The 249,029-nt window shown below is 39.2% G+C and overlaps 1 protein-coding gene across 3 annotated transcripts; it reads left to right on the forward strand.

Moving 5' to 3' along the window:
• The first annotated feature begins 28,553 nt into the window (after positions 1 to 28,553).
• UNC79 (unc-79 homolog, NALCN channel complex subunit) lies at positions 28,554 to 235,673 on the forward strand. Of its 3 annotated transcripts, XM_065906592.1 has the most exons (49): positions 28,554 to 28,656; positions 37,997 to 38,089; positions 47,024 to 47,079; positions 47,751 to 47,880; positions 71,799 to 71,863; positions 77,367 to 77,455; positions 78,074 to 78,114; positions 80,643 to 80,671; positions 87,687 to 87,916; positions 89,774 to 89,945; positions 91,528 to 91,758; positions 106,536 to 106,726; positions 107,412 to 107,535; positions 108,004 to 108,144; positions 110,634 to 110,855; positions 112,752 to 112,979; positions 116,918 to 117,059; positions 122,410 to 122,489; positions 122,574 to 122,722; positions 126,952 to 127,109; positions 130,798 to 130,979; positions 133,040 to 133,241; positions 133,885 to 134,064; positions 135,483 to 135,548; positions 143,824 to 144,110; positions 147,714 to 147,896; positions 148,497 to 148,659; positions 151,158 to 151,307; positions 151,890 to 153,107; positions 162,810 to 162,917; positions 166,615 to 166,731; positions 169,346 to 169,429; positions 173,777 to 173,879; positions 175,959 to 176,099; positions 180,782 to 180,820; positions 184,752 to 184,864; positions 184,946 to 185,031; positions 186,167 to 186,340; positions 189,070 to 189,138; positions 193,223 to 193,333; positions 200,765 to 200,869; positions 208,683 to 208,760; positions 213,935 to 214,024; positions 216,361 to 216,536; positions 217,746 to 217,932; positions 219,654 to 219,851; positions 221,668 to 221,745; positions 233,805 to 233,846; positions 235,473 to 235,673. In XM_065906592.1, exons 1-49 carry the CDS (start codon positions 28,569 to 28,571, stop codon positions 235,671 to 235,673), a joined length of 7,590 nt encoding a protein of 2,529 aa, XP_065762664.1. In that variant the 5' UTR covers positions 28,554 to 28,568. The 3 variants fall into 3 exon arrangements, with proteins under 3 accessions (XP_065762664.1, XP_065762666.1, XP_065762665.1); XM_065906594.1 differs by lacking the exon at positions 135,483 to 135,548; XM_065906593.1 differs by lacking the exons at positions 135,483 to 135,548; positions 151,158 to 151,307 and having other exon boundaries at positions 28,569 to 28,656.
• Positions 235,674 to 249,029: the final 13,356 nt, after the last annotated feature.

The following is a 249,029-nucleotide window of genomic DNA, read 5'->3' on the forward strand; positions in this document are numbered from 1 at the left end:
CCTCCAGTTCCATTCTTCTTTCTCAAGATTACTTTGGCTATTCAAGGTTTTTTGTATTTCCATACAAATTGTGAAATTATTTGTTCTAGTTCTGTGAAAAATACCGTTGGTAGCTTGATAGGGATTGCATTGAATCTATAGATTGCTTTGGGTAGAATAGCCATTTTGACAATATTGATTCTTCCAATCCATGAACACGGTATGTTTCTCCATCTGTTTGTGTCCTCTTTGATTTCTTTCATCAATGTTTTATAGTTTTCTGTGTATAGGTCTTTTGTTTCTTTAGGTAGATATACTCCTAAGTATTTTATTCTTTTTGTTGCAATGGTGAATGGTATTGTTTCCTTAATTTCTCTTTCTGTTTTTTCATTGTTAGTATATAGGAATGCAAGGGATTTCTGTGTGTTAATTTTATATCCTGCAACTTTACTATATTCATTGATTAGCTCTAGTAATTTTCTGGAAGAGTCTTTAGGGTTTTCTATGTAGAGGATCATGTCATCTGCAAACAGCGAGAGTTTCACTTCTTCTTTTCCTATCTGGATTCCTTTTACGTCTTTTTCTGCTCTGATTGCTGTGGCCAAAACTTCCAACACTATGTTGAATAGTAGTGGTGAGAGTGGGCATCCTTGTCTTGTTCCTGATTTCAGGGGAAATGCTTTCAATTTTTCACCATTGAGGGTGATGCTTGCTGTAGGTTTGTCATATATAGCTTTTATTATGTTGAGGTATGTTCCTTCTATTCCTGCTTTCTGGAGAGTTTTAATCATAAATGAGTGTTGAATTTTGTCAAAGGCTTTCTCTGCATCTATTGAGATAATCATATGGTTTTTATCTTCCAATTTGTTAATTTGGTGTATTACGTTGATCAATTTGCGGATACTAAAGAATCCTTGCATTCCTGGGATAAAGCCCACTTGGTCATGGTGTATGATTTTTTTAATATGTTGTTGGATTCTGTTTGCTAGAATTTTGTTAAGGATTTTTGCATCTATGTTCATCAGTGATATTGGCCTGTAGTTTTCTTTTTTTGTGGCATCTTTGTCTGGTTTTGGAATTAGGGTGATGGTGGCCTCATAGAATGAGTTTAGAAGTTTACCTTCATCTGCAATTTTCTGGAAGAGTTTGAGTAAGATAGGTGTTAGCTCTTCTCTAAATTTTTGGTAGAATTCAGCTGTGAAGCCATCTGGTCCTGGGCTTTTGTTTGCTGGAAGATTTTTGATTACAGTTTCGATTTCCTTGCTTGTGATGGTTCTGTTAAGATCTTCTATTTCTTCCTGGTTCAGTTTTGGAAAGTTATACTTTTCTAAGAATTTGTCCATTTCATCCAAGTTGTCCATTTTATTGGCATAGAGCAGCTGGTAGTAGTCTCTTATGATCCTTTGGATTTCAGTGTTGTCTGTTGTGATCGCACCCTTTTCATTTCTTATTTTGTTAATTTGGTTCTTCTCTCTTTGTTTCTTAATGAGTCTCGCTAATGGTTTGTCAATTTTGTTTATTTTTTCAAAAAACCAGCTTTTAGCTTTGTTGATTTTTGCTATGGTCTCTTTAGTTTCTTTTGCATTTATTTCTGCCCTAATTTTTAAGATTTCTTTCCTTCTGCTAACCCTGGGGTTCTTCATTTCTTCCTTCTCTAATTGCTTTAGGTGTAGAGTTAGGTTATTTATTTGGCTTTTTTCTTGTTTCTTGATGTAAGCCTGTAATGCTATGAACCTTCCCCTTAGCACTGCTTTTACAGTGTCCCATAGGTTTTGGGTTGTTGTGCTTTCATTTTCATTCGTTTCTATACATATTTTGATTTCTTTTTTGATTTCTTCTATGATTTGTTGGTTATTCAGAAGCGTGTTATTTAGCCTCCATATGTTTGAATTTTTAACAATTTTTTTCCTGTAATTGAGATCTAATCTTACTGCACTGTGGTCAGAAAAGATGACTGGAATGATTTCAATTTTTTTGAATTTTCCAAGACCAGATTTATGGCCCAGGATGTGATCTATTCTGGAGAATGTTCCGTGTGCGCTTGAGAAAAAGGTGAATTTGATTGTTTTGGGGTGAAATGTCCTATAGATATCAACTAGGTCTAGCTGGTCCATTGTATCATTTAAGGTTTGTGTTTCCTTATTGCTTTTCTGTTTAGTTGATCTATCCATAGTTGTGAGTGGGGTATTAAAGTCTCCCACTATTATTGTGTTACTATTAATTTCCTCTTTCATACTTGTTAGCATTTGGCGTACATATTGCGGTGCTCCTATGTTGGGTGCATATATATTTATAATTGTTATATCTTCTTCTTGGATTGATCCTTTGATCATTATGTAGTATCCTTCTTTGTCTCTTTTCACATCCTTTATTTGAAAGTCTATTTTATCTGATATGAGTATTGCGACTCCTGCTTTCTTTTGGTCTCCGTTTGCGTGAAATATTTTTTTCCAGCCCTTCACTTTTAGTCTGTATGTGTCTCTGGTTTTGAGGTGGGTCTCTTGTAGACAGCATATATAGGGGTCTTGTTTTTGTATCCATTCAGCCAATCTTTGTCTTTTGGTTTGGGCATTCAACCCATTTACTTTTAAGGTAATTATTGATAGGTGTGGACCCGTTGCCATTTACTTTGTTGTTTTGGGTTCACGTTTATTCAACCTTTCTGCATTTCCTGTCTAGAGAAGGTCCTTTAGCATTTGTTGAAGAGCTGGTTTGGTGGTGCTGAATTCTCTCAGCTTTTGCTTGTCTGTAAAGCTTTTGAATTCTCCTTCGTATCTGAATGAGATCCTTGCTGGGTACAGTAATCTAGGTTGTAGGTTATTCTCTTTCATTACTTTCAGTATGTACTGCCATTCCCTTCTGGCCTGGAGGGTTTCTATTGATAGATCAGCTGTTATCCTTATGGGAATCCCTTTGTGTGTTATTTGTTGCTTCTCCCTTGCTGCTTTTAGTATTTGTTCTTTGTGGTTGATCTTTGTTAATTTGATTAATATGTGTCTTGGGGTGTTTCGCCTTGGGTTTATCCTGTTTGGGACTCTCTGGGTTTCTTGGACTTGGGTGGCTATTTCCTTCCCCATTTTAGGGAAGTTTTCAGCTATTATCTCCTCGAGTATTTTCTCATGGCCTTTCTTTTTGTCTTCTTCTTCTGGGACTCCTATGATTCGAATATTGGGGCGTTTCACATTGTCCCAGAGGTCCCTGAGGTTGTCCTCATTTCTTTTGATCCTTTTTTCTTTTTTCCTCTCTGCTTCATTTATTTCCACCATTCTATCTTCTACCTCACTTATCCTATCTTCTGTCTCCGTTATTCTACTCTTGGTTCCCTCCAGAGTGTTTTTTATCTCATTCATTGCATTATTCATTTTTAATTGACTCTTTTTTATTTCTTCTAGGTCTTTATTAAACATTTCTTGCATCTTTTCAATCTTTGTCTCCAGGCTATTTATCTGTAACTCCATTTTGCTTTCAAGATTTTGGATCATTTTTATTATCATTATTCTAAATTCTTTTTCAGGTAGATTCCCTATCTCCTCCTCTTTTGTTTGACTTGGTGGACTTTTTGCATGTTCCTTTACCTGTTGGGTATTTCTTTGCCTTTTCATCTTGTTTAGACTGCTGTGTCTGGAGTGGGCTTACTGTATTCTGGAGGTCTGTGGTTCCTTTTTATTGTGGAGGTTTTACCAGGTGGGTGGGGTTAGATGATTGGCTTGTCAAGGTTTCCTGATTAGCGAAGCTTGCGTCAGTGTTCTGGTGCGTGAATCTTGATTTCTTCTCTTTGGAGAGCAATGGAGTGCCCAGTAATGAGTTTTGAGATGGGTCTATGTGTTAGGTGTGACCTTGGGTAGTCTGTATGTTGACGTTCAGGGCTATGTTCCTGCGTTGCTGGAGAATTTGCGTGGTATGTCTTGCTCTAAAATTTATTGGCTCTTGGGTGGTGGTTGGTTTCAGTGTAGGTTTGGAGGCTTTTGGACGGTAGCTTATTACTTAAAGATCCATGTAGTCAGGAGTTTTCTGGTGTTCTCAGGTTTTGGGCTTAAGTCTCCTGCCTCTGGATTTCAGTTTTATTCTTCCTGTAGTCTCAGGACTTCTCCAACCATACAGCACTGATAATAAAACTTCTAGGTTAATGGTGAAAAGTTTCTCCCCCGTTAGGGACACCCAGAGAGGTTCACAGAGTTACATGAGGAAGGGGAGAGGGAGGAGGGAGATAGAGATGAGCAGGAGGAGAAAAAGGGGGACTCAAGAGGGGAGAGACAGATCTACGAAGTTGTCTGATCCCAGAGTGTTCTCCGTAGCCCAGACACCCACAAAGATTCACAGAATTGGATTGAGAAGAGAAGGGGAAAGGAGGAAATAGAGGTGTTCTGAGGTAGAAACAGAGAGTCAAGATTGGGAGAGAATAATCAACACACTCCTGAATAAAAATGGGAGCTGAATATTGGATTCTTAAATGTTCACAATTTATATCATATACTGAAAAACAAAAATTAAAAACCTAGAGTAGAGGTTAGACTCTTAAAAATACTATATTAAAAACAAAAACCAAAACATAAAAAAAAAAATTTTAGAAATATATATGAAGTTTGGTTTATAAATAGGGCTTCTCTTCTTTTTTTTTTTTTTTCTTCCCTGTAAGGTTATAGTGTATTGAAAATGAAAATTAAGGAGTAGTAAGAGGAGTACTAGATGACTTTAAAAGAAATGAGAAAAAGAAAAATAGAAAATAGAAGAGAAGAAAAAAAAAGAAAAGGAAAAAAAAGAAGAAAAAGAAAAAAAGGAGAAAAAAAATTGTTTTACCTAATAAAAAAAATCGTAAAAATCTTATGAAAATGAAAGTTAAGGAGTAATGGGGGAGTAATAGGGAATTTTAAAGAAAAATAAAAGAGAAAAAAGAAAAAAAAAATTTTTTTTCTTACTTAAAAAAAAAAAAAAAGAAAAAAGAAAAAAATATATCTAGGAATTTCTCTGGAGCTGTTTCGGTCAGTGTGGTTTCGGCTCAGTTTCATATATCTCCTCGTTCCAGCTTATACTTCTCGATATCTATAGGCCCTTCCGGTGAAGTCAGTGTTTTCTTCAGGGATTTTAATCTGTTGCACCGGTCCCTTCTGAAGCGGTTCCCTTTGTTTATTTGGCTTCTGTCGCCGGTCTCTTCAGGGCCTAATTTCCGCCCTGACACAGGCGGGCGGAGGTGGGTTCTTATTCAGGTAGCTAGTTCCGTCGCGCTCCGGGGTGGAGCCGGCGCTGCAGGGAGGGGCTGGGGCTATTTTCTCCGTCTGGGCTGCTCAGGCTCCAGGCGGTTCCAGCCCTCGGGTGATTCACAAAAGCGCGGTACACAAAGCTGCGCCTGCGGTTTGTCCTTACCCCGCCCGAGTGGCTCAGGCAGCCAGGCGCTTGACGGGCGCTCTCTCCCCGGGTGCGGCGCGCCTTCTGTCCTGCGCGATCCCCGCCTCAGTTTCCGCCGCGCCAGTCGGGTGCGGCGCGCCTTCTGCCCTGCGTCCCCAGCCCCAATCCCGCCCGCACTGGCCGGTGCGTGTACTGTGTCTAGCCACGACCCTCCCGGCGGATGTCGACCCTCCAGAATCTCGGGAGGTCTTTGATTAGAAGGCGGAGGCCCGTTTGCAGTGTGGCAGGGGATGCGGTCCTTGGGGCAGAGCCTGCCCCCTTCCCCTCCCCCCTGCCTCCTGCCTCTGGCGGGGCTGGGCCGGTCCGCAGCCTGCGAGCTCTTCTCAGGACTTTCTCGGTCCCTTTGTTCTGCGAACGGCCGGCAGTGTGTTCGGGCCGGTTAATTTTCTCTCTCTCTTGCTCTCCCACAGTTCAAGCTGGGAACCCACAAAAGCTCCCTCCGATTGTCCTCAGGGCACGCAGGCCCCAGACCCTACCCCAAGCAATGCCGCCCACTCCTCTCCGTTCCGCCCCCACTGGCTGGTTGCGGATGCAGGCGTCTGGGTACTTTTCTGCTGGGAGTTGCTTTTAGGCTCGTAATCTGTGGGTTTTATTTATTTTATCCCTCCCAGCCAGATTCAAACTCCGAGATTCAAACACTTCCCCCAGGCCCGCCAGTGCGAGGGTTTCCCGGTGTCTGGAAACGTCCTCTATTAAGACCCTTCCCGGGACGGATCTCCGTCCTTAGCTCTTTTGTCTCACTTTTTATCTTTTATATTTTGTCCTACCTCCTTTCGAAGACAGTGGGCTGCTTTTCTGGGCGCCTGGTGACCTCAGCTAGCGATCGGAAGTTGTTTTGTGAAGTTTGCTCTGCGTTCAGTTATTCTTTTGATGAATTTCTAGGGGAGAAAGTGGTCTCCCCGTCCTACTCCTCCGCCATCTTGGCTCCTCCCCTGCTGCTTAATTTTTGCTCAATGTCTAAAATTCCTTAGAAGGCCTAACTGTTTTTCACAAGTTTTATGCTCAAAAAAAAAATGTAACAAATAATGCATGTGGAAATGCTTTGAAAAATGTAAATGGCTAAGCAAATGTGATTGATGATGATGATATGATGATGGTGGTGGTGCTGGTGGTGCTGGAATCACTTGCCTGAGAACGGGAGTGTTCGCTGACCTATCCTGTCTCCTGAAAGTGCCAGATAAAGTTTGCCTCCTGGAACTAAAACTGACTGAAGATTATACATGTAAGTATAAGAATATTTGGAAGAATTAACAATGAGATTTGTGATATGTGACATCCTTTTGCTTTTGAGGGGAGAGTTGACTGTTTTGGCTCTCAAAATATGTGTGTCCTTTCCCATCACCCTTTATCTGTTTCTTTTATGAAGTTTTGCTTTCAGTTCAAGAGGATGACCTTCCTCAAAGAAGGAGGATCATTCTCTGATCACGGATTTGCGAAGAACCCTGGTTCCTTGTTAGAACTCCTAAGCCATGTGCTATTGCATTGTCCCCCCCCACATCTCCATTTTTGAATATGTTTGTTATTAGCTGTATATATTCGTTAAAAAGGATGAGTTTCTGGATATAGAACTGGATTTCAGTACCAACTGCAGTTATTATATTGTCTGTGTATGTGGATGTGTGTGGATGTGTATAGGGGATTATGCTTGATTTTCTTGATTAAAGATCACTGCTGTATTTTCCTTACTCTATAGATCATTCTGTTTTGAGAGACAGAGTTTTGGCTTGGGAAGGGGGATGGAGAAGGATCTCACATGTAATTGCTAATTTTTGTAGCAATTTATTATCTACTATGTGCTAGTCGTTGTGCTAAGTAGTTTATATATGTAATATTTAAAAATCTTATGTCAACCCTGTGAGAGATATCATTATCCCCATCTTATAGGTTAGGAAATTGAGGCTCAGAGTCTTGAAGGAGGCAGCGAGTTAGTAATTATAGCATTTAGTAATGGGTGCTATCACAGAGGGAAGCCCTGTGTGCTGTGAAAGTGCCGATAAAATCATTTAATGCAGCTTGTGGTAGGGAGGGTGAGTTATCTACAGCAGAAGTAGTTATAGTTGATATTTGGAATTCTTGGGAGGTGGTCAGTCAGGGAAGCATAGGTTGTATTTCTATAGAGAGAGTAGCATGTGAAAACCCATGGCAGGGTGAGAGCATCGTGAGTTGGAGTTTTTGCACGTCAATATGGATGAAGTATGGTACATAGGGAAGAGACGGAAGATGAAGCTTGACAGATGAGTAGGAATCGATTCACTCTGAACTCTATGTGCTAAGTTAATTATCTGGATCTCAGCTAGCAGGAAATGAGGAAGGTTTTGCATGTTGGAAAGATCACTCTGTCATGTTAAAAAAGGATCAGAAAAGAATCAGTCTAGATATGATGGCAATAATCTAAGAAAGAAATATTCAGGCATGAATTAAGGTGATGTAAGTATAGATGGAGAAGAGAGTTGATTTTAGAGATTATTTCTAGATAGAACCAATTGGGTCAAGGAGTTGAATCTATTGGACACAAGAAACACCTTGAGAGGCACAAAAATAGTAAGTTAAGACAGATCTGTAGAGTGATTAACGAGAGTGTCTGATTCCTTACTGATCCTCTAATCATGAGAAGAAATGAAAAAGGAACCAGGCATAATTTTTGCTTTAACCATTGAGGTGAATATTTATAGCAATCCAAATTTGTGAAGTATGTCCAAATACTCCGTATTTATATCTGTCATTTTTCAATGAAAGGTGAAACTGAAAAGAAAATGAATAATTTCAAAGGAAGCAAGGACATCAAATCCATAAAGTCTTAGACTTTGTGTAATGGAAGAGAAAATCAATGAAAAATAAGATGAAGTTAGGATATATGCTTTCAGATGTACAATATAAATAATCAACTTTTGCAAAGAATGTGGATGTGTTATTTTAATTTCTCATTTGACAAAAACAGAACAAGACAAAAAAACAAACAAGAACCCCTGAAGCTTAGAGATATTAAATGGTTGATTGAGGTCACACCTAGCTGTAGGTGAGAATTCACTGCATCCTAGAGCTTTCTGCAGGACACTGTGATGATCCCACCTCACGTATCCAGTATGTTTGGGGTCTAAGTCATGAACAATAAAATAAGTGGCCTCTTTGAAGAAAAGAAATGAGTAAATACTGCCAAAACAGTGAAGAACCTATGAAAATCTTTGGAGTACATACAGTGAAATGATTATTTGGAGTTCTATGAAATGAAAAATGAGGGGAAAATAAATTAGGAAGAAGCGTTCTTTATTATTTATATGTTGTACAAATTTTTTTTTTGGAACTTACTTATTTGTATGTGAGAGATGTGGGTTTGATCCTTGGGTTGGGAAGATCCCCTGGAGGAGGGCATGGCAACCTACTCCAGTATTCTTACCTGGAGAATCCCATGGACAGAGGAGCTTGGCAGGCTAAAGTCCATGGGGTTGCAAAGAGTTGGACATGACTGAGCAACTAAGCCCAGCACATAAATGATACTAGAATTTTAAGGAATTTTTTTTAGAGGATATTGATATAATATAGCTGACATTAAAAGTTTTAACTCCTTCCAACCCTGTGTTAAGGTGACCATCTTTTTGTGCCCAGAGTTGTGATAAGTTCTAAGGGTGTTAAAAATATATATATGAGTTCTGTCCTCAACAATCTCAAGGGAAACTAGATGTGCAAACATGAAACTAATTTAGAAGCATCCAGAACAGTTTATTACCAGTGATAAATTAATATAATAAAGTGGCAAAATTTTTGAGGTGGACGATGAGTGCTTTGAGTCGTCAAGAAAGGAAGGAAGTGATAAGTGTCCAGAGTCAGTTAGAAGGCTTCTTAATGGAATGATTCTTAAGATGGGTCTTCAAGAATTAAAGGGATTTAGTTTTTCAAGTAGAAAAGTCTGGGACTGGTGAAGTAAGCAAGTTTCATTTTATGTTTCCTAAAAAAATAAACAGATTTAATCTAATATTTCATCTGTTCACTCTAGTATAGCTTAATGGATTACTGGAAACAACCTAAGTGTCAAACAATAGAATAGGGGAAGTGTCAAAATTTCATGCCCTATCATATTTAATAATTAAACATCATTAAACTAGTAAAAATAATAAAGGAACAGTGTGACATGGTGGGGAAGCCTGACTTGTAACCAGTTAAACTGTTAGTTGTACTACTTACTGGCTCAGTGGTAAAGAACCCACCTGCCAGCGCAGGAAATGCAGGACACACGGGTTTGACCCATAGGTCTGGAAGATCATCTGGAGGAGGAAATGGCAACCCACTCCAGTATTCTTGCCTGGGAAGTTTCATGGACAGAGGAGTCTGGCGGTCTATAATCCACAGGGTCACAAAAGAGTCAAACACGACCTAGCAGCTAAACAACAAGATACACATATACTTCAGTTCAGTCGCTCAGTCATGTCCGACTCTTTGCGACCCCACGGACTGCAGCACGCCAGGCTTCCCTGTCCATCACTAACTCCCGGAACTTGCTCAAACTCACCTTCATCAAGCCCGTGATGCCATCCAATCCATCCTCTGTCATCCCCTTCTCCTTCTGCCTTCAATCTTTCTCAGCATCAGGGTCTTTTCCAATGAGTCAGTTCCTTGCATCAGGTGGCCAAAGTATTGGAGTTTCAGCTTCAGCGTCAGTCCTTCCAATCAGTATTCAGGATTGATTTCCTTTAGGATTGACTGGTTGGATCTTCTTGAAGTCCAAGGGACTCTCAAGTTTTCTCCAACACCACAATTCAAAAACATCAACACATATACTATTGGTATGTAAAGAGATTCTGTCTTTCTGAAGGGAAACATTTCAATTCTTATATAAAGCTTTAAAATGAGTATTTCCTGTTTGACTCAGCAATTCCACAGTTAAAAACTTATTCTAAGGAAAAAAGATGTGTGTACGTATTTAAAAAGATATTCTTTGCAGTATTGAATAGAATAGTAAAAATAACTACTCCATATTTCACAAATAGATGATTGGTAAAATAAATTATGGTTCACTTACATAAAGGACAATTATAAAACTATTAAAATGCTGATGTAGAAATGTATTTCTGATATAGAAAGTAAGGAAAGAAGATTCTAAAACTATATACAGTATAACTCCATTTTTGTAAGTGTATATTTATGCAGAGAAAATTTTCTGGAAGGATAATATACCCAAACTGTTATCTTTGGTTGTCTCTGAATATTGGGCCATTAGGTGATTTTTATCTTCTTCGTTGTACTTACCCAAATCTTTTACTTTTATGGTAATAAGCATGGATAATTAAAAATTTTAAAGTATAAATGGATCATTACTTAAAATACTTAGAGACATAGAAAAATGATTAAGATTTAAAGAAAAACATGTTATTTATTTTTATTAAAGTATTTTTATATCTATCCCTAAAGTGAATGACTGAATTTTGCTTCTGTGGTTTTTTCTTTCAAAATGTAGCACTTTTCAAGATGTTAGGGACAGGATGAATAGTGAAGAAGCAGAGAGTAGAGATTAGACTCATGTTTGCCTGAATGAAAATCATCCCTTTTTAGGCTCCCTTTTCTTGTGTTCTTCGTTTTCATCACTGCTTTAACTGTTGGCTTCCTTGGCCATTTTCATAAAGAAGCAAAGTTTAACTCAGTTAGCTTCTGGAAACAGTCACTTTGTCCTCCCTCTTGCTCTTCCTTTCATTCTTACTAGCACCCAGCAAATTCAGCACTCACTAGTTACTAGTCACTGGGCATATATAGTGGTGAACAAGAGACATAGTTCTTGGAGTCTACTGACCACTTGGGAGAGATAGTCAAGACAGTCAACAGTCACCCAAATAAGTAAATATTTAAGGCTTGTGCTAACTACTGTGAAAAAAAATAAGGTGTTGTGAGAGAGGAAAATGGGGGTAGAGTAGAGGGAATCCATTTCAACACAAGATCTTCATGGTTGAGTGGTATTTAAAGTCAGCCTTGAAGCATAAGAAGATGTTTGACAAAATGTGGAAGGAAAACCATGGTAGGCAGAGGGTTAGGGTTAGGTTGTAAAGATTTTCAGGCCAAAAATAGCTTTGTGTGTTAAAGAAACTGGGGCAAAAGTCAGTATGCCTGGCCTTTGTGGTATGACAGGCTGGAAGATAAACAAGGGCCTGGTTAAGGGTTTTGGATTTTATTCTGTGGGCCATGGACAGCCACTGAGGGATTTGCATGAAGCAGTTTATAGTTTTTAAAATAACTCTTTGGCTCCTCATAGGAAAAAGAACTGGAGAGAGGCAAGAAACAGAAAGGTGAATTAGGAGACTTTGAGAATCGATCAGGAGATGATTGTGCCCAGTGATGATAGTGAAGATACAGAACAGAAGACAGACGGAGGCATGTTTTAGTAGTAACACTGACAGGACTTTGTGACAGATTGATTAGGAGTAGGGGATAGGGAATAGGAGCTGTTGATTACACTTTGCTGGGGTGACTTGGTGGATTACACGGATGGTGGTGAGGGAAGAGATAAGGGTTCAGTGTTGGATGTTTTTACTGTGCAGTATCTGTAAGAGAAATTGAATAGATAAGATGTATTACTCAGAAGAATGACCTATCTGGGATGGTGATATGCTTTTAAGAGTCATTGGTACAGACAGTGCTTTAAGACCTTTGGATGGAGGGAACTGTGGAGAGGAACAGAGAATCTGAGTCCTGAGGAATTCCGACATTTCGACATCAAGTAATAGGGCAGGTAGCAAGGATGCATCAGGGAGGCAGGAGGAAGACTAAGAGAGTCTGGTTGTCACGGAAACCAATGGGAGATTTTCAAGGAAGGAGGGATTGGCTGAATGTGCTGAAGGGCCTAGTTAAAGGATGATTGGAAAAGGAGGGAGATGGGAGGGGGGTTCAAGAGAGAGGGGACGTATGTATACCTATGGCTGATTCATGATGATATTTGGCAGAAATCAATAGAATTCTGTACAGCAGTTATCCTTCAATTAAAAAATAAATAAAAAAAGAAAGTGCCTGTTGGATTTGGCAACATGGAGGCTCTAGATGATGGTGGGAAAAGCAGATTCAGTGCAGTGGCACAGGTGGAAGCTAGACTGGAGTGAGTCGAAGTAAGAATTGAAAGTGTTGGAGAGATGAGAAAGTGTACACAACTCTTTATCATCTTGGTTCTGAAGCAAGGCCAACATCTGGAAGGGATTGTCAAGTCAAGGGAGAGCTTTTTGGTTTCCCTTCGACAAGAGAGATTTTAAAGTTTATTTGAATGGTTATGGAAATGATTTAGTAGGGAGGGAGAAATTAATGATGTAGGAGAGACAATTGATGAGTGGAGGACACTTGTGGTGGAATTGATGTTTGACATACTGTATGTTGAATGTGTACTAGAGTTACTATGCCAAGTTATCGACATAATAAGTGATTTATTATTCACAATAGCCCCATGAATTTGGTATGATTATTCCCATTTTACAGATGAGGAAACTGAGATTGAGTAGAGAGAGAACCAAATTCTTAGTCCAGAACTGTTTGATTTCAGAGCTCAGACTCTTAGCATTTACCTCTGCTCTAGAGGTCCACAACCTCCAGGATCTAATGTCTGGTGATCTGAGGTGGAGCTGATGTAATCATTATAGAAATAAAGTGCACAATAAATATAATTCACTTGAATTATCCCCAAACCATCCCCCTACCCCTGGTCCGTGGAAAAATTGTCTTCCGTGAAACCAGTCCCTGGTGCTAAAAAGATTGGGGACCACTGCTCTTAGAGGACTTCTTCTAACATGGTATTTTAGTCAGCTTGCCAGGGCTGTCATAACAAAGCATCACAGACAGGATGGCATGCATGACAGAAATTAATTTTCTTGCCTCCTGGAGGCCAGAAGTCCAAGACCAAGGTGTTGGCAGGTTTGGTTTCTCCTGAGGACTGTCTCCTTGGCTTGCAAATGGCTGTCTTTTTGCTGTGTCCTCATATGGCCCTTTCTCTGTGCACACACATATCTGGTGTCTCTCCTGGGCTCTCATCTCTTCTTCTCATAAAGACACCAGTCAGCCTGCATGAGAGCCCACATTAAGAGCCTCATTTTAATTTAATTACCTCTTTAAAGGCCTTATTTCCAAGTACAGTGACATTTTGAGCTTAGGACTTCAACATGTAAATTCTTGGAGACAAAATTCCATCCAAAGCAGATGGCTTCTGTTTTCTTAAAGTGTAAGGAAAAGAGTGGGCGTGGGGGGTAGTTTTGAAAAGCGTGGAGAGGGATGAAATAGTGACTGAAGAGGGTAGAAGGGGGAGCTTTCTAGAGAAATGTAACCCAAGGGTCAGGTGAGATTAGAGATGATTTGTTTACATCCAACCAACTCAATTATCTAAGATTCTGCAGCAATATTCAGGTACACAGGTGGAATAAAGTATATGAAATCTGAGCTGCCACATAGCTGCTGTGATTTCAGCCAAATGGCCAATTTTGTGTGCACAGTTTGAACGTAAATGAGTTTCACTTACATTCTGAGCACAATTACAAATTGCTATATGTCAGGGACCTTTCTGGCTGTTCTCAAATAGTAGAAAACATGAAAGTTAAGTAAATCTATGATTGCTAGGATTTTGTTGCATTCATCAATGAGCAAATTAGCTTGAACATCTTTCCAACCGGTTCTGTTAAAAAAAATTGTCTTTAATGATTACTCATCATTATTTTTGTTCTTTCTTTCCCCCTTCTTTCTTCCTTTCTTCCCCCCATCTTCACTCATCAGTTTATTGAATACCTACTAGTTATCTGGCACTAGGGGTAAAAAGAGTCCATAATCTAGTGTGGGAGACAGGTATTATGCAATAGAACCCCAAGTGATAGTGCTATTATTAAAGTAATAATTCATTTGTTCATTTAACCTGCAAATATATTGAGTGTCTGTTAAGTGCCAAGCAGTGTGTTAGGCTTGGGATAGAGACATGAGTAAGATATGATTTTTACCATCAAGAAATTTACAACCTGATATAGAAAAATAAACAGGTAAGTAAACAAAAGCAATACAATGGAATGCTTGTAAAATGTTAAAAGATCCCCAAAAAGGGAGTGACTTTGTCTATGCATTCCTCTGCATGTTTGGTTACCCATTGAAAAGAGTCATTGCTGCATTTTAATGAAAGAACTGTAAAAAGCACATTCATTCATTTCACATTTTTGAATGCTGGCTGTCATTGTGTAGTGAAAGTTTTGTAGTTCCTGAATAACAAGCAAGCTTTGAGTTGGGAGATCTATGACTTTTCTCTTCGTTTAGCTTATTGTCCCAAACCTGCACTATCAACACCTTTTTAAGGTGATAGAATGATTAATGATATTCCTGAAATACTCGACAGAAACCTGCTGAATGTTAAAACTTGATAAAAGTCACAGTAGCAAAGCGTTACTGTGATGGTGGGTGTGGAGAAAGCATCTGCTGGCCTAACAAATGTCTGATTCTTGAAACTCAGAACTGTGTATTAATGTAGGGGTTCCCTGTAATTTTTTTTAAAAGAGATAATGAAAAAATGATGATCAAAAACACTGAGAAGAAAATGGATTTTTGTAAATTATGTAATTGAAACTTTTTCACTATCATCTATTTTTACTGTATGTCAGGAAAAAAAATTTACAACCAAATACTTAGTGGGGTTAATTGAGACAATGGATATAAACTTGTTGCTTTTTTCAGAGGTGTTAATATAAACTCAAGGTGCTACTATCTGCAATGTAGACAATTTTGTGGAAAAATGCTAACCATATTATGGAAATAGTGCAGATAGGAGAAGGAAGAAAAGGCAAATCTGATAAATGGTATATATGAGATTTAGAATGAATGATTAACAACTGAAGATTGCTTTGATGTCATGCAATGAACACCCACAATCTGCATATCGACTTCATTCCAGATGGTATTCTAGAGTGTGTCATAGTGGAAAGAGCCTTGGATGGGGGTCAGGGTCTATAAGTTCTAGCCTAGCTCAGCTGCTGACTACCGATGTGCCTTGTTTTCCCCACCTTTAACATTACGTGGTTATGGGAAAAGATCTCTAAGATCCTTCTAGCTCTATTTCATCATTCTGTGATTCTACGTCCCATGCCTATCAAAAGCGTTTTGACTTTCTTCAAGTTGCTTAAGCCAGCATTTCGGTTAGAATGCATCCAGGAGCTTGTTTCCGTGGGCTGTTGGGAACAGCAAGGCTTTGCTTCTCCAGCACTTGATATTTCTTCTGTTAACTGCTGACAGTGAGCCATGCCACCTAACAGGCTCCTTGGGTAGCCTTAAAGATTGAAAGGACAAATGGACAGTGTTGAGAGCTCTGTGGAAGAGGAGACCCGAGAGACGTTGATCATCATGGCCCCTTGGGATTTGCAAAGAGGAATGACTAGAACTGGGCCATTCACTGCAGCCAGGTCAAAGGTCAGGTCAGGAATGTGGACAATGCTGATGACTCCAGGTAGGTCTAGGAGGGTAAATAAGCCTATTTAGTCCCTCCTGAGTCTTGAGAAGATCTGGGCTGCCAAGCTCAGAAAGCCATTAGGAAGTCTTCTGATTCATGAAATTCCTTGGAAGAAAAATGTGACATTCCTTTTTTTGTAATTTATTATCATCGAATTATTGTATTCTTACTAGTACTCACCAAGATGGTCTACTTTAACGATTCTCACAGTTCAAACATTGCTACACACTTTATGATCACTTATTGAGTTATAAATCTGGTTTTGATTGATGGTATTATGCAGTGGATTCCCTTTGTTTTAGGATTTATAGTGTTGTTCAAAGACATTTGAGTTTTCTCTAGTTTTAGTTAAGTATAATTCTTGGGCTTCCCGGGCAGCTCAGCTGATAAAGAATTCACCTGCAATGCAGGAGACTCCAGTCCAATTCCTGGGAAGTTCTCCTGGAGAAGGGATAGGCTACCCTGTCCAGTATTCATGGGCTTCCCTGGTGGCTCAGATGGTAAAGAATCCACCTGCAATGTGGGAGACCATCTTCAGTGTGAGAGATCTTCTCTGGTGGCAGAGATATATATCCAGTATTATTTTGCTAATAATAGGCTAACTTGGGGATGATTATCAGATGATTTGGAGTACTGCCTTTCTTAGCTATAAAAAGTAATGGCTAATTTGTGACTAGAATGTTAAGCCAGATAACTAAAAATAATTTTGTGTGCTGAATACAATTACAAGTAATTAAAGGGCTTTTATAACTGCCTCCATCATAGAATTCCAGTAAAAATTTACATATTTTTCTTAAGATACTGATTAAATTCCTGTGCTGCATGCCTAATACATATTACAAGATGATTCTTCTTCTTCTTCTTTTTTTGCTTTTATCTAGTTGCTTCCAAGATCCGGTACTTACAGGAATATCATAACCGGGTCCTCCACAACATTTATCCTGTACCTTCAGGAACAGATATTGCAAACACCCTGAAATATTTTTCTCAGACCTTGTTAAGGTAAGCTTTAAAATATCCTGTACTTTGAAAGAATTATTAGGTAGTTCTGCTGAATTGATTGGGACTTAAATTTTTATTGAACTGAAAGTTTTAGAGGGCTTTATGTTTTCTAGTGCTCTGCCAGAAGAGTCTGAACTCAAGCTTTCTGGGTGTGTATATAGCAGATGAGATCAGAGGCCTAAGTGAAATAAATGGCTACTGCCTGCTTTCCTCAGTTGAACATCTTTTCAAGAGATTCACACGGTGATGAAAGTTATGTTTGGCAGTAATATAGAGTGGAATTAAAAGGAGAACCTATATTGCTTATAATGAAGAACAGAAAACACTAATGGTCTTAAAGAAAATCAGAATTATGAAGCATTTTAAGTTCATTAGCAGTATTTCCTATTTCTCAGAATATAATTTATGATGATACAATTATTTTTAATCTGTGTAACACTTCAAGTGTTCAATATGCTTTACAATCTACATGAAGGGCAGGAACAAAACCATGGCAGCCCTTTTTCTATTGTCTACTTTGACTATAAGGTAGAGACAGGAGGAACCCATCTGCCTCACAGTTCTTACTAGGGAAACAGCAAAACAACAGTGGCTAGTCATGTCCAACTCTTTGGGACCCCATGGACTGTACCCTGCCAGGCACCTCTGCCCATGCAATTCTCTAGGCGAGGATACTGGAGTGGGTTGCCATTCTGTCCTCCAGGGGATCTTCCTGACCCAGGGATAGACCCCAGGTCCCCCCCATTGTGGGCAGATTCTTTACCACCTGAGCCACCAGGGAAGCCAGAGAAGCACTAGGGAAAACAGGCCGGCAAAGGCGAGCCTTTCAGGTAAAAACTTAATTGCCGGGGACATAACATCGAAGAGATGAGAGCACACTTCACTTTCCATTAGATCCTAAGGCTTGGTCTCTTTCTTTATTATGATCTTCACGCTCCAAATCTGACTTGGGAAATGTTTCTTTCAGCTCTGTGAACAGCAAAAGTTTTGTAGGACATGTACTAGGGAAAGACTACCATCTCAGAAAGGCCATCATGGCACTGGGCTTCCCAGCAGTCTGAGGTTTGCCACGGGGGGCTGAGAAGGTTGCGGGAGTGGGGGGCTGGGAATGAACATTGTAGAAAGAAGCCTTACTAGGTCAAGTCAGCTGCTAGTCTTCAGTGCCACAGTCTCTGGGTTCTTCTTTGTAATGTCTCTTCTTTAGAACCCTTAGGGTCCCTGTTCTGTGTTAAACGGATTCTGTTTATCAGATTTGTAGATTTCTTACTTGCGTAGTAAGTTTAGGACCTTGTTACAGAACATTTCTCTTCCAATGGCAGTGGAGTTATTAGCTCAGTTTTCACAATAATGATCAGCTAAGGTTATGCACCAAAGCATCCGATTCTGTTCTCTTAAATTCCCCTTTTGTCTTTGAGGTCAGGGCTCTCAACGGGAAACACTTTCCTTTATCACAAATTATGAAAGCTCTCTAAGTGAGAGACACTTTTCAGTAGGAAGCAGATTCTGAATTCCATTTGCAAAGAAACTGTGACATCCTAGTTGGCACTTCAAAGCTTGCTGCTTAGGTCTTAGTCATGGTGCCAAAAAATTAAGAAATTTAGCATATTGAAGTCATTTTGCAAGAAATGAGGATTCCATTTTCTTGAGTAAGGGATGATTAGAATATGATTATGGATGGTAACATTTTAATGGTGAAATTGGTGTTAAAACAGTTTGTTCAAGTGGCTGTTGAAAAAGATTCGATAAAATTGAGTTGAGTCCCTCAAAGGGAGACAACATCAACAATCACTACAAATGATAGTACTAATCCATTAACTCTTATTATTATAGCTATATTTATATAGCTATTATTATCACAGCAATATTATAATACACAATAGCAATTCTATGTTAAGCACTGTTCTAAGCACTTTACATCTCATTTAACCCCTCATAATAATTCTATGAAATAAGTATATTATTATACCATTCTACATATAATGACATAGTGGTTAAATAAATTGCTCAAAGTTACGTATCTGGCGAACATTGGGATCAGGATTTGACCCTGGGACTCCTAAGCCACAGAACACACTTTGAACAGTTAGGCTATGCTCTTCCCCTTATTATTGTTAGCTATCATATTCTAGTGACACTTCTTTTAGTAAAAACTTGGTTTGGCCTTTGGGAATGCTGGCATCCATTATGAATTCATAAAATATAGTTTGGGCTGTCTTTGAGATCAGGGAAAGAAAGGAAGTGCTTAGTGCAAAGATTTACCATCCTTTGGGAAGTTATGAGCCATAACTGAGGTGATGTGGACAGTGTTTCAACTGCCAGAGATTTTCGCTCTGTCTCCCACTCAGAAATTTGTTGTGGCTAGTAGATCAGAGCTGACAGCTTGTGGGACACACACAGTGCAAATGGGAAGAGGGAAGACACTGAGGAATGTAACGTGTTACTGGTTGGGCTTTAATACTTTGAGGTTCAACTTGTGGGCTGAACCCAAGGCATTTTGTGTCTTCTCTTTGCCTATCTCAGCCAGTCAGTTAGTTCAGTCACTCAGTTGTGTCTGACTTAGTCGTGTCGGACTCTTTGAGACCCCATGGACTGGAGCATGGCAGTCTTCCCTGTCCATCACCAACTCCTGAAGTTTGTTCAAACTCATGTCCATCGAGCAGGTGATGCCATCCAACCATCTCATCCTCTGTCGTCCCCTTCTCCTCCTGCCTTCAATCTTTCCCAGCATCAGAGTCTTTTCCAAGGAGTCAGTTCTTCGCATCAGGTGGCCAAAATATTGGAGTTTCAGCTTCAACATCAGTCCTTCCAATGAATATTCAGGACTGATTTCCTTGGATTGACTAGTTGGATCTCCTTGCTTTCCAAGGGACTCTCAAGAGTCTTCTCCAACAACACCACAGTTCAAAAGCATCAATTCTTCAGTGCTGAGCCTTCTTCATGGTCAAACTCTCACATCCATACATAACTACTGGAAAAACTGTAGCTTTGACTAGATGGACTTTTGTCAGCAAAGTCATGTCTCTGCTTTTTAATGTGCTCTCTAGGTTGGCTATTTTACTTATACTATTAGAAAGTTCAAGACAAATAAGACAGTCTAAGTATTTGGTATCCAAGATTCCTTTTCAGTAATGTTCTCTACTTACAAAGAAGGTTATTTCCTTTGCGTTTTATATATTTAATACATATATTCAGCAGTATTTAATTCACTCTTAATGTTTTCTTGTTTCTTATAAAGAATCTGAATTCTAAAAGCAAGAAATATTAAATACTGCTGAAAGTCTTGAACTTTGTTTTTCTATTTGGGTTTTCTCAATGAAGTTAAAATATGCAACCTGAAGTTCCAGCAGCATCAGAATTGCATTTTTAGAGTAATAGTCCTTTGATATTCATGCATGCACATAACTCTCTGTGATTTCAGTAGAGTTTTGTACATATTTTCAAAGTAGAGATTAGGCTAGATATTTAACTTCAGTTAATTTAATCCTTAGGAGAGGAGAGATTATATGTGGAGAAATGTGCAGACCCTAATTGACTATATCAGCAGTTGAACAGTCCACTTAGGTCCACTTAGTTCATAATTGAAGTCATATTAGAGTTCACGGAGGTTCCCCAAACTGTAGGGGACCGGAAGGCAGTTGCTCTATATTATACCCAGCTTGCTAGCCCTTGAGCCTGGAGCAATGTTCCATTCTTAGAAGGGAATCAGTTTTTGTTGAATTAAATTGACTTTAGTCCAAGTTTCATCCATCACAGGAACTCTTCTAGAGCATTTACTTAATCTACCAGTGACCAGGGGTCCTGGGTAAGACTTTATGTGAGTGCTGAGTTGTCCTCATTTTAATTCAGTAGGGATCTAAGTGTGGAAATGGACACACGGTTTATACACAACTTCAGAGTTTAGTTTTTTTGTTTGCTTTCAATGTTAGAAGTGGCTGAATTTCATCTAGTTTAATGCTCCTCATCACTACGTGGGAATCTGCCCACTTTATATTAGAAGCCCTCTGGGACCATATTTTAAACATTTAAGGTCTTCTGTAGAGATCTTGCCTTTTGACTGGTAAAGCATTTAAAAGCTTCCTTCTCATCTTCCTATTTCAAATATTCTTTTAGAATTCCTTCCCCTAGATCATTCTTCTGGTGTCATTCAAACTGCTAGTGCACACATCTTAAAAAAAAAAATCATTATGTTTGGGGCAATCTACTTGCTGTCAGCTCTTTAGAAAATCTTTAAAAGGGATTCTAGTTTCAGTTCAGTAATCATAACTGAATTCTAATATCTTATGGTTTAGGAACAACATATAGACCTTCAAATGAATGATTTATAATCCACAGAGTAGCTTTAGATCATACAAAGCATGATCCAGTAAATTTTGTGACGTGAGTAGATCTAATTCAAATGTCAAAATTCATTGTCTTATAGAAAGTCAGGGCCTCCCTGATTGTTCAGTTGGTAGAGACCCCAGTTCAATTCCTGGGTCATGAAGATCTGCTGGAGAAGAGATAGGCTACCCACTCCAGTATTCTTAGACATAGGAAGTTTATTTATTTATTTTTTGTGCTATAAATACCTCAGGGCAACTTCACATCTTTCCCCAAACTACAGAGTTCTTCTCTTGGTTTCTCTTATGTTGGAAGTATATGCTTGATAATGAGGATCTCAAGAGTGAAGAGGAAAGGTGAAAAGTTGTCTGCTGGGTCAAACTCTTCTGAGCAGGGCATTCTTAATTCTTAATATTCTTTTGCTTGGGTATACAGACCTCTGGGAAAGAATCTCAGATGGGGAAGATGGTTTTATCATTCCCAAGCTAGACAGTTTGGTTGGGGAAATAAGTTTTTTTTTTTTATTCTGAGTAAACTTCACAAAACATCATGAAATCACAATGCATTGTACATTTATTCATAAGCCCTTCTTAAGTTTTTCCACAAATGAAAACATTTCCTTACATTGAAACATGAATGGTAATTTAAAACTGGTTTCATGGATAACTCATCTTCAGCCATTTTTTTCTCAACCTCACCTACTTATTAAATTTAAAGGCAGTGAGAGAGAAATTTACTGTTTCAGTGCTGACCTTTTCCCTCCCTGCATATTATGAAGTTAGTGCTGCTCTCATTTGGGAACCATGCATATACAGGAAGGGAAAAATATCAATGTAGAACCTCCAAAGTTGATGTGACTAGTATTTGTTAAATTATATCAAACTTTGGAAAAATGCTACTGTTCATTTGAAAAAAATAATGTGTTATATTTCCCCCACCAAGGAAAAGTTTGATGAAGAAAAGTTAATTTGAAGAAAAGCATTAATGTATGCTATACAACTAATTTTATTCTCTAAGGCAAAATGCTGTTTTTTTATGCCACTTCTGTAAGAGCCACATCTTGTAATTTTGGAAGGATGCTGATAGTAGGCTGATTTAGGGTTGAAGTTTGGTAAATAATATTTTTGACTTATTTCCATTGTGATTTTAAGGAAATTTTCAGTGGGAAAAATCCTATAGGGTTAAAACAGATTTTTGATGAATGGGTTTATCAAAAATTTAACATTTAAAGGTGGTACTTTTAGGAGTAATTGAGTTTTATGATGAAAATATAAAATCTGATGGAAAATCTGATGGTATTTATGGTAGATGTAGGCAGACAGGGGTAACTGGAATGTTGATATTATACCATTGTAAAGTGTAAGACTACAGAGTTAAATACATCACACACAAAAAAGGTATATTAAATCCCTTTAAAAATTAAAAAAAAATTACTCTAAATCTTAAGTTACTTATTGCTAAGAAGTATAACATAACTATTCTGAAATTATTTTTATTATTATTAATTGTTTTTCCCCTGGACATTGGGTAACAGAAGACAAAGGAAATCGAGGTAAATTAGGCACATGGAAAATAAAAAGCATGTAGTCATTTTTCTTACATTGTAACATATTTTGCACTAAGAGTAAATAAAACTAAATGTAAATTTGAAATAGCAAGCATGCTTGACACTAACCAATTCTTCACACTACTGTAAAACTGTAAATGTAATATCATTAACTAAGAACTTAGTAATGTTTAATGCACATAGAATAAGTATAAAATATGTAATGAAACATTTATAAATTGATATCTATTTTGATTAACATAGAAGTGTACTCTATCAAACCACTTTGTAAGTGCAGCAGATATTATCATTATAATGTATAGCTATTGTCTTTAATGATTAAATAGTATAGCCTAATTTAAAAAACCTAAACATTTGGCTAAGCAATCATTTCTTCTATTTTTAAATTAACACCTTTTCTGCTTTATTGCTTTTCCTGAAAGATTTTTATTTAAAAATTAATGCTAAAAGAAAGCCAATTTTTTTTAAGAATTTCTTTTTATTCCCATTAAACTTTTTTTAACTTTGTAAATTATCTTTCCTTTAGTTTTTAGTGAGTTTTGTTGAATAATAACGTAAGTAGCAGCAGAAATATATGAGATCTTACTGTATGATGTGCAGCTATATGATAGATACTGCTTGCTTAGTCTTTAGAATTTTGAAGGTAACTATTTAATAAACCACTGTTCGTATTCATAAAATAAAATGTTTCCTCCCCAACATGCAAAATTTAAAAAACACACATAAATAACCATTATCATTAGTTCACAAACATATGCTATGGACCATCTACTCTATATTATTTTATAGCTTTTCCAATGTAGTTTAGCTAACATTTTAGAAATATGTATTATTTCTAAATTCATATGCCTGTTTAAACTTCATTATCTCAAATGATACTGATAGAATGTCATGAAACAGTATCATAATATACATATAGACATTATTTTGATGCAATAAACATGTGATTTTTAAGACTTTCTTAATAAACACACATGTTTATTCTTTGCTAAAACATGTTTCTGCAAGTGCCATACCTATATTTTGCAGGTTTTTACTTACCTGATTATGACAGTCTTGCTGAAAACGTCCTTTGCTTTGAAAGCTCCTTTAAATTAGTAATAAAAGCCCTAACTCCTTAAAGCCATGATTTTTCCTTCCAGGAAACCCCCTCCTTCATCAAATCAATAAACCGTAAAACATGGGTTTGGCACTGAAACATGCATTTTTCTATTTTTGCTCCTTACTTACCAGATAACACATGAGATGCAATGCAACTTCCACAAAAGAAACCTTACCTTATTGGTGTCTCTGAGCATGACGCTGTGCGACCTGCCTTAGATTTGTAGACGCTGCTAGTGTGGCAATTGCATCTTATGTGGGTGTATCTGGTGTTTTATTATTTGTTTTAGAGTGTCATTTCAATGTAATGTGCTGTTCTTTGTGTCTTTGTTGTCTCTTTTTTTTCTTTGTCCCCCCAACAGCATTTTGTCCCGCACAGGGAAGAAGGAAAACCAAGATGCCTCCAATTTGACAGTGCCCATGACCATGTGTCTTTTTCCTGTGCCATTCCCACTCACCCCATCTCTAAGACCGCAGGTCAGTTCCATCAACCCTACTGTTACTCGCTCCCTCCTTTACAGCGTCCTGCGAGATGCACCCTCTGAACGTGGCCTGCAAAGTCGTGATGCTCACTTGTCAGACTACCCTTCTTTGGACTATCAAGGCCTCTACGTGACTTTGGTGACTCTCCTGGATCTAGTTCCTTTACTACAGCATGGCCAACATGGTGAGCATTTAATTAAAACTTTTGAAAATATACATGTACGCTTATGGGTACTGGAGACCCTTGCTGGTTACTATAGTACATTGCCTGAAAGGTCTTTGTGTGGCTAAAGCCTTTCTTACACTGAAACTTAATTATGGTTTCTATCATTTGTTCTATCATTTTTTTGCTGTCTTATGGGCAGAGGGATGTTATCCAAGTGGGTCTGCATTGGGGGCAATGGGCTTGAGAAAGGAGGAAAGCTATTAAAGGAACTTTCTTATTCACCCCGACCTGCTTATCATGGCGACTGGTTGAAATTATGGTTTGGGGATTGTTTTAAAAACAAGTCCACCCCCAGAAAAATGTAAGAAGTGGAGCTTGAAGGACAGGTCAAGTCTACTAACTAATTCTGTAATTTTGGGGAGCAAATCACAGAATTTCCCTGGGACTTGTTTTTCCTGTCTCCTAACCCAGGAGACTAGATAAGAAGAAATCTCTAGGAACTTCTCCAAATTTAACTATCAGTGGTTTTTAGAAAATGTTGACCACACGCTACAGTGTAGTATAGTGGTGCTGTAATCTGCGTATAGTATATGCATGCTGCGTATGGTGTATATTATACATGTATTAGTGACGCTTTATGACAGAAGCCCAAGAGCATGCTTCTTTGCTTTTCCCCTTCCTGTAGTCTTTAGTCAATTTCATTAGCTTGCATGCTTACCAGATTCTTCTAACCCATAAAAAGGATCTCAGTAATATCTACTGCTTAAGTATTAAATATAGTAAGTCCTCTACATATGAATGAGTTATGTTCCAAGAGCACATTTGTGAGTCCAGTGTGTTCATAAGTCCAACAGAGTTAACCTAGGTACCCAACTAACACAGTCGTAGTTATATAGTGTTGAACTGTAATAGGTTTATAATACTTTTCGCATAAATAATACATAAAAAACAAACACACAGATATAAAGAAAGCATTTTAAGTCTTATTAAATAGTACCTTGAAAAGTACAGTAGTACAGTACCATAACTGGCATACAGGGGCATGTTTGCATATTTGAAAATTCGTAATGTGAAAGTTTGTATGTAGGGGACTTACTGTATTATATATGGGAGAAAAAGGATTTCTTTTTTTGTAGCAAATGAGCTTTTAATACATCAGTTGTCTTAACTTTAAAAGCACTGATAATTTGGTCCATGGAGGTATGATAACCAAAGTTTCATTGCACAAAAAGTTGAAATTTGAGAAATGGGTTGTTGGTGTTGGGGGTTATTTTGTCTTTTAGTTATGGCTAACTCACCTAAGAGAATGCTCAATGGTTTATTTAGTAAGATGTGTTCTTAAACATTTAAAGTCTGCTTTAAAAAAAATGGTGAAATAATGATTATTAATTTTTTATATTTGTGATTCTGTATTACAGTGAGTATAAAAAAATGTAGAAACTTGTGAGTTTGTTTATTGTACAATTTTTTTGCTATTTTAAGCCTAGTCACTTTTGTTGTGATCCTATCCCAGCCGAGAACTTAAAGGTGATGTCTCTCTGAATATAATATTGCTGGAGCTTACTATGGTGATGAACTTGCCAGTGCTTTTCCTTTGTGGCTGCCTGCCTGACCCTGGGATGGGCCACTCGTTAGGGCTCCTTGATTAAGATAAAAGCCTTCTGTTTGGTATCTTACAGCCCATCTAACTGCAGTTCATGTGTGAATTGTGACAATTTCAAGGAAGATGATTTATATTTTTACTCTTATATGCACAGCTATTTTGTGACCTTCTTCTTTTCTGTTATCTATGGGCTGTGTTCTTATTCTGCATAACAGATCTTAGAAGGTAGGAAAAACTCACTAGACCATCCCTTAGAGGTTCATAAAACAGTACAACACTGCTTTGGTCGATCTGAGCAACATCAGAATTTCCAAGGAAGCTGGAAGCAAAGGAATTCTGGTTCCCGAGCTGAAACTTTTGAACAAGAATGACTGAGGGGTGGGTCCTGAGGATCTGAATTTTTAAGTGGCTCTCTGGGTGACTTTTCTATGCACTGAGTTGAAGAGCCCTTGCTTTCAGGGCTGGAGGCTGTGCCCTCACGTGGGGCAGCGCAGTGTACCCAGCAGAAATGCGTTTTTGTTGTGGTTCAGCTGCTTACCCTCACGTGATCTTCAGCAAGCATTCCATTCTCAGGCCTCAGCCTCCTCCTGTGAAAATTACCCCGGGGGGGCTCCAGGCTTCTTTCCGTGCCTGTGTTCTGTAACTAGACTAAAATGCAGCCGAGGTGTCTGTTGTGCACAGCGCAACCAATTCTTAATAAAACACTTGTGAGTTTTCTGTTTCATCGGTTTGAGCCCAAGGTCGACTGACCCTCGCCTCCCAGCGTGCAGTATGTCTCTCTGCTGTCAGTCTAGGGGGCAAATTAATTCTAATGATAGTCAGAAATAACATCAAAATAGCAACCAAAGTAGTACTAAGAAGCTCAATCTGCTACCAGAGAAACATATCTAATAATTTCTTTTATAAAAGATACGAAAGTGATATAAGTTTTCATTGGCTGATGAAAACAAAAAACAAGTTTTCAAGACTTGGCTGATGATGTGAAATGCAGAAATCTGAAAATATGTACTCGTATACTCAGTGTGATGTGATTTGGTCTACTTGCGTTCTAACGCTAAGTAGTTGTGATTTTTGAATGTCTTCTATTTTTACTCCTTGTGCAGGTAATAATGACAGTAACAATATTCGTATTCATAGTAACGGCTGATAGTTGTGGAGCACACATTTGTGTGCCGTGTTAGGTACTTTATGTTTTGTTCATTTAAACCTCCTAACAATCCTAGTGAAGTGAGGTAGGTATTGTTCCTATCACTCACAGATGTTGATAGAAAGATCACTATTAGGGGGCACGTCCTTCTGTGATATTTGATAGCTAAATGCACAGGGCTGCGCCGGATTAGTTTACAGCTTCCTTTCGTTCGTGTGTGCTGAATCTGCCACTGTGCTGGAAGATGCCAATTACCTCATTGCCTGAGACTTCAGATGTAGGAAGACTGTTCAGTTGATGGAGCAGAAATAGTCCGGTTTTATTTCCAGCCTTGCCCTTGAGTTTTCTGAAACTTCCCGTGAGAAAATAATTTAACATCTTTGTGCCACGGTTATCTTGTGTAAAATGTAATGGAGGTAAGAACGCTGGAGGGATTTCAGGATTCGTTATCACGTGAAAGTGCTTTTGATTTATGAAATCAGGGAGTAATATGACTGAAGATGGATGAAGTGTTGAGGAAAACCTCAGGTCATAGATATAGGTGACCTTTGAATAACTCAGGGAGTTAGAGGCACTGACCACCTCCCCCTGCCCTTGCCCCGCAAGCAGTAAAAAATCAGGAATTTCTGCTGCTGTCTCTGCCTCAAAAACAAAGGATTTGATAAATGACTCACTCAAGGGCAGGGAGCTGAAATTGTTTGGATAGAATCAAGACTCAAATCCTAGTTCTTTGGGTTCCATTTATTGTGATCTCTAATTGACCACAAACTTCCTCCTACACTTAGTTTAAAAATCTGTAAAATGAAGATGAAAAAATAGTCAAAAGTGTTAGTTGCTCAGTTGTGTATGACTCTTTGTGACCCCATGGAACTGTAGCCCCCCAGGCTCCTCTGTTCACGGAATTCTCTAGGGGAGAATACTGGAGTCCCCATTCCCTCCTCCAGGGGATCTTCCCGGCCCAGGGTTTGAGCCCAGGTCTCCTGCATTGCAGGTGGACTCTTTACCATCTGAGCTATAGACACTATAATTATTGAAAAAAAAATCCATGTACAAAAATGGACCCACACAGTTCAAACCTGTGTTGTTCACAAGTCAACTACATTTGTATTTTTTAGTTCTATCATTCATCAAATACTGTGCAGGTGCTATACAGAACTCTTAAAAGAAGGGAGTGATAGTTGCTTGAAATTTAAACCAGTTCATAAAAGCTTAGAATGTAAAGTTAGCTTTTCTTGTTAAATGCAGGATATTCAATGACTGATTACTTGATTTTGTTTTGTAGATCTTGGACAGTCAATCTTTTATACAACTACGTGTTTGCTCCCTTTTCTCAATGATGATATTCTGAGTACTTTGCCCTACACGATGATATCAACCTTAGCTACCTTTCCTCCGTTTCTGCACAAGGATATTATTGAATATCTTAGCACATCTTTTCTACCAATGGCTATACGTAAGTTCAGTCTTACCTAATACTAGATTATTTTTATGTGTTATATGATGTATGAATGGAAATTGCTTTTGCTGTTTTAGGTTTGTAGATTTTAAAGATTATAATATAATCACTGCTGTATATATGTGCTTTGATTGAAATTCAGTCACTTCAGCATGAATAGTATGGTGAACATCAAAGACAGGAAAAGACAATAATACCTTAGAATTATTTTATGTACATAGTTTGATCTTATTAGGATAGGAAGAAAGAACGAGTCAAAGCACAGTCTGCATTTCCTACATATAAATTAGAGTATTTTTTGCAACTTTAGAAAAAAAGATGGAGAAAAATGTTGTCTGGGATGTAGAAATTCTTACCTTTTGCATCTGAAGGCAGCAGGGTGTGCTGGGAAGAACAGTGGATAGAGTCAGGGTATCCAGATATTCTGTAGTCTCACTTCTGTCCATAATCTGCTCTGTGAGATTGGATGATGATAGTATCAGCTTTCCCTCACAAGAGTGTTGTGATAACACAGTGAGTCAAAGATTATGAGAACACTTTGAAAAAAGCAAAAGTTTCCAACTCATGTGCCAGGTACTGTTATGAACATGGATTCAATTTGAATTCTGCTTCATTTTTATAAACAATTCTGCGGGCTTGTTATCCAGATGTGATAACAGAGAGAAAAAAAGAAGTTGGGTGGTGATTTTTATGATCAAAATCCTTCTAAAGTACTTTTTAAAGAAATAGGTGATTAATTAATCTATATTTCAGTAGATAATCTGAAAAGATTATGGGTTTAGGAGTCAAACAGGTGTAGATTCAAATCACAGCTGTGCTACCAACTAGCTGTATGAGCTTAGGCATGTCACCTAACCTTTCTGTTTGTAAAGAGAGAATAGTGATAATACTGTCTCCTAAGGGTGTTGTGACCATTGAGATGGCTGACTGGTAGGTGCTGGCATAACGCCTCGTGTTCAGTAAGTGTTGGTTTAATTCTCTCCTCTCGACTCTCATTCTATAATAATGCCTGTGTTGGTCACATTCAGTTCCTAGAGATCATTTTTTACTGTTTTAATGTTATGCACTTAACGATCGTAGTAAAGTTGTCGCTTTGTAATAACAATTGATAAACAAATGTACCTTTGAGCACATTTGCTTATTTTACACTTGAGTTTAATTTTAGCTGTGGAATTGTAATTTTCATGTCTTTAAAACAGAGTCTGACTTCTGCCTAAATTATATAGCTATTAAAAATGAGCAGACTGATTTTACTGTTCAAGTAATGGAATATTTAATTCTGTTTTAGAATATTTAATTTAATTCTCTTTTTTCATTCTGTGTAACTATTGACAAGTACTCATGGATACAGCCTTAGAATTGTATAGTTGTTATTTTTTTAGAAGTATGTTGACAGTTAAACTTAAGTAGAGACTTTAAAAAGAAAGAATAGCAGGTGGGTGTGTATCTTTCTGAGTATAACTCACTATATCCTTCCTTCTTAGAAATAATAATTTTAGAAGAGGTACTACATATATCAGGCCCTTGGGGTTATACTTAGGAGTGACTGAGCATGTGACAACTGGCAACTTGTTTCTTTATCCTAGATTATTAGTTTCTAATTAATTAGAAATGTATTCCAAAACATAGACTGTAATCACGTTGGAATCCTTACTTATTTAAATGTGTGAGCCTTCGCGAATAGTAAATTGAGTTTATAAAGTCTGTGTGAAAATTGTAATGCTTGTTAGTGAAGTAGCTTGGTGTTTATTTAAAGGGTAGGGACAAATCATTTCTGTCTCTGGGACCCTATTTTTCTTTAACTGTGAAGGAGAGGTTTAGAAAAAATGTTCCATCTCTAAGGTTATTTCTAGCTTAATTATTCTAGGTTAAATAGCATCAGTCTTTTTTATGTAAGAGGCATATCTTCCTTCAATGCAATCACTGATCTGGTTCATTTATTTGGTTGCTCTGATTTTAGTCTTTTAGTTTTGACTGTTTAATTTCTTGTCATCATTCCTGAGATTCAACAGTAGCCAATCTTTGTCATCTTTAGATCTTTGAGAATAAGTCGTGGTACTTACCTTTAGAGCCTAATTCTGTTAAATGATTCAGGTGTTTCTTCTGTCCCTATTTTTTCCTAGAGTAGATAAAAAGGACACAGATCCAAAGATGGAGGGAATTGGGTTCCAGATTAATCATGTCAAACTGAATCGATATGAGAATGTGTGTCTGTTGCTTGCATCCATGTTGGTTTTATTTTGGGAAGTTGTTTCCGTGTTCAAAATTTCTGACCAGAACTAGAGGGGAGCATTTGATTTCTATGGGGATATTTTTATTTCAGGCCTGAGATAAAGGACATTGCATTTTCTGAGTACATGCTAAAGTCTTTAAGACAAAAAAGCTTTTATCTCTTTGGTATGTTATTTGCAAGGTCAAATGTGATACACGGACAGTTTTTCAGGTGTTAAATGATTATATCATTAAGGACTTAGGAGATGAAACTCTGAACTCTCAAGTAGACCTAATGAGGTATTGCAGCTTTTTCAGTTGAAAAGCCCTGTATATATATCAGTTAAATCTATTATGCCATTTTTGTCAATAAACCAAGTACTGTGCTTTTATTTTAAATAACTCCTTTGAGGTACTACAAAGCAAAGTGTAATTTATTATAAAAATTTCTTTGACATAACCTTTTTTTGTTAATGCCTTGTATATATATTAAGATATATATTGGTAAATATATATCTTGTATATACATTTGTATATATTTATATTTTATATATATATATTTGTATTTATATATATAGTTGTATTTATATATATTTGTATTTATATTTTGTATATATATATACACAAATGATAATACATTGTTGTATATATACATATATATACAATATATTATATATATATTGATACACTTGTTTTTATTGTATATATTAAGATTGTATATATATTAAGATATATATATCTTGTATATATATTGAGATACACTTGTTTTTATTCCATATGTATGCAATAGGCTTTGTGTTTTATATATATATATACATATATGTATATATATATATAAATATAAGAATTGAGAAAGTTATTTGGATTTCACCATGGAAATCTCTCTTTTTCCATGAAGGTTCTGTATTGTGCACCAAATTGAAGTTTGGATGTTGGCAGAGAAAAGGAAAAGAGGTCCCAAATGAACATTATTTGATGTAGCATACATTATTTTAAAGCGAATAATAAAGCTGAACAATTAAATCTGTGAAAGATCCTTCTAGTGGTTTCTTGGTATTGTGAACTGTAGTCTCATCTAGTTTCTTTTCCTACTTTAATTTCCTCAAAAGTCACTTACCCTTAGGCAGCAAAGGTTCATTTAGATCTTTGCATGGAATTAAAAGCAATTGTATGATTTAATTGAATATCTGCTTCTAAGCCTTTGGCCCTGTATCATTTTTTTGTTCTGCTGCTACCACAGAGGATGCATGTTATGTTCTATGATCTTCCAAATACTAATAAGTAAATATAATAGAAAAAAACACAGTAAAATACCAATGTAAGATATTAATGAATTTAAGTAGTATTTTATATATAAAATCTGTTTTATTAGCTAACGACTGTTTTTGTAAGCTAGATATTACTATACTTTTTTGTTGTTCAGTCCCTGTGTCTTGTCCCACTCTCTGTGACCCCATGGACTACAGCACGCCAGGCTTCCCTGTCCTTCACTATCTCCTGGAGTTTGCTCACACTCATGTCCTTTGAGTTGGTGATGCTATCTAACCACCTCATCCTCTGTCGTCCCTTCTCCTTTTTCCTTCAATCTTTCCCAGCCTCAAGGTCTTTTCTAGTGAGTTGGCTCTTCACATCAGGTGGCCAAAGTATTGGAGTTTCAGTTTCAGCATCAGTTCTTCCAGTGAATATTCAGGGTTGATTTCCTTTAGGATTGACTGGTTTGATCTCCATGCAGTTCAAGGGACTCTCAAGAGTCTTCTCCAACCAAAATTCAAAAGCACCAATTCTATATAATAGTATACTTTAGGAGCTTTAATATTGAATTATGAGAAATATTTTGGAATAGGAATCCAGAAACACTGAACTATAGTCCTTTGATTGTTGGCGAATCTCACAATCTTATCTAACTTTAGTTTCTTTAGCTATAAATTTGTGAATAATTATAACTTTCTTTGTCTGCATCACAGTGTTTGTTGTGAAGGCCATGGCATAACATATGAGAATGGCCTTTGAATGTTGTCTGATGTTACACCAGTTTATAACAGACCAAAACACACAGTCAAATGACAGGCATGTCAAATCTCATTGCAACCCTTTCCAATATTCTGCTCAAAATTACATGTTGACCTGAAATTTCATCATCTTAAATATTGCTTGAAGTAAGGGGTCATCTGCTGGGGCTTGGGAATCTTTCCTGAGAATGTGTCATATAATAGCAGTAATTGTTATACCAGGTTTTGATCTCATAGAACCTGACAGAACACCTCTTCAGTACTGAGGGGCAATCCTGTCTCTATGACTTTTTATTTCTCTTCCAATCTTAGCATATATTTTAATGCTGCAGAGACTTCAGGGTCATGGTATCTTTTGTTGAACTGATATGACCTGACAGCACAGGTATCTTATGCTCAAACCCTGTCTCATGGAGCACGGTTACCTCTGCTTACACAAACAGAGGCCGCTTGCTAATCCAGGCAGCACAGGAAATGGTTCTGTCGTATAACAGAACTAGCATCAGAATGTTTTTTTTCTTCCCAGGTGATTCCCTTCCCTGTACCCCTTAAAAAGGCAGACAGCATCCAATAATTTCTGAGCTGGTCTCCCAGCCTCTACTCTTAGCCCTCCCAGAGCCTCCTCTCCACTAAAAAGTCAGAGCTATCCTCCAAACATGGAAATCAAATTATGTCATTTCCTTCTTGAAAACAACTAGTAGCTTCCCATCACTCCTGCAAATCAAATTCAACATCTCTGCCTTGCTATGTGGCCCAGCTTATCTTACTACTTCATCCCTTGCCTCTGCTGGCGTTAACTCTGCTGGGTTCATATTGGCCTTGCTGCAGTTTCATAAAGGCACCAGGCTTTGCTTTTGCTCTAGGCTTTTTTCCTCTGTCTCACAAGCCCTTCTTGCAAATGGTCACATGATTTGCTTCCTCACTCCCTTCATGTCTCAGCTTCAGTATTACAGCTTCCCAGAGGCCCTTCTTTACCTTCAAGCTCAAACAGGACCTTCCATCATTTTCTACCTATTTCCTTGCCCTGCTTTGTATTTCTTCACAGGAATTTGTCTCCTGTTCCTCTAGAATAGCAACAGAACTGTCTGCAGTCATGGAAAGGTTATATAAAATTCTGTGCTGTTCAGTAGAGTAGCAACTAGCCACATGTGGGAACTGAGCACTTGAAATATATCTAATGAGACAGAGGAACTGAATTTTTAATTCGGTTTATTTTTTGAGATTTATTTTTCATTTGTGGCTGCGTTGGATCTTTGTTGCCGCATGGGGGCCTTCTCTAGTTGCAAAGAGTGGTATGCTGGCTGCTCATTGCAGTGGCTTCTCTTATTCCAGAGCAAGGGCCCAGTAGCTGTGGCTCGTGGACTCCAGAGCACAGGCTCAGTTATTGTGGCTCATGGGCTTAGTTGCTTCACGGCATGCGGAATCTTCCCGGACCAGGGATCAAATCCATGTCTGCTGTGTTGGCAGGTAGATTCTTACCACTATGCCTACTTTACTTTTAGTTAGTTTAAATTTAACCACATGTGGGTACTATATTGTACAGCACAATTCTAGCATTACAGCTTCATAAAGACAAAGACTTGCCTGACTTATACACAGCTGTGTCCCAGCGTCTAGAATAATGCCTCATATGTTGGAGACACTGAAAAAATACTGTGTGACTGAGTAAGTGACTAAAGCATTAGCTATGAAGTCAAGTGACTTAGGCCATAGTCCTAATAACTAGGTTGGTATTCTTGTGCAAAATTTGATTTCTCTTTTATAAAATGGCTTTTCTTCTATATAGTTTTTTGGGGGGCTGAGAATCATATAAGTGCTATTTCTGATAACGTATTAGGAATTATAAAATGCAGAAACAGATTAAGAAATTGTTGTTGTTCATAGAAGAAGGGGATGATGTAATAATTGTTTTGGTAGTGCTAAGAGGATCAGGTCTTAAGAGAAATAGGTCTTAAGACTTAATTGTATTTCCTAAGCTCAATATTGCATGTAAAATTTCCTTATTTTGATTAATTCTTTGGTTCCTTCCATTGTATGTAGCTTTGACCTTATACACTCTCATGAGAACAAGCTGCATGTCTGTTTTCATCATGCCTTTTTTAACAAGATTCAATAAATGATGTGTGCCTCTGTATGTTTGTTAAATTGGAATTGTGGTGACTTTGTTCAGTTCATCAGAAGACTAAGAAATTGCAAGGCACAATCTGTTTAAAGAAGTGCTAGAGTCGGTTTCTGAGGGCTTGAGTCAGGGGAATACTCTTGGCTTTGGTGTTGACCTTTCTTGAGGGAGGGCATGGATTTGTAGGGGTTAGGAGGGACATCCAAAAGTCACCAAGCCATTTGGACTGTTTTCCAAATGAACTTCACCTAAATCATCTGAGATATTTGGGCTTCTCTCCCACTGTGCCTTCAGGCACAGTGATTCTCAGCCTCCCTTAATAGTAGTTTTCATTTTTAAGAAACACTTATAATTTAAGTTTGAAATGAGTTTATACAAAGGTAAAACACTTGTCCCCAAAGGAATGGATATAGTATACATATAATTATTTTTCCTCGCCTATGTTGAAGGCTCCACTTTCTTTTGCTTTTCTCCCCTTTAACAAAAGAACCCAAGGGTGTGCAATTATTCCTCCCACATCTGGACATCTTATTAAATATTTCCTTTCTCTTTTTCCCAAGTTTTATTTATTTAAAAATTTTGGCTGCACACTGCGACATATGGTATCTTAGTTCCCCAACCAAGGAACAAACCTGCATCCTCTGCATTGGAAGGCAGAGTGTTAACCGCTGGACTGCCCTGGAAGTATTTCCTTTCTTATCCTCATCCCGTAGCTCCAAGGTCCACTTGGTCAGAATCATTTGATGTCTTTATTAAATGCAGCTTTCCTGCTTCCCAACTGAGTTAGACTCTCTAGATATGGGGCCCCTGAAGCCACATTTGAACAAGTATTAGTATCAGCCATTCAGTCATGTCTGACTCTTTGTGACCCTATGGACTGTAGCCCTCCAGCCTCCTCTGTCCGTGGGATTCTCTGGGCGAGAATACTGGAGTGGGTTGTCATGCCCTCCTCCAGAGCTTCTTCCCCCAGGGATTGAACCTGAGTCTCCTGCATTGAACTGAACTTGTAGCTCAGTTGGTAAAGAATCTGCCTGCAGTGCAGGAGACCAGGGTTTGATCCCTGGGTTGGGAAGATCCCCTGGAGAAGGAAATGGCAATCCACTCCAGTATCCTTGCCTGGAAAATCTGCAGTCCATGGGATCGCAAAGAGTCGGGTTCGACTGAGCGACTAACACTTACTTACTTACTTACTTACTCCTCATTGCAGACAGGTTCTTTACCGTCTGAGCAGGGAAGAAGACCAATTTGAACAAGCTCCTTGGCTAAAGTCTTAATTTGGCCCAAAGATATTTTTTCCTTGATTAATCATACTTAGTTCATCAACTTTAACATCTAAGAGCAGTGAACTGATCTTCATATCTTTGTATAAGTATTAATACTTATTTATATTGTATAACTAAGCTAATTTATGTTCCTGAATATCACTGGCTTGGTGGGTTAGCAGCAGCCCAGCAGTAAGTGATTAATAAAAACCAACTCAGGTAAATGGGACTTAAATATAGATCCATTTTTGTTTGTTTGTATATTTCTATAAAGCTATTGTAATGGCCACAGTGTCCATTGTGGTGCTCATTTTTAAAATGTAAAATAAAAGAGAATCATGTTAAATTTTTTTGTATTCATTATATGGTAAATCTCTTTTAGTGCTTTAATACTTCTTTTATATATGTATTTTATTATGTTACCTTATTCTTTTTGTCTGTAGGTGAGATATTATTCCTACACATTGTACTTTAATGTTTTAAAATAAGACAGATTTTAGGGCTATCTGCTTTTTTCTTATTGTCTGTGTTGGTGGTCTTCTGCAGTATGTGTTGGAAATTGAGAGTTGACTTTATGAGGGTGTTTATTCACTATCTACTGTTCTGTTTGTGCTTTCCTGACAATTTGCCACAGGAGCCCAACTATAAGACAAGGTTTCTGCTATTTCTGCAATTATCCCAGAAAAGGAATTCTATTTTCTATTTGAGTCCTTGTAAAGTTTCTCTGTTGTGGGCCCTCTCTGTTACTGTGTTTAGAATAATAAAGTACATTGGAGACAACATGTTACCTCGAATGACCTCCATCAGAGCTATTCTGGATGCTTATAGAGGTTACCTGATACACATTAAAAAAGAGAGATTTGAAACAGTGTTGGATGTCTTCGTAAACAGGCCACTTAAAGATGTCTTAAAAGCAACATGTAAGTGGTTATCACATGGCATTCACAATTTTACTGCTATAAGATGAATTTTGAAGAATCCAACTGACCTTGTGATTGAATACTGTGGGACAAGATAAAATGCCCAGCAACGGCATTATTCACAGATTCAAAAAGTGCTTTATTTCAAACAACTCAGGTGGATGTGAAAATGGTAAGCTCTGGAAAAGTGAAAGAGTGATTGTCATGGCGATTAAGCTGCTACTGCTGAAGTTACATGTGAAGGTTGGAAAAAAATTGTTTAATGATAAGTGAGAGTTGAAAATAATTTTTAAATTAATATACTGTTTTTTTATTATGCATGATTTAAAATTTATGTTTGTTACTAAGTGAATATACTGCCCATTATAAGTAGACTCTTTTCATCTGCATCTCAATACGTTCAAGGTGTGTTAAAAAACCTTTTATTTTTACTTTCTTATTGGGATAAACTTCAACATGCCTTGTACTTGGATACCCAGAGGATTTTGTTTTTTCTTTCTTTTCTACCTAGATAAAAACATATTGGAAACAGAGATCACATCTAAGTAAAACTCTGATAAAACTATTACATTACATTCTGGCATTATTCCTGCTCCTTGAAGATTCTCACTAAATATGCCTGTGATAAAGACTATGGCAGTGTTTGTATGCCAGGACAAATTTTGTGATTTTATTTATGCAAAACTTCTATTGATTTTTTTCAAGTTTCTTTTCAGCTCTCATGCCATATGCAAAGTAGCAGCAAAATATATAAATAAATATAAATATACAAATATATGTATAAATTGTGTCTAATCAAAATAATTTTGGTTTCAGTGGGTTCCTCAAGGAGAGAAGGCGTTCCTGCCCATGTTAATCTCTCTGCATCATCCATGCTAATGATTGCAATGCAGTACACATCCAACCCAGGTAAGTGGAAATTTGGATGGATTTATTAATTCCAAGACCAATAATTGAATAAGATATCAAATAGGTAAAGTAGAAATTCTTAGGAGATTTTCTTTTGGTGAACAGACAACTGGAGTTGTGTTAGAAAACAGATTTCAAAATTGAAATAAGTTTTACTTGCCTCTGGCTGTTAGTAGTAATCTTATTGGCTAGTGATATTTTTAGAATATTTGAGAACAGTTTTAGAGCACTGACTGGAAATGGCTTGAATATAAGTATATAGAAATAATTCAATTATTGAAATAAAAATAAAATAATAATAAAAATAAAAACAATCACCTGTAATTCTAACAACTATCGATGACCACTGTGAATATTTTATGAATTTGCTACTCTAATACCACATGAATATCCTTGCACATAAATCTTTTATTATATTTGTGACTGTTTCCATAGAGTAATTTCATAAAGGAGGGAGTAATGGGTTGAAGGGCTTGAAAAAATTTTCAATATTCCCACTAATTATGTATGAAAGTACACTGTACCCTGTTATTGAGTGCTATAGCATTTGTATAGAGGTGACTAGATAAAAAACAATATCTCATCTTGATTTGTGTTTCTTTGATTACTAGCAATGTTAGACAGATTTAATCAGGTATACTTTGTTTTATTTCCATTTATTGGTGTCACTGCAGATGAACTTTGGGAAACTAACCTAAAGACTGACTATTGGAGTCACATGCTAAGACTTGATCTCAATTTTTATTTTCATTAGGCAAGTAGACAAATTTGGTGGTCCTGTTTTTGACCTTCTACTTAATTACATAATGAGTAATAGTTGAGTTTTTTAACTCAGGATGAGGAAACCAATTTTTTTTTCATTTCAAAATCTTAATGTTTCTTAATCTGAAATATCATCCTTCAAATATGAAACCCCTTATGATTATTATATGAGTTTAATTAAAATATATATTTGGAGGAAGTTATATCTCATATTTTGGAGGAAGTTTAAAGGATCCTCATAATATCATTTACATTTATTAGAATATAATGAATCTAGTTCGTTAAAGTCTCTAGTTAATTATCTAAGTCTCTGAGAATCTAGTTAGTTAACTAAACTCTCTACATCAGGCTTTGGTCCTAATTTCCACGTGGGAGGCGGTTTAGCAGGTCGGGTAGAATCATGTGCTTCTAATCATGAGGTTAAGGGTATGTGAGTTCACATCTGAGCTCAGCACAAATTGACAGCTTAACCATGAGCAGGTTCTTTAACTTCCCTAAAACTAAGTGTTCTCATTTCGAAAATGGAAATAGTTCTTTCTGCAATAACTGCAAATGTTGTTGTGAGGATTTAATGGCTTAGGGCTGTGTGAAGTACTTCCTCAACATAGCGACTTGGCACATCATGAACACTGCTCAGTAAATGGAAACGTGGATCTCTACAATCTGCCATTGTCTTCTTGGAGTTGAATGTTTCATTGGGGAACCACTGCTGTCAAATAGCGTTACTTCTGTTATTTCTAAATCTGTGTCTTCATCTGTTCATGGGGGGACATGTATAGCCAGCTATTCTATACTAAGAATGACATGGGGGACAGCAAGTTAATCTGGTGATGGGGGAAACGGAAGAAGTGAGGTGTTGTCCACCAGGGGGCTCTCTGAGACCAGGTGGGTAGGACGTTATTATCCCTTGAACTTTTATTGGGAGAGACAGCCAGTGGAAGCTTGATCCTTGTAGCTGATTGTATATCAGGGACAGAGCCGAGTTCTCGCTCAGGTACCAGGAATTCATTGCATAACTCCTGTGTACATTGCTCTGTGCTCAGCACTGTGAAAACCACCCTGAAATGTAAGACATGGTGCTTGCTATGGAGCTTATGTCTAATTGGGAAGATTAGGCTCATTCACATAAATGACTAATTTACAGTGTAAAGTGGTATGTAAAAAGTACCAAATAAATTCTACGGATACTGTTAATTCATCAGAGGAGAGAACTGTATGGGTTGAAATGATCAGGAAAGCCTTTGTGCCGCTTGATCAAAGTTATGGGTCTTAAATCAGATAGAATTTTGATTGACAGGGTAAGTGGGGCGTTCCGGGAGAGGAGGCAGTTTAAATAAAGGGACTCGCTGGGTCTGTTCATGGACACTCAGTGGCCTCCTCTGAACAAGGTTTGTGTAGCAAAGACAAGGAGAAGAGCAGACACTGTGGAAGGGAAAGTACCCCAGAGCAGAGAACGCAGTCATGGCTTCACACAGTTCCCGATCTAGAGGACCATTTTTAAAGTCAGCAGGCAGTTACTGAGTATCTGCTAGCTGCAGCCCCTTCTCTCTCTTCCTGAAGTTTATCATATGGTGGAGGGAGAAGACATTAACCAACATTACACAAGCAAGTGTCCAGTTTCCATTGTGACAAGTGCTTTGAATGATGTACATTGTTCTATGATGAGACCCTGTAAGAGGGGATTTTTCTTTTTTCGAAGAGGTTAGGGAGAGCTTTTCTGGGAGTATGACCTTTGCTCTGAGGACTGATGGATGAGTAGCATTAACAGGGCCTATCAGGGAGTGGAGGTTTCCAGGCAGAGGGATCTCATGTGTCAGAAGGGAAACTTGCACGCAGGTGGGACTGACAGGTCACTGTAGCTGGAGCTCAGAGTGAGGGCTGCCTGGTGTGAGATGAGACTGTAGACATCCACAGGTCAGAACACGCAGGATGCTGTGGGCTCGGGAGTCCTGCGCTCATCCCAAGTCTAATGGCGAGGTACTGAAAGACTTGGCGTGTTTGCGTGTGTGTGTGTCACTGGGGTTTCCCAGGTGGCTCAGTGATAAAGAATCTGCCTGCCAATGCAGGAGATGCGGGTTAAATCCCTGGGTTGTGAAGATCCCCTGAAGGAGGTAATGGCAACCCACTCCAATATTCTTGTCCGAAGAATCCTATGGGCAGAGGTGCCTGGTGGGCTACGGTCCATAGGGTCACACACAGTCAGACACAACTGAGCATGCACGCACATATGTGTCACCCTATCTGCAGCTTAGATGGAATAAAAGGAGCCAGAGTGGATATAGATTGACCCATGCGGAGGCCACTGCATTTGTCTATACATGTAAAAGTCAGGGTTGATTGAGGCCAAGAAAAGTGGATATACCTGAGAGCTATTCAGGAAGTAAAAATTATTAGGGTTTGGTGACATATTGGATATCCCTGAGAAAGAAGACCCTGGAAGAGAAAGACCAGGCTTCTAAGGGAAGATCGTGAGGTCTATTTTGGACATGTTATGTTCAAGGTGTCTAAAATATTTGAGAGAAGATGATATACCTTGGACTAATGCTTTGTTGTATGTCAATTATATCTCAATAACTTTGGGGGAAAAACCTACACATAACCTCAGTGATAATTCTCTATGTTCTAAAAAATTGGAATTGGTCAAACAGGAGATGGCAAGAGTCAACATCGACAGTTTAGATATCAGTGAGCTAAAGTGGACAGGAATGGGCGAATTTAATTCAGATGGCTATTGTACTACTACTGTGGGCAAGAATCCCTTAGAAGAAATAGAGTATCCCTCATTGTCAACAAAAGAGTCTGAAATGCAATATTTGGGTGCACTCTCAAAAACTACAGAATGATCTCCGTTCACTTCCAAGGAAAACCATTCAGTATCACAGTAATTGAAGTCTTTGCCCCAACAACTATTGCTGAAGAAGCTGAAGTTGCACGGTACTTTGAAGACCTATAAGACTTTATAGAACTAACACCAAAAAAAGACGTCCTTTTCATCACAGGGGACTGGAATGCAAAAGAAAGAAGTCAAGAGACATCTGGAATAACAGGCAAGTTTGGCTTTGGAGTACAAAATGAAGAAGGGCAAAGGATAACAGAGTTTTACAAAGAGAATGCATTGGTCATAGCAAAAACCCTCTTCCAACAACACAAGAGATGATTCTACACATGTACATCACCAGATGGTCAGTACCAAAATCAGATTGATTATATTCTTTGCAGCTGAAGATGGAGAAACTCTATACAGTCAGCAAAAACAAGACTGAGAGCTGACTGTGGCTCAGATCATGAACTCCTTATTGCAAAACTCAGACTTAAATTGAAGAAAGTAGGGAAAACCACTAGACCATTCAGGTATGACCTAAATCAAATCCCTGATGATTATACAGTGGAAGTGACAAATAGATTCAAGGGTTTAGATCTGACAGAGAGAGTGCCAAAAGAACTATGGACGGAGGTTCATGACATTGTACAGGAGGTGGTGATCAAAACCATCCCAAGGAAAAGAAATGCAAAAAGGCAAAATGGTTGTCTCAGGAGGCCTTACAAATAGCTGAGAAAAGAAGAGAAGCGAAAGGCAAAGGAGACAAGGAAAGATATACCCATTTGAATGCAAAGTTCCAAAAACTAGCAAAGAGAGAGAAAAAGCCTTCTTAAATGAACATTGCAAAGAAATAGAGGAAAACAATAGAATGGGAAAGACTAGAGATCTCTTCAAGAAAATCAGAGATACCAAGGGAAAATTTCATGCAAATGGGCACAATAAAGGACAGAAATGTATGGACCTAACAGAGACAGAAGAGATTAAGAAGAGGTGGCAAGAATACCCAGAAGAACTGTACAAGAAAGATCTTAATGACCTGGATAACCACAGTGGTATGATCACTCACCTAGAGCCAGACAACCTGGAGTGTGAATTCAAGTGGGCCTTGGGAAGCATTACTATGAAGAAAGCTAGTGGAGGTGATGGGATTCCATCTGAGCTATTTCAAATCCTAAAAGATGCTGGTGCTAAAGTGTTGCACTCAATATGCCAGTAAATTTGGAAACTTCAGTAGTGGCCACAGGACTGGAAAAGGTCAGTTTTCATTCCAGTGCCAAAGAATGTTCAAACTACTGCACAACTGCACTCATTTCACATACCAGCAAGGTAATGCTGAAAATCCTTCAAGCTAGGCTTTAACAGTACGTGAACTGAGAACTTCCAAATGTACAAGCTGGATTTAGAAAAGACAGAGGAGTTCAGTTCAGTCACTCGGTCACTGTGACTCTTTGTGACTCCATGGACTGCAGCACACCAGGCTTTCCTGTCCATCACCAACTCTCAGAGCTTGCATCTTTAAATTTCATTTCATGAAATTCATTAAAAATAGCTTAATTTCATGGCTACAGTCACCATCTACAGTGGTTTTGGGGCCCAAGTCTGTCACTGTTTTCATTGTTTCCCCATCTATTTGCCATGATGTGATGGGACTGGATGCCATGATCTTAGTTGTTTTTTTTTTTTATGATCTTAGTTTTTTGAATGTTGAGCTTTAAGCCAGCTTTTCCACTCTCTTCTTTCACTTTCATCAAGAGGCTGTTTAGTTCCTCTTCATTTTCTTTCTTAAGGGTGGTCTCATCTGCATATCTGAGATTCTTGATATTTCTCCCAGCCATCTTGATTCCAGCTTGTGCTTAATCCTGCCTGGCATTTCAGATGATGTACTCTGCATATAAGTTAAATAAGCATGGTGACAATATACAGCCTTGATATACTCCTTTCCCAGTTTGGAAGCAGTCTGTTGTTTCATGTCCAGTTCTACCGCTTGCTTCTTGACCTGCATACAGGTTTCTCAGGAGGCAGATAAGGTGGTCTGGTATTCCCGCCTTGTTAAGAATCTTCCACAGTTTGTTGTGATTTACACAGTCAAAGGCTTTAGCATAGTCAATGAAGCAGAAGTAGATGTTTTTCTGGAACTCTTTTGCTTTTTCTATGATCCAACGGATGTTGGCAATTTGATCTCTGGTTTCTCTGCCTTTTCTAAATCCAGCTTGTACATTTGGAAGTTCTTGGTTCACATCTTGCTTGGAGGATTTGGGCCATTACTTTGCTAGCATGTGAATTGAGTGCAATTGTGTGGTAGTTTGAATATTCTTTGGCATTGCCCTTCTTTGATATTGGAACGAAAACTGACCTTTTCCAGTCTTGTGGCCGCTGTTGAGTTTTCCAAACTTGCTCACATATTGAGTGCAGAGTACATCATATGAAACACTGCACTGGATGAAGCTGAATCTGGAATTAAGATTGCAGGGAGAAACATCAGTAACCTCAGATCTGCAGATGACACCATCCTTATGGAAGAAAGTGAAGAGGAACTGAAGAACCAGTTGATTAAGGTGAGAGAGGAGAGTGAAAAATCTGCCTTAAAACTCAACATTCAAAAAACTAAGATCATTGCATCCAGTCCCCTCAGTTCTTGGAAAATAGATGGGGAAAAAAAATGGAAACAGTGACAGGTTTAATTTTCTTGGACTCCAAAATCACTGCGAATGGTGAAATTAAAAGATGTTTGTTCTGGGGAGAAAGGCTATGACAAACCTAGACAGCATATTAAAAAGCAGAGATATCACTTTGTTGACAAAGGTCCATCTAGTCAAAGCTATGATTTTTCTAGTAGTCATGTCCAGATGTGGGAGTTGGACTATAAAGAAGGCTGAATGCCAAAGAATTGATACTTTTGAGCTGTGGTGTTGGAGAAGACTCTTGAGAGTCCCTTGGATAGCAAGTATATCAAACCAGGCAATCCTAAAGAAAATCAACCCTGAATTCCATTGGAAGGACTGATGTTGAAGCTCCAATACTATGGCCACCTGATGCAAAGAGCCAACTCCTTGGAAAAAACCTTGATGCTGGGAAAGATGGAGGGCAGGAAGGGAAGTGGGCAACAGAGACTGAGATGGTTGGATGGCATCACTGAGTCAATGAACATGAGTTTGAGCAAACTCCAGGATATAGTGAAGGACAAGAAAGCCTGACATGCTGCAGTCCATGGGGTTACAATGATTCAGCCATGACTGAGCAACTGAACAACAGCAAAACACAAAAATGCAAATAAATTAGCTTCCTTCAGGAAAAAAGAGGTGATAGTAATTAAGAAGTTGTGTTATGAGTCTTTAACCCAGTACAGAATTCTGGACTAGAAGTAGTGAACTTTGAGCCCTCGTGTTCAATGCTATTCACTGCATTGTATATAGATGGTAAGTCAAGTTGTACAGTCATACCTTCTTTTACTGTGTTTCACAGATCTTGTGTTTTTTTATGAAGTGAAGTTTTGTAGCATCTGCATTGTCAAATGATGGTTAGCATTTTTTAGCAATGAAATATTTTAAAATTGAGGTGTGTTCATTTTTTTTTTTAGATATAATGCTATTGTACTCTTAATAGACTATAGCATAGTGCAACCATAACTTTTATATGCCTGAAGAAACCAAAAAATTTTTATGGTCACATTATTCCAGTATTTGGTGTGGTCTGTAATGGAACTTGTAGTATTTCTGAGGCATTGCTGTATATGAGTGTGACATTGCTCATGAGAGAGCATAGAATGAAAAGTGGATTTTATTTATGATCCGACCTTCAGGAACTCCAACAGATACTGGCCCAGTGGAAGAGGAGGAGCTTGCCAAAGAGACAGAGAGCTGTTTGGCTGACTAATAGACTTTAAGCTATAAAAATGTTTGTTGTATACTTAATAGGAAGTCTTGGAGATAGCTGTATCAGAGGTCTGAGATGCCATCTTTGGGTTTCTCTTGAATTTCTCCTCATGTTTGCAAGATATGTCACAGTGGAGATTATTATATTCTTATATGCATTCGTGCTCACACTAAGTTGTGTTGACTCTCTGCGACCCCATGGACTATAGCCTGCCAGGCTCCTCTGTCCGTGGAGTTCTCCAGGCAAGAATACTGCAGTAGGTTGTCATTTCCTTCTCCAGGAGATCTTCCCGATTCAAGGATCAAACCCATGTCTCCTGCATTGCAGGAGGATTCTTTACTACTCAGTCACCTGGGAAGCTCATATTCTTAAACATCCATATCTAAAAAATCGGTTTCAAAAATATATCCAATCAAATCTTATCAAAAATAGGATCAGTGAGGATGATTAGAGAAAGGTCTCCTGGTGTGCCTCTTTCCTTTTGTCAAAGAGGAAAAATGGGTCTCAGAAGCTCCCCAGCAGATTCCCTTAGGTCTTGCTCGTCAGCACCAAGTCACGTGGCCTTCCCAGCTGCAACAGAATCTGGTAAATTGTCTTGCTTTGCAGTCTGTGTACTGGGAGCTGAACAAGGAAGAAAGGGTTGCTGGTAGCAGTTGAGTAGCAACAGCACTGCCTGCCACAGGTAACAAGAGGATCGGTCATAACATCAAGGAAAGAGGGTGTTCTGCAGTACTGAATGTTGATGAAGGTCAAAGGAGAGGTAGACTGAAAAGTCTCCATGGAGCGAAACGACTCAGAGGTCATCAGTGACTAAAGGGAGGCCAGCTTCAATGCTGTGATAGGGTTGGAAGATAGGTTAGGGAAGATATCAAATATGTATCTAACTAGGGTGAAAATATCTTTCTTCCACAAGTAAGCATAGGCAAGTCAAAGAAGCCTGCCATTGTATAGCTTTTAAGAATTCCTCAACTAGATGAATTGGTGCTAAAAGACCTTTTTAATCCATCAGTCTGTCCTTGCTGTTTATCCAAACTTGGGCAAGATAGGAAACCAAACCTCAGTTCTCTAGGTGTAACATGGTGGTTATGAAATACATAATATTTAAAGCTCTTAAGCGCAATACCTGGCACAAAATGAACACTCAATTAATGTGAACTTTTACTATCATTAAGCAATTTTTTTGTGTGTGTCATTCTTGATTCCATTAATATAAGTTTAGATTATAAAAGTATGATTAGTAGGGAGTTTTCTTAATATTTCATATGTTAATAAGATAAATAAAATACTTTTCAAGGATCTTGAAATAAAACTTGATAAAGTAAAAGGCTTATATGATTTTTGATAGATATGAATACATGAAAATAAGTAATTTCTAATTTAATGATTAGAGTGAAGAGTCCTACTAATATAGTTTATTACACAGGATCTTTTGTCTGGTGTTTACATCTGATACACCAATTATATTTTCTTCCTTTCAGTGTATCATTGTCAATTATTGGAATGCCTCATGAAATATAAACAAGAAGTCTGGAAAGTAAGTTTGGGACCACGTTAAACTCACAGTCACAAACTGAATTTATATAATAGAGAAGAAGTTGTTTGCATATTAAAACTATTGTTTAGGTCAAATTTATTGATGTCTTACTATTTTGGTGTGGTAGAAATTATTCTTTCCTTACTGGTCAATTATTTATCATTCAGAGGAGAAATGAGACTTAGAACAGAGTGACTTGACAGAAGCTGTAATTGGATATCTCTCATTTGTGGAATTTAGCAAATACTGTACTATGTGACAGTTTTATTTAATTTGAAATGTTGCTTGGGAAACTTTCTTCTTTCAAATAGGAGATGTGAGTTATTAAGAAATATGTTTTATGGAAATGTTTTTAAAAATGTAGTGTTTGGCAAACTGTCTTCATGCTGTTCTAAAATCTTTCACATTATTCTGAATAGAGAGGAATTTGTTAAAAGATAGTATACATCTGAACACTACCAGTGCTGGCTTATTTACAACACCCATGAAAATAATAAAAGGAATATTCTAATGTGATTTAATCTGCAAAGCCCACTTAGATGATGAAGTTCCTGGGAAATTAGCCACCTCAATCCCTCCACTAGAATTTTCACTGCTTTGGTAATATTGAATGAGCTACCTTTATTTTTATTTGATGATGTTGGTGAAAATATGTTTCTTGTTTCCTTTAGGATCTTTTGTATGTGATAGCCTATGGGCCTTCACAAGTGAAACCTCCAGCTGTGCAAATGCTGTTCCATTACTGGCCCAATTTAAAACCTCCAGGGGCAATAAGCGAGTACCGGGGCTTACAGTACACAGGTAAGAGAAGATGAACTCTGTGTGCCCCATTTTATTTCTCTGGTGCCATATTTGGCTCACTTACTTATTTTTTTAAATACTGTTAGATTATATTTACTGTACCCTTAGATATTGTTATAAATCCTTTCTGAAACTAGATGATATAAAAATAAATTAATTAAAATTAATTTCAAATCTTTTATGACATCATAGCAAATTGCGTTAAGCTTCAGCCCCATTTGCTCTACACTGACTTCTGGTTTTATCCTTGCTAATCACACTGATCACCATAAAGGTGTGAGCAGTTAGTAATGCTGCAGATTGGCTCAGATTTCGCAGGGTCCCTAGCGACTGATTCTGCTCTGGTGAGAAGACTCGGAGTGCTTTCAGCATTACAAATTCAGGCACTAAATAAAAATTAAATGACTCTGAAAGCCTAGTTGGACATGAAAAGTCAACCACTGGTGAATACTGGTATAATTAATAAGCAAGTAAACACTGAGTTTATTGCAAAGACACACATTTAGCAAAAATGAAATAAATTAGCCCCTGTGTCACTAATGTTTATATGTTATAGAACCAAAAAAGCAATATATGACTAATAACATTTCTGATGCCCCTGACTACCCTCTCACCCCCACTTAATTGTATACATATTCTTATGAAAATGTAAGAGGTAAATATTTTGGCATAGCTTTTATTCAAGGTATGGTGGTATTGTATATTGATGTTCTAAGAATGTATTTCTTTCTTGGCATTACTCAACTTTCTGAAAGTGATTTGAGGTGGTTCAAAGGAGATTTAACTTAATACAGATGTCTGTTTTTTGTTTCTGATTAAAGCCAAGTGTTAGAGATATTGATGGTCCTGGGTGAACTTATTCTATACTTGGAACAAATATTAGCCTTAGTGATAACAATGTTATTAACTGAAATGATGAAGGTAGATAGTAAGAAATTAAAAAAAATGGAAATTGGTATTATTTATGTTTTATATCATTAACAGTAGAGGATGTTTAAGTGTTGCTAAGTGGATAATTTGAGTGTAAAGGCAAGAATTTGGAAATACTCATAAAACAAAAGATGAAACGACTGAAAACTTTTGACACCAATCAATATATATATCAATATATCCCAGAAATAAGCATTTATATGATGTATGAATAGGTAACCAGTATCAAATGAAGCTGATTTATTTGATAAATATTTGAGAATACTATATGAAAGAGAAAGCATGTGGCAGGAACTATACTTTTTATTGACAATAGAAGAATTGACACAAAACCAGACCTCATGGAGCTTAATGCAATTTAGATATGGAAATTCATTCATTTATTCCGCAAATATTTATAGGACATCTACTACTAACCAGACATTATTCTAGGCACTGGTGGTACAGTGATTTAAAAAAACAGGCTGAAACATTGGCCTGGGCATTCCAGTTGCGGTGGAAAGACCAGGAGACCATCTTTCAGTGTAAGAAGCACAGTGCCTTGCGGCGCTCAGTCGCTCAGTCGTGTCCGACTCTTTGTGACCCTATGGACTGTAGCCCGCCGAGCTTCTCTCCCCATGGTGATTCTCCAGGAAGGAATAGTGGAGTGGGTTGCCACGTCCTCCTCCAGGGGATCTTCCCAACCCAGGGATCAAACCCAGGTCTCCCACACTGCAGGCGGATTCTTCATCATCTAAGCCACCAGAGCAAATACAGAGAGCTGTGGGAACACACAGGAAGGGCCTCTGACCTCACCCCAGTGGTGGGTTAATCTGGAGAAGGTTAAATTGTCAAGGAAGGTTCTGGAGTGTGTGACATGTAAGCTGATACCTGAAAGTTATGCACACAATAGATAGAGTCATAAGCGGAGTGAATCATGAATGGATAAGATGTGAGTTTGAAGCAGAGGGAACTTCATGGATTCAGACTTGGAGGCCAAAAATAGCACAGTTGTATTTAGGAACTGGAAAAAATCTTCTGCAGCCAGGTAGTGGAGGGACAGGAGGAGACTAGCTGGGAGAGAAGCAGAGAGCCCGACAGGGCCTATGAAGGAGTTTGGATTTCATCCTAGCAGCAAAGTGAAACCATGGACAAGTTTTAAATGGAGAAACCACATGATGAGATTTGCTTGTTCTGAGCATCTGAGAAGCCCACAAAGTGACCACCAATTCCGTTTAGCCATAACCACACCCTCTTGGAAGGGCCAGCCAAAGCTGTCTCCCCGGAATAGCTCAGCCTATGCTTACTGAGACCAAAGAGACTCTTTCATCTTTTCTTGGTGTATCTGAACAAGATGTTTCCGTCTACAGGCATTCATTCTTCAATCCATTCTTGTATTCATACCCCACACATTTCCATTCTTGCCATGTGTCATTATGTGCCTGCTACCTGCCACCCTCCATCCAGGGAAGTAGCTGTCTTGGAACTCCCATGATAGTGGCGCATGGCATTCTGTACAGGAAACAGAAGATCGTGGAAAAAGTTTAACCATTCTGTTCTGTGTATTACAATTTATCCAGCACTGGCTGTTTGTCAGACGTTGGTCTAGCTGCTAAGTATCTCATTTAATATTTTAGCCTGCTCTTAACTGAACAGAATTTGTGGACCAAGCACCATATTTAGTTTTACAGACATTTTTTTCAATTTATTCTCACAAATATCTTGGGAGGTATATTTTCCAATTTTAATGTTACAGATCAAGAGTGGGACAGAGTTTAAGTAACATCACTAAACTCACACAAATAATAAAAGAGCACAGCTTGAGTTTGATCCTAGATCATCTTAATTAAAAACCTACATTTTTCTCAGTTCAGTTCTGTAATTAAACTTTAGTTATAGCCCTGGAAATTTTCTGCAATTCTTCCTGTGATGAAATATGCACTAAAGAGTATCATTAGTATTTAGATGGCTTTACAACCTTAAATATTCTCCATAATAAAAATTGTGTGGAGATATAATTTTATGGACCTAAAGATAAAATGCTTTTTTAGGGATCAGCAACACTGTATGTCTTCCCAGTGATTTGCTTCCTTTTTAAGATGTAAATTTTATTTTTTGTAAAAGAAAAATTTGTTTTTAGAAAAAGTATTGAAATATGAAAGAGAGAAAAAAATATTACCAAGAAATGACCATGGTTAGCATTTTGGTTTATTACCCTCCACTTTTTGTGATGTACCTTTTAAAATAAAATAGATTATATTATATATAATTATACAAAGTTACCTCTCCCCTTTCATTATGACATTTTTCAAAAACAGAAAAGTTTAAAGACTAACACTATTAGCACACATAGAGCCACCTAGATTTAATCGTTACTGATTTTAACTATGCATATGTTTATATTTAATGTATTGGTTGCTTTTAAAGGATAGTAATATGGGAATATTACAGCTCATATGAAGAAGATCAAATAGTGAGGATTTGGTAATCTACAGTGTTTGCTTCTTTTGAGTTTATTAGTATTTATCATAAACAAAAAATTACCCCAATTATTTTGGTCATTAAATACAAGTCTTAAAAGATGCAAAAATTGCATGTTTCTTGGCAATGAAATAGCCATTATATTGTTCTATAAAGCTCTGCTTCTCTGGGGAGAAAGAAATCATTTAGCAATTTTCTTGCTACAATATGCCAACTAGGACATAATTTAGCCTTTGTTAGCAAAGATGAGCACCAGCTGTGTAGTTTCCATCTGAATTACAGGACAAAAATGTGGCACAAATACATTTCTAATACTGAGATTGTGGCAAGAGTAGATAGAGAAAGTACTACTAACTTAAGATAGTGCTACGAGGTTAGACTTTGGCCTAGCCTACCAAATATATAATTCTACATTAGTACTGGTGGATTTTTGAGTTGTATATAAGTTTAAAATACAAGAAAGCCTACCAATCCTTTAATGTCATAACTTCCCCCTCATTGAGTTCTTGTTTATTTTATTGTATTGATTTTATCTCTACATAACTTAAAATACTTTAAACCATTTTATTGGTGTGTTATACACATATGAAGTAATACAAATTTTAAGTATATATGGCACATCTCCCACCATGTTTACTACGATGATTGCCTTTCCTTCTGTCCCACAGTTAACCACTGGCCTTGTTTCCAACATCAGAGGTTATTTTTGTCAATTTTTGAACTTTATATAAATGGAATGTGCACACATCATTTGTGTGCACACATGTATGCGTGATTTGTTCATGGGTTGAGCATAACTGCACTTTATTCATTTTTTTCTATATACATATTTTACCAAATGTATGTACCACAGTTTATGTATCTGTTTCCTATTGATGGATATTTGAGTTGTTCCCACATTTTGGCTCTTATAAATAATGCTGTTGTGAACATTCTTCCACATATCTTTTGAGTATACATACGCGTACAATTCTGATATATATGCCTAGAGTGGAAGTACTGAATCAGAGGGTATGAATCTATCCAGTTTTAATGGGTAATAATAAAATTTTATATCCTTTAGTGCAAATCTTTCTACCTCATAATTGTGGATCTCTTCCTTGTCTCCACCTGCTTTCCTCTTCTTCCTTCTTCTCTTCCTGTTTTCCTTCTTCTTTCAAGTAGCTATTTGCTAAGTTGAAGAGTTTGTCAAGTTAAACATACACAAATACATACCTAAGCAACTAGGATTTTGATTGATAATTGCCTTGAATCCAGATCAATTTGGGGAACTGGCACCTTTGTAGTATTGAATCTTCCAAACCAAAACATAATATCTTCCTTCAAATAGTTAGGCTTTCTTTAGTTTCCCTCAATGCTGTTTTCTACTAGTTTTTGTGTAGATGTCTTGCCTATGACTCATGTAGTATGTCCCTAGGTATTTATTTATCTTTTGATATTATTATCAATGATAAATCTTTTAGAAATCACATTTTCTAACTCTTTTTGCTAATATGTAGATTTGCAATTAATTCTAGTATGAAAACGAAAGTGTTAGTCACTCATTCATATCTGACTCTTTGTGACCCCATGGACTGTAGCCTGCCAGGCTCCTCTGTCCATGGGATTTCCCAGGCAAGAATACTGGAGTGGGTTGCCATTTCCTTCTTCAGAGCATCTTCCCAACCCAGGGATCGAACCTGAGTCTTCTGCACTGCAGACAGTTTCTTTACTGTCTGAGCCACTAAGGTATACTGATCTTATATTCAGCCTCCTTGATAAATGCACTTTTTAATTCTAATAATATATTTGCAAACACTTTTTAATAAGTGCAGGCACTTATTAAAAAGTTTTCATGTGTAAAGCTATATTACTGTTGAATGATAACAATTTAGGGCTTTCCGGATGGCCCTAGTGGTAAAGAACCTGGCTGCCAATGCGGGAGACGCAGGTTTGATCCCTTGAGGAAGACATGACAACCCACTCCAATATTCTTATCGGGGAAATCCCATGGACAGGAGAGCCTGGCAGGTTATGGTCCACAGGGTTGCAAAGAATTGGACATGAGTGAAGTGACTTAGCACAAGCACGAGATGACAGCTTAATGTCTCCTTTTCAATCCTTATGCCTTTTGTGTCTCTTACTTTGTACTGGCTAAAACCTCCTATGCTATGCTGAGTTCTAAGTTCCTTGAGGTTTCTTCTTTGACCCATGCATCATTTAGAAGGATGATAATTTCTAATCATAGGGAGATTTTTGTAGTGAAGTTTTGTGTTGATTTATAGCTTGATTCCTCTATAGTCAGACAACATACTTTGTATTATTTCATTACTTTGACAATCTTAACACTTTCTTTAGGGTAAGCTTACCGTCATTTTTGTAAATGTTCCTGTATATTTCAAAAGAACTTGTATTTAGCTATTGTTTGATACTGTGTTCTCTGTATGTCAATTAAATAAAATTTTTTATAGTATAGTTCAAATGTTCTATATCCTTATTGCATTTTTGTATGTTTCTTCCATCAGTTACCAAGAGTAGAATGTTAAACTCTCCCATGATGACTGTGGATTTGTATGTTCCTCCTTGTAGTTGTCAATATTTGCTGTATAAATTTGGGAGCTGTATTATTAGATTTATACAAATTTAGAATACAGTATCTTCCTGGTGGGGCTTCCCTGGTGGCTCAGTGGTAAAAAAAATCGCCAGCAATGCAGGAGACACAGGAGATGGGAGTTCGATCCCTGGGTTGGGAAGATCTCCTGGAGGAGGGTATAGCAACCCACTAGTATTCTCGCCTGGAGAATCCCATGGGCAAGGGAGCCTGGTGGGCTGTAGTCCATAGGGTCACAAAGAGTCAGACACGACTGAAGTGACTGAGCACACACACACATCTTCCTGGTGAACTGAAACTTTTACCCTTATGAAGCACATGTCTTTAATTCTAGTAATGCCTTTTCGTCTGTTAAAATGCACGTTGTTTTATTCTAATATGTCTACACCAGCTTTCAAGAGTGCATGCATGGTATTTTCCAATGCTTTGTTTTCAACTTTTTAATATTTTTATATTTCATGTGTGTCTTGTAAGTAGCATATAGTTCTATTTTTTAAACTCAATTTTCATGATCTTTGCCTTTTAATTGAAGCATTTTGTCTACATATATGTAATATAATTACTACTTGATTTGATTTTAAATCCAATTAAGCTCCTGTCATTTGCTTCATTTACAAATACTTTCTCCCGTTCTGCAGATTTGCTTTTCATTTTGTTTATGGCATCCTTTATTGTGCAAATGCTTGCGCATTTGATTAGGTCCTGTTTGTTTACTTATTTTCTTTCTTTTGCCTTGGCAGACAATCTAAGAAAATATTGCTACGATTTGTGTCAGAGAATATTTTGCCTATGTTCTCTTCTAGGAGTTTTATGGTGTTATGTCTTATATTTAAGTCTTTTAAAGAAATAGTTATTTATTTATTTGGCTACACTGGGTTTTAGTTGCAGTATGTGAAATCTTTTAGTTGTAGCATGCAGGATTTATTAGTTGCAGCATGCAAAATCCTTAGTTGCAGCATAGGAGCTCTTCATTGCAGCATGTTTGATCTAGTTCCCTGACCAGGGATCAAACCTGGGCTCCCTGCATTGGGATCATGGAGTCTTAGTCCCTAGTGGGACCACCAGGGAAATCCTATATTTAAGTCTTTAAGCCATTTTGAGTTTATTATTTTGTATGGTGTAAGCGAGTGTTCTAACTTCATTGATTTACGTGTGACTGTCCAGCTTTTCCAACACAACTTGAAGAGATTGTCTTTTCTCCATGGTATATATTCTTGTCTCCTTTATTGAAGATTTATTGACCATTTATTTTTGGGCTCTGTATTCCATTCCAGTGACCTATATGTCTATTGTGCCAAAGCCTTGCTGTTTTGATTAATGCTGCTTTGTAGTATTGTCTGAAGTCTGAAAGGGTTATACCTCCAGCTTTGTTCTCTTTCCGCATGATTACTTTGGCAATTCTGGGTCTTTTGTGATTTTGTATAAATTTTAGGATTATTTGTTCTAGTTCTGTGAAGAAGTTATGAGTAATTTGATAGGGTTCACATTAAATCTGTAAATTGGGGTTATGTGGCCATTTAAACTGTATTAATTCTTCCAATTCAGAAGCATGGGATATCTTTCCATATCCTTAAATCATCTTCAATTTCCTTATCAATGTTTTATAGTCTCAGTGTATACATCTTAAACCTGCTTCGTTAGGTTTATTCCTGGTTATTTTTTAGAATGTGATTTAAATGGGTTTTTTTTTTTTTACTTTCTCCTTCTGATAGTTCATTGTTAATGTAAAGAAAGGCAAAAAATTTCTGTATAATAATCTTGTATCCTGCTACCTTGCTGAATTTATTAATTCTAATAGTTTTTGTGTGGAGTTTTTAAGGTTTTCTTTATAGAGTATCATGTCATATGCATATAAGACAATTTTACCTGTTCCCTTCTGATTTGGATACATTTTACATTTCTCTTGTCTGATTGCTGTGGCTAGAACTTTAAATACTACGTTGAGTAAAAGTGATGAGAGAGAGCATCCTTGTCTTATTCTAGAATTTAGGGAGAAGTCTTTTAGCTTTTTACCAATGAGTATTATGGTTGTGGATTTGTCATAAATGACTTTTATTATGTTGAGATATGTTCCCTCTATACTCGCTTTGGGAACAGGTTTTATCATGAATGGAAGTTGAATTTTATCAAATGCAGTTTCTGCATCTATTGAGATAATCTTGTGCTGTTTTTCTTTTGTCAATGTGATGTATCCCATTGATTGCTTTGCAAATGCTGAACCACCCTTGAGATCCTGGAATGAATTCAACTTGATAATGGTGTATGATCTTTTTATGTGTTCTTGTGTTCAGTTTGCTAATATTTTGTTGAGGATTTTTGCATCTATATTCATCAAAGATATTGGCCTATAATTTTCTTTTTTTGTAGTGTCCTTGGTTTTGGTATCAGAGGTGATGGTGGCTTCATAGAGTGACCTTGGGAGTGTTCCCTCCTCTTCAGTCTTTTGAGAGTTTGAGAAGGATACGTATAGTTCTTCTTTGTATGTTTGATAGAATTCCCAGTGAAGCCACCTCATCCTGGACTTTTGTTTGCGGGGAGTTGTTTTTTTTTTTTAAATTATGGATTCTGTTTTATTTCTAGTGGTCAGTTTATTCAAATTATATTTCTTCTTGATTCAGTTTTGGCAGGCTGTATGTTTTTAAAAACTTGTCCATTTCATCTGGGTTATCTCTGTTTTTGGCATAAAAGTGTACGTAGTGTTTTCTTGATTTTTTTCTTTTCTGTACTTCTGTGGTATTGGTTGTTATTTCTCCTGTTTCATTTCTTATTTTGTTTATTTGAGTCCTCTTTCTTTTCTTCTTGGTGAGCTTGGCCAGAGGGTTTTTTTTATTTTGTTTATACTTGCAAAAAACTAGCTCTTTGATTTTTTTCTATTTAAAAAAAATCTCTTATTTATTTCCTTTATGATCTTTATTATTTCCATTCTTCTGCTTACTTTAGGTTTTGTTTGTTCTTCTTTTAATTTTTTTAGGTGGTAGTTTAGATTGTTTATTCAGGATTTTTCTTGTTTTTTTGATAAAGGCATATTCAATTCAGTTCAGTTACTCAGTTGTGTCCAACTCCTTGCGATCCCATGAACCGCAGCATGCAAGGCCTCCATGTCCATCACCAGCTCTCAGAGTCCTCCCAAACCCATGAGAATTAAGTCAGTGATGCCATCCAACCGTCTTACCCTCTGTCATCCCCTTCTCCTGCCCTCAATTTTTCCCAGCATGAGACTCTTTTCAAATAAGTCAGCTCTTCGCATCAGGTGGCCAAAGGATTGGAGTTTCAGCTTCAACATCAGTCCTTCCAATGAACACCCAGGGCTGATCTCCTTTAGGATTGACTGGTTGGATCTCCTTGCAGTCTAGTGGACTCACAAGAGTCTTCTCCAACACCACAGTTCAAAAGCGTCAATTCTTCTGTGCTCAGCTTTCTTTATAGTCCAACTCTCACATCCATATATGACCACTGGAAAAACCGTAACCTTGACTAGACGGACTTTTGCTGACAAAGTAATGTCTCTGCTTTTTAATATGCTGTCTAGTTTGGTCATTACTTTCCTTCCAAGGAGTAAGCATCTTTTAATTTCATGGCTGCAATCACCATCTGCAGTGATTTTGGAGCCCAGAAAAATAAAGTCAGCCACTGTGCCCCCTGTTTTCCCATCTACTTCCCATGAAGTGATGGAACTGGATGCCATGATCTTAGTTTTCTGAATGTTGAGCTTTAAGCCAACTTTTTCACTCTCCTCTTTCACTTTCATCAAGAGGCTCTTTAGTTCCTGTTCACTTTCTGCCATAAGGGTGGTGTCATCTGCATGTATGAGGTTATTGATACTTCTCCCGGCAATCTTGATTCCAGCTGTGTTTCCTCCAGCCCAGCATTTCTCATGATGTACTCTGCATATAAGTTAAATAAGCAGGGTGACAATATATAGCCTTGACGTACTCCTTTTCCTATTTGGAACCAGTCTGTTGTTCCATGTCCTGTTCTAACTGTTGCTTCCTGACCTGCATACAGATTTCTCAAGAGGCAGGTCAGGTTGTCTGGTATTCCCATCTTTTTCAGAATTTTCCACAGTTTATTGTGGTCTGCACAGTCAAAGCCTTTGGCATGGTCAATAAAGCAGAAATAGATGTTTTTCTGGAACTCTCTTGCTTTTTCAATGATCCAGCAGATGTTGGCAATTTGATCTCTGGTTTCTCTGCCTTTTCTAAATCCAGCTTGAACATCTGGAAGTTCACAGTTCACTTATTGCTGAAGCCTGGCTTGGAGAATTTTAAGCATCACTTTACTAGTATGTGAGATGAATGCAATTGTGCGGTAGTTTGAGCATTCTTTGGGATTGCCTTTCTTTGGGATTGGAATGAAAACTGACCTTTTCCAGTTCTGTGGCCACTGGTGACTTTTCCAAATTTGCTGGCGTATTGAGTGCAGCACTTTCACAACATCATCTTTCAGGATTTGAAATAGCTCAACTGGAATTCCATCACCTCCACTAGCTTTGTTTGTAGTGATACTTCCTAAGGCCCACTTGACTTCACGTTCTAGGATGTCTGGGTCTAGGTGAGTGATCACACCATCATGATTATCTGGGTTTTGAAGATCTTTTTTGTACAGTTCTTCTGTGTATTTTTGCCACCTCTTCTTAATATCTTCTGCTTCTGTTAGATCCCGACCATTTCTGTCCTTTATTGAGCCCATCTTTGCAGTAAATGTTCCCTTGGTATGTCTAACTTTCTTGAAGAGATCTCTAGTCTTTCTTTCATTTTTGCTGTGCAGCAAAGTGATTCAGTTTTACATATATATATTCTTTTGTTGTATCCCATCTATTTCATATATTTCAGTTTTCATTGTTGTTTTCCTCAGGCATTTTAAAATTTCCTCTTTGATTTCATTTTTGACTCATTGGTTTTTGAGTAGCTCAATTGCTTAGTCTCCATGTAATTGTTTTTTTCCTTTTCATACTGTTCCTGGGGTTCTCAAGGCAAGAATACTGAAGTGGCTTGGTATTCCCTGTTCCAGTGGACCCGGTTTTGTCAGAATTCTCCACCATGACCTGTCCATCTTGGATGGCCCTGCATGGCATGGCTCATAGTTTCATTGAGTTAGACAAGGCTGTGATCCATGTGGTCAGTTTGGTTGGTTTTCTGTAATTGTGATTTTCATTCTGTCTGCCCTCTGATGGATAAGGATAAGAGGCTTATGGAAGCTTCCTGATGGGAGAGACTGACTGTGGGGAAACTGGGTCTTGTTCTGATGGGCGGAGCCATGCTCTGTAAATCTTTAATCCACTCTTCATTTGATGGGCGGGGCTATGTTCCCTCCCTGTTGTTTAGTCTGAGGCCAAACTATGGTAGGGGTAATGAAGGTAATGGCAACCTTCTTCAAAAGGACTTATGCAGGCACTGTTGTATTCAGTGCCCTGACTGCAAAGCAGGCCACTGCTGACCCACTCCTCCACCCAAGACTCCTGGACACTCACAGGCAAGTCTGGATCAGTTTCTTGTGGGGACACTGCTCCTTTCTCCTGGCTCCTGGTGTGCACAAGGTTTTGTTTGTGCCTTCTAAGAGTCTGTTTCCCCAGTCCTGTGGAAGTTCCGTAATCAAATGCCGAGCTGGATGAAGCACAAGCTGGAATTAAGATTGCTGGGAGAAATATCAATAACCTCAGATAAGCAGATGACACCACCCTTATGGCAGAAAGTGAAGAGGACCTAAAGAGCCTCTTGAGTGAAGTGAAAGAGGAGAGCGAAAAAGCTGGCTTAAAACTCCACATTCAGAAAACTAAGATCATGGCATCTGGTCCCATCACTTCATGGCAAAATAGATGGGGAAACAATGAAAACAGTGACAGACTTAATTTTTTTGGGCTCCAAAATCATTGCAGATGGTAACTGCAGCCATGAAATTAAAAGATGCTTGCTCCTTGGAAGAAAAGCTGTGAAAAACCTGGACAGTATATTAAAAAGCAGAGACGTTACTTTGCCAACAAAGGTTCATCCAGTCAAAGCTATGGTTTTTCCAGTGGTCATGTATGGATGTGAGAGTTGGACTATAAAGAAAGCTGAGAACCAAAGAATTGATGCTTTTGAACTGTGGTGTTGGAGAAGACTCTTGAGAGTCCCTTGGACTGCAAGATCAAACCAGTAAATGTTAAAGGAAATCAGTCCTGAAAATTCATTGGAAGGACTGATGCTAAAGCTGAAGCGCCAATATTTTGTCCACCTGATTACTCTTCTGAAAAGATCCTGATTCTGGGAAAGATTGAAGTCAGGAGGAGAAGGGGATGACAGAGGATGAGATGGTTGGATGGCATCACCAACTCAATGGACATGAGTTTGAGCAAGCTCTGGGAATTGGTGATGGACAATGGAGCCTGGCGTGCTGCAGTCCATGGGTTTGCAAAGAGTTGGACACAACTGAGCGACTGACCTGAACTGAACTGAGTTGTTTTTTCCCTCATTTCTCTTTCTGTGGTTGGTTTCTAGTTTCATGCCAAGTTGTTGCTCTTTTGAAGATTAAAGTGCGCTTTTTCTTAAGTTTTTCATTTTTTTTTCTATTTGATTGAAATTTCCCCTTTTTTCCAGTTTTATTGAGAAATAACATATGTCACTGTATAAATTTATGGTGTACACCCTGATGATTTGATTTGCATACATTGTGAAATTATTACTACAATAAGTTTGGTGCTCATCATCCCATAGAGATCAACACAAAGAAGAGAAAGGAAAATAATTTTCTCCATGTGGTGAGAACTCAGGATTTACTCTCTTAATAACTTTCCTATATACATCCTATGTACATCCTATATATCATACAGCAGTGTTAGTTGTAATCTTCATGTTGTACCTCAACTCCTAGTAATTATTTACCTTTTAACTGGAAATTTGAACTCACATCTTTTATCCATTGATGGACACTTATGTTGCTCACATGTCGTGGCTATCATAAGTAATGCTGCTGTGAAAATGGGGCTGCAGATATCCTTTCAAGTTACTATTTTCATTTCCTTTGGACATATTTCCAGAAGTGGAAATGGTAGTTCTATTTTTAATTTTTTGAGTATTGCTTTTACTGTTTTACATAATGGCTGTACTAATTTACAATATTTCAGAAAGTTTCCACATTTCTTATCTCTTGTCTTTTGGATGATGGTCATTCTAACTGGTGTGAGGTAGTATTTCAATGTGGTGTTTAACTTGCATTTCCGTAATGACTAGTGGTATTGAGAATCTTTTCATTTACCTGTTGGCTTTTTGCATATCTTCTTTGGAAAATATCTAGTTAGGTCTTTTGCTTATTTTTATACTGTTTTCTTCTTTTTCTTTGCTATTGTGCTGTATGAATTCTTTATATATTTTGGATGTTAACTACTTATCAGATATATGGTTTACAAATATTAATTGCCATTCCATAGGTTGCTTTTCACTTTGTTGAAGGTTTCTTTGGCTGTGTAAAAGCTTTTCAGTTTGGTGCAGTCCCACTTATTTATTTTTGATTTTCTTGTTTATGCTTCAGTGTCAAATTGAAAAAATGATAACCAAACACATGTGAAGGTGCTTTATTCTTGTTTTCTTCCAGAATTTTCATGGTTTCAGGACTTACATTTAAGTCTTTAATTCATTTTGAGTTAATTTTTTGTGAGTAATACAAGATAGGGGTCCAGTTTTATTATTTTTTTTACATGTGAATATCCACTTACTGAAGAGACTGTCTTTTCTCCATTGAAATTCCTGGCTCCCTTGTCAAATACTAATTGACTGTATATGCTTGGGTTTAGTTCTGGGCTTTCAGTTCTGTTCCATTGGTTGTAGATCTGTTTCTATGTTGGTATCATACTGTTTTGATTATTATAGCTTAAAAGTATAGCTTAAAATCAAGGAATGTGATGCCTCATGTTTCATTCTTTCTCAGAATTTCTTTGACTATTTGAGGTCTTTTGTGGTTCCTTATACATTTTAAGAATGTTTTCCACATCTATAAATTATGTCGTTTTACTAATGGTAGGAATTGCATTGAATCTATAGATGAATTTTGGTAGTATTGAAATTTTAACACTATTAACTCTTCCTCTTCATTAACATGGGATACCTTTCCATTTCTTCATGTCTTCTTTGATTTTTTTCAACAATGTCTTATAGTTTTTAGACTAGAGGTCTTTTGCTTGCTTGGTTAAGTTTAGTCCTAAGTATTTTATAATTTTTGATGCTATTGTAAGTGCAGTTGATTTATTTCTTTTTCACAAAATGCATTGTTAGTGTACAGAAATACTATTGATTTTTGTATCTCAATTTTGTATCTTGAAACCTAACAGAATTCGTTGATGAGATGTCAGTTTTCTTGTTGTGTCTTTAGGATTTTCTGTTTATAACATAATGTCATCTGGAAATAGAAACAAGCTTACATCTTCCTTTCCAATTCTCATATCTTTTATTTATTTCTCTTGCCTAATTGCTCTAGCTGGGACTTTCAGTACTATGTTGAATAGGGGTGGTGAGAGTGGGTACTTTGTCTTGATCCTGAACTTAGAGGAAAAGTTTTTCAACCTTCCACCACTGAGTGTGATATTAGCTGTGGACTTGTTATACATGGCCTTTATTAATGATGAGATATTTTCCTGATTTGTTAAGATTTTTTTTTATCAAGAACAGATATTGAATTTTGTCATATGCTTTTTCTGCTTCTGTTGAGGTAATCATATGATTTTTTTCTTTCATTTTGCTAACACAGTGTATCATATTTATTGATGTGTGTTTGTTGAACAACTTTTGCGTCCTAGTGATAAGTCCCACTTGATGTGCTGCTAAATTCAATTTGCTGGTATTTTATTGAGAATTTTTATATCTGTATTCATCAGAGAGATTGGCTTTTACTTTTTTAGTAGTGACCTATCTGTGTGCTCCTAAATTCCTGGTGTGTTAGCCAAAGTTACTTACTTTGGCTATATTGGAAATACAGTGTATCTCTAGCACTATGTGACCTCTAAAATCACTGTTCAGCTTTTAGCCATTAAGCCATTAAGCTTGTGTTCTCTGCTAGTCCTTGTAGAGCTTTTCTGTGAGCCCATGAAGTTTAGGATTAAGCCAAGGACCTGAGGAGCATCCTTACACAGATTTATGGGACCTGTTCTCTGGCACTCCCTGTTTTTCTTACTTTACTCAATTTCCAGTTGCCTTAGCAATTCTTCACTGTGATGTTTCCTCTACTCACTGAAAATGCTAATTACTTATTGGGATCCACTTCTTTTTGCTGCAGTTTGGAAATATTCCCAGGCAGAAAACCAAAGTGAATGTAGAACTTTATTTGTGTGTTCTTCCTTTTTCAAAAGATTGCAATCTTGTGTTAAAATCTACAGCCAGTGTCGGAAATGAATTGCTTTATACATTTTTTACAGTTGAAGGATAAGTCCATATATTATTAAAATATCATGGTTGTAATTGAAAGTTCCCTTATTTCTTCAGCAATGGCTTATACCATATTCTCATCTTTCTTTCTGAAATTCCAATGACACATGTGTTAGATCTTCTCTCCCATGTTGTCTATGGATATTTCTTGCATTCTCTATTTCATCTTTCTATGCTTCATTCAAAATCTCTTTGTCTGATTTTTCTTCCTCCTCATTAGTTGTTTAGCTTCCCAAATGTATTTTTAATTTTGTTAATTATGTTTTTAAATTCTAGAATTTCCATTTGGTGCTTTAAAAGTTCCAATTATTTGATTATAATCTCTAATTTGTCTTACTTTATAGCATAATTAAGCATATTTATTTTAAAGTCTGTTTCTGATAACACAGTATTCTAGATCTCTGGAGGCTATGATTCTATTGGATTTCTTTTGCTTTCTTATCTTTTTATTTTATTTTCTTAAAAAATAATTGTGCAAGATATTAGATAGAAAAGCTATAGAGTTAATTTGGGGCTTAGGATTAAATTGTATTTCTTCAGAAAGTATTTATGTTTGCTTCTGGAAGGAAACTGTAGACATTGGTAACCCAGGTCACTTTAATGCAACTCAAAAAAAAAAAAAAACAAAACTATGGTAAGTTCTTGAGATATTTTGAAGCTGATCTTCAGTCCCTATGAGGGTTGGTTTATTTCTGTTTCCCCTTTACTCCTAGGGTGTGACCTTTTGGAACCTCTACCCACAGCCTAGGGTGATTTTTAGGTTTCCCATTCTTTGGTAGTCAACCAGTTCCAAATTTAGTTCTCTTGTGTCAGAGAGTCTGTTGAAATTGGCTCATGTTGCAGAATTGGCAGAAAGAGAAATAGGCAAAGGAGAAAGAACGGACTCAAATGCCAGGTCCACCTTTTGGCAATCCCTTCTTCTTTTGGATCATGGCCCCACAATTCTCCCATAAAATTCTCTGGGTTCATTTGTTTTTGCATTTAATTGTGTCTGGTTTTCTAAGTATTCTCAGTAGGAGAATTGGCTTGAATTAATTTGTCTATCATTTCTGGGGAAATAGAACTCAGAATTTTTTTTCTGTAATATTTCCAGTGGTGGAATGTATATATTTTTCAAGGTTAGGTATATTTAAGAGTGTCTTTCTATTTCATCATGAAAAAAACCTCTGCTTCACTGTGAAAAATATGTAAAAATTGCTTCACTGTTTCCTGGCATTCAGAGTTATAGAAGACAAGCCCTAAACCAATGATTTTGTCTGTTATAGAAGTTGCTTTTGTTGTTCTTAATTCATGGAGCCTTATCTGTTTTCTTAAAAAAAAGCTTTTTAAAAATATTGCTGTATAAATATATTTAAATTAATTTATCATAGCTTTTTTCCAAGTAGCAAGCATCTTTTAATTTCATTGCTCAGTCACCATCTGCAGTGACTTTTGAGCCCAAGAAAATAAAGCCTGTCAGTTTCCATTTTATCCCCGTCTATTTGCCATGAAGTGAGGGGACCGGATGGCATGATCTTAGTTTTTTAAATATTGAGTTTTAAGCCAGCTTTTTCACTCTCCTCATTTATCTTCATCAAGAGGCTCTTTAGTTCCCCCCTTGCTTTCTGCCATTAGAGTGGTGTCATCTGTATTTTTGAGGTTATTGATATTTCTCTTGGCAATCTTAATTCTAGCTTGTGATTCATCCAGCCAAGCATTTTGCATGATGTACTCTGCATGTAAGTTAAATAAGCAAAGTGATAACACACAGCCTTGACATACTCCTATCCCAATTTTGAACCAGTCTGCTGTTCCATGTAGGTTCTAACTGTTGCTTCCTGACCTGCTTACAGGTCTCTCAGGAGGCAGGTAGGGTGGTCTGGTATTCCCATCACTTACAGAATTTTCCACAGTTTGCTGTGATCCACAGAGTCAAAAGTTATAACAGTCAATGAAACAGAATAGATGTCTTTCTGGAGTTCACTTGCTTTTTCTATGATAAAACGGATGTCTGCAATTTGATTCCTGGTTCCTCTGCCTTTTCTAAATCCAGCTTGTACATCTGGAAGTTCTCAGTTCACACACTGTTGAAGCCTAGTTTGAAGGATTTTGAGCATTACCTTGCTAGTATGTGAAATGAGCACAATTGTATGGTAGTTTGATCATTCTCTGGCATTGCCTTTCTTTGGGATTGGAATGAAAACTGACCTTTTCCAGTCCTGTGGCCACTGCTGAGTTTTCCAAATTTGCTGGCATATTGAATGCAGCACTTCCACAGCATCATCTCTTAGGATCTGAACTAGTTCAGCTGGAATTCCGTCCCCTCCACTAGCTTTGTTCATAATAATGCTTCTTAAGGCCCACTAGACTTTACACCCCAGGATGTCTGGCTCTAATTGAGTGACCACAACACTGTGGCTATTCGGGTTATTAAGACCTTTTCTGGTACATTTCTTCTGTGTATTTCTGCCACGTCTTCTTAATCTCTTCTGCTTCTGTTAGGTCCTTACTGTTTCATACTTTATTGTGCCCATCTTCGCATGAAATATTCTCTTTGTATCTCTAATTTTCTTGAAGACATCTCTTTCCCATTCTATTTTTTCCCTTTATTTGTTTGCATTGCTCGCTTAGGAAGCCTGTCTTACCTTTCTTTGCTATTCTTTGGAACTCTGCATTCAGATGGATGTGTCTTTCCCTCTCTTCTTTGCTTTTTGCCTCTCTTCTTTTCTCAGCAATCTGTAAAGCCTCCACAGACAACCGTTTTGCCTTTTTGCATTTCTTTTTCTTGGGGATAGTTTTGATCACTGCCTTCTGTACAATGTTACAAACCTCCATTTTTCTTCATGCACTCTATCTATCAGATCTAATTCCTTGAATCTATTTGTCACTTCCACTATATAATCATAAAGGATTTGATTTAGGTCATACCTGAATGGCCTAGTGATTTTTCCCTGCTTTCTTCAATTTAAGTCTGAATTTTGCAATAAGGAGCTCTTGATCTGAGCTACAATAAGCTACAGGTCTTGTTTTTGCTGAATGCATATGTTGGTATAGCTTCTTAGGTTAATTTTCTTTATAACCTAGTTGACTTTTACCCTAACTGAGCACTATTTATTGCATTGAATGAGTGTTTCTAATTTTGCTATTTCATTTTTAGTTTAATAGCATTTATCATATGGCACCCCACTCCAGTACTCTTGCCTGGAAAATCCCATGGACGGAGAAGGCTGGTAGACTACAGTTCATGGGGTCGCCAAGAGTCGGACACGACTGAGCAACTTCACTTACTTACTTATCATATCTTTACCTAAATCTGTTTTTGTTTCATTCTGTTAGTATCCTTTGTCACCCTAAATTATTGTGACTTTCTATTCCTGTTTTTATAGAGGTCTTGTGTTTTGCTTTATGTTTGAGATGCCATACACTTTCCTAATTTGATTCAATGGCTAGATGATAATCAGATAAACATTTTCTCCCATGTTTCAGTACACTGTTTCTTTTCCTTTGAAGTATACATTTGATTGATCCTTCATTTTTTTAAAAACAATTTTATTGAGTTAGAATTTTCCTTCAGTAAAAGAATACATTTTAAGCATAGTTAACTTTTGACAAATGTATATACTAATATAACCAAAGCTATAATCAACACACAGAACATTTCCATCATTCCCAGAATATCTCCAGCTTTCTCTTCAGTAAGTTCACCATAGACAACCACTGATCTGCTTTCTGTCATTGTATACTAGTTTTGCCTGTCCTAGGATTTCATATGAATGGAATCACATAGTATATGCTATTTTTGTGTCTGCTTATTTCAGTTAGCATAATGTTTTTAAAGTTTATTCATGTTGGTATATCAGTAATTCATTTAAAAAATATTGAATAGTAATGCATTGTATGGCTATATCACAGTTTATCCATTGGTTTCTTGATGAACACTTTTACCTATCATGAGTAAAGCTATAAACATTCATATAAAAAAGTATTTTTTATGAAGATACACATTTATTTCTCTTGATAAATACTGGGCTGTGAAAATACTGGATTGTTTCATAACTATATGTTTACTTTTAAAGAAATGTCCAAATAAACTAAAGAAATCTTTAATTTCTTTCAGTGATATTTACTAGTTTTCAGTGTACAGGTCCTATTGATATTTTGTTAAAGGTATTCCTTAATATTTTATATTTTGGGTGCTATTGTAAATAGTGTTTTAAAATGTAATATTCTCCTTGTTTATTGCCACTATATAGAGATATAATTTACATCCTTCAACTTTGCTAAATTCACTAAGTTTTTGTAGCTTCAACCTTGCTAAATTCACTTTTTTTTTTTTTTTTTGGTAGCCTATCTGTAAGTTTCTTAAGATTCTCTGTATACATGATTTGCTTTCTTGCAAATAAAGATAATTTTTTTTTCCTTCTATTATGTATGTTTGTCTGCCTGCCTACAGGCCTGGTTCCCTCCTTCTCTCTCTTTCCCTTCCTTCCTTTCTTTCCCCACTTCCTTTCTTATTTTCTTTTTCTCATTGCACTGGCTCTTATCTCCAGTTTAATATTGACTAGGAGTACTGAGCATGGATTTCTTTGTTTTTCCCCTTCATTTGTGGCAGGAAAGTGTTCAGACTTTCACTGTTAAACATGGTGTGAGCTGTAAGTTTTTCACAGATGCTTTTTATCATGTTGAGGAAATCCCCATCTATGCATAGTTTGTTGAGAATTTTTATTGTGAATGAATGTCAGTTTTTGTCAAATGTGATTTCTCCTATTAAATGATCATATGAGTTCCTCACTTAATTCCATTAATAAGGTGAATTACATTGATTTACTTTGCAGTATTAAACCAACCTTGCATTCCTGGGATACGTTCCACTTTTCAGCTATATTAGGCTGCCAGACTTAATTGCTAATTTTTTTGTTAAGTGTTCTTGCTCCTGCATTTATGAGGGATATTGATCTACCTTTCTTTTATTGTAATGTTTTCATCTAGTTTTGTTTACAAAGTAATGCTGGCTTCATAAAATAGGTTGGAAATTGTTTCCTTCTCTTTTATTTTCTCAGTTTATGTAAGATTTGTATTATTTATTCCTTTAATAGTTAAGAGTGAATCCATCTGGTAAATCCATCTGGTCTTGAGGTTTTCTTTGTGGGCAAGTTTTGCATTATGAATTCAATTGAATAGAATGGGGCATTTAACTCTACTTTTTACTGAGTTGAATTTTGTGATGAACGTGAGCATTTCATCCAACTCATGTAATTTATTGGCATGTGTCTAGTATCTGCAGTGATGTCCTACTTTCATTCCTGACATTGATAGTTTGCTTCTTTATATTTCTTAATTCATCAGTCTACCTAGGGTCTTATCAATTTTATTGAACTTTCCAAGAAAAACCACAGCATTTGTTTTATGATTTTCTGTTGGTTTTTGTTCTCAGTTTTATTGATTTGTACTTCTATCTTTGTTATTTTCTTCCTTCTACTAACATTGGATTGAATTCGTTCTTTTAGTATCTTATTAAATAGAAGTATCAATTGTTTATTTTGGACCTTTAAAATTTTTCAGTGCAAGAATTTAAAGCTAAAAATTTCCCTTTAAGCATTGCTTTAATTGCAGCCTACAAATTCAAAATGCTGTGCTTTCATTGTACTTCAGAAATGAATAATTTCTCTTTGATTTATGGATTGATTAGAAGTAAGCTTTTTTAAATGTACAAATATTTGGTTATATTCTAGATATCTTTTTGTTATTTATTTCTAGTTTAATTCTATTGAAGTCAGAGAGCATAGTTTATTTTATCACTCCATTTAAATTGTTGAGGCTTATATGGATGAGAATATTGTTTTAGTAAATGCTGCCTGTGCCATTAGTACATGTCTCCTAGACATTGTGTCTGTTCCAGTTGTTGAGTGGAGAATTCCATCATTATCAATTAAGACAAGTTGCTGAGAATGTTGTTCAAGTCTTCTATTTTTACTGATTTTTTTTGTCTGCTTGTTTCATCAATTACTGAGAGAGGATTGTTGAAATTTACAACACTAATTAGGGACTTATTTCTTCTCTAAGCTCTGTCAGTTTTGCTTTATATAATTTGAAGCTCTGTCATTAGATACACTCATATTTATGGTTGTTTTGTTATCTTGATGAACTGACCTTTTCATCAATGTGAACTATCGTTCTTTGTTCCCAGTAATATTGTTTGTCTTGAAGTCTACTTGTCTGATATTTATATAGACATTCCAGCTTTATTATGATTAGCATTTGAATCATAACAGTTTTTCTCTCATCAGCTTTAACTTATCTCTTTTTATATTTCAAGTGTGTTTCTCTTAGGCAGCATATACTTGGGTCATGCATTTTGAGAAATTTAAATCCTATTTGACAGTCTTTGTCTTTTAATGTATTTATTGTCTAGGCTATTTATACTTAATGTAATTTCAGATATTATTAGGCTTATATCTGTTATCTTGTGTTTGCTTTCTATTTGTTGCATCTATTCTTTGTTCCTTTTGGATATCTTGCCTTCTTTTGGATTAGTTTTTACTGTTCCATTTTTCTCTCTTTGAATTGTTAGCTATAGCTTTTTTAAAAAAAGAATTACTTTACAATTCTTCAATTGCAATATGCACCTTTAACTTCATAGTCTACCTTCAAATAATATATTAGTTTGCATGTAATATAAAGGCCCTGTGCACTTTCATTTCCTCCTTCCCATTCTTTTAGTTTCTTATCGAATATTTTTCAGTCGCTAAGTTGTGTCCAGCTCTTTGCAACCCCGTGGACTGCAGCACGCCAGGCTTCTCTTTCCTTCACTATCACCCAGAGCTTGCTCAAACTCATGCCCATTGAGTTGGTAATGCCATCCAAACATATCATCCTCTGTCACCCCCTTCTCCTGCTGCCCTCAGTCTTTCCCAGTATCAAGGTCTTTCCCAATGAGTTGGCTCTTCACATCGTGTGGTCAAAGTACTGGAGCTTCAGCTTCAGCATCAGTCTTTCCAATGAATATTCGGTTTTGTTTTCTTTCAAGATTGACTGGTTTGATCTCCTTGTTGTTGTCCAGGGGACTCTGAAGAGTCTTTTCCAGTACCACAATTAGAAAGCATCAGTTCTTCAGTGCTCAGCCTTCTTTATGTTCCAACTCTCACATCCATACATGACTACTGGAAAAACCATAGCTTTGACTAGATGGACCTGTGCTGGCAAAGTAATGTCTCTGTTTTTTAATATGCTGTTTAGGTTGGTCATAGTTTTTCTTATAAGGAGCTTGGCTGAAGTCACCATCTGCAGTGATTTTGGAGCCCAAGGAAATAAAGTCTGACACTGTTTCCATTGTTTCCCCATCTATTTGCCATGAAGTGATAGGACCGTGTGCCATGATCTTAGTTTTCTGAATGTTGAGTTTTAAGCCAAATTTTTCACTTTCCTCTTTCACCTTCATCAAGAAGTTCTTTAGTTCCTCATTGATTTCTGCCATTAGAGTAGTATCATCTGCATATCTGAGGTTTAGAATATGGCAATTTAGAAAAATGTTCACTTTCAAACATGTAATCCTATGACTTTTTTATGGTGGAATATTGTTAACTAAGTGCTTTGGGCTATAGAATCTTCTGGATGATGATAAGTAGTTGTAATTCTTGTTCTGATCTGTCTCAGTTCTCGTGGTTCTTGTCTTCACTCTGTGTGTATACTGTGTTGAGGAGTTGGGTATGAACAAACTAGCAGAGGTTTAGACTGTGGGTAATGTGTGAAACTCAGTTCGATCCCTGGGTTGGGAAGAGCCCCTGGAGGGCATGACAACCCACTCCAGTATTCTTGCCTGAAGAATTCCATGGACAGAGGAGTCTGGTGGGCTATGGTCCATAGAGTTGCAAAGAGTTGGGCATGACTAAAGTGATTTAGCAAGTACAGCATGTGAAAGAGGTGCATTTCATGTGGGCAAGAAACTCATCTTTTCAGTCTCCACATTTTATGGGATGGGGTGGGAAATGGAATGGTGACATATCCACTTGTAGCAGTTATTATGAATATGAAAACTTCTTGGTGCTAACAATCTAGGCTATTTAGCCTAGTATGCTATAGTGAAAAGAACAGAGTTTTGAGAAGCAAGAGATATGTGTTCTAGTTGCAGCTTGTCACTTACTAACTCTGTGGCCATAGCAACCTAACCTTTTAAATTTTAACTTACACATAAAGTGAGGTTAATAATCTGCTGTATCTCTCCCACAGAGTTGTTTGGAGGATCAAGTGCAACCATAAATGTAAAAACTTCTAAAAAATTTACTAGGCATATCATCATGTAGTCATATTATGGTATCATCATGAAGTAATATTATAGTTTCTGGGTATGCCACCTTACACTAGCTTATCTTCCCAATGGGAAAATGGATGGAGTTGTGATGTGTTTGCTAAATTAGAAAATACTTCATAGATTAAAAAAATAATTATTTTAGAAAACCTGGTGATGGTTCTATTTAGGAAAAGGAAAAGTAGTGAAAAAAGAATTTGTTTTACTTAGGGCACAAATACTTTCAGTGAGAAATGCTCATCAGCTATGCTTTGATTTACAGCTTGGAACCCCATCCACTGCCAGCACATCGAATGCCACAATGCAATTAACAAACCAGCCGTGAAGGTACTGTTTTACCAGACCTGGGGCAATATTGTATTGTCAGTAGTGAAATTACCAGGAGCAAATTCCTAAATGAAGGGGAGATTGCATCCTTTTCTGTAAAGCAGAAGCCTATTTTCTGTGGTAGTCTCAGATTAGTGTACTCTGCTTTGATCTGACTGTATTTTGGTGGGTTGGTTCAAGACAGAGCAATGCATAGTGGTGTCTGCAGATTTGGCTCTGAGTTCATAGCCAAGTGCTGTAGGAAACTGGGATAGTCACCAGAGTAATCCTGGTGAAACACATCGTCCTTGACTGGTTTCTCTTTGGGGTAATAAACTCAAAGAGATGTACTTTGCCCTGTTTTGATGTGTTTGCTACAAATTATGAGTGGTCTAGTGTATTATTATATGAATTCAAAGTCATAGGGCAAAAATAGATAAATTTGTGAAGTCTGAGCTCAATTCACAAATGGGACTTTTGTTGAAATGACTGAGAGGTTGTTGGATAGCAAATACACAGAAAATTACAGTAGAGGTAAGGGAACAGTGGTTTAGAAAGGTCAAGTAACTCTCCTAAGGTCACACAGCCTGAACCAGGTACCTTGACTCTCAGCCTTATTCTTTTTCTAAAACATCAAATTGGTTCTGTCCCATTATGACCCTGAATCTTTGAAGTTGAATATTAAGAAAAATGATCACATCACTTAACAAAATTATTCATGATATATTTGTCAGATACAACAGTTGGATAGAGAGACCTGTGTCTGGATTTGCAAAGGTTAAGTTTTATATTACGACAAGTGAGAATTAGGCCAAGTGACTAAAGTTCAAGTTACTTTTTAGAACCTGTTGTCATTGGAGTTTGCCTCCCTTGTTCTATAGATAGGTAGATAAATAGGCTGTGAAGATTACCAAATACACACAAACAAGATGGGACTGTATAATAAAGAAGGTATTTCGAATTCATTGCTGAAAAAAATGTACTCAGTAAAAACTGTTGATGTAACTGGCTATATTTGGAGAAAAACAAAACTGGTTTCCTCTCTTACCCTTCCAGATGAATCAAAATTAAAACACTTAAAGAAAAGAATTAAGAACATGTATGAGTAAAGAATATTATAATCTTAGGGTGGGAAAGATTTCTAAGGACAGCACAAAAACCATAATCATTAGGGGAAATAATGATAAATGTGAACATATTAAAATTTTAATTAACTCTATAGGAACATTGTTAGTCGAGCAGTCATGTCTAACTCTTTGCGACCCCATGGGAAAAAAAGATTACCAAATAATAGAAAAATAATATTATCATTTTATAGAAACAGAGTAGAAAAGGTAAAATGAGATATAAAAAGTATGAATGGAACCACAAAAATATAAATGAAATAAAGTATGTGTTTCATACACCAAAAGTGGAAAAGGAGTGCCAGTCATCACATCGTCATCTAGACATATCTTACCAACAAAGAACATCTTTGTGTTATTATGCTTTATCTTTTCTTTTGATGAAAGCAAATTGGATGAATTTATGCTTCCTGGTGGCTCAGATGGTAAAGAATCTGCCTGCAGTGCAGGAGACTCGAGTTTGAGTCCTGGGTTGGGAAGATCTCTTGGAGAAGGGAATGGCAACCCACTCAAGTATTCTTGCCTAGAGAATCCCACGGACAGAGAACCTGGCAGGCTGCAGATCCTGGGGTTGCAGAGTTGGACATGACTGAGCAACTAACACTTCCATGCTGAGAAAGAGCAGGTGAGGGTAACCCGACAACGGCAGCACAGTCCTCTCCCCTCCCACTATGTGCACCTTTCCGCAAACGTCCATAGACGTTTGGGGCTCACAGGTACTCTCTGGTGTGAGGACATTTTGAGCTAAACACAGATGAGTTCGAATGTTATTCACAGAGCTCAGCTTAATTCTTCACAATGGTGAGACTTTCACGGTTCCCCTGGTTTCTATATCTGTCTTTTCTTCTTTCTGCCTGAGTCACAATGCCCTCTTTTGGTTTACCCAGACATCAACAGAAAATCTGTCTAATTTTCCAGTTATTTTTACTTGATTTTATGTCAGGCTGCATTCTGATTAGAAATGGTTTTTGGCTTCCTTCCCACAGAAATCATCATGAATTAGAAATTCTCCCTCTCTTCTAGGCACAGTCCAGTCCTGTCCTCTGGACCAGCCTCAATTTTCTCACAGGCCGTTCCCTATAGCCAGTCCTCCAAAATAAGCCAAACCATTCTACCTTCTGTCACTTTTAAAATAGAGGTAGAATTCACATAGCATAAAACTGACTGTTTTAAAGTGGACAATTCAGTGGCATTTACCACATTCACAATGTTATGCAACCACCACCTCTATCTAGTTCTAAAAAGTTTTTCTCATCTGCAAAAGTTTACTTTCTCAACCCTAGTTTTCCTAAAGAATTTCCTCTTGCATTTTTGCTCTATACTTCCCAGAGAGCTAATATTCTTACTGACGTGTCCTGTGCTGGGGCTGGTTTTACCACAGGTCTGGCTCAGGGTTGCTCTTTCTTTATGATATGAGCACTCCCCAAATCCACGGAGATATGAGCATATGACAATAGATCAAGTTACCCCAAATTCAGAAGCTTATAGAGTAATGTTAAATGAGAAGAAAATTATGAAATTACACAGTATGATGCCTATTTAGCTTAAAAATTAGGTGTAAGGATTTTATATTTACATTCACAGTGAAAAGCAACTGATAATGCTCATTAAAATGGTACTAGCGACTGCATTGAGATGGAGAGTTAATGAGTTATTTAAATTTTCTTCCTTCCTTTTCTCCATTTTCTGAAGCCTCTGCCTTGGGCATGTATTATTTTTATAGACAGAAAATAACCATTTTTAAATGTAACAGATCAGTCAGATATGAACATATTAATATGGTTGTAAACTGATCTGTTCAGAGTAGAATGGGATTGACAGTACTAGCCACAAATCTAGTTATGGGTTATGTTAATTCATTTAACATGTCAGAGATCAACTAGCTAATCACTATTAACTATTTATAGTTATAACATCCGAGGAGTTTTTTGGAGGGAGTGGAATGAAAAAATATCTTTGTCTAACCGAAGTATCAATGACACAATAGAAATGACAGTAAATTAACTATACCGAAGAACAGGTCCATATAGGGTATTTGGGAAAGCCTCGGGGAAAATGGATTTATCTTCACAAAAAACCCAGTATCTCCATAACAGAGAGGCATAACACTAGGCAGCAATTGTTACCAAACTAAACTTGGGTTGCCCCACCTGCATGCAGTAAAGCTAAAACTACTGATACCAGGTTGTGGTGAAGGCAAGTGCAACGTTTATTGCAATGTGCCATGCAAATAGTCTGGGACAGGTAGTGCTGAAACAGCAAAGCGTTTTCAAAGGCCAAGTGAGGTGAGGGAGCTGGAGGCGATCTCAGGGTCTGTGGTCAGCTCGAGCACAATTCTCCGACTGGTTGAAGGTGGGGTAACACAGCAGTGTCACAGGGGTTAACATTATCAATCCTTAGGCACAGTACATCTGGGGCTATGTACTCATGATCATCAAATAAACTTCTTCCATTTGGTGGTGGTTTTAGTATCTATAAAACAATCTGAGAAATGTTCATCAGATACTGTTATCTGGGTAACTTCAGAGAGGAGCTACAGCAGAAGACTTGGGGGAGGTGTCTGTCTCCGGAAGGCCCCATCAGGTCCTGCTTGGTTAAATAATAGTGAAAGTTGTTCAGTCGTGTCTGACTCTTTGCGACCCCATGGACTATACAGTCCATGGAATTCTCCAGGCTGGAATACTGGAGTGGGAATCTTCCTTTCTCTTCTCCAGGGGATCTTCTCAACCCAGGGATCAAACCCAGATCTCCCACATTGCAGGTGGATTCTTTACCAGCTGAGCCATCAGGGAAGCCTGGTTACATAATAATTTGCCAAATAGAAAAAATATTATCTATTTTTTTTTTGCAATAGGTTACAAAAAAGTAAGAACAAGAGCCAGAAGTTATGATAGATTCTAAAATGAAAGTATGTTGGAAATATGGTCCATTATATCACACTCTGCTTTTTGGTTTTACCCAGTCCTACTTGAAATATCACCTTGTGAAATATTTGGATCCCAGATAATTACCTTACACAGGAGTCAGCCACGGCTATGGCTACGGCTCTCAGCCAAATCTGACATGCTGCCTGTTTTTGCAAATAAAGTTTTATTGGAACACAGCTATGCTCATTTGTTTATTCATTGCCTCTGGCTGCAATTACAACAGCAGGGTTGAGTAGTTGTGACAGAGAATGTATGACCCACAAAACCTGAAATATTTACCCTTTGGCCACATGCAGAAAGTTTGCCAGTCCCTGATCTGACATGCCAAAAAATGGTTATTTGTTGCATCAAAGGAAGCATGAGTCTTACCTAAGGAAAATTTTCACACTGGGCCTTTAGCACCAGGGAATATATAATTTACAGATTTTGATGGTATAATTATTTAAATTTAGAAATTCTAGCTCTTGCTTCTCCAACCATTGAAACTCCTAAGGGTTTTAACTTTAAATGACAAGCTGTTTGGGTTATAAGTTCAGTTCGCGTGTCCTTTTAAATTGGTGAAAAAAAAGAAAAACAACAAAAACTAAAGAAAAGGCAGAGTGAAGTTTTAGAAGAATTTGTGTCCTAGGTATGTTGACTACATACTTAGCTATAGCATGGATTGATTATTATTTCTTAAAGGGCAGGAACAGAACTCAAAATTTCTTTGGTATGTCATAAACATTTAGACTGATGCAAAGTACAAAATCCAGTTTGTCTTCGAATATTTTGTCCATTTGATTTAAAACATCCAAGTATTTGAAATATCCTAGTGATCACTTAACATTAACATTTTTCATCTTTGTACTTAGGCTAATGAAAATAGCCATAAATAATTGAACAGAATACTATACAGTTAAACAAACTACAGATCATATGTGGACAAAAAGAAAACAAAAAACACCTGAAAGTGAAAGTTGGATATCTAGATTTTAGATTCCAGAGTAAGAAAAAGGAATCACTCAATGTTAGATTTAATGCTAAATTTTCTGAATGAAGTCTATTGAGAAGCAAAATTCTCTACTGCCAGCATTCTGCTAACAGTTATGATTTTTAAATCTTAATAATGCATTTTCCTATTCCCAAAGAGAGATTACTGTGTTTACCACATTACAGAGGGAATTACTGGGTGAGTAATACAGAAGCAATTTGAACAGCCACCGAATGAGATGATTTTTTATCTTTGTAGAATGAGGGTGCATTTCTTGACACTACTTGTTTCTTGCATTGCAAATAACAGGAGAAATGAAAAACCACACTAGTCACATTTAAATTGCCGTATTGGAAAAACAGTCTTAGGTTGAATGGGTTTTACTAAAGAATGTTTATTCTGCTTTGCTTTCGAAAATCTGTTACTGAAACATTTATGTCCTTGACATACGGGACATGATAAACGGAGCAAGAGAGTTCATTCTGTCTTTTCCTGTGTTTCAGATGTGTATAGACCCCTCCTTGTCTGTAGCTTTGGGTGATAAACCACCCCCATTGTATCTCTGTGAAGAATGCAGCCAGCGGATTGCAGGGTAGGTACAGAAAAGGCAATCTAATTGGGCTACGCTGAGAAGAATAATCACTTCGTCTTATATTGATTACGTTACTCTCATTTCCCATTAGCCTCTCAGTTTTTTAAAGGTTAGCTTGTCAGATATTTAATATATAGCAAACTTACATTTGAAAAGACATCAGCTTTGAAATGTTTCAGTATTTCTCTCCATGTGACAAAAGAAAGCAATTCCGCTTAATAAAGCAGCTCCGATTTTCAAATGACCCTGTTAAAAAGGCCACAGTGAAAAAGGAAAGAAAGCTGTGGTTTTCAAACGTGACATAAAATTCATATGAGTTTTCTGTGCTTGTTAGTTTCACAGAATCACACTCAGCTTTCTACAAATCATGCGTATTTTGGTTGACTTAATTAGCATCTGGAAAATATCATTTAAAGATAACTGAATATGATGAAGTGCCTATAATTTATAATTTAACTGGAATGCATTAGACATTTTAGAAGTTTATTAGGATAGTGCTCTTAATTACATCTCCTTTCTTTTAGAAGTGTTTTAACAATAGCGTACAGCTTATAAACATTCATGTGGAAGGGTAACATTGCAGAAAGGCTCAAAAATGGATTCTATTGTTCTTTATAGGGACCACAGTGAATGGCTGATTGATGTTCTTCTGCCGCAAGGTATGGTTTACTTCAGGAAGGATGAATATTAAGTAATTGTGATGGTATAGTTGATTTGTCTCCTTTTGTACTGTTTTTATTTTACAAAGACAGCAACCAAAGTATTATTTGCTATGAATATTCATTTATATGAAGCATTGTATCAATGTCTTGGTTGTAATATACCCACACATGAATATTAAGGGAAGAAGTATTACTTCTACCAAAATTAAGGATAGGTGTTGGAATCGGGATTCTGTATAACCAAAGCTGAATTCTTTCTTAAGGGATTTTTCTGTGTTGCCAATGATATGCTTGCTGTGCCAGGCCAGAAAGAGAATAAAAAACATCAATGAGAAGGGCATTGAATAATGGGTCTTTCTTCTGCCACTGTTACTAGCTCTGTGTTTTTAGGGAAAATCATTGAATCATTTTGAGTGTCAGTTTCTCCTTCAGTAAAAATGGGGATAAATAAATATATCTGGCCCATCTCAGTGAAAAGATGAGATTGTAATGCTTGCAGTTTGTTAGAGTTCTGAAAGCTATGCCTGGTAAGCTAGCAGGTTGAAGACAGAACATTTCTCTATGCATGGGGAGGCAGATATCCCAGTCCCCTAACTGCAGGCTGAAATGACCAGGAAAAATACTCAGGAAAGCAGAAGAGAGATGAACGGTGGAAAAAGCTGGGGGCATACTGAGTATAGATCAGACACGCAGCAGGAAATTGATCTGTAACTTCAGAGGTAGATAATAGAAGAACTTACATGAAAGAATTTACGTGTAAACACTTTATGTTAACTAATTTCAATTAAAAAAAAAAAAACTAAAGGAATTTGCTTGATGATAATTATACACCATTTCTTTATAGCTTAACTCTATATTAGATTATCTCAACCTTAAGAAATAAATTATTTAATGAGTGCTCTGCATTTGTAAAATGAATCAATAATGTCAGCCTCTATATCCTTCAAAGAGACATTAAAAAATTTATATAAGAATATCTGTAAAAAGATTTGGGTTTACATGGGTAAAGGTAACTTTTCCCCTCTTAAATTAGGCTACCTTGCAAGTGAACTTCCAGTGCTCTGAGGTAAAACCCATAATCAGGTTCTAAATTACATTTTAAATACAGTTAAGTCCCCCTACATACAACCCTTCCAGTTGTGAGCTTTCAGAGATGCAAACTTGTGTTCGCATGTCCGATCTCATAAGTTAGTTCACATGTCTGAAATGTCTTGGGTGCATGCATCCTCCACAAGTGATTGCATTTTTGTGTACTTCATTGTATAGTACTGTATTATATAGAGTACAATAGTACAGTATCTTTATTTCAAGCCCAGAATGTCTGGAAGCAAGCATAAAAGCAGTGGTATATGCAGCTGATTGTGTTAGTTGGGTACCTAGGCTAACTTTGTTGGACATGATGAACAAATTGGACTTACCAATGCACTCTCAGAGTGAAATGTGCTTGTATGTAGAGGACTTATTGTATAGATATGTTGCTGAATTCTGGTCATCTCCAGGTGATATTCATCTGTTGAAGAAAATTGATAATAACTTTTCATTACTTATCCAGAGAGATGACCCACTAACCTCAGCTTAAGATAAATGCCAGGATATCAAACTGTTAAATAACCATTAATTAAACAAAATCTGTTTTAAAAACTGAGTTGTTAATCTCATTGATTTGGCATTCACTAATTCATAATTTCCAGATGGAGTTTGGGAGACATTTACCTTTGATTTTGTTAATAAGTTGTGATATAGGCTATTAGCAATGGTTTAATTTATTTTTTGAGCACTTACTATTTCAGGGGAAATGTTAACAGATTCTTAGAAAAATTATTTTCAAGTTTTATCAACCACCAATTTTCTTGGAGATAATTGGTATGCCTACTAAAAAGAGTTTTATCCATTTATTAAACTTAATCCTTAAGTACTAAGGTAGTTTGACAGCCTTACTCCAACTGACCTATCCATGGGTTTGAAAGATGTTTTCTCTTAATAAGCCTGCAACTGGTTTTGCACTAGTTAAGGACTGATGTTAGTTGATAGTTTGAGTCTAATTCATTTAAGTTATTAAGTTTTTTCCTACAATTCTGATATAGCAAATCATCTCTATAGTGAAACTTTATCACATCAACTCAGTGTCATAGCATAATGGAAGAGCAGTAGACAGGGAATCCAGAGACATTTCTGGATTGATTGATCTCTACCTTTGATAGTCTATATGACCCTGAAGAACTTGTAACCCTCAATTTTGTTCTCTGTCAAATGACTAGGTGAGATTAAAATTATTTGATCTGAATTCTAAGTCATATCTGAGAAGGTTGAATTATTTCTAAGACTAGGTAAAGTCTTTGCAGCACACAGGTATTTTTAATCTCATTAAGAATGAGTAGATGATAATTCATGAGACAAAGGAGAAAGGTGTTTTGGCCAAATCTGGAGGTTGTTTTACTAAGCTTGTTTTTACTCCTCTTCGTGGCTGCCCTTATTTAAAACGGGCTCTCTTTTTTGTTGATATTTTGTGTACCTTCCCCTTACAGCTGAAATATCTGCTATATGTCAGAAGAAGGTAAGAGCAAACCATCTGTGTGGTGAGGCATGATTTGCTGTGTTTGTATGTAAATTCATTCATTGACATCTGTCTCATTTCTGCACCATGGTTTCCCAGTATGTACATGTCACTGTTTTTGTGAAGGGGGAAAGGAAATTATTCAGCATGCAAGATTGCTATGTCTCGATGGTCTCTATTTCCATTTCTGCTTTTGCTTACCCATCATATGCACAGTGTTTCTGAAAAATAATATGAAATAAAAGCATATGTGTAACTCTGGGGTAGAAATCTGAATACAAAAGTGAATGACAATGCAACTTAATTTTGGTAAATGATGATCTTGTTTGCTAAAAATCTTTATTGTCTGGAAGTGGAGTGCAAGTGGTCCAACACTTGTGTGTCAAAAACATAACCAGACCAAATATATATATGGAAAGTACATATTTATATGTAAGGTGAATGATATCTCTAGTTAAAGATTCTACCTTCAAATAGCCACTGTCCATGACACTTTCCCTGAGCTATTTCCACCTTATTTTCTTGCTCTTGTTGAGAGGTACAAGAGAAGGTAGTATGATGTCATACAAAGAACTCTGGACTGGTTGATTGAGATATTTGGATTCTGGTCAGCTGTCTTCCCATCTAGCTATGAGATCATGTGCATGTCATTTAAACTTTTTAGGAGTTTGTTATGAGTGGGTACCTTTGGAGGGCTGTTTCAGTTTTCTTTTGCCATGTAATAAACGATCCTAAAATGTATTAACTTAGAACAGCAAACATTTGATCACAATTTTGTGGATCAACTGCCCTGCCTACGCTCACCTAAAAAGTTCTCTTGACAAACTTCTAGGCTCACTCAGGTATTTGCAGTCAGTTAGTGGATTTGCTGGCAATTGACTGGTCCCAGGTGACTTTACTCACATGTCTGGAGCCTCAACTGAGATGGCTGGAATGGTTGGGATGACTGGGGTGTCTGGCCCTCCCTCTTTCCATTAGGTGTCTCATCTTCCAGGAGGCTAGGCTGGATTTGTTCTCAAGGTCTGAGTGTTCTGAGAAAGTGAGAGAGGAGGCTGCAAGGCCTTTTGAGACTGAAGCTCAGTGGTAGCCCAGCATCACTTCTGCTGCATTCCATTGACCAAAGCAAGTCCAAAGCACAGCCCAGTTTAAACAAGTGGGCAAATAGACTCCTCCTCTTTTAGAGAAGGAGCAGCAAGAATTTTGTGACCATATTTAATCTACCACAATTCACCTTCTGGACATAATTACTTACATTCTTTCTATATGACAAATAGTCTTACCACCATACAAGACCTCCAAAAGTCTAACCCGCTTATGGCTTCAGGCTTCAAGTCCATTGTCTTGTGATCTGCATCTGGTCTGCTCACTGGTGAAACCCTTCAGGTACAAATTTTCTTGAACCAGAGACTGGTGAATTAAAAAGCAAGTTATGTGACCTCTACATACCCAACACAAAATGGTGAGACAGGGATAGGATGACAGCAGTAGACCTCTGTTCAAAAAGAGAAGGGCAAGCAGATAGCTGTTACTAGTCTGTAGCAACTCCAGCCATGAACACATCAGCAGTTTTTCAGTCTCCAGAGATAGCAAATATGCCTTGATTAGCATCTGATTTTGCTTCCTGGGAGTAGTTTCCTAATTCACTTCTGTCCTGGGATCTTTCCTCCACTCTCTGACATGTTTCCTTTTTAATAAGAAATAACCCATGTTGCAACCGAGTCACTCTCTCGGTCTGCCTCCTGCTGTAGAAATGGGGCTCCATAGACCATTGTGTCACACTGTGTGTGTCCCTTCTAGTCTGCTGGTGGTGCTTTTACTAGTACGCCTTTCTTTAAAACTTTGCGGATTTTCTGTGAATCTCATTGGAGTTCAATGCCCTCAAAGCCACATCTGTATTTCTTTCTGAGACAGTTCCTTTTATATTGTGGGCATTTCAGTCTGCCCTTAACATTATTAGAAGCTATAGTCTAGCTGAGACGCTCAACTGGGCATCACCTTATTTCTTTTGGAAGTTTTAACAAAGGATCATAGTCATTCACCATACTTTTGATTTCATTTTTATCCTGAGGCTATTTCCTACTTTGAGAATCTTTTACAAGCTGGAGAGACTAGGATGAGAAACAGTTTTATTTTCTAAATCGACATTTCCTGGCTTTGGTGGTATATCTAACATATTTGACACCCACAATGGATCATTTTTTAACACTCTCCTCATTTATGTGACAAAATTATTTTCAGTAATAAGCTTAAAGTTAGCACATTTTATTACTTATTCTTTAATAAATGTATTTTATATGGAAGTTCATTTTGAGAACTTTTATTTGGTTCATAATAGATCAGAATATTTCAAGCTTGCTTTGGGCAAAGCTTGTGTCTTTACCTCTTTCAGTACTAGATATTGTACATTTGAATTGTAGGTTTGAAATAAATGTCAAGATTGTATCAAATACATTGTAAATCAACTATATTACAGTAAAAAAAAAGAGATTATGTCAAATAAGCATCAAGAGACAGACTTTTCTTAATTTCATTTTTGTTATTCTATGACACCACTTGAAATTACTTATTTATGTTTAAAATTCTAAGCAGTGAGGATTTCTCTGGTGGTGCAGTGGATAAGAATCCACTGGTCTGGGAAGGTTTGATCCCTGGTCTGGGAAGATTCCACATGCCATGGAGCAACTAAGTCTGTAGACCATAATTCCTGAACCCACATGCTGCAGCTACTGAAGCTTCTCAACAAGAGAAGCCACTACAATGAGAAGTCCACGCACTGCAACTAGAGAAAGCCTGCACAAAGCAACGAAGACCCAGTGTAGCCCATAAATAAATAAAATTATGAGAAAAAATTCCAAGAAGTGAAACAGAGTGGTGTGAGTGAAGATATGGAAACATACCCAGCTGAAACTGAACTCAAGAGAAATCTCTCTGGTTTATTTTTGAAATGAATGCATGTAGCTGAGTTCACAGCGTTGAGGACTGTCTGTGGCTTGGAAATATATTACCCCAGGTTTCCCACATTGCAGGCAGATTCTTTACCATCTGAGCCGCGAGCGAAGCCCTATTTAAACTTAGTAGGTGCTGTACAGAAATTAACACAATGTTGTAAATCAACTATTGTTGTTGTTCAGTTGTTCAGTTGTGTCCGATTCTTTGTGATGGACTGCAGCACGCCAGGCTTCCCTGTCCTTCATCATTTCCTGGAGCTTGCTCAAACTCAGTGAAGCCATCCAGCCATCTCTTTGTCATCCCCTTCTCCTCTTGCCTTCTGTCTTTCCCAGCATCAGGGTCTTTTCCAGTGAGTCGACTCTTTGCATCAGGTAGTCGAAGTATTGGAGCTTCGGCTTCAGCATTAGTCCTTTTAATGAATATTCAAGATTTGTTTCCTTTAGGAATGACTGGTTTGATCTCCTTGCAGTCCAAGGGACCCTCAAGAGTCTTCTCCAACACCACAGCTTAAAACCATCGATTCTTTGGTGTTCGGCCTTCTTTATTGTCCAACTCTCACTTCAACTAAAAAAAAAAAAATTGAAAAAACTTAGTAGGAGCCATAGCAATTGTTTAGAACTTTGACCAACCAAAGGTTATTTAGGGGCAAAGTATTTCATCACTGATATTATTTAGAATTGTTGGTACGTGGTGATAAAGCAGGTTAGGTTGACTTTAAGTTTATATTCTATATAAATATTCTCCACAACAAAATAATTTCCATAAGCTTTAAAGGCTGTTAATTTTGTGAATTTTGAGTATAATTTACTAGGAAAATGAAATCTCAAAAAACTCATTTTGTAGTACATTTAAAAAAAAATATTGATGACCTGTGTTATGCAAAAGATTTATACTTTTCTACTCCCGCTAATATGTACGAAGAAAAAGCAAGTCTTTAGACTCCTTAAACCTGTGGCCAAAATGAAGGTCTCTCTTTGATACTCTAAATTTTGTACTCTCTACTTGTAATTGTTGCTTTTTTGTCTTTGCATTATAGACTTAGTAGTTATTATTTGCCAAGTCTGCAACAAGACTATCACTACTGTGTGAACTTGTGAATGTGACCTGCATACTCCAAGCAAAACCTGGTCTTAAACTTCCTCTACATAAAGTCATCACATTCTCTAGATGATTTTCTTTGTTCCTGAAAGGGTGATAATTTGTATTAGTTTTTACATTTGTTCTACAGAAGAAACATTATATTTGTATGTATATCATCAAAATATTTAAATAAAAAGATGATCTTTGTGCAAAAAAAAAAAAAAGTTTATATTCTAGATACTAATGTATGCAGTATATCCAGATGCTACCTAAGGAATAACTCAAAATGTAGCAGAATGAAACAACAACTGCTTAATTATGCTTTTAGATTCTGAGGGTCAGGGATTTGGGCAGGGCACAGTCCATAGCCTATCTCTGCTTGATGATATTTAGGGCCTCATTTGGGAAAACTAGCAGCTTCCCAGGTGGATCATTGTTAAAAAAATCCACCTGCCAATGCAGGAGTGTGGTTTGGAAGGTCTCCTGGAGGAGGAAATGGCAACCCACTCCAGTATTCTTGCTTGGGAAATCCCATGGACAGAGGAGCCTGGTGGACTGCAGTCCATGGGGTCACAAAGAGTTAGACACGACTTAGTGACTGAGCATGCATGCACGCACTGGGGAGACTTGAATAGCTAGGGGCTGAAATTATCTAGTGGCATCTAGATCATATGTTAGGGCTCTGGGATGGGGTGACTTGAAGGCTGGACTTAGCCAGCCCTGTTGAGTAGAAACTGACTACCTCTCCCTATGCCTGGGCCATGACAGAATCCCTAGAGGGGATTAAAGCTTCTGAAGAGAGAACTTTCTCAGACCGCAAGGTGGAAGCAGCATGTCATTTTAGAAATTGCCTTGGCAGTCGTACGAGTATCAGTCTACCACGTTTTCTCGGTTCAAGCCGGCACAGCCCATCTAGGTTCAAGGCACATGGAAGTCTATCTGAGGAACCAAACCCAAAGAGCCTCAACCACCACTGGACTTAATTTAAATGAAACCACCTTGAACCTCCGGCTAGGAATTTGCATGTGGAAAGAATGTAAATAATGTGTGACCAGGGAATAAGATAGGAGATTGTAGGTCTTAAACATCAGGACTTTATTATAGCTAGTGACTACCCACTAAACCCATCTGTTCTGTCTGTTAGTTCTCAGTCATGTCTGACTCTTTGCGACCCCAAGGACTGTAGCCCTCCAGGCTCTTTTGTTCATGGGATTTTCCAGGCAAGAATACTGGAGTGGGTTGCCATTTCCTTCTCCACACTAAAGTCATATCCACATTCTATTGTTTATGTAACAGTGGGAATCCCAGAGGAACAAAGACTAGTTACAACCAAAAGGAAGAAATAAATGCTAACAATACACTCTGACATAAACCATGCTGCTAGTGATGTGGTTTGGTTTGGTTTGGAGAAGCCCCAAACCGGTAAGGATTGATGTGCTTCCAGAATGGAACTTAGTATGTCAAAGAGAAAGAAAGAGCACAAAGCAAGAAATATACCTCACTTGGAGAAGTCAGGACTGACTTGGATATTGAAGAAGACGTAGGCCTTGGTACAGAAGAAATACACTGTATTTTAACAAATAATTTTAAAAACGTTAATAAAAGGGAAAAAAGATCATAAAAATTTAAACTTGCTTTTATGATTTATTGACCTGAGTCCTGTTCAGAAAATGAGATTTCCCAGCACTTGTATCCAAAGCCTTGTGCTAAAATCGAAGTGGAACAAGCCTTACTTTGAAATGATTTTTCTGATAGGCAATTCAACACACGGTCAATGTCTGGATGTAGGTTTTGTACTTGCTTTCTTCTTTCTTCTGTTCCCCCAAGGTATCTGTCATAGAAGGTTCTCCAATCTTCTCCAAGCCCTGACTTCATAATGGCTTAGGGTACTATTTCTCTGATTCCATATTTTAAAAAAAATGTTACTGGATAATAGTTGATTTACAATGTTCTGTTAGTTTCCTGTGGACATTCAAGTGATTCAGTTATACATATACATATAATCATATTCCTCTTCAATGTTTCCATCTTAATAAGCTCTATCAAAAGGGTGAAATGCTCTCTGACATGAGCTCTTGAGTGTGCGGTGGTGGCATCTCTAACAGGCTTGGGCACACTTTTATGGAGAGGTCAGGGATATTTCCTGACTGCTCCTCAGGTTACTTGATGTGGGCGCGGGTGCTGCCTCGCCCCTCTGCTTCCTGTCAGGGCAGCTCTGATAATAAACCGCCCTGAACTCTGGATCTCTCTCTTACACTGCACCGTTTTGCACACTTCATCTGTTGATTCTTTTTCTGTAGCTGATGTTCAACAGCTGCGTCTATGCATGGTTATTACTGTGCTTAATGTTCCCATGTTGTCAACTGACATATTCTTTAGGTCTTGATAGAAAGCGTGCTGGTGGGGATGGGCAAGCCCGCTTCTGGGGCATCAGCTGAGCACAGCACAGCTCTGCACCTGTCCTTGAATGCATCAAGGACAGATGAGCTGTGATGGAAATGTGCTCTTCAGGAGATGGATAAAATAATTTTGAAAGTTTATTTTAGGGTTTAAAATTATTCGTTTCCTACCCTGTTGTGCTGTGCTATGCTTTCTCTGGACAACAGTTTTCATTTTTTAAAAAATATTTCAAAAAAAAAATATTTCTGCTGAAAACTCTTGAAACACTAACTTGAAATAATCTAGGAAGCACCCCCCACCCGCCATGCCACATGGCCGAGGTCACATTATAGAGGACTTTTTAACACAGTTTCATGCATATTTAGAGAGTTTCTACCATTCAACACAAATAGAAACCACTTCTCACCTTAATTTTTAACTATGACTGAAATCTAACTGGTTAGAGATGAGCTGCATTTTGGAAACCAGTGACACTTCAGGAAAGTCCTGCCTCTTCTAGTGGCCCTAGAAATTTCTGTTTGTTCCAATTATTAGCCCAGTTTACCTAAGTGATGACTTTTAATTGATTTCCCTCTTCTCCTTCTAGAACTGCAGTTCCCATGTTAGAAGAGCTGTGGTCACCTGCTTTTCAGCAGGGTGCTGTGGTCGTCATGGAAACAGGCCTGTTCGGTACTGCAAAAGATGCCACTCAAATCACCACAGTAACGAAGTGGGGGCCGCCTCAGAGACCCACCTCTATCAAACCTCCCCTCCACCCATCAACACCCGGGAATGTGGCGCTGAGGAGCTTGTCTGTGCCGTGGAGGCCGTGATTAGGTAACAGGGTCGTTAGTAGTTTTCCCTGAAAACTGCCTTCTCTCTGAGCCACCCTTTCCCCATTGAGATGTGCACATTTAATTCAACTTCAAGAGCCCTCAGCCAGACAGCTCACTTTCCACAATGTTGCAGTGATGATGTTTTAATTCACTCATTCAACAAATATTTTTATGGAATGCCAGTTATGTGCCAGGCATGTGGTAGGCACTGGAAGACAGAAGAAAGTGAAATATGGTCTCTGCCTTCAAGTTACCCGTGCTTCTGTAAAAACAGAAGCATGAATTTGCCAGCCAAAGTGGTGAGCACAGTGACAACACAGAGATGGGGCTCTCAGGGAATGGAGAGGAGGTGCTAGTCAGAGAGAAGGGGTGGGATAGAGGTGTCCCAGACTTGACCGTAGCAGCAAAGGGTGGGAGAACTCTAGATAATTCTGTATTGGAGTAAACCAGAAGGCTGTAGAGTAAGATGGACCAGATCCTGCAAGCAGCTGGCTTTTTCTATCACATGAAAAAAGGGAGTTTTACAAGTGATAATCTCTAGACTTGTTCTCTTTTTGTATACTGTTCAATGAGACAAGATTTTTAAAGATAAAGAAACAATATGAGAATGTATGTTTTAAAGATAAGGACTAAGTCTTCTGTTTCTCTTATCCCAGTGGCCGACATATGTGAAAGTGCAATAAATGTTTGCTAAATAAAACAATGCAGAAAGTTTGGAAAGAGAAGAAAAAAACAACCATACTGCTGTCATCATCATCAGTTTTTTTTTTTTGCATATGTTCTTCTAGTTTTATTCAAATGCTTATTTTACTTATATAATTGCAATCACAGTGTATCCACATTCTTTTTGATGTAACATTATACCATTAGCTCTTCTCCATGTTGTGTAGTTTCCACATTTATCATTTTTAGTGGGTACATAATATTTATCTAGATTATTTTCCTCCACCATTAGACACTTCAATTTCCTCCATTATTTTTACTGTTATAAATAACTCTGATAACCATTTTGTGTATAGTGCTATTCCTGTATTTTTTATTTATTTAGAATAGATGGCCAGATGTGACTGACTGGGTCAAAGGGTATGAATATTTTAAGGACACTTGATACATTACCAAGCTGATTTTCAAAGAGTGTATATGAATTTCATACATCATGGTAGTTTTTGCTACGCTCTTGCCAACATTGTGTATTATTTTTTATAATTGTCATCTGTTTAGAAAATTAGAAAAGGAATCTTTTTTGCTCACTGTCAGGTCTTTGAATTCTAGATATTAAATGTTTTTCCATTTGAGTATCAGTTCCTGAAACTGTCCTTGATCATGCATTTGATGTCCACATAGCTTCATATGGGACTTCCCTTGTCGCTGGTCAAGAATCCACCTGCAATGCAGGAGACCTGGGTTCGATCCCTGGGTTGGGAAGATCCCCTGGAGAAGGGAAAGGCTACTCACTCCAGTATTCTGGCCTGGAGAATTCTGTGGACTGTATAGTCCATCGGGTTGCCAAGAATCTGGCATGACTGAATGACTTTCACTTTCACTTTTTTCTTTCATAGCTTCATATTAGATATAGGAGAAGCATTGTCTTTTAGTGGGATGATTAGTGAACTTGAAGCCAGAAGGCATCAGTTCTGGTTGACTGTTATTGATTGGAGGAAGTAGCCTCTTTGTGCCTCAGTTTATACATCTTTGAGATGGGGATGGAGTAGAAAATTACAAGGACATGAGGCTCCTTCCAATTTAAAGGAGAACAATGAGTGATGCTTGAGAACTCGTGAAGTAATTGCTTTGAATAGGATCATAATCTTGAGCGTGTTTTTGGGTAGTCTCACTTGAAATCTCTGCTCTTCTGCAGCTTGTTGAAAGAAGCCGAGTTCCATGCCGAGCAGCGGGAACATGAGCTTAATCGCCGGCGGCAGCTGGGCCTCTCCTCTTCCCACCACTCCCTGGATAACGCTGACTTTGACAACAAGGATGATGATAAACACGACCAGCGGCTACTCAGTCAATTTGGAATATGGTTCTTAGTAAGAAAAGAAATTAACTATTATCTAATATCTTATGTTTTAATCCAACATTGCCCTGATGAAGAGTTTCTTCTGTTCATTTTAGGGAAGTAAATAGTAAATGGTGAAAAATTAACCTTAGCATTCACTACCACCAATGTGTGTGTGCTCAGTCATGTCCCCCAGGGACTGGAGCCCACCAGTCTCCTCTATCCATAGAATTTTCCTGGCCGGAGTACTGGAGTGGATTACCATTTCCTTCTCCAGGGGATCTTCCCGACTCAGGGATCGAACCCCACTTCTCTTGTGTCTCCTGCAGTGGCAGGCAGATTCTTTACCACTGAGCCCTCTGAGAACCCAACCTTAGCATAGAAAGTCTATACTCTAGGACAGTGACTGCACATTGGATTTACCTGTGAAGGCTTTTAAAAGATGTCATTGCCCAGATTCCATCCCAGAATCTTGGGAACTTTTTAAAAAGATCCCTTGTTGATTCTAATGCATAGCCAGGCGTTGGAATCTTTTGTGCCAGATTCTAAACTGTTGGAAATGCATGTTTTGACAAGAAACAAGTGGGTAAGTTTCTAGTGTATATTGTGAAATATTGGATTCAATATAATTTACAGATCATTCACCTCCTACTGACGTAATATTTTGTTTGAAAGTTCAGTCACTGTGGATTTTTTTGTGTATTTATGGCAAGTGTGCAACACAGCCAGAAAAATTATAACCAAACCAGTGCAGGGTATTTGACTCCTATTGACTGATTCAATTGAAGTATTCATTTAGGAAAGATCAAACATACAGATCCAAAGCTCCAAGAATGCTGAATTTGACAGTTCTGCAGAGAAGCAGACTTTTTTTTTTTTTTTTTTTTTTTGCCCATTGGAGAAATAGATTAAGTGTCACTATCTCCATAGTGATACATCTCTTTTGTGCTTTCATATATTTTTTGCTTTGTTTCGCTTTATCAAATTGGGGTTTAATTATTGATTTTGCATGTCTCACTCCTAGAACTTATTATCTAATGACATACTGACTACTATTGTGAACTCATTGAGGCAAAGATAATGTGTTATTTATTTTTTATATTCCTGAAACTTACTTCAATGCTTAATAAAAATTAATGAGCAAATGGTGAACAGTTTTGAAAAGTCTATTTGTAATGTGGTGAACTGAGGCGTGGTGCTCTAAGGTTTCAGAATTATTACTGCTAGGAAATTCTTGGTAAATCTGATCATTTTGGAACTGAAATATATATATATATATATAAATATATATATATATATATATTATTTTTGCACTGAAGGTATTTATGAAATTTCACCTTGTAGACTTAACTTTTTAAAAGTATATACCTAGTACAAAATATGTAATTGATTTCTTTTAGGTGAAAAAGCTTAGTGGGAGGTGCAGTCTTGAGGGGAAGTTGTTGCAGTTCATCTCTCTATAGAGAAGAACAGTTTCCAGGATAAGTGGTCCTCCATCATTTATTTATGACTACCTATTTCAAATGGATTATCAGGGACATCTTTTCTTTTTTTTTTTCTTTAAACAAACATATTATGTACTGAGGCTGAAGGAGAATCTAATCTATTTCCAGGTGAGCCTCTGCACGCCCAGTGAGAATACTCCTACGGAAAGCTTGGCCAGGCTCGTGGCCATGGTGTTTCAGTGGTTTCACTCCACAGCGTATATGATGGATGATGAAGTTGGAAGTTTGGTAGAAAAGCTGAAGCCTCAATTTGTCACCAAGTGGTTGAAGACAGTATGTGATGTTCGCTTTGATGTCATGGTCATGTGCCTTCTTCCCAAACCAATGGAATTTGCTCGGGTAAGTGGAGGCTGTCAATAAAAAAAAAAAAAAAAATTAATCAATAATCGATCTAGGAAAGAAATGGAGGGGAGAATGGATACATGTATATGTATGAATGAGTCCCTTTGCTGGTCACCTGAAACTATCTAACTAAATTAATAACATTGCTAATTAGCTATACCCCAATAAAAAAATGAAAAGTTTAAAAAAAAAGAAAGGGGAAGTATTATTTGAGCCAACCTGAGGATTATAACCCAAGAGATAGTCTTTGAGAAAGCTCTGAGGAATGTTCCATCCTTTGGAAGCCAAAGCACAGATATGTAAAATTTTGAGACAAAGGGTTTTATGTCAAGTGATGTATTATTGAGAGTTAACACAATCCAGATCTACACATACTAAGTGAGTAGTACTGCTGTCCACGGGGTCACAAAGAGTCAGACATGACTGAGCGACGGAACTGAACTGAACCGAGTGGGTCACGGGTCATCATGGCCTCTTACAAGATAAGAAGGAAAGTTGTTTTTCAAGCAGTTGTGAGGCTTGATGCAATTAAGAAGGAATGTTATCTCCTAAGGAAGTCTGGTTAATGCATTTGCACAACATGTACTAAAGGGGAAGGAGGAGGCCTAAATGAGCAGAGAATTTTTATGTTTAAAATTTCCTTGTCCTGCTATAAAATACTCATTTTTTTCATCAAGACCTACAGCTTGGACCTTGTTGAAGAGGCAGACTTGGGGAGAAGCACTCTTGTTACTTAAAACCTGGGTTTACTTCTTGGTAGGTGTTGAGCTAAAAGATACAACCAAGGCAAAGGTCAGGAGAAAGAAGGATTTCTTATTAATACTTGCAGTAAAGAGAACACCAGGGATCTTTCCCAAGGCAGTAGCTCTCAACAGCAAAATTGGAGACCTTTTTAGGCTAAGGATACATGCATATTCATGAAGGGGCTTGAGCCGAGGAGAATTCAGCATAGAACTCGGGTAGAGATGGACAGAGTCTAAGTTTTAGTTGATTAAAGTCAAGAGGGTCAGAAAAGGTCAGCACCATCATTCCTTAGATTCTGACCAGTCAGGGGTCTCGGCGTGTTGTCACCATCCTCCACCTGGGTGGGGGCCTTGCGTCCTGCAGAACTCAAAAGTATGTATCAGATTGTGATGTAGATTCCTTGAGGAGGAACTAGGACTCTTATTGCTAGACTATTGTTTCTTGACTGATTTTCCTTTCTTACTGTCCTTAAAATTGTTGATTACTGAGACCTGTTCAAGGGCAAGCATTGTGAACAGGCTTAGATCACGAAATGGCTTAGGTGAAAGTGGCCTCTCTTCTGTCAAGAAAACCATGACCCGTTCTCTTTCTCTGGAGCCCTACCCTGTCTGCTGACACTACCGTAGCTACTGGGGTGCTATCAGTGTCTGTAGAAGAGGAACACCTCTCATTAATTTGATCAATAGAGTTAAATGAGTTTAGTAACTACATTTTAGCTGATATGCTGTTTCGATGTTAGCAAACTAACATCAAACTAACATCTCAAAAGATGGGGAAGAGTGGCAAGATGAATGTGTGACGTATCTTTAAAAAATTTAAGGGAATATTCTTTCCTGACATTGCTGAATATTTTAACTAAGAAACAGGAAATAAAAAAGCCTTTTCATGAGGTTGCTAGAGCTCAGCCTTTTTCTGGTTTGGGGAAAGGCTAACATTTGACTAGGAGCAGTTTCTGTGGTTTCACATATATATCTAGGGATGAATAGTCCCTGCCCTCTCATGTGGAATGCCCAAAAGATTTAAGGTGAAAGAGTGAAAGTTGCTTAATCATGTCCAACTGTTTGCAACCTCATGGACTATACAGTCCATGGAATTCTCCAGACCATTCTCCAGGGGATCTTCCCAACCCAGGGATCGAACCCAGGTCTCCCACATTGCTGGTGGATTCTTTACCAGCTGAGCCACAGAGGAACTGCCCAAATGCTCCTTTTCTTCTGGCTCTAGGACAAATTTCTCTGTGCTTGTTCTCTTGCTACTGCCTTATTGGATCACTAGTTTCAGATACACAGCTGTTAAGACTTCATATTTCTTGAATGCAATATCATTCATTTCTAACCCAGCAAGATGGATGTCTAGAATCAGTTTCTGCCAGCAATACATGAAATTTATTTCAAGGTATTTTCTAAGTTTTATTTTTATTTGTGATTTTTGGGTTTGCTTTCAATGAAATCTTGAGGCAGTTTTCAGTTTAAATAAGAATTTTAAGAAGAAAACATAACACATACCTTCTAAAGAGAAGGTTTTATTAGATTTCCAGGAGTCAGAGCATTCTGTGCATTTATCAAGATACACTTCATTCTTCTTTGGTGCCACCTACTGACTCATATATAAAATCAGATTTTTGCATAATGGAAATTCCCCATTTCCTGGCATTCTTTGACTGTGTTGATATGTTTTCAATTATTGTTTCTTTTGGAATAGTAAAGAATTAGTGTGGTATGATTCTGAAAAGAGCTTCCCAGGTGGCGCTAGTGGTAAAGAACGCCTGGGTCAGGAAAATCACCTGAAGAAGAAAATGGCAACCCACTCCAGTATTCTTGCCTGGAACCCCATGAATTCTGAAAAATAAGAGGAAATGATTATATTGGGAGGAAAACTTTTCCTCTTCCAACTTGAGTCCAGCAGTTGGGAGCCTGCATGTAATTGGCAAGAGACATTAACAAGAATTTCCAGACGTTCAAGTTGGATTTAGAAAAGGCAGAGGAACCAAAGATCAAATTGCCAACATCTACTGGATCATACAAAAAGCAAGAGAATTCCAGAAAGACATCTACTCCTGCTTCATTGACTATGCCAACGCCTTTGACCGTGTGGATCACAACAAACTCTGGAAAAATCTTAAAGAGATGGGAATACCAGACCACCTTACTTGCCTCCTGAGAAATCTGTATGCTGGTCAAGAAGCAACAGTTAGAACGAGACGTGGAACAACAGACTGATTCCAAATTGGGAAAGGAGTACGTCAAAGCTGTATGTTGTCACCCTGATTATTTAACTTATATGCAGAGTACATCATGTGAAATGCTGGACTGGATGAAGCACAAACTGGAATCAAGATTTCTGGAAGAAATATCAATAATCTCAGATATGCAGATGACACCACCCGTATGGTAGAAAACGAAGAGGAACTGAAGATCTTCTTGATGAAAGTGAAAGAGGAGAGTAGAAAAGCTGGCTTAAAACTCAACATTCAATAAACTAAGATCATGGCATCTGGTTCCAGCACTTCATGGCAAATAGATTGGGAAACAATGGAAATGGTGACAGACTTTGTTTTCTTGGGTTCCAAAATCACTGCAGATGGTACTGTAGCCATGACATTAAAAGACAATTGCTCCTTGGAATAAAAGCTACAACAAACCTAGACAGCATGTTAAAAAGCAGAGACACTATTTTGCCAAATAGGTCTGTCTAGTCAAAGCTGTGGTTTTTCCAGTAGTCATGTATGGATGTGAGAGTTGGAGTATAAAGAAAGCTGAGCGCCAAAGAACTGATGCTTTTGAACTGTGGTGTTGGAGAAGACTCTTGAGAGTCCATTGGACTGCAAGGAGATCAAACCAGTCAATCCTAAAGGAGATCAGTCCTGAATATTCATTGGAAGGACTGATGCTGAAGCTGAAACTCCAATACTTTGGCCACCTGATTCGAGGAACTGACTCATTGGAAAATACCCTGATGCTGGGAAAGATTGAAGGTGGGAGGAGAAGGGGATGACAGAGGATAAGATGGTTGAATGGCATCATCGACTTGATGGACATGAGTTTGAGCAAGCTTTGGGAGTTAATGATGGACAGGGAAGCCTGGGATGCTGCAGTCCACGGGGTCACAGAGTCGGACATGACTAAGTGACAGAACTGAGTTGTTATTAACAAGAGAAGAGACAAAGTTTATTTACATTTACACACAGAAGTACTCATTGATGGGAAGCTTTTTCGATAACCAGAGATAAAAAGTCTATATACCAAACTTCTAGAGTGTGAGGGGCATTTGTGAGGAGGCTTGAAGGGTAAGATAGGGAAAGTTCTTTTGGTTGTTTTGATGCTAATGGAAAGGGGCAGCCTTTCTCCAAGGCAGCTGTATTCACAAGAACTCCCTTTGGAGGGGCTTAATAGAGGCCATATTTTCTGGAGACTCCAGTTTAATCAGATAAAGGAAATTCGGATAAGATTTCTCTCTGTGTCTTCTTTAGTGCAAATATTTCCATTTAATACAGTCTTTATACTGACTCTGGGGGTCTGAGTGCCTCCCCACCTTTTCCCCATCTGTAACTTCCCTAGAAGTTTCACACAAAAAGGAATCTAGGTTGACTGACTTGGAGAGAAGATTTGGGTTAGGAACTGCTAGGTAAGAGATATGCAAAAGAGGAAAAGAACATAAATTAAAATAAGGAAATAGAAAACAAAGATTAGTGATTAGGGTAGACTATAAACCTAATTTCTATGGCATAAGGAAAACAGTCAAGATTTCTAGATGCTGGGCTTGAAGCATCTTCAGATGATGAGTTCATCAGTGTCACTGTCATGGTCATTTTCTAGAGCAGAGCCTGGAAGATGTGGATGTTTGGTGAACTTCCTGAGTGGCCTAAACTGTTGAAGCAAGAAGTCTTTTGAAGTTTATGTCAAGCTGCCTGCTTTAGCTTGCTGGGCTTTGGGACAAGACAGCCTAGAGTCTCAGTAAGGATCTGGGCAGTCAGGTTTTAGTTCTCAGTGACACCAACTCAGGAAGGTAGGAAAAACAGTTGGGAACATTAATTACTCACAAAGTGTGCATGACAGCAGGATCCAGTTTATAAAGAGGGGAAAAATAGCTCAGTGAACAGGACTAGATCTGATAACCCACAAGTGTGAGTATAGTGTTCTGTTGAAACAAACAATTTCTTAATTTTCCCAGTTTTGACCAAAGATAATTAAAGTAAGATATTCTGTTCACAAAGTACGTCTAGCCTCATTAAATTTGGCCTGATTATTTACATACAACAAAAGTGGTATTTGACCACATGGGCCTTCAAGCGTTTGTTTTGCTGCAAGTTTTTTCGAGAATCTCAGATTGGACTTTGAAAGGCCTTTCCATGCTGGGAAGCCAAGCCGAGAATTTGTCATATTTATCTGTAGTATTTGTAGATTTGAGTGAATTTTTCTTTTTGAGATCCCTCGAATGCTCTAAGGTTTCTGGGTCTGTCATGAAAAGGCTTTTCTTATTTGCTTATAGACTGGGGACATCAAAAGTCAAGTAGCAGACTGGTTTTTCCAAGAGGCCTTTATAAGCAGGGGCTTCATAATGTTCACCTTAGTTCTTTAAAGATGCCTGGTCATATCTGATTCTTTGTGTATCTTTCTCAAGTTTGACGTTTCAGTCAAAGCCTTGATAACATAACCAATTTTTCCTATTATGTCCAGTTACAAGGAGAACAGATTTTTATTAAGCTTGTGTAAATAACTGTGCATGTGTGCTAAGTCACTTCAGTCATGTTCAGCTCTGTGTGATGCTATGGACTGTAGCCACCCAGGTTCTTTTGCCCACGGGATTCTCCAGACAAGAATACTGGAGTAAGGCTTCCCTGGTGGCTCAGAGGGTAAAGCATCTGCCTGCAATGCAGGAGACCCTGCATCAGGAAGATCCCCTGGGAGAGGAAATGACAACCCACTCCAGTATTCTTGCCTGGCGAATCCCTTGGACAGAGGAGCCTGGCAGGTTATGGTCAACAGGGTTGCAAAGAGTTGGAAGTGATTTAGCACAGTGCACATGTATAATTGATTCACTTTGCTATACAGCAGAAACGAATACAACATTGTAAATCAACTATACTCCAATAAAAATTAATTAAAAAAGTAAAACGGCTGTGATTAAAGATCTGGTGAGAGTAACTGGAATTATGATGTTAAAGTTATTCCATTATTGTCTACTATCAGGCAAAGCAGCATAAAATATAATCATGAGCATAAAAGGCATATAATTTTTACAAATTCCATATAATTTCTGAAATATTTATGTTAAAAATAATTACCTATAGAGATATAAGCTAGAGAGGGTTAAGCATCTCTTCTTATTTGCCAATGCTTTTCATGCAATTCAACATATCAAACAGACCTAATTAGTTTAACATCTCTTTTTACTAGGAGAGAAGAATCCTTTGAGATTTTCTGAAAGCCATCTCAGAAGTCTCAAAGTCAATTTGAGACCAAGATTTTATTTAGGATTTGGTTTTGGAAAGCAAAATATCTAAAGTTGTCAAAAGATCAAAAGGTTTGGATATTCAATTAATCAGGATGATACGTTGCTATGAAGTAATACTCAGTTATCCATTCAACCAAACTGGAAATTCAAATTTCAAAAATAAATATGGAATCTAATGTGATAATTAAAAAAATTAGCATATTGGATTATCATTAAATTCCATATATATGCGTTAGTATACTGTATTCTTTATCTTTCTGGCTTACTTCACTCTGTATAATGGGCTCCAGTTTCATCCATCACATTAGAACTGATTCAAATGAATTCTTTTTAATGGCTGAGTAATATTCCATTGTGTATATGTACCATAGCTTCCTTATCCATTCGTCTGCTGATGGGCATCTAGGTTGCTTCCATGTCCTGGCTATTATAAACAGTGCTGTGATGAACACTGGGGTGCACGTGTCTCTTTCAGAAAAAGAGACACAGATGTACAGAACAGACTTTAGACTCTGTGGGAGAAGGCGAGGGTGGGATGTTCTGAGAGAATAGCATTGAAACAAGTATACCATCAAGGGTGAAACAGACCACCAGCCCAGGTTGGATGCATGAGACAAGTGCTTCAGGGCTGGTGCACTGGGAAGACCCAGAGGGATGGGATGGGGAGGGAGGCGGGAAGGGGGATCGGGATGGGGAACACATGTAAATCCATGACTGATTCATGTCAATGTATGGCAAAAACCACTACAATATTGTAAAGTAATTAGCCTCCAACTAATAAAAATAAATGAAAAAAAAGTTAGCTTTTTTAACATTGAGAAGACTTGGTTCTCTTAAATAATTGAGGACACGATGAAGATGTGTGCCCATCTCCCCGCCGCCAACAGATCTAATATAATTTTCTATTTTCAGTCATATTTCTGCCCTTCACTTTCCTCTTTGTCACCCGGATAACCTTTATACAACCTCTAAACAGCTACTTTAGGACAGAATTACTCTTTCTTTCCTTAACAAAACACACATCCTACATTCTTCGAATATTCTGCATACAGAGGTTTTTTCCTTCACCCTTATTATTTCTAGAAGTTTCATTTATATATTGATTATAATTTTCAACACTTAATGATCTCTGTTTTTCAAAGACCAGGAGGTAAACAATTGTGAATTGCTCGTCACATACCAACATTTTGTAGCAAAGCTTATGATTATACTATTTTTTATACTTTATAGTTTTATGATTATACTATTATACTCAGTGCTGATAACTTCTATCATAACTTCTACTAGATATGCTTCTTCATAGTGTAATTTCTCAGCATGGCAAAATGAACATATTTATTAGTAGATTCAAATAATTTTAGCATCTCTATAAAAATAAGAAGCCAAAGGTAGATAAAATTAAACTTATTTAGAAATGATCTGGATATTCAATGAATATCTTTCATGTAACTTAATATAAATTTAATTTCAGGTTATGAAAAAGATTTTGGAAACTCCTTCTAAGAAGATCTGTCATAAAACACAATTATTGTTGAAATAAAGCTTGTCATAACTTAATTTGATTAAAATGAAATCCATCTTATAATTTAAATATCTAGTAAATATAATATTACCTTATTTGACTAGTAAACCCATGTAGAATAAAAACTGTGTTCATATCATACTCAGTGCTGGTCACTCAGAAGATGCAGCTGTTTTTATCAAACCAACAATATTAAAATAGTCTTATTTATCAAAGATTTACACAAACTGTTACAGAACTCAGATTTGGCTGATTGCCATTTAAAAAGCAACACTTGAGAGGCAAATGTTGGTGGAAAGGAAAAATTGCTTTAATCAGAAAAGCCAACAATCTGGGGAGAAAGCAAATTCATTTCCCAATACCAAATTGGAAGATTCTGCTCCGGCATGACAGTTTTTTTAATTTAATTTTTTAGTTGAAGTACAGTTGATTTATAATGTCATACCAGTCTCTGCTCAACAGCACAGTGACTCAGTTATACACATGTGAAAATTCTTTTTTTAGAATTCTTTTCCATTATGGTTTATTATAAGATATTGAATATAGTTCCCTGTGTTTTACAGTAGGATCTTGTGGTTTATCCACCCTATGTAATACTTTGCATCTACTATTGCCAAACTCCCTGTCCTTCTCTTCCCCACCTCCCTCTCCCTTGGCAACCGCAAGCCTGTTCTCTACATCTGTGAGTCTATTTCTGATTTGTAGAGAGGTTCATTTGTGCCATATTTCCACATTTGAGGTTTCACATGTGTGATGTCATACAGCATTTGTCTTTCACTTTCTGATTTACTTCACTTACCACGATCATCTGTAGTTGCATCCATGTTGCTGCAGATGGTATCATTTCTTTTTTTATGGCTGAGTAGTATTCCATCGTGGGCTTCCCTGGTGACTCAGTTGGTAAGGAATCTTCCTGCAATGCAGGAGACCCTGGTTCAATCCCTGGGTCTGAAAGATCCCCTGGAGAAGGAAATGGCAACCCACTCCAGTACTGTTGCCTGGGAAATCCCATGGACAGAGGAGCCTGGCAGACACAAAGAGTTGGACACGACTTAGCAAGTAAACCACCACCAGCAGTATTCCTTTGTCTATATGTACCACATCTGCTTTATCCATTCACCTACTGATGAATGTTTGGTTGTTTCCATGTTTTGGCTATTGTGAGTAGTGCTGTTGTGAATATAGGGGTGCATATATCTTCTTGAATTACAGTTTTGTCTGCATATATGTCCAGGAATAGGATTGCTGGACCGTATGGTAATTTTATTTTTAGTTTTTTGAAAAATCTCCATACTGTTTTCCACAGTGGTTGAACCACCTTACATTCCCACCAACAGTGTAGGAGGGTTCCCTCTTCTTCACACCCACTCCAGCATTTGTTATTTGTAGACTTTGGATGATGGCTGTCCTGACTGGTGTTAGGTGGGACCAGCCATGACAGTTTTTAAAGGGAAAAAGGGGAGAGACTCTCAGTGAATGATCAAGGCAGGAGGTTGGGTTCTGCATCATTCTCCACTGGGTGCGGACTGGCTGACTCTTCAGATGGTATATTACTTGTGTGATATGCCTGTAGGATCTGCCTTGGGGGCTGCTGGAAGTAGGAAGCTAGTCATTCTTTAACTACTTAGCTCTTCATTCTTACTTCTTTTAATCTGGAAAAGGAATCAACAGGTTAGGCAAAGCATGGTGTACTTTCAGGAAAGCATTAAGCCAGGAATTAGGTTAAATTGCTGCGTGATCTCATTCATAAAACAAATAGGCAAACATGAAAGGGCCATAAAAGCTGCTTACAAATCCACACTGGTCCAACATCATTTCATATCTATGGGATTAGGGAGAAAAGTCCATCTTCTATAACTTCTTCCTGCTGACATAGGGTTTTAGGAATATTTAATTTTATAAGCTCTTATTTTCTAGAAAGCTTATTGAGAATAGAAATCTTTTAAGGAATTTAATAAATTAATTTGGCAAAGCCATCCAGAAGAAGAAAATAGTGTATATACATACCATACATATAAAAACATATACGTAAGGGACCCAAGAACATAAGGGCTTCCCTGGTAGCTCAGATGATAAAAAGAATCTACCTCCAATGCAGGAGACCTGGGATTGAGCCCTGGGTTGGAAAGATCCGCTGGAGAAGGGAAAGGCAACTCACTCCAGCATTCCTTCCTGGAAAATTCCTTGGCCAGAGGACCTGCTGGTGGGCTACAGTCCATCGGATTGCAGAGTTGGACACGACTGAGTGACTAACACTTACTTACAAATACAGACATTATAGCAAAGACTATCATAGTAATACAAAACTCGCTAGTGTGTGTAAGAGCTTGTTTTCATCTTGGCCTTGCTGCTGCTGCTGCCAAGTCGCTTCAGTCGTGTCCGACTCTGTGCGACCCCATAGACGGCAGACCACCAGGCTCCGCCGTCCCTGGGATTCTCATCTTGGCCTTACTTTTGTTCAAATTATGTTTTTAGAAGATGGAACAAATTGTTAGCTTCATATAAAGGATAAGACTTTTAATCAATATTTGTAGGGGAGACCCTTAAGAGCTTTTTTATTTGTCCTGGTATGTAATCTTATGGAGTCTATGATTCAACCTCAGATAGTTGTTTCAGCTGACTAAAAAGTTACTTTTTAAAGGCTGGAGAGTGCTAAGGAAAAAGGCATTGGGGGTTTGTTAAGAGGAGTGTTAATTGATGTGTATCAGAAGGAGAAATAAATTTCTCCTATTTTATGACAAGAGGCAATAGTACAAGTAAAAGCAAGGCATCTCTTGGGCTAAGAGCCACATTTATGTCCTTGAATATTTGCATTTATAGAGATGATTCTCAGATCCTTGAGAAGATAGTGCTGAATGGCAGAAGATTTAAGTCTCAGAGAGGGAGAGAAAGGATGCAGGTTTGTAAAATAACAATCTAAGGACATTTCAAGGACATGTTTGTCTGTGAAAATGTTTTGGATGGGACAAACAGATTCTTTTGGTAGCACTGAGATTTTATAGGTATTTTGAGGGAGGAGATTTATGGGAGGTGGAAAAATTATTCGTGTTGAGAATCTGAAGTTTTTAACAGGTCCAAGTTGAGGCCTCAGTTAAGAGGACTCAAAGGAGCTTGTCTGAGGAAGCTGAGGCCTAAGGCAATTACTATTTAAGTGTTTCTTCTTAAGGGCGGGACAGTCCCTTTTCCTTGTTCTGACTTTTCATAATATCTGTAAGCATTTTGAGATGAATAGGGGAGGCTTTGGGACTGGTAAGAAAGATAAATGAGCTTTGGGATTCTTCTAGAATCACAGTTACATTTTTGTAAATACTCAGTAAGGCAAGGCCACTTATTTTTAATTCTTCAAAGCATTAGATGACAGCCTCAATAATAACATTAAGGACCTGGCCTGCCCACCCAACCCCATTACTTTGAATTAACTTCTATTATATCAGGGACTAGATTTTCAACTAAATTAGAAAAGACTCCTATGAACTGAGATTTGCAATTTTAGAGCTGTGTGCCTTTGTAATATTTTTTATAAATTGTATGACAAAGGTTTTAGACTGTATTCCTCTGAGTAGATCGTTCTATTTTAGACCAATTAAGCTTCTAAGGGAAGGCCTTAATAATGTCTCCTACCAGGCTCTGAATGTCAATTTCCAACTGGGTCATTCGTAGGAGGGACATGGTAGAGGCGGGTTTATGGTGGGTGTGGGTTTTAATTTTCTTTCTAAATCTGATTTCTGTTCTTGGATTACGTTAAGGGAGTCTTTTAGGCTAGCTGTGACTGTGTGTGTTTGTGCTTCTGTCAGCTTGGTCCTCCCATAGTTGATAAGAGAACATTTATTTAGGGTGAGAGCTCTCTAAAATCTTCTTAAATATAAAAACTTTCCCAAATCAAAGGATCCACTGTCTGGTCACTGACAACTTAGGATCTTCATAGGTAAATCTGTTTCAAAATGTGATTCAAAACCAATAGGCCTTTGTATGCCTTAAGCATAAATTAAACAGCCCAAGGGACCTCAGTAATGATACTCCAACAATCTCGGCATTATCAGTGTTAGCTCTTCTACATACCTAACAACAACAACAATCTCAGAAATGCAGTCACTTCCTGAAAATATCTAGTCAGGCATCTAGGATGTTGACCAATGTGATACTAAATAGATACTTGAAATTTAAATTGAATTGATTTATTTTAATGATGTAGAATTCTAGATATGAAAATTAAATACTGAAAACTGAATTCATTTAAAGTAAGACAGTTTGGGGACAATTAATCTATGACCAAGGAGGCAAGACTATACAATGGGGAAGAGACAGCCCGTTCAATAAATGATATTGGGAAAACTGGGCAGTTACGTGCAAAAGAATCAAATTAGACTACTTTCTCATACTATATACAAAAATAAATTCACAATGGATTAAAGACGTATATGTAAAAGCTGAAACCATAAAATGTCTAAAAGAAATCATAGGTAGTATGCTCTTTGATATTAGTCTTAATACTATTTTTTAGATATGTCCCCTTAAACAAGGGAAACAAAAGCAAAAATAAGCACATGGGGCTACATCAAACTAAAAAGCTTTTGCACAGCAAAGGAAACTTTCACAAAAGGAAGAGGCCACATACTGAATGGGAGGAGATATTTGTAAATAATATATCTGATAGAGGGTTAATATCCAAAATATACAAAGAACTCATACAACTCAATATAAGAAAATCTGGTTAAAATTGACCAGAGAACCTGAATAGACATTCTTTCAAAGAAGACATACAGATGGCCAGCAGACACATGGAGAGACGCTCAAGATCACTAATGATCAGGGAAATGCAAATCAAAACCACAATGAGCTATATACCTGTCAGAATGGCTGTTACCAAAAAGATGACAAATAGCAAGTGCTGATGAGAATGTGGAGAAAAGGAAATTTTTTGTGCCCTGTCTATGGGAATGTAAATTGATGCATCCACTATGGAAAACAGTATGGAGATTCCTCAGAAAACTTAAAAATAGAACTATCATATGATTCGGCAACTTCACTGTTGGCCATTAAAATTGATATATGCACCCCTATATTAATTGCAGCTAATTATAGACAAGACATGGAAGCAACCTAAGTTCCATTGATAGATGAATGTATAAAAATGTGGTACATATATGATGGAATATTACTCAACCATAAAAAAGAATGGAAAAGAATGCTGCCTTTTGTGACAACGTGGATAAACCTACAGAGCATTATGCTAACCGAAATAAGTCAACGAAAGACAAATACTGAATGATTTCACTTATATGTGGAGCCTAAAAATCACATGAATAAACATAACAAAACAGAGACAGAGTTGTAGATACAAAGAAGAAACAGTGTTTCCCAGAGGGGAGGAGATTTAGGGGGAAGAGAGAAATAGGTGAGGAACTTTGAGAGGGATAAACTTCCAGTTGCAAAATAAATGAGTCACAGATATGAAATGTACAGTGTAGGGGAAATAGAGTCAGTAACTATGTAATATCTTTACATGGTGACATGATAACTAGGTTTATTGTGGTGATCATTTTGAAATGTATAGAAATGTCAAATCACTATGGAAAGATTGAGGGCAGGAGGGGAAGGGGACGACAGAGGATGAGATGTTTGGATGGCATCACCAACTCAATGGACATGAGTTTGGGTAGGCTCCGGGAGTTGGTGATGGACAGAGAGGCCTGGCGTGCTGCAGTTCATGGGGTCGCAAAGAGTCGGACACCACTGAGTGACTGAACTGAACTGAACTGATGTTGTGTAACAGGAGCTAACGTGGTGCTATAGGTCAATCATACTTCAAAAAGGAACAAACCAACTCATGGAAAAAGATCATATTTATGGTCACCAGAGGTGGGGGTGGGGGAAAGGGGAATTAGATGAAGGCAGTCAAAAGGTAGAAAATTTCAGTTATAATAGCAGGATGTAATGTAAAAGCATGATAAATGTAATTAACATTGCTGTTTATGTCAAAGTTAAGAGAGTACATTTTAACAGTTCTCATCACAAGAGAAAAATGCCTTTCTATTTCTTTTATTCTGTATCTATATGAGGTGATGTGCTTAGTCGCTCATTCATGCCCAACTCTTTGTGACCCCATGGTCTGCAGCCTGCCAGGCTCCTCTGTCCATGGGGATTCTCCAGGCAAGAACACTGGAGTGGGTTGCCATGCCTTCCTCCAGAGATGGCTGTTCACTAAATCTACTGTAGTAATCGTTTCATGAAGTATGTAAGTCAAATCATTATGCTACACACTCTAAACTTATATATTGCTGTATGTCAATCATAATTCAGTAAAACTGCAAGGGAAAAATAATATAGTTTCCCCCAAATTTTGTGTTATATGATAAAGATAACCAGTTATATGATAAAGAGGACCACTCAACCCTTTGTTACTTTGATAATAGTAATATATATTTATCTAAAATTAGAATTACAAGCAGAACCTCAAGTTGTGACTTTATTTTCTGCCTTAGAAAATTAACACCCTATCTTAATTAGTAAAAAAAAAAAATTTTTTTTTAAAAATTCATGTCTTCAACCAGCTTTAGAACATTCTTAGGAAAAAAACTGTGAAAGAATATGCAGTGTAGGAAAAAAAGAGTACTCTCTGCCACTTTATTTTCCACGATGAAAAGTCTCTATTACAAAGTGTACGGTGGTAGAAATCTAAGTTCCTTTGAAATGCAGGTTTAACTGCACATATTTGCAGTGGATTTGTCACACCTTAGAAATAAAGCTTCATTTTTCTAGGAATAAATTTTTGGAATTTTAATGCACAGGCGATTTGGAAAATCTGCAGTAAAATAATTCAAATTCAGTCTCTGCTCAGTATTTGGACCTATTTGCAACTATTTTCTTTTCAGAAACTAAGGGATCCTGGTGGTTTGTAGTTTTTTTACAAACCTCACTCAATATACTTGGCACAGATTTCAGATGTAATGGATTGTGGTCTTTCTCTGTACCCATTTCATTTAGTATTTCCTTGGGCATAAATGTAACGAGTGCATTTTGTTCTTTTCCCCTGTGGCTGTGGAAATCCCATCAGGTTGGTGGATACTGGGATAAATCCTGTAGCACAGTGACTCAGCTGAAGGAAGGTCTCAACAGAATCCTCTGCCTGATCCCCTACAACGTGATCAGTCAGTCCGTGTGGGAGTGCATCATGCCGGAATGGCTGGAAGCCATCCGAACAGAAGTCCCGGATAATCAGTTAAAAGAATTCAGGGAAGTATTAAGGTGGGTAAGTAGTTTAATGAAGTCACCGTAATTCTAACGATATCTAGCATTTATGAAGCATGTACTGTGTGCCAGGCACTGTGCTAAGCATTTTATATAATCTCATAGAATTTTTACAAGCTTATTGAGAAACTGGAATGTTCAAATTGAAATTTTTGTTGTTGTTCAGCCGCTCAGTTGCATGTGACTCGGCAACCCCATGGGGTCAGACATAACTCAGAGGCTGAACAGCGATTGCTGTAAATTGTGCCAAGATGATCTGTAATCGTTCAGAAAGGATTTTGTTCTGATGGGATAATAAGTAGATATTGTTTGTTTATAAATAAAATATATAATAAAACCATTGCTTGTCTACAAATATAATTATGATTTGGATAAAGTTGGAAAAGTACAAAGGGATAATGTTTTAAGATGCTGAGGAGCAACTCTACTTTCTTAGAAAATGCACTGCCTTCTATTAAACCCAATATAAATACAAACACTAGTGTTATTAACAACCATAGGAATTATTTATATCTATTCTACAGACATAAGCTATTACAGTAAAATGAAACATGCTAATAACAGTTCAGAACTCAGGCTAATCTAAAATGTTTGATTCCCCAAATAAGATATAGTTGGGAAGACAACAGTAAACCCTAATATATGGCCATTGGTCATTTACCTTTGTTGCTCTGCTTTCCAGCAAAATGTTTGACATTGAGCTTTGCCCTCTACCTTTTTCAATGGAAGAGATGTTTGGCTTTATTAGTTGTCGTTTCACAGGATATCCTTCCTCCGTGCAGGAACAAGCTTTACTGTGGCTTCATGTAAGTGAATGATACTTTTGATCATTTTGGGCAATAGCTTTTAGCTTATGAACTTTAGCCCCTCAGGTAGATCAGCAGGGAGTTATTGCAAAGAATCAGTAAATCTGTATGTTTGTTAATTGCAGATTGCTTGCAGATTATACTAGTTCAGGAGAAAATCAATGAACCAAGGCAACAAGAGTGACATGGAAAGAAGGGGACAGTCAGGAGATACTTTATTAGAAAGAACATGGCAATTTATCCAATGTGGAGGGTGGAGGAGTGGGAATATTCGATGATAGTTTTGAATATTTTAGTATGAAAAATTGAGGACAACTGCAGATAGAAGAAAATTGAGGACAACTGCAGATAGAATATGTGAGGCTAATGTCCTTACGTTCAATAGGTCACTTTAGGAAAATGTTAAATGTAGTTTTTTTGAGTTTTAAAGTTTATGTCTTGGGGGGACATATGCCTTTTTTCCCCCAGGTATTATCGGAGTTAGACATCATGGTTCCACTTCAGCTATTAATCAGTATGTTTTCTGATGGAGTTAATTCTGTCAAAGAACTGGCAAATCAAAGAAAATCAAGAGTCAGTGAACTGGCAGGGAACCTTGCAGCTCGAAGGGTAATTATTGCCATAATTGTCTTTGTCTTACTTGTTAAGATTTTGAAAACTCTTGTCAATTATAGTGGGCCTTAAAGTGGCATCATCATAAACTGCTCTGGAAATGCCTTTCTATCCTATCCCACTCACTCTATTAACCTTTTAAGCACACTGAATAACAGAAAATATCGATCTAAGATATATTTGATATATTCTATATTCAGTTATTGAGTTTTCATATTCCTTTGAGTTTTTCTCCTACACATCTCTGTTAGCTATCTCTCCCCTGGATAAACCAAAACAGTAGCTTGTGGGGGTACTACGCCTTTTTTTTTTTTTTTTTTTTGGTTTTCTGGTGAAGAAGAGTTCTTTACCAGGTACTGGGCAGATCAGTGCTTTACTTTGGGAATGAGGAGTTTGGATATTGTTGTTCGTATGTTTTTTCCTACTGTGTTTTGGGAAAAAATGATCAACTAGTGGTGACTGAGTGATACTGTCAGTGTGAACTAACTAAGCCCATCTTATGGATCCCTTTGTGCCTTTGAGGATGAGAGAAGTCAGTACAATCTGATCTAAAGCATATGGAAGCTGTTGGGTGTTTATAATAACTTTTCTATGGAGAACCTGATAAAGTTTCTGCTCTTGTGCTGACATCCCCAGACCATGATCAGCTTTGGAGAGGCTGACTGTCAACTGGTGGTGGGTGAGGACTGTTCTGGTCCTCTAGTTCTGTCTAGCCTCTCCAAAACATCTTCCCTGCTGTATACCACAACCCTCCAGTCATTCTACCTGCTATCTGGGGATTAGAGAACATAACAAAATCATGGGATCATAGATTGTATTTAGTGCTTTTAAAAAATTTTACAGTTTTTAAAAAATTTTAATTTACTTTTATTTCTAAAAAACTGTTTTAGTCTCTAATAGTCAATGATCAAGAAAACTCATGATGCTCACAAGAGCCATTCAGAGAATTTAATCTCTATGTGACATTTATGTGCATGTGTGCCAAGTTGCTTCAGCTGGATCTAACTCTTTGTGACCCTATTGGGCTGTAGCCTATCAGGCTCCTCTGTCCATGGGATTCTCCAGGCAAGAATTAATGATATTTTATAATACCATCATATTCATAGGATTAATGCTTTTAAAATGCTTTTTTTAAAAAAAAAATCATTACTTCTTTTCTCATGTGCCTCATAGGAACCAGCTGCCCAATATTTATATTTTATTTCTTTCTTTGGTAACCTTTAATATTACAGTATATGATTAGCACTTTATACTGTGTAGTGTATTCACATGTGATGACATCACATGTGAAGATGTGTGAGGACTGTGTGAGGCTGTTGGAAAGAACTCATTATCCTCATTTGACAACTACTTAACCTGAGGTTCAGTGAACTGAAGTGATTTGCCATAGATAACACTATCATGATCCAGGTATTCTGATTCTTAATGGGATATTTTTCTTTTTTACTTTAAATATGGTGTTCAAAGAGCTTTCTGATTATTAGAGAGATTTTAAAGAGAGAAAATATGACTTGAGAATGATGTACAGGTATGTCAGTCAGAGTCCTGCTGCAGAACTTATCCCAGATGTTCAATGAAGAGTCTTTAATGGGTACTTGGCCTATAGAGTTATGGGAAAGATTAAGGGGGCAGTAGGGCCGGTGAGACACCCAGAGGCCAGCAGTAGTTCACTAGGAAGCCTTTATATGCCTGTGGTTGAAGGAACAAGGGAAAGTGTTCCTGGGCCTTTTGGCAGCTGAAGTTTAGGGTAAGGCTGGCTAGAGGAACTGGAGAGGATGGAGATACTGCAGAAATGTAGCATCAAAGGAGGCAGGCAGTGGAGAGAAATACTCCTGCCTCTCTCTCTGCCAACTTCAGGTCTTCTGCTGGTGCCTCTCATTGACTGAACCCAACTGGAAGCCATAGGGCCAGAAGAGACTCAGTTCTTGGCATCCTTGGGCATAGAACAGGACAGAAAAGAGCAGTGAGGGTCTTTTGTGGGGAAAGAGTTTGTTCGCAAATGGAAAATAACTGCTACAATAGGCTTGATATATTGTTGTCTCATGATAGTGTAATAATTATTATTGTCAGAGACCATTCTTCTTTTACCAGTCAATCTGAGATTCTGTGCTAATGATTCTAAAGTTGATTTGCAATGCTTTACTTCTGGAAGTTGTCATTGTTCAGGTTATGGTTTTAGATAGATGCAGACTATTTAGTTTAGTTGGAAATGTTGGTGGGATGAAAAATATAATGGCAAAGAGGCTGCCTTCTTTCTTCAGGGAGATGATGTGTCATTCACCTGACAATTAGAAAGTTTGGATGATTTTCTTTCTTATTTTTATGTTTTGAGAAGATGCATAGGATTTGGAGGTAGTAATTCCATTGGCTAGGGAAGGAAATCAATGTGACAACTGGAAATACCTTCCACAGCATCCTCAAGTATTTTGTTTAGCCATTTGAGCTTTTATAAGTTCACTTATATGTGTTAATTTTCTTTTTTCTAGGTGAGTGTTGCCTCTGATCCTGGTCGACGAGTTCAGCACAATATGCTGAGTCCATTTCATAGTCCTTTTCAGAGTCCATTTCGGAGTCCTATGCGTAGTCCATTTCGTAGTCCTTTCAAGAATTTTGGACACCAAGGAGGAAGGACTATTGACTTTGATTGTGAAGATGATGAAATGAATCTAAATTGTTTCATCCTCATGTTTGATCTTCTCCTGAAGCAGGTAGCTGAAGCATGAACTTCCTTTAGTTCAGAGGTGAAGAATGAGGGGAAGCACTGAATAGTGATTCTTTCTTTGTGTTGGGCATCTTCACATTTACTGAAATGATGCAGTATTACTCAGGACATTTCACAAACTTCTATGGGGATTTTCTAAAGAGCCTGAAAAATACTTGTATGAATATCTGCAATGATGTTGACATATGAGAGTGGATATGAATTTTAGCATTGTTAGAATCAATTCTGTTGAAACAACTTGGTGAACAAACTGGGTAATTCTATTTTGGGGAAGAGCAAGGTATAACTCTATAGTGATGGGCTGATTTTAATATGAATTGATTTTTGAAGCTAATTTTAACAGGGAAGTTTATAAAAGGCTTTGGTCGTGGAAGATTTCTTCTTAATTTTTTATTTTGAAATAATTTGAGACTTGCAGAAAAGTTGAAAGAATAGTACAAAAAATTCCCAAGTACTTTCCCCCCAACTTCTCTGAATGTTAACATTGATTACATTTATTTCTCTTCTCTCTCTCTTAGTCTATATATGTTTGTGTTAATTATAGAATTTTTTAATGAACCATTTGAAAGTAAGTTGCACACAGGATACCCTTTTATCCTTAAATCTTTAGAGTGTATTTTTTAAAAAATGGCATTTTTAACAGAACTATATACAGTTGTCAAAATCAGGAAATTAATATTGTTATAATACTATTATCTGTTATCAAGTTTACAGAAATTATTCATTAAAATTGATATAATAATCATATCATCTTTATAGCAAAAAAAGTGATTTTTGATTGAGGACTTAATCATTGCAATGATTTTTCCTGACTCTTTAGTCTTCTTTATTTCAGGACAGTTCTTCAGCCTTTATCTGTCATATTCTTGACATTTCTGAAGAGTACAGTCCAGTTATTTTATAGAATATTTCTCAATATGAGTTTGATGTTTTATGAATCAATTTGGGTCTAGCACTTTTGTCAGTCATACTACAGATTTGATATTATGTTGTTTTCAGTGTCTGATGTCAGGAGGCACATGACATGGTAATGGCCCATTTCAGTTGGTGATAACTTGGTTAAAGTGGTTTCTGCCAGATTTCTCTACTACAAAGTCACTACTCACCGCTTTGTAATTAGTAACTAACTTATAGAGAGCTACTTTAAGACCAACTTCCCATTTCTCATCAGGCTTTCACCTAGTTTTAGCATCCATGGATGATTTGTTTCTGAATCAACTTTTATTATGATGGTTACCAAATGATAATTTTCCAGTTCCATCATTTCTTCTAATTTATTACCTGGAATTCCACTGAAGGAGCAGGTTCCCCCTCTCTCCTGTTTATATATTGATATTTACTTGTTTAATCCACTTATACCCAAGTATACTCATGAATTCTTATTTTGTTTGGTGAGCTAAAATCCATTACTATAATTATTTATTTTGAGACTCATATTTGGCCAATGGGAGGCCCTTCAAATTGGCTTCTGTGTTCTTTTGACATACACCCATCATTCTGTGAACCCTTCCTTAAAGTCTTGCGTGTTAAAATGTTCCAGGCTCATTTTTCATTTTTCCTGGAATCAGCCATTTCTCCCAGGAGTTCTGGTTCCTTTAGTGGATAAAGGTATCTAGAAACCAAGATCTGGACATTGGGTGAGGAGCAGAATTATTTAAATGTTTAACATCTCACAAAGTGATGGGTTTAACAAAAGACCCTCTTTTAAATGTCTTACATGAATTAAAACATAATTTCCATTATTTTGTATTAAATAATTTAATATTGTCCTCAGTTAGTGAAAATTATCCCCAATTAGAGTGCCAATAGAATATTGAACAAAAGGATCAAACTCCTCCTTCTTCTTTTTTTTTTTTTTTGGCCTTTTTTTGATCTCTTTCAGATGGAATTGCAAGATGATGGGATCACAATGGGTTTTGAGCACAGCTTATCAAAGGACATTATTTCCATTATAAACAATGTCTTCCAAGCCCCCTGGGGGGGTTCCCACACCTGCCAGAAGGAAGAAAAAGCAATTGAGTGTAACTTATGTCAGTCTAGTATTCTCTGCTATCAGCTTGCTTGTGAACTCCTGGAGAGACTGGCTCCCAAAGAAGAAAGCCGACTGGTGGTAAGCACTTGAAGAAATGAGATGATGCACGAATAATAGTAGTCAAGACTGCCGTAGATGGTGGAATGAGTCTTCTCCAGTATTACCTTATGCTCCATGCCGGGTAACACGTGCAATTGTGTTAAAATAAAGTTTCCCTGTTCCTTTCATCAGCTCAGGCTCCTGGTAATAGATATGAGATGGAGCTATCTTACACAGAAATCTTGAGGTAAAATTCTTGAATCTTGAGTTATGGTTGCAACATGTTTATTCATACAGTTTTCATAAATACAACACATTACTGGTATTCTTTTTTTTCATCCTGTCAACAATTTAATATTTTGAATTAATTTTCTTTGGACTAAAGTTGCTTTATAATGTTGTATTAGTTTCTACTGTATAGCAAAATGAATTTTACTGGTATTCTTGAAATAATTTTATCACAATGTTTTGTTACAAAGTTTAGATAGCAGTGAATACTACAAAATATACACATAAAATATTGAGTAGGTAGGTTGGATGTAGACATGAAAATGCCTGAGTAGCCTCAGTGTGTAAAACTCATTGACTCTATCAACAACCAATAAAACTTTCATTTCATCTTCTGCTTTTTAAGAAAATTGTTTAAGTAGGGAATAGCTAATATATGCCATAAATTAGCTACTTCATGTATTAGTTATTCCCTGTTTGGGCTATTTACCATCTTAAATACACACATCACCACCTGTGATGGTAGATGAACCTGAATCATTCGAGCCAGTGTTCCACATCTTCTCTTTTTCTTCCGCTAATGTTTGTCTAAGTAGAAAGTGACTTCTTTAAAAAAAAACCTTTTGAGGTCTAGAATACATGCAGTAAAGTGTTTCTTCAGTTTTTAGATACCTTTCAGCCCATGTAGCTCTTTAGTCTTACTTGTCACAATGTACTACTCCTGTGATACGGTTTTGTAAACTCATTGGGAATGAAGTTTACATCTATTACAACAGTCACAGTAATAGATGGTTTGAGAACATCATCTAGCTTAGCGTCTAGTCAGGAAGATGTTTAAGTAAGTGAAACACCATAAGACAGAATGATGAGCATAATGAGAGAGAAATGAATGAGGTAGGTATGAGAGAACAGGAAAGGGATGAGTCCAGGTTAGACGTGTTAGAGGTGGACAGGGTCTTCCCAGAGGAGATGGGTTCTGAGCGCCTCTATGAAGAAAGAGTGGAGTTAATGAAATGAAGGTGATAGGAAAGAAGGACTTTGAGACCTAGGAAGTTCTCTGCTCAAATGTTACAGAGGAAAGAAGATGATGATTTACTCAGGAAACTGTGTAGGTCATTGTTGGCAGAGCAGAAAGATAGCAAAGGAGAGAAAGGTAGGGTGCATTTTATAATCACATTTATTAAAGGCTCTGTCTGCTAGACGAAGAAGTATGGATTTTATCTTAGTGACAGTGGGGGAATCCTGAAGAGTTTTAATCAGGGTGCTGCTGTAATTTGATGAATTTGAGAAATTCTGCCAGTGGAGGAGAAAGATAAGAGGATTTGGATACCCGGGACAGGAACCTAGTCAGAAGGTTAATTGGTCACTCAGGGAAGAAACAGGGCAGCCTGAACTAAGGCAGCAATGGTGGTGATGAAGAGAATTGACAGCACTTGGTGTTTGGTTGGTGGTTTTGTTTATTTGTTTGTTTTGGCTGTGTTGTGCAGCATGTAGATTTAGTTCCCTGACTAGGGATTGAACCTGTGCGCACTGCAGTGAAAGTGCAGAGTCTTGACCACTGGACTGCCAGGGAAGTCCCTAGTTAGTGTCTAGAGATGGGAAAATTGGGGACAAATCCATGTTTTGTGGTCTGGGAACTGATGATATTGCTATTTGCAGAGAATGACAGGTGAGTTACTGGGTATATGCAGAAGATTCAATGTGCATGACGTCGAATTTTATGGAACTCAGTTTGTAATTTGACTTAACATCTTGTTTTTGGGTGACCTAGGAACAGGGCCAGTCTCATCAAAACTGAAGCTGGCAAGGATATTCTTCAGAACCCTCCCAGACACCGTTTTAGCTCTGATTTTTTTTTCTTTTGTATCTCATCAGTATCCCTTTGTGTATCTCATCAATCATCTTTATCTTCTTGCTTTGAGCTGGCAATCAAGTAATTCTTCAAATTTTTACTGGTTAAAGTGTTAAATAAAGAGGATATTTTAAAATTTTATTTATTTTTAAAAAGTTTTAAGTTTTATTTTATACTTGAGTATAGTTGATTTACAGCATTGTTTCAAGTTTCAAGTGTACAGCAAAGTGATTAAATTATGCATATACATATAGCCATTCTTTTTCAGATTCTTTTCCCATACAGGTTGTTATAGAATATTGAGTAGAGTTCCCTGTGCTATTACAGTCGGTCCCTATTGATTATCTATTTTATATATAATAATATGTATATATTAATCCCAAACTCCCCCCACCCCAACCTTTCTCCTAAAACAGGATGACTTTAAAAGTGGATATTTGAAGGTGGAACTTCAAAGAAAGAATAAAACTGGAATAGGAGGATAACTAGAGATGGATATTTTAAACAGTGGCCATACCTAGCATGTACTCTCTCTCTCTTCCTTTTTAAATCTCTTCTACTTACTTTTCAGCTTGCTATGTATCTGTATATAGATGTGCAGATATGGTGTTAAGTATATTCACATTGTTGTATAACCAATCTTTAGAATATTTTCATCTTGCAAAACAGAAACTCTATACCCATCAAACAATAGTGCTCATTTCTCCCTCCTCTTAACTCTGGAGAATACCATTTCACTTTCTATTTCTATGACTTTGACTCCTATAGATACCTCATATAAATGGAATCATACAATATTTGTTCTTTTATGACCAGCTTATTTCACTTAGCATAATGTCTTCGTGCTCAAGTGCTTGGTTGCATCCAACTCTGTGACCCCATGGACTGCAGCCTGCCAGGCTCCTCTATCCATGGGATTTCCCAGGCCAGAATACTGGAGTGTGTTGGCATTTCCTACTCCAGGGGATCTTCTCCACCAATGGATCAAACCTGTGTCTATGGATCAAATCCATTGGCAGGTGGATTCTTTACCACTGGTGCCATCTGGGAAGCCTGGCATAATGTCCTCAAGGTCCATTCATATTGTATCATGTATCAGAATTTCCTTCCTTTATAAGAGTGAATAATATTCCATTGTATATATTTGCTACATTTTGTCTATTTGTTCATCTGTTAATGAACACTTGGGTTGCCATACCTAGCTGTCTTTAACTTACATATTATAGAAATTTCTTGCTCTGAAAAATTTGACTTCCCCAGCCACCAGTATTTGTATCAAGTATATTGATGTGAGGGCTTCCCAGGTGGTGCAGTGGTAAAGAATTCTTCTGTCAATGCAGGAGACACAAGAAATGCAGGTTCAACCCCTGAATTGAGAAGATCCCCTGGAGTAGGAAATGGCAACCCACCCCAGTATTCTTGCCTGGGAAATCCCATGGACAGAGAGAGGAGCCTGGCGGGCTACAGTCCATGGGGTCACAGAGAGTCAGACATGACTGAGCACACACACACACATATTGGCGTGAACCCCTTATTATTCTCTGCTAATTAAGTACTGTTACTGAGCAAAATAAGCGTGGGTTGGAATTACTAGGTGATTGAGACAATCACAGGAATTAAAGCAGAGGTGAGAAAGCGAGCCTAGGAAGTTTAACAATGTTTTAAAGATTTTTTTCCCCATATTTATTTTAAGCTAATGAAAATGTTTCAGAAAACAGCTGATCTAAATGCCCTTTAACCATTATGCCAATAACCATTATGGAGGCAGTGCCTTGGCTCCCCCGGGGTTGAGCACAGGGCCTGGGACCAGCAGGTACTCACCTCTCTTTGTTGAACTAAGAGGGACTTCACATCCCCAAAGGGCTGCTCATCTGGCTGCTTGTCATGTTTGTTTCAGGAGCCCACAGACAGCCTTGAGGATAGCCTCCTTTCTTCCAGACCAGAGTTTATTATAGGCCCTGAAGGTGAGGAGGAGGAGAATCCAGCGAACAAGCATGAGGAGAACCCTGGCAACCGCACCGAGCCCATGGAACATGCTGGTAAGTGGACTGTGGCTTATTGGGAGTGATGGGCACATCCCACCCCGTCTGCACTAACTTTCAGGACCTGGGTTGCTTAGACTACTCTAGACTTGGGCAAGTTCAGACTGGTACATGGCACATGAACCATTTCTCTCAAGATTATGAAGTGAACAGATCCAGGGCGTGCTTCTAGTAGACCAGAAGTCCCTGAGCATGTTTCTGGCAATAGGAGCTTGTGAGCGACAAAAACCCACCCTGTCAGTGAAGGCAGCATCTCCACATTGAGTCATGTTCAGTGGATCGTGTTCTCTACGGAGAAGTAGCTGTGAACGAAGGTTGGAGGGCCAGACTCTGGGAGATAGTGAAGAACAGGGAAGCCTGGCGTGCTACAGTCCATGGGGTCACAAAGTCAGACACGCCGAGCGACTGGGCAACAGCCAAGTGGAGGGTGCCAGCACTCTTGAGAGCTACTCAGCTCATTTGGCCAAAGCACAGTGCTTTTGGGAGAGGTGGCAAAGCTGTGCCCCGGGGCTCTGGCTGGACCTCGCATGGGCCCACGGTGAGCAGCTGTCCAAGTCATGCTCTGAAGCTACTTGGCTGGCTCCGCTCACAGCTGGGAGGAGGGATGCCCTCATTCTAGTTTGCTTATAGGCTCTGTGTAGGCTAACTGGGAGCAGCAAGATGGCAGGAACAGGCCCCCTTGAAACCATCTCCAGCTCGTCAAACTCTGAAGGGGTTTCAGGAATTTAGGGTGTGACCTCACGTGCCTCTGGCAAAGCCTGGTTTCTGGATCTGCACTGTGGCACTCCCTGAATTTGTATCTTCCTGCTTTCACAATCCTGAACTGTAGGTATAGCTGGCCCCTAAGCGACCTGTTCCCCAGAACCAAAGTTTGGGAAGCATGGGCTTTCCATCACCCCTTCAGGGAACAGCAAACATTATTAAATGACTGTTTTGTGGGGCTCCTTTTCAGCTCATGGGACATCTGATCAGACCAGGGTAGCTACATTGTTAGTATAATTAGTACAAAGTGCTTGGTTGGAACTCACTGCTTCAGCATGAATTGTATAAATAGTTAGTTGAGGGTGAATATATTGACTTCCCGGGTGGCTAAAGTGGTAGAGAATCCGCCTGCCAATGCATGAGACGTGGGCTTGATCCCTGGGTCGGAAAGATCCCCTGGAAGATGAAATGGTAACCCACCCCGGTATTCTTGCTTGGAGAATCCCATGAACAGAGGAGTCTGGCAGGCTATAGTCCATGGGGTTACAAAGAGTCAGACACGACTGGCACACACACACACAAACAAAATGTTGACTCATACTATTTAGAACCATTGACACTTAGAAGAGGGAACACCTGAGATCACCTACTTCATTCGTTCTCAGCGTGTACTAGAGGTTGTAAATCTCTGTGTTTTCTTTTGACCATCCTTAATTGGGGTGGCCGTTGGTGAGAAGATATGGGCAAAGGATGAGAAGACCCAGGCTCCCCACCCTGCTTCAACCAGGGTGCTCTGTCTTGTGGTATTTCATATGTTGGAGTTTTAAGTTAAGATTCTCTTTCAACAAAGGATTTCATGGAAAGAGATTTGAAACCTGCCGATCTAGGTCAGCCTTCCCACTTTGTGGATGAGGAAAGTACATCCAGGATGGTTGAGCATCTTGCTCGTGGTCATGTAGCTTGTATTGTTCACTCCTGATTTGTACTTTATGCTTAACATGATTCCAAAATGTAATGGAGCATCAGGGTCATTTGAGGAGTTGAAACACAAACACAGTGATATGAGCTCCACCTGCTCACCCTTGATCCTGGGTATACCTGGGCTGGGAGACTGGAAATTGGAAACCCAAATACTGTGCAACTAGTTAGTGGCAGGGATGAGACTAGAACCCACCTCTCTGGGTTTACTTAGTTTTACTAATTATTTGCCAAGGCTGAGGCTCAAGGCCATGTTTCTATCAGAAATTAATGCCTAAGGAAAGCATGGATTTCACTTATTATTTTTTTTTCTCTGAAAGCCACATGGTGGATTTAGTCTTTTTTAAAAAATTAGTTAATTTATTTTAATTGGAGGGTAATTGCTTTACAATATTGTGGTGGTTTTTGCCATACACTGACATGAATCAGTCATGGGTATTCACATGTCCCACCATCCTGAGCCCCCCTCCCGCCTCCCTCCCCACCCCATCCCTCTGGGTGTCCCAGAGCACCAGCTTTGAGTGCATCAAACTTGTACTGGTCATCTGTTTTACATATGGTAATATTCATGTTTCAATGCTATTCTCTCATATCTTCCCACCCTTGCCTTCTTCCACATAGGCTAAAAGTCTGTTCTTTACATCTGTATCTCTTTTGCTGTGTTACCTATAGGGTTGTCGTTACCATCTTTCTAAATTCCATATATGTGCATTAATATACTGTATTGGTGTTTCTCTTTCTGACTTATTTCACTCTGTATAATAGGCTCTGGTTTCATCCACCTCATTAGAACTGACTCAAATGTGTTCTTTTTTTTTAATAACTGAGTAATATCCCATTGTGTATATGTACCACAACTTCCTTATCCATTTGTTTGCCGATGGACATCTAGGTTGCTTCCATGTCCTAACTGTTGTAAACAGTACTGCAATGAACTTCGGGGCACATGTGTCTCTTTCAATTCTGGTTTTCTCATTGTGTATGTCCAGCAGTGGGATTTCTGGGTAGTATGGCAGTTCTATTTCTATTTCCAGTTTTTTAAGGAATCTCCACACTGTTCTCCATAGTGGCTATTCTAGTTTGCATTCCCACCAACAGTGTAAGAAGGTTCGCTTTTCTCCACACCCTCTCCAGCATTTATTGTTTGTAGACTTTGTGATGGCAGCCATTCTGACCGGCATGAGATGGTACTTCATTGTGGTTTTGATTTGCATTTCTCTGATAATGAATGATGTTGAGCATCTTTTCATGTGTTTGTTAGCCATCTGTATGTCTTATTTGGAGAAATGTCTGTTTAGTTCTTTGGCCCATTTTTTGATTGGGTCGTTTATTTTTCTGGAATTGAGCTACAGGAGCTGCTTGTATATTTTGGAGATTAATTCTTTGTCAACTGCTTCATTTGCTATTATTTTCTCTCATTCTGAAGGCTGTCTTTTCACCTTGCTTATAGTTTCCTTTGTTGTGCAAAAGCTTTTAAGTTTAATTAGGTCCCATTTGTTTATTTTTGTTTTTATTTCCATTACTCTGGGAGGTAAGTCATAGAGGATCTTGCTGTGATTTATGTTAGAGAGTATTCTGCCTATGTTTTCCTCTAAGAGTTTAATAGTTTCTGGTCTTACATTTAGATCTTTAATCCATTTTGAGTTTATTTTTGTGTATGGTGCTAGAAAGTGTTCTAGTTTCATTCTTTTACAGGTGGTTGACCAGTTTTCCCAGTACCACTTGCTAAAGACATTGTCTTTTCTTCATTGTATATTTTTGCCTCCTTTGTCAAAGATAAGGTGTCCATAGGTGTGTGGATTTATCTCTGTGCTTTCTATTTTGTTCCATTGATCCGTATTTCTGTCTTTGTGCCAGTACTATCTTGATGACTATAGCTTTGTAGTACAGTCTGAAGTCAGGCAGGTTGATGGATTTCACTTATGATCTAATAACCTGTACTCTTTCTCTGTAAATAGATTTTTTTTAACCCAACATAGCACACAAATCAATTAACTGCCATTTGAACAATGGTTAAAATTAAGCAATTGATTTTTATAAATTACACTTCCCTTGTGCTTAATTGTTTGTAAGCTCCACTTATCTAAACATTTGCTCTGTTCATCTCCCCCAAACACTACTTCAGACTCTGGTCATGATTTCTGGTCTATTTTTCCTCTCTTCCTCTCTGCTGTTTGCAGGACACAGTTATAACTTGTCTCCTCAGGGAGGAATTGTTTTCCAAGACCAACCTTCCCTGCTCAGCAGCAGGGAATCTGGTCCTGCTTCTGCTTTGTGGGTCTTCGGGCGGGGTTCTTGAGCTCTTCTGTTAGAGATTATAGGGACACTATTGATATATATGTTCAGTGGTTTCCTCCGCTTTCTAGAGTATTTCCTGTTTCCTGTTTTGTGGCCTGGCACCTATTTCTTACAGTAGTCAGATATGTCCTCCATTAAAAATATTTTAAAAAAAACCTTTATGCTAGACAAAGATGGTTTGACTCCCAGTGTCTCTGATCCTAGGAACTGCCAAAACATATAATAGTGATTTGAAAACAGTTTATACTAGTTCCTATATTTGAGAATTAACTTGTTAATTCTTTTCTCTAGCGTGCCTCATTTACAATATTACCTTCCTCAAGTCACCCCCCCACCCCCAACTATAGAGGCAAAGGTCTTTTCAGAGATCTTCACAAGAAGATAAAACCATGAATAGTTCTGAGTTAAATATGCTTAAGTCTTTAAAAGTACCCTTTTAAAGTATCCTTTCTTGTTTTGCAAGAACAAGTCCTGTGCACGTGTGAAAATGGTACATGTGAATCCTGGGGTAAATCCTTAGGTGTTAATACAACTTGCATATGTCTCTGAAAGAGAAAAAGAAAGGGAAAGTATTCATTGCTCAATCGCTGAGTCATGTCTGACTCTTTCTGACCTCGAGGACTGTAGCCCACCAGGTCCTCTGTCCATGAAATTCTCCAGGAAGGATACTGGAATGGGTAGCCATTCCCTTCTCCAGGGGATCTTCCTGACCCAGGAATCAAACCCTGCCTGGATTGCAAGCAGATTCTTTACCATCTGAGCTACCAGGGAAGCCCACCTCTCTCTTTAATACCTGCATTTCCTGGTGGCTCAGTGGTAAAGAATCTCCCTCCAATGCAGGAGACCTGGGTTTGATCCCTGGGTTGGGAAGATCCCCTGGAGAAGGCAATGGCAATCCACTCCAGTATTCTTGCCTGGGAAATTCCATGGACAGAGGAGCCTGGTGGGCTACAGTTCATGGGGTCATAAAGGGCCAAAGAATCAGACATGACTGAACGACTGACACTTTCACACTATACTATCTCCCTTTCAAATAGGAAAGCAATCCTAGCCAAGCCCTAGGCCCCTCCAGGTATCAGCGGAACTAGGTGCCCACAGGATCATAGGGCTGGGCTGGGTTCACTTTGGGGAATGAAAGATATCTGAATACACAGTGGAAGTTGGAAGCTGAGGATCCTAAATCTAGCTTTCCTGCACTTGAATTATGAAAAGTATATATGCTTTTTTGGAGAGCAAAGAAACACATTACATGAATACTTTTTAGTATTTTATATTTCTATATTTACTCCTCTTCATTTTATGGTCTTGATAATTCATGAACGATGGGGAAAAGATTTGTGCTAACTTGTGTGTAATTATTTCTTCCTAGCAATAAAGAATGATACTGAAAGAAAATTTTGCTACCAGCAGCTTCCAGTAACATTGAGACTAATATACACCATTTTCCAGGTATAGTTTTTGAGATGTTTGAATATTTTATTTGGTAGTATTGCCATTTGCGATAACTCAGTAAACATGTGATTCTTTGCATAGGAAATGGCTAAGTTTGAAGAGCCAGATATTCTTTTTAACATGCTCAATTGCCTGAAGATCCTCTGTCTACATGGAGAGTGTTTGTACATTGCTAGAAAAGATCATCCTCAATTTTTAGCCTATATTCAGGATCATATGTTGATTGCAAGGTATGTCTTCCTAATAGTGTTTTTGTCTGTTTCTATTTTAGATTTCATCTGTGAAAATCAGTGTTAGAATAAGACTTACCAAATCATTGGGTTATTTCCCTTAGTCGGGACAGACTAATTTGCCTATAGAAACTATTTTCATTTCTTTTATATAGTTTAATTTTTTAAGTATACCAACATGAGCAATAGTAATTTGCTAGATCCTGTAGAAATAGAAAAGGCAAAATAAGGATTACTTTATGCCTTTTAATTGTTAGATGACTTAAGAATATAGTCTATGCTAGAAAAATGTCAATTGGTATAAGTTAATAGATACCAAGTACAACTGAGTAATACTCAACATCTTACTTGAAGTAGAACTGCTAGTAAGCATCTAAATCTCTCCATATATTGTTAGAAAAGTTATTTTTTAGAGATTGCTGAAACATTTTGAGAAAAATAATAAAATATTGTCCTAAATTTGCTAATGATTTTCTTCCTGACAACCTTAAAATAACTGTTACAGTGTCCTTGGAAATAAGTCAAAAGAATTTATTCTCATTTATATGTAAGCAAATGAGATAACTAAAAAACAAAAGTTTGGTTCAGGTTAACTTGGCTTCCCAGGTGGCTCAGTGGTAAAGAATCCACCTGCCAGTGCAGGAGATGCAGGTTGGATCCCTGGATCGGGAAGATCCCCTGGAGAAGGAAATGGCAGCCCACTCCAGTATTTCTGCCTGGAGAATCTCATGGGCAGAGGAACCTGGAGGGCTATAGTCCAGAGGGTCGCACAGAGTCACGACTTAAGTGATCTCACAATGGAAAGTGAGGCTGGAAGTTGGGATGCAAGAGTGAAAGGCCTTTGAAGATAGAGGCTTTGTTGTTGTTTAAAGTCATGTCTGACTCTTTTGCAACCGCATGAACTGTAGCCTGCCAGGCTTCTTTGTCTATGGGATTTCCCGGGCAAGAATACTCCAGTGGGTTGCCATTTCCTTCTCCAGGGGATCTTCCTGCATTGTGTCTCCTGCATTGGTTGGTGGATTCTTTACCACTGATCCACCAGGGAAGCCCAATGTTTATGTTTGTTGATCTAATTATAATAATATAGACATGTCACGGTGGCTCAAATGGTAAAGAATCTGCCTGTAATGTGGGAGACTGAGTTCAGTCCCTGAGTTGGGAAGAAGGGAATGGCAACCCGCCCCAGTGTTCCTGCCTGGAGAATCCCCGTGGACCGAGGAGCCTGGCAGGTACAGTGCGTTGTGCTGCAAAGAGTTAGACGTGACTGAGTGACTGCACTACTACTACCACTTATTTAATGGTATTTGGAGATCTGTGGAAGATTTTGAAACAATGAACAGGATCAGAGTTGTACTTTCACAGCATGAGTATGAAGAAAAGGGGCGTCCCTGGTAGCTCAGCTCGTAAGGAATCTACCTGTGATGCAGGAGACCCTGGTTTGACTTATGGGTCAGTAAGGTCCCCTGGAGAAGGGACAGGCCATTCTTGGGTTTCCCTGGTGGCTCAGACAGTCAAGAATCCACCTGCAGTGCAGGAGACCTGGGTTCGATCCCTGAGTTGGCATGTTCCCCTGGAGGAGGGCATGGCAACCCACTCCCAGTATTCTTGCCTGGAGAATCCCATGGACAGAGGAGCCTGGTGGACTACAGGGGCTCCTTCGTGGGGATCACAAAGAGTCAGATGTGACAGAGTGACTAAGCACAGCACAGAACATGAAGAAAAAAGATCACAGGGAATCATCCACATTTGAGGGTATGCAAAGAGCTTGCAAAGGCTTTGGGAATGTTAAGATATAATACAGAACTTCCTTCTGAAAAGTTTGTTCGAAGAGAAGGGAACGATCAGATACTTAGAGGGGAAAAGAAGTGGATGTCAAGTGTTTTTTGAATAAAGAAGTTTGAAACATTTATGGTCCATAGAAAGGAGTAGAGGAAAGGGAGTAGTTGGTGGAGCCAACTCCTGGAAGGCAGGCACATGTGATCAAGAACAAGGGTGAGGGGAAAGAGGAGGGATGCCTTTTCCTTTGAAAGGAGATGCATTTGTAGGAAAAGGATAAATGTCAAGGGGATCATAACAAGTAACTGGAACCTTAAGAATAGTAGATGCTGACGTCTTCCTCTGAGAGGGAGGGGGATAGAGATTGAGTTGGGAGCTTGAAGAATATGGAAAAAAGTATGAAACAGGTTATGTGAGGGGAGCAGTAAGGCATCAACAAGAAATCATCAAAGAAGCACTAGCCTCGGGGCCTTGCTGAGGTTAGCTAGCACCTAACTGCGATGGGCCAGGCATGTAGGAATTTGTGGGTTTTTTCCACCAGTACTCTGGGGCCTGGAAGTGGATAAAAGTAGGCAATGGGTTTATTCAGGAGTGGGGATTAGTACTTTGATTATAGTGGAAGATCAGAGCGATGAGGAATTCCAGAGGGACAAAATGGTTGACTCTGGGATCCCGTCTAAAACTGGAGACAAGCGAAGCCAAAAGAGGTTTGACATTTGGGGGAAGAGTATAGAAGAGAGGGAAAAATAGCCTACGTCAGGATCAGATGTGGGAACTGAGTGTTCTCAGCCTTCCATAGGGGAGGTCAGTGGCTTATCCAATAGAGTAAGATAAAGGCCACTGTGACTGAGAAAGAGGTGGACCTGTGAGACCATGGCTCGATTGACTAGAGACATTGGCGGAGGCTTGGATGAGGAGGAAGACTAGCAAGGACCACATTCAGCAGGAAGGGAGAGGGGACAGGGCCCTGTAAATAGATGGCATGGGTTTCAAAAGAAAGAGGTTGGTAAGACAAGGCCTGGAGGAATCCATGGGAAGCAAGGATTGTGTGAAGCTAGTGAAGACTAGGGTGAAGACTCATAGAGAGGTTAAGGGGAAATTGTGTTGCCAGCAAGATGTCAGCTTTCAGATAAGGTGGAGGGGGAGGTGTTCTAGTTTCCTAAGCTGCCCTAAGAAATGACCACAAACTGAGTGGCTTGAAACAACAAAAATTTATATTCTTCCTTGGAAGAATATTGTTCAAAAATGTTGTTTTGATTCTGATATTAACTTTAGAGCCAAATAGGAAACAAAGCAAAATAAACCAAAGTGAAAACAAACAAAAGCCATACTTTAGATAACTGAATAAAAATTTTGAAAATTTTACTACTAAAAATATACATTCAGAATTATTCTGGCATATATTGATAGGGACTTAGCTTTAACTTGCTAAGGTGCGTTTTTGAGCAGTATTGGTCTGATTTTAGGAAAGGCAAGTACTCCTAAGATGTCACCAGGGATACATTTCCCTTTCTGTTTGGTTTCTCTCTCTCTTCCCCCACCCCTTTCTCCCTCCCAGCCCATTGTTTAGCCTAGTTCCCTCTGCATCTCTTCTTCTCAGCAGGCTGCCCCTGTGAGGTCAGCAGGCTGCTGCTGTGAGGCCAGCAGCTCTAGAGCCACATCTCACTTCATTCTTGAGATTTCAGAATACATATCAAAGCCTGGAAAAGGATGCTAGCTTTCCCATGCTTGGTCACATGCCCACCCCTGGACTCGTCACTCTATTCATTACATTGAAGTATTCTGATCAGTCTGGGCTTTGTGTTCACTCTTAGGATAGAGAAGATGGGGGAAGTTGATTAACAACCCTGCCAGTTGGTGCAGAGGCTGTTCTTAATAGGAAAAGAGTTGTCTGCTAGAATAAGAATAAAAGGATGCTAGGCAAACAAAACCAATAAAATTCTCCAGATGTTCACTATAAGAGCCTTTTAAAAAATCATTTATCACCCCAGCATCTTAACATAACTAGTATCAGTTATTATTTAACAGTCATTGTCCATTTATGTACCTGGATTTATAATATACAGTTTAAAACTTTATGTTAAAATGCAGTATTAACTGGTAGCATTTTTCTGTGTTCTTATATAAAAATAATTTCTTAAAAAAAATTAACATAGGAAAGGGCTTCCCTGGCAGTTCCGTGATTAAGGCTCCACCTTCCAATGAGGGGGCTGAGGGTTCGATCCCTGGTCGGGGAACTAAGGTCCTATATGCTACAGAATGCAGCCAAACATTTAAAAAGAATTAACATAGAAAAAGAGCATAGAGACAGTGTATCAGAGGATTACAGCCTTGTGATTGGACATCCCTACCAGCCATCTGTTAACGACACTTCCCGTAAATTAAGATAATAAGATTTATTTCTAGAAAGTTTGTTGTGACTGTAACCACTTTGCTTTTTCTTGATTCCCCAGCCTGTGGAGAGTCGTCAAATCTGAATTCTCCCAGCTGTCTTCATTGGCAGTTCCTCTCCTTCTTCACGCTTTGTCACTTCCTCATGGTGCTGACATCTTTTGGACAATCATAAATGGCAATTTCAACAGCAAAGACTGGAAGATGAGGTTTGAAGCAGGTACCTCTGTATTAGCTTAAAAATTCTCTCTGGTTCACAAGGTAAACCAGATGTCCAGTCATGATATCTCTTTCTAGCCCTTCCTTTTCCTCTTTTCTTTTTAGAAAGTGTTGTCCTGCTTGCTAGTGTTCTTTGTTGGCTCTACTCAATTGAGCTTCCTTGATAATAGAATTTTTCTGAATGATCCTTAGGTAGGTTGACCCTGTCTAGGTTTGTCTAAGATAGACCCAGTGTACGCTTGTTGTCCAGAAGTGCTTATTAATTGTACCCTTGTTTACTCTCAAAGGGGTCCTGGTGTGAATGGTAGTCAGCCTAATAGGTTACTTGCAATGGAGCACCTGGAAATGTTTGCTTAAAATGCAGATTACCGGGCCCCATCTGGGACCTACTGCATCAGAATTTTAGGAGGTGAGGCCAGAAATCTATATTTCTAACAAGTTCTCTCCAAGTAATTCAACGAAGTTTGAGAAGCTCTGCTGTTGTACTCTGGCCATTGAAGCATCAGGGACCAAGTCTGAAGTGATGCTTATAATTCCTAGTGCTTAGAATGGCAGGTTCCTAGAGGAGCATGGTATGGAATGAACATGGGTGTGTCTTAGTCTTGTATCTGCTGGCTTCACTGTCACTCGAATCTGCTGGTGCTCCCACTCTTCAAGGGGCAGCAAGCAGGGTTGGCACACCACAGTGTGCCTGATCAGAATGGTTCAGTATATTTTAGTGTCTCAGAAATTCTTCAGAGAAATGGAAGTTCCATCAGGTGAGTTAATTACTATACCTTGAATTTAGTTCCCTAACATCTGGTCACCTCAAGGACCTTTTAATGTCCTATGAATCCCAGGGCTGGTTTATTTATGTGACAGCATGTGATGTTGTATGAATTTAAGAGTAAAACTTTCTAGCAAAAGACTACATGGTATTGACAACATTTTATAGACATTTGAATACAAATAAAGCAGATAATTATCTGATTATGTTGCTTTTCTACTGAAAGAATTTTTAATAGGTCTTTAGATGCCTAGAGAATAAAGTTCAGAGTCCTTAAACTGACATTCAGAGATTCCCATGGTCTAACTGCAAGTGTTTGCAGCCTTATTTCTCGCTTTTCTTTCTATATATACCATTGCTATCTCTCCATTGCTTTTTGCTTTTCTTCATCCAGGTGTTGACCATTCTGTGCTCTCCATCTGAAGTCCTCTTCCATTCAAGTTCAGTTCAGTTCAGTCACTCAGTCGTGTCTGACTCTTTGTGACCCGATGGACTGCAGCATGCCTGGCTTCTCTGTGTATCACCAATTCCTGGAGCTTGCTCAAACTTGTGTCCATCGAGTCGGTGATGCCATCCAACCATCTCATCCTCTGTCGTCCCCTTTTCTTCCTGCCTTCAATCTTTCCCAGCATCAGGGTCATTTCTAATGAATCTTTCTTCCGTTCAAGGTCCCATTCAAATGCCAACTCCATTTCATGAGTCTTCAAATGCCCCCACTGAGTTTCACTTTCTCTATTCACTCAGTGAAAAGTCATTTCTTTATCTTCTAATCTCCCTTAGCATTTTATTTCTACATCATTAATGGAAGTTCCAGCCTTTTATATTATATTTCAGTTATAACTGTACCTGTGTTATCTATTTTAGTTGACTTGACTTTGAAGTCAAGATCTGAGATTCATTAGTCTACTTGAGAAACCATAACAGAACACCATAGACTGGGTGGCTTAAACAACAGAAATTTATTTCTCATTATTCTGGAGTCTGGGAAGTTCAAGATCAAGGCTCCAGCTTATTTGGTCCCTTTGTGAGGGCTCTGTGCCTGTCTTGCAGATGACCACCTTCTTGCTGTATCTTTACGTGGTAGAGAGAGAGAGAACTCTGGTCTCCCTTCTTCTTATTATGAGTTCACCAATCTCATAATAGGGAGCCTACCCTCATGATGTCATCTAAACCTAATTACCTCCCAAGGTCCCACCTCCAAATGCCATTACATTGGGAATTAAGGCTCCAACATATCAATTTTTGGAGGGGACACAAACATTCAGTCCGAAACAGTTCATTTTCCCATTTACTTCCATCTCCCCCAAGTACTTAGAATGATCTCTTTTGTTGTTGCTCTTCAGTTGCTCAGTCATGTCTGACTCTTTGCAACCCCATGGACTGCAGCACGCCAGGCTTCCCTGTCCTTCACTCTTTCCCAGAGTTTGCTCAAACTCATATCCATTGAATTGGTATTGCCATCCAACCATCTCATCCTCTGTTGTCCTCTTCTCCTCCTGCCTTCAAGTTTTCCAGCATTAGAGTCTTTTCTAATGAGTTGGCTCTTTGCATCAGGTGGCCAAAGTATTGGAGCTTCAGCTTCAGCATCAGTCCTTCCAATGGATATTCAAGACTGATTTCCTTTAGGCTTGACTGGTTTATTTTCCTTGCGGTCCAAGGGACTCTTCAAGAGTTTTCTCCAACACCACAGTTTGAAAGCATCATTCTTTGGCTCTCAACCTTCTTTATTGTCCAACTCTCACATCTGTACATGACTACTGGAAAAACCATAGCTTTGGCCATGTGGACCTTTGTCCACAAAGTAATGTCTCTGTTTTTTATATGTAAAATATTTATAGATATATTTTATATAACAAAAGCAGAATGATCTCTTAGTTTTATATATATATATATATGATAAATGAATTTGTGAATTTATTGAATAAATACTAAGTGTACTAGGTACTATGGGACTAACAAAAATAGTATATGAACAGTTTCCTGCTCTTAAGAAGCTCCTAATTTAGTTGTTGTGGCAAAATATAAACATGTAAGAAGTTAAGAAACTATAAAGGTACAAATATAATTCAAGATCACAACAGGAAATATATCATATAGCTATACATGAACACACAAATGCCATAGGTAAATGAGTTGTAATTTTGCAGGTATTCATGGGATGGAAAGGACTTTCTAGAAAGTCAGAGTGACTTTACAAAATAGAAGAATTTCAGCAACAAACTTTTTAAGGATTAGATAGAGTGTCAATAAGTGGAAAAGAATAGAAGGAATATTCTCTCTAGGCTGCTGGAACAGCTTAAACAAAGACCTGAAATGTCTTTGCATGGAACTATACTGCTTTTCTAACTACTATAACTTTTATAAAGCTATGTTTAAAGAGTGACTGGAATAATTCAACATAGATTTGCACAATAATTATAACTTTATCAAGTAAGGGTGCATCTATTTCATGGAAGAAATATGTGGCTTCTGAAGCCCCAGGAAGAGTGGTTGCCATATCACTTCATGACATACTAAGAACCTAGAGCTAGCCCTGGCGGGCACATCCCACCTCCCTTTGTGGTCTGCAGAACCTCTGTAGAGCATGCCTGCAGAATCTCTGTAGAATGGACAAAGAAATGAACATGGAGGCATTTTGAAGAGTTTGAAATATGATTGGAAGTTAAACAAAAGTAGAGACCATCAAAGAAAAAACACCTAGAACTAAATCAAGACTGCCTGGCAGAAAACTACTGCACTGAGTAGAAATGCTCTCTGCCACACAGATAAACAGAACACTCAAAAAGGGTGGCATTGAAATTTCCTCTTGGTATTTAAGATCAGTGTGAGGGCACCCAGAACTAACTTTTTCCTCTGTGGGTTCATTTCTCAGACTGTCTAAATAAATGTCATTTTGTGTTGTTGTGTGCCTTTGATATTGCAGTGGAAAAAGTGGCTGTAATTTGTAGATTTCTGGATATTCACTCAGTGACCAAAAACCACCTACTGAAATACTCCCTGGCACACGCCTTCTGCTGCTTCCTGACAGCTGTGGAGGACGTCAACCCAGCTGTGGCTACGAGGGCGGGTCTCCTGCTTGACACCATAAAGAGGCCAGCGCTGCAGGTGATGTTCCTGCCCTGTGATGTGCATTGTCTGCTCCGCAAATGGCGCCCTGCTCGACTGTACCAGCTTACTGAGTCATTTGTCACATAGCACCCACAAAATGCTGCTGCTGATGATAACACCAGAATTTTTTTGTGCTTGGAGAAGGACTTTGAGAGATATTTACTCACTGGTGACAACTTTGCTTCTTAATCTAATATCGATAGAACTTCATAATAACAACTTTATTCCATCCTTGTATAGCACATTATCCTTTCTTAAGTGATATCCTGCATTTTCCCCTTTGATTCTTATAAACCCCTGTGATAACTGATAGGTAGACTAGTCATTATCATGGCCACTGAATCCAGGGAATGAACCTGAGGTCACTGTCCTAGGTCATAACTGTAGACTTCTTGATTGTCATGAGGCTTTGCAGCTTAACATTTCACATTTTGTGTGCTAACAATCTGTGCACTGTGTATTTTTCCACATTCTGTACTATTAAAAGTCTCAGTGCTGTATTCCTGCATGTCCCTCTCCGAATTCTCAAAGAACATGCGTCTAAGGAAGTCTTTACTAACTCAGCTTCTAATTTCAACACTGGAAATTTTTAAATTGGGAACAACATCTCAGAACCATAACATATTAACAGACCTCTTGGTTTGTATGTTGATTCTTTTTTTTCAGTTTTTGTCCCCATGCTGCTATCATTTCTGCCAGATGCAGTGTTGTATAACTTTTTGTATGTGACAGACTTTTAAACTAGGCTGGTTTATTTTCTACCATTCAACTAACTCCAGGGTGAGAAGAAGTGAAAAGTCAAAGTGTTAGTCGCTCAGTCATGTCTGACTTTTTGCAATCCCATGAACTGCAGATTGCTAGGTTCCTCTGTCCATGGGGTTTTCCAGACAAGAATACTGATGTGGGTTGCCATTTCCTTCTCCAGTGAGTCTTCCTGGTCCAGGGATGGAACCCAGTTCTCCTGCATTGCAGGCAGACTCTTAACCACCTGAACTACTAGGGAAGCCCCAGGATGGGAAGTTCTTGTGATTAAAGCTAGATGCTAAGAGAAATCAGATGAATAATAATATAGATCAGAGCAAAATAAGAGAAGGTAAATATGCTGTTGAAACAAAATGCCACAAATAACATCAGAGAGACATGAAATATGAGACCTGGAGAGATTTGTTTATCCTATTTGGCACCTTTATTTTATACTTGAAGAAATGAAGTCTCAGAGAGATAATGTGACTTCTCAAAGAACACAGAGTAAATTCAGAAGAGAACCAAGTTTAGATCCTCCAAAGTCCTGTTCTGTTGTTTTTCCATATTTGCATATTGTTATTATTTAAAGTAATGATAATGGGAAGAACCAAAATTTGTGAAATGTGTATTGTATTTCCAGGGCAATGTATTAAATTGTTCCATCATGCATTACCTCATTTAATCCTCACAATAGCCTCTTGTGTGTTCCAAATTTACAGATAGAGAAGTTGAGAGAAAGATTAAGTAACTTTTTCAGAGTCACATGGCTAGTAAGTGGAAGTGCATCTTCTTTTTTGTAGGAAAAAAGAGTGTGGGAGAGGAGTTTCTCCTAATCATTGAATATTCCTTGAATTTTGACTTAGAAATTTGAGCCACATGTATATTATTGATTTTTTCTGATACTTTGTACATTAACCACTTAATCCATATACCGTCAAACCAATGTTCTTTTTTAATGCCTGTCCTGTCTATTAAGAGAATCATACTTCCAAAACTACATTTTAGAATGCACATAGATAGTAGACAGTGAAAGTTGCTCATAGTATTGAGTATTTGGAGTAAATGGTTATTATACAATGTATCAGAAAAATCAGTAATATACATGTAGCTCAGATTTCTGAGTCAAAATTCAAGAGATATTCAATGATTAGGAGAAATGTCTCTCCCACATTTTTTCACCTACCAAAAGTCCAATCCAAGAAGATTTCAATTGAATCATTCTCCGTTATAAGTATGTATTGAGGAGTATGTGTTGTCTTATTTCACTTTGCTTGGTGTGTGTACATCTGACTTTTTTTAAACCTCTTCTCCAGGGTCTGTGTCTTTGTCTTGACTTCCAGTTTGATACTGTGGTTAAAGATCGACCCACAATACTGAGCAAGCTTTTACTCTTGCATTTTCTCAAGCAAGATATTCCTGCTTTGAGCTGGGAGTTCTTTGTCAACAGATTTGAAACGCTTTCTTTGGAAGCTCAGCTACATTTGGATTGTAACAAAGAATTTCCTTTTCCTACAAGTAAGCAAAACAAAGATCTTGCTTTGAAAGTCAGTTCCTATTCTGTGCTTGCTGGATAAGCTGGGTTCTCTGCATGTTGTTTCATTTCCCGTTATGGAAACTACCTTGACTTCACGGATTCAGTTCATCAAATGTTTATCGAATATCTACTGTGGTGGTCTGCAGGTTAACTATTTTCTGGCATTTCAACATTAAATTCTCATTTATTTGGGGACCAATGAGAACCATTTGTGACTCTGTGTTCCTTAAATATTATTCAATCATTGTGTTTATGTTTGTGAGCAGCTTGTGAGATTTATTTGCACTTGGTAAATTTACGCTTCCTTGCTTAGTAATTAGTTACCTGCAGCTCTAAATAGATGGAGGAAAGACTTTGGTCACTCGACTATTTATCCAGTGATGACGAAATTAGGTAATTTAACCTTACAGTTTAAACAGAAAAATGATAAGTGATAGTTGAAACAGGTAATAGTTACATTTTTTAAAATATAAATCTTATCATAGAGGGAGACAGATGAATGAGAAGTGTATCCATGGAAATGATTTTTAATATTGAAAATATACACAGATGGGTTATTTCAGACTAGTTGTACATAACTTAGCTAGTTAAGGAAAATGATCACCTCTAATTCCTTTTGCAAAGCTATCACTGCTGTGAGGACCAACGTCGCTAACCTCAGTGATGCCGCGTTGTGGAAGATTAAGAGGGCTCGTTTTGCAAGGAACCGCCAGAAAAGCGTGCGTTCCCTCCGAGACAGCGTGAAAGGACCCGCGGAATCCAAGAGGGCGCTCTCCCTCCCCGAGACCCTAACCTCCAAAATCCGTTGAGTATCTTCTTCCATCCTCCCTTTAAATCTGTTTGATGTCTTTCTGAGGCTGACCTGTCTTGTTGAATGTTCACAGAGAGTAATGTACGTAGCAAACCGAGCTCCTTCAGGTTCCCTAGAGGGTCCCCCCAGGTGTATCAGTGCCCTGGATGGCTTTTCCCAGCTGCTGGTGAAGCAAAGCCCTGATCCAGCAGTGGATTGTTTTGAGACGTAGAAGCCAGCATATCCACTGATGCATGGCATGAAATGCAGAAAAAGCATTTGTTCCTAAGTCCTAGAATATGGAGGTTTCCACCACTAGTATTGTAACCTAAGAGTTTCCTGGATGAAACTCTGACAAGACCCATGACAACTAAGAGGGGAGAGTGGAAATTTGGAATGCAAGACAAAGGCAGCCAGCAGACTCCCAGAAAACCAATAATAATGGTGTTTTCAAAAAAAGAAAAAATAAGACTGAGGAGAAGTTGTATTTCTGCCCACCTTCACCAGATAATTTATAAAGACAAACATCATTGCCATCTAAAAAAAAAAAGAACATATATTATTGTTTTCCAAAGGTCTTTCCTTACATAGCAGTTTTAAAGAAGACAAAAATTATCAAATAACTAGATGAACTATAACAATTAGCAATGGCTTACAAATGACAAATAATTAAAAACATAACTGTCATCATATTAGTGAATGAATGCATTAAATATAGTGCTAACTTATAACATTTATGAAATGATTTATTTTTAAATAACTGTTGTGAAGTTAATAACATCATAAAACATATTTTTTTATCCTGTCGGAAGCTGAAATGTTTACTTTTTCATTGGCATTTCTTAGAAGACAGCTTTATGTGACATAACCATTTTTAATCATAAATATGATTTTATTTTGTTTATTGCATTTTCTCTATTTTATGACAAGCTATGGAAATGTGGTATTTTGAATTTTGGAAGAGTCATTGAAAGCCCTTTAAGCAATCAATAACTCAACTTTTCAGGGATCAAAGATAAATAAGAGATGGCCATTTAAGAATAACCTCTAGCAGTATCAGGACCAGGTGAAACTGCATTAGATCCTAGAAAGCAGTACTTAAATTAAATAAATTATAATTTCTATATGAATTTCACAGCTCTTCTATATAACTAATCAGTTTGGGACCTAAAGTTTATTTATTGATATTTCTTGTTCATTGATTCACATGACAATTTTGAAGGTTAAGAATTGAAGTCACATTGAAGGATGTTCTTTAGATTCAAAGAAAACCACAAAACTTTTGGGATATAAACCTCTTGTCTGTGATGTTAATTACAAATAAGAAAGCAAAACTTACTCCTGCTATCCAATGCAGTTAGAGCTGAGTATGTTTTCTAGGCTCAAGTTGTTTTTAATGCTTATTTAAATAGAGTTGTTGTTGATTTTTAAGCTGTGAGGTTGACCAGGCATGAGCAGTCTGCTCCAGCTCTCGGTGGGACACCCGAACAAACGCCAGGTGGGTACTTCTGACGTTGAAGGGCTGTGTGCAAGTGTCTATCACAGGTGGACAAGGTAAAGAATGAGGTGTCTCTAACTGGACCTGAGTGATATAATTACGATTGGAAAGCTCGAAGGGTTTCACCCCAGATGCTCAAGTGTTTGAGTCCCTGACATGGCAATTCTTTCCATTTTCAAATTGGCAGATGACTTTTAAACCTGTTAACTTATGGTCCAGTAAGAAGCATCCTGTTACCCAAGTGTGCACTTTTTCCCCCGAGAGCCAGTATGAATAGAATGATGCATAGCACTTATATTTGTATGTGTTTTTACACATAGAAATATTACTTTCATATATATCTGCTCTAGGAAAAGCATTTCATTTACATTTTAAAAGGTTATACATTTAAGCCACCATCATTCACTCATCCCCTTAGCCATTTCTGATTCTTTGCAACTCTCACATGCATTTCTGTCTCTCAGAGAAAGGAGGATATCCATTCTTTAGAGGATCATATTCAGCTTGGTAGAGTGTAACTATCCTTTGATATTTTGATAGATTAGTTTATCATGAAGTATCTTTAGGGTTGAAGGGATGCTGCCAAATCTACTACAGACCGAATGTTATCTATACACTTGATGCTGTGCTTGTTGGGAAAATTGTGGAGATTCTTAGTACCTGCCTATTTGTCCAAAACAAACCTAGTTAACTACCACCTATGTATTATGCTATACAATGTCTGGTTCTTCATCTAAGAATAGTTTTAAAATAAACTTTTCAGAATGGTACTGATACTCTCAGAAGGAAAATTTCAAGTAAGAAGACATTCAAGAATGTGTTCTAAAGGGACTTCCCTGGTGATCTAGTGGTTGAGAAACCACGTGTCAATGCAGGGGACATGGGTTTGATCTCTGGTCTGGGAAGATCCCACATGTGGCGGGGTAGCTCAGCCATGCGCCGCAACCCCTGAAGCCTGTGCATTCTAGAGCCGGGGCTAACGCAGCACGGGAGCCCCCACAGCGAGAAGCCTGCATGTCAGAGCAGCCCCGCTCACTGCAACTAGAGAAGTCCATGCCTAGCAATGAAGACCCATCACAGCCAGTAAATAAATAAATAAATTTATTAAAAAAAGAATCTGCTAGAAAGAGAACCAGTGAGGGGTGGGAGGGGAGGAGAAGAGAGAGAGCCCCTAATGTTAGGAATGCAAATGGCAGATGTTCGTCAAAGTGTATTTTCTCTTTGAAAACTGATGAGATTAAAGGGATAGCAGAAACCTCGCAGAGTCCCTCTATGTTGTTTTTTTTGTTTTGTTTTGGGCTGTGCTGGGTCTTCATTGCAGCGCATGGGCTGTTCGTTGTGGAGCACGGGCTTTAGAGCGCACAGGCTCTTTAGCTGAGGCGCTCCGGCTCAGTTGCCCCATAACACGTGGGATCTTATTTCCCTGAGCATGGATCGAACCCTCATCCCCTGCATTGGAAGGCAAATTCTTAACCACTGGACCCCCAGGGAAGTCCCCCTCTCTCTACTTTGTTTTAAGCATCACTCAGGCCTCAACTCTGCTGAGTTTTTTTTTTTTTTAGGAATAAAAATAAGAATTTCTGACCCTGTGTGTCATTAAAAATATGAAAATTGTCCATTTCCTCTTCAGTTAAGTCTTTTTGAGATCGGTTCTTAGGCCATTTCATAAATTATCTTTATCTCACGATATCTTTTTGTCTTAAGGCTTAGTTGAAAAGCTAGTCTTTATTGTTACCCATTTAAACAATCCTATCATAGGAGTCCTGTCACATGTCTTTGGAAAAACATATCCATATGTATCTGGAAGTTAAGAAAAGCTGTTAGGTGTCTAATTGTTCCACCAAAAGTGATCAGATGGAAAAAGAGCAAATAACAGCATTGTTTAAATTAAATAAAAAGCTGAAGCTTCTGAAGGGGTAATTACATGATACCACCATAAGCAAAACTTGCTTAGATTTGGAAACAGATGGCTCAGCTTATAAGGCAATTTCAAACTAGTTTTTCATTTTTTCATTATTATTTACTGAACACTGAGTGTTTTACCTTGGAAGCAAAGACACGCCAGGATAATCATAGGATTGTACAGGGTGATTTAAGATAGTAATTAAATAGAAACCAAAGGCCTTGCTGTTTAAGGAACATACTTTTTTTTTGGAACAAGTAATGAACTTCTCTATGCAAAACCTCTTATTGATTAGGCCCGAAATAAGGGAGATGTCCTTTAAATATGCAGCAAGACTTAATTTTAGTTGGTGTTTAAGTCAAAACTTTGGGCTGGATATACAGTTTATGACACTCTGATCTTAGCCTTTATATATTGCCCATAGCAAATTTTGCAACAGAAACATGCTTGTAGAGAGGGGAAATTCTGCAAGGCTACCAAAGAGTTGTGTTACTCTGTGACTTTTTTTTTTTTGAGTTAATAATCTTTTTTTTTTTTTAACATTTTATTTTTAATTGGAGGATAATTGCTTTACAAATTTGTGTTGGTTTCTGCCGTACAATAACATGAGTCACTCATAAGTATATATATATATTTATCTCAAAGACCTCTGTGCATATAAGTAAAATTCATAGACTGTCATAGCTGAAATATTAGAGCTGTGTTAGCATTCTCATTTTCCAGAAGAGGGAAACTGAGGCTTCCAGAAAGGAACAAGTTTTACAAGCTTGTTGATGACAGATCTGGATCTCAAGCCCACATGTCTTGATCTGTCTTGCAAGACATGTATGGTAGTGCTAGCAGGAGCTCATACCTTCATTTAATCCTAACTGATGAAATACACAGTTTCACCTGCTAATCGGAAGTTGGTATAATTATAAATTATATATAAGCTGTTTTTGCACTGATGCTGTGAGAACCAGGAATTCTTTGTTTTTGGTGATTCAGAACACCTTTTGAATAGTAATTGAATACAATTCAGCAGTTACCGTAGGTTATAATTGGACAATACTGAAATGGTATCAACCTCATTCTCATTTAATTATATTTAATTTAATTATATCTCATTCTCATCCCCTGGAATGAGTAATTAAATAATAGTAGGTATGTAATGTTAATAATAAAAACAGCAACAACATTTATATATGTAGAGTACCTCTTTATAAAGAGTGTTTTTAATGCAAATTATCTAATTTTAATTTCACAACAATTCTGCATATACATAAAGTATTTTTTTCCACTTTATATACAGACAGGAAAACTGAGGTCATGAGGGGCTAAGTAATTCTGCTTGCCTGATTTGCTCAAGGTCACAGGTAACTAATTAAATGTTAGAGACTTGAGTCCAGGAGACTTGACCTGCTTTCCTTTCCACTATAGCTACCTCTCAATGAGTTTGTCTAAGGGTATTCCTGTCCTAGGGTATGCGAGGACACCAGTCTTGTCAGGAAGTTGACCTGGGCATTCAGGCCCGCTACAGTGTGACATAAGCCCATGGGTGTCCAGACCAAAGGATCTTCCTGAATAAGATTCACAAATTGGTCTGAAGAGCCAATCTAATCCCTAAAGGGACATGGATACTTTCAATTCTACTACAACCTAAAGAGAAATCTTAAGATCTCTTGGTCTGAATTTATATCAACAAGAGAATGTTCTTAATACTGGGTATCATAGGTAAAACTCTCTTGTATTTCTGCCTCCCTCTTAGTGTTCAGCTTAAAATTCCAACTAACTTCTCTTGAGGCTCTGTCTTTTTTTCTAGAGGTGGTTAACAGTTCATGTTTTCACTAACTTGCAAAATTGGGATCTTCCCAACCCACAGATCAAACCTGGGTCTCTTGCATTAGAATTTAATTGTTTTTATAGGAATGCCCTTGTTTGAAATGATAGTTTTGGAAATGAGAGTTTCTATTGAACAAGGAATTATTGGGCACCTGCTGTATTAGGAGGAAGTAAAGATACATCAGAAATGTTTATACTCTCCACTTGCTTATAGTCAAGTAAGAGAGATAAAGTATGAACATAAGTGAACTCTCATCTCCAGAGAAAGTGATAGTAGAACAGGTTCATTCATGTCAACTGCAGTGGGAGGAGAGCTGGACGCAATAGGGAAGGTCTTGTGGACAGGTGACTTCTCAGCCAGGCTGAGACAGGTGGGTAGGAGGTAAGTCACGAGAGACATGGGATAGGAAGAGGCGGCGACAGAGATGGGAGGTGTATGAGGCTTTGCAGTCAGCATCCGGCCCCGTCTTTCCAGCCCTTCTGTGGCTCTGCGCACACACAACAGAACTGCTGTGAACGAAGGCTCAAGTTGCATTAATGAGCTAGGGAGATCAGTGAGGTGGTGCAGTTAGAACTACCAACATAATGCGGACTCATTTATAGTGCTCGATTGTTGGTTTCTCTGGACCAAATGTAGAGTAAACTCACGGAAACCTCCTTCCACTACCTAATTGTCACTTGTTGGAGGTGTTAGTGAGTTGACTTACACAGAGAGCTGTTCTCTATTTCCCTACCTATTTCCTTGCTGTTTGGGGACTTCATCCATTTTTTTCCCACGTAGAAAAGATCTGAAATATTTACTTAAATTCAGGGCACTTAAACATTTACAAGTAATGAACATCTACTATATGCCAATCACTGCCACCTGTTCTGTGAGAGGTGTAAAATTTGGATAAGACATAGCACTTGCCTTCGAGGAGTCTTTATTCTCCCCTCCTTTCTTGTTTTTAGAGATTTATAGAATTTAGGGATCACAGTTGCTGAGAGGAGGGTGGGCATATTAATAAGAAGGGCTCCTGGGGGCCACATTCATGGGATAAAAGTGGGGGTGAGGGTGGAGGGCCACCTTGCAAGGTGAATAGAGCACCATGAGAGAAGGCAGCAAGGTACAAAAGGCTGGCTCCATTCTGAGATCCAGAAGCAGCCCAGTGTTTATGTAAGGATGCTGAGCTTCTGGGATGGAGCAGTAGGAGATGTCTGGAAAAGCAGATCCTGATCCTGCCTGGTTTCAGATCTTCTGAGTAAATAAAATTGCATTCTACTGTGGCATTTCAATCAGTTGTGCCACCCTGTGGACAGATCGTGATGGACCAAGTCTGTGTTAAAGTTACGCTAGGAATAGTTCTACCCCCATGACAATAAAGTTGTTTACAGTTTTCTTTGCAAAAATGAGAAAATCAAATCTCTTAACATGTTCAGTCTCTAAAGTTAAAACAGATATAAGAATTTTATAGACTAGAATTCAAAAGTAAATATGTTCATTGTCACAGTTTGGAGAAAATATTATAGGCATTTCGTTTTAAAATGGAAATTTTATATCCTTTATAGATAACTAAACCAGTAATATTGTCTTTATCAATAAAGAAAATTTCAGCTTTCCTAACCTCATTTTTCTTAGGGGTTTGATTAAGGTAACTTTTCTTAATGAAGAGTGGTGCCAATCACATTCTTACAGTCCTTTAAAAGAAAGACAATATACAAAGTACAGACTTTCAAAGCCCTCACTTGAAGAAGTGAATTATTGGAATTAAAAAAGACTTTTTTTTTTCACTTTATGAGAAAGGCTCCATTAACCAGTTCTTTTTTCAATACACTTAATGGTTTGTTAATGATCACTCATTACTCAGGGAAAGCAAAAAGCCACGACCTAAAAGCTAAGCACTGCAGATCAATGAAGATCAATCTAAAATGAAGATAGGACCTTTGTGAAATGATACTTAGTCACTGGGAAAATACGATTTGATTTGAAATGTTAAGACGACACACTTTGAAAATGGTTATCTATTTGCGGTGGGGCGAAGAGATTTGAAATATTTAAAGTTGAAGTCTGATGGTTTATTTTCTAGACTTGAGGTGATAGGAGGAAATGGGGAGCCCATGTCCTAGCAGAGCCTTGTCTGGAGCTCCCTTTCTTCTGTCTGAGTTCTCTGGACTCTCAGGGCTGGACAACAAAGGTGCATCTCCTCCTTGAATGCTCCTCAGTTCTATTTTAACGTTGGGGCTTTGGAGTCTAGCCAGTCTGGGCTTGGAGGTGGCCGAGCAGAACTGAGTGATAGCGTGCTCTCCTAAACCTTGCCCCCCAGAGCTAACATGAATTGAGGAATGAATCTATAGCATCATAACAGCCATCACTTGCTGCTACAACAGCATTGAACCCTGCAGGGAACCTAGATTCCCATACTTGTCAGGTTTTTGGCCCAAACTTGCCCAAAGCAATAACCTCCTTCTAGTTGTAAAGTAATAATACTCTGAAGAAAAGAAAAATCAAGATTAAATATTTTTCAATGCTGAAAAGATAGTTCTCTAAACTTTTTAAATGAGGATTTGGTCTTATCTTCTATTTCAAACATTTAATTATACTAAACATCAGTGCTTTATATTTATGACCTTTCATGAAATAGGATGTTCCACATGAATTGATTTTTTTTTTTCTGGTGGCCCATGTCTGCTTAATAAATAATGATAATATTAACAACTTACTGACTATTCCTGCATGTGAAACAGCATCATAAACAAATCTTTAGGTTTTATTTGAATAATTTTTGATAAAAAATGTCTCTAAAGTACACTGCACATATTTATTCCTTCATGAACAGACTATGAGACAGAAAATGTTAATGTCCAAGGGTTGTAGTGAAGTTTGTTAGGTGATTTCCCCTGTATTAGACGTTCTTAGACTTAGTTGATTCTGTGAACTTTTCACTCATTGCCAAGATCCCATCTTAGGGTATCACTTTTGAGCAGATCAACATTCTTCTGATCATCTGGGGAAGACTAGACAGCCAAACACATAAACTGTACTATGTGCAGTTTCAAGCTAGTAAATTTGGAATTTGACATTACGTTCATATCACTACCTCAGAGAAAGTGTTTAGGCTCCACAACTAATTTCTGTGGCCTCCAGGAAACATTCCTTCTATCTTGTTTCTCTTGGTTGATCCTGGAAGACAGATTAGTTGAGGAATTAAAGAATATGACTGACTACCTAGCTCTTTGTTGTATTCTGCATGCTGTAATTTAAATGGATAGAATCAAAGTTTGCTGTATAATGATTTGTAACCAAAGCTTGTCATCATTTAGAATGTTTTCTCTCAGAATGAGAGATGAGAATGATGTGTGCTGATCTAACACAGCAGGCAAAAGCTTTGTTTCCAATTCAGAAATTCTCATGTCAAAGGAAGGAAAAGAATGCAGAGCATATTTTGAATAAGGCCCCAAATATAAGTATAGGAGAGCAAATCTCATTTTTCCTTCCCTCAAAGTCCTAAACTAAAGGGCAGAAAACAAGGGGAGACAGGGTATAATTTCTGACTTTGAGAAATAACTGAGAAAGTCCATGTCAGGGACCTGTTCAGATGTGATTATTTGTTAGGCTAAGAGTAAGTTAGGGGCTAAGGTATTTTTTCTTTGCATGTGAACTTTCAGCTCACCTTCATGTGGCGTTTTTCTGTTTTTAAAAGTTCATGCTTCTTTCTTTCTGTCTGTGCCCTCCCACCCCTTGTGTTTTCTCATTACATACAGCAGGGCTTATAATTTGCTATTTCTAATTTTGAATGTATAATTCAAAGAGTACTCACTGCTGTTATCTCAGGATTTGGAGAAGGAAACTTCTTTTTTGCCTCAGCTGATTTTTGAACATAACTGAATTGAGATAATAATTTAAACCAAGTAACCCAATGGATGTTTTAGTTGCTCAGCAGATTTGATGAATATTATCTTGTGGTTATTCTTACCTATTTATTTTACAAAGCTGGAAGGAAAATGTCTCTTTATTAAGATAAAACTTTGCTAAGGTATTTAAAAGTTCTCTAAATGCAAATTTGGTGTAGGTATTTGTCTTGCTGTTTGAAGATAACTTTGCTTTCTAGTGCCATGTTTTTATTTGCATTCCCTTATTCTTCCCAGTTGGCGCTAGTGGTAAAGAACCTGCCTGCCAAAGCAGGAGATATTAAGAGTCCCGGGGTTCGATCCCTGGGTGGGGAAGATCCCCTCGAGGAGGGCATGGCAACCCACTCCAGTATTCTTGCCTTGAGAATCCCATGGACAGAGGAGTCTGGTGGGCTACAGTCCATGGGATCGCAGAGTCCAACACGACTGAAGCGACTTAGCACACACACATTCTTCCCAAATTGGTTGTTGATACAACAACATAACTTCCATCCTGGGAGCAGTGCTTTGCTTAGTAGGCCATGTTATGTCCGAGTTTGTCTAGAACAGACCTTTAAATATTTAGAGGCAGCAAATAAAGTGGTGCTTTATCGATAAGTGAAATTTGACTGTAAACTTACCTGTGGGGGAGCCACCCACTGATGGCCTTTCTTGTACTGACAGGACAACAGTCCCCTGAGAATGACAACACCATCAAGGACCTGCTCCCTGAGGATGCTGGAATCGACCACCAGACAGTGCACCAGCTGATCACAGTGCTCATGAAGTTCATGGCCAAGGATGAGAGCAGCGCCGAGTCGGACATCAACAGCGCCAAGGCCTTCAACACGGTCAAGCGGCACCTGTACGTCTTACTCGGCTATGACCAGCAGGAGGGTTGCTTCATGATCGCGCCTCAAAAAATGCGCCTGTCAACTTGCTTTAATGCATTCATTGCAGGAATTGCCCAGGTAAGTGGAAGCTTTCGCGAGTCCTGCCATTAGGCTTTTAGTACAAACAGGTCATTAAATTCCATTTAGCCAACATTGGTTGAGTGTCAAGTTCTGCACAAGTTACTTTATTGTGTTAGTCATTCAGTTGTGGCTGACTCTTTTGCGACCCTGTGGGCTGTAGCCCTGCCTGGGTCCTTTGTCCATGGTAGCCATTCCTTTCTCCAGGGGATTTCCCGACCCAGGGATTGAACCTGTGTCTCCTGTGTTGCGGCTGGATTCTTTATCTTCTGAGCTACCAGGGAAGCCTAGGGGTATATAGAAGACATCAGCAGCCTGATAACATATAGGGAGTTGGGGATTTGCAGGGGGTGGGGAGGGGAGTATACATAAAACTTAGCATTTAAGAATTAAAAAAAAATATTTATTTATTCTTGGCTGCACTGGATCTTCGTTGCTGTATGCAGGATTTCTCTTTCAGTAGTTGTGGCACACGGGCTTAGCCACTCTATGACATGTGAGATCTTCCTGGGCCAGGGATCGAACCTGTGTCCCCTGCATTGGCAGACAGATTCTTAACCACTAGACCACCAGGGAAGTCCAAAACTTAGCATTTCAGTCATTTTCAAATGTACTATTCAGTTGCAGTAAGTATATTCACATTCTTGTGTAACCATCACCACTTTCATCTCTAAAACTTTTTCATCATCCTCAATTGAAACTCTATTCATTAAACAGCAGAGGAGTGTGGAATTTTTGTTTGTAGGGTTTTGTTTTTTTTAAATCCTTTCCCTTTTTTAGCTTCAAGTAGAGATTTGAGTTAATCATTCAACTTACTGCATATCATATTATCATCATTGGTATTTTCCATGTTTCTTTGCTACTCCTAACTACTGTGTTATACACCATGGTGTATATTTCTCATTATTTAACTATCCATTCCTTCAGTAATGGACACTCATATTGCTCCCAACTCCTCACCCTCTCACATAGATCATCAGTAACCATTCTGTACAGTCCAGTGACAGTTGCTCAGTTGTGTCCAACTCTTTGCAACCCCATGGACTGTAGCCCACCAGTCTCCTCTGTCCATGGAATTCTCCAGGCAAGAATACTGGAGAGGGTAGCCATTTCCTTCTCCAGGGGATCTTCCTGACCCAGGGATCGAACTGGCGTCTCCTGCATTGCAGGCAGGTTCTTTACAGTCTGAGCCATCAGGGAAACCCCAACCATTCTGTACATGCAGCCTTATTCAACAATGTGAGAGTTCTTTTGGGATATGGATCCAGGAGCAGAGTTAATAGACCATCAGATATACATGGACTTCCTAGGTGGCTCAGAAGGTAAAGAATCTGTCTGCAATGCAGGAGACCCAGGCTCAATCCCTGGGCATCCCTCAGTGCTACAAATCTAACTTTCCAAAATGGCTGCCCTAATCTGCAAAGGGTGTAGAACTTGGGGCTAGAGAGAAATGGATATGAATTTCAGCTCTGCCACTGTTATTAAAACTGTTATGGCCTTAAGCATCCTTGCTTCTTTGCTCATTGGTAATAGATTTTGGGGGGAAAAATTAGAGACAACATATTGAAAATCACCTTCATGAGTGCCTGTCACATGGAAGGAACTCATGATCATAGCTGTTACCATTTAGCTCAAACAGATTATTGATATTGTGAACACAGAGAAGAAATGTGGGAGCAATATGCATGTCTCCTGCTGGTGCTGATAACTAGACGAATCATCACTAATTCTCACCTGTCTATGATAGAGACAGAAGACACCACTGCAGATAGCAAAATTCACTACCCTTCCTCCCTCACTTCTCTCTTTCTATATTCACATTATGTATATTTATTTTCAAAATATAAGCAAAAAATTAAAATATAAATCTCCAGGAAACCCATGACAAAATAAGTTAGTAACATTTTGGTATATGTTGATGGCTCCAGATTTATATACATTCCTATGTACATGCATACATACATAGGTGTGTGCATGTAGAGGTAGCTTTCACTTTTACCATCTGTGTGATAAGTAGGATAAAAATCTAGACTGCCCTCCCCTAGTACCTTCTGTAACTCATGTTTCAAGATCATTAGTAGTAGTAGCGTTAGTCGCTCAGTCGTGTCCAATCTTTGTGACCCATGCATTGTAGCCTGTTGGGTTCCTTTTGTCCATGAAATTCTCCAGGTAAGAATACTAGAGAGGCTAGCCATTCCATTCTCCAGGGGAACTTCCCAACCTGGGGATTGAGCCCAGGTCTCCCACATTGCAGGCAGATTCTTTACCATTTGAGTTACAGAGAAGCTCTAATAAAAGCTATGTGCTTTTTCCTGCTTCTGAATACATGTTGCTGAAGTGCTCCTGTCCTCAACTACGTGTATATGTTATATGTCCACGTTTTTTATAATGACGGGATCATTTATACGTACTGATATATATATGTGCCTGAATGTGTGCATGTGTATGCATATACATTTATATGCATACATATGTCTGGGTTTCCCTGGTGGCTCTGTTGGTAAAGAATCTGCCTGCAATGCAGGAGACCTGGGTTTGATCCCTGGGTCAAAAAGATCCCCTGGAGAAGGAATTTGCAACCCACTCCAGTATACTTGACTGGGAAATTCCATGTCTCTTTTAAACCTAAAAATTGTTATGAAGCTCATATCATGTAAATAAATTTGTACAATATTCCATTTAATGTCTATAGAGTATTCTGTTGTTTTATTAATCTTTTGTAAAGATTACTAAATCTTTAGATTTACTAATCTAAAGATTACTAATAAAAGATTTACTAATAAATGTATTATTTACTAGTAAATATAAAAGATTTACTAATCTTTTAGTAATCTTTTGTTTTACTAATTCCATATTGTTGAATATGGAAGTCATTTTCAATTTGGAATGGTTATAATGCTGGTTGTCTTTATGCATACATCTGGAAATGCCTGGCTGATTTATTTCCTTAGGATATGTTTAATTGCTATTTAGAGGCTATGTGCTTTTTCCTGCTTCTGAATACATGTTGCTGAATTGCTCTCCTGAAACGTTAGAGAACTACTCTTGCTAGTGATGTCTGAGAATGCCTGTTTCCTCACATAATTACCAACTCTACATGCTTTCATTGATTCTAGTTAATAGTTTAATATGACTTCCCAGGTGGCCTAGTGGTAAAGAACCCACCTGCATGCTGGGTCGGGAAGATCCCCTGCAGGAGGGCACAGCAATCTGCTCCATCATTCTTGCCTGGAAAATCCCATGGATGGAGGAGCCTGGCTGGCTACAGTTCATGGGGTCTCAAAGAGTGGGACATGACCGAAGTGACTTAGCACGCACACAGTAGTTTAATAGGACATTTTCAAAGAGTACATTTATTTTCAGCATATAATTAAGTAGATAAATAATTAGACAATTAAGTAGATGAAAACGAAGTTACAAGTTTTTAAATTCCTTGTGAGGTTGGACTTTTGTCCCTTTATGGATACCGGCCATTATTAATAATATTTTGTGAGATACCTGTTAAAGATTTTGCTCGTGTTTTGATGGTTCAAAGTTTTCCTTTTGGCTTATAAATATTCTTTATAGTTTTCCTTCAGTTGTTAAATTTTTTTCCTGTTTCAGGTTATGGACTATAACATTAATTTGGGAAAACACCTTCTTCCCTTGGTGGTTCAGGTGCTCAAATACTGCTCTTGTCCTCAACTCCGGCATTATTTCCAACAGCCACCTCGTTGTTCCCTCTGGTCCCTAAAGCCTCACATCCGGCAGATGTGGTTGAAGGCCTTGCTTGTCATTCTTTACAAGGTGAGTTGCTGTAGTCAATCTTTTTTTGGGTGGAACAATTCTTTTAGAGAGAACATTTAAGAGATCTAAGCTCAAAATTTTGTAAGATAGTAATTTGACCTTCAGAGAAAGATTCATGATGTACAATTAGTATTCAGAAGTGAAGAACTTTTGGAATGAAAATAGAAATGTAGACCATGCCAGTGTATACTCTAAAATGTTTAAAGCCAAATACGATGAACATGGATCCATAATCTCTGTTTATGCTCAGAACCTCATATTTTATCTATGTATTAATTATTACGTCAGAAAACAAGAAAACTATTTAAAATTGTACTCCTACATAATGTTTATGCCAGCTCATTTTCTTGAAATGAATTAAAATTTACAAACTGGCATGCATTGCCATCCATAATTTGGTGGTGCAAGAGGGTGGGAATACAATCCCTTGTTCAATAAGACCATGGTAAGAATTGACGTCTCTGCTTTTATGTAAATATATATATATATTTATTTATTATACCCAGAAGAGACTGAGAAAAATAGCTAGCAAGATCAAGTGGAAAAACTTACCCTTGAAAATAACTGTTTATATTTTTCTCCCTCCATTTCATTGAGCAGTATCCATACCGAGACTGTGATATCAGCAAGGTCCTTCTGCATCTGATTCACATAACAGTCAATACACTCAATGCACAGTATCATAGCTGCAAGCCCCATGCCACGGCAGGACCTTTGTACAGTGACAACAGTAACATAAGCAGATACAGCGAAAAAGAAAAAGGTACTTTACATATCTCAATTTTATCCCAAACTCAGCTTGCATATGTAATACATTTCTGGACAATGTTTTCCTTAGACCATAGGGGAGCACCCCCAGGTACTATTCTGGAGTTTAAAAAAAATGACCTACTGCTTCATTAATTCTCCAAATTTCCCGTGAATGTTGCTGCTTTCCTTTTTTTAAAATGAGCACTCAAGAGAAATAATCGATATGCTTCTAAATCCCCTTTCATGAGAAATCATGTTTTGCAAAAAAAAAGAAAAATTGTCTGCTGTCTGGTTAAGGAAATTTTGTAAGTCTTTTCCTTCGTGTTGGAAACATCTTGCTTTGGGCCATGAAATGATTTTTTGTTGGTACTCAGTGGCGCCATGATCCTGTCCAACTCAGGTTTGCTTCTGACCTTGTGATCAGATTTGAATGGAATCTAAATGAGCTGAAGAGGTCTTTCATAGCCTCCTTATTCAATATGAATTAATTTAAGGCAACTGAAATCAAATATTTTGCATAGGTTTAAATTATTTCTAGTATCAACACTTTTTTGTATTGATAGCTTTTCTACAAAAGAGGCAGCAGAATGAAACTTTAGCTAGAGTAAACTTCCAGCCTGGATATTTTCAGGTGAGAACTGCAGAGTCAAGGTTTGTGTTTTTAGTGTCTGTTGCAGGGTGACTAGACTCATGAAAGGTGACATCATCTCATCCAGTCCTGGGAGAAAGCCAAGTGCCCCATGACTCTTAGTAGTGTTAGTAGAGTCCTTTTTGGTAGAACTGCTCTGCAGATGTCTGAATAGGATGGATTGGAGCCAGTATTCTATTATTCATTTATTACCAAAAAGTTCAAGACTCTAGGTTGGCCAGAGATGAAACTGAGAGAAAGTTCTTTAAGTTCTGATACCATTCAGATCCTTCCTGAAGAGTATCTTGTCTACCATCTTAGGTCCCAGTTTCTGGGAAATTGGACAGACTCAGTTAAACTATAGATGTCATCAGTGTGGGCTCAGTACTTGGGCCAATCCCAGATGAACATTTCTGGGTGAGAGGAAGCCATGCTGAAGTCTTCCTGTCACTCTTATTCAATTCATTTTGAGAATTATCGTTGATACAAAGTTATGTAAGGGGAGTTGCATAACTCTTGCTCCACTAAAGCTGTATTTTTCAAAGGAGAGTATTTTTAAGAACAAAATAAATAAAACAGGACATTGTACTGACAGGCTTCCTCATCACTGCAGAAGTTCACTGGGAGTTTTGTATCCATTTTGATCATTAACCCTAATTTTTTTTTTCATTTGACCAAAAAGATTATTTTGATTACTTTGTCTAGCATCTGCTGCTCAAATTTCATTTACTTATAGAATCTTGTGTTTTAAGACAGAATCAGTCCTTAAAACTTAATTCTAAGCTTATACTCCCCTTATACTCAGAGAATCTTAAATTATCATAATCATACCTGAACCTCATTTTGTCATACAGGTAGATATAAATATAGGCCAAACACCATGATTTCAATGATGTTCAACTTGAATAGTAGGTTAATTCCATTCACTGTGGTGTTAATGTGTTTTTGTAGCCTCTTCTCTTGCTGTTTTGTACATGGCTTTGGCCTTTTCAAAGGAGGAAAGAAGAAAATTTATTAAGGGAATTTTGTGGGTTGCAATATAACAACCTTTTCCTCATTAATGTGTTTTGGGGTTTCTCTTTGATTTAAAAGTGGCCAAACGGGGGTACAAAAGGATGTAGAAACAAGCTTGCTAGGACTCTAAGTGACCATTGTTTATGGAGCCTCAGGATCATAACAGTCAAAGATTCTTTCTGGGATTCATAAAAGCTGCCCATGGCAAACTAGAGAAGAGTCTTACTTTAGTGGGGAGATGTTATTTTCTGTTTTCTTTTTCCTTTGTTTACCCTTTCAGTCCATAACCATTTGTGAAGCTTTTGAGATGACCAGTGGCTTTTCTAAGCTTTTTCTGTGTGTCATGTGTTTCATTATCAAGTGTAGAGTACAGTATTTTGCATTCACAAAGTATAAGGTGCATGTACTGTTAGGCTGTGTCTATGCCAGTTCTCAGATCCCAGGAAGGTGTGGAAGGGGCAAGATCTACTCATTTTGTTTAATTTTCTTTTGCCAAATTAGCCTGAAAATTCACCCAAAGCAGGCACATTTCAGGAGTGTCCCAGATTCCTGACATGTATTAGTTATCTGATTATTAAGTGCATTGAAAAAGTTCCCCATGAAGGCTCTATTGGAATATTGAGATGCCTCTTTTGAAAATGCTGCCCTTTGTGACATGGAAATTGAGGGGCAAACTTGTAACAGTTTGTTCCACTCAACTTATGAATAATTTGGTGCCTGAATAAAATGCCCAGCTGGGCTAGACTTGGGCTGGTGTAGGAACCACCCCAGACTGTGTTCCATGATGCTTTCGTTGAAATGCTTGTGTAGACACAGCCTAAGAGAGAATAACCTCTTAAGTGTAATTTTGACTTTCTCTCCCCAATTAGAAGAAGATAGTGTTTTTGATGAATCTGATATTCATGATACACCTACTGGACCCTGCAATAAAGAGTCTCAAACTTTTTTTGCAAGATTGAAAAGGATAGGCGGCAGCAAAATGGTGAAATATCAGCCGGTTGAGATGAATGTTCAGAGAAGTATGAATTTTTTCCTCTTAGTAATTTTATGCAGAAATGTTGTACTCTACCATTTGTTTGGGGTGAAATCTTAATTTTATTATGTTACTACACATTTTAATACTGTTGATTTTATATATATGTATGCATAACCAGTATATATATATACACACTTATATATATACGTGAATTGACAGATACATCATTAATGTCATGATTGTCTTAGAGGGCCATTGCTTGATTTGATTTGTTGCGAAATGTTTGCTTCCCTTCCACACAATTTGAATACAGTTTTCTAGATCAACCTCAGCCAAAAGCGATCCCCTCTCCAGCACACAAATGGATAGAGCTGAGGTATTATCCTGAAGCCTGATTTTGGAAATAAGATCTTAAACTGCCTTTTGGGGGTTCTTTCATTCCAAAGTTTTCTGGTTTTTGAAATTAGAATGAACCTGATGAAAACTTGGCCAGAAAGTCAGTTTTCCCTTTTGGTGGAGCTGGGGTTGTGATTATTATTGATGCCAATGGTATGCCCAAGTATGAGGGGAAAAGAAAGTTGAAATCTCCAAGTAAAATAGTACTAGCTTTTTCTGTTTTAATCAGGTGAAATAGAACTGGCTGAGTATAGAGACACGAGTGCATTACAAGACAACATTCTACAGTGTGTGAGAGAAGAAAGCATTCAGAAGAAAAAGCTGCGCTCTTTAAAACAAAAATCTCTTGATATAGGAAACGCAGACTCCCTCTTATTCACGTTAGACGAGCACCGTAGGAAGTCGTGCATAGACCGCTGTGACATAGACAAGCCTTCTGCCCAAGCTGCTTATTTTATGCAAAGACAGCATGACCACGGACGATCTAGACAGAATTCCGCCACGAGGCCCGACAATGCCGATATCCCCGAGAACCTAGCTGTGGAGGGTTTTCAAGAACCTCGGAGGCCGGTGATACCGGAAGTTAGGTTAAATTGCATGGAGGCATTTGAGGTGAAAGTTGATTCCCCAATAAAGCCTGCCCCCAAAGAGGATTTAGATCTGATTGACTTGTCCTCAGATTCAACCTCCGGGCCTGAGAAGCGCTCTTTGCGCTCAACGTCGGATAGCGACTCTCTGGTGTTTGAACCTCTTCCCCCTCTGCGAATAGTGGAGAGTGATGAAGAGGAGACCCTGGACCAAGGGGACGGGGCCGCCTCTGGGCAGAACGCCGCCTCTTTTCCCTCCGTCCCCGGACACCCCTCTGGCCTCAGCCTCAGTACAACGCCCCTCGTGCAAGTGAGCGTGGAGGATTGTTCCAAAGACTTTTCTTCTAAGGACTCGGGAAATAACCAGTCCGCGGGCGACGAGGACGCGTCTCTCATCGCTCTGGAAGACCCCACAGACTCTGAAGAGCTAGTCAAGCCGGAGGAGCTGCAAGAGTTTTCCTATGGCAGCCCGCTCACGCTGAAGCAAAAGCGAGACCTCCTTCAGAAGTCGTTTGCCCTCCCCGAGACCTCACTGGACGAGAACGCTGAGCCCAGCCCCGAGGAGGAGAAGCCTGGTGGGCTGATGCTCAGCTCGGGGACAAAAACTGTCCTCCTCAAGGTCCCCGAAGATTCAGAGAACCCAATGGAGGGTGAGAAGCCCAACGCCGCCGCTGAATCAGACACAGAGCAGAACCCCGAGAGGAAGGCCGAGGAGGAGGGAGCCGAGGAGTCGGAATTTAAGATTCAGATTGTCCCCCGGCAGAGGAAACAGAGGAAGATCGCGGTCAGCGCCATCCAGAGAGAGTACCTTGACATTTCCTTCAACATTCTAGACAAACTGGGCGACCAGAAAGATCCAGGTGAGCGCCTCCGTCTTTCTCCCAGCCTTTATGTTCAAGTTTGTGCCTCTTACTTGTGAGGGTCTTGGCACTAAGTATGCATCAGACTCTCAGCCTTAAAATGCCAGGGGATGACGTTATCATTGCTTCATTATCACTCTGAAGCCTTCCTGCTTACTGCAGCGTGTTGGATTCAGATGTGGTTCTGTTGGCTCCATAAATGTTTCTGTATTGGTTGTTCCTCAACTCTACAGTCAATTCTTGATCACCCTTGGCAACAAGAGGCAATGATAAATTAACATCAAGACATTCCAAATATCATTTTTGTTTTCCTCAAACAGCAAAAGTCATTAATTGAACTCTTTTTGCTTTCTTTTTTTTCCTCGCTGTACTTCAGTGATTATGATACAGACCAAAGGAGGAACAAACAGGAAGGGCTAAAATAAAGCAAAGAGTACTTGGAATGATTGAGAATCGATTGTATAATCATTTAGGGTCTATAGCTGATTACATATTCTAACCAAGTATCAGCCACCTGGCAGACATGGTGTGCCCTTGGGAACCAAAATGAGCCCAGTTACATCCCACTCTAATCCATGGTCAGCAGTTGATAGTGAAGCTGCCAGAGAACAAGATCTTCCTGCCTCAAATGCCACGGCTTGTGTTTCTTTGGAGGCGCTGATTCTAAGAGGGATTAGCTTGAAAAAGTGACAAGTTGATAGTCCATCTCATCCTAAAATACAGTCCTCTGCTCTGTTATCATAATACTGATCAGAATGTCTCTTAATTTCTCAGCTCATATCTCTAAAAAAAACAGAATAGGAATCTTCAGAAAAAATAGGAATTGGTCTGGGATGATTATTTTAGTAGATTCATAGACTGAAAAACATTGGGCACTGGCAAAAATCTTGGGGACGTCTAATCACCCCTCATTTCCTACAGGAGGACACTGACCCTGAGGAGGTGATGTGCCCGATGCTGGGTCGTCCATCACTTCTCCCTCACATCCCAATAAAAGCAGCTCCCAAAAGAATAGGCTCGGGCATTTCCTGAGGTTTCCAGCAGTTCTCTGCCTCATAAGACAGAGCTGTGTAATCTCAAAGGTGCCCTGTAAAAATCTGTTGAATGAACATGAATGTAGTTGGAAAAGGTCATGCTCCAGCAAGGCAGGGGGGAAGAAAAAGATTCTCATGATAACAAGAAAGTTTAAGCATGTTTCTAAGGAAACTGGGACACCCTCTTATTATTTGGAGCCAAGAAAATTTTTGCATATGGATGGAGGAAAGCACTGACCTATTATAGAAACTATGGAGGTCTATAGGTGAATATATAAAGAACTTTATAAGGTCTGTGAGGGTATGGCAACCCACTCCAGTATTCTTGCCTGGAGAATCCCCATGGACAGAGGAGCCTGGCAGGCTACAGTCCGTGGGGTTGCAAAGAGTTGGACACAACTGAGTGATTAAACACATAAGGTCTATATATGGGTATATAAGAAACCATTTAAGGTCTATAGGGTGGGTATGTAAGAAACTATATGAGGTCTCCTGGGTGGGTATATATGATATATAGGTTGCCTTATGTATGTTTTCATGTATCTGTGTGTTTGCCTTCTTTATTCATCCTTAGGTCAGATTGTTCCCCAGGCTGCCAAGAAGGAGATTGGTATTAAATTAATATATTTGTTACCAGAATGAGAAGGAAAGTATCTGACAATTATGATGACATATATTTAAAGTTTTCATAGTATAGATTAAACTATCATAATAATTTTATATCTGTATAGTGTCCCACAGATCACCCCTTCCTTGCTGGGGGTTGGAAGGAGGCTCACGTGCTCAGAGTAAGACTCAGGCTCCCCCAGACCTTCTTGCCTCTCTCAGTGGTAGTCAAGGGAGACCAGACCTACAGCCTTGCTGTTGCAAATCACCTTGAGGCTATCAGGTCTCATGGCATTGTGTACTTTCCCTCTGTTCATGTCAGTCCCTGTAAGAAGCCCCAGATCTCCCTTTTTCTCTCTCACTCCACTTTCCATGAGGCCTTGCGCATGTCCTGTCCAGCACCTTTCTTCCATCTTATTCCAACTCCTGAAACTTTTCCTCCATCAGAAATGCATCGTGCTTCATGAGCAAAATCCATTATATGCTCTCTCTGCTGTTTCCTTTACCTTCCTAGTCAAATGAAAGTCCAGGTCTTCCCTGAAGATACTATGTCCTTAGGCTAGGACCAAGGTGTGGACACCTTCCTTGCTCATCATTTCCCCTTTCAGACTATTTCCACGGCGTCTCTAAAAACACTCAGTTCTGAATCTCACATTATTTACCCCCAACTTTCTCACTGATTGACAATTTTAACACTGGGCTCATTTTTACTCTTTCCTAAACTATTCCTGTCTCAATCCTCGTTGATTTCAATATTAGTACAGAGAGTACAGAGTCTTAGTACAGTGTCTTCTGACACCCTGACTTCTCAGCTCCTTGAATTCATCTTCTTCAGAAACTGTTTTTCATCTTCCACCGTTGCTCAGTTACTCATTCCCATGATCATATCACAGAACTTGTTATTATCAGTAACTACAGACTGTCCATGATGTCAGTCCAATGTCTCCCATTCTCTGATTACCATTTCCTTTCTCTCTGGATAGCACTGCATTGATCCTGTTGCCTTTCACTATCCCTCCCCTACTTCATGTCTTTTCTTCTTGAGTTGATTATTATAATCCCTCCCTACCTCCATCATCCCTGACCTTTGCTTTTTTCAGACTTGCTTGGCTAAACACAACCCTTGTCAAATCTGTCTTTCCATCTACCAGCACCTGTATCTATCAGATGAGTGTGACTGGAGGAAATCATGTAATAGTATTGACTGATCTCATTTTAAATTCATGACTACAAACATTAACTAGGTCCTTCAAGCTACTTGGCAATCACACCGTATATCCCTCATCCATTTACGTTTCCATCCTCCTGACATAGCTGCTTTTCCTTTCAAGCTTTCATGTCTCTTCCTATTTGACGTAATCAGGAGAGATTTCTACATCCTCCTCCCCTATTATCTGCCTCCCTTCTGTCATCTCCACTCATACACCTGGGCTTCCTAGCTACAGGTGAACTGTGTTTTGGTCTGAAGTCAGCCTTTCTGCATGTGGATGCAGTTCCATCTCTCTTACTTACTCAAGAATGTAGGCCCGGAAATTCTCCCCTCTTGCTCTTCCCTTAGTTTTTTCTAAGATACGTTTGACTTGAGATACAAACGTCATCTCATTTATCTCTCTTAAGAAAAATTCCTGATCCCAGTTCTCCCAATCGTTATTTCATTTTGCTTTCTCCCTTTTAGCAAAACTTTCCCCCTTTTTTTACTGATGTAAAATTGATACACAATATTATATTCATTTCAAGTGTACAACATAGCAATTTGACATTTACATAATACATTACAGTGATCACCATGATAAGTTTAGTTACCATCTGTCACCATTTACAGTAAAACAATATTGTTGACTATATTCCCTATTCTGTATATTATCCTGTGACTCGTTTTATCACTGAAGCCTGTGCCTCTTAATCCTCTTTACTTATTTTGTGCATACCTCCATCCCCCTCCTCTCTGGCAACCACCAGTTTGTTCCCTGTATCTGTGAACCTGCTTCTGTTTTATTTGTTCATTTGTTTTGTTTTTAAGAATCCACATATAGGTGAAATCATATAATATTTGTTTTTCTCTGTCTGATTTACTTCACTTAGCATAATACTCTCTGAGTCAGTGTGAGTGAAAGTTGCTCAGTCGTGCCCAACTCTTTGCAACCCCATGGACTGTAGCCCTCTAGGCTTCTCTGTCCATGGAATTCTTTAGGCAAGAATACTGGAGTGGGTTGCCATTTGTTTCTCCAGGGGATCTTCCCCACCCAGGGGTTGAACCCCAGTGTCCTGCATTGCAGGCAGATTCTTTACCATCTGAGCTCCCAGGGAAGTCCCATAATACCCTTTAGGTTTTAGCAATACTTTTAAAGGAGATATCTATGATATCACTATCTCCAGTTTAATTCCTATGACGCTTCCAGAGTTCACTCAAATGTCACTTGTCAAGGTCACCTGAGGCTTCCACTGTTAAATCCAATGGTCAGTTCTTAGATATTATCTTCTGACTCAGTAGTTTACAAAGTTTTTCACTCTCATTTCACTTGGCTTCTAGGATACACATTATCTTGGTTTTCTGCATATTCAGTGGTCATTCCTTCTCAATCTGTTTTTTCGATTCCTCCTTATCACCCTAATGAGGGAATCGCCTAGGGTCTTTGTCCTTGGTCCTTTTCTCAGTTCTGCCTACACTGGTATTTGTGATCTCATCTAGTGGTGGCAGTCTCATCTAGTCTTATGGTTTTCCATATTTTCTGTATGCTGAGGCAACTCCATTAGGTACCTACCTGCTCCTGGAATAATGCTGCATAACAAATATTCATACAAATACCAGCAACATTTAACAATAAGCATTTCTTCAATTCAAGGGCTATTGATTATCTGTGGATCAGCTAACCTAAGCTGGACTGGGTGGCCAGCCTCCTTCTGGTACCCTTGAAGGCTGGAAATATTTTTTTTATGGTAATGGAAGAGGCTTGAGAGCAAGCCCAATTGCATAAGAGCTCTCTAAACCTTTGGTTGTATTATCCCTGCACACATTCCATGAGTCAAAGCAAATCACCTGGATGGACCAAAGTCAAGAAGAGAAATATATTCTGCCTCTTCAATGGGAGGAACTTTCTAAGTTACAGGGCAGAGGTCTTTGACTCAGAGAGGAGTGAAGAATTGGGGCCGTATCTGCCAAATATTGCATGAGACATACTCATACTCAAAAAATGATCTGTTGTTTATCTAAAATTAAATTTTAACTGGGTGTCTTCTCTTATCGGGCCACTTTAATCTACCTTGTAAAATCTACCCAGAATCTGGCCCTTTCTCACTGTCTCCGGTGCTTCCACCTTGGTCTGAACCATTAACATCTCTTATCAGGATCAACTGCTATAGCTTCCTAGCCGGGCTCCTACCTTCTTTCCTTATTGCCTTCGTATCTTCTCAGCACAGCAACCACAGTGATCTTAAAAACGTGAAATCTCATGTTTTTTACTCTGCTTTTACAGAATAAAAAGTAAATTTTTACCTTTACTCTGCTTAAATTCCTCCATTGACTCTCATTTCTATCATATTAAAAATTCAAGTCCTTTAAATGGCTGGAATCTTGTGTGTCTTAATTCTCATTAGTTCTCTGACTTCATTTTTCAATTAATTAGTTCTCTGACTTCATTTTTGCATGATTCTCTCCATATTTCTTCTATTCAGCCCCAGTGACTCCTGCCATTTATTGAACATTCCTTTTATTTTCCTATCTTGAGGCTTTTACATTGGCTGATCCCTCAGCCTGAAACTGTCTTCCCTAGATACCCAAAAATGCCTGGCTCTTTCTCTCATTTTGCTTAATTCTCTGATCAAACATCAGGTTCCCAATGAGGCCTGGACCATGCCCTTCCATCCCTACCTGGCATCTTAGGATCATTTTCTCTTCTGCAAAGACTTACTCTTCTAACATATAATAATTTATTTACTTTTATATATGTTAATTATTGTCTGTTTTCCCCACTAAAATGAAAGTTCCAAAGGCAAGGAATTTTCTATGGTTTGTTCTTTGTTTATATCTCAAGTGCCTAGTAGAGAGCTGGCAAATATTTGATGAATGAATGAATCAATAATATGATATTTTATTCACATCAGTATGAAAAATTGAATAGAAAAATTTTCAGCTAAGTGTATAGCTCTATTCAAATATTTGTTGTCAAATTATATATAGATGGAAGGCTTCATAAAAGCCTTAAGAGGACTGACTTTTGGTCAGTCCCATAATGATTTAAGACTGAGCAAAAATTTCCTGGCTCAAAGAATCTTCATACACTAATGATTATTAATGATATAATGATTAATAATGATATTACAGTAATGACACTTCTTTGAAATTAAAGATACCAATGATTTTAATAAGCATATCCAAACTCTAAAAGTCTCAGCAGTATATCAAAGAATTCTTGCTTTTAAGCTTTCTCATCCTGCATCACTGGTGAGGTTATTATGCCGTGTGTGTGTACGCTCCATTGTGTCCAACTCTTTGCTACCCCATGGACTGTAGCCTGCCAGGCTCCTCTGTGCATGGAATTTTTCAGGCGAGAATACTGGAGGGGGTTGCCATTTCCTTCTCCAGGGGCTCTTCCTGATTCAGGGATCGAACCCGTATCTCTTGCATCTTCTGCATCAGCGGGCATATTCTTTACCCCTGTGCCACGTGGGAAGCTACTCTTACTATTATTATTTATGGCATTCTAGCAGCAAATATAGAGACAAATAAGAGTAAGAGACATAATTGTGCTTGTTTTTAACTAGTGGTTTGTGGAGAATACCTAGGAGAAAAACAATAACCTAACCTTCAATATCTTAATGACTAAGGAATTGAAAATGAATAGTAATTTTATACTTTATGTAGGAGAGTTTGGGAAACATTGTAACAATTATACTTTTTTGTTATCAAGAAATTTCTTATCTGACAATCATATCTATTCAGGAAGACCTCTGAGAATGAAAAATAGATGTTCCCAAGTCAATGCTTAAAAGCTTTCCTCCTCAGCCCCAATCTAGGATGTATTTTACTTTCATTTCCGACAGTTTAATAATCACCCAATCGAGCAGCGTCTGGATGCTTACATTGTATGTGTGTGTGAATGTATGGTGACTTGCTCTGGGGCAAGAACAAACAATCGGTAATATATAGCAGAGGAGGAGACAGTTGTCATGAAGCTTATGAATTTGAGGTCTTTTAGGGTGGACATGTTGTAATCATGGAAACCCTAGTAGTAATTCCAGACTGCCCATTGAGTTCAATATATAGACAGTATTGCTTAAGATGGCAAGGAGGCTTATAAAGAATTTTAGCGGTTTGCTGTTATAAACTATTGAACTTTTAAAAAACTTTAAAGAGTCATCTTCACCTAGAATAATGTGGGACAGCTTGTTTCTCATTATGCACAGATGAAAAGGACAGTATTATTTTGCAGAAAATATTTCAGCTTAGTTGCTTTTGTCAACAGCAGAAACAAATGATGCAGTCTGTTTCTTGCTCAACTAATAAAATAGAATATAATAAAATTTTATTTTATTTTCTAACAAATAGAAAAATTTGAGTTACTAGTAAGTAATTATTCCGACTTAGATACAGTCCCTGCTCTTAAATTACTTATGGTTTAGCAGAGGTTCAGTTCAGTTCAGTTAGTTCAGCCGCTCAGTCGTGTCCGACTCTTTGTGACCCCATGAGTTGCAGCACACCAGGCCTCCCTGTCCATCACCAACTCCCGGAGTTTACTCAAACTCACGTCCATCAAGTCGGTGATGCCATCCAACCATCTCATCCTCTGTCCTCCCCTTCTCCTCCTGCCCCCAATCCCTCTCAGCATCAGGGTCTTTTCCAGTGAGTCAAATCTTCGTATGAGGTGACCAAAGTACTGGAGTTTCAGCTTCAGCATCAGTCCTTCCAGTGAATACCCAGGACTGGTCTCCTTTAGGATGGACTGGTTGGATCTCCTTGCAGTCCTAGGGACTCTCAAGAGTCTTCTCCAACACCACAGTTCAAAAGCATCAGTTTTTCGGCGCTCAGCTTTCTTCACAGTCCAACTCTCACATCCATACATGACCACTGGAAAAGCCACAGCCTTGACTAGATGGACCTTTGTTGGCAAAGTAGTATCTCTGCTTTTTAATGTGCTATCTAGGTTGGTCATAACTTTCCTTTCAAGGAGTAAGTGTCTTTTAATTTCACGACTGCAATCACCATCTGCAGTGATTTTGAAGCCCCCCAAAATAAAGCCTGATACTATTTCCACTGTTACCCCATTTATTTCCCATGAAGTGATGGGACCAGATGCTATGGTTTTAGTTTTCTGAATGTTGAGCTTTAAGCCAACTTTTTCACTCTCCTCTTTCACTTTCCTCAAGAGGCTTTTTAGTTTCTCTTCATTTTCTGCCATAAGGGTGGTGTCATCTGCATATCTGAGGTTATTGATATTTCTCCCGGCAATCATGATTCCAGCTTGTGCTTCTTCCAGTCCAGCGTTTCTCATGATGTACTCTGCATATAAGTTAAATAAGCAGGGTGACAATATACAGCCTTGATGTACTCCTTTTCCTGTTTGAAACCAGTCTGTTGTTCCATGTCCAGTTCTAACTGTTGCTTCCTTACCTACATACAGGTTTCTCAAGAGGCAGGTCAGGTGGTCTGGTATTCCCATCTCTTTCAGAATTTTCCACACTTTATTTTGGTCCACACAGTCAAAGGCTTTGGCATAGTCAATAAAGCAGAAATAGATGTTTTTCTGGAACTCTCTTGCTTTTTCGATGATCCAGCGGATGTGGGCAATTTGATCTCTGGTTCCTCTGCTTTTTCTAAAACCAGCTTGAACATCTGGATGTTCATGGTTCACATATTGCTGAAGCCTGGCTTGGAGAATTTTAAGCATTACTTTACCAGCGTGTGAGATGAGTGCAGTTGTGCGGTAGTTTGAGCATTCTTTGGGATTGCCTTTCTTTGGGACTGGAGTGAAAACTGACCTTTTCCAGTCCTGTGGCCACTGCTGAGTTTTCCAAATTTGTTGGCATATTGAGTGCAGCGCTTTCACAGCATCATCGTTCAGGATTTGAAATAGCTCAACTGGAATTCCATCACCTCCACTAGCTTTGTTCGTAGTGATGCTTTCTAAGACCCACTTGACTTCACATTCCAGGATGTCTGGCTCTAGGTGAGTGATCACACCATTGTGATTATCTGGGTCGTGAAGATCTTTTTTGTATAGTTCTTCTGTGTATTCTTGCCACCTCTTCTTAATATCTTCGGCTTCTGTTAGGTCCATACCATTTCTGTCCTTTATCGACCCATCTTTGCATTCTTCCCCAATGGCTCAGTGGGTAAAGAATCTGCCTGCAATGCAGGAAACACAGGAGACATGGGTTCGATCCCTGGGTCGGGAGGATCCCCTGGAGAAGGAAACCCACTCTGGTATGCTGGCCTGGAAAATCCTATGGACAGAGGAGCCTGACAGGCTACAGTCCATGGAATTGCAAAGAGTTGGACACGACTGAGCAACTAGCAGATGTTATGGACAGGTAAATAGACACTTGCATTTTAGTGTGTTAATTTTGGTAAAGGTGAGGACAGGGTACTCTGGGATTACATACACACGATCCAGTTTTTTGTTTGAATGTGGGGGTGGGGATCCTGCTTGCCCTTTTGGAGGAGGAATTATCTGTACAAATTGAGATGCAAGTGATAGACGAAGGTGAAGTGGTAACATGAAATAGGTGAATTACCTGTAAGTGTCTTTGGGATTTGTATGAAAAGAAATCCAGTTCTTGAAAGGTGCGGGAATATGTGATGTGAGCATGCCAAGCCCTAGCTTTGTAACTGTGCTGTTGTTAATCTCTGAGAGGCATATTGACACATGCAGAGTGTAATGTGGAAGCAACTCTGTGGAACTTTGAAGTCAGTGTGTATGAGGTTCCAGTAAAGTCATTAGTAGGGCCAGAAAGTGTGTAATGATTTCAATGGGAGTATTGGGCAAGAGGGGAGAATATATGGAAAAGTTTCCCAAACTTGCTTTTAGTCAGTGTCCTGAATCCTAAATGATATTTTTGTTGGTAGATCCTGCTACTAAAGGACTTTCAACTTTGGAAATGCCGCGAGAATCCTCGTCCGCCCCTACACTGGACGCGGGTGTGCCAGAGACGAGCAGCCATTCCTCAATATCAAGTAAGGTTTCCTTTGATGATCGTTTCACCTGTCCATCGACTGTAGAACATTATCTGCTGCCTTGTTTTCAATTTCACAGTCTTGGTATTGTTTTTTCTTTAACGTTTGTGTTGGCTTCCTAGGTAATGCTATGTTGTGTGTTCTCAGAGACTATGAGATAGAGGTCCACTTTTGTCAGCATCTCAAGTGTTTGATAAATCAGTATGGTTAATGATAGGCCAAGAATCCTAATTTGTTATGGAATAATCACTGCATTTCATAATTCAGTAAAATAAATATTATATATGGCTGGATTAAACACAAGATGTGGAACTGGTTTTGGGACAAGTGAAAAACACTGTCTGTGACAGAATTTTTACATGAAACACCTTTGGTTAATTTGAATCACCTCCATCATTGACAAAAATTTTCTCTAAGTTGTCATCAAATAAATGTATCAGATATATCATGATTCCAAAGTTATTTCTGAATGTAGCCCTCTAGGATCAGAAAATTAAATTGGCATGAAACTTTACTGCATCTATAGGAGGCAACTATTTTGAAACTGCCCTGTGTTGTTGGGTCCTAGATTTTCCCCACGAGGAGCTTGCATTCTACTGAGGTTTGAAAATAAGGGTGTCCAAAATGACTTCATACTTTAATAAAGCTGGAAAGCCACCCCCCCAAAAAAAAAAAAGAAAATAAGGGTGTCCATCTGGCTCAGTGGAGTCAATTAATAGATTTTAGTATGGGAAATTCTCAGAGATACAAAGATACAAACAGACCTGTAATTTCCGCAGACCCTTGTCACATGTGCTGGTATATTTTGTGTTCCATGTGGATGCTGCCTCAAGGCTAGTGAATTTTCATTTGACCATCTTTTGAAGTAAAGATGATCTTGAAAACCAGATAAAGATCTTAACTTAAATGTTGGACTGGTAGTATGGAACAACATCACCTTCATCATTCATTTATTCATGCTTTCATTCATTCAGCAACTATTTATTAAGAGTTTGCTGAGTGCCAGGCATGATGCTTGGCACTGATGATCAAAGGTGAATAAATAAGATATAACTTGTTCTTCAAGCATTTACAGACATAAATAGTAATAATAGCTACCAATTACCATGTTCCAGGCACTGTGCTGAATGGTTTATACACATTGTTAGTCTATTAAGTCCTCCCTTCGGTACTGTATGACAGATAGTATTGACCCAATTTTATAGACTAGGAAACAGAGGTTCAGAGAGGCTAAGTGACTTGTCTAAATTTGCACAGCTATTAAGTGATAGAGATAGGAATTGATGCTAGGTCTGTTTGATTTTTCAAGTTCATGATATTTTTTAGTATGGAACACAGCTTAGAGCTTCCCCAGTGGCTTAGTCGGTAAAGAATCTGTCTGCAGTGCAGGAGACCTGGTTTTCCCTGCGTTGGGAAGATCCCCTGGAGAAGGAAATGGCAACTCACTCCAGTATTCTTGCCTGGGAAATCCCATGGACAGAGGAGCCTGGTGGGCTACAGTCCTTGGGGTCGTAGAGAGTTGGCCACAACTTAGCGACTAAACTTAGTGACTAACTGCTGCCTTAGAATAATTTAAATTCAGTTATAATGGAAATTATAGAAATCCTAAGAAAGTGTTTCCAAGTAACATTTATTTTCCCTTTTGATAGCAAAGACGAATGGCTCATTCTGAACCTAATTGTTCTTATTTATCACACACACAAAAAATCTGTTTTAAAGCATGATAAAATACCCATTTTTAAGTCCACATACTAAAATCATGAACATGTATCTTCTCTTCCTAATTTGCAAGAGTCATCTAAAAAGAGATAGTGAATTACGTAGTTAGAATTCCAAGTTGAGTACGATTGAGTCAGGGTGACTAACTCAGTTTGACTTCAGTGCTAGCTAAATGTATCACAAAATAAATGTGTCAGATAAATCATGACCCCAAATCATGATTGAATCCAGCCCTTTGGGATTTAGCATAATGCATCATTAGATTTCTACCTTTCTCCTCTTCTCCATTAAAAGCATGTATTGGATACACACCAGCTTTTGATGGTGTGTTCTTAGAGGACGATGCCAGGTGCTTTATACACTGTGCTAAACATTAAGAGTTTTTACTCTCAGGGAATTCTTCTGTCTTTAAAAACAACTGATAATTGGAGAAATTGTTCTATCACTAGAGGTTTTTAATCTTTCTTTGATTTTGTCTGATAGATACTAATTTTTTTTTAGATGCTAATTTTTAAATTTGGTAAATCTCCTCAAAGATTTCCACTTTTGAATTTTACATAAAATTTGTTAAATTTTCTGAAAGATTGCTGCCTTTGAATTTTACCCAAAGCTGCACTTTCAAGTGAATCATGAAGCTGTAAGATTTACCAGTCAACCCCAAGAATCAGATTTTTCATATTACTTTGCATAGTCATTTCCATGAATTCAGTTAACATGAAGTCCACGACGCAAGAATTCCCATCACACCCCTCTCTTTTGCTGTTTGTCAGCTGATTATTTTGTAGATAAACATGCCATAGCCACCATGAATGAAGCAGCATGTTAATTACGTTAAAAATAATGTCATAATTGAGTTCACATCACTCCAAGTTGCTGTCTTGGTACCATGACTATGAAACCTGTATATAACATGTAAGGCTTTCTAAGGGCCATACAGACTTTTTGGTTTCTACCATCCTCTTCTAGACCGTATAAATTTTAGAGCTTCAGTTTCTGAATTTGTCCTTATAAGAAAGTAAACAACCCCAAATTCTCAAATATCTAGTTGTTTGGGATCATGTAGAAAAGGCCTGTCAGATATGTCCTTCCTTTCTCACTGGGTTGGTGACAGGTATTGGTGGAACCACTTGAAAAGGAAAAGAAGGGTAGGAGACAAATTGCTTTCTCACTCAGCAGTCTATTGGCAGAAGGGCTTTTCACTGTTTTTCTGGTTTGAAAATGCTTAATGTACTTGACATATCAATCATGGGATATCTGTCAATGCCTAATTGCAAGATAAAAATGTTACCACTATTTCATTTAAAACAAAGACGTGTACTACAATATGCTTGTGGAATATTATTTGATTCACATTTTTCAAACAGTAAGCAGAGGCTTATATAGAGATTGAAAACAGCATTGATTTTGGAGTCAACACGTTTTGATTTTATGACCACTTCATTAACTTGTTGGTTCCAAGTAACAATTTCATTTGCTTCAATTTCCCTCTAAAAATTGGGGTTGATGTGTGTCATCCTACTCCAAAATATACATATACAAACACACACACACACACTCACACAGGACCTCAGGGGGATATCAAGAGACTGAAACCATGTATGCACAAGCTCCATTAAAGAAAGTTAAGCTATAAATTATTTACAGAAGTAGTAGTATCTATCTTGGGCCTTTTGAGGAACAAGAAAGAGTGTATAAATGAAGAAGTAAATGAAAAGATTATACTGTTGTAACTGGGGTAAATATTCACAGGCTACAGATGAGTGCTCATAGCCACTCTTTCTTCCTTTATTGAGTAAAGAAAGGTACCAAGAATAGCATAGTGCCTTAGTTTTTCATCTGAACAGAAGCATACAACTTACTAAATGATTCTAAGTAGCGGATGAAGGTTCAATTAAGATTCTGTATGGCTGTGTAGAGCCTTTGTGTGCTGTGCATATTTATTCCCCTTAGTAATCATCTCCTAATTTCCTCCATATAGCTCAGTATAGGCAGATGAAAAGGGGATCTCTGGGAGCTCTGACAATGAGCCAGTTAATGAAGCGACAGCTGGAACATCAGTCTAGCGCCCCCCATAACATCAGCAACTGGGACACTGGTGGGTCAAGCTTTTCTTCTTGTTTTACCTCTCAGATTAGGGAATGCCACTTTCTCTGTGTCCCCTCTGCTTCCTTGGGAGGGAATAGACATTATCTTGTATTCTGTGGTTCAAACATTTTTTTTTAAAACCTAAGGTAATTAATAAGTCTATTTAAACTTTCTGAGTGTTCGAGAGCCACAGGTTCTTCCATCTAAGCTGGTCCAACTCTTATTTTTTTCCTCTAAGACTCAGATTTCAGATAATTTTAGGCCATTTCTTTGGGGGTTAAATGATGTAAATGCATAAAGGAGGGTATGGAATAATGATTTCATGTTGCAAATTAGAAAACAAAACACCAGATTATCAATATTCTCTGTTTTATAAGTGTTGATGTATCAAAAATAAGGGACTAATGATAGTAATGGTGACAGTCATAACCAATGTCAGCTTAGTGACGTCATGATCTGTGGGTAGGCCTGGGAATATGAGCTCTGTGTTTTAGTTAGCAGGGTCACCAGGTTGCAGATGCACACCCTCATGCTCATACGATGGAACTGCCTCTAACCTCAATTTTAAAGTAAGAATTGACTGCCATGACATGTCTATTTGAAACATGATCACCCTGCATTTTCTAAACTTTGTTACCGCGTTTTGCACATGTACTACTCCCTCGAGCCAGTAGTACTGCCGCAATTTTGCTCTTTTGAGTGCGTGCCTTTCCTTTTTTTCTTATTTTAATTAAATGGGTCATTTGATTACAAGATTATATTTGTGAAAGCTTATCACAAGATGCACACACTATGAAAATATCAGGATTTACTAGTGTGATATGCTCTGGGGGCCAACACTTTGATAGGACTATTTTCAAATCTTGGTTAGTACTGTCTGGCTTCAGTTAGGTGAAATTATTTTAATAGCCTTCCTTATGACCAGGAATTGCAATGTCCACAAGACCAAAATATTAAGATCTGTTAATTTCTCATAGCCATAATATCTACATAGATTTCATCTTATTTTCCCTCACTATTCTTTTAAAAAAAAAGAACAAAGAGAGAGAACTAATCTAGATAACTAACTCTTACACACCATTCCCAATCCTATACTTAACAGATAATTTCAACTCTCCTGGTCTTTCTAAGGTTCTTAACACTTGAAAGGTATAGTGTTTTATCTTCCTTTTAGTGATGAGTGGTAGTGAATAATGAAATGACCAAAAGCCAGTAGGTTAAGGGTGACAAGGAGAAAGACACTGAATAACCAGCTTTGGGAGTTCACTGGGTTTGGGTGAAGCTTTTTTGGTCACACCAGAGGGGACCTTGTTTCTCTCTTTACTGAGCTGATGCTATGTCAGGAACTTTCAATGGAAATATTTGTTCGGTTCATTCTCTGATAACTAAACACCTATCTTTTGATAGGTGCACCTGAGGCCCTGGAGATTTTTTTTTTTATTATGCTACTACTGTTCTCTGTAACAAGCTCAGCCTAAGCTAACCATTGTAGATTCTGACTACAATTACAACCTGGAGTGGTCGACTCTGTAAAGTTATAAAAAGGCAAAGAGATATAAAATTCTCTTCCAAATTTTAATCTAGAAAAAAATCTACATGATGCCAAATAACCCATTTAACTGAATTTTTCACTTTTCAACCAAACTGCAGCCTTGTTCATATCATTCTGATTTCTCATTTAATACTTGCCATTGACATGCTGTCTGAATTTCTTTCCTCTGAGTTTTCCTGGGCTTGTTTTCCATCCTCCAAGTTGATTCGCTAGTCACCAAGTCCTCCTGGAGCTTCATCTCAATGTTCTCGCTTTTATTAGTATCATAGAAAGTTCCCCCGAAGTCCAAGGCCAGAGGAGAGCCGATGAGTGTGGAGCTGCATGTTAGGTGGCATGTCACTGTATACCACATACAGTGTCATGTTGATTCAGTGACTTGCTGGTCTCCAAAAGAACACATCTGGTTCTACAGACACACTGAGGAAGGCAGCCTAAAGCCTGGCCATGATCAACTTACAGCGGCATGCACCTGCTCGTTCACAGAGTACTTGCCACATCTCCATCCTTGCACATCTGATGGCTTGCTTCTTTGCCTCATCTTTCACCTGAAACAAATGCTCCTGGAGTGCTGCTCCTCCATCTGCCCCTGTCCCCTTATTCCTGTTCCTCAGCCCTCAGTCAGACGCCTCTCACTTCCTTGCTACCAGTTCCACATGTTTTCTGGATGATCTATCTGGACATTGCCGCAAATGATCACCTATGTTTTTATTGATTTGCATAAAACATTTTTTTTCATGGCTGTGACATTAGCCTTTCATTTTTTTCTTTCATTTCATATCAAGAGATATGGGACTTGAGCTTTTTGGGAGTGGAGATTAGAGAATCTAGACTTTGCAGGGATGGTTTCAGATGCTCTCCTGCTTTCAGCTGCATTTCATGCACCTGAATGGCAGGTTTATAGGGAAAGCCCAGGCAACCCTATGCTAAAGTCTAGAATGTTTCCTATAAATGTTAATAAGCAACACTATCAATCACCAAAGATGGTCCCGAGAGATTATTGGTTAAGTTCTTTGTATTGTGAATTGTGTGCAGTTGACCACACTGAAGACTGAAATGTTCCATTTATCCACAGAACAGATACAGCCCGGGAAACGTCAGTGTAATGTGCCAATGTGCCTAAATCCTGACCTGGAGGGACAGCCGTTGAGAATGAGAGGTGAGCTGTGCCACAAATCTGACTGTAAGAGTGAAAGGAACTGTGTATGTCAGTCATCTAGTCACCCAGCAGGGGCTGAAATGTCTTCTTCAGAGGACCCAACCTTTGCTCAAATTCTTCCACGACTTAGAAGTTAGTGTATGACATATGACATCCCATCTTTGAACATGACTAACAAAAATCTTTTCTTGACAGTGAAGTTTTAAACCTTGGGGACACACAAAGCAAGTCTAGATTTTCTCATTTAACTTTTTAGACGTTTGAAGAAAGCCACCAGTTGCTTATTTCCTCCGTCTTTTCTGGGCCACACAGCCCTGGGTCCTTTGGTGTTCCTCCTAATACCTATCAGTTTTCCACAGTTTCCCGTATCTACTTCTCTGAGCATGTTCATCTTATCTGTGTTCCTTCTAGATTATTGAGATCACAGATGGACAGCTTCTTTTCAGCTATCTGAAACAGCAAAATGAACACTTGACTTTGTGCTGATTAGAGGAGCAAGCTGAGAATAAGTCTATGCTAAGATAATCAGAATATTTAAAACAATTTTTTTGGCCATGCTGCGAGGCATGTGGGATCTTAGTTCCTTGACCAGGGATCGAACCTGTACTCCCTGTATTGGAAGCATGGCATCTTAACCACTAGATTGCCAGAGAAGTCTAGAATATGTATTTTTAAAATTAATCTTATGTCTAGTTAATTGTTACTTTTGTTCTTTTTTTCTTTAAATTTAGAAGGCAGGTTAACCTATCATTGGTGAAAACCAGAAAGCAAAAAAGAATTATGACCACATGTCTTAACTAGTCCCATAAATCAAGCAGACCTATTGTTTTGGACCATATCACTTCTGATTCTCCTTAGGAATGAATGAGGAGACACTTAACTCCGTCTTTGGCTAAGATTTATTTGGCAGTGAGTAGTAGTCGTATCCCCTGTATCCAACAAGATGAGACTTCTCATTCATGGGCCTAGGGAAACCTTTTTAAAAAATTTTTTTAATTAGTAGAAAATTGCTTTACCATGGTGTTGGTTTCTGCCATAGAACAACATGAATCACTCATAAATATGTGTGTGTGTGTGTATATATATATATATATATATATATCTCCCCTTCTTCCTGAGTCTCCCTTCCCTCCCCTCATCCCACCTCTCCAGGTCATCACAGAGCACCAGGCTAGGCTCCCTGTGTATATAGCAAGTTTCTACTAGCTATCTATTTACACGTGATAGTGTGTATATGTCAATGCCACTTTCTCAGTTCATCCCACCCTCACCTTCCCCTCCTGTGTCCACAAGTCTGTTCTCTCCCAGGTTCACCAGTACCATTTTTCTAGATCTGATATATATGCATTAGTATTTGATACTTGTTTTTCTCTTTCTGACTTACTTCACTCTGTATAAGAGGCTCTAGGTTCATCCTTCTCACTACGACTGACTCAAATTTTATGGTTGAGTAATATTCCATAATATATATGTGTCATATCTTCTTTATCCCTTCATCTGTCAGTGGACATCTAGGCTGCTTCCATGTCCTGGTTATTGTAAATGTTGCTGCAATGAACATTGGGGTACATGTGTCTTTTAGAATTGTGATTTTCTTAGGGTATATGCCCAGTAGTGGGATTGCTGGGTCATATGGTAGATTTATTCCTGTTTCTTTTTTTAAGGAATTTCCATACTGTTTTCCATAATGGGAGATAATAATTGCAAATGAAGCAACTGACAAAGGATTAATCTCTAATATATACAAACAACTCATACAGCTCAATATCAGAAATAATCTGATTAAAAAAATGGGCAGAAGACCTACACAGACATTTCTCCAAAGATGACATCCAGCTGGCCAATAGACACATAAAAAATGCTCCATATCACTATTTATTTAAAAAATGCAAATCAAAACTACAATGAGTATTGCCTCACACCAGTCAGAATGGCCATAATCGAAAAAATCTACGAACAATAAATGCTGGAGAGGATGTGGAGAAAAGGGAAAGCTTTTATGAGCAGAAGTCAGGGATGTTGAACAAACTCTGGTGCTTGGCCATGATCTAGGGACTCAGTAGAAGGAAAAGTGGAATGAGGTAAGGAGAACAGAGACAGAAAGTCTGTTTCTTGGTGAACTGAAAAATCCACTGGTAACTAGGGGACTGAGGTGTGCATGTACGCTTTGAGACACACCAACACCTTTATACTTTCTCCAAGACTCCCAAAGGGACTTTTGTCAAAATGTCCAACTTTGAAGCTAGGCTTTGGAGGAGGTCGCCTCTCTCCCTCTCTCTCTCTCTTTTTTTTTTTGAGGTCTTTTTAAAATGTTTTCTTCATTATAATAAAAGTCACATAATATAAGACATACTATTTTAACCGTATTTAACTGCATAGTTCAGCGGCACTGCTTACATTCACATTGTTGTGCAGCCCTCACCATCATCCGTCTCCTAGAATGAGACTCTGTCCCCCTTAAACACTAACTCTCCATGCCTCTACCCCCACCCCTGGCCCCTGGCATCTACTAATGTACTTTCTGACTCTGTGAACTTGACTATTCTAGGTATCTCTTATAAGTAGAACCAAATGGTACTTGTCTGCCCCTAGTGTATATTGGAATGCATTTTTAATACATGACCTACAAACATATAGTAGGAGGTTTCCTCTTTGTTCAAGTTTCTAAGAACCTTCTATGTCTGTTCCCTAATTCCATGTAGAGTACACTTTGGACATTCCCTAGATGAACAGTAGTGGTAGTATCAGAAGTGTTGCTAACAACTGAGGATAATGGAACTCCATTTAATAAAGCAGAGTTTGTTGTAATTTGTTTATAACAAAAGGAAGCTGAGCTCAATGGCTTCCTTTTTGCATTGCCCACCTGCAAATATTACTCTTTGCTGCCTTACCATAAGCAGTATTTAGAAATCCATTGATTCAGCTAATGTTGCCATATATGGGTCCATATCTCATAACCTATCTGCTTTTATAAATGACTGTCATAAATATTGCATTGTACATTCTGTGTTGTCATGTGGAAAAATAAATTCACGATGCTACTGTCAAAAATATCTGTTCCTCGGCATTTCTATTGGGTGATGATTGGTTTGAAACCTCCCAAATGACTTTGCTTCCCTCTCTTTTTTTAACTTGCATTGTGATTTCTGTGCAAATAATAGTAATTGGCAAGAATCTTCTGAAACCCTTGACTCAGAGTTGCTGGTTTTTGTTTTTTTTTAAATCAATTTCTTACATTTCTAGGAAGACTGCATATATATCATCATGTATCTTGTGGGCTGAGTTTTCCCACTTTTAGCATAGGCATTTTGGCACCTGGTAGATGTGGAGTGTCAATGTTCAAGAAATGTGGAGTACTGGATTTGAACCTTCTGTGTTTTGGTTTCTTGAAGCATTCAAGCATTTGGTTTCTTCAAGCATGTCTTGAAGCATTGGTTTCTTCATTCTATTTACCTAACTGTTTTAATAATCAATCACATCTTCTTTTATCTTGGCCCAGTTCTTGCCTTTTCTATTATTAATCAATTTATACATTTGCTTGTAATAACTATGTTGCTTTCACTCAAAGCTTCATCCTTGTGAAAAATTGAAGACCTTTGTTAATGATACAATTGGGTACACTTAGCAAAGTCTGTTAGATCAGAGATAGCTGATAAATACAGTAGCAAAATTCAGATTTCATTTTGGATCTTCAGAAGTGACATATTTTCAGATAATTTCCTTTGCCATTGGGATCCGAAGGTCTCCTTATGAACAGATTTTGTAGCCTTTGATCAGACGAGGGAGTCTGTATGAAGCATCTTGACTCTTCAAAGGCTTTGATATTATTTTTTTTCTCCCTCAGGTTGAATAACCTTGCCCACTTGGTGAAGTTTCCAAAAGTTATTATGTTGATTCCTTTAGATAACAATTCTCTGAATCATTTGTTGTTGTTGTTCAGTTGCCCAGTTGTGTCCGACCCTTTATGACCCCATGGACTGCAGTACACCAGGCTCCTCTGTCCATGGATTCTCCAGGAAAGAATACTGGAGTGGATTGCCATTTCCTCCTCCAGGGATCTTCCTGCCCCGGGAATCAAACCCACATCTCTTATGTCTCCTGCATTGGCAGGCGGGTTCTTTACCACTAGCACCACCTGGGAAGCCCTTAAAATGATATAAGCTGAAACAAATCACAGTCTTTCTTGAATGTGTTTCACTCTTGATGGTTTTTCACAATGAAATTGGGCTGTGCCTGTCACATCCTGTGAAGGGGATCTTGGCAGGATTTCTAAGAGGAGAATAGGGCTTTTCCAGGCTCTGAGCAACAGGCATTTATTCACCAGTTGTCTCCTTACTATTTATCCAGGGGCCACGAAATCCAGCCTGCTGTCAGCACCCAGCATCGTGAGTATGTTTGTGCCTGCACCTGAAGAATTCACAGACGAGCAGCCAACGGTGATGACAGACAAGTAAACTCACAGTTATTTTCTTCACTGTTTACAGAATTTGAGGGTTGACTCTCCATGGGTGTGAGAAAATATCAGAGGAGCATGCTATGCTTTTAAGTCATAATTTGTTCTTCAAATGGTTGTAGCTGTGAGTGTTGTTATTTTAGAAATGCAGTATTGTATGAGCAGTTTTTGTTTATGCCAAGGCATTTTTCTTTTTTTTCATTTGGGTTTATGCAAATGATGTCCACTTACTGATCATTCCTAGCAACAACTTCACATCAATAAAATCCCCCAACCAGAGATTCTAAATTGTTAGGATGGGACTGAGTTTGAGGCTTGATTCTTTTTCCCATCCTGCTGGCAAGATCCGTTCTCTGAATCTCAGATTGGCTATGTTGCCTCTTGTATGTCTGCCTTCAGTATCCCCAGATTTCTTGCAAAATCTAAATGCTTTTAGCTGATTATAAAAGGCCCTCCAGGTTGTGAAAGTATGGACTTAACCACTCCTCTCCAGGACCTCTTTCTCTCCTCCACAAATTCATAGGTGCCCTTCTCTCCACCTGGTGAACTCCTGCTCATGCATCACAATCCAGCTTAAGGCCAAGTTTCTCTGATTTCACAAGGCAGAATGCATCATGCCATTCTCCAAGTTTCCATAGTATTTGATACATCTCTCTAGTCTACCACTTGGTACACTATTTTAATTGTTTAGTTGTTTACACACACATGTTTTGTAATAGACTGTGAGTTCCTTAGGACTTGGACTCCTTCCTCTGTATTTTGTAGTCTGAGATCCCTGGCACATAAATGCTGTTCAGTAAGTATGATAAAGAATAAGACTTGTAGGATTTCAAGCTTGGAGAGATCTCTCTTGGGCTGAGGAGGCTTCCTGGTAAAGGTGAGCCAAGTGACAAATTGAGTAAGTTTGTGACAAAAAGGGAGGAAGGGGAGGCTGGAGTGGGTGGTGTGAGGATCCTTGCAGCTAGCCACAGCTGGCCGTCATTACTGTGGAAGGGAAGGGCCTATCTTGAACAGCTGCCTTAGGATGTCCACATGGGGAGCATCTACTTGCTTGTGAAGGGCTCTTCTTAGCTCCTCCTTTGGTATAATTTCCTCATTTTTGTGTCCTCCTCCAAGTCTCAATCTTTCCTAATTGTCTTCCCAGTTGCCTTTGTCAGGGGAACTCGATTCATTGGTTTCCATAACAGCTTATGGAAAAACCCAAACAAACTTTTGGGCCAATCTGATATCTATTTTTTAGTTACAAAAGTGAACTTTGTATCTTAAAAAAGTCAATTTGTAAGGAATGATATATATATACACACACACACCTGCACACACATATTTTAGAAAGTTTTTGGATAGAAAGTCACGGTCTCAATCGTATTTCTGCTCCCTTTGCTTTTCCTAGTAGACTTCCCTTCACTTTATAAAGCTGCCCAGCTGCAGCTGAAAAAAAAGAGCTCTGTTTTCATTGAGATGAAATTGACTGAACCTACCTTAGGTACTGTGAAGAGCAACAAGTTGGAAGTTCCTTAAGAGCAAGGGCCATTGTGTTTTTATAGACTATACTCAGTAGGTGACAAGTTCATAAAACTGATCTGAGTGAGGTTTTCTATAGGGTTCTGTTGACTATTCTTTCACTCACAAATAGGACATTTTTAGATCTGAAAGTTTAGGAAGGCTTCCATTTGTGTGTAGACATTTTTCACTTTTAATTTCAACCAACGAAAAAAAATCTGTTTAATAATTATCTCTGGCAATAATTTCACATACATAACATCCCTCAACCAGAAACCTCAAATTATTAGTCCAATTGGTGCTTCTCATAAAAGGGATCAATAATGCTTGTATAGACCAGATAGCTATGAGTTGAAAGACCGTTTTCAGTGATTAGTGGAAGCTTCCTGGTCTCTTCTGTGTGTGCTATTTCTGTGTCTAAGGTGAGACTCATGTTTGAGTGTCCTATTTATTACACTGACCTCCTTTTGGGGATTTTTCCAATTCTCACCAAAAAAAAAAAAAAGAGGTATATGCACTTACATCTTGCAACCATTGTCAGCTCTCATGGAAAGCATTCCTCCGGTTTCTTTGCAGATGCCATGACTGTGGGGCCATTCTTGAAGAGTACGATGAGGAAACCCTGGGGCTGGCCATTGTGGTCCTCTCCACGTTCATCCACTTAAGCCCAGACTTGGCAGCCCCCTTGCTGCTGGACATCATGCAGTCTGTGGGAAGGTGAGTGTCAGCTTCTGTTTTGACTGGTAGGAAGGAGCCTTACTCAGTCTATTTCCTGGAATAAAAACCATCAGTTCAAGGTGAAACAGTCTGTAACCTTACAGATGCTTAATATCTGTGGGATCAACTCAGACGTAATTTCACAAACCGAATGGACCAAATTTTTGGTTGAGTTCTACAGCCATGTAGGGTCACAAGTCACCATGTCAGAGCTAGAGGAAATGGCACTGAGAAAACCCTGCTGGTTCGTTGTTCCCTGTTCCCATGTGAGCCAATATGTGTTACAGCACTCAGAACTGTGCATTCTTCACGCTAGACACTGTAACTTTTAGATATTATCATCTCTCTTTGTCTGTTTTAAGATGGGTTCTCTAGGCACTTTGTAGTCTGGGGGAGGCTCACTTCATTATGCAGCTTGGGGCACTGTCATATGAAGGGATAAATGAAACTATAGCAGTTTTATCCTTCTGACTCAGAAAAAGGAAGGAGGCACACATTTAGGGAATAGAACCTTCAGCCTGACTAATTAAAACTTAGCTGCTCAGAGAATTTTCATGTTAAGAGAATTCCATTTAGTACATAGGACATTAGAAGAAAAGTGCTGTATTTCATGGATATAAGTAGAGTTCAAATTCAGTAACAAATTATAGTTCTAGCATAGACAACATACAGGAGAGGACTGCGTTAGATTCCACATGAATGGTACTGGGGCTTCCTCAGTAGTTCAGCAGTAAAAACATCTGCCTGCAAGGCAGGAGATGTGGCAGGAGTCATGGGTTCAATCCCTGGGTTGGAAGATCCCCTGGGAAAGGAAATGGTAACTCACTCCAGTGTTCTTGCCTGGAAAACCCCATGGACAGAGAAGCCTTTTGGGCTATAGTCCATGGGGTCGAAAAGAATCAGCCATGACTTAGTGACTAAACAATAGCAACAACCAAGGAATCTTGCGTCCAGTCTGCTGGCAGAGAGCTCGGTCTATAGGTTCCAGGCATTACACCGAACTCTTGCCTGTAAGTGCTTGGTGGCTTAGCTGTTGAAGAGGACAGTGATGTGTGGAGAAAGTGAGTAGCCATAAAAGATGGAACATCATTAAGAACTGTGGTGAGTGTGTGTGCTGAGTGCTGTGGGAGTTCAGGATGGAGATGACTTCTTAGGGAAAAGTCTCTGTGAAGGAGGTTGGAGAAAAAACTGAGTTCTACAGATTCCTGGTATTTTTTTTTTTTTTTAATAAAAGCTTTAAAAAATGTATTTATTTATTGGCTGTTCTGGGTCTTTGTTGCTGCATGCGGGCTTTCTCTAGTTGCAGTGTGAGGGTTTCTCATTGTGGTGGCTTCTCTGCTTGCAGAGCACAGACTCTAGGGCAGAGGCTCAGTAGTTGTGGTACGTGGGTGGAGTTGCCCCACGGCAAGTGGTTATATTCCTGGACCAGGGATTGAACCCATGTCTCCTGGCTTGCAAGACAGACTCTCAACTACTGGACCACAAGGGAAGCCTCAAATTACTGGTATTTGATGGAGGAAAGAGAATAAATATCAATGGAGCTAAAATTTAATCTTTTCAATGAAAAAAATAAAAGATGATTTCACATTAAAGACAAACAGGGCAGCATTAAAATCCCCTTCGATGTGTATATTTTGTGCTGTGCTTAATCGCTCAGTTGTGTCCAACTCTTTGCGACCCCACGGACTATAACCCACCAGGCTCCTCTGCCATGGGGATTCTCTAGGCAAGAATAGCGGAGTGGGTTGCCATGCCCTGCTCCAGGGGACCTTCCCAGCCCAGGAACTGAACCATGAGCTACCAGGGAAGCCCAAGAATACTGCAGTGGGTAGCCTGTCCCTTCTCCAGGGGATCTTCCCAACCCAGGAATCGAACCAGGGTCTCCTGCATTGCAGCGGATTCTTTACTAGCTAAGCTACCAGGGAATACCTTAAGAGTATATAATCAGAGATGGTGTAACTATTCCACCTCTAATACTTAGAAATAGTCAATGTGTAAAGTAAGTGATGAACACAGAGAGATAAGAAAAGAAAAATTATTTCATTTAAGCCCTTGATTTTAACTTAATCATAATAAACAAGAATAAATGTTATACCAGTTATGAGCAAGACCTGTGAAATTGGAAGTTTTTATTAATGCAAGGTCATAATACCAATTATTAATATTTTTCAGTTTTAGAACAGACAGAATTATTGCTCTGGTCTTCTACTATCTCCTTGAAATAGCTGATCTGTTATAATAGATACATCGAGGGGTTTTTATTTTGTTTTTGTTTGTTTTAACATAAGAGAATGAACCATGTTCAAGCATCACCAACTGTTAGGATGGAAACATATGAACTTTGAAGAAAAGAAAACAGTGCAGATATATTTTTAGATACTTATGTGTACAAATGGTGGTCCAGTGGTTAATCATCCAGTTCACTGTAAGGGGCATGTCTTCTATCCCTGTTTGGGGAACTAAGATCCCACATGCTTCAAGGCACAGCCAAAAACATCCCCCACCAAAACAAAAAAATTAAATCTCTACCTTCTTTGGACAGACAAGCAAGAGACAGGGAGAGCATTAAAGCAAGCTGCCATGATTCTTAGCAGCTAGAACTACCGATAAAGCAGATTGAGTAGTCACCTGGTTTAGGGTTTCCTAGCATGCCTCAATTCCAAATGAGGTAATGTGGATTTGTGAACACTTAATTTATATATTCTAGTCCCACAGGAACTATTTCCAGCATATTTTAAGAGTGTTTATGTTCAGCACATCCCTTTTATCACACAAGACTTTCTATGTGATTTCATTTTTTTGCTCTCTACTTCAGTTCAGTCACTCAGTCGTGTCCGACTCTTTGCGACCCCATGAATCACAGCTCGCCAGGCCTCCCTGTCCATCACCAACTCCCGGAGTTTACTCAAACTCGTGTCCATTGAGTTGGTGATGCCATGCAACCATTTCATCCTCTGTCGTCCCCTTCTCCTCCTGCCCCTAATCCCTCCCAGCATCAGGGTCTTTTCCCTGTTTGGGGAACTAAGATCCCATATGCTTCAAGGCACAGCCAAAAACATCCCCCACCAAAACAAAAAAATTAAATCTCTACCTTCTTTGGACAGACAAGCAAGAGACAGGGAGAGCATTAAAGCAAGCTGAGTCAACTCTTCGCTTGAGGTGGCCAAAGTATTGGAGTTTCAGCTCTCTACTTAGATCCCTCTTAATGTACTCACCCCTTTTTCTAGATGCAGCCTTCAAGATCGCATTGACTGCACCCTTCTTTACTGTTTATTTCCCTTGCCAGTGCTTACCTCTTCACTGTAATGTCATTAGTATGAAAGAGCCAACTGGTGCTGGACCCTCTGTTCCTTTCCAAATGCAGCCTGGATTTGATTCACTGTTGTGGTCTTAAATAAATAAAATTTTAGCATTCTCTGTGTTTGTTTCCCCAATATCTTACTGATCAAGACACGTTTTTACTAAACCCATCAATTTAGTACACTGTTTTCTTTCTATACATCTAGAGTATTTCCATTTATATAGAACCATATAATTGGGACTTTCCAGGTGGTGCTAGTGGTAAAGAACCCATCTGCCAATACAGAAGACGTAAAAGACTCAGGTTTGATCCCTGGGGGGGGGGAAGATCCCCTGGTGGAGGGCATGGCCACCCACTCCAGTATTCTTGCCTGGAGAATCCCATGGACAGAGGCAGTCTACAGTCTGTAGGGTCACGAAGAGTCAGACATGGCTGAAGCAACTTAGCAGGCACATATTGACTACTTAACCTAAAAAATTTCTCTTCCCAATATGTCATTTCAACTTAACAATTAGCTGACAAATGCCTTTATTACACATTTTACTATCTTCTAGAGGTTTTTACAGCTTGTGGCTTATTTGTGGTTAGGTTTCAGAAGTTGTATACAAAGAAATGAATTTTTTAAATTAATTTTTATTGGAGAATAGTTGCTTTACGATGTTGAGTTCATTTCTGCTGTACAGCAAAGTGAATCAGTTACACAAAGAAATGAATTTTGAGTTGAGTTAAAATAGGGACAGGGCTTCCGTCATAGCTCATTTGGTAAAGAATTCACCTGCAATGCAGGAGACCCCAGTTCAATTCGTGGGTTGGGAAGATCCACTGCAGAAAGGATAGGCTACCCATTCCAGTATTCTTGTGCTTTCCTTGTGGCTCAGCGGGTAAAGAATTTGCCTGCAATGCGGGAAACCTGGGTTCAATCGCTGGGTTGGGAAGACCCCCTGGGGAAGGGAAAGGCTACCCACTCCAGTATTCTGGCCTGGAGAATTCCATGGACTGTATAGTCCATGGGGTCACAAAGAGTGGGACACGACTGAGCGACTTTCACTTTCAGTATAGGGATGGACTAGGTCAAATGCTGTTCTGACATCTGTTAGATTTGGTTGCAAAGGCCATGCTTGTAGACTGGCTGGGTGATAGTCAACTAACTCAACTGTATGCCACAGAAATATCTAATTTGATGCAGAAAGCAAAGTTCAGAAACTGGATTAAGTTGAACCTGGAGACTGACCCCTGAGTGGGTCTTCTGTCCCTGCTCAAGGGAATTGTCAATGGTTTTACATGTCCCCCATCTAAATGGGAGCTGCAGTGGGGCATACAGTACTCTTGTATTTCATCATGAAAGCTTGACACTCAAGTGACTGTTTACTTTATTTCCTAGATTGGCCTCCAGCATGACTTTTTCTAATCAAGCAGAAAGGTAAGCTCCTTAAGTGAGTCAAAACTCACTTTCTTTTTGTCCCGTGTGCATGTTCATCCATTTCTAAAGCACAAGTGTGTTTACCATGAGATTAATATTGTTATGTTCAGTTGCAACTCCAGAGACCACACATTCATTTTGTGTTCACACCTTCATTTATTCACTCATTTTAATCAACAAAGACTTTTAAGTCCACTCCATATCAGGCAGCATGCTGGATACTTAGGTTTCCACTGGGAGCAAAACTGACATGATTCCTGCCTTTGAGGGCCTTAAAGTCTATCTGGGAGGCAAACATGAATTAAATGTTTGCGTGAGTTTATGATAGTAAACTGCTAAATGCTATGAACAGAGAGAATATTAAGACTTGTATGTGCCTGTGTGCATGCATGCTAAGTTGCTTCAGTCGTGTCTGGCTCTTTGCAACCCTATATCCATCAGGTAGCCCACCAGGCTCCTGTGTCCATGGGATTCTCCAGGCAAGAATACTGGAGTGAGTTGCCATGCCCTCCTCCAGGGGATCTTCCCACCCAGGGATCAGACCTGCTTCCTTTATATCACATCTTCTAAATTGGCAGGCAGGTTCTTTAACACTAAAAGTGAAGTGAAAGTGAAAGTTGCTCAGTTGTGTCCAGCTCTTTGCGACTACATGAACTATACAGTCGATGGAATTCTCCAGGCCAGAATAATGGAGTCGGTAGCCTATCCCTTCTCCAGCAGATCTTCTTGACCCAGGGATTGAACTGGGGTCTCCAGCATTGCAGGTGGATTCTTTACCAGCTGAGTTACCAGGGGAGCCCAAATTCTTTACTACTAGTGCCACCTATTCAGCAACTATTTATGGAGTGACTGCTAGCAACTGAGGATGCCCTAGTGAACAAAAGAGCAAATCCTGGCTCTCAAGAAACAGAGTCTAGTTGAGGAGGCAGACAATGAGCTAATTAACAAAAAAGAAAACTGATAATTTAATATCATTTAGTACTAAATTCTATGAAAAATAACCAAGAAAGCCCAGGAGATAGAGAGGGGTGGAGGTGGTATTTTAGATATAGTAGCTTTTCTGAGCAAATGATATTTAAACAAAACATGAGACAGTAGGAGAGTGCTCCACACAGCAATTTATAGAAAGATTGTTCCTGGTGGAGGAAGCAGCACGTACATACACCCACATAACCCAAGGGCTTCCCAGGTAGCTCAGTGGTAAAGAATCTGCCAGCCAATGCAGGCCATTCAGGGGACGCATTTTTGATCCCTGGATTGGGAAGATCCCCTGGAGTAGGAAATGGTAACCCCACTCCAGTATTCTTGCCTGGAGAATCCCATAGACAGAGGAACCTGGCAAGCTACCGTCCATGGGGTCACAAAGAGCTGGACACGACTTAACGACTAAACAACAGCAAAATTTCCAGGTTCTTGGTCTTTTTCACTGATCCATATGTTAACGCTGTCACCACACTGTTGGTTACTGGAGCTGTAGAGTAAGTCGTGAAGTCAGAGAGTATAAATCTTCCAACTTTGGTCGTCCTTTTCAAGAAGATTGGTTTGGATATTTTAGGTTTTTTATGTTTCCATATAAACTTTAGAATAAGCTTTTCAATCTGGGGATAAAAAGCCCTCTAGGATATATTCAAACTATAAGTCAATCTGGGGATAAATGAATCTAAAAAATCTTGTCTTTTAATTCATAAACATAATGTAGCCTCTCATTTCATTTAGTCTTTGTTTCTCTCAGCAGTGTTTTGTGGCTTTCACTGTAGAGATCTTGCATAACTTCTGTTAAATTTACTACCAGAAATTTTGTTTTTTTAAAGCCAGTGTAAACAGAATTTTAAAAATTTTCATTTTCTTACTTTCTGCTGCTGATATACAAATATACTGTTTTTTTAACGCTGTGCTGTAATAAACTAAATTCACTTTGTTGTAATAGCTGCTTTTTAGACTCCTTGAAATGTAAACATACTTGTATGTAAAAAATCATGTCATCTGTAAATAGTGATAGTTTTACCCCTTTCTGATTTTTTGTGCTTTTTAAATTATCCTATTGCAATGACTAGGACCTCCAGTACAATAATAAAGCTGTGAGTGAGCATCCTTGCCTTGTTCCTAATCTGTCAAGAAAAGTATTTGTTATCTCACAATTAATTATGTTTACTATAGGTTTTCATAAGTGCCCTTATCCAGAAAGGATGATTCCTTCTATTTCTAGTTTTTTGAGAATTTTTTTATCATGACTTCATGTTGAATTTTGCCAAAGGCACTTAAATAATGGTACGTGTTTTGCACTTTCTTCTTCAAGATATTAAATTCCATTAATTGAGTTTTGAATATCTAGTCATTCTTACATTCTTGGGATAAATTATTTGGTCATGGCCAATCATTCTTCTTATGTTGGATTCAATGTCCATGAAGTCTATTGGTTTGTCTTTTTTCTTTTTATTTATGTTCCTTGTTAGTTTTCGTTCTGGTTTATTTTGTTTTGTTTGTAATGCTTTATCTGATTTTAGCTTTAGGGCTATGCTAGCCTCATAAAATAAACTGGGAAGGGTTCCCTTCTCTAATTTTTGAAAGAGTTTGTGAAAACTTGGTGTCATTTCTTCCTGAAGAATGTTTTTGACCTATAAGTTTGAACCAGCATATCATGGTAGACAGACAGAACAATTTAGGTAAGAGGGACTTTATATGAGTTATCTGTTTGGGCTCTTTGATTTCCTCTTTCTTCCTTTCAGCCACTCAGCCAGAATCACCTCTGGGAATGTCCTTTCTGATGCTTTGTGAGATTTTTAATGTTTTAATCTCATTTATTTATTTATTTTTGGCCACACCATGCAGCATGTGGGGCTTCCCCAGTGGCTCAGACAGTAAAGAATCTGCCTGCAATGCAGGAGACAGGGATTCGATTCCTGGGTCAGGAAGATCCCTTGGAGAAGGAAATGGCTACCCACTCCAGTATTTTTGCCTGGAGAATCCTATGGACAGAGGAACCTGGTGGGCTACAGTCCTTGGGATTGCAAAGAGTTGGACATGACCGAGTGATTAACACGTGCAGCATGTGAAATCTTAGTTCCCCAGCCAGGGGTTGAATCCGTGGTCCTTGCAGTGGCAGCATGGAGTCTTAACTCCTGCACTTTCAGGGAAGTCCCTTTTCTGATACTTTGGTCTAAGGGAAAAGGGCACATAATCATCTCTTGGCTCCCTGTTTTGACATGCAGAGGTAATGCAGAGGGTAAAGGGGAAAACTGGATATATCAAAGTCCTAACCTTTTTACAAGTACCAGTTCAGAGTTCCTAAGAAAATGTGCCTGCTCTTCCAATAGGAATGAACATCCCTCTCCCTGCATTCTTCCTTGGAGGTGCTCAGTCTCATAGCCAACGACACTTTATGGGAGGATCTTACTGATAATCCCCATCCCAAATTCTAGTCCTGACTCTGCCACTCTCTGGATTTGTAACCTTTGTTGTTGTTGTTCAGCCACCAAGTCATGTCTAATTCTTTGTGACCCCATGGACTCCAGGCTCCTCTGTCCTCCACTCTCTCCTGGAGTTTGCTCAAATTGGTGTCCACTGAGTCAGTGATGCTAGCTAACCATCTCATCCTCTGCCACCCTCTTCTCCTTTTGCCTTCCATCTTTTCCAGCATCAGGGTCTTTGCCGGTTACCTTTTCTCTCTGGACCTGGGAACCCTCATCTGCACAGTGGGGTGGCTGGAGTTAGTCTGCGACCAACTCTGGCATTACCTGGTTCCCTTTTTCTAAAAGCTTATTGTTAACAGCGATTCCGTGTGACTGGAATATTTCATCTCATTAATGCAAGTGACAGTGAGTTATTCTGTAAGAGGACAGATGTGCATGTGAATAAATAAGTAAATAAGTATCTAAACTCATGCTCGATGCTCCAAGATTCCTTGTTCTTTTCTTTCCCTGATCAACCCCAGCATGATGGTCCCCGGCAATGCAGCTGGGGTGGCCAAGCAGTTCCTACGCTGTATCTTCCATCAGCTGGCTCCCAATGGCATCTTCCCACAGCTGTTCCAGAGCACCATCAAAGGTAATTCATCCATGGGGGAGGCTGACACGTGGCTAGTCACTGAAAGGCGAGCGCTACTAAATCTGACCATTGACTTTCCAGATGGGACTTTTTTACGGACCTTGGCCACGTCTCTGATGGACTTCAATGAGCTAAGCTCTATTGCTGCTCTCAGCCAGCTCTTGGAGGTAGGTTTGCCTTGTCGACACTCTAAGCGCCTGCTGAAATCGCTTCTGAGAAAGAAATTCAAAGTCATTTAATTTAAATATTAAAATTTTAAATGTTAAATTAGATGCTGAATAATTTAACATGTAAAAGCTTAAAAGATAAAAATGGCCAATGCATAGAATAGTCAGTTGGACATTGCTGTTTAGTGTGGATGTACTTAAAGCTTTTGGATCCCTCTACTAGGGGTGGATGCCAGCCTCTGAGCACTCACTCTGAGCTTTCAAAATGTGTGGTGGATAAAGCCGTGTGCACCGCATTATGCGACTTTAGATTCAAATTTCAGCTTCAGAGCTTTGTTTATCTCAGGATCTGGGTTCAAAGTCTGCCTATTTTCTGTATCTCAAGACTTGAAGTCAGTTCTCACCTCCACAGCTTATTCATTGTATCACTTAACTTGGAGTCTGTCTCTCTTCCTCTACTTATTAACTCTTTCAGTTAACTTGGATGGTTGGCAGCTTGCTGTGGGGACTTTGCTGTTCCTATAATGTGTGTGTTAATCACTCAGTCATGTTCGACTCTTTGTGACCCCACGGACTGTAGCTCTCCAGGTTCCTCTGTCCTTGGAACTTTCCAGGCAAGGATACTGGAGTGGGTTGCCATTCCCTTCTCCAGGGGATCTTCCCCACCATGGGATTGAATCCGGGTTTCCCGCATTGCAGGCAGATTCTTTACTGTCTGAGCTACCAGGGAAGTTTTTTAAGAGAATGGGCAAGTTTCCTGAAATGCAAATTTAGAGTAAGAGGAACAGCCATGGAGAGTGTGGGTGTGTGTTAATCGCTGCTGGTAGAGATGCTAGCAAGCATCACTCTGTCTTCTGAACACCTGACCACACCAACTGTAGATCCTGGAAAGGTGTTTCCAGTTTCCTGCTCACGTTTCACCTTTTCTCACTGAGTCAAAAATCACAATTCCCCCTACCCCCAAGTTTCTATAGATTAGTCCATTTTTCTCTGTATTCCTGCCAGGTACAAAGCTTACACACAACACATGTTTTTAACGTGAGTATATGATTTTAAAAAACTGATCTTCACCAAACAGCTGTCTGAATTCCCACACCATTTCAGCAGTTGATTGCCTATGCTTTTGTGTTTTTAGGGTCTAAATAACAAAAAGAATTTACCAGCAGGGGGTGCTATGATACGCTGTTTGGAAAACATTGCTACTTTCATGGAAGCTTTGCCCATGGATTCTCCTAGTAGCCTCTGGACCACGATCAGCAATCAGTTTCAGACCTTTTTTGCCAAGCTGCCTTGTGTTTTACCTCTCAAGGTAAGCTGAACCCAGGATTTCATTTTAAATCACTTCCTTACTGTTTGCAGGCCACCTGGTCTAGGAAGATTTAATGTTTCGTAAAGGGCTAGAAGGAATCTCTGTTAGCCACAGAGTAGAAAGTGTTATTGAGATTTTCTCTCCAAATGTTGCAGAATGACAGTAATATTCAGTGGGCATTCTGACTTAGTGATTTCATGTTTCCAGTTGATTAAAAAATAAAAAGTTCGGGAAGATATTAGTAGATTGTGTTTATCTATAAAATATTCTGAAATGTATATTAAATAAATTTGTAAATAAATAGTTTCATCTGAAAGGAGACCAGACATATAATGTAAAACTTCAATTTTAGAGAATTATCTAAATTTTTGTGTTTGTGAATAAAGTACTTGCAAGACCAAGATGATATTTCTGTTGGACGGCTTTACGCCCGTCCCCACCCTCACTCTCTACCCAATGCCATGCCACCCTCCAAGAATACCACACAATTATCTAGCTGAAAATCTGGTAGCCTAAGGAACATTTTCAACATGCACCCATTCAATGCAAACACAGAATCGTATACTGTTAAAACGAAGAGACCTATAAACACCATCCTTTTCGATACTCCCATCTTCCAGACGGAGAACTGCAAATTCAGTGAGATAGTGGCAGTGAAAAGATCAGAACTCAAGTCTTCTGACTAGTATCCTTTCCACCAGTAGACTCTTAGAGTCATTCTCAGACAAGAGTGAATTGAAGGCATTCAGGTCTCCACAGCAGGGAGAAAAGAGGTGGCTAGTAGCGACTACCATTATGTCTTTGAACCTCATGGGTTCCGCAAGCTTTTTGTGCTTTATCCAGATCACAGAATGAAAATATTCAACTCACAACAAAATAAATCACTTGTTGATCTGCCAAGTGAAGTTACATGTTGGCAGCACCACTTCTCAAATCAGTATTACATATGTGTAACATGTTTTTTTAAAAAAAATCCAACCATCTCTGATAATACTTTTTCTTAATTGGCAGATTTGGAAAATATGACCTTCAATAATGCCTGTAAGGATGATAATTCAGGGACCCTTAGCTTGGTGTGTTCTGCTTTCTGAGTCTGAAATTACTGTGAGAAGCAGGAATACTGAGATCTTTAGCATCTCTCATGTTCTCTCATCCTTGTCTATCCAGAAATCTGAAGTAGTTGAATAAATCCAGGCAAAGAGGATGAATACCTCAAAACTATGTATGTATATAGCTACTGTACAGATACACTTAGGAATACAAGTGCATGCATTTTAACAAGACCACATGGATCTTCTCTAGGACTGGAAAGCCGGTCAGGGCCATTCATTGTTTAAGAGCCACACACTGGTAGAGAAGGGGTGAGGGGCAGGCATGGCAAATTTGTAAGCCTAATTTACAGCAGTCAGCCCTGTTCAAAGGGACCCTGACTGCAAGGTAAGCGAGTAGAGTGGAGTGAGATGAGAAGGAGAATCGAGATTCTTGAGAACTAGAAAGCACATCCTTTCTAACGGGATCAGCTGCTACTGAATTCCAGTCAGTTGTTATTTGAGAATGCCTTCCTTGTGTTGCTCATCTCCCCATGTTTTCCAGGATATTTCCTGACTTCCTTCATAGGTCACTATGGGGACCTGATGAGCAGCTGGTTTTCAATCCCTGTTCTAAAGTAATGTAAATGTCACATCAACTCCTATGGGTATTGAGCAGATTAAATAGAGCAATGGTTTTCTTAGAAGGTTCTTGTGAAATACTTTCAGAATTTATTTGAAAACTCACCCTGCTGGATTCTATCTGGGCACTTCCTCTGACCATCCTGTTTTGTGTTTAATCTCTGGGGAAAAGATTAAGCCATTAAGAGACTTTCTGAGACTTTCTCATCAATTTAGAGAAGTGGATTTCAAACTTCGGTGTGTATCAGGGTCCCCGATGGACTTGCAAAAAGTCTAACTCCTGGGCCTTATTCTGAGAACTTCCAGTTCAGTAGGGTTGTGACCTGAGGGTTTGCATTTCAACTAGTTTCCAGGTAATACTGATGCCACTAGTCCATGCATCACACTTGAAGAACCACTGAGTTTGTTTATACTATTTTAAAGTGAATAATATTCTACACAACTGCAGAGATCTGCTGTTGTGATATCATTAACCATGTTAAATAATATCATTGCTTATTCTTGCTGTAACATTTTTCCCCCAATCCCAAAACATATTATTTTAAAAGTACATTTTGATGTGGAATTGTGCCAAAATACAGTGTTGTTTGATTTGTGAGGCATGGTTTTCTTTTTTTTTTTTTTTTTTGAGGCATGGTTTTCTTTTGTAGAAACTTTACTGCTTTCCCCCAGGTTTTTGTTATGTCTTTTAGTAGCAGAGAAAGGACAGATTAAGCATTCTTTATTTGGATTAATAACTCTAATGATTTTAAATTGATCTAAATAGGTTTTTTATTTCAACATGGCCTTTCACAAATTACCGCTTTAGAACTGGGCACATTTAATATCAATTAATATTATTTAATTGTTTAACTGTTTAATGAATGGCTTAATTAAATTTTTTAAAGCTAAGAATTCTTTTTTTTTCTTTCCCAACGTGAATGTATAACATGGAAACCTGTAAGAAGGCAGATATATTTCAGATATTTTTCCTAACATAAATTTGCTTGGAGAAAATATATGAAGCAGAAGATGTATTAAGCAGAGTACTGACTTTTGTTTTTTTGTATCGGTTCACAGTGTTCTTTAGACTCCAGTTTGAGAATTATGATTTGCCTCTTGAAGATACCCTCTACCAGTGCCACAAGGGTATGTATGTTTCAGAAAAACATAGCTAGTTGGTCATGCAGTTATTTTTTTAATTGCTTTTTATTGGAGTATAGTTGCTTTACAAGGTTGTGTTAGTTTCTACTGCGCAGCAAAGTGAATCAGCTCTGCATATGCGTATAGCCCCTCTTTTCTGGATTTCCTTCCCATTTAGGTCACCTGGAGAAGGAAATGGCAGCCCACTCCAGTACTCTTGCCTGGAGAATCCTGTGGATGGAGGAGCCTGGTGTGCTGCTGTCCATAGGGTCACACAGAGCTGGACACGACTGAGGCGACTTAACATGCATGCATACATTGGAGAAGGACATGGCAACCCACTCCAGTATTCTTGCCTGGAGAATCCCAGGGATGGAGGATCCTGGTGGGCTGCTATCTGTGGGGTTGCATAGAGTCAGACACGACTGAAGTGACTTAGCAGCAGCAGCAGCAGTACATTGAGTCCAGTTCCCTGAGCTGTGCAGTAGGTTCTCATTAGTTATCTATTTTATACATGGTATCAAAAGTATCAATATCTCAATCTCCTAATTCATCCCCACTCTCCTTTCTCCCTTGGTAATCAGTTATTTTTTAACCCCACAACCACAGACATGTAATAATACTGAGGAGATAGTTATCACATACTAAATGCTTCACTTTCAACCTTTTGAAAGTGCCTAATATGAAAAAACTCTAATAGATCACGATATCATTGGTTCTCTTAGTCCCGGGCCACGTCCATCGGTTCATCCCCAATACCATGATCTAGATGATCCTTCCAAACACAGATCTGTTTGCATAGTTTCCTTGCTTAAAATCCTTGTTAGCTTCTCCTTTCTTTTAAGATAATGTCCTGATTCCTTAATGGAGCATGCAAGAAGGTTCTTCATTAACTTGCAAGCCTACCTTTCTAGTTTAGTCTTTGGCTGCTTGCCCCATCCCCATGCTTCCTGTGTACTTTCAGAATCACTATCATCATCACCATCAAAACAACAACTACTGTTGGTTGAGCATTTACCATATGGCAGACATGGTGCTAATTGCTATACATTTATCATCTTATTTAATTTCATACTTCCTTGCCTTTGCTTAGGCTATTTCCTTTGCCTGAAATGCTTTATACCCTTATTGGAGACTAACCCCTTTCTCATTCTTCAAGATGAGAATTTGAATTCCATTCCAATTTTAAAATGGAAAGCTCAGGGCTTCCCTTATAGCTCAGTTGGTAAAGAATCCCCCTACAGTGCAGGAGACCCTGGTTCAGTTCCTGGGTTGGGACGATCTGCTGCAGAAGAGATAGGCGACCCACTCCAGTATTCTTGGGCTTCCCTTGTGGTTCAGCTGGTAAAGAATCTGCGTGCAATGCAGGAGACCTGGGTTCGATCCCTGAGTTAGGAAGATTCCCCTGGAGAAGGGAAAGGCTACCCACTCCAATATTCTGGCCTGGAGAATTCCATGGACTGTATAGTCCGTGGGGTTGCAAAAAGTTGGACACGACTGAGTGACTTTTGCTTTCACCAGTTTTAAAAAGGCTCACATTCTCTGTAGCAACTTTGTTAGATCCACACTCTGTCAGATCCACAGTACCTGATAGAGCTCTCTGTATTAGCAGTTATCCTGTCGTCTCCCTGGTGAGCCTGTGAGCTTTACAAAGTCCAGTACTATGTCTTATTCACTTTTGTATTCCTGGCTACATTTCCAGGCTGTGTTATATGCAAAAATGCAATAGTTTGTATTGCAATGAATTACCAGTAATGGGAAGTACCAAGTAGTTACTAGATGTACCAAGAAGGCTCATCCCTTGTAACTTTTTACCTTGACTTTGCTTGCATAGACTCATGGAAAACTGCAAAGATATTATTTAGTCTAGGCTGTTCATTTAGAGATATCGGAATAGGATCAGAGAAATGAAGTGTCTTGACCAAGGTCACATAGCTGGTTAATGGAAGATTTGAGACTTGAATCTAGGTTCTTTGATTTCAAGTTCTTTGTCTGTAGTACTGTACTGCCCCATTACCATGCTGCCTTACTAGATAAAAGAGCAAGTTTCTATATAGGTTCAATCCAGGATTTCTTTTTTTTTTTTTTTTTAGCCAATAAGGATGTATTATGTATCAACACAGGCATATTTCTCTCCCCAGTCATCCATTATTAGTGTTTCAAGGCAACAACATTTATACAGAGTAAAGAATGCTGAATCGATAGTACTATTTTAAAGAGTGTCTTTAAGCTTTTCTATATGGAAAGTACTACATGGTTCCTGTGGGTAATACAGATAATCAACATAATTCCTATCCTCAGGGGCAGCTAACATGTAATGAATTCATTTTTGTGTCCATAAGGGAAAGGACCCCAAAATGCACAAAGTCTTTGATATAGTCATTCTTTTCCTCAAAATCTATTCTGAAGAAACAAGTGCAAATTTCATGCAAAAATATATTTGTTGAGATCTTTTTATACAATAAAATCTGACTTGTGGCCATTAAGATGGATCTATATGAAGAATTAAATAGCCATGGAAATTTCAGATATTACTATCTTAGCAAAATGTATTATTATATCTGTGCCAGATTTCAACTGAGTAAGCTGGTGTGTAAAGAAGAGAAATATATCAAAATGTTATGGTGGGAATATGGAGGACTTATTTGCTTATCTTTACTTTTCTACAGATCCTCCTTTTGCACACTGAGCATGTGTTACTTTTATAATCCAGACAGTTAGGACCATAGAGGTTGAGAAGTAGTGGAAATCGCAGCATGAAAGTCCTTTGGAGTCCAATTAAAATCCTGTCTTCCCTATAGAGCAGTTCTCTCTCTGAAAGATTGCCCCGGAATTTGAGTTTGAATTGCATTCAATAGCTGTATGGCCTTAGGCAAGTTACTTGCCTACTTAACTGTCTCAGCAGCAGAATGGGGATATTAAAGCTTCAGAGATGTGCAGATCATAGCTAACAGTGATGAGAGGCTTACTGTTGCCAACTGCTTTACTTACATCATCTTCTTTAATTCTCACAGCAATATTGAGATGGAGGTCATTGTTATCCTCATTTTACATGGGAGAAAATCAAGTCCAGAGATGTCAAATCACATATTCAAAGTCACAGAGAGCTAAAGTTTGCTCTCTATGTAAAATTCTAGAGTTTGTGTCATTAATTATTATAATATATTGTCTCCCCACGATTTTTATAAGAATTTTATAAATGATGAGATAAATGATATAAAAGCATGTAACTCTGACTGATACTTAGTAGGTACTCAGGAAATGTTTCCAAGTGACTTAAGAAAGCATATGGATCTGTAACTGACTCTTTATGGGTTGGATTCAGAAGGGAAAGTGAAAACTGACAGTGCTTTCCTGGTAAACATTGGTAGGAATCTGAGTCCTGATGCGTTTTATTAAGCTAGTAGTCCTTTGGTACTGACATGCAAGGGTGGCTTTTGCTACTTAACTGGGATGACAGATTTCTAGGTCTGATGAGCTAGGGCTTCCCTGATAACTCAGATGGTAAAGAATCTGCCAGCAGTGCTGAAGACTGTGGTTCGATCCCTGGGTCAGGAAGATCCCCTGGAGAAGGGAATGGCTACCCACTCCAGTATTCTTGCCTGGAGAATCCCATGAACAGATAAGTCTGGCGGGCTACAGTCCACGGGGTCACAAAGAGTTGGACATGACTGAGCAACTTTTGCTTCACTTCACTTAGGTCGGATTAACTCATAAATGCCTAAAGATTCAGAGAAATAGTACAGGAGATCCTCACACAGACATCACAGAGTCTTGATTGCTTAGGGGTGGGTATGAGGATAAGATTAGAGAGTTAGGTTGGTTTATAAGTGATGCCACTTGGAAAAATGGATTTTTTTTTTTTTTTTTTTTTTGAGCAATAACATGATTAAATCATGTTCTTTGAGTTACAGATTGAAGACTCAGTTCTTGTTAGACCAACCAGTTTGCTACAGTAGCCACCTAGCAACAGATTTTAAATTCAAGAATGATCCCCATTGGTTAAAGTGTCATTAGATTTTAAGTCCTTTTTTTTTTTTTTTCATGAAAGAAGCAACGATTGATTTTTTTGGCCCCAATCTCATTGCAGAGTTTGTTGGAACCGTTTTCAAAACTGCTCAGCTTTGTAATTCAGAATGCCGTCTTTACATTGGCCTTCCTGGTGGAGGTGTGTGGCTTATGCTACCGAGCTTTCACTAAGGTAAGGTTGCATGTTTGTGTGTGTCCTGGGAAACTGAAAACTGGTAGAAACATATCCTTTCTAACCAGTATCAAATCCCTCTTAGGTGAGTTGCCTCAACATAATTTAAAATGAATAATTCTATTGAGGTCTAATAAAAATCATCAGAAGGAAGCACTTTATACACACAAATATATAATCTGTGTGTTAAATATGCAGATTTGGAGAACTGAGGGTCATATGGTTTACAGGAGAAGAGGTATTTTGAATGAAATGAAGTAATGGTCTAAATGACCTCTAGTGTCTTTTTCAAGCTCACCATTGCGTGATTAGTGGGCTAGTCATCAGCGCATATCAGTTTTATACCCAAAGTAGAAAAATATCAGCTTGTTGTTTGTAAAAGCCGGTGGAGAGCTCCTTAATCCTCATCATCTGTCTGTTTCCCCAGTTCTGGGTTCTTGGTCTCTGAGATTGTAATCGCATCTTTTGTCATCTTGCGTTGATAATGGTTTCTCTATTGCATTACCTTTAGTATCCCCCGCCCCACTACTGAGGAAGTGGAAAAGTACTGCTTGTCCAATGCATATAGCAGCCTTGCTGGTGCTGGAAAAGCAGAAGGCGGGTCAAATAGAGAGCGTGTCTGTCCTCAGAACAAAGTGTCAATGTTACCTCTCTGACTTCCAAATTATCCAAGTTCATTTTCAGTGGGGTTTCTGTGTCTGCTGTTCCCTCTTAAACATTCAGAATACTCCTTTATTCATGTTGTTCACTTCTACAGGCCCTTTATTTTCTCATAAAAATCTAATGTTATATCAAGGTTTTCATTCTATTTAAAACATTCGTTTCCTTTCTTACCATCGTGTGTCCGTTCTGCCATGTTAAGTATTTTGTGATAATCTTCTGTTTAATCTTTCTGACTGTAAACTATTCATTACTCTGCCTGGAGCAATATGTTTTCTAAATACCAAAATAATCAATATTTTTTTCTTCTTTCAAATTCTTCCTGAAAAATGGCTTCTTTTTCTTTTTTTCCGCTGAAGAAAATAGATCTGTAAGACAGCACCAAATGCAATGAAAAAATATTCTATTTTTAGAGATCACTTTATTTCTTAATTTTCTTTATGTGTGATTTGTTTAAATTTTGTATATATATTTAGAGGAAGAACCATAAAGAGTTTGTACTTTCTATGTTGTGTACTGTAAGTATTGATTACATCAGACCTTCCACTATTTTAAGTTCAAGATATTCTTGGTTTTGAGTATTCATCATGCATTATATCCGCTCAAAATCTGTCATAGCTTTAGTGGCCAGTCATTTCTTGTCATCTACCCTTCCTCATTCTGCAACTCAAAATGACAGTTGGTTGTAGAAAGCTTTGATCTAGCTTGTTTCCACCTGCTTTATAGATGATGAGAAACTCTAAGAATTGTTAAAGAAATAGCAGTATCTAATTGAGTCTTTTCCCTTGTTTAATCAAAAGAAAAGGCATGGAAAGGTAAGCGCTTTGGAGGCTTTTCTGTTAGGTATTCAGGCAAGCTTGATAACTTGACAGCTGTCCCACTTAAAATGCTGGAAGTGCAGGATGAAATGTAATAAACATGATTTTAAATATATAGCTAATTTTATCAGAGTGAAAGGGGCAAAAATGAAGAGGGAATTGAGAACCAGAGTGGTATGCATATAAACTGAAATTGTAATAGTCTTGGGTTAGGGAAATTGTCTTGGTAAACTTAGCGGCTTGAATTTTTTGTTTTTAATTGAAGTATAGTTGATGTTGGGCTTCCCTGGTGACTCAGTGGTAAATAATCTGCCTGTCAATGCAAGAGACTTGGGTTTGATCCCCGGGTCAGGAAGATCCCCTGGAGAAGAAAATGGGAAACCACCCAAGTATGCTTGCCTGGGAAATCCCATGGACAGAGGAGCCTGGCGGGCTACAGTCCACAGCATTGCAAAGAGTTGGGTACAAATTAGCAACTAAACAATAGCATAGTTGATGTACAATATTATATGAATTACAAGTGTACAATATAGTGATTTATAATTTTTAAGGGTTATGCTCCATTTATATAGTTATTATTTAAAAATTGGCTATATTCCCTGTATTGTACAATATATTCCTGGAGTTTATCTTACACTCAATAGCTTGTACCTCTTAGTTCCCTTCTGTCTTCCCTCCCTCCACTGGTAACCACTGGTTTGTTCTCTATATATGTGAGTCTGTTTCTTTTTTTATTATATTCTTTAGTGGCTTGAATTTTAAGGCCCACACAGAGAAAGTAGATTGTATCTTGGGGCTATCTTAGTTGGGATTTAGAGCTGAGTTGTCCCCAGCAGAAAGTCAAGACCCATGAAAGGTTATATGTTTGATAAAAGACATATATCTTTTGGAAAGAATGTATTCTTATATGGAGGTGACAAAGAATGGGATCTGTCTGAGCCTGGGAACTGAAAGATCTATAGTTTCCCTTGTGAATGAGTAAACATGAGCCTATTTTTGAATATGTTTAGAGTTTGAATTTGTAATACTTACATGCTCTGTGAACCCCCAAACTGGAAAGTCAAATAAATTGGTGCTGGGTGCATAATAGCATTGGACCGTCTGGCAGAAGCAAGCTCAGAATCAATCCTCAAACCTCTCTGGAGGGATATGCCTTCAACCCAGGCCCAACAGGATTCTTATAATTAAAATCCGGATGAACAAGAGATCACAATCTAAAATTACAAAATATATGAAGAAGTAATCCACAGTGAGGTACTTTAGTATAGTTAATAAAAAGCAAGATTATTCCCGTTAAGAACTTCCATATTAGAACTATGTGATAAAGACAGTAAAAACATATGCTGAATGGTAAGCATATAAAGGATGAATTGCAATCATGAGAAAATATCTAATTATTAAAGAATAAAGAGCCAGATAGCTTTTCTTTCTTTTTCCTAAAGGGAAAAATATTTATTTTTTTTTAGACAAGGAAGCTAAACCTTAAAAAGGAAAGGTAACTTTCCCTCGTAAACCTGGGTAGTAAAGTGATGGAGTTACTCTTCAAACCCAGTCAGTGGGTCTTTTTTCTAAAAGTTCTTATTTTGTATTGAGGTATAGCCAGTTAACAATGTTGTAAGAGTTTCAGGTGATCAGCGAAGGGATTCAGCCATACATATACATGTCCCCATTCTCCCCCAAGCTCTCCTCCCATACTAGCATTGAGCAGAGTCCCTGTACTATGCAGCAGGTCCTTGTTGGTTACTCATTAAAAATACACAGTGTGTACATGTCCATCCTAAACTCCCTAACTAGCCTTCCCCGGCAACTGTAAATGCATTCTCTAAGTCTGTGAGTCTGTTTCTGTTTTGTAAGAACCAGACAGATTGGAACAAAGTAACAATTCTAAAAATGAAATAGTCATTGAAATTAAAAAACAAAACCCTCAGTGGACAGGTTAGAGAGCAAATTAGATTTAACCAAAAAGGGATTTCATGAAATGGAAAATAGATCAGAAGAAATTATATAGCACGCAGCAAAGAGAGATTTGGAGAAGGGATTAGCAACCCACTCCAGTACTCTTGCCTGGAGAATCTCCATGGACAGTGAAGCCTGGTGGGCTATAGTCTGTGGGGTTGCAAAGAGTTGGACATGACTGAGCAACTAATACTTTTGGCTTCACAGGTGGCTCAGACAGTAAGGAATCTGCCTGCAATGCAGGAGACCCAGGTTCCATCCCTGGGTCAGGAAGATCCCCTGAAGAAGGGAATGGCAACCCACTCTAGTATTCTTGCTTGGAGAATCCAATGTCAGTCTACAGTCCATGGACATGTCACAGAGTTGGACAGAACTGAGCAACTAACACTTACCTATACTTATATATCAAGAGAGATCAAGGACTGAAGGATATAAAGAGACGATCTAGCCAGTACATTTGAAATCTTGGAAAATAAGGATAATTTTCTAAAAAACTGTAATATGTAATAATCAAAAAAAAGATAGCTAGACTTACATGACAAAAAAGTTGATTTGGTGGTTGAAAACAATTCCATTTAAAAAAATATTTATTTATGTATTTGGTTGCACTGGGTCTTAGTTGTGGCACATGGGATTTTTAGTTGTGGTATGTGGGATCTAGTTCTCTGACCAGGGTTCAAACCCAGGTTCCCTGCACTGGAACACAGAGTCTTAACCACTGGACCACCAGGAAGTCCCAAACCATTCCAATTTTAAAGACAACTTCTATTAAACATTTAAGATTGAGCTCTACTTTATGCAAACTAATACAGAGAATAGGAAAAGGAGAACAATTCCCAACATATTTTATGAGGTCAGTATAACCTCAATACCAATCAAGGGCAATAGGAGAAAGGAAAATTATAGGCGAGTTATACTTCAAAGATGCAAAAATTCTGAATGAATAATCCCAAATTAATGCATTAAAAATAAAGCCTCACATTCAGCCACGTGAAAGAATGAAATTTTGCCATTTGCAGCAACATGGATGGACTTGGAGGGCATTATGTTAAATAAAGAAAGTCAGAGAAAGACAAATACTGTACAATATCCCTTATATGTGGAATCTAAAAATATAACAAAAGAGAAGCACACTCACAGATACAGAGAACAAACTAGGATTATAGTTGGTAGAGGAAAGTGAGGAGGGACTCCATAGTAGTAGGGGATTAAGAAGACAAACTATTATATATAAAATAAACTATAAGGATATATTGCACAACATGGGGAAGATGTGAAATATTTTATGATAACTATAAATGGAGTGAAAGTGTTAATTTCTCAGTCGTGTCCAACTCTTTTCGACCCCATGGACTGTAGACCACCCACCAGGCATCTCCATCCATGGGATTCTCCAGGCAAGAATACTGGAGTGGGTAGCCATTCCCTTCTCCAGGGGATCTTCCCAACCCAGAGATCGAACCCCTGCCTCCTGCATTGCTGGTGGATTCTTTACAAATGTGAGTCACCAGGGAAACCCATAAATGGAAATGGCTACCCACTCCAGTATTCTTGCCTGGACGATCCCATGGACAGAGGAGCCTGGTGGACCACAGTCCATAGGATTGCAAAGAGTCAGATACGACTGAAATGACTTAGGAGCAGCAGGAGGAGATAGAAAAGAAGCATTCTATATAATTCAGCATCCATTTATGATAAATCTTGTCAAACTAGGAGTAGAAGGAAACTTCCTTAACTTATAAAGGGTGTCTGCCAGAAATCTCTAGGAAATATTATACTTATGGTGAAATGCCAACAATAGTCCATTTAAAATCACAAGTAAGACAAGAATGACCATTATCATGGCTTCTATTTGTTATGGTACTGGAAGTCCTTCAGTAAGACAGGAGGAATAAATCAAAGTATAAGGATTAGGAAGAAAAAAGCTCTAACTTTTCATAGACGATGTGATAACAAATGAGCTGAAGAGAGCTTATCTATAGATACCTTTTTATAACTTTTATAAGAGAGTTCAGCAAGGATGCTGGATACAAATCAATACTCAGAAATCATCTACTTTTAATATTCAGCTATTAATATAACTGATTATAAGATATACTTTAAAATATCATTTATTGTGGCAACAAAAATTAAATCTAACCAAAATATACAAGGACTTTTTGGAGGTAACCAGAACATTTTATTAACATTAGATAAATGGAGACAGATCTCCTGTTCATGAATGAGGACCCAGCATAAGAAAGATAGCTAATTCTCACAAAATAACCTATAAATATAGTGTAATTCCAATAAAAATCCTTGACTTTCCTTCTTGTTCGTGAGGGACTAGATAATTTGAACCCATCCTCCCACTTAATTTTAAAAGTTTCTTTAAAATATTTTCTGAAAACTTTTAAAAGTCATCAAAATACTAGCCAGACTTAGAAGAATTACTAAGCTAAGGTCTGAGAGAACACAGAAATGCAGAGATGTGAGCCTGGCACTGAAGACCTTTTTTGCCCTGGGAGTGTTTGCCTCTCTGAAGGATGTGACAATTCTGAAAGATCCAGGAGGCAAGGAGGAAAAAAGTCAGAATCTAGGAACTTCCAAGATTGGGGACTCTGTCTGATTCTGCACTGCCCCTACCTTTTCATTAGGACCACAAAATAAAGATAATCTAGAAGTAAGCTTGTCCTCACATGGACATAGATCCATGTCAAGACCTTTGGTGGCCCAAGATAAGGTATTTCAAGGCTTGTTATGTGTATTAAGGTAATACCCTGGACCACGAGTGCCTCCAGTACCTGGTGAAAAACAAACGGAAAGCTTTTTGGAGGAAGATGGTATTTGAAGCCTCAAATTGTTTCTGAAAATAATTTTAAAATAAAGCATGCAGCATGCAAAGGTAACCAGACAAATAAGGGGGCAAGACACCATAAGTGAGAATGAGTAGAAAGAAAAGACAGTGGATTCAGACCCATAGGGTCTCCAGGAAGTTGGTGACAATGAGGGAAGGACACACGGGACTTTTAAGGTGCTTGTGATATGTTGTTGACCTGGGTGATGATTTCATTTGTGTTCAATCTGTGTTAATCCATCTGTTAGCTTATATGTTATGTACTTTTCCACATGTGTGCTATGTTGGGCAATTTTTAAAGGCTTACAAAATTGAAAATATTCTAGCATTCCATTATTGAGGACAGATCAATGAATTTTGGTGTATTCATACAATAAAATATCATTAAGCTATTTAGTTAAAAGAATGAGAATTTTGTGTATCAATAGGGACTAATTAAAAAAATGTAATGTAGAAAAATTGTAAGTTTCAGAAAGATACACACTGTAGGAAATTTAAAAACTTGCAAAAATACTATTAAACATTGTATTTTTAATGGTGGCATACATATGTAGTAAAGGTGTTAAAATATACAAGAAATAATAAGCACAGATACAAAATAGTGGCTATTTCAAGGAAGGGAGAAAGAAAAGAGAGAACTGTGTAGGTAGTAGCTTCAACTATTTCTGTGATGCTTGACTTATGACGAAAAATGTTAAAAGATGGATAATAGGTACAAGATATATTCCATCTATTTTTCCACATGCTTGAAATGGCCCACTTAAAAAGTAAGTTTCTTTAGAGAGGATACGAGACCCTTTCAACAGTGTTAAATGTTTCTAAATCATTTTCTATTGAAAAAACTCTTCTAGATTTTTTAGTGTTTACCTTCTTGGACATACCCTCTATGAGTAAGAATCAAATCCTATAGTTTCAGTATTTAAGAGATAGCCAGTCTTTTTCTTTTCCATTAAATTATGTGTTCTCAGTGCTTCACTAAACTCATTACAAACACAAAAATGCCTTTTTTCATTTTGAGTTTATTCCTTCAGTACAGTTCATTATGCATTTTTAGCAGTGTTTTTTATTTCTGATCTGTGAATCTTTTGGAAGCTCTTCTGACATAGATCTCTTCTAATTGAATTTTCAGAAGTCACTTACCTTCTTTTTTGTTTTATTTAGGAGCGGGATAAATTCTACTTGTCTCGTAGTGTTGTTCTAGAACTCCTGCAGGCCCTGAAGCTCAAATCTCCTTTACCAGATACAAACCTCCTTCTGCTTGTCCAGGTAGGCTTATGCCTCATTTATAACACTTTGCATGAAATTCACTCAACGTTTAGAATATTTAAGAAAGGTGTGGGGCATATGCATAAATTAAATGTCTCTGCCCAGAAATGAGAAATATCTTAAATGAGCCATGATCTGTCTATTACTGTGCTCTTGGCACTTCCACTGGCTAACAAAAGACCCCAAAAAAGGGTATTTATTTTGTTCCTACTATGAAACTAGTTCTGTGAGAGACGTAAGAAGAAGAATGAAACAATAATCTGTCCTCGAGAAATGTATAGTCCAGGAGGCTGGAAGGATAGACCATTAATGGCTACTAGAGTTGAGGTGGGTTTAGTGAAGCCGAAAATGGGAGAAGAGGCTAAGATATGATTGCAGTGTAATATGAGTATGGGTGGGTCGCCAAATCTCTGTGAAGCAGAAGGGAAAGTGAGGGTGGGCCCAGCAAGATGTGGGCAAATGGCAGGACAGACTGAGTCCAACCAGGGAGGGAGGTGGGTGTTAAGAACCAACACCCATAGGAACACTGAGTCAGGTTGTGGGGGGAGCTTGAACACATACCAGGTAGGCTCAAGAGAACCTGCAAAGATGAATGCTTTTGGTTGAGGGGCTCCAGCTCTCATCCCTGGCATTCTTAGCTCAGCGTCTTACGTGAGACTGTGATTAGTGCCACAAGTAAGAAAGAGAAGTAGGTAGGTAAAGTCCTAGGGGAAGTTGAGAGCAGGAGGCATCCTGTCTTGCATGGTGTGAAATTAAGGAAGACTTCATGAAGAAAGTGGCATTTGGCAGTTGAACTGAGTCACAAAGGGCTTGTGGGTGCAGACAAAACTCTTTGCCTGGAGTTGAAGTTCAAAACCAGAGGCTGACTGTCTTCAAGCAATAAAGAGAGGCTTCAGCAGAAAGATGGTATAAATTTAGGAATAACCACATAAGGATGGGATTGAGAAAAAGGCTGGCCAGGCCAGGGGTGTCAGTCCATGATCAGTCCCAGGTAACCTGAGACCTTGTCTCTTACCCCAAAGGTTCAGGCTAGTTAAGGTCTTTATCATGAGCTACCGATGGGGTCAGGGTCACATTCAGACTGCCTTTGTGCAAAGTGCCCAGGAACTGGGTCAGAGCTGTTTCAGTTCTCCCTGCTGGGCATTATCGCCAGGCCCTGAGTCTGAACCTACAAGGTTGAGGTTAAATGACTGAAGGAAAATAGGAGCTTGATATCAAGAACTGGACAGGTTTCCCTGAATCTCAGGTACCTTGGGTACAATTTAGAAAGATGAGAGAAAAGGAGCTATTAATGGAGCACATATTGTGTGCTAAACAATATTCTGAGGCTTTATATACCCCCCTCACTTAATCCTTACAACCATGTGAGGAATTGGTTCTATATCACGGATGAGCAGACTGAGGCTCAGAGATCACACAAGATCACCCAGCTGGCATAAATAGAATAAGCATCTGACCACAGGGTCTAATCAGCAATTAATAATCCAGTAGTCATGTATGGATGTGAGAGTTGGACCATAAAGAAGGCTGAGCACTGAAGAATTAATGCTTTTGAATTGTGATGCTGGAGAAGACTCTTGAGAGTCCCTTGGACAGTAAGGAGATCAAACCAGACAATCCTAGAGGAAATCAACCCTGAATATGCATTGGAAGGAGTGATGCTGAAGCTCCAATAACTTTGGCCACCTGATACAAATGGCTGACTCATTGGAAAAGACCCTGATGCTGGGGAAGATTGAAGCCAGGAGGAGAAAGGGGAGACAGAGGATGAGATGGTTGGATGGCATCACCAACACAATGGACATGAGTTTGAGCAAACTCTGGGAGATAGTGAAGGACAGGGAAGCCTGACCTGCTGCAGTTCATGGGGTCGTAAAGAGTTTGACATGACTTAGCAACTGAACAGCAATGACAACAGGGTCTAATCAATACAGAGCCCAGCCTAGTTAGGCTCTATCCATCCCCTGCCTAGATTACCATAATGATGCTTAGCTTTTTGCACTGTCTTCATTTCTCTCTATGTCAATCCAGTCTTCTAACCTATGGCTGCCTAGAGGAATTTTGCTAAAGCTCTGCTTTTCATCAGATCGCTCTGTGCATCAAAAACCTCCAGTGACCCTGAAGTACCTGAATCATCAAGGTTTTCCATCATCTGGCCATATTTGATTATTCAGCATTATTTTCCATTACAAATGCATATTGACCATCTGTCTTGGGCTAGGTTCTGGGGATATAGAGATGGAGAGGCATAGTCACTATCCAGATAACGTGCTAACCAGTACACTGAAAGTCTGTACAGTATACAAATTACTGAAGAGGAGGGAGTGGCCAGCTCAGAGTGGGAGGTGGAGGAAGGATCATTAAGCCGTTATGAGCCCTGACCTGGCTCAGAGGCTGGAAAAACAGAGATGAATAAGTCATGGCCTCTTCTGGGAGTTTCCTGTCTGATAGGTGAAGTTGACATCTAAATAAAAACTCCTGACATAGTGCAATGGCTACAGTAGCAGTTGGATGTACTGAGTAAGGAAGTGGTGTCGGAAAGGGACTGTGTGTTTTTGAAGGATGTGCAGAAGTTTGGGGGTTTACCTGGGAGAAGAGGAGGAGCACCCTTGCCATTAACCATTTAATATCCACTAACTGGTCCCTCCCCCTGCCCCACCTCATCCTACTAATCCTTGGGACAAAAAGTGAGTTTGTCTCAAAGGTTCGAAATTTAATAAAAAAAGTGGGTGTTCTTTTAGTGAAGAAGGGTCTTTAAAGAGCTTTCCCAGGCACTATGATGCTCTCAGAGAAGAGTGATGGCTGGAGAGTGACAGCCGTGGATGCTAGTCTGACATGGTCAGAGTGAAATGGCTCCATTGTACCAAGATGCTGGACAGCCCAAGAGGAGCCAGAAGCTGTGCCAACGAGGAAATATGTGTTTCCCCAAGGAGAGACAGGCCTGAGTCTCTTCCGGTGGGTTGCCATTGGCAAGTCCCGCCTACTCACTCATCATCAGCAACACCACTTTTGAATACAAGCAACTTGGATGCAAACTGACCATAAAGGTTAATAGGATCAACACTGGTCTGGAGAAGAGGGCAGGTGAAATAGGCTTAGTGAAATAGCCCATGAGAGATTTAGGGCCAGCAGGGTGACAATGTCTGGAAGCTACTTGCTTCTGATTGCGTTTAGATTGGGGACCTGCCACCTTAAAGCAGCCTTTTTTCCCCGGCCCTGAGGGTGATATCCTCTGGGCGTCAGAGGCTGTTCTCTTATGTTCTCGGTTTTAAGCAGCGCACATCTATGTGGCTGATCTTCTTGGGTGCTAGCATCTCACTCTGTGACTGCAGCTGGGGACTGGGTTTTTCTGTGAAGTATGTTAGCTGGCCATAATAAGCACTTGTCACAAGAAAGAAGACTGACAGTTTAAATTGTTCAGTACTTAAGGAAACCATGAAAACAGTGATTATTGCATCACAGCTAGGTGAATAAATAACAAAAAACAAATTATCTTTAGGAAGAAAGAAGGCAAGAAAAGTAAATTCTTCTGTGTATTTTTGATTCTCTCATGCTGTTTCAAATGTGTACATTTTCGTCTTTAAAAACAAATACATATTTGTCATTGAGTCATTATGTTAAATTTCAAAAATAAAATTGTAAAATTATTTAGATCAGAGAGATATCTGGGGGAACGTTTTGATATCACATCCATGAGAAACAGCCTTGTGAATAATATCTCAGCCTTCTCCACCAAAAAGTATTAAACACCATGTCATTTTGAAGTAATGTATCCTTGTTATATAAACTCTCAGAATGAAAATCATTTTAATTACTGAGAGAAATAAAAGTGAGGCATACCTTAAGCAAGAAAAAACAGAAATAGTTCCCTTTCCCCCCTGCATTTCCTGGCTAAATCATGGAGAACAGACCTCCATGGGGCCACTCCTAGAATGAGGGAGAAGCATCTTTTGTGTCTCTACATGAAATGGTGCACCTTTCTGTAGGGTTTCCCTCTTCCTTTTTCTCTTGCCCTTGACAAATGTTTCAGTAGATAGCAGAAGTGACAGCCTGTTCTTTGGTGGCTTCTCTTAAACCAGAGACTTTAGCGTGGAGTCAGAGAGAAGCTTTCGCCTTTTCTGATGGGCAATGTCAGTTCCTGGCACCTGGAAGATCACATTCACAGTACAGACAGAAAATGTGTCTGGGGCAGACAGTCGTTTCCTTCTTGGATGTCATGACCAGCATCTCAGGGCACTGGAGGTGACTTTGTTTAACTGAAAATGCAACTTGGAAAAAAAAAAGAAAGTAACAGTTGGAAGGAAAAAGTCCTCTGGTGGGAAGAGGGAAGGGGAGGAATACATTAGAAGTTTGGGATTGACATGTACACACTGCTACATTTAAAATAGACGACCAACAAGGACCTACTGTATAACATAGGAAACTCCACTCAATATTCTGTAGTAACCTAAACAGGAAAAGAACTGGAAAAAGAATAGATAGAAAGTCACCTTGCTGAACACCTGAAACTAACATAAGATTGTTAATTCACTGTACTTTAATATAAATTAAAAAAAAAGATTGATAAAGTCTTAAAGAAAAAGTCCCCTGGTGATCCATCATGAGTGGCCTGTGTCCCATTACTGAGAAGATTCAGTTGATCAAACCTTGAATTTATCATTCATTCTTTCACCCCACAGGGAAAACCTCTGGGATAGTCCCTCTACTACTCCTCTGATTAATAATTTAGTAGATAGATGGGTTCACAGAGAGGGGGCTGTTTATTATTCTTTTCATGGGTAAACCATACTTTTGTTATTTACCAAGCACTCTGGCAGTAACAGTGTCCCTTTAAAGGATAGTGGAACACTTGCCCAAGGGATGCAGGGTTATTCAAGTTCTAAACATTTCAAAGCTGAGACAGGTACCAATCTGGTTTTCAATTTCTAGAACTTCTTCCTAGAAGCCTGACACCATGGGAAATCTCCCAGCCTACTATATTATGTTTGCCCAGGCGTCACTTCCATTATTTAACTTGCATATAAAATCGTGCCTATTCAGTCGCTTCAGTTGTGTCCGACTTTTTGCAACTCCATGGGCCATAGTCCACCAGGCTCCTCTGTCCACGGGATTTTCTCAGCAAGAATACTGGATTCTTTACCACTGAGCCACCTGCAATGCAGGAGACACAAGAGACGCAGGTTGGACCTCTGGGTTGGGAAGATCCCCCCTGGAGGAGGAAATGGCAACCCACTCCACCATTCTTGCCAGGAAAATCCCATGGACTGTGGTCCAAAGGGTCACAGAGTCAGCCATGACTGAGTGGCTGAGCATACATAAAATCAGGGAGACTTGGATTGGATCCCTGGATTGGGAAGATCCCTGCAGAAGGGAATGGCTACCCACTCCAATAGAATTGCCTGAGGAATTCCATGGACAGAGGAGCCTGGCAGGCTACAGTCCATGGGGTCACACGACTGAGCAATTGTCGCTTCCACTTAAATATTCAAGTGGATATTTTTTTGAAAAGAAAAAGAATCATGGAGACAGGAAAGAATTCTCCAAACAATCTTCTCTTGTTGAGCATCAGGGCAGTGTTCTCTTTTTACACTTTGCACAGATGCCTGTCTTGTTTTAATTCAGATCTGTTGATGTTTTTGCTTTCACTTAGAACATTCTCTCTATGGTGTGCTATAGAAATTTTACATGGAATAGGATGCTATTATTGTTCTCAAGATGGATTTGAGTATTCATAATAGAGTAACTCATTGAAAGCCACCTTAAAATCTACATAAGCTCAAATCGAAAAGAAGTTCCTCAGTTCTTATTATGTGTCAAGAGTAGACATTCTGCTGAAGTGCATGGAACACTCCCACAGTGTGGGACATACCTGCATATTCAAGCTGCGAGAAATCATGTGGGTGAAAGGTTTTCTTTTAAAGATAGTTTAGTTGTGGGCTGGAGGACAAAGAAACAGCAAGGTATGGCTGTTGTTTTTAATTCCCAGTTACTACTTACGTGGAGTTATTAGTATTAGTTGAGTTAGTAATAATCCGCTCACTCTCTGGGTTGAGAGGTGGAGATACTATTTTGAGGATCATTTTGATAATGATTTTAGTAATTACACTTAATGGGTATTGTGGGGTTTTTTTGTATTCTTTCGTATTCATTCAGGAGTGCATTTTTCAGTGGCATATTTCTGTCTTAAAGGATAAAATTCTTCCTTCTATAGCCATGATCCTTTTTCCCTCTGATTTAAGTTACATCTTTATATTTTGAACCACTCTCTAAAATCATAATGGAGTTTTTCAGTTGGCAGCTATATAAAATGAAGATGGAAAGTTTATTAAGATTTTAGTTATACATCTTATGTAAAATTACACTGGATGAAAAGGCATTGATAAAAAATAATAGATGATTTTCAAGGCTTATATACTTTTATGCCTTTTAATACACCAGACGCTCTGAGACACCTCTTAATTTTAGAATTATTTTTTTTTTATTAATCCTGACTTCTAAAATTAGCTATTAGCTCTCACAGGTCAGATATTTGAATTTGGCCTCAAATATTTTAAAATTAATTTTTACTGGAGTCTAGTTGCTTTACAATGTCATATTAGTTTCTACTGTATGGCAGAATGAGTCAGACATACGCACACAAATATCCCCTCACTTTTGGACTTCCTTTCTGTTCAGGCCACCACAGTGCATTAAGTAGAGTTCACTGTGCTATACGTAGATTCTCAATAATGATCTATCTTATACATAATATGAATAGTGTATATGTCAATCCCAATCTCCAAATTCCTCCCACCACCTCTCTTCTCGACAGAGGATGAGATGTCTGAATGGCATCACTGACTCAATGGACATGAGTTTTAACAAACTCCAGGAGATGGTGAAAGACAGGGAAACCTGGTGTGCTGCAGTCCATGAGGTTGCCGAGTCGGACACAACTGAACAGCTGAACAACAACAAAGCCATTAATAAATAGTTGGGCATTGCATTCACTGGGGAAACACCTGTGAAAATCTGTAATGAAGCATATTAAATTGTAATTTGGCAAATCCATCCTTGCCATGCACTTGAGTCATCCCCGATTAACCATTTCATTTCACAAACTCTTTTTTTAAAAATTAATTTATTTATTGCTGAGCCCCTCCCAGGTGTCAGTCAGGAAGCTAGTCCTGGAGGTGAAGTGCATCCAGTCTGTAGCCTTAAAGAGCTTGTAACTGGTTGAAAAATAGACACGTAGATCATTGCAACCTGCTGTGATGACTGTTGCAGTGGGAACGTGTGAAGGTTTTATGTGGGGGACAGAGCAGAAGTCAGGGGTTATCATCAGGACAGAGGACAGGTGTGGAGGAAGTGGGACGAGAAACACCAGATACTGAGGGATCTCGGAGGGAAATAAACAGGTGTAACACTCACTCTGAGGTTGATTGTTTTTCTGTTTTCATCGTGATATGACATAATGATAGAAGTCTGGAAAACCCACGAAAGTTCAGAAACTGTCAAAAAGTGCCAAAGAATAAATAAGATGACTTCAGAGTAAATCTGACTATATTGATATCTTTCCTTTCTTCCTTGCTGAATGTACAATTTCAGTGTTACACAACTGTCTGGGTAAAATGAGAATCTCTGTGATAATCCCAGTACTATGATTCTGAATTTCTGGTAGGAGTGAACTTTCATGACTAGCAAGTCCCATATATCCAGAGCAGATTGTCACTAAAGTAAAAACTAGTGAATCTAAGCCAAGTTAATAAAATTACTAATTACTATTACTGTTCAAGTGCTCTTAAAAATAATTATCCTTTCAATTTCTTATTAGTTTATTTGTGCAGATGCTGGAACCAAACTAGCTGAGTCAACAATCCTGAGCAAGCAGATGATCGCCTCTGTACCTGGAGTAAGTCTTGAATGAATTAATTATCTACATATTCTATTTCTTCTCACTTCCTAATTTGGCAAAGAGGCATTTTTGGCCTGTGTCCTGGTTCACTTTTGATGGAACAAACATTGTAAAAATTGAAAACATATTAGCATCTTGTTTAAAAGAGCACTGGTGAAAATTTAAATTAATCTCTGCTCCTGGAAACTTTTAATTCCAGGAAACATGAATAAAATTGAAGCATCCAGTTAAGGAAAGAAATTATCAGACATACAAAATAGATTTAATTAAAGTTCAGTTTTTCCCAAGTTAATTTTCTTATATTGGCTCCTGTTAGCCAATTTGATTTAACTACTGCCAGAAAGAAATAAGCATTGTAATACCTTGTTTTCCTTTATAATATTTCCTCTGAAAATTTAAAAAACTTCTGTTATTGTTAACTAGTGAACTATTTGGTGAAATATGTTAAGGTTCTCGTAGATGGGACTGGATATCAGAAACCACAATAACTTATTAAAGCAAGGTTATTTCAGCAAACTGAGAAACTGTAGAGATTTAAATTGTTAGTGGAAAATTTTAGTAAGATAAAGGGTCACATAATCTTCTGCCCTAAAATAAGAACTCTATTGTTTTAGGAAAATTTCTCATGTTTTGATCTACTTCAGTATCATAATTTGCTTATTCCCATATTGTTGGATATTTATATATTGGATTGGCCAAAAAGTTCATTTGAGTTTTTTCATAAGATATTATGGAAAAACCTGAATAAACTTTTTGGCCAACCCAATACTTTCTAGTTCTTTGCTAGTATAGAATAACATAGTATATAGCATATATACAAAGATCTTCTTCACATTTGTTTTGAGTGATATTCTTAGATAAACTCCTTCATCAGTGAGCAGGAATATCTTCATAGTACATATTCACAAGAGATTTTTATTAATTTATATTTGTAAGTATACCAGTTTTGCCCATAGAACACTAAACATTACTTCAGTTCTTTTTTGATGTGGAGAAATATTACAAGAGGGGAAAAATAACAATCATTCAACTCAGAGATAATTTTACTGCTAACATATTAATGAGTTTTCTTTCTTCTTTTTCTGCGTATATTTGTTTAAACATAGTTGAAACCATAGTTGAAATATAGATGCAGCTTTGGCTTCATATGTTTTAAGCATTTTCCCTAAAGTCATACTAGCTCATACGAATGCACCATATAACAATAGTTGATAATATGGGTTTTGATTCACAACAGAGTTTGATAACTGACATTTACTAACTATGTGATCAAGAAAGTTATTTAATCCTGATTCTTTGATTTATGTTATCTGTAGAATGGGCTATAACAGGGCCTAAGGTCTAGGATGAGGATTGAATGAGATAATGCATGTAAAGCACATTAGCATGGTGGCAAACATATGTAAGTGCTGTATGAACATTAACTATTGAAAATAATATTAATGGAGGTGGGGGACAGAACTGTCATGTTTAAGGGCACAAACTTATAATGAACAGTAAATAAGTCCTAGAGATATAATGCAAGTACAGTGAATATAGACTACAATATTGTATTATAATAACCAAACTTACTAAAAAACCATAAATTATTCCTACCAAATGGAAAAGATAATTAAGTAATGTGATACAGTGCTAATTGTCACTACAAGGGCAATCATATTACAGTATGTAAGTGAATCAAATTGACATATTGTATACCTTATAATTTATACATAGTTATATGTCAAATATGTTTCAATAAAAAATAAAACACACCTAAAAGTTTAAAAAGTACTATTAATAAGCACTATGTATTATTGGATATTTTAGTTATTTTCAGTATTCTACAATTATAACTAATGTGTAATAAACATCTTTGTGCTTAAATCTTTGCTCATATTTTAGGCTATTTTTTATAATAGATTTCTGGTAGCAGAATTAATAGACTTTGGGTCTTTTTAAGGGTTCTTGATAATAGTTGGGGCAATGCAAGATGCTATGAGATAAAATCCCAGTTCTTAGTGACTTAGCTCAGAAAAGTTTGTTTGCTCATGTGAAGTTTAAAAGGGTGTCTTGATTAATAAAGGGAGGAGGACTTCCACATGAATGCACAGAGGTCGGGTTTCTTCTGTCAGGTGCAGTCCTCTGTAATCAGCTGGTAGTTGGGGAAAGAGGAGAGCTTATATTACATGGAAGGTTTTCACGGATCAGGTCTAAAAGTGGTGCACATTTTTCCTACTCATGTTTCATTGGCTAGAACTCAGTCACATGGCCACACCTGACTGCAAAGGAGGATGGGAAATGTGGTCTAGTGCATCTTAGGGAAGAAGAAAAATGGTTTTGTAACTTGCCAGTCTCCGTCCAGTCACTAGCTTCCTCATTTAATTGTCTAAACTTCAATAATTGCTACCTATGTGATAGCTAAAAAATAATATCCCTAATATATAAAGGTTTATTGAAATCAACAAGTAAAAGACAAATATTCCAAAACAATAAAATAGCAAGTTATAGATCTACATATAAAACCCTTTCCAATGACCAATAAGCCACTCAAAATAAATCTTTTACCCTGACTAGCAGTCAGTGAACTGTAAATTAATGTAAAATATAAGATACTTAAAAATATAAAAATTAAAACCATCTGGCATATCAACAAGTTTTTCCTAACAATGAAACTCACTGATGATGAAGTAAAACAAGCATTCTTATAAGATACTGGTGGTAGTCAGTCTTGCTGAAGAACACTGTGACAATCTATTTCTAGGTACATGTTTGAGAAAATAAATATAGAATTATGTATAAGCACATAAAGGAGCATTTAAAATAGCAAAATTATAGAAACAAAATTAATGTGCAACATTAGGATATTATTTAAATAAAATGAGGTACATCTTCCCTGTTTTCTCAGTAGTGAAGAATCTGCCTGCAATTTAGGAGATATGGGTTCAAATCCCTGAGTTGGGAAGATCCCCTGGAGAAGGAAATAACAACCCACCTCAATATTCTTGCCTGGGAAATCCCACAGAGGAGCCTGGAGGGCTGCAGTCCATGGGATTGCCGAAGAGTTGGACATGACTTAGTGACTAAACAACAGTAACAGCCCATCTGTAAGATGGACTATTATGTGGCCCAAATCAAATTTAAGAGTATTTAATTGCAAAGTATTTATGATGGATCTAATTTAAGAGCAGATTAGAAAAAGATAATCTCAATCTTTTAGAGACTTTATATGTGTGTATGTTATATGCATTAAAAATATTTGGAAGGAATTATAGCAGTGGTGAGTTCAGATGTGGAGAGCAGGAATTAGGATTATGGTGATTTTTCTTAATTTATATTTTCCAAGTTTTCTGCATTGAACACGTGTTATCTTTATAATTCAAGAAATGTAACTTTAAAATCAGATACAAGTTTTGAGGAAAAATTGGATACGAATAACTTCAATTCATGTTTTTGAGATTAGAGTATGTTTTCAACTTGTTTATCATCAGCTTTCCCATTCAGATTAACATAGGTCTTCTGAAACAAGCTGAGTTTGTCTCTGTGCTTTTTTATTTTTAAAATAACATGCTAAGATTATACTTATGTTTTACAAAGTAAAAAAATTATGTGGTTTTTTTAATAACTGGCTCATTGAAGTTATCCTGGCTAGAAAGTGTATTGTAAGACTTTTTATTAGATGTAATTACTCTAGAGCTAAAGTAACTGGCAATAGTAAATTCTTTCCTCTCACATTTTTGAAATTCAAAGGTAAAAGGCAAATATCGAATAATGCTCCAAGTAATTATTTTCTGTGACATTTGCCTAGTTGAAATGGTATAAAATATTGCCTCTGAAAGAAACAAATCCCTTTCAGGAAATTCAGGAGCAGAGTATATGCCCTTATTTGCATGACATGTGAAAGGTCAGAGAAAACGGAATAAATCGGGGGGAGGAAGTCCTTTCTTGCACGCAGGGATTAATATTGCCAGAGCAGGAGCACAATAACCTTTTATAACTCCTTCACTTGATTTAAATTAAAAGAAGAAAACCTCAGAATATATGAAATGCTTGGAAAACACTCTGCCAGAGCTGCCAATGACCTTATTTTACTGTTTGTTATCCTGTCAGAGGAACTGACAGGCGTGACATTCTAGAAGAGATAGAAGGCGATACAGTCGGTGCTGTGCAGATTTACATGAATATGGGAAAAGGAGAGCCACTGGGTGAGCTGGTTAAGTATATAGTGTTTCAGGTTTTCCTAAAGAGGCTAAGAAAGGGCTTAGCATGGTATTCACATGGCTTCAAAGAGGGCCTGCTTTTGATCCACATTATATCCAGTCTTCTGTGTGGGTTCTCTGCTACAGCTTTGATGTAGCAGCCTGGCTGTCCATTTTCCTTTTCTGTGCATGTAATCCTAAATTCACTGCCTTGCCCTGAGAGAGCAGGTTTATTCCATTTAATAACCTGAAACACAAGTATGTGCCCTGAGAGCAGGTTTATTCTATTTAATAACCTGAAACAGTGTTTTTTTTTTTCCTTTAAGATTTCTCAAACACGCTGCTAGAAGTGGGGAAGATGACCAGTTTGTTTGTTTCTCTAGTTTTCCCTAGCAAGAATTCAACAATAACACATTCATCTATTTAATAGTGCACCTACTATGTATAAGAAGTTGTAAGTGCTTGAACATAAGAATTTTTTAGTCTTTCAGCAGCCACAATATTTGCTTGTGTCCTTTTTGCTTTTAACAGAGAAAGATATCTAAGATTATGGTGGTAGAATTTAGTGGTACGCATTTTATGTGTATCTGAGATTCCCTAGAGTGATTAGGTGTTACTGCTGTTTTAAGGTGATTCATGTCATAAAGATTGATACTAGTGGCTTCACATAGGCTGTCTTTATGTATCAACCAGTTAACAAACAAGCAAACAAAAATCAGTTAAATCACCCAGTGGAGAAGAAGCATGGAAACCCTGTCTCCCATAGGCTACCGCTACTTCTTTGCTCTCCACCACACATCTTTTTATTAATTGTTGTCCAAAGTGGGGGCAGTCAGAGACTATGGCTGAGAGTAACAGAGTGAGTCAGAGGTCCAGAAAGTGAAACAACTCCTTAGTAAACAGCGGGAAATCAGTCGGACGATCACCGCAGTCAGGACTAAACAGCTGGCGTGACTCAGAGCGCCCGCCCAGCGGTGTCCTTGTGTGTTTCAGTGCGGGACGGCGGCCATGGAGTGCATGCGGCAGTACATCAACGACGTGCTGGACTTCATGGCAGACATGCACACGCTGACCAAGCTGAAGGTAAGCGGGCTGCATCCCCTCACCTCTCAGGTGAGCGAGACGGAGAGGCATTTGTAGGGAATTTAAGCAGCCAGATGGAAATTTATCCTCATGTGGAGAGGTAGCAATGGCAGTGTTGAATGAGCCCATGTCCTGGGACTCTGAAGAACCAGGTTTGCCTCTGCAAAGAGGGAATGGAGAAAGGAAAGGATGTTTCCACAGTGGTGTCAGTTCTGTGCATACCTTTATTTTTACCCCATTTATTAAATTCTTACCAGGCCTGTATTATAAAATATTCCCATTTTATGAGTGTAGACACTGAGGCCTGAAGTGGTGCAGTCTTTTGCTGAAGGTCACACTTCTGATAACTGATGGAAACAGGGGTGACCTGAGACTGTAGGGACCTCCTCCAATCCAGCCTCTTTTCACTGTACCACCCAGTGTCATTTAATTACCTTGAGCCTCAGTTTCCTCATTTGCAAAAGAAGTCTAATGAACCCACCTAAATAAACCTGGCTTTGTTGACCACTACAAGATTTGGTGTGAAATAATGCATGTGAAGAGACTTCTGTAAACTTTAGTTTGTAGGAAATGTGTACACATTATGCAAACATAAGCTGTTTATGGTTTTTATCTGTATCAAAGCTATCTCCTTCCAGAAAATAATTAAAGACAAAGCAACATTTAATTTGCATAGGGACAAAATCCCAGTGAGGTTGTTGAGTTTATTGATTGCTTTGCAGGGTGGAATGAATTGCTGATGCCAGTCAACTTCCTTGTTGTGAGTCAGCTAGGTAGCTAAAATACTGATGGTGTGAGAGATTTTAGGAAGAGCCAGGAAAAAGAGCAGAAGAGGATCCAAACATGGTCCAATGAGCAGCCAGGTTGCAGTCTGGCACTAAATGTGGCTTTTTGAGAAATAGGAGCTGGTTGTCCCAGAAGTTTATCAGCTAAAACTACAGTCCTTTCAGCACACAGCTCAGCTTCCAGACTGCTCAGATGATCCAAATGTTTCTTGGGGGTAGGGATAGCTGGAGACTGAAATAAAAATTTAAATTGACGATTTCTCATGATATCCAAATGCACTCATTTCTGAGGAAGTGTCCCTAATGTTTGGTCATGCACAGGTTACTGATTGCTAAACCTGGCTGCTCACACTGGGACAGTTTTGATTTCTGAAGAGGAAATATTATATAAACAGTTTTATAGCCACCTTGAAAATACAGAGAAAAATATTAAGAAGGACCCATGATGACCAATTGGTTGGGGACTCCTGACCTAATCCAACTCTCTGAATTTATATATTAGGGAAACAGATCAGAAAAGTCAAGTGGCAAGTGGCTTATCTAAAGTCATGCGAGTTTGGGACAGAACTGGGGCTAGAACCTACGTCTCATCTCCCAGTTCAGTGCTCTTTCCACTAAGCCACACTGAGCAATGAAATTTTTCTGAATTAATTCACCAGTATGTCTTGAGTAACATGCCTGACATCATTCTAGACATTTAAGGACGTGATGATGAGCAAAAACAGACAACAGCGGCTGCCCTCATTTAATTTATAGTCTGACAGTGATGGCCAGTTTTAATGAGAATTTCATACAAACTAAAGTGAAGTTGTGACTTTCACATTTGCTATAAAAGGGGTAGACAGTGCCATGAGAGCTTCTAATAGGGTGAGATGACCTAGCTAGGAAATTTAGTAAGGCTCATAGAAGAGGTCAGGCTTCCCAAGTGGCTTAGTAGTAAAGAATCCGCCTGCCAATACACGAGATGCAGGAGAAGCGAGTTCAATCCCTGGGTTGGGAAGATCCCCTGGAGGAGGAAATGGCTATCCATTCCAGTATTCTTGTGTGGAAAACCCCATGGACAGAGGAGCCTGGCAGTCTATAGAATCCATGGGATCGCAAAGAGTCGGATATGACTGAGCGACTGAGCTCACACGCATACAGAGGAGGTCAAGGAAGGCTTCCTTGAGGAGATAACATCAGAGTTAAAATATGAGTAATGAATAAGGTTAACTAGGTAAAGAGAGGCAGAAACAATATTTCAGGCAGAGAAAACAGCATGAGTGAAGGCCAGTGATTGGTGGGGAGCATGGAGAGCCAGTGAAGCTGGACCACAAGGAAGAAAGGATAAGGTGCAGAGGTCTGTGGTGTCTAGATTGTCTCAGGTAGTTTAGGCCATGATAAGAACTTTTTCCCTCTTTGTCGCGAAACCCCTAAAGAAGTTCAAATCAGTTGTAGCTTGGGAGTGATGATAGAAGGTGTGGATATGACAACCAGATCTTTTTTAAAGAGTGTCCTGAAACGTCCCTGGGTACTTTGCCAAAGTCACAAAAACACCATTTGGTTTTGTAGAGCCACATGAAGACATGTTCCCAGCCTCTGCATGAAGATACCTTCGGTGGACATCTCAAAGTCGGGCTGGCTCAGATTGCAGCCATGGAAATCTCCCGGGGCAACCACAGAGACAACAAAGCTGTGATCCGCTACCTGCCTTGGCTCTATCATCCCCCTTCTGCAATGCAGCAAGGGTAAGACCCTTATTATTCTGGCAACGAGGCAGGAAACACCCCTGAGCTTCCTGGGGCTCAGAAAGAGCTGCTGAATGCACTGAAGATCTAGAGGATAAATATTATTGGTTGGAAAGATGGGATTTGAAACCAGTTTCCATACTTATTTGCCGACCCGACAGCATTTTTTGAACACAAGTACTTCATGACATATAGGCTTCCCAGGTGGCTCAGTGGTGAAGAGTCTACCTGCCAGTGCAGGAGACACAGGAGACTCAGTTAGATCCCTGGATCGAGAAGATCGCCTAGAGAAAGAAATGGCAACCTGCCCCAACATTCTTGCCTGGGAAATTCCAGGGACAGGGGCGCCTGGAGGGCTACAGTCCATGGGGTCGCAGAGTCAGACACACTTATCGACTGAGCACATTGACATGCTGCCAATAAAACTTGTGCTTGTATGGAAGACTCAGTCCTTTTGATGGGTGCTGAAAACTTGGAGCTTAGAACTACCACTTCAACTCGTAATTTCCACTCCTTAAGTACATCGATAGGTATTTATTTTAGCGCTTACATTGCTTCTGCCTTCAATGAGCTTAGATTGTAGCTGGAACAGAATCTACAGCAGAGATGAAATAGAGTGCAAGGAAGTGTGAGCACCTGACCCTGCCCGAAGGGAGGCTGAGAAGAGAGAGGTGCCCATGGTCTAGTTTATTCGAGAACTCAGAGCAGGCTTGGCCTGTCATCTTGCATGAGCAGCTTCCAGGCTGGAGGAGAGGTTTGAAGGTGGGATGGAGGGAGGGTCGGGGGAATGGAGGAAGGGGGAGGAGGCTGGAGGAGGGGGAGAGCAGGAAAAAGGGTGGCTGTGTGTTTTAGCTCCTGTTCTATTCCTCCCCTTCTGGTGGGTATATCGAGAACTGTCTAATGAGAAGAAAGGAAAGAATTTAGAAAGAGAAACTAATCCGAAAGGCAACCAGATTTATGGAAGAATGATATTTAATCCTGTGTCACCAAAGGCTGCTCTTTGCTCGAGAAGCTGAGCTCCAGTATTAGAGTGGGGAACAAGAAAAACAGATTTATCACTTCGTTGGCACTTTGTTGCTTTGGTGTTTTATTTTATGTAACTGCCTACAAGGCCACACTTTTACACCCCTCCATCAGTAAGTGTTTGTTGAGCAGCCAATGAAACAGAAAGCCCAAAAGCATCTCTAACACTTCCTTCCTCCCTTATAGACCGAAAGAATTCATTGAGTGTGTCTCCCACATCCGGCTCTTGTCCTGGCTGCTTCTGGGCGCCCTCACCCATAATGCGGTGTGTCCCAACGCCTCCTCTCCCTGCCTGCCCATACCCCTGGACGCAGGCTCCCATATTGCAGACCATCTTATCGTTATCCTGATTGGATTTCCAGAGCAATCAAAGGTAAGTGATTTCTGCAAGATTAAAGCCATACGCATCAAGATTGCTAATGGAAACCCTTATCAGTCAATTACGTTTCTTCTGAGAAGAAAATGCACCTTATCACTTGCCCTCCTGTGGATGCTAGGAAAGCAACTTTGTGCTAATGCCTTATTTAAAGTTGTTTAAATTCCCAGACTATCTTCTCTTCCCCCTAAGTTGTTTTTCGGTTTACTTTTATGAAGATAAATTATAGAGGCAAGCAAGAGTTAGCTTCCTAGGCATTGCTGTCTCAAAATAATGAAGAGAAATAAAAGGCTAGAAATATAATAAAACTTCCGTGATCAGTTTTTATAAACAAATATGAAGTGGAGGGAAATTTATTCTCTAATTTTTCATGCACTGTCTTTTCATCTCAAATCTCTAGAGATATATGAAGATACAAAATGAAAATAAGGCCAGTTGGGAACCCACTAAATTATATATGGGAATCAGTTACACAGAGGAACTTATAAATTGTAGAGACAGGTGGTGTGCTTAAGGGAATAAAGTAAATCCAAGGCTTAGCATCAATCATGAGCCTGTACAAGCAAACCAGACATACTGGCACTGCTCAGCTGTGAGGAGCCTAAGCCCCTCACAGAGCCTAGGCCAATTCTAGGAGCTCATGGTGGTTTTGGGAACAGCTGGGATTTAGGCTAGCTAGGGCAAGCTTCACCAGCAATGGATTTTTTTTTTATTCTGCAGTAAAATAGAGCACCCATCCCAATTAGCTGAATGATGTTTACAAAAGGAAGTAGGCAGTCAGTTCCCAATATTTCAACCCAATCTGTGTTTGATTCCTAATGATGGTACTTTGTAATTCTGTGACATTGAAAAAGTTACTTAACCTCTCTGAGCTCCAGCTTTTCAGCTATAAAATAGATGAGATGGTATGAGAATTATGAAGGTAAACTCTGACTCTTTAGCACAGTGTTTGGGACATTGTAGTCAGTACTTACTACTAGTTAGGAGCCCTATCTCTACTACTGCTGCTAGTGCTGTCATTACTACTATCAGTAGTAGAATTATTAGGTGCTGGATAGTGCATCATCATATATCACCTCATTTACTCCAAGCTGCAATTCTCTGAGTGGGGTACCATTACCCCCATTTCACCGAGGGGCAGATGTCCTAAAATGGTAGAATGATTGTTCTTTCTAATCTAGTGTAGGGATAGGAATGTCACTTTCACTAAAGGGCAAGGGGGTGGCAGGGGGCAGGGTGGTGTTTCCTTGGTGGCCCAGTGGTGAAGAATCTGCCTGTAATGCAGGAGATATAAGTTTGATCTATGGTTCAGAAAGATCCCCTGGAGAAGGAAATGGCAACCCAGTCCAGTATTCTTGCCTGGAGAAGACACGGGAGCCTGGTGGGGCCATGGGGTCATGAGAGTTGGACACAACTGAGTGACTAAACCACCACAACCACCAAGGAGGTGGGCAGATTTATTCTGCAAACCAAGGTGCCTTCTCTCTGAAAAGATGCTTGGTCTCTAAGCGCCCTCCCACTGACTGAGTGAAGAGCAGACAATTTGAAGGTGATGAATCATGAGTTTGTATCTCGGAGACAGCTCCTCCAGCCTCGGATCAGTCGAATCGCATGTACTTTGGCCGTGTCCCTTGGAAGGCCAAAGTCATGCGGGGAGAGCTCCTTGGAGCACCACAGCCCACTAGAATGTAACGGCTCCCTGTCTGCTTTCTTTTCAGACTTCCGTGCTGCATATGTGTTCTCTTTTCCACGCATTTATCTTTGCTCAGCTCTGGACTGTATATTGCGAACAAAGTGCCGTGGCTACGAATGTCCAAAGTCAGAATGAATTCAGCTTCACAGCGATCCTGACAGCGCTGGAGTTCTGGAGTAGGGTGACCCCCAGCATCCTTCAGCTGATGGCCCATAACAAAGTGGTGAGTTCACAGATGGGGTTCCCCTCTTGGATAGAATCTCAAAACGTGTAAGCACTCTTGGTCCTCACATTACATGCTTTTTAAAGACCTCAGTTGTAGTACTATGTAAAAAGATGTAAATTTCTACATGAAAAACAGGATATTCTACATGTATAATAATTTTGATGAAAAGCAAACAAGTAAGTTCAAAAAGTGTTTGTTTTCTCTGCCTAGTGGCAGAGAAAATGTATGTGAAACGCCTACCTCTACAAGGTGTCTTGTTCTATAAAGTCAGAGAGTTGGGAAGGGGTTTTATATTATTTTTGGATTCTAAGGCAGTTTGGGAAAACTATAGTCAATTAAGAGCAGACTGACTGTATGTGTTAATTTCACTTAGGGTGAAAAGATGAAAAGTGTTTCACCTTTTTGAGTTGCCCTAGGCCCTAAGGACCTAGGCTCCTTAGTCTTTAAAGCCAGTTGCATTTTAATGTGGATGGTTTACCTTGTTGGAAAAGATCTGAGGTACGGCTAGCATGGGTCCATGTCATTGAACAAGCTTGGCTTAGTCCAGTGGAGTCAAGATTGGAGGGTATATGGGAGGAATTTCCAAAGGAGTCCTCTAGCTCAGTTTGCTGCTTTGAAGGAGGATTCTCAGCTGGGAAGGCAGCATCCAGTGTCTTGGTTATGGGCGTTTCATCAGTAGAATTCTTATCTGTGAAGGGCAAATGGCCTGGAAGAACACCATAATGATGATTCCAATGTGCCCAGAAACCCAACAGTTCACTGCCCACAAAGGCATTCTGGAATGGCTTTTGATTGATTGAATAATTAGTCTCAGAAACATTATCTTTTACTTATCATTGGAAAGGGGAATATCCTTTACTTTCAGTGAAGCACTTTTTTTACAGAAGGAGATATTATTAAGCAGTTGTGTCTGGAGGGAGGTGTTTTAATTCAGCTTAAAGGAAATTTATGTGAAAACTTTAGGGTGTGCAAACAGTTCTGACCACCACATAAATAATTATGTTTATTAGATGGCAGAGTTGGGGACTGAGGAAGCACGTGGAGGTCAAATTTTCTATTCTGCTATTTTACAGACAATGAAACTGAGACCTTAAATTTAAACTAGAGATTCAGGGTTTCCTTCTATTGTCACTAGTTTTTTTCTTGGTACCATTAATACCTCTCCTCTAAATCTCTTTTAATATTCAAATGCTGGAAATGGATGTGTTACAGGTGAATCTTATACAAATCATGTTACAAATGAATTTGAATTAATTTTAAAATCCGAAAATTTGGTTAAGCCAGTCTGGTAAAATCTCCCCTGGAGTGTTTGAAATCTAGCTATAGGGTTCTCTGATGAGGGATTATCATTTCTATTGTATTTTTGAACTGTCATAAATATGGCTGCCTTGTTCCATGGAGAACAAAGCCTCAAACACAGATGGTGCAATAAATTAAACAACCTCTCCAAGTGGCGAAACTATGGCGAAAGCATCAAGATGGAGAAAAGGACCTACGCCCAAGAGTTCTGCAGTTGGAAGTGAAGGAAGCAGAAGCCATTTATGCTCTGGTGTGAATCGCAGCATGGTACAGATTAGTGAGGTCAATACCTGAATTCTGTTGGCAGCCCGAGTTAGATGAGCAAGGCATGACAATTGCAAAACCTCTGCTGTTTATAAAATTCAGTTTCTGGCTGAAGTTTTAGAGATTAATAAATACCATTCCTTGTGGTTCTGTCTGGTTGTTGCGCAGAAAGTCCTCATGGGCACAGGGTATGGGTTTTTCTGTGGCCGCAGACTGGAAGTGGAATTGATTTTCATATTTGTTGTTTCAGATGGTAGAAATGGTGTGTCTCCATGTGATTAGTTTAATGGAGGCATTGCAAGAATGCAATTCAACAATTTTTGTCAAGGTAGGAAATTCTTATGATTTTTATAGACCTTTACTTGCTTCTAAAAACAAATGTGGATTTACCTTGAATGTACCTTCTGAAGAGGAAAATAAAACTGATTTAATTTTTACATTCAAAGTTGAGGCTGGAGGAATCATATAGCAACCTTCACTAAATAGTTATTGTGTAATTTTTGCTCTTGCTTCACCACTGTGACCAATTGTAGCTGGGTTAGATATGTTGCACCGTGATTGCATGCAGCACAAGTAATTAAAATATTACCAAAAATGTTGATCTGGAAATGACCATGGAGTCACATAAATTGTTTGGTGGAGCCTCATCTTGCAAGATATTCAGAAAACCAAGGAAAATAGTCTGTCATTGTTTGACCTGTTAGCTGATGCTTTTCTCAAAGATAAATTAATTTATCTAATTTTTATCTAAATTTATCTATTTATCTAATTTAGTTTCTAATATTACTATTCTAAATCATTGTACAGTGTATGTAAGTAATTCAAATATTTGTTATTTATCCAGGAACATGAGAAACATCCTAGTGTGATAAAAAGATAAAAGAGCAAAGGAGAATATAGTTTCTTGATCCCTTTCTCTTCTTATTTCCCTTCTTTTTCCTTTCCATCTCTCTCTCTCACTGATTCTTTATCCTTCCTCTTCTTGTACCACTTTTTGGCCTTCCATTTCTGTATTCCATTATCTCAGGCACCATCACCACCACCCTCACCCCCCCACCATGGAGTGCCTCAGCTTGGAACCTTTTAACTTCCTATTTTCACTCTTTTTTTGACTCCCTTCAACTAAGGACACTTGTCAAGTTAGCTCACACAGAGCTGTGAATTAACTGAATTATCTAGGTGAATCCTAGAGTCCCTAAATGCAATCAGTGTATCCTTTTAAGATGGATACACAGGAAAGAGGAGATGGAAAATGGGACCATGACTTGGGATGATATAGCCAAAGCCTAGGAAGGCCTGGGGCCACCGGCAGCTGGAAGGTACATGGGACAGGATCACCTATAGTGTCTCTGGTTAGAGAATCGCCCAGCAACCACTGGATTTTAGATTTCTTGTTTCCAGAACTGTGAGATTAAAAATTGCTGTTCTTGTAAGCCATCCAGTTTGTGGTAATTTATTATAAAACCCTAGGAAACCTAAGACCCTAACTCTGTTTCATTGAACTTCTTTTTTCAAAAAGATGCACAGACAGTGCATTTTTAGGGAAAACTTGACTGTTACCAGGAAACTGCGAGGCAGTTGGTTCAAATGGAATAGACATAGCTTATCTAGCTTAACAGTCAATAGCAAATGTCAACATTATAAGAGAAACTATATGACTGACACTTGGGTGATCATACCTGATTTTAGTTTTTACAGCTTTATGAAAGTATAATTTATAGACTGATAAGTATACACATTTAAAATGTACAATTTGGTATCTTTATATCACATATATGATGCCCATGAAACCGTCACCAAGGTCAAGGTAATGAATGTAGTCCTCACTCTCTAAAGTTTTCTCTTCCACATTTGTTAATCTCTGTTCCGCCACGTCCTGTATCCCCACCTCCTCATCCCCAGGCACCTTCTAACCTGCTTTCTGTCGTAATAGCTTAGTTTCATATTCTAGAACTTCATATAAATAAATTTATATAGTAGTTAAACTTCTTTCTCCTTCTTTCATGCAGAATAATTACATTGCGATTAATCCATGTTACATGTATCAGTAGATTATTTATTTTATGTCTGGGTAGTATCCATTATATGGATATAACACATATCCATTCATCAGTTAATGGACATCTGAGCTGTTTCCAAAAGTTTGAGGCTATTAAAAATAAAGCTTACTCATGAATACATGTACGTAAGTCTTTGTGTAGCCATAGGCTTTCATGTATGTTGGATAAATACTGAGGAGTTGAATTGCTGGGCCATGTGATATGTGTATAACTTTTAAAGAAATTGGCAGACTGTTTTTCCAAAGTGATTGTACCCTGTTACATTCACACCAGCAGTATGCATTCCAGTGCCTGTACATCTTCATCAACACTTAATGTAGTTAATCTTTAATTTTAGTCATTCTAAGAACTGTGTAGTGGTGTCTGATCATGGTTTTAAATTGCATTTTCCTATTGGCAAATGATCCTTGACATCTTTTTGTGTGCTTATTTGCTATCTGTACATCTGCATGGTAAAATATCTTTGAAAATTATTTGTCCATTTAAAAAAATATCAAGTTGGTTTTTTTCCTTATTATTGTTCAGATACAAGTCCTTTATCAGATATGTCATTTGCAGTGATTTTTTTCTGTGTTTGTTGTCTCATTGTCTTCACAGTGACTTTTGAAGAGCAGAAGGTCCTAATTTTGATGAAGTACCATTTATCAAATTTTTCTTTTATTAATTATGCTTTTGGTGGTGTATTGAAGAAAACTTTTGCCTAATCAAAGACAGAGTTTGTTTGTATTTTCCTCTAGGTGTTATATATGTTTTCTTCTAGGTGTAAGTTTGTATTTATGATCCATTTTGAGTTAACTCTTGTATGTGTGTGGTTTGGATTGAGGTACTTTTTATTTGTATAGATATCCAGTTATTTCAAGATTGTTAAAAATTCTATCCATTGAATTACATTTGCACTTTTGTCAAAAATCAATTGACCACTTATATGTATGGTTCTATTTCTGGATACTCAATTCAGCTCTGTTGATCTGTTAGTCTTTCTTTGACCACACTGTCTAGGTTACCATAGCTTTCTAATGTGCCTTGAAATCATGTAGTGTTAGTCCTCTGAATTTCTACATCTATTTCAAAGTTGTTTTGCCTATTCTACGTCTGTTGCATTTCTAGATACATTTTAAAATCAACTTGTCAATTATTACACAAAGCCTACTGGGAATGTGGGTTGCATTGAATGTATAGATCACTCGAAGGAGAATTGAGATATTAGCAATATTGAGTCTTCCAATCCATGAACACAGTATATCACTCTATTTATGTCTGCATTGACTTTTCTCAGCAATATTTTATAATTTTCCATATATGGACCCAGAGTATTTTGTCGAATTTATCCCTAAGTGTGTTATCTCTAGTAGTACAGTTGGTAAAGCTGTACTGCAGCAGTGCAGGAGACCTGGGTTTGATCCCCTGGATCGGGAAGATCCCCTGGAGAAGGAAATGGCAACCCACTCTAGTATTCTTGCCTGGGGAATCCCATGCAGAGAAGAGCCTGGTGAGTTATAACCCGTGGGGTCACAAAGAGTCGGACACAACTGAGTGACTAACACACACACACACACACACACACACACACACGTGTGTAATAACTTTATAGTCTTATAAATAATATGTTTTTTGCATTAAAATTTTTATTTTATTGTTACTATTTATAAATAGTAACTGATTTATAAATAAATATAACTGATTTATACCTTATATCCTGCAACCTATTAAACTCATCTATTAGTTCTGGTAAACTCATCTATTAATTTTCTTGCAGATTTCATCAGATTTTCTATTTAGACAACTATGTCATGTGCAAATAGAAGCAGTTTTCTTTCATTCTTTTGGATTTTTATAGTTTTAATTTCTTTTTCTTTTCCCTCTGCTCTGGCTAAATCCTCTAGTAAAAGTTGGATAGAGGCCATGATAATTGAAAAGCTTGTCTTGTTCCTAATCTTAGGAAGAAAGTATTCATTAAACATAAATGTTAGCTGTTAGTTTTTCATAGATACCTTTGTCAGATTGAGCAAGTGTCTCTTCTCTTCCTAGTCTGCTAAGAACTTTTGTCAGGAATAGATGTAGGCTTTGTCAAATGCTTTCTCTATGTTTATTGAGATAGTCATTAAATTTTTCTTTTTTGACTGTTAACAGCGAGTTTCAGGGATTGAGTTTTTGAATGTTAAACCAACCTTATATTCTGGGGACAAACCATTTGGCTTTGATGTATTGTTCTCTTATATATTGCTGAATTCTATTTGCTAAGTCTTTAAAATAATTTTTTGCATCAGTGTTTATGAGGGATACTGGACTGTAATTTTCTTTCCTTGTGATAACTATATTTTTATTTTGGTATCAGGGTAATGATGGCCTTATAGCACAAATTGGGAAGTATTCCTTTTCTCTTTTCTGGAAAAGTTTGTGTAAGTTTGGTGTTATTTTTTTCCTTTAAGTATTTGATCATATTCACCAGTGGAATTGCCTGAGCTTGGAATTGTCTTTTCAGGAGGGTGTTAAACTTCAATTTCTTTAACAGATATAGGGCTGTTTAAGTTATCTGCTTATTTGTGATTTTGACAGTATGTGCCTATCAAAGAATTTGTCCATTTCATCAAAATAGTTGATGTTATTGGCATGAACTTACTCAGAATATTCTCTTATTATCCTTTTAATATTTGTAGGGTCTGTTGTTAGGCCACCTCTTTCATTTCTGGTAATGGTGATTTATAATCTTACTTTTTTTCTTCTAGTTAGTCTGAATAAAGGTTTATCGATTTTAGTGAGCTTTTGATTTAAAACAGTGACAACAGTGATCAGCTTTTGGTTAGTTTTCACTGATATTCTCTATAGTTTTTGTTTCATGGATTTCTGTTTATATCATTTTCTTTCTTCTATTAGCTTTAAATTTCACTTGCTCTTCTTTATCTTATCTCTTAAGGTAGTAGTGGAATTCACTGATTTGAGATTTTTATTCTTTTGTAACAAGAGATTACTGCTATGAATTTCCATCTAACCACTGGCTTAACTGCATCCTACAATTTGGTAGTTGTGTTCTCATTTTTGTTCAGTTCAAAATACTTTCTATCTTCCCTTTTGCTTTCTTTTTGGATCCATTGCTTATTTAGAAGTATATAATTTAGTTTTTAAATAATTAAGTCTTTTCTAGAGATTTTCTGTTCTGGAGTTTTTTAGTTTAATCACATTGTGATCAGAGAACATAGTTTGTATAATTTGACTCATTTTAAATTTTTTGAGGCTTGTTTTATGGCCCAGAATATTGTCCATCTTGGTAAGTGCTTTGTGTTCACTAGAAAAGAATATGTCTTCTGCTGTTGTTGAACACAGTTTCCTTTGTCAGTTGGGTCAAACTTCTTGAGAGTGCTATTCAATTTTTTTTCATGTCCTTTGTTCTTTTTCTATCTGCTTAGTCTATCAATAATTGAGAAAGGAGTATTGAAATATCTCCCTAATTTATCTTTTCAAATCTACCAGTTTTTTTTCACATATTACACAGCTATTATTAGGTGCATAAATGTTTAGGATTGTTTTATCTTCTTAGTGAATTGAATTTATGAAATAGTTCTCTTTAACTTAGTAATATCTTTGGTAATAATAGAGGCAGTCCAATTTTCTTTTGATGAGTGATAGGACTGTATTTTTTTTCTATCCTTTAACCTATTTGTGTCTTTATAGTTAAAGTATATTTCTTATAGGCAGCATATAGTTGGGTGTTGCACTTTCTAAAAATCCAATCTGACAATCTCTTTTAATTGGGTTTTTTAAACCATTTTTACTTAATGTGTTTTGTGATAGTATTTGGCTTAAAATATCTTATTTGTTTTGTATATTTCCCACATGTTCTTTGTCCTTTATTCCCCCTTATTCTACCTTCTTTTTGACTGATTGAGTTTTTAATGATTAAATTTTGGATGTAATTTCTTCTTTTTGGTCTGGTTTCTTAAGGGGAAAGCTGAGATCACTAATTTGAGTACCTTTTCCTATCCAGTTGTCAGTGTTTAGTGCTCTAAGTTTTCTCCTAAGTACTGCTTTAGCTGTATTCCTCTGAATTTTTATATATTCTCATCTTCATTCAGTTCAAAATAATTTCTAATTTCCCTTTTGACATCTTCGACCCATGGGTTATTTAAGTGTGTTTTTCATTTGTCTTATTAGCTGTCTGTCTTAGTTGCTATTGTTTCAGTGGTTGACTTAGAGTTAATAGTCTACATTTTTAACAACCCAATCTACCTTCAAATAATAATATACCACTTCATATATATAATGAGAATGTACAACAGTATAGTTCCATTTTCAGTCTTTGTGCTGTTATTGTCATCCATTTTACTCCTACATATGTTATAAAGCAAACCACAATTTTTTTTTTGCTTGAAACAGTTACCTCTTAAAGCAGTTTAAAATTTGTTTTTTATTTATTTGTATTTGCGCTAATTGCCATATTTGCACTTTTCAATTTTTTTTATTCCTTTCTATAGAATTAAACTTCCATCTTCCTTCTGTCCAAATGACTTTCTTTACTACTTCTTGTGTAGTTCTGCTGAAGCTTAATTCCTCCAACTTTTCTATATCTGAGAAAGTCTTTACTTTGCCTTCATTTTTGAAAATATTTTCACTGGATCTTGAGTTTAGGTTAAAGGTTTTTTCCCTAGTATTTTAAAGATGCTATTCATCTATCTTCTTACTTCCATTATTTCTAAAAAGAAATCTTTGTCATTCTTATATTTTTTTCTATATATAATATGTCTTTTTTCTCAGACTGCTTTTAAGATTTTTTTCCCTTTGCCATTGTTGCTAAGTAACTTGAAGAGGATATGCCTTGGTGTAGCTTTCTTCATGTTTCTTGAGCTTGCATTTGTTCAGTTTGAAAAAGTACAGCTATTGTGTCTGTAAAGTTTTCTTCTACACCTCTATTCAACATACTCGGTATTTCCTCTACCTTCTCAACTGTATTGAATATAGTTATAATAACTGTTTCAATGTCCTTATTTGCCAGTTCTGTTATCTATGTCAGATAGATAACAGGGGGTCTTTTCCAGTTGCCTGAGTTTTCTTCTCATTTTGGGACCCATTTCCCTGCCTCTTAGTATGCCTGGTAGTTTCTTATTGGATTCTTGACATTTCAAATTTGACTTTTGGGGTGCTATTTTTTATTTTTGTAATTCCTATAAGTATTCTTGAGTATATTCTATGATATAGTTAAATTACTTAGAAAGAGTTCTGTGCCTTTGAGACTTGATGTTAAGCTTTGATCAGTGGGATTGGGGCAGCAGTTTGTATAGGGTTACCATTTCTTCACTGTTCAGGTAATATCCTTCTGAGTACTCAGTGTTCTAATGATTTGCAAGAACAGAAATCTAATGATTTCCATTTGCAAGTGGAAATCTAATTTCCACTCTAACTAGTGGAAACACAAACTATTGCTATGTGATTACCAGGGATTTTCCCCTCTAATCTTTTTAGGTTATTTTTTCTTCAGCCTTGAATAGTTTTCTCACACATGTATACTGGTCAGTATTCAGCTTGAAGACTCAAGGGAAACCCCTCAGATCTTCAGAGAATTAGTCTGTGTGCTCTCTCTCTGTCTTTCTGTCTCTCTCTGGACAGCTCTCTCCTTTCCGCTAGTCTGCCTTACAAACTTTAGCTCCCTGGGCCTTTCTGGTCTCCTCGCTCCATTTCCTCACCTCCTGAAGACTGCCAGACTGCCTGGGTTCCTCCTCCCTCTGTACTGCCTGAAAATGCTTTCTAGGCAGTGACTTGGGATAATCCCAGGACTCACCTTGTCTGCCCGCTCTCCCTCAGTGATCACTATCCTGCACTGTTGACAATTAATGTCTGAAAACCATTGTTTCATACCCCTCACCTGGAATTTTAATTTTGCTTTAGACAGGAGTGTAAATCTGGTCTTTGTTACTCCACCTTGGCTGAAAGAGGAAGTAACATGACTAATTTTATTTTGAGGACTAGACCAAGCATGGAATGAAATGAATATAATCCAACAGAATTAGAAATCTTCAATGTATCCCATAGCATAAACTAAGATAAGAGGAAGACTATTACTTTTATTTTGGTGAAAAACAACATACTTTTTAAAAATGTCTTTTGGTTTTCCAGATATTGTTTCTGGAGAACAACAACAACAACAAAATACCAACCAATTTTATTATAACATTATAGAGCTCAGAATAAATTATATCTAATTCTAACTGACAGCTTTGTCGGAGCCACTAGCAAAAGGGTACTGAAATGAATCTTATTCAATAAAGTCAATTAGCATTCCTGAAATAGGATGACTGCTGGGTTGTATGATGCTGTCCTTCACAATGAACTTTAACCTGATGCTTTCAGTCAGGTGATTCATAAATAACAGATCTGAAGGCCCTGTGCAAGTATGTTTAGAATCTTTTGGTCACGTGTTACATCGCTGGGGAAATAAGAGAGACACTTCTAGAATCAGCCTCAGTGTCCCCCTTGATTCCCTCATACAGACCCTTACGCCCAGGGGCAACCCTGAGAAAGACATCCACCCAGCAGCAGAGGACTCAGTGTTCCCTGGTCCTTCGTCTCTCAGGATTCTTAGCAAGAGAGGTTAGTTCAGGTATTCCCCAAACATCAAGAGGCAGGCGAGCTTGCTTCCATATTAAATGGGTCAAAAGACAATAAAAGTCTATAGGCATTAGGGCCCTCAGGGCTTGTTTTTGCCCTGCAGATATTAGGGAGGAGGCGGTTAGACTAATTTATTTATTCCTGTTCGGGATGTCCACATGAGCCAGTCCTCTTATATGCCAGAGAGCACAGCCTTATCTGGCACCAACCTTTGTAATCCCATAATTTTATTATGAGGATTGAGGGTGGGGGAGACAAGTGAGTGTGTTATTTCCTGAAAGTTTGATCACAGCTATCAGAAGTCCAATCATAACTTCTGGGACACACCATACTTCATTTCTAAACACAGTAGTTACATTACAGACAGAGACTTAAATGACTGCAATATAAATATTGTGTTTAGGAATAAACATCAGTGAAGTCAAATTAGCAAGTTATATGCATCTATAGAAGGTTGAAGGCTTCCCTGTGGTTCAGATGGTAAATAATCTGCCTGCAATGTGGGGGACCCAGGTTCAATCCCTGGATCAGGAAGATCCCTGGAGAAGGGAATGGCAGCCCACTCCAATATTCTTGCCTGGAGAATCCCTTGTACAGAGGAGCCTGGCAGGCTACCATCCACGGTCGTATGAAGAGTTGGACACGACTGAGTGACACTTCTGCTTTCATAGAAGGTTGAAAGCAGAAAAACAGCCAGATGCAACCTTAGGAACAGAAGCACAGAGAGGAAACATGATTTATCACTTCGCCAAGTTAATTTTTTAATGGTTTGATGAATTAGATGAGACTAGCAGCTATAGTCATGACTAGTGAACAGAGAGGGCATTTAAATGCTATCCCCCATCCCAGCAGGCTCTCATTTTGGTTCTCTTGTTTTCTTCATTGCCTTGCTGTTCTCCACTTGGCCCAGGCTAACTTTAAATCTTGTCCTCAATCCAAAGAGCAAACTAATCCTCAGACGCTCACAGGTTGTCCCTGAGGACAGCATCTTTCTCCATCCCAGAAGCCACGCGGGTCTTACCTGGACCATGGGGGCTGCCTTCACACAGGGCCCTGGGCTCCATTCTCCATGTCCTTCCTCTGGTCTGTAGACTGCTGCCACAGTGAGCTTGCCGGAGCACAGTTCTTCGCGTGGTGAATGAGGCTTTCCTCATCAGAAATTGTATTGAATTTGAAATAAGATCCAAACCTCCTTATGTGGCATCCCAGATCATCTGTGTGTGGATGTTGAGAGGCCCCACCTTGCTCTTCTGAACTCCTTTTTCGTGGCCCTCTCCTAAGAACCTCACCCTTCAGCATCTTGTGAACCCCACTGCCTCCTCACCTCTTGGCATCCTCCTGCCTCTGGGCTTTGCTTCCCTCTTATCAGTTTGCTAGACTGCTGGGTACTACAGATTGGATGACTTAAGTAACAGAAATATACTGTCTCATGGTTCTGGAGACAAGAAGTTATGAGATCAAGGTGACGCCAGGACTGATTCCTTCCAAGGCTGTGAGGGGGCATCTGTCCCAGTCTCTCCCCTGGCTCCTGGGGATTCGCTAGCCATCGTTCCTTGGCTTGTAGATCTCTGCTTCATCTTCATGTGGCATTCTCCGTGTGTGTGTGTCTTTGTCCGGATCTCCCCCTTTCTATAAGAATACTAGTCATGATCAGAGAAGGAGAAATATTGTATGACATTCCTTATATGTAGAATCTTAAAAGAAATGATACAAATGAACTAACATCCAAAACAGAAAGAGACTCACAGATTTAGAGAATGAACTTATGGTTGCCCAGGGAATGGGTGGGACGGAGGGATCGTTAGGGTGTTTGGGATGGACATGTACACACTGCTCTATTTTAAATGGATAACCAACAAGAATCTACTGTGGAGCACAGGGAACTCTGCTCGGTGTTATGTGGCAGCCTCGCCGGTAGGCGAGTTTAGGGGAGGATGAATCTATGTATGGGTGAGCCCCTTTTCAGTTCACCTAAAACTATCATAACATTGTTAATCGGCTATGCCCGATACAAAATAAAAAGTCAAAAAAAAAAAAAAAAGAGATGCATAAAAAAAGAACACTAGTCATATTGAATTAAGATTCACCCCTACTCCAGAATGACCTCATCTTAACTCACAGCATCTTCAATGACCCCGTTTCCAAATAAGATCACATTGGAGGCTGTGTGGGCTAAGACTACAACAGCTTCACGCGAGGACACAATTCAGTCCACATCTGCTCTGCTCTGTTGGAGGAGGGTCAGAGAAAGCATGGAGTGAAACGATATGATCCATTTGAGCTCATTTCAAGATCTGAGCAGTCCGGAGATAAACTAGTATTTCCAAATTTATTAGATCATCGCCTTCCTTTCCCACTGAACTAGAGTTCTGTGGAACACGCTTTGGGAAGCGTTGTGTGCTGTCCCTGACTTCAGGATTTATGAAGCCACCGATGTTGACTTGTGTTCAGAAGAGCCGAAGTGTGGTGAGAGACCAAAGCAGAGCAGAGCCGGTGCTGGAGGCACCCTGGCGGGGCACCTGTGACCTCCTGGGAAGGGCCTCAGGGCAAATCAGACAGTGAAGGGGCATGGAGGGTAGGCCAGGCGCCTGGGGTTGAGAGTCTCCCTCTGGGCCAGAGCAGGGGCCGACTTCTCACCTGCCAAAGAACCACACTGTGGAAACCCCTGCCCCAGCTCACCCTCGCTATGTTTCACAGGTCACAGCCAGGCAACCTCAGGGCTTGTCTTTTTCTATCACTAAAGCATTTTAACTGCTTCTCAGTGATGCTTTTTATTTTTGGAATATAACTGCTTTATAATGCTGTGTTAGTTTCTACTGCACAATAAAGTGAATCAGCTGTAAGTATCCACGTATCCCCTCCCTCTTGAGCCTACTTCCATCCCCCCCGCATCCCATCCTCGTCATCACAGAGCAGCGAACTGAGCTTCCTGCGCTATACAGCAGCTTAACACTAACTGTCTGTTTTACACATGGTCATATATGAAAGGGTTTCCCTGGTGGCACAGTAGTGAGAAATCCACCTGCCAAGCAAAGGACCCACGGTTCCGTCCCTGGGTTGGAAAGATCCCCTGGAGAAGGAAATGGCAACCCACTCCAGTGTGTATTCTTGCCTGGGAAATCCCAGGGTCAGAGGAACCTGGCAGTCCGCAGTCCATGATGTTGCAGAGTCAGACACGACTTAGTGACCGAGCACGAGTACATGAAAACAGAAATGTAGATCAGTGGAACAAGATAGAAAGCCCAGAGATAAACCCATGCACCTACGGTCTCCTCATCTTTGACAAACGAGGCAGGAATACACAATGGCCTGAAGTAAGCCAGTGGTATTTTCTTAACGACTGCAGGCAGATAGCATCACCATGCTCCTTGTAGACACAGTTCTGAAGATCCCATGGAGGAAATGCTATTTCAAGAAAGTGAGGATTTAATTAAATAAATACACATTTAATTTCCCGTGCTTGGTAGCTTTCAAGAGACAATCAGTCATTTACTCTAAAGTGTGTGGTTCAGGCACTCATGGGGCACTTATTAACCTCCAAATGCCACCAGCTCAGCGGGGTTTGGTCTCAGAGAGACAGTTGTCTGATAGCAGTAACTCTGCAGCTAGGGCCCACATCATTTTGTGATGTTAAAGGGATTCTGTGTGCTCGCTCTGCCTCGCAGTAAGCACAGCTTATGTGGGAGAATGCAGAACAGTCATAATCGGCCTTCTGTGTCTCTCCATACAGCTCATACCTATGTGGCTGCCAATGATTCAGTCAAATATCAAGGTAAGTCACCCCTGGGTGGCCTGGAAACTCACTTCCCTCCAAAGAGGCTCATTACATTCATAGGGCTCCATCATGCTCCACTCACTGCCTGTTTGTGGTCCCTGGGGGCTAATAATGCAGGAGACCCTGTGGACCAGGTAAGGAGCATGTGGCTGAGGTGACAACAAGAGCCGATATCCTACTACTCATCATTGATGAAAGGAGAGGGGGAAGATCCCAGAGCTGGACAAGGCTCCGTTACTGACTAGATAGAATATAGCTGAGAAGCGACTCTGCCTTCAGTGGATACCCTTGGGATCTGGCCCCAGGCATGTCCAGTGCTGTTTCCTGGCCGCCAAGTTTGACTTTGTGTCATGGGAAGGATTATATTAAGAAAAGATAGCATTGAGTGAATGATAGAATTGAACAAGAGGGGACTTGCCCACGCCTCTGCCGTTTTACATAAGAGGAAACACAGGATCAGAAAGAAGAGTAATTTGGACAGGGCCGCCAGCCCGGAAGCAGAAGACTGAATGTATTTCTCACTGCCAGGCCCCACGTTGAGTGATGCATTGTCACTGTGGGGCCAGACATACTCCGCGGCTGGGAGTGTAGTTACTGGGGCCTAGCATTAAGATGGTGGCGCTAACCACCCACTCCGTCCAGAACTGGGTCCTGTCTAACAGGCACTGGGAGTGTCACAGGGGAAGATGGAAGCCTTTTTGCTGGATCTCCTCTCAAGAGTTGGGATGGGATGCTCATGGAAGGAAAGGAAATGACCTCAGGGGGCCCAGACCCCAAGGGAAAAATATAGCTGCCAGCTATAGCCACAGGCTCTGAGTCCTGGTTCCTGGCATTGCTGCTCTTGGTGGCCACCGGTAAGCCCAATGGCTTTGCTGAAAGCCTCATTGGAACAGTAGCTTCTGTTGTGAAAACTGCTTAGACTTCCACCCCGAGGCATTCTGCACTGCCCTCCTCCCTGCGTGCTGGTCATCTGTGGCAATTTGACATGGCCCAGAGTGCTGAGAGGAGGCCAACAGAACTTGATGAAAGGCTAGGAAAAAGAAGAAAAACTCACAACCTAGCTCCTTCCAGTGCATGAACTTGAGAACAGAAAGCTATAATCGTGATTAAGATGTCCCAAGCACTTACTGTGTGCCAAGTTCTGTTCTGATCCCTGTTAACTCATTTATGAGTGAGTGTTATGAGCCCTACCTTGTCCACGAGCAAATCCAAACACAGATCGTAAACTTTGTTCCCTAAGTTGTTTACAGAGGAGGAGCCAGGATTTGAACCCAGGGAGCCTGGCAGCAAAGCCTTCAGCGACAGGCGCTCACTGTGAACAGAACAGCGCCTGGGGTCAAGTCTAAGTGTCAGCCCGTACGCTGGAGTTGCCGTGCATCGGTCTAGATGGGAAGGGCATCATTCGGGTAGATTTGGGCCAGGTGGGCTCTAAGGACATGCTACCAGCCCACATCCCTTGCCCTGAGCGCTGCCACAGTTGAGAGCCGGCCTTCTTCAGGCCAGTCAGTCCCCACGCCACATGTGAGTTCCACCTGCAGAAAGTCCAGGCCAGCACTCCCTGGGGGCATGGGGAACCTCAGGAGGAAAGAAACTAAACTGCCTGCTTTGCCCCTTTCTCGACAGCACTTGTCTGCGGGCCTCCAGCTCCGCCTCCAGGCCATCCAGAACCACGTGAACCACCACAGCCTCAGGACGCTGCCGGGCTCCGCGCAGAGCAGCGCCGGCCTGGCCGCCCTCCGCAAGTGGCTGCAGTGCACCCAGTTCAAAATGGCGCAGGTGGAGATCCAGTCCTCAGAAGCCGCCTCTCAGTTTTACCCTCTCTGAGCGGACTCCACGGCCCTCAGTGTCAACACTCTGGTTTAGCAATAATGGGTTTCCAAACAAAACAATTCGATCCAAGCAGGTTGGGGAACATATTGGTACTGTACATTCTCTTTCTAGTTTAGTAAAAAGACGTGCAGAGGCCGGAGAGTGCCACAATGACGCTTTCTTGCTACACATTTCTGATGACTCCTTGGGCTATCTGATTAAGTGTTTCCTTACATTATTTTTTAAAAAAAAACCAAATCATTTTTCTTTAACTAACTTCTATTTTTTTTAAGAAAAAAAAAAAATAGACTGGTGGGTACTCACAGAAAAGTTGTATAAGTCCCCCTGTTGCTATTTTTGATGATAGAGAATAAATAGGGTTTTTGAAACCTTTGTAGTGTTTTTTCTTAAAATCCACTCTTGGCAATGCAATAAAAAAAAAAGAAAAAAGAAAAAAAAAAAACCGTCACCATAAGCCAGTGACACTTGACTGAAGCTTTTTTGTCATTATCCTGGGAGAAGCGGCAGCTTGCAAGGACCATTACAAAGTGCACTTAGAAATTAGGTGGTTAAACTGTGCCAATTGTTTCCTAATGTCATTTTCCAGGACTGTCCAGTACGTTTTGGTTATTTTTAAAACTAGGTTTTTCAGCTCATTCGTTCTAGGCTGTCCTTTCTTGTATGCTTTATGATGACCACTTTAGTTTTGTGAATAATAAATTTTCTTCTTTTGTTAACACTTGTATACAATTCAGTTTAAAACTGTAGACTGCATACTGGACCATACGATTCCCCACGCTGGTACAGAACACTGCACCTGGAGCTACATTTCATAAAAGAGAATTTTAATAGTGTAAGAGCACCAAGATTTCTCAGCACTTATACTTAGCGTTTGACTGTGCATTCACAAATGATATTTCTCTTCTCTATCCCTGTAATGCACTGACTAAAAGATTACTTAATATACATTTAAGCTGTATATTGACATGCTATTAAATGCATTTTTTATTATCTTTGTGAGCCTGGGGTTTTTTAAAATCAGTTTATAGAGCTAGGGTTTAGTTCCCGACAACCATTTCTTCTAAACTTTTAAAATGTGTAACTTCTCTTAACAGTGAGTACAATTTTAAGAGGAGAAGGCTTTCTTTAAGATCATTTGGTGAGAGGAATACCCAGTGTATTTGAAGTCCCTTCTCTTGGAGGAACTTTGAGGGCTTGAAACTTTTTTATTTACATTAGTTATGAAGAAGTTTCTCTTTTCTTCTGGGAAGTCTGATGTCTTAATGCTTCTCGGGGGAAAACAAGTCCTTAAATATTTAAGTACTTTGCAGGAGTTCTGGAAAGATAGAGTGTCAGATCTCCATTCTTATGAAAACTTATGGGGAACAAATAGGTCCCTAGAATAAGTGTATAGAAATGATTATTCTTCATATTTTGCTAATGAGCTCTTGAAAAGGGCCTTTTCGAGTCAGAATTCTCCTCTGTCCCAGTCGTGCTTGGTTATGCTTCTGTGCACATTATGTCTTGTATTATGAAAAGTCGTGCATGTACTTATCTCATGTGTAAACTGTGACAGCTTTGAGGATGTTTCCTGTCTATATCCCTAGGGTTTGGCATGTGGTACGTATTTAATTAATGTCTAGTGGATTGAATGGATTTGATTAAGCAGCAGGTCTTTCTTGAGCTACCCAGTGGGCTCAGCAAGGGCTAAATTGTGATTTTCTAATTTTTATGCAAGGATTCCTAGAGGGGTTACAGAAATGCTAGAGCAGGAGGCCCTGGCTGCTTTCCCTGGGGTTAACTGACCTCCTGTCTGGGCTCAGCTGTAGACCCAGCTCCTTAGTAGTCCTGAGCCCACGCTGCCACGGGCAGCCAGGATCTCGGTGGCCCAGTCCTGCCACAGTCATCCATGGCTACTTCTCCAGCTCCGTTTCCTTGAATGAACTGCCTCTATTTCCCTTGTATTCGCACCCCCCTACAAGGGCTGGAGGTGACTCCTTAACTCAGCCCTCTTAACTGGGTCCCTTCTAATGCTTCCCGCTTTCCAGACCTGCTTCCTTCACACCAGTTACAAGCTGGTGACTTGGTCCCACTTCGGCAGGTCTCCCTCCTTGCCCCTCAGAATTGTGTGACGGACCCGAATCCTGTCTCCGCTGGGACCCTGCCGCTTCTCCGGCTGATAGAGACCAGCAAGTTTCTCTGGCTTACAGCTCCCTCCTTCCCACTTCATTACCCAGAATCCCTATCTTTTTTTGTTATGTCATTGTGTTAATCTCTCCAGCAAGTAGGGCTCAGGTACTTGGAAGAGAAAAGCCAGGAAAAGAAAGGACAGATGAAAGTTTAGCAGGATTGGGTCCTTACAAGGAGAAGGAGAAGCCATTCACCTAGGTCAGGAGTCAGACAACTACAGCCCACACCTGTTTTTGTAAAAAGTCTAATGAAACACAGCCACACCATCCATTTGCATATTGTCTACGGCTGTGTTTGTGCTAGGACAACAGCAGAACTGAAGGATCGTGACGGAGACCATATGGTCCTGAAGGCCTACATTATTTACCATCTGACCCCTTTACAGAAAGTCCCCTGACCCCTGGCCTAGGTGAAGGTCACCGAGGAGCACTGAGTTGAACCCTTGCATGGGTGTATTTTCCCTAAAGCCTCAGGGTTTTTCAAATTGTATTATTAGTGTTTCCTCATCTGTGAAATGTGGATAATGACACATTCTACCTCATGGGGTTGTTGAGATGATGAAATAAAAGAATGCAAGGAGCTTAGATCAATGCCTGGCACATGTTAAGCACTCAGTGGAAAGTTATGTGTTATTGTTTTATATTCTCATGTTAAAGCCTGGAGAAGTAAGCCTACTTGTCCAAGGTCTTACCGCTAGTCAGAGGTAGAACTAGAACTTGACCCCAGGTTGCCAGACCCCAGGGATTGTGCTCTCAACCACTGACCATGTTGAGTCCTGTGACCCCATACTCCAGCCCAGGGCGATGCCTCTAACAGCAGCACAGACGTCAGAGAGACTCCAATCCCAATTTGGCCAATGCTGAATATTGGCTTGGAGAAGGGCCAGGAGTCGATTGTTTCCCTTCCCTCACTGAATCCTACTCATTCTAGAGTGTGAACAGCACATTCTGAGATTCCCAAGGGTAGAATGGGCCAACATCTGCAAATGCATAGATTCCATGATTGTTTGCTGTGGGCACACCTCTTACTAGTTGGGTGACCTTGGACGAGTTACTAAGCCTCTCTGGACCTCTGTTTTGCCTTATCTGTAAAATGGAGCCATCTACCATGGAAAGTGCAAATGAGTGGAGGACTGAGGTGGTGGTTGGGAGACTGTGCCAAACACTATGGACCTCCAAGAAGACCTGTGCCACCTTATGAAGACCACATGAGGGGACAGCTCACAGCTGCAGGCTCATTTGGCTTTTCCTGCAGCCAGTCCCTCAGAATCTAGACCTACAAGACCCACAGGAGATGAAATGCGCTCATTAACCAAGGATGTCCAGCCTTCATTGTATACCATCTTTACAAGCGTGTTGTTCCGCCTGCAATGGGATATTTTCAGCAACTCTCTTCCCCAAGAGTCTCATCTGAGGCCAAGGGATTGCAGCGTCTTTGTCTTCATTTCCAACCAACAATAGGCCAATCAGATTGGATTGGCTCAGAGAAGATGTGTTATGCACCAGACTCTTTCGTGAGCTTGGACTCAAGGGCTTCTGGCATTAATTGGACAATGTAGATCATTTAATATACCTCTTTAATAGAATTAATGTGCAAATATGTATTTGGGGTATATTGGGTGTTTTAACAGTAATGGTCTTAAGGAGCATGAAGGCAGCAATTGGAACACAATGAAATAGAACCAAGCTATGTTTTTATGAGAGTTGAACCTTTTGGGAGAAAAAGGGTTACTAGTAAAAGTCTGCTCAGTCAGTTCCTTTCACTGACAACAGTGAGCTTCTTGTGAAGGGAATTCCAGAGAGACCACAAAAGTTACTATTTATTGAGCATCAGCTAGGTCCTAAGCACTTCACGTACATTATCTTTACTCCTCTTAGCCCTTTCCTCCCCAAGAGATAGGTGTTATTATCATTCCCAGTTTGCAGGTAAGGCAATGGAGGCCCAGAAGTTAAATAACTCATCCAAGTCATACTACATACATAATTACATAATTAAATCATGCTACATACACACTGCATTCATCAAGTCATACTACTGCAGGTGGCAGTAGTCGCATAAGGGCCAAAATGCCGTCTGACTTCAAGTCAGAGCTTCATTCAGTAAATGTTAATTTCTCTTTCCCCCTCCCTGCCCCCGCTTTTTATGGGTCTGGGCTCTTTTGGCTGAAATGTGCCAAGAGCATGAGGATACAGATCTGAGGGCGTCTTCTGAGGCAGCCCAGTCTTGTTAGTGTCTCTGTTTATTATTAATCATCTATAATAAATTTCTCTCAAGCCCGTGTCACTTCATCTGAAAAGGCATTTTCTCCTTTGCTTTGGGAATTCATTTGAAAGAATTGTAGCTCACAAATGAAATCACAGTTTCCCACTTAATAGAATAGTTTTATGACAAAGAATAAAATTTATGAATTACAGATTGTGATGATTAGATCAGGGGTCTGTTAAGCGTTCACTCAACCCTATGGAGACATGCCCCTAGTTCAAATAATCATAGGGACCCTCTGTGACGGCTTACTACATGTTAGGCACTTTAGGTACAGTAATCTCATTTAGTCTTCTCAACAATGGCATAAGGCAGGCACTTCTATTATGACATATTACAGATGAGAAAACTGAGGTCTGGAAAGACAATATTTGTGGGAGTCACTCAGTAAAAGGCAGAGCAAAATTTGAATCCAGATATATTTGCCTCCAAAAATGTGGCTCTTTCTACTACATAATCCTGGTAGGTAAGTGATAGGTAGATCCTTTGCTATTTGCCAAGTTAACCTAGAACTATATAGGCCAGAATTCACCAGCCTGCTGGTTAAACTTGGCCCACGGCATATTTTCCTCGATGAGCTTGAACTTGCCATTTCTCCTCTGACTCCCAAGCAGGAAGACCCCACAGCCTCTCGACCAATACCCTGTAGCCTCTGGCTTGGGGCATCACTCATTCACCTGCTCCACCCTGCAGGCCTGTAAGTTGCCCAGACCCTCTCATTTCGTGGGGGTGGGATTGCCACAGTGTCACTCAGCAAGGCAGTGGCCAAGCAGGGCTCGAGGCCATGCTTTCAGCCTCTCAGGTGCCCACCTCTCCCTAGCGTCAACGCCCCCATCTACATGACTATGGCCTGCCACCCTGCCTCTACACACCCCCACCAGTCAGTTCGACCTCATTCCAGGTCAGGGCTGGTCTTTCCAAGGGGAGCCCCCTGGCAACAGCTCATCTCTGAAGGAACATTAGCGGAGGCCACGGATTTGGTGGAACGAAGAACTGGCTTTTGAATCATGCAGTCCAGACAGGCCCCCGCCTGCCAGCCAGTGGAGAGGAAGCCTCCTGGGGCTGCCTGGCAGACGCCCTGATTTCCACTCCTTCAGGTGGCCACTTGGAAAAGAAAGAAATCAGCAAGTAATCAGGCGTGAAGGACAGAAACCCTCCAGGTGAGGACAATCTCGCTGCTCAGATGGGGGTGCGGGGGGGGGGTGCGGGCATGGCTAGGGGAGGGCTCCAAAGAGGCGGATCGGGCCAAGTTCAGACCGTAGGGTGTGTGCCCAGAGCCTTCAGCTCAGAGAGCTCACCGCGGGGCTAAGGGCTGGGGGGCGGATGGCGGGGAACGCAGACAGGCTCTGCAGCCAGGTCAGTCAGGGACGTTCCTGACCATCCGCTCTCTGACCCCCAGCGAGTCATTCCATCTGGCTAAGACTCCGTTTCATCAGCTCAAAATGCAGATGGTAATTCCCCTCTCCCGACATTTTTGTGACGAGTAAATGAAATGATGTCTGTCGAGTACTTGGTACAGAGAGGGAATCATAGAACAGGAAGAAGTGCTAAACTTAACGACGATCACCTTAGGAAATCCAGGCTCCTAGGAATGCCAGGCTCCTAGGAATGCGGCTCTGGGCTAAGCAGCTGACACTCAGGCAGCCATTTCTTCTTCCAACTGCAATGTCGTGTGACAGCTGGTGTTTTGCTGAAATGAAATCACAGCTTGCAATGGGCATTTGGCTCCATTCTTTGGGATGCGGCATTCCTACGCTGCTGGGTTGCATGTGTGACTCAAGGCTTCCCCACGTTTCTCTGTCTGAATGAGCAACTAGGAAATCCTCGCCCAGATGGTGTGTTGCCTCGTCATTTGGACTTCGCATGGTGTGAACACATCCTTGTGTTTGTCAGGGGGATAATATTTTGAAAATAATAAATGGATATGTCTTTTGTTCTTCTCCAGGAAACCGTGTTCCCCAGCCTAGCTCCGGGGCTGGCGTGGGGTGGGAGGAGGTTCAGACCACACAGGTGGAGGGAACGGAGAGTCTGCCTCTTCTGGACCCTAGTGGACTGGTGGCCGAAGGCAAAGGCAGACAGATGTGAGGCGGGGCTGGGAGGCCAGGTGGGCCTGTCTGCAGCTTCCCTCCCTGGGGTGAGAATGGTGTGCCCAGACGGAAATGTACCAGGGCGCCCACGACATGGTGGCACACAGCCTCCAGGAGAAGGGCCTACAGCCCTGGGGTCGGATTGGGGGGCCGTGAATAGAAGCCCGCACCCCACCTCCAGCAGCCTCTCCCGGCTTGCCTGAGCGTGCAGATTCCAGAGCCCCGGTGGCTAGGCTGAGAGACCAGGAAGACGGGCAGACCTGTGGCCGGGAGAAGGAGTCTGCCGCAGTGTGGATACTGGCAGCGGGAGGCGAGGCCATCCTCACAGACCGGAAGGGCCCAGACATAGCCCTGCAGGAGCCCGGGCAGGCCACGAGACCTGCCGGGACCCCAAAGATACACGTGGTCTGAACCTGACTCTACCCATGCCAGAGACCACAGACCCCCACTCAGAACCCAGCTGGGTGCCTCCTGGAGGGGAACAGGCCTGAGGAGGCAGTTCTCAGTCTGAGCACCTACCCCGAAGAGACCGAGTCATCCAAAAGGGGCCAGGGAAGCTGGAGGAGGCCCAGACACCAACAGCTGGCAAATTCAAGTTTTCCTAGTCCCTCAGCCGCTCCCTTCCATGCTCAATGAGGTGGGAATATGCTCTGAACAGTTATGGGGAATAAAATGCTATATTCTCTTCTTGATGCTATGTGGACAGTGTTAAATGTGTAACCCACAATTAAATAATCAATTAATTAATTCTACAAATATTTCTGGTGCCAATCACTTCGGGAGTCTGGAGATTTGGCAACGACTAAGACCCTAAAGTGGAGAAGGAAATGGCAACCCACTCCAGTACTCTTGCCTGGAAAATTCCATGAATGGAGGAGCCTGGTAGGCTACAGTCCATGGGAACACAAAGAGTTGGACACGACTGAGCAACTTCACTTCACTTCAAGACCCTAAAGGGCTTCCCTGGTGGCTCAGCTGATAAAGAATCTGCCTGCAACGCAGGAGACCTGGGTTCGATCCCTGGGTTGGGAAGATCCCCTGGAGATGGGAATGGCTACCCACTTCAGTATTCTGGCCTGGAGAATTCCATGGACTGTATAGTCCATGGGGTCGCAAAGAGTCAAACATGACTGAGCGATTTTCATTTCCACTTTTCCACTTTAACTTTCAAGACCCAAAAGTAGAGTAGGCCCCTGTCTTCATACTCCTTACTTTATGTGGGAGAGGAAAGACAGGAGATGCGTACATTTATCAACATGTGTCCTTAGCTGGTGAAAAAAGTGAAAGTCACTCAGTCGTGTTCAACTCTCTGCAACCCCATGGACTATACAAGTCCATGGAATTCTCCAAGCCACAATACTGGAGTGGGTGGCCTGTCCCTTCTCCAGGGGATCTTTCCAATCCAGGGATCGAACCCAGGTCTCCCGCATTGTTGGCAGATTCTTTACCAACTCAGCTATCAGGGAAGACCTTAGCTGGTGAGACGCGCCATATTAAAAATAAACTAAGGGGACATTTAGAGAGGACTAGGGGTGGTTGAAGAGAGCCACAGCTGATAACCGGAGAGAGAGTGGCTGCAAATACCTCAAATGGCAAGGGGCTGGCATACATGAGGAGGTCAGAGGGGACAGGGTAGCCGAGGGGAAGGAGGGCCTGGGAGAGAGGGTGAGGGGGTGTGGGTACAGGAGAAGCAGAGGCTCTGTGAGCCACTGTAAGGAGTGCAGCTTTTAAGTGTAAAAAAATGTCAAGGGCAGGATTTTAACTCATGTATGATCTGAGGTATGTTTTGTAAGGACCCTTCTGGCTTTTGTGGGAAGGATCCGGAGGGCGGCAGGGTAGAAGCAGAGCCCCCAGGCAGGGGTTTTCTCTGTGGTCCAGGCAAGAAGTGATGGTGGCTTGGATGGGGGTGGTTGGGGCCGAATTAGGCAGATGGATGTAAGTGTTTTGGAGACGAAGTTGATAGGACTTGCTTGCTTATTGTGTGCGTGCATGCATGCTAAGTCACTTCAGTCGTGTCTGACTCTGCAACCCTATGGGCAGGGTCCCTCCAGGCTCCTCTGTCAGTGGGATTCTCCAGGCAAGAAAACTGGAGTGGGTTGCCATTTCTTTCTCCAGGGCATCTCCCCAGCCCAGGGATTGAACCTGTGTCTCTTACTTCTCCTGCATTGGCAGGTGGGTTCTTTACCACTAGCGCCACCTGGGAAGACCTGCTGGCTTATTGGCCATTGGCAGATATTCATCCCTGAGAACATGTCCCATTTGAAAGGTAAGGAGGAATAAAGGCTAATTGTCAGGGTTTGGGCAGAGATACGGTGGTGGTGGAAAGGGCCAGGTGTGGAGGTGAGGACAACGGGGTGAAGAGAGGTCGTGGGCGAGAGTCAGGAATCCTTCTGCGTTTGACAAGATGCCCCCGGACAGCAAGTGTGCGGTCCGGTGCACTCAGATCTGGGGATGATGGGGGGCATGGTATGCATTTGAGGGGAGGTGAAGGCAGGACAGGATGAGCTCCCTGAGAGGGCGTGGCAGACAGACTAGAGGGATTCCCCACAGCGGCCCGGCCGGGGGCAGGCAAGCCGGCCACGTCGCCCGGCCAACATCTTTTCTCATCACCCTCGGCAACTAAAATGGTGCTGTTTGTCATCGCTGGGCAGTGAACACGACTGTGGGCCTGAAATCTCATGTCCTCATTCCTAGGATCCAGACATGCTTATTACACTTATTTTTAGTTTGACATAAAAATGCAATAGAAGATTAAGTTCTCACAGAGAACATATGAACCCCTGATAATATATCCCACTTGAAAGGTTGAGGGCAAACCTCCAGGCGAAAAATCAGTGGCGTGAAGCCAGCCCCCTGGAATTCCACAGGACAGGGGCCCCCTACTTGTCAGTCCTCTTTGAGTACAGGTTCAGAGCGGACTCACTGGAGACCGTCTGTGTGGTGGGCTATGTGGCCACCATCCTCTGGATCCCTTGTCTTTCTGGGTAGATATTGAGCTGGGCTCACGTCAAGGGGGTGGTGCCCTGTACTCTGACGTCCCCCGACCTGCCTGCCCACCATCAGAGCGCCTCTTTCTTTAGAGGGAGGGGGAAGGGGGAGTTGCCCGACTCCCTTTAAATAATTGGGTTATTTTCACGTATCGGTGAGTCTGAAAAGGAAGGCATTTTTGAAAAAATTAAGGGGTGTCGGGAGGGGACGTGAAGATCAACAAACCAAATTTTGTGCTTGCTTCTGGTTTCTAACGGTGGAGACAAGAATTTGCTGTGGGAGGATTTCCTGACGGCCCCTCTTAGCTGGCAGGCAGTACGCACTCATGACCTTTGGGAAGGGTGGCTTGTGTTTGTCTAGGGCGAAGGCAAAGGAGCACGCTTGCCCTCAGCCAGCTCTGAAGAGAAGAGAGATTAAGCCTGGACCTCCTGCCTTTTGGGGTTCACCATTCTCTGTTGGCCCCAGATGGCCCTGGCTGAGGTTAGCCAATAGGAAATGACCCCAAACCCCCTGAGGAAACCTCCTAGAAGATGCGGGGGTGTGGCATGCGTGCAGCAGCACTGGGCTGGGGTCAAAGGTCAGGGGCTTCTGTCAAGGGGATGACTGAATGACCGCCTTGCAGCCTCGTCAGTGGTGACCATGTCCACCAGAGGGCTAAAGGATGAGAGCCCAGGGCAAGCTCATGGGGGCAGAGTTCTACTTCCTGTCCCTGAGCAGCTGTCCCAGGAAGACCCTCTTGATGCCACCTGGTCACCCACAGATAGCCATCAAGGGTGAGGCCCACAGTCAGACCCTTGGGCTCCAAGGGAGCCTCGGGTCACTGCTCCTCACAGCGAGCCCTGGAACAGGCCTAGTGGGGAGGAGCAGGCTCTGTGCTTCCGGCCAAGGGAGGCGGGCGGCCCAGGGTTGCCATTCACATTGTTCTGGGAAGCCCTGCAGGCCTCCCTGTTTTCCAGGAGCCCTCACTACTCCCCGGGGGCCTAGTGAGGATGCCTCACCTTTGGTCGAGGGGCTTCCCAAGTCTGCGGCCCCCATGACTGGGGCGAGACCTCCTTGAAGAGTGAGAGAGGAGGGACCACCTGTGTATCAGGCCTATCTCTGGGTCCTTCTCTGGGGTTGAGGGCATCCTTAGAGTCCAGGTGCCAGTATTAAATAGCAGAAAGTGAACAGGAACTAAAGAACTTGTTGATGAGGGTAAAAGAGGAGAGTGAAAAAACTGGCTTAAAACTCAGCATTCAAAAAACTAAGATCATGGCATTCAATCCCATCACTTCAAGCAAATAGAAGGGAAAAAAGTGGAAACAGTGACCAGATTTTCTTTTCTTGGGCTCCAAAATCACTGTGATGGTGACTGTAGCCATGGAATTAAAATCACTTGCTCCTTGGAAGGAAAGTTAGTACAAACCTAGTGAAGATGAAAGTGTTAATCGCTCAGTTGTGTCCGACTCTTTATGACCCCATGGACTGTAGCCGCCAGGCTCCTCTGTCCATGAATTCTCTAGGCAAGAACACTTGGAGTAGGATCTCCTCAACCCAGGGATGGAACCCGGGTGTTCAGTATTACAGGCAGTTTCTTTACCACAAGCCTAGATCGCATATTAAAAGCAAAGACATCACTTTGCTGACAAAGGTCTGTACAGTCATAGCTATAGTTTTTCCAGTAGTCATGTATGGATATGAGAGTTGAAGCATAAAGAAGGCTGAGCACTGAAGAATTGATGCTTTTGGATTGTGGTGCTGGAGAAGACTCTTGAGAGTCCCTTGGACTGCAAGGAGATCAAGCCAGTCAACCCTAAAAGAAATCAGCCCTGAATATTCATTGGAAGGACTGATGCTGAAGCTGAAGCTCTAATATTTTGGCCACCTGATGTGAAGAGCTGACTTATTTTAAAAGACCCTGATGCTTGGAAAGATTGAAGGCAGGAGGAGAAGGGGACGACAGATGATGAGATGGTTGGATGGCATCACCCACTCAATGGACATGAGTCTGAGCAAACTTGGAGATAGTGAAGGACAAGGAAGCCTGGCATGCTACAGTCCATGGGGTTGCAAAGAGTCAAACATGTCTTAGTGTCTGAACAGCAACAAATTGGGTGAAAGGGGTAGGGGAACTTGAAGGCATTTATTTCCTGTGGGTGGGGGGTGGGGGGCAGGGGAGAGTGGAGGAGGAAAGTGAGTGTCCAGTGGGGCTGGTCACTAGTCAGGCGGGGTGTGTGTGTGTGCCCCCGGACGAGGCCTTAGGGAGGCCACTGCCTGGAATCAAGTGCCACTGGTCACTCCCGCTCACCGAACCATCTTCTGAGATGCCACACTCAGTGTGTCTCAGTGCGGTATTGCGGAGAAGGAAGAATGGCCATTCCCCCTTGGTCAGGGGCAGTCATTCCAGCACAACTCCGGGGGGCCCCCCGGGGGCCTGTGGATCCCACTGTGTCTCACACCAGGGTGGCAGCAGCAGGACCCCAAGCAGGAGGTGGGAGGCTCATGGGTGGGCATGAAGCCAGCAGGTGGGCAGAGCATACGCTGCTGTTTGCCATGTTGGTCTCTGGAGCTGGAATCTCAGCAAAAAGCCCCAGAGATGCGAGTGGAGACGGGACGTGGCAGGGGACTCTGCCTCTCTGTGCTGACGGCTCCCCAGCCCCGGTCCTCGGCCCCTCCCCGCCCCCTCTCCCAGGCCGGCCCTGTTTCCTGCTGCCACCCCCACCCTCCACTCCCCGCCCCGGGCACCTGCAGGAGTTGGCAGCGCCTTGCACACAGGCCTGGTGTTGCCTGCGTCCTGCCTGGTTGGCCTCGGGCTTTGCTGCCATAAATTCTACCAGGCTGGAGCGCAGGGCCACCGGGACAAGGCCTGAAGCGCTCCACCGGATCGCTACCAGGGGGGACCTGAGTGGGCCACCAGCGGGTAGAAGAGCTCTTGCTGTGGCCTAGATGGCAGTTTTTTATTAACGACAGCAGTGACAATGATCACAGTGATGGCCACTGTCCTCTGTGGGCCCAGTGTATGCCAGGACCTGTGTTGGTTTTCAGCAAATGACAGCTCATGGAATTCCAGGGTGTACCACTGAGATGACGACCTCCTGGCTCTCAGCGGGGACCTCCATGGATTCCCCACTCTGCCCTGATCCCAGGTAACTGAGACATGGGCCCTTTCCTCCTGAGACCCTGTGCTGAGCTGACATTCCCCTGAGCTGTCGGGTTGGAGAGCACTCTGACCCCCCAACTCTGGGCACACAGAGCCCTCCCGATTGCCACTGTGGAGCTGACTCTGAAGCCGTGGGGACCCAGGTGATGGGGCCCTGTGGCATCCCACCTGTGGGGAGATAGTCTGGGCTGGGTTTCCCTCCGTCATGTCCAGCAGCTGTGTGCTGAAGACAATCACATCTGCGTGCAAACCCAGCCCCACCCACTGTCTGTGTCTGCGTGACCTTGGCTGTCTCCAAACTATTGCCTCAGCCCTCAGATAAAAACGATGAGGCTGCAGTCTCTCTCCATCTCACCCTGCCAATCAGAGAGGAACCCCTTCCCTCCAAAAACCTGGGGAAAGAGGACTGCTCCTGCAGGGCTGGGACCCATCTGCCTGGGGTCGCAGGGCGGGCCCCAGCGCTCTGAGCAGCTGGGTGAGGAGGCGCTGCAGACCAGTGGGGCCGAGGTCCGGAACGGGGGTGGACATAGCAGGAGCCCCGCCACTGGCCACAGCTCTGGCCATGTTCCCTCCAGCGTGGGGCCGCGGGTTCTTGCCCCCCATGATTCCCACGAGGACTTGTCAAATGAGAGTGACTGGCTTGTCCAATCTGCCTGGCACTTTTCCAGTTTCAGCACCAAAGGTTTGACGTTTTAGGAAAACCTC

The sequence above is a fragment of the Muntiacus reevesi genome, chromosome 15 (genome assembly GCF_963930625.1).
Source record: "Muntiacus reevesi chromosome 15, mMunRee1.1, whole genome shotgun sequence".
Lineage (NCBI taxonomy): Eukaryota > Metazoa > Chordata > Mammalia > Artiodactyla > Cervidae > Muntiacus > Muntiacus reevesi.

What these genes read in the sequence shown, in the direction of transcription:
- UNC79 (XM_065906592.1), top strand. Translation starts at nt 28,569, where the DNA reads ATGATATCAACCTTAGCTACCTTTCCTCCGTTTCTGCACAAGGATATT. An exon ending in GCCGTGGAGGCCGTGATTAG is followed by an intron (nt 87,917 to 89,773) that starts GTAACAGGGTCG and finishes GCTCTTCTGCAG; the next exon opens with CTTGTTGAAAGAAGCCGAGT. An exon ending in GTTCCAGAGCACCATCAAAG is followed by an intron (nt 184,865 to 184,945) that starts GTAATTCATCCA and finishes TTGACTTTCCAG; the next exon opens with ATGGGACTTTTTTACGGACC.